At 44.3% G+C, this 225,865-nt stretch overlaps 1 protein-coding gene and 6 long non-coding RNA genes across 10 annotated transcripts; 4 read left to right on the forward strand and 3 right to left on the reverse strand.

Moving 5' to 3' along the window:
• Nucleotides 1-16,487: 16,487 nt before the first annotated feature.
• EFCAB2 (EF-hand calcium binding domain 2) lies at nt 16,488-148,608 on the reverse strand. 2 transcript variants are annotated; one of them, XM_023248050.2, is made up of 7 exons: nt 148,443-148,608; nt 85,348-85,432; nt 43,672-43,744; nt 22,967-23,046; nt 21,795-21,837; nt 21,630-21,696; nt 16,488-17,096 (listed from the first exon to the last, which is right to left on the reverse strand). In XM_023248050.2, exons 1-7 carry the CDS (start codon nt 148,471-148,473, stop codon nt 16,981-16,983), a joined length of 495 nt encoding a protein of 164 aa, XP_023103818.1. In that variant the 5' UTR covers nt 148,474-148,608; the 3' UTR covers nt 16,488-16,980. The 2 variants fall into 2 exon arrangements, with proteins under 2 accessions (XP_023103818.1, XP_023103817.1); XM_023248049.2 differs by lacking the exons at nt 43,672-43,744; nt 85,348-85,432; nt 148,443-148,608 and adding exons at nt 30,293-30,360; nt 30,864-31,029.
• On the forward strand, nt 19,461-20,927 carry LOC109495523. Its single transcript, XR_002150954.2, has 2 exons — nt 19,461-19,717; nt 20,659-20,927. It is a non-coding gene; the product is annotated as an uncharacterized LOC109495523 (long non-coding RNA).
• Nucleotides 148,609-151,206: 2,598 nt separating the features above from the next.
• LOC102901449 lies at nt 151,207-154,432 on the forward strand. 3 transcript variants are annotated; one of them, XR_002150955.3, is made up of 3 exons: nt 151,207-151,249; nt 152,610-152,742; nt 153,982-154,432. It is a non-coding gene; the product is annotated as an uncharacterized LOC102901449 (long non-coding RNA). The 3 variants fall into 3 exon arrangements; XR_002150956.3 differs by having other exon boundaries at nt 151,235-151,258; XR_006591380.1 differs by lacking the exon at nt 151,207-151,249 and having other exon boundaries at nt 152,437-152,742.
• Nucleotides 154,433-155,704: 1,272 nt separating this feature from the next.
• LOC109495524 lies at nt 155,705-168,103 on the forward strand. Its single transcript, XR_006591381.1, has 3 exons — nt 155,705-157,061; nt 160,914-161,073; nt 167,518-168,103. It is a non-coding gene; the product is annotated as an uncharacterized LOC109495524 (long non-coding RNA).
• A 5,561-nt stretch (nt 168,104-173,664) lies between these two features.
• LOC123382837 lies at nt 173,665-175,780 on the reverse strand. The gene is made up of 2 exons (XR_006591879.1): nt 175,511-175,780; nt 173,665-174,000 (listed from the first exon to the last, which is right to left on the reverse strand). It is a non-coding gene; the product is annotated as an uncharacterized LOC123382837 (long non-coding RNA).
• Nucleotides 175,781-195,535: 19,755 nt separating this feature from the next.
• On the reverse strand, nt 195,536-207,750 carry LOC102901522. The gene is made up of 3 exons (XR_891246.4): nt 207,629-207,750; nt 204,170-204,269; nt 195,536-195,649 (listed from the first exon to the last, which is right to left on the reverse strand). It is a non-coding gene; the product is annotated as an uncharacterized LOC102901522 (long non-coding RNA).
• Nucleotides 207,751-212,141: 4,391 nt separating this feature from the next.
• On the forward strand, nt 212,142-213,603 carry LOC123382849. The gene is made up of 2 exons (XR_006591919.1): nt 212,142-212,437; nt 213,354-213,603. It is a non-coding gene; the product is annotated as an uncharacterized LOC123382849 (long non-coding RNA).
• The last annotated feature ends 12,262 nt before the right edge of the window (nt 213,604-225,865 follow it).

The raw sequence follows: 225,865 nt of genomic DNA on the forward strand, positions 1-225,865 counted from the left end.
AGATAAACAAAATGTGTTCTACATGTGCGATGAAATATTATTTAGCCTTCAAAAGGAAAGAAATCTTGTCACGCGCAGAGACATGATGCTACGTGAAATAAGCCAAGTCACAAAAATACAAATAGTGCCTGATTCCACTCACATGAGTGTCCTAGAGTAGCCGAGTGTATAGAACCAGGAAGCAGAAAGGTGGTTACCAGGGCTGGGCAGGGGGAAGGGGGAGTTGTTGTTTAAAGGAAAGCTAAGGCTTGAATCCTGGGGACATTAATATTTAAGGTGTCATTAATTTCATTAATTTCATTTCATGAATGTCATTAAGGGACATTAATATTTAAGGGGATGAGAGAGGGAGGCGGATCTGGAAAGAGCGTGCTTTTGAATCCAGCAAGTTGGGAACACTGCAGCGACAGTGAACTCACACAGGTCAAGGACCGGAAGTGGCAGCTGGGATTTGGGTGGTAAGCTGGTGAGTGGCCGCAGAGAGGGCGGGGGGCGGGAGGCAGGCCAGGTGCCCCAGAGAAGGCAGGGTGGAGGGTCTGAGGGTCGGAGGGAGGACAGAAGTGGGCTGGAGAGGCCAGCACTCTCTCCCCGGGCCAGTGGTGAAGGGCAGGGAGAGACCAGGGATGTGGGGAAAGCGTCCTAGGGAAGGGAAGTGTCTTTTAACTTTGTTTTTTAATGTTTATTTATTTTTGAGAGTGAGAGAGACAGAGCATGAACAGGGGAGGGTCAGAGAGAGAGGGAGACACAGAATCTGAAACAGGCTCCAGGCTCTGATCTGTCAGCACAGAGCCGGACGCGGGGCTCGAACTCACAGACCCCGAGATCATGCTCTGAGCGGAAGTGGGACGCGTCACCGACTGAGCCACCCAGACGCCCCGGAAAGTGTCTTTTACAAGAGGAGTAGACCCGAGCAAGATCAGGATCGGAGAGAAATCGACAGGTGGATAAAGAGAAAAGGAAGAAGAACGAACACGGAGACGATGGGTAGGGCGGGGGCAGGGAGGATCAGCTCAGAGACCAAGGGGCACAGCGGGGAGTCGGCGCTGGCAGGGGGTTGGTGGGGGTGGGGGTCCCGACTTGGGGGTCCCTCTGGACCTGCCCGGGAGCCCAGGGCCGGGAACCAAGGGGCGCACGCACCAGGAGGGGACAGTGTGCCCTCGGTCCACACCTCCAGGTCCGGAACAGTTTTCAACCGTGGCTGACTGGGCCCCGGGTGCACCCTCTGGGCCCACGGGTTACACTTCTGTGAGCCTCGTACCTGCCCGCTCAACCTCACTATTGCTGCACCGCCCTCAGGACCCGACGTCAGCCGTGCGCCCCGGGCACATCCATCAGGGATTTAGACACGCAGCCTTTCCCTGGAGTGAGGTTCCAACTGTTTGGGAATAATTCTATCTCCCACGCCATATGAATTCCCGATTCCCCTGTTTAGAGCATTTTGAAACTATCTGATCATTGCAGAAATTTAACTACATTTCTATCTGGCTTACAACTGCCTCCAAATTCCCTGGTAACCAATGGTTACCAAATTCGGTTCTTGAATGACCAAATTTAAAATGGAAGAAACAGACACAAAAAGATGCAAATCCCAGTTATGTGGGTGGGGTTTTTTTGGATTATTTGGGGCACCTGGGTGGCTCAGTTAGCTAGCTAAGCATCCAATTCTGGATTTTGGCTCAGGTCGTGAGCTCACAGTTCTTGGGACGGAGCCCCCGCTTGGGCTCTGAGCCAACAGCACGGTGTCTGCTTGGGATTCTCTCTCCCTCTCTCTCTGCCCCTCGCCTGCTCACGCACACATAATCTCAGAATAAATAAACTTTAACATGAACGTTGTTTTAAATATATAATTTAAATATGTTCAATATCAAAGCATACTAAAATATACGTGTGTGTGTTAGTTGGTCGTTTATATGTGTTTAGTTAGGGAAGAATTACATTCAGATTTCTTATGAATTCTTGCTGCACTATTATCATTTACATAAATACTCTGAATCATCTTTTTCTTTATAACCTTACAACATTTGAAACCTGTTTATCAATCTGCAACAGCTTTATTACATCAAATCAAGTCCAAACACTTCACTTCCACCCACATGAAAAAAGACAGATTCACTGTGACAAAAATAGCGACTAACTGCTAATGCAAACACTAGAAATCACCAGAAAATAATTAGGTTACTCGCATGTTACCCACTCTGGCTTTGGCTGGCACCCAAGTGGGGGCCACACCTCCCATAAGGGCCCAGGCAATTTCAGACGCCACCTGTAACACACACAATCAATAAAAATAAAATGCACGTTTTTAAAAGAAATGAAGAGGGGCGCCTGGGTGGTTCAGTCGGTTAAGCGTCTGACTTTGGCTCAGGTCATGATCTTTTGGTTCGTGAGTTCAAGCCCCGTGTCGGGCTCTGTGCTGACACAGCTCAGAACCTGGAGCCTGCTTCAGATTCTGTGTCTCCCTCTCTCTCTGCCCCTCCCCTGATCATGCTCTGTCTCTCTCTTAAAATATATATATATTTTTTTTAATTTTTTAAGACATCAAGGAACATTTCTTTTGAAAAATTAAAGAAAGGAACCAAGCAAACCACGATACCCTTGCTGTACAGACAACATTTCAAAGGAGCCTAACAGTCCATGAAGGAAAATTATTCTTAACAGAGGAATCCCAGCACATAAATACAGAAGGAATAACAGAATTTTTTTAAAAAAATCACCATTTAGGGGCACCTGGATGGCTCAGTCAGTGAAGTGTCCAACTCCGGCTCAGGTCATGATCTCATGGTTCATGAGTTCGAGCCCCACATCAAGGCTCTGTTGCTGACAGTGTGGAGCCTGTTTGGGATTCTCTCTCACTCTCTCTCTCTCTCTCTCTCTCTCTCTCTGCCCCTCCCTGACTTGTGCTTTTTTTTCTCTCTCAAAAGAAATAAATAAACTTTAAAAAATGTATATATACCACCTTCAATGAAGTTGCAAAAAAGCACAAACAAAAACAAAACCGATCTCGAAATTTGATCAAGCCTCTAGTTTTAACAATGGGTCTACAGGATGTATGGAGAATAGAAAACCACGTCAAACACTACCACAGAAACGCGATCAGACAAATCCAAAACGTGGACTATTCTATAGAACCAGTGGCCAGGCTTTTCACAAATAAATGGCAAGAACAAAAGGGGAGGGGAGCAGGAGAGATCGAAAGATGCATCAACCCAATGTAGCGTGTGGACACTGTTTGGATCCTGATTGGAATAAACCAATGGTAAAAAGACATTTATGAGACAAGTGTGAAAACTTAAACAATGATTGCATATCAGACAATATTAAGGAATCCTTGTTAATTTTTTTATGTTATAATAACAGTTTCGTGGTTGTGCGGAAAAAAGGGAAGGGCATCCACGTCTGTCAAAGATAATATCAAAGCCCTTAGAGATGAAATGACATATGTCTCCAATTGGCTCTGAGATGGTCTAGCCGGGGTGAGGGTACAGGTGGCATAGACAGGGCAAGACTGGGAACGTGTTACTGGCTGAAGGATACATGGGAGTACATCTGTCCTATTCTTTTAGTGTTGAAATTTCTTTTTTTTTTTTAATTTTTTTTAATGTTTATTTTTTATTTTATTTTTGAGAGAGAGAGACCGAGCGTGAGCAGGGGAGGGAGACATAGAATCTGAAGCAGACTCCAGGCTCCAAGCTGTCAGCCCAGAGCCCGACATGGGGCTCGAACTCACAAACCGCAAGATCATGACCTGAGCCGAAATTGGATGCCCAACCGACTGAGCCACCCAGGCGCCCTAGTGTTAAACTTTCTTAATAGAAAGTCCTTTTTAAATCACCCAAAGGGGTAGGGCACCTGGGTGGCTCAGTTGGTTGAGCGCCTGATCCTTGACTTCTGCTCAGGTCATGATCCCCACCCCCGTTCATGGGTTCGAGCCCTGCATGGTGCTGGCAGCTTGGAGCCTGCTTGGGATTCTGTCTCCCTCTCTCTGTCCCTCCCCCACTCACGCACATGCTCTCTCAAAATAAATAAAATAAACTGTAAAATAAATAAATAGATCACCCAAAGAGGTGATCAGTGCCTTGCAAAGGCAGCTCCAGAATAATGTAAGCTTGGTTGTTCTCCAGCTGTTAGTTCTTCTGGTCACCCTCCCCATCAAAACACCCCTCTCATTTCCAATGTCCCCCAAAAGACTGAGTCAGTTGGTCATGGTCCCTGGTTCTGCATATTCAGTCTCCTGCCTCTCCTGCCCTTTACCCTGTCCTATCCCTGAACCACCCTCCCTCTTTTTTTTTAATTTTTAAATTTTAAAAAATTTTTTAAATTTATTTTTGAAACGGAGAGACACAGTGAGCAGGGGAGGGACAGAGAGACAGGGAGACACAGAATCCGAAGCAGGCTCCAGGCTCCAGGCTGTCAGCACAGAGCCCGACACGGGGCTTGAACTCACAGACCGCGAGATCATGACCTGAGCCGAGGTCGGACGCTCAACCGACTGAGCCACCCAGGCACACCCCGCCCCCACATTCCCTCTTAAGTCCATGTTTATAGAATTCAGACAGGGATGTGCTTCTTTCATTGCCTTCTCTCTCTACCCCTCCCCTGCACATGCTCTCTCTCTCTCTCTCAAAAGTAAATAAACATTTAAAAAAATTATTAGCATTTTGGGCATGTTTTCAGTTTTCTAGATTGAGCCCCTATAAGTTCTAACGAAGCCCCTGACAGCGCTAGGTAGGCCCTGATTAATCTTGACTCCCTTCCACTCAGGGCTGAAGATCATGAGAGTTTAAAAGAAATTGGGAAATCATGGGGATCGTGACAGGTCACTTGCAATGTGATTAGAGGGGATATTCTTGGATTGCACAAGCAAGTAAAAAGTTTGGAGCTGTCTCCAACACCTGCAGTGTTTTCTAAGCCGGGGGGGGGGGGGGTCCAAATTGTCTCTGGGAATCTGAAAGGCCATTGACTAGAAAGAACTGGGTGAGGGTCTAGACAGACAGAGGCCCTCAGTGGTACTTGGTGAGTGGGGACACAGCAGGATCCGGGATCTTCCCGATACCATGTGTCCTCTGTGTGTCTTTCTCCTCTTCTCTACCCATCGCCCTCTTTAGGTGATCCCACCCAATGCCATGGCTTTGAATGTCACCAGAACACTGACCATTCCACTCCCAGCTCCTGCCGTGGGCTCCTGGCTTGGACAGCCAACCTGGGTGTTGAGTTGGCTTCTCCGTGTTGCCACTGTCCCCCACCACACTCTCCATTCCTTGCCATTTCTCTCCTTCTCCACTCACATCTAATCCTTCAGGAAATCCTTTTGGTTCACGTTCCACATGGATGGATGCCAACCACTTCTCACCCCATCCACCATTGTCACCCTGGTCTGAGAGGCCATACTCCATGCAACAGGCCACTGATTAGTTCTACGCCATTCCGTGGCTTCTCTTCACGTTTAGCAAATAACCGAAGTCCCTTCCAGCCTACACAGCCCTTCGTGTTCTGGACCTGCCTACCTCCCCATCCCCAACTCCTGCTTCCTTCTCTTCGCCCAGAACCTGCTGTCCTCTCTGCGGGGAATGCTCTTCCCCGATGCTCCCTCATTTCTTTCAGGTCACTGTTCCAATGTCACCTCCTTGGAGAAGACATCCCGTATCACCCTGGCTGGAATGGTGTCCCAACACTCTCTTAATTACCCTTATCTTACTTCTTCTCCACGGGGCTTTTCCCCGTGTGACATATACTGCTGTCTCCACAACGAGAAGCCAAGTTCCAAAAGGGCAGGGACTTGGTTTTGTTCACCGGAGCAGTTCCAAGCACACAGTGGCACTAAATAAATGTTTGTTGAATGAAGTTAAAACATGTATGGGGGCGCCTGGGTGGCTCAGTCGGTTGAGCATCTGACTTCAGCTCAGGTCACGATCTCGCGGTCCGGGAGTTCGAGCCCCGCGTCGGGCTCTGGGCTGATGGCTCAGAGCCTGGAGCCTGTTTCCGATTCTGTGTCTCCCTCTCTCTCTGCCCCTCCCCCGTTCATTCTCTGTCTCAAAAATAAATAAATGTTAAAAAAAAAAAACATGTATGCCCTTTTTTCATAAAATTCGTGAGGTCACTAGTGGAGGAAAATAGCCTTCCTTATGCCCGGAAACCCTACAAGCATCTGAACTCAACTTCATCATAGAATTCTAAAAGATCTACTATATAAGAAAACATTTGTATTCATCACTCAACAGATGTTTACTGAGCACTTTGTAGTGACAGATACCGCTTACCAAGTCCTGCGCGGGCACCCCTTAATGCTCAGAGCAACCCTAGAAGATAGATGTGAAGACCGCCATTTTATAGCTGTGCAACCGAGGTAGAAACACATCAAATGACCTCTCCCAGGTCACGTATTCTGCACCTGGCACAGGTGGCATCCCCAAAGCAGATCCATTCTTTCTCCCAAGCCACACTGTATAGCTATTTTAGCATGTGCTTCAAGCCATCTCTTTCCAGAACATTCTCCCCCACCCAGTACTGGCAGCAACACCACTAATAGGGGCACAGAAACCTCTTGTGGTTCATCCTGTCACTTCCTCTATGAAGCCCTCTGTGAGTCCCCCAGGCAGAGCTGGCTGCTTTCTGCTTGGATCCCCAAACACCTTGCTATCGCTGTTAAACACCTACTGCATGGTGTAATGGCTTGTCGTGACGTCTCTCCCATGAGACTGAGCTCTGTCGAAGACAAGGACTGGGTCTCATTCATTTCGGCATCACTGGTGCCCAGAATGGAGTCTGGCATGTACCGGGAACTCAGTCGATGTTGACCGCGCGAGCAAACGAATTGCACTGGGAAACGCGTTTACATCTCAAGAACTCGCTCTGGCTTTGGTGATCACTCTTCGCTTCTTGTTTGCATGTTTACTCCCCAGGCTCCTATTTGTTTGCTTGGGTATTTGTGACACTTCCTGCCAACTGTTCTGTGTGACGGTGGCTCGTTCTCACTCATCACCTCCTCCACACGATGAGCGTCTGGAGGGAAAGCGTACCTCTGGAATCTGGACTCTGCCGTGGGCTCTATTTCACAGCAGGCAGCAGGATTGTCGTTTCTGTCTGACAGGAAACAGTCTGTGAGGGCTCCGATTTGGTGCCTCCTGGAGCTAATCCAACGGAATCCTCCAACATACATTGTCCCGGGCCTTTAGAAAGTTCAAGTAATCAATGGAATGCAAGTATTTAAAAAAAAATCAAGAGATGCTATTTTTTGCCTATCAAATTGGCAAAGTTAAAAAAGGCTGAGGGTTTCTCTAGAATAGCTTGAAAACACATTATTAACAATAGGCTTATACATAAGTCCCCAGCTCTTTAAAGTTGACTCAACCAGGGGCGCCTGGGTGGCTCAGTCGGCTAAGCATCCAACTTCGGCTCAGGCCATGATCCCATAGTTTGTGGATTTGAGCCCTGCGTCGCGTTCTGTGCTGACATCTCAGAGCCTGGAGCCTGCTTCGGATTCTCTGTCTCCCTCTCTCTCTCTGTCTCTCTCTGTCTCTCTGCCCCTCCCCCCACTGGTACTCTGTCTCCAAAATAAAGAAACATCAAAAAATAAAAAATAAAGGGGCGCCTGGGTGGCTCAGTCGGTTGAGCTTCCGACTTCAGCTCAGGTCACGATCTCACAGTTTGTGAGTTCAAGCCCCGCGTCGGGCTCTGTGCTGACAGCTCAGAGCCCGGAGCCTGCTTCAGAGTCTGTGTCTCCCTCTCTCTCTGACCCTCCCCTGTTCATGCTCTGTCTCTCTCTGTCCCAAAAATAAGTAAACATTAAAAAGAATTTTTTAAAATAATTAATTTGAAAAATAAAAAATAAAAAAATAAAGTTGACTCAACCATTCCGCATCTAGGAATGTATTCTAAGCAAATAATTAAGATTTAACTACCCGGATATTCATAACAATTTATCATGATAGAGCGAAACTGACAATTATTTAAACGACCAGGAATAAGAAACTAGTTAAATACATTACAATAGATCCCAACAATTACATACTACTCAATGATTAAATTTCTATTTTAGGTAAATGCACACTAACAGCAAAATTGTTCATGGTGTATTAAAGTGCAGATTACAGGGGTGCCTGGGTGACTCAGTGGGTTAAGCGTCCCACTTCGGCTCAGGTCATGATCTCACGGCCTGTGGACACTATGAGCACCTCTGCCTTCCTGAGAATCCCCTTTCACTTCAGTGAAGCAGCCTTGTTTCTGTCCTCACAGTCTAGAACCCTGACCAATCGACTCCATAGTGACATTTTGAAGATGTTATATAAAGATACATAGTCTTGGGTTTTCTCTTCTTTTTTGCATACTCGTATTTTCCGATTTCTTTTTACTAGCTATGCACTGCTTTAGAAATACTTGGGACAACTTTCAGAGCATTTTACGGTTTACTTTGTTTACCCTTTCCTCTGGAGATTCTCACGATTAGAATTAGCTCTGACCATGCGCAATATGGATAGACACTAGCATCTTCACTGGGTCCACATGTCAGGAGTCACGTGTCAGGAAGGAAGGCAGGTGTCCTAAGGGTAGCACGGGGGTGCCTTGGCCCCCATACACACTCTCACCCTTTACTAAATACGTGGGTGCCCAGTCAAGTGGGGGATTCACAGATGTTATCTGGCTTTAACAAAACTAGCCTCCTTAAACTGATAAGAGGCTTAAAAAGTTTCCCACAAAGTGACCTGGAATTGAATACAGCCCCGGCACCGTAAGCGGAAGCGAGCGTCAAGAAAATGGCGGAGCTCTTGGTCAGCTGACTTACAAGGTCTCATCCGATTTCGTGAAGAGTAACTAAAAAATATTGGAAATTACCAAGAAGACCAGTTGGCAAATCGATTCATCTTTACTCTCCCTAACAACGAACTCTGCCCCTGTGAACATCATGCCTTGAACTGGTAACTGGGTTCCGAATGGAGTCACCACAGCTGGCAAGATATTTAAAAACTAAGCATTCAGAACACACACACACACACACACACACACACACACACACACAATCCTGACTTTTTTTTAGCCATACCTTAAGTCAGGTAATACTCGATCCATACTTCCAAAAATTTCATAAACATAGTCATAAATGGCTAGAAGTGGCTTTCAAGATTTCTTACTGAGTAGCGAAAGACTAACAAGGAAGTACCCGGATCTATCTGCCACTCTGCACAGCCGCTCGTATAAAACTGTGTCTGGATTTTCACGGTGGGCTATTTTCTCTTACCTCCTTCTCCAAAGAACTAGAGTTGGCCTCAAATGTTCCACCGCATCAATTTTTTAAATAACAATAAAACATTGTTTCCTCAAGTGAATAAGAGAGCTTTCTCCAGTAAGTGAGGTGAATAATTTATGCCACTTTAAAAGCACTGTGACTGAGAGCAATTCTGCAAAAAAGGAGAAAGATCCAGCAATCCCACTTCTGGGTATTTATCCGGAATCATTCATGGCAGCATGATTTACAGTAGCCAAGACGTGAAAGCGACCCAAACGCCCAACGATGGACGAATGGATACACAAAATGTGGTCAGTACCTACGATGGAGTATTATTCGGCCTTTAAAAGAAAGGAAATCCTCACCCCTGCGACAACGTGGATGAACCTTGAGGACACTATGCCAAGTGAAACATCCCAGTCACAAAAAGACAAATACAGTACAATTCGACTTACACGCAGTATTTAACTCACAGTAGTCAACCTCACAGAAACAAAGTAGAATGGTACTCACGGCGGGGGGGGGGGGGGGGGGGGGGGGGGGGGGGGGGGGAGAGGGGAGTTGTTTAATGGGTACAGCATTTCAGATGTGCAAGATGAAAAAGTTCTGAAGATCTAATTCACAAGAACATAAATATACTCACTATTGAACTGTACATTTGACAACGGTTAAGATGGCAAATTTTATACTGTTTTTTTTTTATTTTACTGCAGTTTTTAAAAAAAGAAAGATAAAGCACTGCCTAAAACCTCCAATTCTGGGCGCCTGGGGGGCTCAGGCGGTTAAGCATCCGGCCCCTGATTTCAGCTCAGGTCATGGTCTCGTGGCTCGTGGGTTTGAGCCCCGAGTTATAGGCTCCGAGCTGTCATCACAGAGCCTGCTTGGGATTCTCTGTCTCCCTCTCTCTCCGCCCCTCCCTCACTCCCGTGCATGCGCGCTCTCTCTCAAAAATAAATACATAAAACATTTTTAAAAACCCTCCTGATTTCTCGATCTACACTTACGAGCTTGTAATCAATAGCACCAAGATAGCAAACCTCCTGATATCCTTCTACTTTAGCCCCCAGATTAAATACATTATCGCCTACGACTTTCCCACCCTCTCTGACTGTCCCTACCCAGGCCGCTGGCCTCTCTTCCCCCCTCTCCCCTCTCTGATCCCTCCCTTCCCCCTTCCTCTCCCCCTTCTCCCCTTCTCCTTCCCCACCCCTCCCCGTCCTCCTTCTCCCTTCTCCTCTTTTCCTCCTTCCCTTCCTCCCTCCCTGGCTGGTTTCCTATAAATAAGATTTGTGCCACACCTCACACCCCTTAAAGAATTTTCTTTCATTATCTCATTTGATTTTCCCACCAGCCCCATAAGGTAGGGGTTCTTTCCACCTTACCAATTAAGACGCAGAGACTCAGCAGTGTTAAACGTCTGCACCCGCTGCCTAATCAGTCAGAGAGGCAGAGCCCGCTCCAAGCCCCACCCCTGCGCCACAGCACGCCGAGATTCCGTTTTCGGGCTCTGGAGTCGGGCTCCGGAGCCCGAATGTCTACCGGGCACCCCTCCCAGGTGTCCCGATGCAGGAGATCGGGGACCACACTTGTGGAAACACGAAGCTACCGCGCCCGGCACGAGGTGGGGCTCGCGTGACCAGGAGGCCGTCTGCTTGCTAGCGTGCCCAGAGGACACAAGGCAGTGACGCTCATCTTCCACGAGGAAGTGGCTGTATGGGCGAGGCGTGCGCTTCCCCGGAAGCCGGAAGGGAGACAGATCTACACGGACCCCCCCTCCACGGAAAAGAATCCTCCAGGCACTTGGACGCCTGGGAAAACGGGGGAAGCAGAATCAGGCTCTTTCTTTGTGGTTCACACCGGAGGCCGAGGGCCACGGGGGTGAGAGAGGTGCCTGCGGACGAAGACAACCCTCCCCTTGGTAAAGAGGCCACACTGATGCCACAACCAGAAGACGAAACCGGGTTTCTGGGTTGCGCTCTACGGGGGCCTCCGAAAAACAACGTCTGTGCTAAAGATAAATGGACCGCACTCCCCAGGGCCAACTCTTGTGACTACCGAAGGGACCGAATCTCCTCGAGACGGGGTGGGAAGCTGGCCACCAGTCAGAACTTCCGAAGGAATTCCAGAAGGGGCTCCCCGGCCCCGAGGGAGCTTCCGGGAGGGAGCGCGCCTCCCCAGGAGGACAACGTGGCACCGTCTGCTCACGAACAGCATCGGGGCGAACTCACCAAACTGTGCTTCTGTGGCACCGGGGTCGCCCAGGGCCACAGGCTCCTGGAAGAGAAGGCTGAGCTGCCTGCGCGCTCCGGACAAGTCCCTGCCTGGGCCCCCGCGCTGGGCACCAGGACACGCTTGAACGCGACACGCTGGCGCGGGCCGCTGCCGCCGAATGATGTGACCCTGGGTGCGCTTCCTCCTTACAGGGCATTTCACGCCCCTGCCACCCCGCGGCGCAGCCACAGCGTGTCGCCATCGCGGGCAGCCTGGGGGTTGACGCTCTCGGGGCCACCGCCCCTCCCCCCTCACGCAGCCCCGCCCTGGCCCACGGGCACGAGGCTCGTACTCCTCTCCGGGTGGTGATTCTCGCACGCACCGCAAAGCGAGCGCCACATCCGTTCCCCACTCGGGTGTTGCCCCGGCCGTTACCAAGCCTCGGTGGTTATCGTTCCCAAAACCTTCCAGCAGGAAGGATTCCTCACCATCATTTTTATGTGCTATTGTTTTTGGGTTTATTTTGAGAGAGAGCGAGAGCGCGCACGTGTGAGCAGGTGAGGAGCAGAGAGACAGGGAGAGAGAGAATCCCAAGCAGGCTCGGCACTGGCGGGGCAGAGCCCGGCGTGGGGCTCGATCTCGCGAACCGTGAGATCGTGACCTGAATCGGGATCAAGAGTCAGATGCTTAACGGACGGAGCCACCAGGCGCCCCTGATGCGCTATTTGTGAACAGGATGACCACATTTCGATGGTCTCAACTGGCATGCTAAGAGGGGGCTCTAGTAACAGTTATGTCCGTGCAACAGGGACCGGTGGGAACCCCCCGGGGTGAACCAGGACAGACGGCCACCCTCCCCGTCGAAGACACGGTTGAAACGAAGAGGTCACGTGACAAAAAACCACGAACAAGTAACAGCTCATCGTAGAAAGCCCCGAGGTTTTCGGGTTATTTGTTACCACAACACAACGTGGCCAACACTGACGAATACAACCCTCAGAGCTGTGTAGCCTTGTTACCACCGCTGTGAAATGGGGGTAACGCAACAGTACCCCTTATCCGCCGGGGATGCGCGGGTCAGGGGAGCTGATAGGTGGAGGGCACGGTGAACAGTGCACAGACGTTAGCTGGAATAACATGGAGAGCAGACGAACGCCCTAAGAGCGCACTGGAATCCAATGGCAAGCAGACTGGATTATGACTGGGAAGCGGCAGGAAAGCCAGTCCCCCCCCCCCCCCCCCCCCCCCCCCCCCCCCCCCCGCCACACTCGTGCTGCCCTGTAGAGGTTCGGCGGCCCTGCCCCTCTGCCGCAGTCTGTTAGCTGCTCCGGTATCTGTGCCGAACACGTGGACTCCACAGACCATCCCCATGCCTGCTTTCCTGTGGAGTCCCCCACTGCCTTGCCCTTTGGTTCCTTCCGTCTGGGATGACAGGACCTTAACCCTGAGTCAGCCGAGCAACCCACCATTTCTGCTCCTGAGCCCGGGTCACTGAACACAATCCTCCAGGATTTCCTAAAAATCCTCACCTGGGCTCTCTGTCAATGCAAGCTCCTAACCTCTCCATTCAAGAATGAAACAGGCCTTCCTGGGTGGCTCCAACTTCAGCTCAGGTCATGATCTCGCGGTTGGTGAGTTCGAGCCCCACGTAGGGCTCTGTGCTGACAGCTCAGAGCCTGGAGCCTGCTTCGGATTCTCTCTACCCGTCATGAGCCCCTTGGAGCTCATGCTCTCTCTCTCAAAAATAAAATAAATATTAAAAAAAAAAGTAAGAATGAAACAGAGGCCATTGGGTAGGAACTGTCTATGCCGGTTCCTTGGTCCAACCCACCCCAAAACAATCTTTCTTTTTTTTTTCTTGCTCTGGAACCTGGATCCGCCTACTTCCTTAGGGTCTTTGACTTCTCTCCTATCCTCAGCCCTTTGAGTACACACACGCCTGCATGTGTCCCCTCTTCCAAAAATAACTCCCTCAACCTGCTCTCCCTTCTCCTGCCCCGTCCTCACGCTCCACTTTCTCACAGCCCTCTGGTCCCCAACCCACCCGACAATGCCCCCGTCACTTTGCCAAACCTGCTCCCACAGAGGCCACCCGAGAATGCTGTTGCTACCACTGATACACATTTTTCCATCTTTATTTAATCTTTTTTTCAGTTTATTATTTATTTTGAGAGAGAGAGAACCAGCAGGGAGGGGCGGGGGCGGGGGACAGAGGATCTGAAGCAGGCTCTGCGCCGACAGCAGAGAGCCCAATGCGGGGCTCAGACTCACGGACTGTGAGGTCCTGACCTGGGCCGAAGTCAGAGCTTAACTGACTGAGCCGCGCAGGCGCCCCTGCATCCTCCGTCTTTAACTTCCCTGCCCTCGCTCCAGCCTTGAGATCCTTGCGATCCTCTCCCACTTGGCTTCCTGATGCTTCTCTCTTTTCCCCCCCTCAGGCTTCTCCTGCCCAGTCTCTCGTGGGCCCCTCCTCCCCTGCCCTCCCTTTAAGTGCTGACCTTCCCCTTGGGCTCTGACCCTCTTCCCTTCCGAAATTCAAGTCTCTTGCCAGATTTTCCTCTTACTGATCCAACTGGTTGTTGGATGTACTCGCTCCTCAAGCCCTAGACGTCCACCGCCAAACTCGCCATTTTGCCCACCAACCCTGACTTGCTTCCTGGATTTCCTAGCTGAGTTCGTGGCTCTACGATCTGCCTGCTGTCCAAGTCAGAAACCTGGGACTCCGGCCAGACTTTTCCCAACCTATGTCCTTCCACCAGCCGCGTCGTTTACCAGCTGGTCTCTCTGCTTCTTTCTAGTCTCGACTCCCCCGGATCTATTTTCCATGCTATTTACAAATGCTCTTTCTCGATGATCACCAGAAAAAGTCGAAATTCTAACACTAAAACCCTAACTGCACGCCTAACCCGATATCCTTAAGGATACGGCCCCCATCTACCGCCCCAACTTCATCTTTCATCATGTTCCCCCAAATCCACACCAAACACACTACACCACCTTAAGTTCCCAGATTGCTTCATGTTTCATGACACCCCCAGGGTTTTTGCACTCACTGGTCCCCTGTGGAAATACCCCGTGTCCTGCCACCAGCTCAGTAAACTACTTGTCTTTACCGCAGGTGTTACCTACTCTGGGACGCCTTCTCTGCTCACCAGACCCTCTCCTCTCCTGGAAACGCACCCACCAGGCTGAGTGAGCCACCCCTCTTTTACATTTCCATAGCCCCCTGAATGGGCCCCAGCCTGAAATGTGGTTGTTGACTGACTTGCAGATCTCCTTCACTAAACAGGGACCTCGATCAGTTGGGGACCTCGATCGGTTGGGGACCTCGATCGGTTGGGGACCTCGATTAGTTAGGGACAGCGCCACCTTGCCCCTCTAGTTCCTAACACACCAAGAATACTCAGTAAATGTTTCATGAATGAATGGACAAATAGTGACAGTTTCTTGGGTAGCAGCCCCTCTCTTGCATGCCTAAGAGGAAGAATCATAAGCAACATCAAATGTTTGTGTGTGTGTGTGTGTGTGTGTGTGTGTGTGTGTGTGTGTGTGTACACACGTAGGGGTGAAGCATCTTTAAATAGAGATCACTGTGGGGGGCGCCTGAGTGCCTCAGTCGATTGAGCATCTGACTTTGGCTCAGGTCATGATCTCATGGTTCATGGGTTCGAACTCTGTCAGTGCAGAGCCTGCTTTGGATCCTCTGTCTCCCTCTCTCTCCGCCCCTCCCCTGCTCGTGCTCTCTCTCAAAAATAGATAAAAAACATTAATTAAAAAATAAAAAATAGGGGTGCCTGGGTGGTTTGGTCAGTTAAGCATCTGACTTCAGCTCAGGTCATGATCTCGGTTTGAGCCCCGCATCAGGCTCTATGTGGACAGCTCAGAGCCTGGAACCTGCTTCGGATTCTGTGTCTCCCTTTCTCTCTGCCCCTCCCCCGCTCATTCTCTCTCTCTCTCTCTCTCTCTCTCTCTCTCTCTCTAAAAAATAAACATTAAAAAAAATAAAAATTTGCATGGATGGAACTAGAGGGTATTATGCTAAGCGAAATTAGTCAGAGAAAGACAAATACCATATGGCTTCACTCATATGAGGACTTTAAGAGACAAAACAGATGAACATAAGGGAAGGGAAGCAAAAATAATATAAAAACAGGGAGGGGGACAAAACATAAGAGACTCTTAAATATGGAGAACAAACTGAGGGTTCCTGGAGGGGTTGTGGGAGGGGGGCTGGGCTCAATGGGTCAGGGGCACTAAGGAATCTACTCCTGAAATCACTGTTGCACTATATGCTAACTAATTTGGATGTAAATTTAAAAAATTATAAACATTTTTCAAATAATAATAAAAATGTTTTAAATAATAATAAAAATTTTAAAAATAAAAAATAAAAAAATACAGAGAGATCCCTGTGTGTGTAATGCATGCATATGAAAGGCTAGACAGGTTATGGGAGACTATTCATTTTCCTTTGCCTTATTTCCCCCTTTGCTTGTAAGTTCCTGGGCCTTTCTCCATCATGTGATTCCTTGTGTTCAGACAACTTTATTCTGCTCTTTCAACAGCTGTACCTCCTGCACACCACAGAATTTCTCGATATTCTCACTCAGTAGTCAGGACAATACCCTCACGGCAGCTATCGTGAACAGGTAAGAACTCTAAAGACAGAAGAGAATTGCCACTTCCTCGCATTATCAATTTCCATTCAGTCTTCTTTTTGTAATTTTTTTTAACATTTATTCATTTTTGAGAGACAGAGAAAGCGTGAGCAGGGGAGGGGGAGAGAGAGAGACAGAGCGAGAGTGGGGAGGGGCAGAAAGCGAGGGAGATACAGAATCCGAAGCGGGCTCCAGGCTTCGAGCCGTCCGCACAGAGCCCGACACGGGGCTTGAACCGGCGAGCCTCAAAATCATGCCCTGAGCCGAAGTGGGACGTTTAACCGACTGAGCCACCCGGGCGCCCCTCCATTCAGTTTTCTCCTCTCTACATTCAATTACCTCAACTCCTTTAGCTGGGTTAATATCATCTCAAATGAGACTTATAATCGACACTCATAAGCCATTAATTATCAATATTTATTCCAATCACGCCCCTTCCACGTTCAGATGCCAAAGCATTAGTCGGTTGAGGCTTTCCCCATGCTACTACTCATTTTCAGTTCGTGCTCACTCTGCCCCATTCCAAGACCCTTCTATGCCAACCAAACCTGGGGTCATTCTGGTCATTCTTCATTTTTTCAGCTTAATTAATTTGAAGGTCACCTGAGTTTTATTGCGGGGAAATTAACAACAATCCACGGATAATGTTGAAACGTTTTAAGAACAAGCTTTAAAATAATTAGCAATTTGTCATTCCATAAGGCTAGACCACACCAAATAAATCTGTGTTTTACAGCGTAATGATCATCTTTAAAGAACAAAGTGTCTTGAAATAGTTGTTACTGGGCATTAATTAGCGTATACAGGAATTATAAGATGAAACGCGAAATTCACAAGGACAAGCCATTTTTTAAATCAGCCTCTCAGTTAGAAATTAAGTCTTCAAGGCACTTAACTTTCATCTATCACCATCATTGCTATATAGTCCTTGTAATGAACTGAATTCGATTCTGGATCAATTGCAGCAGACAACATTTCTTCCATTTCCTCTTGAGAGAAAGGCTCACCTGGGAAGGACAAGAAGGGAAATTCATCATTTACGATCCTCTGATCTTTTTCTTTCTCTTTCCGCCGACCAGCTTAATTGCCACGGAGCCCCCCAGGTCCCCGCCGTGTCGCTGGTTCCTCTCCCTGGGGCCCCGGAGCCAGCACATCACGACCGTCCAGACACTCAAAGAGCAGGCAGTTGTACCCCTGGCCGACTTGGGACTTAGTCTGCCTTGCAGACATCATAGCTCAAGCGACCTATAACATCGATCACTCCAGCCAGAGCAGCGGGAGAACATTAAGACCCCCCTGAATAAGGTTGCTTATTTATTTAAATTAAAACTATTGGAATTGCCTTCACCCGAAGGCTCACTTTTCTAGGGAGTCTAATCATTATATTGAGCAAGGCTGTGACGAAGGGATTAAACGGTCTCGATGCAAAATTGCTGAAGAGCCGCTGACAGGGACGTGAAGTCTCTGAATACTCCCTGACCAGCTCGGCCAGCTTCGTGATGCCAGCTGAACCCACGGACAGATGCCACTCATCCTCCGGGTCAAAACGGTCCTCTCTGTTATAGTCTGGCCCAGCGCTGCTGTCATACGAAACCAGAAGCTGCACAGAAGATCTGTGGATTTTGCTGGATCCAGGTAACAGCTGAGGGTCATCTTGGACCCTGATGCCACCAAGATGAGAAGCAAACCCGGGAGGAATGCCGGAAAGGTTGCCAACTACTTAAGAACTTTGTCCTGATATTAAGCAAAAATACAGAAACGTCCAAATCGCCACTGTCCCCCAAAAGACGCTTCTCTGAGCCGGTGAGTTACTAAGGCCTGAGGATCGCTTATGTTCCGAGTTTTTCACCTGCCACGACACACGATGTTTTCCAGGTCGGAATTCAGCTAAAACCACAGAAATCATTCAAGTGGGGATCGTGAGGACAATGATAACAGATTAGCAAACAAGGGCAATGTGTCGAGTTCTCGAAACCGTACTTACATCCTGAGAAAAGACAGAACGTTTACACAGCCTAACATCTTTCTTATACCTGATTAAATGGAAACTCCACTGCCAATGAACTCCGACGGGCACCGTGGAGGTCCTGCACAGAGCACTGGTAACAACCACGTGTTGAGACGCACGAAGTTAACCTCCCAAGCGCCTCACAAGATGAAAGGATGGCTGCCCCACTTACAGAAGAGGAACCGGCACACAGAGACACGAGGCCACCCGCCCCGGGCAATGAGTGGCAGAGCTGGGATCTGGATGCCGTAGTCCAGGTCCATGACCTTGAGGACTACACTCGACCGCTCAGAACACGGCGCTGCTCACAGTACAATCCAGAAGGCAGTCACACCGCTTCCGTGGGCAAGGAAGGAGGTACACAGTGTTTGATGAAAGACAGGAACGGAATAGCTTAATGATTAAAAGCACAATCTTGCGGGGGCGCCTGGGTGGCTCAGTCGGTTAAGCGTCTGACTCTTGATTTCAGTTCAGGTCATGATCTCATGTGAGATCATGCCCTGCATCAGGCTCTATGCTGACAGCGTGCAGCCTGCTTGGGATTCTCTCTCTCTCTCTCTCTCTCTCTCTCTCTCTCTCTCTCTCTGTCTCTCAATGAATAAATAAACATTTTTTTTTTTTAAAGCACAATCTTGGGAGGCAGACTACCTGGGTTCAAATGCTTAGCTGTCTCATTAACTTTAAGATCCTGGGCGAATCACTTAAGCTCTCTGTGTCTCAGTTTTCCTCCCTGCAAAATGGAGAAGATAATCACGGCAGCCATCTAATGCGGTTGTTACGAGGACTCAACATGTTATTATCTAACTAACACTTAGAACATTCTGGCACACAGGTGGCAACATGTATTTGTTGAAACAAAGTTTTGGAGACCTTCCCTGCTGCTAAATACTGTCTGACACCATCACACGCCTGGACGTCTTTCAGGAATTTGGTTCGCTGCGGCTTATCATGTGTTTCGTATGACATCCCGGGCAGCCAGAATGCATCTTCCCAACCTAATAGTCTGTGGATGTTGTGAAACATCCCCTTATCTCTGTGTCCGAGGCAGTCTGCTTCTGATATCTCGGTGTCAGTCAACAGCATTCCCGTGACACCCATCATCCGAGTCAAGGCCCTGTTACTCCTGCCTCCGCTCCCACCTTTGTTCCCTACGTGCTGTTACTCATCGAGACCCACGGATCCTGCTGTAAACAGGCCTACTGTACCTCTCTCTTTTTTTTCAGTTTATTTATTTTTGAGAGAGAGAGAGAGAGAGTGCCCGTGAGTGGGGGAGGGGCAGAGAGACGACACAGAAGATCCGAAGCGGGCTCTGTGATGACAGCACAGAACCCAACGCGGGGCTCGAACTCAAGAACCGTGAGATCATGACCTGAGTGGAAGTCGGACTCTTAACCGACTGAGCCACCTGGGGGGCCCCCTGTACCCATTTCTCCTTTCCATTCTGCCTGCTGGCTCCAGACTAACCTCGCTAGGGCACCTTCCCAAAGCCGCGGTAGCCTCCTGACCGGTCTCTTACTCGTCCAACAAACCGCCAGCACCAGACTGGCCTTCCAACAATCCCTCCTGCCCCGTAAGGACCATCCGCTCAACACCCCGCGATGCTCCTGTGGTGCCCACAGGGTGAGTCCCGAGCCCTGAGCCCAGGCCTCAACAGGCTAGCCCACAGATCTACCCAGGGTTGTCTCCTGCTGTTGGCCAGCAAGGCCCCCAGGCGCTCTCCACTCACAGTCTCCGTGATACGGAGATATCACGCTCACTTCCGCCTCCCCACCTCTGTTCACACTATGTTGTCAGTACCTATCTCTCTCTATCGTGCCCCTTCACGAATCCTTCTTTCATCGGCTCATTCATTTATTTTTTATTTTTTATTTTTTTTAAATGTTTATTTATTATGGAGAGACAGAGAGACACAGAGCATAAGCAGGGGAGGGGTAGAGAGAGGGGGAGACACAGAATCCGAAGCGGGCTCCAGGCTCCGAGCCATCCGCACAGAGCCCGACACGGGGCTCGAACTCACCAACCGTGAGATCATGACCCGAGCCCAAGTCAGTTGCTTAACCCACTGAGCCACCCAGGCGCCCCTGCTCATTCCTTTAATAATTCAACCCACATTTGTTGAGACTTACTGTGGTGGGGGGGTGGGGGGGGTGGGGCTATAACGCATAAGACTTTACTCTTGCTCTCAGGGCACCTGGGTGGCTCAGTCTGTTGAGCATCTGACCTTGGCTCAGATCTCCCGTCGGGCTCTGTGCTGACGGCTCAGGGCCTGGAACCTGCTTCAGATTCCGTGTCTGCCTCTCTCCCTGCCTCTCCCCTGCTCGTGCTCTGTCTCTCTCTCTCTCAAAGATAGATAAACATTAAAAATAATTCTTTTTGAAGATATTTGTTACAGTGTCACAAGAGTGCTTGGTGGCAGCCGTGACAGCCAAGTCATTCTTGTCCTCGTTGCCCGTAGCCTCACCTCGTGGTGGGTCAGGTCAGCGTGGCCCAACCAGCTGTGCCGGTGGACAATCTTGGTCTCCAGTCCTCACAGTCACTTGCACTTTTGGTTCTGTCTCTAGTGATGGCAACTGTGCATCATGCGGGACTCAACCCGCAAACCAGCGAACGGAACAAAGGAGACAGAACCCTAACCTCATACGGGAGGAAGGAACGTGACCCAGATGGGCACGGTTTCAGGAGAGTGACCATCAGGCCACAGAAGTCCAAGGAAGACGAACTTACACATCCGCCTGAGCAGAGAGAGTGCCTCAAGAAAACAGTGTTATGGGTAACCGGGCATGTGTAGGTCAAGGTCAAAGCAAATACAGAACGCCGCCAGCATAAAGAACTGGAAGTTTCCGTGTGAATTCTATTCAACTGAGTCTGTATTATCTGTAAGTTCATCAACTGAAAAGCTCTTTGAAAAGGAATTTTACCATAACCTAATTCAAATCTTCAATCTAGTCACAGGCACTGATTTATAGTTGATAGTTCATGTTTTCCAAGGGCGTAGCTTTTATTCTGAAAATACTCTAAGCGAATGGAGTGCCTTCAATTTGTAGAAGTTTCATTATACGTTACAAAATCCTATACAGCAACTATCACTCTCCCCTTAACCCACCCTTTGTCCTCTTACCCCCACAAAACAGAACCCATTCCAAAACCAAAATAACAGTAGTCAATAACTCTTTGAACCAGAATGATTGATTTAAAAGCATCTCCTAGGGGTGCCTGGATGACTCAGTCAGTTGAGCATCCGACTTTGGCTCAGGTCGTGATCTCGCGGTTCGTGGGTTCGAGCCCCGCGTCGGGCTCTGTGCTGACAGCTCAGAGCTTGGAGCCTGCTTCGGATTCTGGGTCTCCCTCTCTCTCTGCCCCTCCCCTGCTCACACATTCTCTCTCTCTCTCTCTCTCTCTCTCTCTCTCAAAAATAAACATTAAAAACTTTTTAATAATAAAAGCATCCCCTAGAATTTTTCCATAATTGTTGTTAAATTATTAATCACTTAAATAAGTCACAGTTTAAAAAGAAGTAATAAATCACTCTTACCTTCTTCAGTCATGTATTTGATCAGTTCTTCCTTCAAAAGAAACCCACGTTTAGATGGATCTAATACCTAAAAGAAAAGGCAGATATCGTATGTTTGGTTTGGCGAATACATTCTATATGATGCATTTTTCACATAAATACATATAAAATCTGGAGCTTACACACCTCAAACGCTCGAAGAAGGATATCCTCCGGAATTGGTCTGTATCTAATTATGCAGTAAAGGGAGCAAATGTCACAGTATTTAGCTCAGTCTCTACACAATAAACGATCACATAGAACAAAATAGCAGCTGCTCATATACAAGGATAATAGTACTTCCCGCACTGAAACAGTTTTGGATTTCGAGATATGAAAGTCGAAAGGGCTTCACACCCAAAGAAAATATTTAGTTTAGAATCACGCGATGTTATCTATTCATCTTTCTCATCATGATGAAAATCCACTTCTCAGGAAATAAAATTTCTACAGTCAACCAACTGGGGTAAGCTAACGCTACACGGTCTTGAGAAGAGTAATTAGGGTTAAGTCTCAGTGATGATTCAAAACAGAAGATAATAAATCTGTTGTTAGTTTATGCTTTTGGTAGCCTTTTGCCTCTGTAATCACACTTTGCTTATCAGATTAGTATAAACATGGTTGATATTTCTAAGCATATGCCAAATGGCCGTTCAGAACGCAGTGACTGGGGCGCCTGGATGGATCAGTCAGTCAAGTGTCCAGCTCTTGGCTTCGGCTCAGGTCATGATCTCACGGTTTGTGAGTTCGAGGCCTGCGTCGGGCTCCATGCTGTCAGTGCCGAGCCTGCTTGGGATTCTCTCTCCCTCCCTCTCTCTCTGGTCCTCCCCTACTTGTCTCACTCTCTCTCTCTCTCTCTCTCTCTCTTCCCCCACCCGCCCCCCCCGCCTTTTTCTTTCTCTCTCAAAATAAATAAATAAACTTAAAAAAATAATAAAAAAAAAAAGTATAGTGAAAAGTCAGAAGGAAGCTATCCCAGGGTAAACACTGGTTGGTTGAATAAATATACAAAATGAGGGGCGCCTGGGTGGCTCAGTCAGTTGAGCGTCTGACTTCAGCTCAAGTCATGATCGCACAGTTCGTGGGTTCGAGCCCCGCCTCGGGCTCTGTGTTGACCTCTTGCTCAGAGCCTGGAGCCTGCTTCAGATTCTGTGTCTCCTTCTCTCTCTGCCCCTCCCCCGCTCACGCTTTGTCTCTGTTTCTCAAAAATAAATATAAAAAAATTTTTTTTAAAAAGAATATACAAAGTGAAAAAGCCAAGTGTTTTTAAATTAAGATAATTCTAATCAGTACCTCCACAACTGCATGTACCTTCTTACCTTCTTTCCAGGAGTATTTCAGTCATCACTGGAAGAAATTTTTCAAATCGAATGTATCCAGTGGGTTCTTCTTCCTCTACCTAAACATTCCATAATGAATAGCCATGTAAAAAAAAAAAAAAAGAAAAAATAATAGCCATGTATTACTTCAGCAAGTGTACTGAGCAACTCCTTTTCCAAGCACTGTGCCAAGCGCTAGGGATTTGATAATGAGCATACTTGGGTATGGTCCCTGCTTGTAGAGCTTGTATTCATTAGTGGAGACCTATATTAATCAAAAAACAGCAGAGCTGAGTGTCTAATTATAAACATAATGAAGTGAAGGAGAATGGGTCTATTAGAGCATAGAGCAAAGGGCAGTTGTAGGTCAGATCAGGAAAGGCACTCACGAGGAAATCACACTGGAGCTGATTTATAAAGGGTGAGTAGAAGGTACTTAGACAAAGCCAGCAGAGACGAGACTCCACGTAGAGGAAACAGGATGCGCTAAGACCCCGTGGGAGCCAGGAGGCTGAAGGGGGGGTGCTCGGGAGCAAGATGGAGGACGTTTCCAGATGAAGCTGGAGGGAGAGACAGGAACCGGAGCTTGCTGGGTCTTATCGTCCATGAAAGTGACTCTGGTTGTCATCCTAAGACCAACGGGAGATCCCCGAAGGCCTCGTAGATGTGTGTGTGTGTAAATGATCACACTGGTTGGGGGCAAGGCGGCTTCTGCCGTGGGCTCAGCAGCTGTGACAGAGCTTGGACTAGAGTGGTGGCCATGACAAAGAAGTGGATGGTTTCAAGAAAGATTTAAGAAGTAAAAGCAATAGGGCAGAGCTGCATCTATTATGGGCAGAGATGAGAACCAAGAGAGGGAGGAGTCAAGGACTCTGACTTGCAGAGACGGGATGCAGTGATGCTCTCCCCTGTGATGAGGAACACCAGAGAAGGGCCCCGATTAGGGGACCAATCATGTCTCAAGGACCAGAGTACATATCAAATCACCATAATATTTACTAAATGCCCACATGGTTAATGGAACTTTGTTATACCACTGCTAAATAAAACACTACACCTGAGGAAGAGAAATTTGGGTACCTGGCACTGTTAAATGAGAATGAGAGACTCCCAGCCACAGGTTCAACGTCAACGGTGTGGCCGAACAAAACACAATTGATCTTAACTTTCATGTCAGGCTATTTACGAGGAGCTGTAAATTTTCCACTCCTTTTCAAAAGTCCTATTAAAAGGCTCACAGATCCCAATTCAACACAGGACCTTTTAACAGATTCATTCTTTGAACAAAAAATAAGAAATCTATAGGTTGCTGCTAAGTGGAACACACTGTGGTCCCGATGACAACTATTTTCTAATGTTTATACTAGAAGCTCAGAGGGTCACCTGGTATGAGCGGAGCCCTCGGACTCCACTATCAACAGAAAATGTCACCCATCTCATGACACAATGATACTCCGGACTCTCTGAGCCCGTCAATACGCGAACAATTACCTCAGCAGCTGCCTCTCGGTACAAGCCGAGATTTTGCAAATTAATGTTCATCTGGCTCCAATGTGCTTGAGTAGCACTGTGACTCCCAACCCCGGGAGCCTCTTAAAAATCAAATGTCGATCTCATGAGACTACCTTTGGAGGGATAATTTTTAAATTAAAATGGCGGGTTTCTATGATGATCACTTTACCAATTTGCTCCAGAAGCCAGGGCGATCAATGGCTTGCCTCCCTCTCTCTGCATCCCCCACAAATAAATCACCGTGGAGCAAACAGTCTCGACCTTGAAAGATCAAAACTCCTCTATATTTTATGAGCATCCTCATCAATCTACAAATGGTCTGGAGGTTCTCCAAAGCTCAGCTCTATAGCTCACTCTGTCCACCACGTGAGAATTCACAACACATAGCATGTGCCCAGTAAGGCTCTCCTGGCTCCCACATGATTTCCATGATCCCCCTGGGGGCTCGCAACGCTGGGGCGAAAACTGCAATCATTCTGGTCCGATCTATCTGTGAGAGCCAAAACTGCACAAAAACAGCAAGTTAAAGCAGATCTCCAGCGAACCAGCATGGCAGGAGATGCATACATTTTTTCTTTTAAGACAGATAATGAATAAACAGAGGACTTACGGTTAAAAAGTAAGAAGAAAAATAAAGAAGTCCACCTTCAACTTGGGCAGAATGTGAAAATCTTTCTATGACCCAACACTGTCCTCTAGAGGCCACATCTCATCCATTCTTTTGTACACAAAGATGCAGAAGCAACGGCATAAAAACGATGCAACTAAATAATTCTTTTTTTTAATGTTTTATTTATTTTTGAGAGAGAGAGAGACAGAGCACAAGCAAGGGAGGGGTGGAGAGAGGGGGAGACACAGAATCCAAAGCGGGTTCCAGGCTCCGAGCTGCCAGCACAGAGCCCGACGCGGGACTCGAACCCACGAACAGGGGGATCATGACCTAAGCGAAGTCGGACGCTCAACTGACTGAGCCACTCGGGTACCCCAATTATATGATAATTCTTTTTTTTTTTCAACTATTTATTTTTGGGACAGAGAGAGACAGAGCATGAACGGGGGAGGGGCAGAGAGAGAGGGAGACACAGAATCGGAAACAGGCTCCAGGCTCTAAGCCATCAGCCCAGAGCCTGACGCGGGGCTCGAACTCACGGACCGCGAGATCGTGACCTGAGCTGAAGTCGGACGCTTAACCGACTGAGCCACCCAGGCGCCCCTGATAATTCTTAATACATAGTATTAATAAACTGTTTTGGACTAAAAACTATTTTGTATTAGAGAAGGTTTTTTAGCATTTAAAACAACTTTTTAATTTTAGAATAGTTTTAGATTTAGAGCAAAGCTGTGAAGAGACTACACGGTTCCCATATCCCCCCACCCATTTTCCCCTATTGTTAATCCTTCCATTTCCATGGCACAATCCTAGTTGGCTCATTGTCACAATTAATGAAGTGATATTAATACGTCAGTATTCAGTAAACTCTATGCTTTATTTGGATTCCATTCATTTTTCTAAAAGTCATTTTTATTTGTTTTTAATTTTTTAAATGTGTATTTATTTTTGAGAGAGAGAGAGAGAGAGAGAGAGAGAGAGAGAGAGAGAGAGAGAGAATGAGTGGAGGAAGGGCGAAGAGAGAAGGGGATGGGGCTCGAACTCAAGAACCGTGAGATCATGACCTGAGCCAAAGTTGGATGATCAACCGACAGAGCCACCCCAGGTGCCCCTGAAAGTCATTTTGAAAATATGGTATATTTTTCTATCATAAAGAAGAAACCAGAAGAGAAGGGAGGAATCTGGAAATACGAATGGGGAGAGGGAAGGCTAAGATGTGGTTCTGTTATTTCTGGTGTAGGACACGCTAGTTAATGAGGCCACAAGTAAGATAGGACAAAAATACTATGTTCTAGAAATGTTATGCGATAATGGCTCAATGGTTATTTAGACCCACATACTAAAACGTCATTAAGATTTAATAGAAACAGGGGTGCTTGGGTGGCTCAGTTGATTAAGCATCCGACTTCGGCTCAGGTCATGATCTCACAGTTTGTGTTTCAAGCCCTGCGTCAGACTCTGTGCTGACAGCTCAGAGCCCGGAGCCTGCTTTAGATTCTGTGTCTCCCTCTCTCTCTGCCCCTCCCCTGCTCATGCTCTGTCTGTCTCTCTCTCTCTCTGAAAAATAAATAAAAACATTAAAAAAAGATTTAATAGAAATGTATCAAATATCAAATTATATACATGTGGGGGGAGGTGTAGAAGGAGGATATATCCACAGGTATAGAGAGAGACAGAGAGAATGACTTGTGGGTTGAGTTGTGTCCTCCCCAAATTCCTATGTTGGAGTCCTAATGCCCATACCTCAGAATGTGATTTATGTGGAGAGAGGGTATTTACAGAGGTGATCAAGTTAAAATGACCGGTGTCCTTATAAAAAGGGGAAATTTAAACAGAAAAACATGCACACAGGGAGAATGCCATGCGAACCTGAAAACCGCTATCTCCAAGCCACAGAGAAAGGCCTGGAATAGATCCTTCCCTCACAGACCAGAAGGAAACAACCCAGCCCATGCCTTGACTTTGTACGTCTAGCCCGCAGGGCTGTCAGATAATAAATTCCCGTCGTCTAAGTTACTGTTTGTGGTACTCTGTCACAGTAACCCTACCAAACACACACACACACACACACACACACACACACACACACACACACACACACACATTCTAAGTATGCATGATACATTGTAACCCAAAGACTTTGAATCCCTATCAAGCTTAAGTTCCTGTACTTACCAACTGGAAATTAACAAAGCAGGCGTTCGAAATTCAGAACTGCTTTTACAGAGCTGATATGGAGAAAATAACACAGCCCAGACCTACTTTCTCCAAGAGAAAACTCAATTAACTGACTTATGGGGCCCCCAGGTGGCTCAGGTGGTGAAGCATCCGACTTTGGCTCAGGTCATGATCTCACAGTCCCTGGGTTCCAGCCCTGCTTGGGGCTCTGTGCTGACAGCTCAGAGCCTGGAGCCTGCTTTGGATTCTGTGTCTCCCTCTCTCTCTGCCCCTCCTCTGCTCATGCTCTGTCTCTCTCTGTCTCAGAAATAAATAAACATAAAAAAATTTAAATCAATAACCTGACTTATAATGAAGTGAACTCAAGAAGGACTCCCATGTTACAGCAGACATGTTGGGAAAAACTAGGAATTCATTGCCATTTCTTCATTCAACCATACTGGGAAAACACTTCTCTTTGTATTGGGAAGTTTCTTTAAAAAATAGATGTTGCCTTTCTCACGGAAAAATATCAACATATTCACCATGTTAGACCAAGGATAGCTTAAAATATTCTGACCAACATACCCCTTTGCATCCTCACCTGTAACAGGGCAAGTGGCCGGTTTATCTCACACAGCTGCTGTGAAGTTTACATGAGATGATATGAGGTGTTCTGTGAACTGTGAACCTCTCTTTTTTTTTAATTTAATTAAATTAATTTATTTATTGAAGGGGGGGGCAGAGACAGAGGGAGAGAGAGAGAATCCCCAGCAAGCTCTGCAAGGTCAGTGCAGAGCCCACTGCAGGGCTCGAACCCACGAACCAGGAGATCGTGACCTGAGCCGAAACCAAGAGTCGGACGCCCAACCGACTGAGCCACCCAGGCGCCCCAACCGTGAGTCTCTTGTTATGAGTATGATGATTTCTATCAAGAGGGCGCGCACATCTGGTTCTGTATCGTGCAATGACATCTTCTAAAAGAATCCATGTCTGGTGCTGAAATCTCAAGCACCCCCTCCCGGCCCCACCAAACAGACCTAACTTGTTCATACGGGAGTTTGGTCCTGCCTTCCACCTGTAGATGCCACAGGGTGTGTGGTGAGAACGTACTCCATTGCTAGGCATACCTAGTGCCTTGTGCCCAGCCCCGGCCCCCGCCTAGAGGACAGGGCGTGCGCTCCCCCTCTGCTGTCTCCCTCTGTGCCTCTGTGGGCTGACTGGCAGGACAGGGGGAGAGTAACAGCCAGCCACCAAACACGTCCCTCCTCTTCAAAAGACAAAAAGAAAGCAAACAAATACATCATGTTACCACCGACAGGGATGAGGCAAAGTCCGGTACAATCTGGTTGGTTTCAGCTACGAGGAGGGCTAATGTACGGAAAAGGAGGTCACAACTGGCAAGCGGCCTGGGCAGCATTTGTGAATGAAGACGTAATAAACCCCTTTGTAGGAAGATCCCCCCACTACCACCACACCTGCAGACACCCCAGTCTCTCTGCACCCTCTCCCCGGCATGAAGAAGTCTCAGTAAATATGGATGGTGTGGGATTTTTATAAACATCGCCATGTATCTCAGTCTCGAAGCATGAGGCAAATACGGTTTCTCACTCCACTTTGGCCAAAGTCAATTGTCTTCATGTATTTTGCTCCTGCAGAAAGTCGGACACAGGGAGGTGAAGTGCCCACCTTGTCCATAATTCGGTCAGGTGCTTTGATGGGACCACAGCCCAGAGTTCTCTGCCCCCAGAGTGAAATCATCTTTATTCCCACAGTGAAATCATCAGGCCATCCCTTTTCTCATTAAAGCATTATTTATTTTAATGCTGAACTCACTGAGTAGGTGCAATAAAACACACAGTGAAAATTCATTTCTCCCCAGTGACACAACGCTCAGTCAATAAATTGAACGATTTCATGCTTCACAAAAGCAAGATAATATCAGTAGTTAATATGGTTTATAAGGCACCTACATTTCACCTAGTTCCAGGTCACCAAAGAAGATATATGTACCATTTTTTAACTCTTTGTGGTTAAAAAATAAAAACAAAAACCATGAGATATTTCAAGTTAGGCTCCAAATATCACATACCCAAATTCTGATACAAATCATGACTCAAAGCAAAAAAAGAAAAAAGTACAATTTAGAAAGTATTTCTCTACCTTGGACGGAATATTTTATTAACAAAAATTCATTGGCATTTGCCAAAAATCTTTACGAATGAAAAATCTTAAAGCCGCCTACTTTAGGGGCTCCTGGGTGGCTCAGCCGGTTGAGCGTTCGACTTCGGCTCAGGTCATGATCTCGCGGCTCACGAGGTTGAGTCTCATGTCTCACTCTGTGCTGACAGCTCAGAGCCTGGAGCCTGCTTCAGATTCTTTGTCTCCCTCTCTCTTTGCCCTTCCCCTGCTCATTCTCTGTCTCTGTCTCTCTCTCAAAAATAAACATTTAAAAAAATATAATAAAAAGCCACCCACTTAAGAAAATTTGTTTACTCCAAAACAGTCCAGAGACTATTGTACAAAAATCAGGATATGTGTTTGGGTTATAAATTATTTATTAAGGTAAGTATCCAAAAAAAGTTGGAATGAACCAACCATCAGAGATGCTAAGAATCGTCAGGTAGCTAAGCCAGATCATGACGTTCCCTTCCAACTGAGTGTTTCTAGAACTTGAGGTTATGCAGGCATCAATGGCTATCAATTTCCCCATTTTATCCTCTTGTAGGGGGGGAGGCGTTAAGGGGTTCCAGCTAAACTAACAGTACTACAAGAATACAGTCATGTTAAAAACAGGCATACGAAAATAATATGGAAGGAAGTGCGCTACAATATTACAATGATTATATTATGGTGATGGATTATTGGAAAGGATTTTCCTCTATTTCTTTAAAAATTTTCTATAATGTATTACTTATTTTATCACAATAAACATTGAAATAAAAACTTGTATTAGTCTCTTGTTATGGTTGGTTTATATAAAATTATGAAAGGTATTTATTTATATTACATATTTGTGTAAGAGACGGAAAACGACACTTACTGACCGATTTCTCTGGGTTTTGTTTCCTGCTGTTGACCGCTGCTTTCGTAGCATTTACTGTTGTTCTTCTAGCTACAGATAAGTGATAATCTCAGTGTATTCTTTGTGCAACACAATCCTCTCGACACCCCACTCCCCTCCCCCACCGCCATTTACCTATTTTCATTCAGAAATCATGGCTGGTAGCCATTTCTAGATAATCTCCGAAGTACCTCTCGGTCTACAAATCTTTACCTCCGGCATCTAACATTAGCACAAATGAGAGCAGATCTACTTCTTTCTCCCACCTCCTCCAATGCCAAGGTGTTGAGGGAAAATAACAGATAACAATATTTCACGTCACCAGCTACTTCAAAATCAGAACATAATTATTCCCACCCGTTCCCAATCTCTGACACAGCTGGATCCCGAACGATGTGACATCTCAGGGCTCATCTGGAAACGAGAATGATGTAGTTAAGGTCCAGGCTGATGGAAATCCCCACTGGAATTTTTGTGGATTATGCAGATTTTACTCTACTAACGAGACAGCCATTTCTGAAGTTTCAAAGAAAATATTTCTGAGGATACTTAACCAATTAAAAATAATGAGAAACCGTGATTTGGGACCTCTGGGGCTTGTGGTACGTCTGGTATGGTCAGGTATTTTTCAGCCAAGATGAAAAATGCAGGAAATGACTCAGTAGAATCATTACATTGTTGTAACTGGTTACTAGGGAATATGTGACACATTGACATCATAAAGGCTTCTCACCACTATTAATTTAACATTAAATCACTGACCACAGAAAATGCACCGAACATTCATTTATGGGTGAGTTTCTTCATTTAGCAAAATGAAGAGGACTGAATACAATCTCGAATATTTTAATGCCTATGTATTTACATTTTCGATGTTCACAAATTTAAATGGTTTGAAACTATCCCGAGCCCAATTAGGATGGGGTTTCTTCAGTTGTCTTGTGTCTCTGTATGCCTGACACCCGGCACGTAGTAAATGCTTGATAATTATTTGTCGAATGAACGATGACCCGTTCCCAGGAGTTTTTCATTACTTTTACTTCCCGTAAACTTGGAATTTTTGAGCACATGAATCAGACCTATAGTAAGTACCTCTGCGGTGCTTTGTAAGCCTAATCTCCACATTTGCTACTATTCTGATAATAGGTCTTACAAGTAGAGTCTAGAAAGTATTAGAGGCAGAAGAGAAGGTGTCAGAAACACAATTACAACCAGACTACTGCTCAGGCCCACAGCAAACAGGAGAGCAGTTTCTTGAACCAGTACACGTCGGGCTTTGTTCTACATGCTAAGGATGCAATGGTGTACGAGGCATAAGCTTTGCGCCTTCAAGGAGTTTCTATCACAAACGCGAGAGACAGACACAAAAATAGAGAACTTCAGATCGTGTTGAATACCACTGACAAAACACAAAGGCTTGTATCATCAAGTCAGATTCACCAGAATCCGAGATCTTACCTAGTATCAAACTTCCAAGGACAGAGATTCACAAGGCACAGGTAAGACATGGGGCAGTTCAGGATGGCAGCATCATCTGCGAGATGCTTTCTTTCTTGCCACATTAGGACTCACTCTGGTCCAGATCTAAAACATAAGGTCTCTAAGTGCTGTGGGTACTTGGAAGAAGAGCACCCCAGAGTAGGGGTGAGAGCAAGAACAAAGACCTTGAATAGAAGCATGTAGGACATAGTCGAAAACAGCAAGGAAGCCAGCATGTGACCAAGGACAATGGCAGGAAGTGACAGACCTGCTCCCTTAGGGCCTTGTAAGCTGTGCTAAGAAAAGTACTTTGGACTTTTTTCCTAAGTGACTTGGGGACCTCAGAAGAGGGGTTCTGAGCAGAGAGTGGAGCACTCTGACTGACCTAACCTTGTTAACATCATCCTTCCTGACTGTAGTGTGAAGAGTAGACAGCAGGGGACGAAGCGCGGGAGCAGAGAGTTCAAAGGCTGCCATGGTTGTTCAGGGAGATTGGGACAGTGGCTTGGACCAAGGTGATGGGTATAGAAGTGGTAAGAAGGGGTCAGTGTATCATCTGAAGGCAGAATTTGTTGGTACAGTGTAAGGTGGATCTTTGTAAAGTCCAATTTCACGATCTCTGTTTTCTACCTTGTGAGTTTCGTCCAGCTGCATTTATTATGATTGCTAATATCCTTATCTTGTGCTTTCTATGCACCCTGATTTTTCTATGCTTCTTTTTTAGTTATTTTCCACATTCTTTGGACTGACTGAGACGCCCTTGAATTCGTTTATCCTCTTTATCAATTTGGAAGTGATACGTTCAACTTCCATTCTTTTTGTAGTTACCTTTAATATTTAAACACGCTTCCTTAATACAATCTAAAGTGTGTATTACATCATACATGCTATAATTGCTCAGTGTTCTAATTCTCACATTTAGCAAACCTCTTTTTCAAAGATTATTTAAGGATATCTCATTTAGATTTATTTTCATTTTCTCTGGATTATTACTGCTGCTTTCTGCTGAATGACTAATCAAGTATCAGTGGAAGTCTGGGTTAAGAAGGCAAAGTGCACACACGCATGTAACTTCAGTCCCTCTCGAACCTCGTTAAAATTGCAGTAAAGGAATATATTTTTTAAACAATCACAAACCTTAGACAGGTAGACTAGGAGAGCATACAACAGCAATAAAATTTTGGAAGCTGGAAAGCAGAGGGACGAGTAACAATGACCTAACAGACCCAGAAAACTGAACTCCAGCAGTAGGCCGAGAATTCTCAAAGAGCGGAGCTAAGGCAGAAGATTTTGGTATGAGAATCCTGGGCTCACCTCTCATCCCATGAATACAAATTGGTAACACCCACGTCAGTTGTATATAATCCAGAAAATGACTCAAACACTGGCAGCACAGATTCTCCACAGCTAAATGTAGAAAAAAGGCTACATCAAAGAAGGGGGGAAGGGGCAGAGATACAGCTGGGAGCCTAACAGACATGCAGGACTGTCCGAGACTGTCCAGGGGAGGGAGGGATGCTGGGGACACAGAGAGGGAAGAGGAGAAGACCCCATGCCAGGTACCCAGGCCCAAGGGACTCACACAGGGAAGACAACCCCTCCCCCACCCCCCACCCCCCAATATCTGGCTTTGAAAGCCAGAGAGGCCTAACTTCGAAAGTTCTTACAATCAGTGGGGCTTAATACCTGGCACTTTAAAAATCAGCAGGCTTGGCTCTAGGAGAGCCAGAGGGCAAGAGGAAGCTGGGTCTTCCCCCTTAAGGAGACACCACAACAAACAGCCCCTCTGACATACACCATAGAAGCAGCAGTTTGAAAAACACAGGGGTACACGGGAGGGAGATTTTTTTTTTAATTCCAGTACAGTCGACATACAATGTTATATTAGTTTCAGGTGTACAATATAGCGATTCAACAGTTCCATATATCACTCGGTGCTCATCATAATAAATGTACTCTTAATCTCCATTACCTATTTCACCCATCCCCCCCCCCCACCTCCTCTCTGGTAACCACCTCTTTGTTCTCTATAGTTAAGACTCTTTTTTGGTCTGTCTCTTTTCTTCTTTGTTCTTCCGTTTTGTTTCTTAAATTCCACATCAGAGTGAAATCATGTGGTATTTATTTGTATTTCTCCGATTGACCTATTTCACTTAGCATTATATTCTCTAGATACATCCATGTTGTTGCAAATGGCAAGATTGCATTCTTTTTATGGCTGAGTAGTATTCCATTATATACATACCACAGCTTCTTTATCCATTCATCTATCGATGGACACTTGGGTTGTTGCCATAATTTGGCTATTGTTAAGTAATGCTGCAATAAACATAGGGGTGCATATGCCTTTTTGAATAAATGTTTTCATATTCTTTGGCTAAATACCCAGTAGTGGAATTAACGGATCATATGTTAGTTTTATTTTTAATTTTTTGAGGAACCTCCGTACTGTTCTCCCCTGTGATTGCACCAGCTTGCATTCCCACCAACAGTGAACGAGGGTTTCTTCTCCACATCCTCACCAAACTTGTTGTTTCTTTTGTTTTTGATTTTAGCTATTCTGACACGTGTGAGGTGATATCTCATTGTTGTTTGGATTTGCATTTCCTTGATAGTAATACAATAATCCAGTTTTAAAATGGGCAGCAGACATGAACAGACATTTTTCCAAAGAAGACATCCAGAAGGTCAACAGACACATCAAAGAAATGAAAATGGAATGTTCTCAAAATATCTGTTAAATCCATCTGCTCCAATGTGTCATTCAAAGTCACTGTCTCCTTCGGGGCGCCTGGGTGGCGCAGTCGGTTAAGCATCCGACTTCAGCCAGGTCACGATCTCGCGGTCCGTGAGTTCGAGCCCCGTGTCAGGCTCTGGGCTGATGGCTCGGAGCCTGGAGCCTGTTTCCAATTCTGTGTCTCTCTCTCTCTCTGCCCCTCCCCCATTCATGCTCTGTCTCTCTCTGTCCCAAAAATAAATAAACGTTGAAAAAAAATTTTAAAAAAAAAACAAAAACAAAAAACAAAGTCACTGTCTCCTTATTGATTTCTGTTTGGCTGATCTGTCCATTGATGTAAACAGGGCATTAAAGTCCCCTACTATTGTTGTATTACCATTGATTAGTTCCTTTCTGTTTGTTAGTAGCTGCTTTATGTATTTGAGTGCTTCCATGTTGGTGCGTAAATATTTACAATTGTTAGATCTTCTTGTTGGATTGTCTCCTTTATGATTATATGGTGTCCTTCTTTGTCCCTTGTTACAGTCTTTGTTTTAAAGTCGATTTTGTCCTTTATATAACTATTGCTACCCTGGCTTTCTTTTCACTTCCATTTGCGTGATAAATGTTTTTCCATCCCTTCCCTTTAAATCTGCAGGTGTCTTTAGGTCTGAAATGGGTCACTTGTAGACAGCATATAGATGAGTCATGTTTTTTTACCCATTCCTTCACCCTATGTCTTTTGATTGGGGCATTTAGTCCATTTACATTCAAAGTAATTGTTGATAGGTATGTATTTATTGCCATTTTGTTACTTGTTTTCCGGTTGTTTTTGTAGTTCGTCTCTGTTCCTTTCTTCTCTCATGGTTTGCTGGCTTTCTTTAGTGATATACTTAGATTTCTTTCTCTTTATTTTTTGCATATCTATTACAGGTTTTTGATTTGTGGTTGCCATTAGTATTATATATAGCAGTCTATATTAAGTTGATGGTCACTTAAGTTTGAACCCATTCTTCACTCTTCTCCCCCCACCTCCACATTTTATGCATAGGGTGTCATACCTTACATCTTTTATTTTGTGAATCGCTTGACTGATTTTTACAGATGCATTTAATGTTACTGCTTTTGTGCTTCCTACCTTTCTTATTCCTACTTATGGTCTTTCCGTTCCACTCAAAAAGTCCCTTTTAAATTTCTTATCAGGCTGACTTAATGGACATGAATTTCTTTAACTTTTGCTTGTCTGGGAAACTCTTAATCTCTTCTTCTATCCTGAATGAGAGCATGGCTGAATAGAGTATTCTTGGCTGCAGAACTTTTTTTTCTTTCAGCACTTTGGATATATCATGACACTCCCTTCCAGCCTGCAAAGTTTCTGCTGAAAAATCAGCTAATAACCTTATGAGGTTTCCCCTGTATGTTACTGCATTCTTTTCTCTGGCTGCTTTTAAATTTTTATCTTGATCACTACTTTTTGCCATCTTAATTACTATGTATTTTGGTATGGACATCTTTGGGTTGACTTTGTTGGGGGTTCTCTGTGGTTCCTGGATCTGGATTTCTGTTTCCTTCTCTAGATTCAGGAAGTTTTCAGCTATTATTTCTTCAAATAAATTTTCTGTTCCTTTTTCTCTCTCTCCTCCTTCTGGGATCCCTATAATGTCAATGTTACTACACTTGATGGTGTCACTGAGTTCACTTAGTCTATTTTCATTTTGCATTTGTCCTTCTCTCTCCTGTTCAGCTTGATTGCTGTCCATTACTCTGTCCTACAGGTCACAGATCCATTCTTCTGTTTTCTCTAGTCTACTATCTATTCTCTCTTGTGGGTGTATTTTTCATTTCATTCATTGAGTTATTCGTCCCTGATTGGTTCTTTTTTATGTTTTCTATCTCTTCCTTGAGGGTCTCACTGAGGTCCTCCACTCTTTCTTCAAGTTCAGTGAGTATCGTTATGATTTTTATTTTATTTTTTTATTTTATTTTATTCAATTTGATTCGATTCGATTTTATTTTATTTATTTAGAGAGAGAGAGCACGCACAAGCAGGGGAGGGGCAGAGAGAAGGAGAAAGAGAGAATCCCAAGCAGTGGGATTCACACACTAACAGTGTGGAGCCTGATGCAGGGCACAAACTCATGACCTGAGCCAAAACCAAGAGTCAGATGCATAAGTGACTGAGCCACCCAGGCGCCCCCTGACTGAGCAAATCCTTTTGATATTGATTAAGATAATCATTGCTTATTGTGTTCGTTTTTTTTGTGTGGTTCATGCTTTTTATGTCTTCTCTAAGAAATGTTTGGCTGACCCAATATCACAGGGTTTTCTCTCTTCTTCTAGAAATGTATAGCTTTAGCTCATCTATTCAGATCTATGATCCACTTCAAGTTAACCTTTGTATGGAGTAAAAAGAGTGACAAACTTTGTGTTCTTTCTATTCAGATACCCATTTGCTCCTGCACTATTTATTGAAGTGATCATCCTTTCTTCATGGAATCACTTTGGCACCTTTGTCAGAGATGCATAGTTCTATTTCTGGATCCTCTGGTTTGTCCCAATGGTCTATATGTCTTTCAGTCCACAAATATCACACTGTCATGATTACTGTAGTTTTGCAGTGAATCTTGCAATCAGGTAGTGAAAGTCCACCCACCCTGGCCCTACATTTTCAAAATTATTTTGTTTATTCTAGGTCCTTTGCTTTTCCATTCAAATTTCAGAATCAACTTATAAATGTCTTTAAAAAAAAAAGCCTACTATGATTTTGAACACATACTGAATTCATCAAAGGACTGCCATCTTAACGATGTTGTTTTGCAATCCATGAACATGTATATGTATCCTTTTAAATCTTAATTAATTTCTCTTTATAGTGTTTGCTGTTTTCAGTGTATAAGTCTTGCCTATATTTTGTTAGATGTATTGACTCTTCTATTCTAATGCTTTTTTAAATGGAGTTGTTTACTTGATTTCATTTTTCTTACCATTGATTTCTAATTATACAATTATGGGAATGCAAGCTGGTGTAGCCTCTCTGGAAAACAGTATGGAGCTTCCTTAAAAAATTAAAAATAGAACTACCCTACGACCCAGCAACTGCACTACTAGGCATTTATCCACAGGATACAGGTGTGCTGTTTCAAAGGGACACATGCACCCCTATGTTTACAGCAGCAGTATCGACAACAGCCAGAGTATGGAAAGAGCCCAAATGTCCATCGATGGATGAATGGATAAGGAAGAGGTGGTATATATATACAATGGAGTATTACCCGGCAATCAAAAAGAATGAAATCTTGCCATTTGCAACTACGTGGATGGAACTGGAGGGTATTATGCTAAGTGAAATTAGTCAGAGAAAGACAAATATCATATGACTTCACTCATATGAGGACTTTAAGAGACAAAATAGATGAACATAAGGGAAGGGAAACAAAAATAATATAAAAACAGGGAGGGGAATAAAACATAAGAGACTCTTAAATACGGAAAACAGAGAGAGGGTTACTGGAGGGGTTGTGGGAGGGGGGAATGGACTAAATGGGTAAGGGGCATTAAGGAATCTACTCCTGAAATCATTGTTGCACTATATGCTAACTAATTTGGATGTAAATTTTAAAAAATAAAATAAAATAAATAAAGAAGACATCTGGAAAAAAAAAGAAATACAATTAATTTTTCATGTTGACCATGTAGCCTATGATCTGGCTAAAGTCACACATTCTAGTGGCTTTTTGGTAACTCTCTTAGGATTTTCTCCATGAAAAATCATGTTGTCTGACATAGAAATAGCTTCACTTCTATTGTTTTTATAATAATATTAAATATCCTATATTAAATATTATAAATATATATATAAATATAGAAAATAACATAAATATAAAATAGTCTTTTACTATTTCTTCTTACCTTGTTGCACTAGCTAGGACTTCAAGTACAATGATAAATAGGAGTGATTAACACAGGCATCCATGCCTTGTTCACGATTTTAGGTAGAAAACACTGAGTGTCATCTTAGCCTTGAGTTTTCACAGCTGCCCTTGGCCAGATTGACAAGTTTCCTTTTGTTCTTAGTTTGCTGAGTATTGTTATCTTCAGTGGATATTGAATTTTTTCAAACGCTTTTTATATATTTATTGAAATGATCATACGATTTATCGACTTTGTTCTCTTAATGTAATAGATTACACTGATTCATGTTAAGCCAACCTTAAATTTCTGAGATAAACTCCACCTGCTCATGATGTATTATCCTTTATACGATATTGTTGAAAGTGACTTGGTAAAATCATAGTAAGGACTTTTTACATCTATGTTAACAAGATCTGTAGTTTTCCTTTTTTTTATAATACAATTGTCTGGTTTGAATATCACAGTAATACTAGCCTGGAAAGTGTTACCTCCCGTAATGTTTTCAGAAAGAATTTGGGGTAGAATTGGTACTATTTCTTCCATAAATGTTTGAAAAAAAATTCACTAGAGAAGCCATCTGAACTTCTAGTTTTCTTTATGGGAAAGTTTTTAATTATAAATTTAATTTTCATAACTGATAGGAGGCTACCCAAATTCTCCACTTTTTCTTGGGTGAGTTTTGGTCATTTGTGTCTCTTGGTGAGCATGTCAATTTCATCTAAGTTGCTGCATTTAGTGGCATAAAGCTGTCTCTTATTATCGTTTTCAAATATCTGAAGGATAATGAAAAACCCTCCTCTAATCTAGATGTTGGTAATTTGTCTTGATTGTCTGAGCTACAAGTTTATCAGTTTTATTTGAAAAGACTAGTATTTTGCGTTCAGGGATTTTCTCTGTCCATTTTCTAGTTCACTGATTGCTGCTCTTCACAATTTTTCTCCTTCTCTATATATTGGGTTTATGTTGCTCTTCTTTTCCTAGCTTCCTGAGATGAGAATTTAGATCATTAATTTTAGGTCTTTTTACTTTTCCAATGTGAACATTTAGAGTTGTAAACTGGCCTCCAAGCACTACTTTCCCTGAATCCCACAACGTTTGACGTGTTGCATTTTCATCAACGTTCAGGGCAAAATGCTTTCTCACTCCCCTCGTGATTTCTTCTTTGATTCATGAATCGTTTTAGAAGTATGTTGCTTCGTTTCAAATATTTGAGGGCTTCCTAGTTATCTTATTCTCAATTGATCTCTGGCTTCATTCCATTTTTTAAATCAGAGAACATATCCTGTATGATTTCGATTTTTCAAAATGTACTGAGATTTGTTTTATGGTCCAACACTTAATATATCTTATTGAACATTCCATGGACACTTGGAAAGAACATGTATTGTAGGTGTAGTGTCCTATAAATATCAGTTAGGCCAGAGTGGTTAATGGTGGTGTTGAGATTATCTCCATCTTTGCTGATATTTTATGTAGTTGCTCTATCAATTACTTGAGAAGCTAGTTAAAATCTCCATCTATGGAACACAGACATTTATGATTTTTAACACCTTCCTGATGAATTGGCCTTTTGAAAAAATCACTGTACAGTGTAATAATCTTATCAACATAGGTGTTATTTTCCAAACATCTCGTAGTTCTCCCTTCTAATTACTTTAAATTCTCCACAATTCCACTTGAGTTTGAACTTTGAATGCTGTAGACCTCTCCATGCCCTTCCCACTGGTATTGAGAGGCCACCATGTCCCCCCCACCCCCACCCCCGGCCCCAGCTCTCACACGGAAAAGCCTGGAAGGCTCTAACTCCATAGTAAAGGAAGAATGGTTTAATAACCTGTATGTCAATAAAATTTATATTAACCCTTCTTACGGCTGTTGGGTTTTGTGATATTCCAAGCGGGTAGAGATTATTTGGGGCAAGTTGCTAATTGTAGAATATGAAGTAGAGGGATCAATGCGGAGTGATTTTTAAATGATCTATTTCAAGAGAGACATCAGCTCTCCTATCGCTCCTCAGGAAGTGAGGGGCTGAGAGTATGTATCTACACTGAAATTTAAGTAAATGGCAACTAGAGAACTGAACATAGATTTTGATGTGGGTTTTTGTTTTTGAGAGAGAGAGAGAGAGAGACGAAGGGAGGGAGGGAGGGACAAGCAGGGGGGAGGGGAAGAGTGAGAGGGAGAACCCCATGCAGGCTCCACGCCTAGCATGCAGCCTAATGCAGGGCTCGATCTGAAGACCATGAGATCATGACCAGAGCCAAAGTCAAGAGGCAGATGCTTAAACAACTGAGCCACCCAGGTGCCCTTCGATGTGTAGAATTTTAGAGCATTGTCACATGATTGTATTTTTTTACATTATTGCATTTTATTTTTTTTTTTAATTTTTTTTTTCAACGTTTTTTATTTATTTTTGGGACAGAGAGAGACAGAGCATGAACGGGGGAGGGGCAGAGAGAGAGGGAGACACAGAATCGGAAACAGGCTCCAGGCTCCGAGCCATCAGCCCAGAGTCTGACGCGGGGCTCAAACTCACGGACCGCGAGATCGTGACCTGGCTGAAGTCGGACGCTTAACCGCTGAAGTCGGACGCTTAACCGACTGCGCCACCCAGGCGCCCCTTACATTATTGCATTTTAAAGCAAATGAAGCAGATATAGTTTCATTTCTGAAGCCATTACAGAGCATTTATCAATACAACATTCATCCTTATTCACCCACTATTTAGAGCTTTGTTGTTTTTTTTTTTTAATGTATTTGATACCTACAAATATCTATGTGCTTTTTTTCCCCCTCAGTTATTTGGGAAACTTCAAAAAGGGTAGTCACACCCAAAGCTTCTTAAGCATCTTGCTATAATTTAATCTGAACAAACTGTTGTGCACAAATACAGAAAAACATATGGAGGGCTTAGATAGCATATTGCTACAATTCTTAAGCTTCTTAAGCATCTTGCTATAATTTAATCTGAACAAATTGTTGCACACAAATACAGAAAAACATATGTAGGGCTTAGATCACACAGTGATCCCTCTTGGTCCAACAGTTTGAAACGTGTAATTTTCCAAGGCTGTGTCAATGTACCTAGGCAAAGGACAAATACAAAAGAAAATGCTGGGGCCTGCGCATCTACTGTGATTAACTGTGAAACCCGCGGGGTCATTTCGTTAGAGAGCCACCTACAGAGCAAGCCAACCCAAATATACACTGAGTGCCCACCAGGGAACAGCTGATTCCTTGCAGCGATCAGAATGAATCCTCATAAAGTCACTTGGCTATTGTTGCGTTCTTTTCGCAGATGCGGGACCAGGCTTTGAAAGAGGACGCTGCTCAGCCAAGGCCACACAGCTGTAAGTGGTAGCTCTGGGGTTTGCAAGTAGACTTCCTGACACTATTCGTGGTGTCTGTTCCACTTTGCCAGAAAAACTTACAGATCAAGAGTTGGCAAACTTTCCCTGGAAAGGGCCCGACAGTAAATATTTTAAGCTTTGCAAACCATATGGTCTCTGTCGCGAGAACTGAACCTCCACTCTTGCAGTGAGAAAACAGCCACAGACAATATGTAAATAAACGAGTTTAGCTGTGTCCCGATAAAACTTTATTTACAATAAGAGGAGGGGGGGCTGGATTTGGCCCAGGGGTTGGGATTGGCGGACCCCCGCTACAGGTTGAAACGTACAAACCAACCATCAAGGAATCAGGCTCCAAAGGTTCTGCTTTTCTATCTTTCCAGGGCCATTTTTCATTACCGCTGCGCTTACCCTACTGAATTGTACGCAATCATTACGATTTCACTGTAAATTCATCCTCCAGTCCCTCTCTGCTCCACAATGCCAACTTTCCTCTCCCTAGCACAGATTCTCGCTTTGTCGATAAACACTGTCAAGCAGCGATCAACACCTTATTTTTAAAAATGAGGACCCACTTGGGAAAAATAAGGTTTTTTTTTTTCCTCTGAGTAAAAATAGTTTCACCGGGTCCCCAAATGGAAAACCAGCGTAAAGATTTTGTGCTTTACTGAATATTTTTAAATGCTAATGAAAAACTGGTACTGCCTTTTAGTTACCAAGATGCTAAGAGGTGGGTACCAGAGTTACCTTCCTGATCTTCCATTCCTTAACTTTATATAGTGCGTTAGGATTCAAATACGTTATTTCATTTGTCTTTGAAGTACCGATTATCATGGAGAAACTGAAACGGATGCGCCCGGGGCCGGCGCTGTGCTAGGCACATGGAATAAGGAAATCAACAAAATCGTGCTTACTTGCCTGTCTCCTGTTTCCTCCTACTTGGAGACCCACACACCCACAAAAGCAGTTCTGGAAAGGTTCTTCTCGTGGTGGGGGCCCAGGGAGCTTGGTTCCCCGCAGGCCCCCGCTTTGTTGGACTGAAAGCTGCATGTGGAAGTTAGAGAGGACCCTTTGCTGGAAAACCAAACAGGGCAGGAAGCTCTCTGGTCTTGGGCCACTCACCACTGCTTTACGGGATAACTCTCTCCAGGGACTCATCTACACTGTTACAAATAACCGTTTTTCAAATTCTTAGACTCTTTGGTCGATGTCAAGTTAGTTCTTATTATTGTGTTTACTACTTGCTCGGAAAGTTGGTTTTATTTCCCCCAAATAAATATAAATTTCTTCCAGTCTCTGTTTCCGTTTCTATCCCCTCTGAAGTGACATTATTCAGTATATTCCTTTCCAGTGCCAATATCCTCTCTGCGCATAGTCAGTCCCCTGTGTCTGTCTGCCGGCCTTTCTTCAACTAAGTTTAAAGAGTATAAATAAGGGTTGCCTGGGGGGCTCAGTTGGTTAAGCATCTGACTTCGGCTCAGGTCATGATCTCCCAGTTTGTGGGTTTGAGCCTCGAGTCAGGCTCTGTGCTGACGGCTCGGAGCCTGGAGCCTGCTTCAGATTCTGCGTGTGTCTCTCTCTCTGCCCCTCCCCGCTTGTGCATGTGCACTCTCTCTCTCTCCGTCTCAAAAATAAATAAATAAACATTAAAAAAAATGTATAAACAATATAAAGTGGGCTCCTCACTTGAGCCATCATGTTACTCAGTCAAAGCCATGTGTTCCAGATCTGCTATTAATTTGTTCAGACCCTGTTGGCTGGCTGATCCGTAAAGCTGCCCGAATGTTTCCACCAAGCACCCTCATTAGTTTAGGACACGCTTAGCTGCAGGGAAGGGTTTTTAGGCACCAGGAATGGACGAAGCTGGGAGCCCGCGGCACGCAGCCTTGCCCCAGGTCTGCTTACCTCCGCGATCAGGTCATGGAGCTCTCCTTCGCTCGGGCAGCACCCTAGCGACCTGATAATTGTCCCGATCTCTCTGCGGAAAAAACGGTCAACAGTTTTAGAACATAAACTTTGGAAAGCAAGCGCTGTGTTTCTCTAAACAAGGTCAGGGCAGATGTAGCACCGAGGTCACGCAATTAAGTCCTACCTCGTGAGGACAGCAGATACTTTTCTGGGGGAAGGAAAAGGCAGACAGGTGAACCAAAGGGAGAAGAAAGACGTGTTTGCGCGGATTAGCCCGAGCCCAAGTCAGAAAGTTCTAGAAAATGAAAACAGGGGAGGGGGTAAGAAAAAGAAGTGTCAGGCACTCACTAGCTGATTTTAAGTTAATTAGCTGTCTCAAACCTCAGTTTCTCCACCTGTAAAATGGGGACAATAATATCTCCCTCAGAGGTTTGTGTTAAAGTCCACATTAGTGGCAAAATACTGAAAAGCGTGGCCCCTAGTGTCAGATCGTCAGGGTTCAGATCTGAGCTCTATCACGTGCTAGGCTGCACAGGTTAATCTCTGGGTGCAGAAGCCGACCTGGTGGTTAAAACCTAGTGACTTCGTGCAAATACTTAGAAAGGGGCGGGGAACACCCGAAGAGTAAAATAATACGAACTATCATAATACAAAGCATGGTTCTTGCTTTATATTAAGCAAGATGTATTGAATGGCATACGCTCAATAAATATTAGTTATGCCCCTGCCCTCCCCAGAATGATGTAATTCAATTCAGCAAATAACCTAAGAAAAGCATAAATTCTATTCGGTACTCCCTAGATGTGAAGAGAGGGGATTTAGAATAGATTATTAAAGATTTCCACTTAAAATTATTAAAATTAAAGATGTAATATTTGAATGTTAACTTAATTTCACAAATAGGCACTTGAACAGAATTTTTAAATATTTATTTATTTATTTTGAGAAAGAGAGTGAGAGAGGGAGAGCGTGAGCAAGGAGAGGGAAAGAGGCGGGGAGAGAGAATCCCAAGCAGGCTCCGAGCTGTCAGCACAGAGCCTGATGTGGGGCTCAATCCCAGGACACTGGGATCATGACCTGAGCCCAAATCAAGAGTCAGATGCTTAACCAACTGAGCCACCTAGGCACCCCACTTGACTAGAATATTTTTTTTACCACTCTGGGTAATAATGATGGTGTTATACTTACTCCCTATTTTACTGAGAAAACATTTTACTTTTTTTAAGTTTATTTATTTATTTTGAGAGAGAGGGAGGGAAGGAGGGAGAGAGGGAGGGGCAGAGAATCCCAAGCAGGCACCACTGTCAGTGCAGAGCCCCATGCGGTCATTAGATCATGACCTGAGCCAAAACCAAGAGTTGGATGTTTAACTGAGTCCCCCAGGAGCCCTGTGAAAACATTTAAAAATGTTTTTTAAATGTTTTTATTTATTTTTGAGATGGAGAGAGACAAAGCGTGAGCAGGGGAGGGGCAGAGAGAGAAGGAAACCCAGAATCTGAAGCAGGCTTCAGGCTCTGAGCTGTCAGCACAGAGCCCGACGCGGGGCTCGAACTCCCGAACCGTGAGATCGTGACCTGAGCTGAAGTCGGATGCTCAACTGACTGAGCCACCCTGGCACCCCTGAGAAAACAGTTTAAATTAGAATGTTAGGCTTCTTCACTTACAGAGGCTGCGGGATGAGCAGCGAGGGGAAAATCAAAAGTCTTTAACTGCGGAAGACGGGATTCTTAATTTTCATTTACTGATTTTCCTCTGTAACAAACACGGCCCACTATACGCGCCACGTCTTCCTGTGGACTACGTTTCACACCCACCGGAGGACCTCAGTCTGTACACTTCTGCATTGTTTCTCCCGCCCAGGTCCCTCGTGAAGGCAGGATCTGAACATGATGGTGTGCGTAGAAACTGAAGCATTTTACAAGCCTAGACTTTCGAGAAGTCCCTAGAGATGTGCCGTGAATCTGGCTAACACCGAACTAGTAAACATATCGTTGTAACATCAGACTGGCTGCTGTATACATTAGACCAAAGAGAGGCAGGGACAAAAACATGATTTGGTAAGTATTCACAGATTTAGCCCTTCCATAACCTTCCGGGCCTTTTGCTATGTGCATCAGGAAACCGAAACTCCAGGGGCGCCTGGGTGGCTCAGTTGGTTGAGCATCTGACTTCAGCTCAGGTCATGATCTCGTGGTTTGTGAGTTCGAGCCCCGCGTCGGGCTCTGTGCTGACAGCTCAGAGCCTGGAGCCTGTTTCAGATTGTGTCTCCCTCTCTCTCTGCCCTTCCCCCACTTATGCTCTGTCTCTGAAATAAACATTAAAAAAAAAATTAAAAATACATAAATAAATAAAACATTAAAAAGAAAGAAAAGAAAAGAAAAGAAAAGAAAAGAAAAGAAAAGAAAAGAAAAGAAAAGAAAACTGAAGAAACTCCAGAATCAGAGAGACCTGAAGAAAAGCTGGTTACCCTACACCAGAGGCAGGGGTGGGGGTAGGGGGTGGAGAGGGGACCTGGAACCGCCTGCGGGCAGGCGTGTAGGACAGCGGCCCTTTCGTCCGTCTGGCTACTGAGCACTGTGCAGGTGGCTAGCCCAAACAAAAACAGGCTGTAAGTGTAAAACACAGATTTCAAAAACTGAGCACACACGCACAAAAAAATGTAAAATATCTCATCGATCATTTTTAAATTGACACATGTTGAAATGACAATATTTTAGACATATTGGGTTGACTAACAATTACTAAAATTAATTTCACCTGTTTCTCTTTTGCCTTTTGTTTCCTTGTGGCTACCAGAACATTTTAAATTATCAGCCCGATACTCCCTATTTCTGGAAACGGCTAGGAAGAGCCGTCATCACGAATCAGACGTTGAGAGGTACACAGAAAGAGAGAGAGAATCACCTTGCGCCGTGTCAGCAAGGTAATCGCTCTCCCTCGTGCTTCTCTGAGAAGCGTAAACCAGGTGTTTGTTTGTTTTTTAATCTTTTCATTTATTTTTTGAGTCTGTCCGCAGAGAGCCGGAGCGGGGCTCGAACTCACGAACCGTGAGATCATGACCTGAGCCAAAATCAAGAGTCAGATGCTTAGCCGACTGAGCCCCCCCAGGTGCCCCTGAACCAGGTTGCAATGAGCCCTCGGTCGCTGCCAGCCCCCACGACACAGGAAGGGCTGACTATTAAGTGGCGGGCCGGGCGGCGTCCACCCCCAGACATGACGCACAGGAGGGCCTGAGCGGGAGGAAGGTGTGGGCCGGAGACACAGCTCTGGCAGCGAAGCCGTGGGCTCTGACAGGAGTGTGCTGGCAGGAAGACACCAGCCAGGGGTCCAGGAGGAACTCTCTAGAGGGCCCGCACTGACCCAGCGGTACGAGGAAGAGGCCCGCGTTAGCCACGGAGGAGAGGAGCCAGAGGGGAGGCGCGAACTCCGCAGAGGGCCACGTCCAGGGAGCTGAGGAAAGACGTGGGGAAAGCGAGCCTCATCTCAGTGTCCCATGCTGCGGAGAGCATGGGTTTAGGGAAGGAAGATCAGTTGTGATATTTAAGGAGGGAGGGCGGCGTCGAAATCAGACTGCACGGGGTCCAGGAGGGTGGTCCGGGGAGCGAAGGGGAGGAAGTGATGTCTGGGGAGGGGGGCAGAGGTGTGGGGCCAGGGAAGATTCTGTAAGAAACATAAGACCGGAGGGAGGTGGGCACTCACGAACGCGGATGGGCAGGGGCCAGCGCGGAGAGGGCTGGAGAGACCAGGGCTCGCAAGGGGGTGCTCCTGGGGAGGTGGGAGCACTCAGGGGGCACACGGCTGGCCCGGGGCCTGCCACCCGCAGGCTCCGTGTCAGAAGGGCAGGTCCTTCCTTCCCGCCTGGAAAGGTCTTCTCTACCCCTCTGGCTCCCCTTTGAAGAACCGATCACCATGTCTCCTCCCCTGAGTGAATCCAGCCAGGACGACCCACTTTGCCCATGGAAAACTGCTCGTCTGATGCGGCGCTACTTGTCTCCGGCCCTGAAGCACAGAGCCTGACTCCGCTAAGGGGAAAGGGCAAAGCTTCTCGGGCCGATGAGTCCACAGCGGCCTGAAGAACAATACAACTCAAGAACTCACCCCGAAGCCCTACAAACTGGCCCGCGAGCTGTGGGCGGCGGCGAATTCACTGGGCATTCGTGCTCCTTTGCTGGCGTCAACCAGTCAGACCTGCCGTTTCCTGTCCTGGATTCTGGGCCCCTGAACCTTCCATCCTGCCTGCTGTATTAATCCCTAACCCTGAGCAACTCCCCGGTTTCCTTCCTCTGCTCCGGCAAAGCACTGCGGGAAGAAAAGACCTAACAAAAAGATCACGGGCCGCTGCAGAGTCACGCCGTCCAACATCCAGTGTCCCGCGTGCTGCCTAACCCCCTTGCTTTCGCTTCCTGCTGCTTCCCTAGCAAACTGCCCCCCAAACAGCCATTCTGAATCATCTCCGGCCTCACGCTCAAAACCACAGGTACGCCCAATCTCAGCGGAACACCCCACCGGCCTGTCACCTGCGTCCCCCCATGCGAACCGGGCACGGCTGACCCGCCGACCACCCGCTCGGCCAGCCCAGGCCGCACAGCTACGCGCCGCAGCGTGGGTACAGGCAGCTCACGGCTCTGAAGGCGGCAGAGTCCAAGACCTGGTGAGAACCCTGCTCCCAGCTTGTGGATGACCGCCTTTCTCCGTATCCTCCCATGGCCGACAGCGAGCGGGCTCTGGGTCTCCCTCTTCTTTCAAGGGCCCCAATCCATCGCGGGGACCCCACCCCCGTGACCTCATCTAGACTTAATCACTTCCCAAAGGCCCACCACCTCCAAACACCATCACGTGGGGGGGCAAGGCTCCATCATGTGAATTCGGGAGGGACACACATCCCATGGCGGGCGCCCCCACGACAGGCCCGACCCCTGTACCGCCTTCCAAGTGTGTACAAGCCTCCCCTCCTCTCCCTCTCAGCCTCCGAGGAACTAAAAGTGCCCTTCCTTAATAAAGCTCACCCCTCTTCATTTTTCTTAGTTCCAGGCTGGGCTCCTTTCCCCCCCCCCCCCAGCAAGTATATACATTATTCAGTGCTCATCTCAGTGTGCATAGTCTTAACCCCCTCGGTCTCGGCTCTTTTTCTGGACACACTTGCCTCCCGCTCAACATCTTCATTCAGCCCTTTACTAGTGGCTTCCTCTTTTGCCCTGAGATATTCACGTAACTTCCCTCTCTTAAGACATTTCTAACAGGTGCCTTACTGCCTCCAACTACTCTCCCTCCGCTTCCCTTGCTAGCACAGCCCTTGTTCTAAGTCGCTCATCTTGGGGGCGCCTGGGTGGCTCAGTGGGTTAAGCATCTGACTCTGTTTTCGGCTCAGGTCGCTATCTCACGGTTTGTGAGCTGGAGCCCCGCGTCGGGCTCTGCACTGACAGCGTGGAGCCTGCTTGGGATTCTCCCTCCCTCCCTCTATTCCTCCCTCTGCTTCTCCCTTGCTCCCCCGCACACTCTCTCTCTGTCTCTTTTAAAATATATAAATAAACCTTACAATGAATGAATCACTCATCTTGTAACTGTCAGGACACCGCCCGGCATCCACTGTAGACCTGCCGGCCTAGCTCTTGGCCACATGCTCGGTCTGTCCTGTCTTAGCCTTTCCACCCCTCTCTTTTTCCCACGGTCCCTCAACTGCCCCCTGCCTGGACCCCTGGTTGCAGGATGACCTCACTGTTCAAAGTGTCACAGGGGCCTAAGAGAAGAAACCCACCACTCAATCTGGGCAGAGAGAAGCCTGCCACTTGGATCTGGACAGAGAAAGGCCCACCGCTTAAATCTGGACAGGAGAGAGGCCCGCCGCTCGGATCTGGACAGGAGAGAGGCCCGCCGCTCTGATCTGGCCAGAGAGAGGCCCGCCGCTCGGATCTGGCCAGAGAGAGGCCCACTGGTCATCACAGTACCGGCACCTGCAGGGAGAGAGGGACAGAAAGCCTGTGCAGGGCGGCAGCAGTGGGAGACTCGAGTGGCAGGCAAGGGGAACACAGGGTTAAGGCGGCCGCTCTGGAGAGGCACACGCAGCTTCTGGCCAGAAGCTTGAATTCAGTGCAGCCGCCGGTCCCGCGGTCCCCACGGATGCCTTGACCCCTCGCGACAGTCCCATGGGGTGTGTGCCTTGTCCTCTCCATTTCACAGACCAGGAGACGATCCCGAGATGTTCAATAACTTACCAGGGCCACAAATAGCTGCGCATTCTAGCCGCCCCCCACCCCCCCCCAGAGCAGGGGGCCGGGGCTGCGGGCCCAACCAGGGGGCAGGACAGCGACACAGGAGACTGACCGGCCTTCCGGCTGGGAGCCTTCACCTCCTCTGGGACTTGGAGAAGGAGACCCCGCAGCCCACTCCCTCCTCTCCACCACCTGCGGGCTGCAAGGGGAGTGGTAACCACGCACAGGGTTTCACCAGCGGGCCGGGCTCTGTTGTCAACTGCTCTAAATCCTCTTACCCGCTTCCTCCCCACGGCAGCCCTGCGAGGACAACCCACCAAAACCAGGCCACAGAAAGATTGGGTAACTTCCCCAGCACCCTGGAAAGTAGTGGCTGGGATCCCGACACACACAGGCTGGAATCCACACGCCTCAGCCCTGCACACCGCCACCTCTCATAAACCTGATCCAGTATGTCACCAGACGGAGGGAACTCGGGGACTGTGACAAGGCGCCTCCAAAGAAGAGTGGAGGTTCCATCCCACGGGAACCTTGAAGACAGATCCAGGGCGCCAAACAGACGACCCAAGGGACAGAGTTGGCCCTCAGATAAGGTTTTGCTCAGCGCAGTGTTGGTTCATAACATCCGTGTCTTCAGGAGTGCCCCAGACTGTGTCCCTCGCACATGCCCATCACAGGCCTGGTCCCTTGGGAACCTGGGTCTATCACTCCTGGAAAATACCAATTTTGTACGGTAGGGATTTACCCGCAAGAAGCGGGGGAATGAGCCAGTGACCTCTTAAAGTTTTCTCCCCAGGGGCTCTGATTCTAAGATTATACTTACACACACACACACACACACACACACACACACACACACACACACACGGGTGGCTTATGTAAGTGAATATTCTTGCTCTTAGAAGACACACACCGGAGGATTTCAGGGGAAAGGTCACAGCGTCTACAGCTCACTCTCAAAGAGTCCAGCAAAATAAAATAATAAAACGTATAAATACATAGATCGTGTAAATGTAGTGTGTGTGTACACCATAAAAGAGAGGGAACACAGGCAAAAGCAAATGCGCCACAATGTTAACAATTGGCGCATCTAGGGGACCGTACACAAGGATGCCTTCCACGCGCCACTCTTACTGTTTGTCTAGACGTGTGAAATTTTTTAAATAAAAAGTGTTCGTGAAAGAAAATAATAACAAGAAGTGGGTGCCTGGCTGGCTCAGTCGGAGCATTCCACTCTTGATCTTGGGTCGTGAGTTCGAGCCCCACGTCGGGCATGGAGATTAGTAAAAAGTAAACTTAAAAAGGGAACACAAGATAAGGACATTTCATTCTCAGGCAGGAAAACCAAAGTAGTAAGAAATAACAACAGAAATCCTGCCTCATATAAACTATCTACAAAACAATTTACTTTTTTGTGTTATACTATATTTATCATGTTGGCTTAAAAAGCTGATTATTGGGGTGTCTGGGCGGCTCAGTTGGTTGAGTGTCCCACTCTTGATCTCGGCTCAGGTCATGATCTCACGGTTCATGAGATCAAGCCCCATGTCAGGCTCTGTGCTGACAGCGTAGAGCCTGCTTGGGATTGTCTCTCTCTGCTCCTCCCCTGCTTGCATTCTTTCCTCTCTCTCTCTCTCTCTCAAAATAAATAAACAATTTTTAAAAAAGTTGATCATTAACGATATCTTAGTTTACAAGAAAATACATTAGTGACAACATTCTTCAATTTCACAACAAAATCAGTTACAATATTCTTAACTCAGTACTTTACCATTTAAAATAAAAACCTGGGGGTGCCTGCCTGGCTCACTTCATAGAGCATGTGACTCTTGATCTCAGGGTTGAGTTCAAGCCCCATGTTGGTGTACAGATTACTTTAAAATGAAAAACCCGATAGACTCCACCAAAAGTCTACTAGAACTGATACATGAATTCAGCAAGGTCTCAGGATACAAAATCAATGTACAGAAATCAGTTGCATTCTTATACACTCATAATGAAGCAACAGAAAGACAAATAAAGAAACTGATCCCATTCACAATTGCACCAAGAAGCATAAAATACCTAGGAATAAATCTAACCAAAGATGTAACAGATCTGTATGCTGAAAACCATAGAAAGCTTATGAAGGAAATTGAAGAAGATACAAAGAAATGGCAAAACATTCCATGCTCGTGGATTGGAAGAATAGATCTTGTTAAAATGTCAATACTACCCAAAGCTATCTACACATTCAACGCAATCCCAATCAATTGCACCAGCATTCTTCTTGAAGCTAGAACAAGCAATCCTAAAATTCCTATGGAACCACAAAAGACCTGGGGCGCCTGGGTGGCGCAGTCGGTTAAGCATCCGACTTCAGCCAGGTCACGATCTCGCGGTCCGTGAGTTCGAGCCCCGCATCAGGCTCTGGGCTGATGGCTTGGAGCCTGGAGCCTGTTTCCGATTCTGTGTCTCCCTCTCTCTCTGCCCCTCCCCCGTTCATGCTCTGTCTCTCTCTGTCCCAAAAATAAATAAACGTTGAAAAAAAAAATTAAAAAAAAAAAAAAAGACCCTGAATAGCCAAAATAATAATATTGAAGAAGAAAACCAAAGCGGGAGGTATCACAATCCCAGACTTTAGCCTCTACTACAAAGCTGTAATCATCAAGACAGCATGGTATTGGCACAAAAACAGACACACAGACCAATGGAATAGAATAGAGACTCCAGAATTGGACCCACAAAAGTATGGCCAACTAATCTCTGACAAAGCAGGAAAGAATATCCAATAGAAAAAAGACAGTCTCGTTAACAAATGGTGCTGGGAGAACTGGACAGCAACATGCAGAAGGATGAAACTAGACCACTTTCTCACACCATTCACAAAAATAAACTCAAAATGGATAAAGGACCTCAATGTAAGACAGGAAACCATCAAAACCCTAGAGGAGAAAGCAGGGAAAAACCTCTCTGACCTCAGCCGCAGCAATTTCTTACATGACACATCCCCAAAGGCAAGGGAATTAAAAGCAAAAATGAACTATTGGGACCTCATGAAGATAAAAAGCTTCTGCACTGCAAAGGAAACAAGCAACAAAACTAAAAGGCAACCAATGGAATGGGAAAAGATATTTGCAAATGACATATCAGACAAAGGGCTAGTATCCAAAATCTATAAAGAACTCACCAAACTCCACACCCGAAAAACAAATAATCCAGTGAAGAAATGGGCAGAAAACATGAACAGACACTTCTCTAAAGAAGACATCCAGATGGCCAACAGGCACATGAAAAGATGCTCCACGTCGCTCCTCATCAGGGAAATACAAATCAAAACCACACTCAGATACCACCTCACACCAGTCAGGGTGGCTAAAATGAACAAATCAGGAGACTACAGATGCTGGCGAGGACGCGGAGAAACGGGAACCCTCTTGCACTGTTGGTGGGAATGCAAATTGGTGCAGCCGCTCTGGAAAACAGTGTGGAGGGTCCTCAAAAAATTAAAAATAGATCTACCCTATGACCCAGCAATAGTGCTGCTAGGAATTTACCCAAGGGATACAGGAGGGCTGATGCATAGGGGCACTTGTACCCCAATGTTTATAGCAGCACTTTCAACAACAGCCAAAGTATGGAAAGAGCCTAAATGTCCATCAACTGATGAATGGGTAAAGAAATTGTGGTTTATATACACAATGGAGTACTACATGGCAATGAGAAAGAATGAAACATGGCCTTTTGTAGCAACGTGGATGGAACTGGAGAGTGTGATACTAAGTGAAATAAGCCATACAGAGAAAGACAGATACCGTATGTTTTCACTCTTATGTGGATCCTGAGAAACTTAACAGAAACCCATAGGGGAGGGGAAGGAAAAAAAAAGAGGTTAGAGAGGGAGGGAACCAAACCATAGGAGACTCTTAAAAACTGAGAACAAATTGAGGGTTGATGGGGGGTGGGAGGGAGGGGAGGGTGGGTGATGGGTAGTGAGGAGGGCACCTTTTGGGATGAGCACTGGGTGTTGTATGGAAACCAATTTGACAATAAATTTCATATTAAAAAAATAAAATAAAATCAAAATCAAAATCAAATCAAAAACTTGGCAGCACTGGATAGATCTAAGACATTGTGTTTCACGAAGTACAAGTTGCCAGGAGGCTGGCTATTGGTCTACTGTTCCTTGCAGGTAAAAGTACCTGGAGAAGACGGAGCCCCCCAGTGAGGAAGGCAGCACCGTGAACTGCTCCTTGTGGGCACAGGACCAGAGCAGTTTCTCTGCCAGACTCTTCACCGAGCACAGGGCTCAGGTTCGCTACAGATGGGACAGCACCTGCCAGCCACAGTCAGATCCACTCTGGCCCAAGAAGGCAACTCACTGCACAGGCGCCCCTCCAGCCTGGATCAGCAGGGGGAAGGCAGAGGGTGTTTAAGTACTACTAACCCTTTCTCCTCCGGTGTGTTCTTTCTTCAAATGAGGATGCATTAGGTGAATTTATTTCAAGAGGCCTCCCGCGTTCCCTGAGAGAAGAGGGGAGGGGAGAGGTGGGGAGGAGAGGAGCAGGAAATAGAGAGGCAAAGATGCCTCTTGTAACTCGTCCCAGAATACAAGGCCAGAGGCACAGAAGACCGGACGATCCCGAGAGCTCCTCTTACTTAACGATTCTGCTGCCAATAACACGGGACTGCAGCCGAAGCAGTCAGGTGGGCTTCCAGAACCCCAGATGCCCGGGAGGAGGCTGGGGTCCTGGCCATCAAGGAGGAAACCATGTAACTCACAGTTCAGCCTCAGGAGCAGAGAGCCTCCTAAAGGTGAGTGAAGAAAAACGGGGGAAAAAAAGAGAGAAGGGCAAAAAAGAGCAGAGGCCAGAAAAACATCAGGCCATGAATTTCTGAGAAAGAGACAGAGGTCTAGAAAGGAGGAGAACCGAAAAAGAAAGAGCAAGAAAACACTGACGGAGATGAGATTATAGCTTTCGGAGACAAGGAACAGAAATTCCCAAGCTTAATGATGAAAATAAAAGACAGAAGTTCAGAAAGAAGAAATGACAAAGATACCAGACAACTGGAAAGTTGAGCAAAACTGTGAAATAAAGTGGTACAGTTACATACAACATTAAGGCTGATCAACCCACTTTACTTGCACAAACCGGGACTGTGAATCACGCGAAACAATTGAAAATTATTGTAAAGTATCTTTTAAGACTACTCGTAACATTAGTCGATCGTTAAAGTCTTTTACGGTTATTAAAGTACCTTTTAAAGCAACTATTTAGGAACTTACTGAAGTCAATGTAGTAAAATAAAACTAAAAGCGTTTTGGTTTTTGTTTTTTTTTTTTAATTTTTTTAAACCTTTATTTATTTTTGAGACAGAGAGAGACAGAGCATGAATGGGGAGGGGCAGAGAGAGAAGGAGACACAGGATTGGAAGCAGGCTCCAGGCACTGAGCCATCAGCCCAGAGCCCGACGCGGGGCTCGAACTCACGGACCGCGAGATCGTGACCTGGCTGAAGTCGGACGCTTAACCGACTGAGCCACCCAGGTGCCCCTAAAATCGTTTTTGAATTTTAATAATTTCTTCCAAAGTCTTTTTGTCAGGCGTTTAGAAGAGAGTCCAGAGAAACGGCGCAAACGCATGTGCGTACAATGGGGAGTGTGCTGTTTTCAACTGGTTCCTCAAGAGGGAAAAGCCCTGATTGGAAGCATCTGCATTTCCACGGTGTCAACACAGCCATCTGGGCCAATTTTGAGCTGCCAGAGTGAAGTCACCGGGGGAGGAGGTGGGAAGAGATGTTCCCGGTGTCCCCAGCACATCACCGCACGGCACCCCAGCACACGTACACGAGACAGATTTACAACAACGTGGATGGAACTAGAGTGTATTATGCTGGGTGAAATAAGTCAATCAGAGAAAGAAAGATATCATAGGATTTCACTCATATGTGGAATTTAAGAAACACAACAGATGAACATAGGGGAAGGGCAGGAAAAAATAAGATAAAAACAGAGAGGGAGGCAAACCATCCGAGACTCCTAAATACAGAGAACAAACTGGGAGATGCTGGAGGGGAGGTGGGTGGGGGGATGGGCCTTGAGGAGGGCACTTGTTGGGATGAGCACTGGGTGTTGTATGTGAGCGATGAATCACTGGGTTCTACTCCTGAAACCAATACTACACCGTATGCTAACTAACTTGAGTTTAAATCAAAAAAAAAAAAAAAAGCATAAGAGTCAAACGTGGTACTGCAATTAGGAAGTGGCCACTTTTGAGTATTACCTTTTCGTTGTTAATAAGCACCTTCATTTTCGCATTTTATAAGAACAGCCTGGAAAAGTACAGAGGGCTTGACGAGTCTGGGTGACGCCCTCACGCAGGGGCCGTGCTAATCTCTGCGCCGTTTCAAACTGGGTGTCAGTGCCGCCCCAGGGAGCACCTTTGTTTTTTTCAATATAATTTCCTTGTAAGTTTGTGTAATTGACTTGTTCCAAAATGAGTGTGGTGGCGCCTTGCAGGATCCCTGCAAACCTAACCATCATCTCTATGAGTCAGCGCTGGACCTGATGTTTCTAGACAGGTTCATCCTCTGAACGAACGAGGGCCCATTCACTGAGTGTTCGACCGTGTTTCTGAAACAAAATTCGGTATGTTTATTGTAAAAAAAAAAAAAAATCTGTTTTTCTTTTGGAAAATGTTTTTCTTTCTTTTAAATTAATTTCGTGGCGTTTTCCTTTTCTTAATCGAGGACCCCTGACTTTTGGTAGCATTTTCCAAGAAAATGAAAATCAACATTCACATAAAGTCTTTAAAAATCTGCAGGGCCATTTCATCCGCTTTGGCAGAGGAGACGTTGCTGTGTGTCGATAAGTAGGAACCAATTCCAGAAGCCTTTATGGTTAAATACTACAAATTTGTTTCTGTACTTGCACTATATATAATGAGTAGACGTGGGGACAAAATCGTTTCAGAACACACGAGTCACAGGAACGTTGCCCCAAAGTGGCACCGTTTAGGTAATACACAGCCTGTGTGACCAGGGCCTGGCTGGTCCTGGCAGGCGTCCAGTGGGTGCAGTACCACGTTCCTGACACAAGGTGGAGCCAGTGCCACGGAGCTAGGCCCTTGGCGAGTCTTCCGCGTAAGGGCAGGCTAAGGTCAAAATCGTTCAAAGTGAAGACCCCCTTCAGGACAATTGACACAATGCTAAGGGACAAAAGATAGGCAAAATAGTTTACCTCCTGTACGGAATAGCGGATATTCGGCGACGTATAAGAGAATGCGGAAAGCGATTCAAAAATTTCTAAGAAGGAACAGAGCGGGATTTGAAAATGATTTCCATTTACTTCGTAAATATTTGCCAAACACGACTGTGTGCCAGGGACTGTTCTCGGTAGAACAGCCGGCAGAAGGAAGACCCTGCCCTCGCACTGGGCGTCTTTCACAGATTGATCTTCTTTTGCAAAGCCATGAAATGAAACCGAAATAATGGCTAAACCTCCTTATTCAGCACAACTGCTCTATTAAAAAAAAAAAAAAAAAAGGCTTATTTTTCCAGAGGCCCCTCTAGTCAAGTGAGGATCGTTTTCCCACTGCTAAAATGTGCTTTCCAAAAACCTCTGGGCTCTAACCGGTTACAGTATTATTTCTCGTACAGTCCGATGTGCTAGAGGTTCCAGCCCCCAAGTGAAGGACTCGGGGTCCCCTGTGTATCACAGAAAAAAACCTCTAGCAAATATTGGACGCTCTAGATAATAAATGACTCAACGGCACCTCTATTTTTACCGTGGGTGCTGTGGTTACTGTCATGAACCAGATAGACAAGGATCACCACCTCTGTCATTATTATCCGCAGTGCATTAGCCGGCTAGGGCGGCCATAACAGAACACCACGTCTGGGGGGCTTAAGCACCCCCCAGGTGTTTTATTTGCTCACAGCTCTAGAGGCAGGAAGCCCAGGATCAAGGTGGAGGCACGGCGGGTTTCTTCTCAGGCCTCTCTCCCCGGCTTGTGGACGGCCACCTTCTCCCCGTGTCCTCACACTGTCTTCCTTGCGTGCGTGCATCCCTCGTGTCTCGGTGGGCCCAAATTTCTTCTTCTGACTCGGTCAGATTTGGGCCGGCCTTTATGCACTCATTTTATCTCCGTCACCTCTTTAGAGAGGTGATTATCTCCAAATAAGGTTACATTCTGAGATGCTGGGCATCGAGGATGTGACTTCCGGCGGGGGGGACTCATCTTGGCCCCTGACAATAACAATAACGACTATTACGCTCCAACCACCCTTTTCTGGCCGCCATTTCTTGCCGGGACCACGGCAGTGGCCCTCATCTAGCCACCGCCTCTGCTCTCACCAGCCACCTCCGTCCACTCTCTCAGCAACCAGAACAATCTTTTAAAAATGAAAATTAGGGGCACCTGGGTGGCTGAGTCGGTTAAGCGTCCGGCTCTGGCTCAGGTCACGATCTCACCGTTCATGAGTTCGAGCCCCGCATCGGGCTCTGCGCCGACAGTTCAGAGCCCGGAGCCTGCTTCGGATTCTGTGTCTCCTCTCTCTCTGCCCCTCCTCCACTCATGCTCTATCTCTCTCTCTCTCTCTCTCTCTCTCTCTCTCTCTCTCTCAAAAATAAACATTAAAAATTTTTAATAAATAAATAATTATACCACGCAGTTCTCCTGCTTAAAACCCCCAGGAGCTTCCCACTGCACTGATAATGCCTGTGAGGGCTCAACATAATCGGGGCCTGGCCACCCCCTGACAGGTCTCACACCCTGGTCTCCAGCTGCCTGCCTCACAACCACACCGTCCTCTGTTTTTCTCTAACACACTAGACCCCTGCCCCTTCGGAGGACCTTTTAATTTGCCCTCCCCCAGTTTTTCACATGGCTGGCTCCTTCGAATCTAAAATATCCTTTTTTTAATGTTTATTTTTTATTTTTGAGAGAGACAGAGGAAGAGAGTAGGGGAGGAGCAGAGACAGAGGGGGACAGAGGATCGGATGCGGGCTCTGCACTGATAGCAGCAAGCCCGATGTGGGGCTCGAACTCATGAACGGTGAGATCACGACATGAGACAAAGTCGGATGCTCAACCGAGAGCCACCCAGGAGCCCCTCGAATCTTAAAGATCTTAACTCGAAAATGACCTCCAGAGAAATTTTCCCTGACAGAGATCTACCCTGTTTCCGTTTCACCCCACCTCACTAACCCCTCATTTGCTGACACATCACCCTCTTTTATCTTCCCTAGAGCATTTCGTAACATCACCCTGTTTTATGTACTATATTTATAGCCCTTTTTACTGAAATCTTGTTACTTGTATATTCTCTGTCTCTTCCTCTAAAATGTAAGCTCCGTGTGGGCAGAGGCCCCTCCCTGCTACATCCCAATACCTCAAAGGATCCCACACATAACAAGGACTCAGTATATATCTGTTAAATAGTACATGAATTTGTAGAACACTTTACAGTTTGAAAAATACCTTTCAATCAAAGAGAACTTTCATATTTATTCATTCATCTAATTCTCACACCAATCTATATTACGGGAATTTTTTTTTTTTTTAAGTTTACTTATTTGAGAGAGCATGTTCATGTCAGTGGGGGAAGAACAGAGAGAGATGGGAGAATCCCAAGCAGGCTCCACGCTATTGGTGCAGAGCCCAACACGGGGCTCAAATCCATGAACCATGAGATCGGGACCTGAGCAGATCAAGAGCTGGACGCCCAACCGACTGAGCCATCCGGGCACCCCTCAATCCATATTATAATCCCCATTTTAAAAATAAGGACTCACCCTCCAGGAACGTAACTAGTATGGAGCAAAATTGGAAGCTGGTTCCATTCTCTGATTCCTGAGATTCTGTCTCTCAGGAGTCTCCGCAATAACATTTTCTTAGAACCAGTCACGGTGGCTAATGCGATTTGAGGTGAAAAGTAGTGGTAGAGAAAAAGACCCGGAAGTGGAACAGAACCACAGCGCCTTTTGCATATCTCTCATAGATGTTTTGGTTGTAACAAGAGCTTAATAAACCTTTACTAGATTAATTAACTAAAACATCTTCCACTGCTGTGAAAGATCTAAATAATCCCAAGATCAACACTGACCAAATGGTTGCTCGCCGTCCAAACAAAACAGACAAAAAGCTCACTGTCCTGGAGTTTCCTTTTTAAAAAATAACACTGAGACACCATTCGGCAAATGTGATGGTAATCATTTGTTACACGTCACATCAATCAATGAATGTGAAAATTAGTGGGCAAAGTTTGAAGAGAAAGGATATTTTGAAGTCTCTCCCCCAAGATATTTATGAGTTCCAAAGGGAAAAATAATAACTTCGTGGTGGTAAACACTTCCTCAAGCAAGCGAACAAGGTGAGCATCACCAGCAATGACACGGCCACATCAAATACCCACTGCCAAGATGCTCTGAGAAGAATACAAAATCACTCCCTGGTATTCCTGCCGAAAAACGCATTACCTCGATCTGTGCGCGGGGGGGGGGTGGTGCCGGGAAGCGTCTGACAAGCCCAAACTGAGAGGCAGTCTACAAAATCACTGAGCAGGACTTTTCAAAAGTAACAAGGTCATGAGAGAGAAAGACGGGGGAACTGTCACAGGTTGGAGGACTGAAGACACTAGACAACTAAGTGCAAGGATTGTGTGTCGGATCCTGGAAAAGTTATTTTAAAATAATAACAGGCCTTTTTCTCTATGGTTAAAAACTGGAGATTTCTTTTAAAAATCAGATGTTTTTAGGGGCGCCTGGGTGGCGCAGTCGGTTAAGCGTCCGACTTCAGCCAGGTCACGATCTCGCGGTCCGTGAGTTCGAGCCCCACATCAGGCTCTGGGCTGATGGCTCGGAGCCTGGAGCCTGTTTCCGATTCTGTGTCTCCCTCTCTCTCTGCCCCTCCCCCGTTCATGCTCTGTCTCTCTCTGTCCCAAAAATAAACATAAACGTTGAAAAAAAAAATTAAAAAAAAAAATAAATAAATAAATAAAAATCAGATGTTTTTAAAGAGGTACCACTTTTATACCTCGGAGATATTAGCCATTTGCAACGTAACATTTTCTCAGTCGTTTATCTCTTGATTTTTTAAATTTTTTCTTGAAACTTTTTTCTGATGTGGCTGAGCATGTCAATTTTTTCACTTTAGAATTTTGTTTTAGAATTCCAAGTCCATAAAGGAATTCACCTATATATTTTTTAACACTTAAAAAGATCTTCCATTTTATGCTTGGATTTTTGTTGCATATAGACTTTATCTTGGTATACAACTTGAAGTACAGATCTAATTTCATACTGTTTCGAATGGCTATTATATAGTTGTTGAGTCTACCTTTTCCCCACCTATTGGAGAAGTCACCCGTATCATAAATGAACTCTCTGTATGAATATTTCCGGATTTCCTGTTCTATTTCATTGTCTGTTATGCCACACTCCAGAAAAGTTCTATTGGTATTTCAACTGTGGCTGTGTTGAATTTGAAAGTTGAACTCACCTTTATGAGTGCAAGTCTTCCTATCCAAAACACGTGGTACGTCTTTCCATTTGTTCAAGTCTATTTTTAGATCTTTCAGGTTTTCCAAAGGTAGCATTTGTAATTTTTTTTGTTATGTCTCTAAATTTCAACCTTTTTGTTGCTCTTGTAGATGGGTCTTATCTTCCATGGTATCACCTAACTGGTTGTTGTATAGTTGAAGGCTCTGGAGTTTTGTGTATTGGTTTGATTTCCTACTGCTTTATTGGAGGGTTTTTTTTTCCCCCATAGTAATTTTTCCACTGGTTCTCTCGGGTTTTCTAGATAGTTCATAATTTCTAGATATTTCATAATAAAGTTTAGCTTTATTTGATAGTAAAACATTACAAGTCCTTTACAATGAATGGAGTGTGGCATAACAGGCAATGAAATAGAACAGAAAATCCACAAATATTCACAGAGAGTTCATTTATGATACGGGTGACTTCCCCAATAGGTGAGGAAAAGGGAGACTCAAATAGAGACCGTTCTTCTCTCTTCTATCTTTCCCACCTTCTACCATTTCGCGTCCAATATTTGTCTTTCCATTACAACTTGCCTAATTGCGCTGGCTAAAGCCTCTAATGTTAAATAATAATGGCAGATATGGATATTCTTGTTTTTGTTCCTGACTTAACAGAAATGTTGATTGTGCTCCCTCGTTAAGAAAGAAACTGGATTTTAGGCTGAGATACACAGATTTCATGTTACGATACACGGATTTCCGGATTGACTTTACTGAGTGTGATTTTAGGTGTCAACCTGATTGGGCTTAAGGGATGCCCGTATAGCCGGCAAAATATTATTTCTGGGTGTGTCTGTAAGGTTGTCTCCAAGAGATTAGCATTTGAGTGGTAGACTGAGTACAGAAGATTGCCCTCACCAATGTAGGCGGACGTCATCTAATCTGTCGGGGGCCAGAGTAGGAAGAGAAGGCAGAAAGGCAGAAAAAGGGCCTATTTGCTGTATTTCCTTGAACTGAGACATCCATCTCTCCTGCCCTTAGACACTGATGCTCTTGCTGCTTGGCCTTTGGACTCAGACTGAATCACATCACTGGCCCTCCTGACTCTCCAACTCACATACAGTAGTCACAGGACTTCCTGGTCTCCGTAATTACGTGAGCCAATACCTGTAATGAATCTCCTCCCCGCCCCCACCCCGCTCTACATACAAATATAGATATACAGATATAGACGTAGGTATAGATGATACAGACATGTCCTATTCTGTTTCTCTGCGGAACTCCGACATATTGAATCTTTAAAATTATGAGCATGCAGAATTCTGCCCAATGCCTCTTATGTGTCTGTAGACATGATCCTGTGATATTTCCTCTCAGACCTATTAATATCATTAAATGTAGGGGTGCCTGGGTGGCTCAGTCGGTTAAGCGTCTGTCTCTTGGTTTCGGCTCAGGTCATGATCTCATGGTTCATGAGTTCAAGCCCCGCATCAGGCTCTGCGCTGACGGTGCAGAACCTATTTGGGATTCTCTCTCTCTCCCTTTCTCTCTGCCCCTCCCGTGCCTGCCTCTCTCTCTCTCTCTCTCTCTCTCTCTCTCTCTCTCTCTCTCTCCAAAATAAATAAACTTTAAAAAATAATGAAATATATGAATACACTTCCAAACATAATACTTTTCTTTCGCTCCTGGAATAAATCCCATTTGGCCTTAATGTGCATTTCATTGCTTAGCATTTCCCTTATAATCTTTGTATAGATATTCATAAGTAAGATTGTTCTCTAGGAATTTTTCATTAAGTTTTTGCTATCAGTATTATACCTACTTCAGAAAAAGAATTTGGAAGTTTTCCTTCTTTTCTTATTTTCTGGAAGAAATTAAGTACCATTGGTACAAAAGTGTTTTTCAGGTTGGATGGAATTCTCCCGTGAAAGCATGTGGATTGAAGCCTTTTGGTGAGACAGCGCTTTGAAAACTTGCCTGTTGATTCTACAGAAATTGGTATGTTTAGATTTTTTACCTTTACTGGGTGCCATTTTTTGTTAATTTGTTTTGCTTCACTTTTTTTGGCCCATTAACTTTTTGGAAAGTGGCTTTTAGTAAATTCACAATGGTAAGCAGCCATGACCACTATCTAATCCTAGACCATTTCCCAGAGAGGACCCCATACCTGCCAGTGGTCCCTTCTCATTCCCTCTCCCCTCACCTCCTTGTGATCACTATCTGCTACCCAAGTTGTCTTTCACTTGGCGTAATGTCTCCCGGGGAAACCCACATTGTCACATGTATCGGTACTTCATTCCTTTTTGTGGGTGAAGAATATTCCATTGTGTGGACCCACCACGTTTTGTTTATCCATTCATCGGTTGATGGACAGCTGAGTTTTCTCCTTTTCGGCTATTAGGAATAATGCTGCTGTTAACATTCATGTGCAAGCTTTTCTGTGAACGTGTTTTTTCATTTCTCTTGGGTATATGCCTAGGGATGAAATGCCTGGGTCCTACGGTAACTGTGTTCACCTTCTTGGGGAACGACAAAAGTTCCCTGACGTGGCTGCACCATTTCACATTCCCACCAGCAGAGTATGGGGGTTCTAATTTCTCCACATCCTCACTGACATTCGTTATTTTACATGAAGAGGAATTATAGCCATCCTAGTGAATCTGAAGTAGTATTTCTTTACGGTTTTGATGTGTAGTCCCCCTTAACAACGAATGACGTGTGGCATATTTTCACGTGCGTATCGGCCATTAAACATGTTCTTTGGAGAAATGTGTATTCGAATCCTTTACCCACTTTTTCATTGGGCTATTTGTATTTTTATTATTGAGTTGTAAGAGTTCGGTGCACATTCTGGATGCCGATACATGATTTGCACATATTTTCTCCCATTCCGTGGCAGGCTTTTTATTTTCATTATGGTGTCCATTGAAGCGCTAAAGTTTCTAATTTTGATTTAGTCCAATGTACCTATCTTCCTCCTTCTGTTGCTTTGCTTTGTGTGTCATATCTAAGAAGCCCCATCCTGGGTCACAAAGACTTAACACCTATGTTTTCTTCTAGAGTTTTACAGTTTCAGGTCCTCAGTGTAGGTCTCTTATCTACTTTGAGTTATTTCTTATATATGGTATGTGGCAAGGGTCCAAACTTCACTTATTTGCATGGAAATATCCAGTTGTCCCAGCACCATTTGTTGCAAAGACTATTCTTTCTCCATTGGATTGACTTGCCAACTTTGCAGAAGATCAATTGACCATAAATGTAAAGATTCATTCCCCAACCCTCAACTCCATTCCACTGATGTACATGTCATCATGTCAGTATCACAGGTCTTGATTACTGTAGCTTTGTGTAAATTTTGAAATTGGGAAGGGTGAGTTCAACTTTGTTCTTCTTTTTTGAGATTACCTGTGGCTATTCTAAGTCCCTTGCAATTCCATATAAACTTAAAAAAAATTTTTTTAATGTTTATTTATTTTTGAGAGAGACTGAGACAGAATGTGAGTGGGTTAGGGAGAGAGAGAGAAAGAGAGAGAGAGAGAGAGAGAGAGAGAGAGAGAGAGAGAGAGAGAATCTGAAGCAGGCTCCAGGCTCTGAGCTGTCAGCACAGAGCCTGATGCGAGGCTCGAACTCACGAACCACGAGATCATGGCTTGAGCTGAAGTCGTACGCTCAACCGATTGAGCCACCCAGGTGCCCCTATTTATTTTATTTTATTTTTTAATGTGTATTTATTTTTGGGAGGCAATTCCATATAAACTTTAGGACCAGCTTGTTGATTACTGAAAAAAAAAAAAAACGTGAAAGGCAGCTGGGATTTTGATAGGGATTATATTGAATCCGTTGATCGATTTGGGGAGTATTGCCAGCTTAACAATAGTTAAGTGTGTCCAAACCAGGTATACAAGTTCCAACAAATGATAATCTACTAGAAAGTTGCCCTTTACAGCTAGATTTTCAGATTTGCTTGCATAGAGTTGTACAAACGACTCTCATGATATCTTTAAATTTCCCATTTCGATGGTTATTTCAGCCCAGACATTTGTGCCTTTTTGTGCTTTCTCAAAACAAACAAACAAACAAAAAACCGCCAGGGACTTTTCTTATTTTAACCTTTTACAAAGAACCAGCCCTTCATTTTATTCATTAGTTCCTACCATTTCCCTTTTCCAGCCCCACCATGCTTTATCTTCACCAAGCCCTCCCTTCTGCTTTCTCTCATTTTGCACTTTTCCCCCAGCTTTTTGAGTCATATATTCTATCCATTTTCTTATGCTTCTATTTTCCTTGATCTAGGCATTCATGGGCTCTTATTTGGCTGTACCTCACGGATTCTAATGTCATTTCCATTTTCATATCTCATTTCCATTATGGTTACTTTCCGGAAGTTTTTGAGGTCATTGTCCTAAAATTTCCCCTTTGACCTAAGAGTTGTTACAGGCTCTTAAACATTTTTCCAGGTTGAGCCCCAGACTTGGGTAGGGATGAGATTTTCCAGAAAAGGACCTACAGGGAAAAGAGGGATGGGGATGGACCTAAAAGGAGCTCAGAAGGAAGAATCGGAGGTGTTGGATAAAAACAATAGGTGAACTTGGGGAAAACGAGGGAAGAGACAACCAGTGACCTCAGGAGACACCGTTTGAATGGGAATGGGTTTGGGGATAGCAATCAAATTACAAAGTGTACATGAAGAATGAACAGGATGAAGGTTATCAATGAAAGCAAACCCTTTTTCTCATTAAGATTCTTAGCTGTGAAGAGAAAGACAAGGATAGGGCATTAGCTGGGGGTTTATTGGGTAGAAATGTTTTTTGTTGTTCGCTATTTGTGTTTTGGTTTATAGGAAAGGCATCTTTAGAGTGGGATATTTTGGAATGACACTGAAGCCCTTCCACCCAACTCAAGGCACCCTTCCCCCAACCAAGGCGGCTAGCACATTCCACGTTCACTGCCTCAGGGAAAAGATTACTCAGCACAACATAGAGATCAGGGTGAATCCAAGGAAAGCTTACTTATCCAAAGGGCTCATTACTTGAGACTGTGTGGCTAGGCCCTCATTCTCTCCATGTCTGCTCCTGTGCTGGCCTCCATGTTTCTGCCTGGCATTAGGCTATGGGTTCCGGAGAGCCAAGGGTCTTGTGAGGTAGGAGAGCCCTCGAGGTCAGCTCTATGCTGCTCTTCTGTATGCAGTCCTGGGCTATCTGGGTTATGGGGCGGCTCTGTAAAGGCCACCACCACATACACATACACACACACACACACACACACACACACACACACACACACACACTGTTAGCCATTTTGTCCCCCAAGTTCTAGTTAAGATTCCTGGGAGCCGGGTTTGGGAATTCCTTTTGCCCCATATCCTTGTTTGTACCTATTACTGAAAGAATGTATGCCACGTTCTTCAAGTTCCTGTTCAAGTCTTTGCTCATTTCATTGTGTGGGCTTTTTTTTTTTTTTTTTTTAAGAAGCTCCCAGGTAATTCTAGGTCTAGCGCACCCAGAGCTAGAAACCACTGATCTAGTCCACATGTCAACCTATCTACCATCTAGAGTTCTTTTTCTAAAAGCCCGAATCTGTTACCTCTCTGCATTTATGGATTTCTGCTGCCTACATAACAAAATCCAGGGTCCGTAGGGCACAATTAAGACCATTCACTGAATGGCCTCAATCCACCTTTATAATATTTATTTCCTAACAATGCCACAAACCAGTACCTCTCTGGTCATAGGACTTCAATAGGACTGACACCGTAGGGGCACCTGGGTGGCTCAGTTGGTTGACTGTCCAACTTCAGCTCTGGTATGAGCTCACAATTTGCGAGTTCAAGCCCCACATAGGGCTCGCTGCTGTCAGAGCAGAGCCCACTTTGGACCCTCTGTCTCCCTCTCTCTCTGCCCCTCCTCCGCTTGCGCTCTCTCCAAAAGAAAATAAAACACTTAAAAAAAAGAAAAATATTAGTGACACTGCATATGGACCAAAGACAATGCTGTACACATTGCAGAACCCAAATGTTAAATACATTTTGTCTTCAGTAAATTTTTATTTTATTTATTTAAAAAAAATTTTTTTAATGTTTTATTTATTTTTGAGACAGAGAGAGACAGAGCATGAGCAGGGGAGGGGCAGACAGAGAGGGAGACACAGAATCTGAAGCAGGCTCCAGGCTCTGAGCTGTCAGCACAGAGCCCGACGCAGGGCTCGAACTCACGGACAGTGAGATCATGACCCGAGCCGAAGTTGGACGCTCAACCGACTGAGCCACCCAGGCGCCCCTTCAGTAAGTTCTTAAACATAGGAGAGACGAGAAATAGAAGCTCTTAGTTAGAAAGAAAAATACTTTTAGAGTTGGGAGAGCAAAGGAAAGATGGCCAAAATGAGCTCTCAGGGAAAGGCTGGAAACTATCACAAAACGCACTGGTACTTTTCAGGGGGAAAAAAAAAATAGACATTTGGGTATCACTTCTCAGTAATTCAGAAAATGAAACCGAAGAAGGCTACAGGTCAGGAGCTGGGGTAGCCACCGTGCCTTTAAATTAACCAGAAGCTGACTTGAATTACAGCACTTGCAGCCTGGCTCCTGGCCTGGTTTCATCACTGCATTATGCAGTGACACTTCCAAACGCTCGTTCCTGAGTCCTTCAAAGACACACACAATGAATTCCCATGCTCCTTGGGACCCTGCTAATGTAACCCAATCTCCGTTCACAGCCACCTGAATGGCACCCAGCACAGTCCTGTCTCTCTCACCTCCCCCAGGGAAAGGACAGATTTAGACACCTCTTACTATCTCTACGGATGAAACGGATGAAGTTTCCACCACTCCCTCCATCCAGAATTCATCGAACACGGAATCCCACCGCCACAATTGACCACGGTGGACACCGAGTCACTGGCCCTGTGTACAATACGGAACCACTGGCTACTGATCGCCTCCTGCCCTTCTCGCTCCTCTCCCCTCCCCAGTCAATCTGGGGCCATTTCAAACAACTCCCAGACTTTCTTATGCAACCACAGATGTACCTGATCGCCACAGCCTGTGATTTGCAGGGTAAGTCGCGAAGGAGGACATTTTTCACGTCACGCCTGACGGCGGTAGCAAAACAATGAAGGCTCTTCCTCTATTTCCCATCAGCCTCTTCAACCAACTTCAGCCTCGGACACAGCTCCCTAAGATACCTAGGCGCCCCAATCCTTCCTTGGCTTCCTGTGGAGAAAGTTCCATAAGGCAACTCTGTGAGGATAACAGTCACCTCTACAACAAACTCCACCATCCAGGGGCTTAACACAACGCTTATGGAGGTGGCTTACGCTAAAGCCAAAATGAGTTTTCTTGATCGAAGAACGGCTTTACCCCCAAAGAATCGTTCAGGGACACTGCTGCTTCCACCTTGTGGCTCCATCACCCTCGACGCACGGCTTCCAACGTCACTCTACTTGCACGCATCAAGCCAGAAGGAGACAAAACACGAAGGGCCACGCACGGGAGGTTTTTAAAGATCAGGCAGAACTTCCGGGACATTCCACTGGCCGCAACCCAGCCAGGCGGTCTACCTAGACTGCACTTCCGAGCCTCCCGCCACCTTCCCAGTAGGGTGGGAAGTCTAGCTTAGCTGTGTGCTCAGGAAGGCAGGAATACAATTAGCCTGCCCAGTCTCTACCAGTCAAGCACCATGGCAGGAAATCACTAGCATTACCAGGGAGGACTCCTGGCCCGGAATTGGGTTGAAATGGCCTAATGTTAGGTTTCTACCACCTCATCAGGGTTGGGGGGGAACTCTACCGGATAGGGAGTAATCCACAGTCCTGGTAAGAGGTCCCTCATGTGTAGGGTGTGGCGCTTTGCGCCCCTAGACCCGCCTTGCGAGGAGGCACGGCTGCCTTCACCAGAGATGGCTACACAACCAAATACGGCATCTCCCCACAGGCCCCAACAGAGACGCTAGGACACTGTCTGTCATCGGAGCCCCGCTCCATCATTACTTTATTTTCTTTTTCTCTTATCGTATTTTAGTTCCTATGTGAAGGAGAACAGGTTGAGGCTGCAGGACTATGAAGCTGGAAGCCACAGAGGGTACACACCCCAGGAATTATATGCCCTGAGGCCCCAGGAACTACACTCCCCGAGACCACCAATCCTCAGCCCCCAGCTCCTGATTTTTCAACGTTTTTAATTTTTTTTTTTATTTTTGGGACAGAGAGAGACAGAGCATGAACGGGGGAGGGGCAGAGAGAGAGGGAGACACAGAATCGGAAACAGGCTCCAGGCTCTGAGCCATCAGCCCAGAGCCTGACGCGGGGCTCGAACTCACGGACCTCGAGATCGTGACCTGGTTGAAGTCGGACGCTCAACCAGATCGTGACCTGGCTGAAGTCGGATGCTTAACTGACAGCACCACCCAGGCGCCCCCCCAGCTCCTGATTTTTAAGGTGAACAAAATTCACACCTGATCTGGGGCTCCTGGGTGGCTCAGTCGGTTGAGCGTCCGACTTCGGCTCGGGTCATGATTTCCTGGTACGTGAGTTCGCGTCCCGCGTCGGGCTCTGTGCTGTCAGCACGGAGCCTGGAGCCTGCTTTGGGTCCTCTGTCCCCCACTCTCACTGCCCCTTCCCTGCTCACTCGTTCTCAAAAATAAACATTTAAAAAAAATTGTAAGAAAAAAAATCGCATCTGATCTAGACAATACAATAAATACGACAGACAGATATCTATAATCCAGAGTCAACCAAAGTCAGCCTCCAAAGTTACCAAAGACAGGAAAAGGGTGTTCTTTATCACAACAGCAAATTAAGTGCCCTGGACAGGATAGTCCCAATCTAAGAGCTATACGTCTGTCACGTGGTATTCTATTAATCAACTCCCATCTATGAAGCCTGGGGTATGGTTTACTAGGACATCTAGGACCCCCCCCCCCCCGCACCTTTCTGATGTCATCCAATACACTAAAACTTAGCACATGTGTGTACTTAGACTAAGAGTAAACTGGAAATCTACATCCATTCTGGACTCCTGAATGCTACTGACAGCCATAAAAATCAACTTCATCACGGGCTTGGTCCCATCCCAAGGGAACTGTACCGTCCTATGAAAGTGCACAACCATTTGAGTGAAAAAGGGGGGTAATAAAATAACATACATGCATAGCCTTGTATATGTACACATAGGGTATTTCCGGAGTGATCGCTAGAAATTAGCACTAATTGTCACTAATACTTTGGAGGGGTCCTGGACGGCGGGTGGAAGGGAGTTAGCCAGACTTTTCTCTGGACTGTTGTTCTCTTTGAATTTTGAGCCATGGAAATATATTATTTTAAAAATGTATCTTTAATTTCAATCCCCCTTCCTGATTACTCCCTTCACATCCTGTCACCAAGATCCACTATTCTCTCTCAAATCTTTCTTCCCCCTTAACATCTTTGAATCTTTGGCAAACTCCTCTTCAGTCACAGTGAGGGCGGCCTTGTTAGTCTGTTCTGGCTGCCAAAACAAAATGCCATGAACTGAGTGCTCATAAACGACAAACATTTATTTCTCATAGTTCTGGAGGCTGGCAAGTCCAAGGTCCTGGGGCAGGCAGACTTGGTGTGGTGAGAACCTGCTCCCTAGATAGCGTCTTTTTGCTGTACACTTACTTGGTAGAAGGGATGGGCTAGCTCCCTGGTCTCTTTCGTGAGCGTGCTAATCTCACCCACGAGGGCTCCACCCTGATGACCTAATATCTCTCAAAGGCCCAACTCCCAATACTATCACACTGGGGATTAGGATTTCAACATATGAAATAGGGGGATTCAGACCATAGCCGTTTTTTTTTTCTATTTTTTTTTTAACATTTATTTATTTTTGAAAGACAGAGAAAGAGAGAGAGCACCAGCTGTGGAGGGGCAGAGAGAGAGGGAGACACAGAATCTGAAGCAGGCTCCAGGCTCCAGGCTCCGAGCTGTCAGCGCAGAGCCCGACGCGGGGCTCAAACCCACAAACCATGAGATCATGACCTGAGCTGAAGTCAGATGCTTAACCGATGGAGCCACCCAGGCGCCCCAGACCATAGCAACTTTTTATTCATCCCCCCCCCCGCCACTGCCATTCTAATATCAGAATTTAATTATGCAGATTGAGACACCTTATCTCCCAACAAGAAAAAAAACAAAGTCTTCCTCTTCAGAAAAGGGAAGAAAAAAGATCTCAGGCTTCCAGGATTTACTTTTTGGCATTCCAGGAAAGGGCTACAGTCTTTGAACAATTCCACATCAATAATTTTAGCCCTGACACTACAATAGCATCATATTATGAGCAACCCAAGATTCCAAAATTAGGAGATACATTGAATTATGATACAGCTATACATCCCAAGGTGTTTGTCTTACAGCCATTTTTAACAATGATGGTATAAACTTTTAAGATGTCATTCAAGTACAAAGTATTTGACTATAAGGCAAACATTTGAAACATGAAAGAACTGGGGCTCCTGGGTCGCTCAGTTGGTTAAGCGTCCAACTTCGGCTCAGGTCATGATCTTGTGACTCAAGAGTTCGAGCCCTGCATGGAGCTCTCTGCTGTCACCACAGAGTCTGCTTCAGATCTTCTGTCTCCCCCTGCCCCCCTCCCCATGTCTGTCCCTCCCCACCTCATGCTCTCTCTCTCTCTAAACATTTTAAAAAATAAACATTAAAGAACTTGCAAAAATACCCAAGAGCCCTTTTCGCAAAAGAAACTGACAAGAGAACCCAGGCCACAGAAATAAATCAAAGAATATGAGAAGGGAAGGGAAATGGGGGGTCAGCCGTAATTCCATTCAAATAGAGAAAAAATATGCTAAAAAAATTAACACAAAACCAAGTATGAATATCGTACCTTGTCAGTGTAAACATAATAATATGCCGCAGATAAATCGGGGAACTGAGGGTGAAAAAATGGAAGAAATTTTAAAAGTGCTAACGTCCACATTCTCCACAGGAGGGAGTCAACTGACACTCTGTATTGGAAATAAGTAGTTTTTTAAAAACACACATACCCTCGTAAGGTTTTCCTCATTATCTTCTCTGAAGTGAAAATAAATAATGTCTCTCCTGGCCAGCAAACATTTGAGAGTCCACAACTTCTTCAATTTAAGTTTATTTTTTTCCTTTCTTAATTCACGTAAAATTAAATTAATACTTTTTGTTTTTTTAAAAGCATGGTTATCGTGATCTTATTTTTAGAGGCTAGTCTCTTCCCTCATGTATTTAATAAATGTATGTATATTGGGCAACTGCTGTGTGCCAAGCACAGTCCAAGGTGCTGAAATACAGCAGTGAACAGAACAGACAGAGGGTCCTGCCCTCATGGGGATTATATTCTAGATAATTTTCTTCCATACGTTTTCTTTTTCCTTTCTTCCCATTCCTCCTACTTCCTTTCTTATTAACTCCCCATTTATCCTATTATATGAATAAAAAGAGGTCTAGAGCTACATTTGTCTAACATTAACAACTGTTATTTTGGGAGGTAAGATTTGGGATGATTTTTAAATTTTTTTTAATTAAAAAAATTTTTTTCATGTTTACTTAATTTTTGTGAGAGAGAGAGAGAGAGAGAGAGAGAGAGAGAGAGAGAGAGAGGGCATGAGCGGGGGGAGGGGCAAAGAGAGAGACAGACACAGAATCCGAAGCAGGATCCAGGCTCTGAGCTGTCAGCTACAGAGCCCGAGGCAGGGCTCAAACCCACAAACCGCGAGATCATGACCTGAGCCGAAGTCAGACACTTAACCGATTGAGCCACCCAGATGCCCCAATTTTTTATTTTTGGAATTTTTTTTATGTTTACTTTTGACAGAGAGAGAGAGAGAGAGAGAGAGAGAGAGAGAGCACGAGCGCGAGAGGGCAGACAGAGAGGAAGACACAAAATCCAAAGCAGGCTCCAGGCTCCAAGCTGTCAGCACAGAGCCTGATGTGGGGCTCAAACCCACAAACTGAGAGATCGTGATCTGAGACAAAGCCGGACGTTTAACCGACTGAGCCACTCAGGCGCCCCTGGGATGAGATTTTAAAACTTCGAGTGATTATTTAATCGCAGTTCATCAAAAGGACTATTAGAAGCAAACCGAAATTTCACAAAGCAACCGGAAAGTGAGATGGTGAAAAGCCAAGGTATACACCACTCTTGAAACAAATATGCGTTTTTATTGTGAAATACATTGTGAGATATTACAGAAAAAAGGACACACAAAAATATAACAGCCATACATCCAATACCAAGATTTAACCTTTTGCCACATGTGCTTCCAATTTTTTCGCTAATAATAAAACACGGCAGAAACAGCTGAAGTCCCGCTCTCCATCCCTTCCGTCTCTGTCTTCAGATGCGACCACCATTCTGAGGATAATATTCCTCGTTCCCATGCACAGCACTGTATTCACACACCACAGATGCTGCTGTTCTTTTGTATATTTAACATTTACGTATGTTATCAGGTTTGCTTCTTTTTGTAATTTTTGTGACGCAACATGCGTTGTTGAAATTGATCCAAGCTGTCCACGTGGTCTAGGTCATCACTCATTTCATTCACGTGTGTGAACTACGCAAGAACAGACCCAGTTTTTACAATTATGGATCCAACAATCCCATTCCTCTTTAACACTGTGTTTTCCCATTGCACCAACACAGGTCCACTGACCTGCGCAGTTTCTCCAAAGCTCTTTGAGTCGTTTCAAGCTTTCTCAGATAATAATTGTTTAGGGAAACTGTCCCTGCAATCTCTCCGTATTGTTCACCCTTTTTACTACCCTTTTTACTACCTGATTAAATGTATTGTGAAATCTTGTATCAACTTATCTTCAAAAATAGTATTAAATACAAAGAAGTAGAAATAATATTCACGGTACCTCCAATCTTCTTAGGAAAAGTTATCCCCAATCCATCCCAAAAAGGTTCTTATTACCTACTTCTTATTGAATTTTAGACAAGCTCTAATACACTCAAAGTTCCTGCCAACTGCTTAAGAAACTCAAGTCTCCTTATCAGTGAAACAGATGAACACTGGGTGTTGTGTGCCTCAGAGACTCATGCTGAGTTGGGATGGAAACACCAAAAAGGAGACTGGGTGCATTAGCAAAAGGACACCCGGGGGGCCACTGGACTACAAAAAGTTTGCCCAAAGACTACGAAAACAAGAAAATATTAGGAAAAATCTCCTATAGAAGAAGCAGGAATAAAGTAAACACAGAATAGTCGCAAATACCGATAATGTCACTCTGCAAAGGCACAGAAACACAGGAATGGCACAGATGGGTGGGGTTGGGAAACGGGACGACCAGCACTTTTATTCCAGGATTGGACCCGTCATCTTGGTGCACCAAATTCTCCAGGATCAGACCATTCTGGAGTTGGTTAGAAAAGAGTGTTAAAAACATATATAACTCGATCCGATCTTAAACGCCTTTCAAAATTCATTCATGATTTTTCATTTGCTACTCTTAACACTCTCGGGGCTTAAGTGAAGCAGGCATGAGGAAAATAAATAAAAAGAGGGCGGCACATAAAAAACCAGTGATAGTAATCAAAACCATGATACTGGCACAAAAACAAACACAGAGATCAACAGGACAGGACAGAGAGACAGGAATACACAATGGAGAAAAGACAGCCTTTTCAATAAATTACATTCGGAAAACTAGACAGCTACATGCAAAAAAGATGAAACTGGGCCACTTTCTTACCCTCTACACTAAAACAAACAAACAAAACAACAACAACAAAAAAAAAAAAAACACCTCAAAATGGATTAAAGACCTAAATGTAAGATCTGAAACCATAAAACTCCCAGAGGAAAACATGCAGTAATCTCTTGGACATTGCCCTTAACGTTCTTCTAGATATGTCTCCTCTGGCAAGGAAAACAAAAGTTTATTCTTATTAACTACTGGGACTACACCAAAATAAAAAGCTTTTGCACGGTGAAGGAAACCATCAACAAAACAGAAAGGCAACATACCAAATGGGAGAAGATATTTGCAAATGATATATCCTATGAGGGATTAGTATCCAAAATACATAAAGAACTTATATAGCTCAACACCACACACACACAAAAAAAAAGATAATCCACTTAAAACAGGCAGAGGACCTGAACAGACACTTTTCCCAAAGATATCCAGATGGCCAACAGACACATGAAAAGGTGCTCAACATCACTTATCATCAGGGAAATGCAAATCAAAACCACAATGAGATATCATCTCACACCTGTCATAACAGTTAGTCTCAAAATGACAAAACAATGACAAGTGTTGGCAAAGAAGCGGATAAAAGAGAACCCTCATACACTGTTGGTAGGAATGTAAATTGGTGCAACCTCTGTGGAAAACAGTAATGGAGGTTCCTCAAAAAATTAAAAACAGAAATGCCATACGATCCAGCAATTTCACTACTGGGTATTTATCCAAAGAAAACAAAGATACTAATTCAAAAAGATATATGTATCTCCGTATTCGTTGCAGCATTACTTATAATAGCCAAGATACGGAAGCAGCCCAAGTGTCCATCAATGGATGAATGGATAGAGAAGATGTCACACACACACACACACACACACACACACACACACACACACGAACATTTCTTAGCCACAAAACAGAATGAAATCTTGCCATTTGCAACAACATGGATGGACCTGGAGGGTATTACGCTAAGTGAGGTGAGTCAGACAGAGAAAGATAAACACCATACGATTTCACTTGTATGTGGAATCTAAAAAGCAAAACAAATGAACAACCAACAAAAAACAAACAGATTCTTAAATGCAGAGAACAAACTGCTGGTTGCCAGAAGGGAGGTGGGGAGGGAGGGTGGATAAAATAGGAAGGAGATTAAGACGTACAAAGAGATGAAAGGTATAGCACTGGGAATATAGTCAGTAATATTACAATAACGTAAAAAAAAAAAAAAAAATTCAATGATACAGCCAGCAATTGACTCTACTGACTTGTAGTATACCTTTATTCTGTTAGACTCAAAAATGAAAGAAAACTGATCACAAAAGAACTAGATTTGTTTGTGATTCAGATTTGAATGACATTCAAATTAAATTCATCAGCTACATGGAAAAATTAATTAGCTTCTTTACTTTAAAGGCATTCCTTGTGGAATGTTATTTTTTACTATACTAGCTTCATTCAGGCCAACTTAAATGTATTCTATTAAGACTACTCTGATGACTTTTGTTTGTTTCCAAAAACCAAATCCATACTGGTGTGTAATTTACCTTTTTTTTTTTTTAATTTCTGAACACCAGAAAGTAAAAATAGTCAGAAGACAGATGGCATACAGTTCACACTCTATGGCTAGGATCTTTAATATATAAAAAAAAAGAAATTCAATACAAAAATGGGAAAGGACATGAACTGCCAGTTCAAACAAAAGGAAATACAAGCCACTTTTAGACATACAGAGAGAGGTCCGTAATTAGAGAAATGAAAATTAACACTGAGTTTCTATCCTTTACGTATCGCATTAGCAAAAATCCTAAAGTCTGATGATTAAACTTTGTCTAAGAGAGAGTAAGGAAACAGGCATACTCATAAAATAAAGTGAAAAAGGGGCACCTGGGTGGCTCAGTCAGTTAAGTGTCCGACCGGCTCAGGTCATGATCTCGCAGTTCATGAGTTTGAGCCCTGCGTCAGGCCCTGTGCTGACAGCTAGCAACCTGGAGCCTGCTTCGGATTCTGTCTCTCTCTCTCTGCCCCTCCCCTGCTATTACTCTGTCTCTCTCTCTCAAGAATAAATAAACATTAAAAGAAGTTTTAAATAAAGTGAAAGAATACATTGTCAATATAGCAACAGCTAGCAAAAATATTCATGCACTTTAATGTATTTTCAAGAATTTAACTAAAGAAAAATTCTCACTTTTGCAAAATAACATGCGAAGTGAGCTATTCTCCACAACATGGACTGTCATAACAAGAGTCTGAGGATGCCTGGCTGGCTCAGTCGGTGAAGTGTCCAACTCTTGATTTTGGCTCAGATCATGATTTCACAATTCATGAGTTTGAGCCCTGCATCAGACTCCATGCTGACAGTGAGAAGCCTGCTTGGGATTCTCTCTCTCTCTCTCTCTGCTCCTCCCCTGATCATGTGCATGCACATATGCTGTCTCTCTCTCTCTCTCTCTCTCTGCATCTTTCTCTCTCTCTCTCATTAAAAATAAACACACTTAAAAAAAAATAACAAGAGCCTGGAAACAACCTAAATAACCACTGATAGGAAATTAATTCAGTATATTATGGTTCATCCATACAACAAAATGAGGAAGCTCTTACGTACTAGTAAGAATAATCACAAAGATATGATGAGTGAAAAAAGCAAAGTACAGAACAGTTTAGTCTCTCACTACTTACATTAAAAATACACATCCCGCGACGCCGGGGGCTCAGTGGGTTAAGCTTCCGACTCTTGTTTGGCTCAGGTCATGATCTCATGGTTCATGGGTTCAAGCCCCACATTGAGCTCTGGGCTCTGTGCTGACAGCATGGAGCCTGTTTGGGATTCTCTCTCTCCCTCTCTCTTTGCCCCTCCCCCATTGGCTTGCTCTCTCTCTCTCAAAATAAGCAAACATTTAAAAAAAAATACACATCCTATAACTCAACATCAAAAAAAACACAAACAAAAACAGTACGATTTAAAAATGGGCAAAGGGCTTAAATGGACATTTCTCCAGAGAAGAGGTACAAATAACCAATGAGCACAAGCAGATACGCTCAACATCATTAATCATTAGGAAAATGCAAATCCAAATCACAAGATACCACTTTAGACCCATTATGATAAAAAGGAAAAACAGAATAACAAACGTTGGCAAGGACATAGAGAACTTGGAACCCTTGTGCTTTGCTGGTAGAAATGTAAAATGATGCAGCTGTTGTGGAAATCGGTGTGGTGGTTTCCTAAAATATTAAACATAGAATTACTACATCATCTAGCAACTCTCCTGCTGGGTGTTCATCCAAAAGAACTGAAAGCAGGGACTTGAACAAATATTTGTTCAGCGATGTTCATAGCAACATTGAGCAAAAAAGCCAAAAGGTGGAAACAACCCAAATGTCTATGAACAGAAGAATGGATAACTAAAACGTGGTGTATACGCACAGGAGAGTATCATTCAGCCTTAAAAAGGTTATGAAATTTGGGGCGCCTGGGTGGCTCAGTCGGTTGAGCGTCCGACTTCAGCTCAGGTCATGATCTCGCGGTCTGTGGGTTCAAGCCCCACGTCGGGCTCTGTGCTGACAGCTCAGAGCCTGGAGCCTGCTTCTGATTCTGTGTCTCCCTCTCTCTCTGCTCCTCCCCCTCTCATGCTCTGTCTCTCTCACTCTCAAAAAATGAATAAATGTTAAAAAAATGTTTAAATAAAAAAAAAACGCTATGAAATTCTGACGCATGTCACAAGGATAAACCTCAAAGATGTTATGCTAGAAGAAATAAACCGGACACAAAAGGGCAAATGTTGTATGACTTTGCTTATATGGCATCCCAAGAACAGTCAAACTCACAGAGACAGAAAGTAGATGAGTGGCCGCCGGGAGCTAGCGAGAGGAGGAGTGCGGAGTTATTGTTTCAAGGGGTACAGAGTTCCAGTTTGAGAAGATAAGGTTCTGATTTCAGCTCAGGTCATGATCTCACGGTTCTTGACTTCCAGCCCTTCCTCAGGCTCCGCGCTGATGGTGCAGAGCCTGCTTGGGATTCTCTCTCTCTCTTCCTGTCTCTCTGTCCCCCGCTCCCCCTGCTCACTCTCTTTCTCAAAATAGTTAAATAAACTTTAAAAATAAAATAAAACATGGGGCACCTGGGTGGCTCAGTCGGCTGAGCGTCTGACTTCGGCTCAGATCACAATCTCACCGTTTGTGGTTTGGGCCCCGCGTCGGGCTCTGTGCTGATGGCTCGGAGCCTGGAGCCTGCTTCCGATTCTGTGTCTCCCTCTCTCTCTGCCCCTCCCCTGCTTACACTCTGTCTCACTCTCTCTCTCTCTCAAAAATAAATAAACATTAAAAAAGCTTTTTTTAATAAAATAAAACAAAATAAATAAAAAGAGGAACTGGTTAGCCGGAGTTAGAGGTAGAAAGACGTGCCTGTCCTATTCTTTGTACCTTTTGAATTTTATCCCTTGTCTGTATCTCATCTATACAAAAATTTGGTTCCCAATCAGTCTTACTGATTGAAATCTGAACACAGAACAGGAAAATGTACTTAAGTCACAATGTATCATGCTCTACGTTTTATATGAGGCAAAATTAAAATGGTCCCAATTAATGATATTAAAAATCTGCCTCAATGGTTTTCAAGGTGCCAACTTTCAAAAGCTAGTTAATAAGGAAAATGAACTTCAGAACTTAAAAACTCAACACGCAATGCACAGAAATAAGTAAAACAATTCTTATGACAGGTTTGTTATGTATAATTGCTAATCCAGAGCAAACAGAGGAAAAACTACTTTAAATTATTTACTTCAATAATACAAAGTATACTACTACTAATTATATTGTCCTAAAGTATAATACTACTACTAAAGTTACTACTAATAATGTAATACTATTAATAATAGCTAGTTTGTTCTGAGCTAATATCGTTCTAAGAGCTTTAAAAAATGACCACTGACAACACTGGTTCTCAAATTTTCTGGTTTCAAAATGTATTTTGCATTCTTAAAAATTATAGAGATCCCCAGAGAGCTTTTCCTTATGTGAGTTATATTTATCTCTATTACCATATTAGAAATTAAACCTCAAAAAATTTAGGGGTGCCTGGGGAGCTCAGTCAGTTAGACATCCAGCTCTTGATTTCAGCTCAGGTCAGGATCTCACGGTTCGTGAGATCAAGCCCCGCAACGGGTTTTGCCCTGACAGCATGGAGCCTGCTTAGGATTCTCTCTCTCCCTCTCTCTCTGCCCCTCCCCTGCACATGCTCTCTCTCAAAATAAATAAATAACTTAAAAAATATTTTAAATATTCACTTAAAAATCTTTTTTACTTTTTTGTTTTATTTTAATAATTTTAAAAAAATTTAATGTTTATTTATTTTTGAAAGAGAGAGGGAGACAGAGCGTGAGCAGGGGAGAGGCACAGAGAGAGGGAGACACAGCATCCGAAGCAGGCTCCAGACTCCGAGCCGTCGGCACAGAGCCCGACGCGGGGCTCGAACTCACGAACCGTGAGATCATGACCTGAGCTGAAGTCAGATGCTTAACCGACTGAGCCACCCAGGCGCCCTTAGAAATCTTTTTAAAATATTTTAAAATATTCATTTAGAAATAACGATAAATAAATCCAGTGCAAGTGTATGTAATTTTATGAAAAGTAAGTGCATTTTCCAAACAAGAACAAACTGAGTTAGAAGAACGGCACCGTTTTCCATGTTTGCAAATCTCCCTGCTGTCGGGCTTCACAGAAGACAGCTGGATTCTCATATCTGGTTCCGCATTCAATCTGTTGCAATATCACACATCATGTAGCTTTTCAAAACCTCCAACACATACTTGTGAAAAATTGAGAATGAAAATAGCAAATACTGTCTTAAAGTTACTATAAAAATAGTTAAGACCTCCCAGGCCCCTGAAAGGATCCTTCCTCTGAGGCCAAAGTGGATAGAGAGAATAAGTAAGTTCCTCAGTCACAGGGCTGGGAGTGGAGCCCCGGCAGTCTGATTCTGGACCTGGGGTTACCCCTCGGACCGGGAGGAAAGCAGCAGAGGCCCATTTCATGATGTTTTACACGGCGGTACAATTTCAAATTCCATCTCTCAATTCGTGCAAAGCAGAGGTGAGGAGAAAGGCGAGTAATTGCCCCCAAAATCCTAAGGGGGACCAGGGCTGCCCTACCAAGAAAATGGCACCACGCCTACACTGTAGGAGAGACACAGCTAAGTGTCCTGGGAGCCTCTCCAGCCACAGCTCTCTCCTGCCCAAACCGAGCCCTTAGCTACATCTCTGGACTCTCTGTCAGATGCTTCCCTACGCTATTCTTTGCATAGACTTCTGCCTTCAATTCTTTTCTCCCCCAGTTTTATTGAGGAACAATGGACAGATGTCACTGCGTAAGCATAAGGCCTGCAGCATGACGGTCCGAGTTACGCACGTTGGGACACGGTGACCACAACAGGTCCAACCTACATCCGGCCTCTTATGCAGACACAATAGAAAGAACAGAACAGAAAAGGAAAGAAAAGGCCTCCTTGTGATGGGAACTCAGGATTGACCTTCCTCACCTCTTCCCTACAAACCAGCCAGCAGCGTTAGCTGTACCCATCCTGTGGGACATCACACCCCGGTGCTTACCGCGTAACTAGAGGTTTGCACCTCGCGACCAGCTTCCTCCGGCTCCCCTCCCCCATCCCCATGTCCAGTAGCCACTGGTCCGGTAACCAGTGTCCTGGTCTCCTTTCCTGAGTTTGTTTTTTTATTTGTTCGCATTTTAGATCCCACCTGTACGTGAAATCACACGGTCTGTGTGTTTCCCTGACTTATCTCATGAGCATAATTCCCTCAGGATTCAGTGATGCTGTCACCAACAGCAGGATTTCCTCATTTTTATGGCCGAATAATACTCTATTGTATATCTATACCGCGACTTCTTTATCCCTCCATCCATCGATGAACACTTAGGTTGTTTCCATGTCTTGTGTTTTTTTTTTTTAATTGTTTTTTTGTAATTGTTTAATGTTTTTTTTTTAATTTTTTTACATTTGTTTACTTTTGAGAGACAGAGAAGCAGAGCACACGTGGGGAGGGGCAGAGAGGGAAGGAGACAGAATCCAAAGCAGACCCGAGGCTCTGAGCTGTCAGCACAGAGCCCGACGCGGGGCTCGAACTCACAAACCGCGAGATCATGACCTGAGCCGAAGTCGGACGCTCAACCGACTGAGCCACCCAGGCGCCCCTACAGATGCCAACTCTTGCCACACAAATAAAAAGACTGAGATGAGGGAAGGTCCCCGAAGCCCCCCACACCCAACGACAGGTCACCTGTCAGACACAAGCCTCAAGCAAATACTGGTTTCTCTTCTCTGCTCCCCTGGTCTTCCTCTGGCTCTCCCTGACCTCTCTAACACTACCTCTGTCCCCTGCCCCCTGGCGAACCTTCCGGCCTCAGCAAGAGGTCTGAGGCGAAGGCAAGAGCCATCCTTGGATTGAGTCGTTCATGCCACATGCTCCCCACCTCATCCCAAACCCTGTCACCGGCACGACCGCCCCACCGGATGTCTTCCTCCTATGATATACCCACCCTGAGGATAAAGCGCCCCCCCAAGTGGCACCCGTGTGGCCCGCGCTGTGGCCAGAGCATCTGAGGCCACGTGAAGCCACACACATCCTCGGCAACAGCTGAGCCAAGGCTCACACAAGGCGCTGGTGGTTCTGGAACGGAATTCCCAAGCTTATCTATCGCCTGCTTCAAGCCCCAGAAACACGGTGGAGGGAGAAAACTCAACTTTATAAAGTAATGAACGGCACCGCCCCTTCTCAGTCTCCTCTCCTACAGTCACACCTGTGCCTTCAGGGATGAAGACACTATACAGTACACACAGTCACAATGTGTGGCCAACAAAATAAAATCGCATGCGGTGGTTCCGCCGGTGTGGCTCCTTTAAAGCACTGAGTCCCCCGACTAGCCCTTCTGTCACTTCCCACTGCTTCGCTGGCCTCTGTGTCCTCGCTTCTGAGTTTCGAGACTGTGATCCCCCCACATGTTCCTCGTTCGGCTCGGTCTCCTGGAAGGAAGGTCCGTGGCCTCTCTGGGATGTCCGTGGCCTGGATCCCACAGCCTCTGCTGTTCTTGTGGACAATCTCCTCTGCCTTTTTTTTTTTTTAATATGAAATTTATTGACAAATTGGTTTCCATACAACACCCAGTGCTCATCCCAAAAGGTGCCCTCCTCAATACCCATCACCCACCCTCTCCTCCCTCCCACCCCCCATCAACCCTCAGTTTGTTCTCAGTTTTTAAGAGTCTCTTATGCTTTGGCTCCCTCCCACTCTAATCTGTTTTTTTTCTTTCCTTCCCCTCCCCCATGGGTTCCTGTTAAGTTTCTCAGGGTCCACATAAGAGTGAAACCATATGGTATCTGTCTTTCTCTGTATGGCTTATTTCACTTAGCATCACACTCTCCAGTTCCATCCACGTTGCTACAAAAGCCCATATTTCATTTTTTCTCATTGCCACGTAATATTCCATTGTGTATATAAACCACAATTTCTTTATCCATTCATCAGTTGATGGACATTTAGGCTCTTTCCATAATTTGGCTATTGTTGAGAGTGCTGCTATGAACATTGGGGTACAAGTGGCCCTATGCATCAGTACTCCTGTATCCCTTGGATAAATTCCTAGCAGTGCTATTGCTGGGTCATAGGGTAGGTCTATTTTTAATTTTCTGAGGAACCTCCACACTGCTTTCCAGAGCGGCTGCACCAATTGGCATTCCCACCAACAGTGCAAGAGGGTTCCCGTTTCTCCACATCCTCTCCAGCATCTATAGTCTCCTGATTTGTTCATTTTGGCCACTCTGACTGGCGTGAGGTGATACCTGAGTGTGGTTTTGATTTGTATTTCCCTGATAAGGAGGGACGCTGAACATCTTTTCATGTGCCTGTTGGCCATCCGGATGTCTTCTTTAGAGAAGTGTCTATTCATGTTTTCTGCCCATTTCTTCACTGGGTTATTTGTTTTTCGGGTGTGGAGTTTGGTGAGCTCTTTATAGATTTTGGATACTAGCCCTTTGTCCAATATGTCATTTGCGAATATCTTTTCCCATTCCGTTGGTTGCCTTTTAGTTTTGTTGGTTGTTTCCTTTGCTGTGCAGAAGCTTTTTATCTTCATAAGGTCCCAGTAATTCACTTTTGCTTTTAATTCCCTTGCCTTTGGGGATGTGTCGAGTAAGAGATTGCTACGGCTGAGGTCAGAGAGGTCTTTTCCTGCTTTCTCCTCTAAGGTTTTGATGGTTTCCTGTCTCACATTGAGGTCCTTTATCCATTTTGAGTTTATTTTTGTGAATGGTGTGAGAAAGTGGTCTAGTTTCAACCTTCTGCATGTTGCTGTCCAGTTCTCCCAGCACCATTTGTTAAAGAGGCTGTCTTTTTTCCATTGGATGTTCTTTCCTGCTTTGTCAAAGATGAGTTGGCCATACGTTTGTGGGTCTAGTTCTGGGGTTTCTATTCTATTCCATTGGTCTATGTGTCTGTTTTTGTGCCATCCTCTGCCTTTTTGTTTTGCTTTGTTTCCTTTCTGGTCTCAAACTATTGTCTCCTGTCCTCCATTCCCGATCTAGCAGTATTCACGTCTCTCTCTCCTCTTCGTATGTTCTTCTGTTTGGGTTCTTTTTGTTACTTGACTTGGGGAGCGTATCACTGTTCAAGCATTATTAATCTTTCTTTGTAATTTCTGGCTCGATCACACAAAACCTATTTATTTTTTTATTTAAAATTTTTTAATGTTTATTCATTTTTGAGAGACAGAGAGAGACAGAGCACGAGCGGAAAAGGGGCAGAGAGAGAGGGAGACACAGAATCCGAAGCAGGTGCCAGGCTCCGAGCTGTCAGCACAGGGCCTGACGTGGGGCTCGAACCCACGAACTGTGAGCTCATGACCTGAGCCGAAGTCGGACGCTCAACCGACTGAGCCACCCAGGCGCCCCATAAAACCTACTTATTTTAAAAGCAAATTCCTTTCACTCGACTCGACCAATAGTTATCGAGCGCCAACTATGTGCCCAGCAATCATGCTACAGCAGGGGTCACCTCACTCACAGAATTTACAGTCCGGAGGTTGCAGCAGGCAATGTGGATGTTCTTTTCAACAGGTTATAAAGAATAGGAAACAGTATCGATCCAAAGCACTAGCTAGTAGAGGGCTTCCACAGAGCACAGGGAAATAAACACTTTTAAACAGCATAAGAAATCCAAGGCCTGGAAAAAGACAAGACCCTTCCTCTATTTTAGGAGTTGTGTCCGTCATTTAGAATCAGAACAAAGAAGACACGTCCAAACCTCACATCCACCGTATTATTCGCCTCGTGGTCAAACACTTCAAAAGCATCCTTGATTTTTTTGTGGAACTCTGCTACGGTTATGTCTGCAAAAGACAAAGTAAATAAAGACTGTTTTAATTACTCTCCCTTGGGATTCCGAACAGAAATTTCAGCCGCTCAGCTAGAACTTCTCAATAAGGAAGAGCACGCGGAACTCTCCTCATCTGAACGCACCAGTTGGCGTGCTTCCCTCCCTCTCGAGGAGTCAGGGAACGGACGGATTCTTGTTTCCCGAGGCACGAGACACACACGGTGCATTATCGGAGTACCTACGCCTCTCGAGTACACAGCCTCACGGGGTTTACACGTGTACAGGGTCATGGGGCCACCGCGATCGAGACACAGGAAGCTTCCAACACGGCGTGTCTTCTGTCCCGAGTCGTCTGGGCAGAAAGTCCCAGCCAAAGAGGCAGAAGGAACCCGGCACTAGATACTGATTGTAGGTCACCGGCATGCCCACCTGCCCTGCTTTATCCTGTGCCCGAAGAGGGCAGAAGCCGGGGGCTGGGAAGGCATGCAAAGGCCACATGTGACACTCTCTCAAAGAGCTTTCAAACGAGTTTTGAGACTAAGAATTACTTCTCTGAAACAATTAGGAAGTCATTTATTTGGTAAGTATTTATTGAGGCTCTACTATGTGCTGGACACGACTGTCGGCGCCAAGGTTACAGCAAGGAGCAGAATGGACAGAAGTCCCTACCTCATGGAGCTATGCGTACTGGAGGAGATACAGAAGCTCACACGTACACCGTAGGTCAAATGGGCCTGGAAAACATAAAGCAGGGAAGGCTGTGTGGGTGGGGGAGGATGGGGGGTGTGGGGGGAAGGCCTCCCTAGTGATGAGGGGGAAGAGGCAGCCTTGTGAATATCCACAGGAGGAGTTTTTAGGCAAAGAGAACAGCAGAGGCAGAAGGCTAGGAAATAAGGTCAGAAGGTGTGCATTTGGGGATTTGGGGGCAGAAGACGGGTTCTATACCTGCATGCTGCTTTAAGGGTTTTGGTTTTTACTTTAAATGAGATGATGGACCACTGGAGGGTTCTAAGCAGTGCTGTGACATAGCCTGGCTTATATTCACTTCAGCTACGATGTTAAGAATATACTGGAAAGGGGTGCCTGGGTGGCCCAGTCGGTTAAGCATCTGACTTCAGCTCAGGTCATGATCTCACAGTTCGTAGGTTCAAGCCCCGCATCAGGCTCTGTGCTGACAGCTCAGAGCCTGGAGCCTGCTTCGGATTCTGTGTCTCCTTCTCTCTCTGCCCCTCCCCTGCTCACACTCTGTCTCTCAAAAATAAATAAATGTTAAAAAATAATAATAATAATAATAAAAGAATATACTGGAAAAGGACACCTGTGTGGCTCAGTTAGTCAAGCGTCTGATTCTTGGTTTCAGCTCAGGTCATGATCTCACCGTTTGTAGGTTTCAGTCCTGCATTGGGCTATGTGCTGACAGTGCAGAACCTGCCTGGGGTTCTCTCTGTCCCTCTCTCTCTGCCCTTCTCTGATCACTCTCTCTCTCTCAAAATAAATAAATTTAAAAAAATTTTTTTAATGTTTATTCATTTTTGAGAGACAGAGACAGAGCATGAGCAGGGGAGGGGCAGAGAGAGAAGGAGACACAGAATCCCAAGCAGGCTCCAGGCTCTGAGCTGTCAGCACGGAACCCAATGCAGGGTTCGAAGTCCCGAACCATGAGATCTTGACCTGAGCTGAAGTCGGACGCTTAACCAACTGAGCCACCCAGACTCCCCTTAAAGGATGTCCTGGAAAGGGACAAGGGTGGAAAGAGAGACTACTTAGGAGGTTATTGCAATATTCTAGAGGGAGACTGATGATGGCAGGGATAAAAATGGAAGCAGTTGGAGACGGTGAGAAATGACAGGATTCTGGATATATTCTAAAGGGGACAGCAAACAGGACTCGCTGATAAGGTTTGGTGTTAGGTGCAGAGAAAAAGATAAGAATTGAGGTTGACTCCAACGTGTCTGGCTGAGTGGAAGCCGAAAGGGGGAAAATGCAGTGAAGTCTCAAATTTTATTTTTTAGATACTAAGTAAAACTAGGACACCTAGAAAGGGAGAGATTGAGTTCATATCATTATTTTAATTATAAACAGAATACCATCAAATTACAGAAAATGGGGGGAGGGGGAATTTACTCATATTCCCTTTACCCTAACATAACCACGAATCATTTTGCTAGATTTTCATCCAATCTTTCTTCGCACACAACCTTTAGTATACTGTATTTCGTATACCATCCTTTCGCTCAACGAAAACTTACTGAATACAACACTACGTACTAGGTCTGTGTCAGATGCTGTATCCACATGTATAGCCAGCAAGGTATCGACCAAAGTTCAGAGGGGTTGCTCTCTCCCACACTCTAATTGCTAGTACGCCTTCGTTAAGAACCGTAACTCTTAATTCCTTCACTCAAACGTTATACCTTTCCAGGCTACAACATAACCTACCTAACATTCCATTTTTAACACTACCAAAGGAATATGCCACAACTTACTGATATTAATTTTTCTTTATTATAAAAAACATGGCAGTGAACCACATTTGCTAACTTCACAAGCAAAAAACAAAACAATGTCATCTGATTATTTAAATTTACTCTCCTTTGATCACAAGCGGACCTGAGGTGAACGATCGGTTCTTGTTGTCTGCTCACTCCTCTAGGATCTCCCGTTTTTTCTTGGCAAGTTTTGTAGGTGCTCTTTAAATAATGAAGACTTAACCTTGTGTCATAATTACTGCAAAAAAAATTCCAGGTCAGTTGTTTGCATTTGTTTTTCTAAAATAGAACGAGCTTCACATCCTTGCTGACCATCCATAGCATACCAGATTATTGGAAGAAAAAAAGGATACGGAAGAAAGTTTAGATTAGGTAACAATCACTTTGAATCCTACCATGTGGGGTTAGCTACTCTCTTGTTGTCCTCTAATCTAACTTTCACTCAACAATAAATTGTGAGCATCCTGCATTTCAAAAATATGTTTATTACATTATCATTTCTAGTGACTGCTTGGTATACCATTATAGAGATTTATCATAATTTATTTAACCAACCCTCTAAGTGTAGGCATTTCGGCTGTTTCCAATTTTCCATTGTTATAGTTATTCTTTGGTGAACAGTTTTGTCCATTTCATCTTTGTGAGTCTGTCTTATTATCTCACTGAAATACAGTGAGTTGCGACAGTTGAATTTGTGTGGGACATTGGGAAGGGTCTAATTAGTCATAATAATGTCTTGGGAAAGTCTCACTGGTTGTAACACTGCCAGTGCAGAAAACTGATGTCCGCTTTCTAAGTTTAAGGTCATGTTATTAATTTTTTTAAGTTCTTATTCAAATTCCAGTTAGTTAACGTACAGTGTAATATAGTTTCAGCGTACAATTTAGTGATTCGGCACTTCCATACATCACCCCATGGTCATCACAACAGGTGATGACTTAATCCCCATCACTTATTTCACCCATCCCCCGCCCACTTCCTTCTGGGGACCATCAATTTGTTCTCTATAGCTAAGAGTCTGTTTCTTAGTTTGCCTCTCTTTTTTCTCCCTTTGCTCCTTTGTTCTGTTTCTTGAATTCCACATATGAATGAAATCATAGGGTATTTGTCTTTCTCTGACTTATTTCACTTAGCATAGAACTCTCTAGCTCCATCCATGTCATTGCAAATGGCAAGATTTCATTCTTTTTATGTCTGAGTAAATCCCATTGTATAGATATACCACATCTTCCTTATCCATTCCCCAGTCAATGGACACTTGGGCTGTTTCCATAATTTGGCTGTTATAGGTAATACTGCTATTAATCAGAGTACATGTATCCCTTTGAATTAGTATTTTTGTATTCTTCGGGTAAATATCTATCAGTGCGATTGCTGGATCGTAGCGCAGTTCTGGTTTTAACTTTCTGAGAAACCTCCATGTTTCCCACAGTGGTTGCACCAGTTTGCATTCCCATCAACAGTCCAGAGGGTTCCCCTTTCTCCACGTCCTCTCCAACACCTGCTGTTTCTTGGGTTGTTGATTTTAGCCATTCTGACAGTTGTAAGGTGATACCTCATTGAACTTCTGGCTCGTATTTCCCTGGTGATGAGTGATGTGCAGCATCACTTCAAGTGCCTGTTGGCCATCTGCGTGTCTTCTTCGGAGAAATGTCTGTTCGTGTTTTTTGTCCATTTTTAATTGAATCATTCATTTTTTGAGTGTTGAATTTTATAAGTTCTTTATATTTTTGAGGTACTAACCCTTTATCAGCTATGTCATTTGCAAATATCTTCTCCCATTCCACAGGTTGCTTTTAGTTTTGTTGATTGTTTCTTTTGCTGTGCAGAAGCTTCTTCTCTTGACAACAGTTCATTTTTGCTTTTGTTTCCCTTGCCTTAAGAGGCGTATTTAGAAGAAGTTGCTATGGCCAAGGTCAAAGAGGCTACTAAGTGTGTTCTCCTCTAAAATGTTTATGATTTCAGGTCTCCCATTTAGGTCTTTCATGCATTTTGAATTTATTTGTGTGTATGGTGTAAGAAGGTGGTCCAGTTCATTCTTTTGCATGCTCCTTTCCAGTTTTCCCAACATTTGTTGAAGGAGACTGTCGTTTTCCCATTGGATATTCTCTTGCTTTATCGAAGATTAATTGACCATAAAGTTGCGGGGTTGTTTCTGGGTTTTCTACTCTGTTTCATGTGTCTGTTTCTGTCCCAGTACCATACTGTTTTGATGACTAAAGCTTGGTAATACAGCTTGAAGTTTGGATTTGTGATGCCTCCAGCTTTGCTTTGCTTTTTCAAGGTTGGTCTGGCTATTTGGGGGCCTTTGTGGTTCCATAAAAAACCACATTGTAGCCATATTTGTTCTTCCATGAGCATGGAATGTCTCTCCATTCCTTTGCGTCCTCTTCAATTTCTTTCATCAGTGTTTTGTAGTTTTTGGAGTCCGGGTCTCACCTCTTTGGTTAGGATTTATTCCTAGGCATCTTATTGGTTTTGGTGCAATTGTAAATGGGCCTCTTTTTTAATTTCTCTTTCTGCTATTTCATGATTGGTTTATAGAAATGCCACTGATTTCTATACATTGATTTTGTAGCCTGCAAATTTGCTGAATTCAACTACCAGTTCCAGGAGTTTTTTCATGCAGTCTGTAGGGTTTTCTATATAGAGTATCATGTCATCTGCAAATAGTGAAAGTTTGACTTCTTTCTTGCTGATTTAGATGCCTTTTATTTCTTTTGTTGTCTGATGACAATGGCTAGGTCCTCCAGCACTATGTTAAAAAAATTTTTTTTTCAACGTTTATTTATTTTTGGGACAGAGAGAGACAGAGCATGAACGGGGGAGGGGCAGAGAGAGAGGGAGACACAGAATCGGAAACAGGCTCCAGGCTCTGAGCCATCAGCCCAGAGCCCGATGCGGGGCTCGAACTCCCGGACCGCGAGATCGTGACCTGGCTGAAGTCGGACGCTTAACCGACTGCGCCACCCAGGCGCCCCTTCCAGCACTATGTTAAATAACAGCAGTGAAAGTGGACACCCCTGTCTTGTCCCTGACTGTAGAGGAAAAGTGCTCAGTTTTTCCCCATTGGGGATGATATTGGCTTTGAGTTTTTCATAGACAGCCTTTATGATGTTGAGTCATGTTCCTTCTAAACCTACTATTGAGTGTTTTCATCATGACATTAACTTTAAGGTCACTGAAAAATTATATTATCTTTTGTTTTTAGGTAGTCACAGCAGATGAGTTTTCTTTTCCTACTTTAAATTTTTGACACTTATCCTCTGAGGAGCTTCCTGGTTGGTGCATATATGGAGGTCCTGGCAGAGAGGCCAATCCGGGGAGGGCACGGAAGCACCACACACTTGCCCTCATACCTCACCCTATGCCCCTCATATCTGGCTGGTCCTGGGTTGGACACTCAGGAGGAATCTTGGAGGTTCAGTCCAACTCTTGACTGGAGTTGTGAATACTTCCTACAACGCGGACAATGTGCCCTTCTCCAGACTTTGCCTGATGAGCTCTGCAAGACAGAGAACCGCCCACAGGCAGCCTATCTCAACGCCAGACAGACACTTCTATTGTGATATCTGGTCTTATAGTGTACTGCTGTCACATCCCTAAGCCAAGTATAAATGATTTCTGTACTATCCAAACATTCTTTGTTGGGGAATTATTCTAACTTTTAATCGATGTCTAAATAAAGGATATATGCACCCCAGTGTGTATGCAAGACAATACAATGGGTGTGAAGAAAACTTATAATAATTACAATGGGAAGAGGAGGGGAAGGGAGGGGTGGGGAGGGGAGGGGAGGAACTTATCCTTTGAAAGGACCAAGAAGGACAGAGAAAATCACCTTGTTCTGGAGATTTGATGAATACTCAATTCAATTTTTTTCTACAATTTAAAAATACATTTCATGCTTTCATACATATGACATTTATTTTGACTTGATTCAAAGTGACAGACTAGCTTCTAATCTTAGTTTAGTAATTTCTAATTTTCTAAGCATTTGATTTATTTCCTCCTACTTCACAATGTGATCTAGTGTCCTATGTGATGGAGACTACTTCTATTGACTGTGTATTCTACTGATTCTATTCTGATTTGTATGTCTAGTCTTACGCAATTAGCATACTAATTTATTTATTGCCACTGTATTGGTCTTCTTTTTAGGAATGTTCATTGATATGTTCCCCAGTTTATTCTTCCAAAAGAAATTTAGAAATTCAAATAAAGTTTAGAAAGGCCAAATAAATACCACTGGGAGTTGTACTGCTATTGCAATGAAGCTACACAGTGAGAAAGAATGAAGATTTTTAAATATGTAGTTTTCACCTCTAAGCGATATATATTAGTTATACATCCCTTTTCTATCTCTAAATTAAATATTGCACATTATAGTTTTCCTCCTATAAGTCATATACGATTCTCCAAGAAGACTATGCCTGAGTATTTTTATGGGTTTTGAAGATTTCAAGTGAGAATTTTTTTTTTTATTAATTTATTTATTTGGAGAGGGAGAGTGTGAGCAGGGGAGGGGAAGAGAGAGAGGGAGAGAGAGAATCCTAAGCAGACTCTGCACTGCCAGGCAGAGTCCCATGCAGGGGTTGATCCCAGGAACTGGAATAAATGACCTGAGCCGAAATCAAGAGTCGGATGCTTAACAGACTGAGCCACCCAGGCGCCCCACGTGGGAATCATTTTTTAAAACCCTGTAATTTTGGGGAGTTGAGGTAAATGTTGAGTGTCTTATTGCTGCTACTTATGTTATATGCATCTATTTCCTGAAACGTTTATTAATTATAATCGCTTTCCAGTTGGTTATATTTTCTGATCTTACATTTTGTCTCTTCTTTCTAAAATGTATACTTTTCAGTTCCTCTTCATGACTTATCGCACTAAGCAGCTACCAAAACAACTTCAATGCATCAAGTGCTGGTGATGATTTTTGGTTTTTAAAAAATTATGTTTTTAAGTTTACTTATTTTTGAGAGAGAGACAGAGAGAGAGGGCACACGCGGGCATGTGCAAGTGGGGGAGGGGCAGAGAGGGAGGGAGACAGAGAATCCCAAGCAGGCTCTGTGCTGACAACAGACAGCCCCATGTGGGGCTTGAACCCACAAACGGTGAGATCGTGACCTGAGCCGAAGTCAGATGTTTAACCGACTGAGCCACCCAGCTGCCCCGAAGCAATATTATTATTTAATAGATTCGAGCACTAGTCTTTGACCAGCAAAGTTCATGCTGACTTGTGTCCTGAAACAGGAGTTACCTACAGCTGAAGGCAGCATTCCTCGATTTCTCCAAGTTGACATATAAACAACAGGCACTGGGGCACCTGGGGGCTCAGTCAGTTAAGCGCCTGACTCTTGATTTCCGCCCAGGTCCCGATCTCATGGTTCGGAAGATCGAGCCCCGCGCTGGGGTCGGCACTGAGAGCGTGGAGCCTGCTTAGGATTCTGTCTCTCTCCCTCTCTCTCTGCCCTGGCCTCACTCACTCTCTCTCTCAAAATAAGTAAACTGAAAAAAAAAGAAAAGGGGGTACTAACTTTTAACACCTTCTTTTCAATATTTTCTAAATTTTCTGCAGCGCACTTTTTCACACCCATTCCTCAAGATGCTTCTCAATAAATGACTTCAGTGATCAATATTTCCGGGAACCTTTGAATACTACAGTCTCCTCTTGGAAATACGTGATGTGTGTTACTATATTAAAGTCTTTAGGATGTTCTACAGCAAAGAAACCTGTTCACCTTAATGCAGCGTTTTCCAAAAGTACCTGATCACGTAATCTCCTTTCTCCAATCATCACCTGTCGGGAATAATTCATGCCTGAATTGAACTCTGGGACTTCCCTAACTCAGGAATCCTCACCTACTGGCCACTGGCAACATGTGAACGGATAACGGTCACCAAAAATACTGATCCTCTCGTCCTTCGCTGTGGCCAGATGAGGCCGGCAGCTGAGCACATCTTTCTATTCCAGGGCTTCCCAAAGGAGGTTCAGGGGAGTGCAGGAGCTGATGGCATGTCCCTTCCCACGGGTGGCAAGCACAACAAATGCCAGCAGATACCCACTGCCCCACATCACCAAGGAGGTGATCTCCCACATGGGCTCTCATTTCAGAAACCATATACCAGGGGTGCCTGAGTGGCTCAGTCGGTTAAGCGTCTGACTTCGGCTCAGGTCGTGATCTCACCGTTTGTGGGTTCCAGCCCGGCGTCAGGCTCTGTGCTGGCAGCTCGGAGCCTGGAGCCTGCTTCGGATTCTGGGTCTCCCTCTCTCTCTCTGCCCCTCCCCCGCCTGCTCTCTCTCTCTCTCTCTCTCTCTCTCTCTCTCTCTCTCTCTCAGAAATAAACATTAAAAAACATTTTTTTAAAAAAAACTATATACCAAATACATCCCTGCCTACCATGGACGAAGCACAAGGAGTTGCTGGAGAAGTCCATGTTCCCGATGTTCAAGGAGCATCGTGTGCAACCCAATCTGTGATCCACTGGGACTGAGGGGATTCATGGGTCTAGGTAACAGCCCCAGATCCCTACCTTCCCATAAATCGTCTACTTCTGCCCCTCTGCAGCCGATGTGTCCTTTTAGCAGTCTGCTACATGGTTCTAACAACACATGCATGTTACAAAAATTATGTCTTCACCATTATTTTCAAATAATTGATACAAGCATGCTCAAATGGATTAAAAGCAATTTGCATTATTAAAAACTTGTCTAAATCATATTTGCCAATTAAAGGATACATTTTTAGATTATATAAATATAATTTCAACTGTTAGAATATTTTTTAACTTTTTTAACATTAATTTATCATTGAGAGACAGAGAAAGACAGAGCCTGAGCAGGGGAGGGGCAGAGAGAGGGGGAGACACAGAATCGGAAGCAGGCTCCAGGCTCTGAGCTGTTAGTACAGAGCCCAACGTGGGGCTCGAACCCACAATCCACAAGATCACGACCTGAGCCAAAGTTGGATGCTTAACCGACTGAGCCACCCAGGTGTCCCCAACTGTTAGAATTTTTTAATGGTTGAGAAAGATGCTTTTACATTTTTTCTCATTGGTGGTAAACTATCAAAAATTGAAGCATAAAATCTGATATTCAAAAGTATTCTGGAGGGCAGGTGTCTGGCTGGCTCAGTTGGCATGGAGCTCTCAATCTCAGGGTCCTGAATTCAAGCCCCACTTTGGGTGTAGAGCTTACTTTAAAAAAAAAATAAAATTAAAGAAATAAAAAGTATTCTGGGAAGCAAGCTGAAGTTCTTCATTAAAATTTTTAAATATATAGGGCATCTGGGTGGCTCAGTTGGTTGAGCATCCGACTTCGGCTCAGGTCATGATCTCCCCGTCTGTGAGTTCGAGCCCTGCATCGGGCTCTGTACTAACAGCTCAGAGCCTGGAGCCTGCTTCCGATTCTGTGTCTCCCCCTCTCTCTGCCCCTCCACCACTCATGCTCTGTCTCTCTCAAAAAGTAAATAAACATTTAAAAAAATTTTTAATAGAATTTTTAAATATATTTGGAACACATATGTATAAATTCATCATTTACAAATTTCCTAATACTCTGTGTTTTATTTTCTTATAAAAATAATACAGGAAAAGCAATGATTTTTTTTTCATTAGGCCCCATGTTCATCAGGCCTCAAATTTCCCCTAGCTGTTTACCCCAGTAGCCTATACAAATATTATATTCCATGCTCATGTTTGTAAGTGTTAAAGGCTGGGAATCACTCCCCAAAGGTAAATCACCTAAGTCCTTTGACAGTGTCGCTCATTCTCCTGGTCAACTATCTCAGGGATTTAAGGAATATTAGCAATATTTTGCTCCCCTTGCTGCTTACAGCCCCTTGCTCCTAGCCCATCATGTTTTTTCCAACTCCTTTGATTAAGAAAAATGTCAAACATACAGAAAAGGTGCGAACTTGGGGTGGGGGTGGGGGATGGGTGAAACAGGTGATGGGGATTCAGGAGGGCACTTGTGATGAGCATCAGGTGATAGATCACTATGCTGTACACCTGAAACTAATATTACACTGTATTTTAACTAACTGGAATTAAAATAAAAACTTTAAAGAAAAGCAAAGCTGAGAGCTCAGCACCGTAAGCAACTCTATACCCGCCACGTGCATTGAACGATGGCTAATATTTTTCCATGTGTGGCTTCCTCCTTCTGTCTCTGTCCCTAAATACATTGAGACATGACAGTACCTCATCCCCAAATGCTTCAGCATGCATTTCCTAAAAATAAGGACAATTCTCCCACATAACCCCCATGTAATTGTGACGTTCTTAAAAAGGAGCAAGAATTCACTAAAATCGTCTAACAGCTATTTCAATTTTCAGATCTCTCCAGCTGTATCATTGCCACTTAGTTTTTCCAACCCAAACTCTAGTCAAAGTTTGTGTGCTCCATTTGTTCTTATTTATTTATTTTGACCTCTTCTAAACTGAAACAGTCCCCCCCCCCTCCATCCTTCCTCAGCCTCCTCTCCCTCCCGCCATGAAACCAACTTGGTGAAGAGACCAAGCAATCGCAGTGTCTTACAAAGCGCCCTACATCCCGGCGTGGCCTGGGAACGTCCTTGCTTCATCCTGTTAAAAACTCCTACTCCATTAAGTTTTTTGTTCCTTCAGGACATGTCACCAACTCCTCCTCCTTCTCGTTGCTGCCTTCTATTGATTCTCTGATCACTGTCCTTCACTTTTTTTTTTTTTTAGTTTTATTTATTTAAGTAATCTCTACACCCCATGTGGGCTTGAACCCACGACCCCAAGATCAAGAGTGGCATGCTCCCTCCGAGCCAGCCAGGCGCCCCTGATCACGGTCTTTCCAATTTCACCCCCGAGCCAGTTCAGAGGAAACACTTCTGAAATCTGTCTCTCCTCTTCCATTCCCACTGCCACTGCTTAAGTGCAGACCCTCATCATTTCTGGCCTCGATTAATACAGGATTAATATTTGCTGTCTTTTTGCCTGCAGTCTCCTTTCCCCCTCTTCCCATTCCAACCTTCAAGCCACAGTCCTTGCTAGGATGATCTTCCTAAAATAAAAATTTGCTCACATGACTCTAAAATCTTTCAATGATTCCTGGGGTCTTAAAAAAAACAAACCATTCAGACTCCCTTAATCAAGCCCACGAAATCCTTTATGAACTGGGCCCCACCTATCTCAAAAAGGTCATTTTGTAACACTTTCCTGTACAGATCTCCCATCTCGGAAATCTTTGTGGTTTCCCAATCATTATGCTTTTCCATAGCACCATTGTGCTTGATAGTCCTTCTGTGTGGAACAGTCCTCTCCTTTTTCCGGGCTGACTCTACTCATCATTCAAGGCAGTTTAAGAGTAACACACTTTTTGAAGGCTAACCTCATCCTCTTTTTCAGTTAGATGTAATTAGGTAGCATCGACGGACATATCTATCATATTATTACATCGAACTCTATGGTAGTTATTTATTTATTTAGCTTATTTGTTTCTTTTCCATACTTGTAAACACCTTCAGAATAACTTTGACAGTCAAACATCTTAAACATACTAAAAGCTCAATAAATGCTTCCTAAACAGTTAATAATTAGATAGGAGATAATTCATATTTCATATGGGTATGGACATTCCAGAGTTTCCCTTTTTGGTGTTTTTTGGGTATTATTAACAGAGTTATATTTATTTCCTTCCTATAATGAAACTGGGTGATGCTTAGTGGTTTTCTACATTATAGAACAATTTATGTAACAAGAGAATTGTCTGTTTGCTAAGAAATTGGCAAGGAAAGGATTAAGGTACTTAGGAAAATGAGAGACAGTAAAATGTAGTGGTTAACAAATTAACCATTAACCATTAACATATTAAAAGGATTACACATCATGACCAAATGGGATTTATTCCAGGAGTGCCAGACTGGTTCAACATATAAAAATCAATCAAAGTTATACACCACATCATTGCAGTAATTCCACTATTGGGTATTACCCAAAGAAAACAAAGACACTAATTCAACACAAGTTCCGTCAATAGATGGATGGATAAAGATTATACACACACACATACACACACATATATATGTATATATTTAATGTATATACTCGTGATACATATATATAATATATGTATACACACACATAGTGGAATATTACTCAGCCATAAAAAAGGATAAGATCTTGCCATTTGCAACAACATGGACGGACCTAGAAGGTATCATGCTAAGTCAAGTAAGTCAGACAGAGAAAGGCAAATACCATGCGATTGCACTTATATGTGGACTCTAAAAAACAAAACAAAACAAACAAACAAAAAGTAGAATTAGACCTATAAATATAGAGAGCAAACTGATGGTTGCCGGGGGAGGAGAGGGATGGGTAAAATGGGTGAAGGGAAGTGGGAGACACAGGCTTCCAGGTATGGAATAAATAAGTCACAGGAACAAAACGTACAGGACAGGACGTATACTCAATGGGAGTGTAATAGCATGGTGACAGATGGTAGCTACACTTGGAATGAGCATAGTATGATATGTGGACTTGCTGAATCACTATGTTGTACACCCGAAACTAATGTAATATTTTGCGTCAACTATACTCAAAAAAACTCCGAAAAACAAAAAACAAAGTTATACATCACATTAATAGAATAAAGGATAAAGGGCTACATAATTATTACAACTGAAACAGAAAACGCATTGGGCAAAATTCAACATCCTATAACAATATCAATAATCAGAAAACTAAGAATAGAAGAAAAATTCCTCAACGTGATGAAGGTCATGTATGAAAACCCAGAGCTTATATCGTATTCAATGGTGAAAGACAAAGATTTTCCCCTAAGATCAGGAACAAGACAAGGATGCCCTCTTTTACCACCTGTATTCAACATAGGATGGCTGTTCCAGCCAGAGATCTAGGCAAGAAAAATAAAAGAGATGCAAATTAGAAAGGAAGAAGTAAAATTATCTGTTTGCTATGACATGATGACATGTAGAAAACCCTAAAATACCACAAATAAAACTGTCAGAAGCTAATAAAGGAAATCAACGATGGTGCAGGATACGAAATCAACACACAAAAATCAGTTGCATTTCTATCAATAACATTGAACAATCTGAAAAGAAAATTTTAAGAATAATTCCATTTACAGTAACATCAAAAAGAATAAAATACTTAGGAATATATTTAAGCAAAAACCTGTGTGCTAAAAACTACAAAACACTGATGAAAGAAATTAAAGACATAAATAAGTGGAAAGACATCCCATGTTCATGGACTGGAAGACTTACTATTGTTAAGGTGATAATTCTACCTATTATAGCTTGGACTGTACCCTCCCCCCACCATTCGTATATTGAAGTCCTAACCCCCTAAACTCAGAATGTGATCTTGTTTGAAATACGGTTGTTGCAACTGTAATGACTAACCTGATAAAGTCATATGGGAGTAGGGTGAGCCACTAATCCAGTATGACTAATGTCCTTATAAAAAGTGGAAATGTGGACAGAGAGACAGATACACACAGAGCATAAACACCATTTGGAGATAAACACAGATATCAGAGTGATGCAGCAGGAGCCAAGGAATACCAAAACTGGCCAACAACCCACCATAAGATAAGAGAGAAGCATGATTCTCTTTCACAACCCTCAGAAGGAGTCAATCCTGCCAACATCTTGATGTCACACTTCTAGCCTCCAGAAACCGTTAGACAATACGTTTCTGTTGTTGAAGTCATCCAGTTTACGGTATTTTGCTACAACAGCCCTAGCAAATTAGTATCAAAGCGATGTACACCTTCAATCTAATCCTTACCAAGATTCCACTGGTGTGTTTTTTGCAGAAACAGAAAACCCATCCTAAAATTCATATGGAATCTCAAAGGGCCCAGACTAGCCAAAACAATCTTGAAAAAGAACAAACCTACAGGACTCGTACTTCCCGAATTCAAAACTTATGACAAAGTTATCATAATCAAAATACTGTGGTACCGGCATAGGGACAGACAGACCAATGGAATAAAATGGAAAGCACAGAAATAAACCCTCACACATGGTCAGCTGATTTTTGACAAGGGTGCCAAGGACACTGAATGCAGAAAGGACAATCTTTTCAACGAATAGTCCTGGGAAACCTAGCTATCCATGTACAAGAGTGAAGTTGGATCCTTATCTTGTACCATACACAAACATTAAATCAAAAGGAATCAAAGACCTAAATATAAGAGCTCAGACTATAAAAACCTTTAGATGAAAACAGGGGAAAATCTTCATCCATATTGGAGTTGATTGGAGTTGATTACACGGATATGACCCCAAAGGCAGAGGAAACAACCAAAAAAATTCATAAACTGGACATCATTGAAGTTAAAACTTTTGTGAATCAAAGATGCTATCAAGAAAGTAAAAGACAACCCACAGAATGGGAGAAAATGTTCGCCAACCATATATCTGATAAGAGATTAACATCCAGACTGTGTAAAGTACAACTAAACAACTAAAACAACCCAAGTTAAAAACATGCAAAAACGTTGAATAGACATTTCTCAAAAGAAGTTATATAAATGGCTCATAAGTGCGTGAAAAGATGCTCACTACATGAGCAAATCAAAACCACAATGAGATACCACTTCACACCCATTAGGATGACTATTATCATAAAAATGAAAAATAACAAGTATTGGTGAGGATGCGGAGCCCTTGTGTATAATTGGTGGAAATGTATACTGGCACAGCCAGTGTGGAAAATAGTACAGAAATTCCACGCAAAATTAAAAATCAAATTACCATATGACCCTTCTGGGTCATATACTTCTGGGTACACATCCAAAATAACTGAAAGCAGAACTCAAGGAGATATTTCTATACCAATATTCATAGCAGTATTATTCACAATGGTTCAAAGGTAGAAACAACCCGAATGTCTGTTGACAGATGGATACATAAACAAAATGTGGGACACACACACACACACACACACACACACACACACACACACAGTGGAATATTACTGAGCCTTGAAAAGGAAGAAAACACTGACATGCTACAAAAGAGATGAATCTTAAAGGCATTAAGCTAAATGAAAATAAGCCAGATAGAAGGACAAATAATGAATGATTCTACTTCCATCAAGTACTCGGAATGGTCAGACTCAAAGAGACAGAAAGCAGAATGGTGGTTGCCAGGAGCTGGGAAGAATGGGAAGTTATTGTCTAATGGGTAGTTTCTGTTTGGGATGATGAAAAGTTCAGAGAATAGACAGTGGTGATGGTTGCCCAGCACCATGAATGTAATTAATGCCATTGAACTGTACACTTGAAAATGGTTAAGGGGCATCTGGGTGGCTCAGTGGGTTAAGCATCCGACTCTTGATTTCGGCTCAGATCATGATCTCATGGTTCATGAGATCAAGCCCTGCTTGATCCCTGCTTGGGATTCTCTCTCTCCCTCTCTCTGCCTTTCCCTCCCTCTCTCTCTCTCTCTCAAAATAAATAAAAATTTTAAAATAGTTAAAATGGTTTAAAAGAAGTTATAAGAATGAAAGTTTAATTAATCATTCTAGTAAAATTGTTCTAAAATTGACAGTGGTGATAGTTTGCACATACCCATGAATATACTAAAAACCACTGAATATACACTTCAAAAAATGAACTGTATATGAATTATACACCAATAAAGCTGTTATAAGAAAAGGGGAGGGATGTTAAAATTCTTATACTCACAGAGAACATGATTATGTAAGTAAACATTTCTCTTATTCTAATGAGAAGTGTGCAAAAAAAAGTTATTGAAAAATTAAAAATAAAAATATGCCAATTGCTTAATGCAAATTTTCTTTCAGAAGAATCCAAAAAATACATTTTATGTGTAAAGCCAATCCATTTCATTTCTTCCTTTCCAATCTGTATACCTTTGATTTTTCTCTTCTTGTTGGGCTGTGAACAAAATGCCACAGAGTGGGTAGCTTATAAACAACAAATCCAGAAATGTATTTCTCACAGTTCCAGAGCAGGAAGTCTGAGATCACGTGGCCAGCATGGTCTGGTGACCAGGGCACTCCTCCAGATTATGGTCTTCTCATTATAGCCTCACATGGTGGAAGGGGTTAGAAAGCAATAATCCCATTCATTAGGCCTCCACCCTCATGACCCAGTCACTTACTAAAGGCCCACCATCTATAAATACCATCAGCTTGGGGGTTGGGATATCAACATATGAGTTTTGGGGAGACCCAAACATTTAAACGGTACACTAGTACATACAGTACCATATGAAGAGGAGTGGTGAGAGGGGGACACTCTTCCTTTGTTCTTGATCTTAGTGGGAAAGCCCCAAGTTTCTCACCATTAACTATGATGTTAGCTGTCGATTTTGGCAAATATTCTTTATCAAGTGGAAGAAATTTCCCTCCATTCCTAGTTTACTGAGGGAATAGGTGCTGTATTTTCTCAAACACTCTTTCTGCATCTATTGACATGATCGTGTGAATTTTCTTTTTTAGCCGATTGATGTGATGAATTACCTTACTTGCTTTTTGAATACTGAACTGGCTTTGCATACCTGGGTCATGGTGTATAATTCTCTTTGCACATCATTGAATTTAATTTGCTAATACTTTGTTGAGGTTTTTGCATCTATGTTTACCAGAGGTGTTGGTCTGTAATTTTTTCTCTTATAAGGTCTTTGTCTGGTTTTGGTCTTAGGATAATGCTGGCCTCATAGAATGACTTAGGAAGTATTCCCTCTGTTTCTATTCTCTGAAAGAGATTGGAGAGCATTGGTATAAATTCTTCCTTAAATGTTTGATAGAATTCATCTGGGTACTTTCTGTTTTGGAAAGTTGTTGTTGATTGTTTCTTTAATAGATACAGACCCACTCAGATTGTCTGTTTTTTTTTTTCTTGGGTGAGTTTTGGCAGCTTAGGTCTTTCAGAGAATTAATCCATTTCATCTAAGTTATTAAATTTGTGGGCATTGAACTGTTTACATTATTCTTTTACTATCTTTTTAATTTCCATGGGATCTGTTGTGATGCCCCCTCTTTCATTTCTGATCTTTGTAATTTCTATTTTTTCTTTTGTAATTAGCCTGGTTAAAGACTTACTGATTTTATTAATCTTTTTAAAGAACAAGCTTTTGGTTTCATTGATTTGCTCTATTGATTTCCTATTTTTTTATTTCATTGATTTCTGCTTTAATTCTTATTATTTCTTTTCTTCTTCTTACTTTGGATTTAACATGCTATTCTTTTTCTAGTTTCCTAAGATAGAAACTTAAATGACTGACTTTAGATCTTTCTTCTTTTCTAATATATGCATTCAATGCATTTCTAAGCGCTGCTTTCACTGCAACTCTAACAAGTGTGTATTCTGATACACTGTATATTTAGTTTCACTTACTGCAAACTATTTTAAAATTTCACTTTATATTGCTTCTTTGACCCATGTGTTATTTAGAAGTATGGAGGGTTGTTTTGTTTAATTTCAGAGAGAGAGAGAGAGAGAGAGAGAGAGAGAGAGAGAGAGAGAGAGAGATGCTTGTGTGCAGGGAAGGAGCAGACGGGGAGAAAATCTTAAGCAGGCTCCATACTCAGCATGGAGCTAGCTTGGGGCTCGATCCCACAACCCTGAGATCATGACCAAAATCAAGAGTTGGACGCTCAACTGACTGAGCCACCCAGGAGCCCCAGAAGTCTGTTTAATCTCCACACATTTGGGAATTTTCCAATCATCTTCCTGGTACTGATTTTTAGCTTAATTCCATTGTAGTATGAGAGTGGACACTTCTAGTCTTAAATTTGTTTTGTTTTATGGCCCAGAATATGGTCTATCTTGATTCATGCTCCATGTGAGCTTCAGAAGAATGTGTATTCTGCTATTGTTAGATGAAATAGTATATAGTTATCAATTATATCCAGTTGACGGATGATGTTTTTGAGTTCAATGAACCTCCTTACTTACTGACTTTCTGTCTGCTGGATCTGTCCATTTCAGATACAGGGGTGCTGAGGGGTGATGACTAGTAGATTCATCTATTTCTCCTCACTGTTGTTGCCTCATGCATTTTGACACTCTGTTTTTTAGGCACATACATGTTAAGGATTATTATGTCTTCTTGGGAGAATTGACCCCTTTATCCTTAATGCGATATGCCTCTTTATCCCTGAGTATTTGCTTTCAAGTGTCCTCTGTCTGAAATTAACATAGCCACTCCCAATTTCTTTTGATTACTGTTAGCATGATGTATTTTTTTCCATCTATTTACTTCTAATCTATATGTGTCTTTATATTTAAAGTGGGTTTCTTGCAGACAACATATAGTTGAGTCTTGTTTTATGATCCACTCTGACAATCTCTGTCTTTTAATTGGTACATTTAGACCACTTATGTTCAAAGTGATTACTGACACAGGAGTGCCTGGGAGGCTCAGTCAGTTAAGCAACCAACAGTTTCGGCTCAGACCATGGTCTTGCAGTTTGCAGAATTGAGCCCTACGTAGGGCTTCCACTGACAGTGCAGAGCCGACTTGGGATTCTCTCTCCCTCTCTCTCTGCCCTTCCCCCGTTTGTGTATGCTCTCTCTCTCAAAATAAATAAACTTTTAAAAAAATCCTTAAAAAAAGTGATTATTGATATAGTTGTGTTAATAAATGCCATATCTGCTGTTTTCTATTTGTTGCCCTTATTCCTCGTTCCTATTTTTGTCTTCCACTCTTTCCCTGCTTTTTCTGGTTTCAACTGAGCATTTTATATGATTCCACGTTCTGTCCTTTCATAACATATACCTTATATTTCTTGTTTAAAATTCTTTAAGTTTATTTATTTTGCAAGAGAGACAGAGACAGAGAGAATGAGTGGGGGAGGGGCAGAGCCCAACGCAGGGCTGGAACTCACGAACCATGAGCTCATGACCTGAGCCAAAGTCAGATGCTTAACTAACGGAGCCAGCCAGGCACGCCTAAATCCTTTTCAGTAGCCCTAGAGTATGCAATACACATTTACAACTGATCCAAGTCCACTTTCAAATACAATACCACTTCACATGTAATGTGAGTACCTTACAATAACAAAATAATCCTAATTCCTCCCTCCTACCCCTTACATCATTGCTGTCATTCATTTATATAAGCAAACATAAGCATACGTGTGTATATGTACATAAGACATATACATAAGCATACGTAATCAAATACATTGTTGTTAGTGTAATTTTGAACAAATTATATCTATTAAAATCAATTAAGAATAAGAAAAATAGAAGTTTTATTTTACATACCCTTATTTTTTCTTCAGTGCTCTTGCTTTCATAGAGATCCCAGTTCCTGACCTATATCATTTTCCTCCTCTTTAAAGAACTTTTTTTTTTAAATATTTATTTATTTTCGGGGCGCCTGGGTGGCGCAGTCGGTTAAGCGTCCGACTTCAGCCAGGTCACGATCTCGCGGTCCGTGAGTTCGAGCCCCGCGTCGGGCTCTGGGCTGATGGCTCGGAGCCTGGAGCCTGTTTCCGATTCTGTGTCTCCCTCTCTCTCTGCCCCTCGCCCGTTCATGCTCTGTCTCTCTCTGTCCCAAAAATAAATAAATGTTGAAAAAAAAATATATTTATTTATTTTCGGGAAAGCGAGGGGGACAGAGGACCTGAAGCAGGCTCCGTGCTGACAGACTGACAGCAGGGAGCCTGATGTGGGGCTCCAACCCATGCACTGTAAGATCATGACCTGAGCCGAAGTCGGACCCTCAACTGAGTGAGCTACCCAAGAACTTGGAACATTTCTTGCAAGGCAGATCAACCGAAAATAAATTCCTTCAATGTTTGTCTGAGAAAGTCTTTATTTCTCTTGCATTTATCTGGAGCATAATTTCTTAGGATAAAGAGTTCTAGGCTGGTGGGGGTTTTCTCTGAACACTTTAAATATTTCACTCAACTCTCACCTTGCCTGCATGGTTTCTGAGGAGAAGTTGTATGTAATTCTTATCTGTATTCCTCTATAGTGAAGTGTTTGTTTGTTTGTTTGTTTGTTGACCTCCGATTTCTTTCAGGATTTTTTTTCTTTTTTTTTTTTTTTTTTTCTGTAGTTGGAAAATTATATGCCTAGGTGTAGTTTCTTGGCATTTGTCCCTGTCGGTGTTCCCCCGTTCCCTGGATCTGCGGTTTGGTGTCTGACATTATTTAGGGGAAATAGTCATGATTGTTTCCATTTTTTTTTCTGTTCCTTTCTCTCTTTCTTCTTCTGAAATTCCCATTTTGTATATGTTACATCTTTTGTACTTGCCCCACTGTCCTTAGATATTCTGTTCTGTTTTTTTTCAGTCATTGGTTTTTTTTTTTTTTTTTTTTTAGTTTTTTAAGTTTTTATTGATATATCCTCAAGCTTAGAGATTCTTCCTTCGGTTGTGTCTACTGATAAGCCCACTGAGGTCATTCTTCATTTCTGCTACAGTTTTTGATCTCTAGCATTTCTTTGTGATTCTTACTTAGGATTTCCATCTCTCTGCTTATATTGCCTATCCTTGCGTGCCGTCTAGTTCATCCATGAGAGCCCTTAGGACATTAATCACAATTTTTTTCTTAATTCTCTATGTGAATTCCAACATCCTGCCGCGTCTGGTTCTGATGTTTGCTCTGCCTCTTCTAGTTGTGTTCTTTTGCCTTTTGGTATGCATTGTAATTTTTTCCTTATAGCTGGGCATGATGTGCCAGGGAAAGGAATAGGAAGGCCTTTATAATGCAATGGTGAGGTGTGGGAGCTGGGGATAGTGTTCTAGAAGTCCCGCGATTAGGTCTCAGTGAGCCCATGCCTTTGGACTATGAGTGTCCCAAGTGTTTCTCTGTTGTTTCCTCTCCCGTTAGGTGGGATGGTAGGACGAGATGGCCAGAGTGAGCTGGAGTTGGTTATTTCCCTCTCCCCAGGTCAGTTTAGGCTCTGATAACATCCCAGCAGGTTAGGTTCTCGTTAACTCGTTTCTTCTTGTTAAAAACAGAGTGCTCTGGAGTATTTCAAAGATTTTTTTTTTTTTTAATATTTATTTGAGACAGAGAGAGCACATGAGCAGGGGAGGGGCAGAGAGAGGGGGACAGAGGATCTGAAGTGGGCTCTATTCCTACAGCAGAGAGTTCAACATGAGGCTCGTGAGATCATGACCTGAGCCAAAGTTGGACACTTAACCGACTGAGCCACCCACGCGCCCCTCTCTGGAGTATTTCAAAATGGTTCCTTTTTTCCCTCCTCTTACTGAAAGCACAGGGGATTTTTCTCTGACATTTACTACTGGAATCTGGTCAACTTCCTGGAGGTAAAACTCATAAACGTGTGGGGTCCCCCGATGACTGGGTCCCCCTGGAGTTTTTAACTGTCACCCTTGTCCACACCCTGCACTTCCTAGACGACAGTCCAGGTTTTCCTCTCCTGGCACCGGTTCCCGCAGCTGTTTCTGTCTGTGAGTCTCTGCTCTGGAGTCTTGCGCTGTGACTCCCTGTATTCACCTGTCTTTACAATATTGGGGGCAGCAGTCTGTCCTGTGTCTTCTCCTCTCTTACAGATCCAAGAAGAGTTGGTAATAGTTCAAAGTGTTCAGCTTTTTGCCTGTTGTTAGGGCAGAATGGCCAAGCGGTCCATTCTATTATGGCAATATAGATACTGACATTAAATCGAACACATCCCTGTAAAATAAACATTTTATTTGGCACATCTTAGCAGCTCAGCGGTAGATTTCCAGACACTTCCTACCCTGGCACGGGATTCCAATATGAAAATGTTTGCTTGAAATTTTGTAGCAATATAATGTTTGTTTTAAAGTATTCATAATAGCCAAAGGTTTCTCAACCCTGTCTATGATAATTCCCTTTCCCAATCTTAACTTTCTAAAACCAGACTACTTGACTAGTGACCAAAAACCTGTGTGGATTTCGTGGTAATTTCGTGGCAGAAATATTGTCAAAAGCCTTAGTACAGAAGAGATAGAGAAAACTTTTCCAATACGCCACATGAGAAATATGTTGCCATTATTTCACACTCTTCTATCATCTGTTAATATACCTGTAGCCAAAAGACAGAAGCTCTGAAATAAAAACTGCTACATGATGGCTGTTAGCTATCCTGCGCTTAACCAGTAAATTGACAGAAACAATCTCATCGGAATTCTTTACATGGATTTCTACTCTGCCTCTCCAATACTCAAAGAGAAAGTTACATACCATACTGGAGACCATGTCCCCATCGTGCTCCTTACCACGTAGAATAGATTTTTGTGCCATAAGCTTCCACATCATAAGTTTAAGATGCAAACATATATACGGGGCCACATCTAATGTGCACAGATTAAAGAATTAACTTGAATCCTTTACAAACTCTTCCAAAAATGAAGAGGAGGAAAACACACTTCCAACTTACTATGAGGTCAACATTGCCCTGACCCCCCCCCCCCCAAAAAAAAAACAAAGACATCAGAAGAAAAGAAAACTACAGACCAAGATTCCTTATAAATGTAAACACAAAAAGCTTCAACACAATACTCGCACATACCAAACCCAGCCACATATTAAAGGGATTATACACTATGACTAAATGGGATTAACCCAGGAAGGCAAGATTGGTTCAGTACAGGAAAAAGGTTCCAGGCCAGGTAGTTAAACCAACCAGCAAGTCAAAAGCAAACTAAAGCACTACCTTCCCCTTTTTGCCCTTTCCTGGTTAGCGTTTCTGTTTTTGTTTTTTAAGTATTCCTGGTTTCTTTAATTTAACTACATTTTTTTATCATAAAAAGAAAAAGGCCTGATTGTGTATATTCTTGCCAAAATAGAAGACAAGGTCTCCTCATATTTGTCTGAAATACCATGACAACATGTCAGAAAGTTATATTAACCTATTAATATTTGCATGTTAACAACGTAATGAAAGCTTTAGAAAGTTCCATTGTTGTCAGAAAACGATATAAACTATTCAAAGTAAAGGATAAAAATATGTCTTTGCAATAATGGAGGTGAATGCTGGCAAATATATTTGAAAATTTACACTGCTCACAGCAACATTTCAAAATAACAATTAAAATGCATCTGATTTTTAAATATTTTGTGAAAAAAATAATTTTTGTCTAGGAAAAAATCTCGAGGATTATTAGAATATAACAAATCAGGTACTTGAGGCAATGATTCTATTTAAAGAAATACATTTTTTACCTAGAAGTAGAATGAAACACAATGTGATCAAATGTGTTATCACTAATTTTTACAGTATTTTGGTAATCAAAGTGCTTTTCTCTATATGTTTGTGTAAACGTAATTTGTTATACATTGGTAATAACTGAGACCCATTATGTCTTCACTAGTTATTAACCCATAACAGATTAAGATTTTATACAAATTTTGAGAAACTTCATGAAGTGTTTGGCTGATGACAGAGCTGGGCCAGTAGAGAAAAAGATCAATTGAAAACCACAGAATCTAAACTGAAAGAGATTTTAATAGTCACTGAGCCCTTTCAACCAATGAAAGGGTCCCTCCTGAAAGAGTCTTATGTGGTCACGGACTGGGGTTTGGTCTATTGTTCTCTACTCTAAAGACTAATCACTTGTTTTTGTTTTTGTTAAGAAGCACTGCATTGACTATAACCACCATTAATGAAAAATGTGTTTACTGAAGTCTTAACCAATTTTTAAAAATCCACACTCAGCCCCTCTTCACTAGGCACAGTCTTACTCAAACTGAACTCTTTGCCATGTTAATAGAAATAAAGCTGTAATTAACAAGTGTGCTCTGGAAAGGACCAATTTCTTGCCACAGAACATGTTTAAAGTACACAACCTTAACACATGAGAAAACGATGGGTTGATAGCCCAAGTAATTCTGTCTATTTAATTCACGGTTACATCTAATTCAATATCAGAAGTGTTATCTCAAAAATTAAATACAGCTAAAATGAATACGTAAGTTTTCAGCAAGGTATATGCAATTTTGCCAAGCTTGGGGGAAAATATTAGCAATAACATATTAAATTTCACAGAAATGTCATGTTCAGCAGGTGTTCCAGAAAATGTTACTTTTTATAGAGTGCCCATTTAGCAAAAAATGGAATGACCATATGTGGAAATAAGCACTTTTATAAGATGGTCAGATGGTAAAATTATACCAGAAATACCAGTTAACAAGCACATGTTTATAAAAGAGCTATGCAATATATGCCTCATTTCAGATGATCTTATAAGTTTTAAAACATACTGTACACTGACTGAAAGCTTATTTTGATAAAATCAGAATTTCTTAAGACTATTTTTTGAGAGTGCTAAAAAACAGGAACACTTTTTGATTACTGTGTGCCCCCCATTCCCTGAGCATTCTTGGGGGGAGGTACTTACAAGATACAAATTCTTACGTATTCTTTTAAAAATTATATCCTTATATCGGATATATCCTTATATCCGATTTTTTTGTCTTCCTTTTTTTTAAATATGAAATTTATTGTCAAATTGGTTTCCATACAACACCCAGTGCTCATCTCAACAGGTGCCCTCCCCAATGCCCATCACCCACTCTCCCCTCCCTCCCATCCCCCATCAACCCTTAGTTTGTTCTCAGTTTTTAAGAGTCTCTTTATGTTTTGGCTCCCTCCCTCTCCAACCTTTTTTTTTTTTTTCCCTTCCCCTCCCCCATGGTCTTCGGTTAAGTTTCTCAGGATCCACATAAGAGTGAAAACATATGGTATCTGTCTTTCTCTGTATGACTTATTTCACTTAGCATAACACTCTCCAGTTCCATCCACGTTGCTACAAAAGGCCATATTTCATTCTTTCTCATTGCCACGTAGTATTCCATGTGTATATAAACCATCTTTATCCATTCATCAGCTGATGGGACATTTAGGCTCTTTCCATAATTTGGCTATTGTTGAAAGCACTGCTATAAACATTGGGGTACAAGTTGCCCCTATGCATTAGCACTCCACTCCACCAAAAGTCTGCTAGAACTGATACATGAATTCAGCAAAGTCGCAGGATACAAAATCAATGTACAGAAATCAGTTGCACTCTTATACACTAATAATGAAGCAACAGAAAGACAAATAAAGAAACCGATCCCATTCACAATTGCACCAAGAAGCATAAAATACCTAGGAATAAACCTAACCAAAGATGTAAAACATCTGTATGCTGAAAACTATAGAAAGCTTATGAAGAAAATTGAAGAAGATATAAAGAAATGGAAAAACATTCCGTGCTTATGGATTGGAAGAATAGATCTTGTTAAAATGTCAATACTACCCAAAGCTATCTACACATTCAATGCAATCCCAATTAAAATTGCACCAGCATTCTTCTCGAAGCTAGAACAAGTAATCCTAAAATTTGTATGGAACCACAAAAGACCCCGAATAGCCAAAGTAATTTTGAAGAAGACCAAAGTGGGAGGCATCACAATCCCAGACTTTGTCTTCCTTTAAAAAATAATTAAAATAATGAACAGCAAAATTGTACTACAATGCTCTCTCAAAAAAGAAACCAAAAAACATGAGGAAAAGTTCAAGTTTTAGATCCTAAACATCCTTCTATTGAGAAGTACCTATGAGACAGAATGCAAGGTAGGGACCCGGTCTTTTACACATTAAAGGACACATTAAAGGAATCTGGATTTTATCCTAAGGGCAAGAGATATCAACCGAAGATTTATAAAGCAGAGAGCATCTAGCTAGATTTATAATCAAGGAGGATCACTCTTGCAGCCCTGAGGGTAACTCAGCTGGAGGCAAAGATGGTAAGGAGACTCAGTTCTCAACACTCTTGTATTCCCAAGCCTTTAGCATCAGAGCAGACACACAGTGCGTACTTAGTGCCCAATAAAATCTGTTCTATGAATGATCAAATGATAGGAAAATAAACGAATAAACCACACAACACTCGGCAGTGTGAACACCCACGAAGCATGGCCCACGATGGCTCGGGGCGGGTTTCCAGCCTCATTCTCCCACGGCCCGGAACAGCAGACACACACCACTGTATTTAGCCAGATTTGAGAACTTACACATAGCAATTACACAATTCTTGGGGGGAAAGAAGGAAGACGATCATGGGGAAGGAACAGTAGTTCAGATCATGTCAGAGCAAGTTGGTTACTAACCGAAGGCCTGGAGTGAGAAGGGGGAAGGAGAAGTCATGTTTGTTTCACTCATCGGTTCATTCATTCATTTACCCAGTGAGCAAATCTTTGTTGAGTGGCCACTATATGCCGGGCACTGTGCTCTACGAGACATACGTAAATGATGTGGCCCACATCCTCTGGACTCACTGCTCAGATCCAAGCTTTGCCAGGCGGTGTGACTTAATCTCTTGTGCAAGTGACTTAACTTCTCTGTGCCTGAGTCTCCAATCTGTCAAATGAAGCTAATGACAGTTTACCTATCCCATAGGGCCACTGTGCACGCTGAATGTCATATGTAAAGTGCTTGGCACATAGCGTTTGGCAATGACTTAAAAACACAAGCTATTTTCCTTATGTCACATTGGGAACTTGTAACTTGGAGATTGCCTTTACTTTGTATCCTAAAATATGAAAGATGGGCGTATCCGCTTCATCTCCAGGATGGGCGTGCGGAACAGGTCTGAACAAACGCATGTAATACTTGTACTGTGTGCCAGACACAAGGTTAAGTGTGACGTCTGGGATGATTTCATTTAAAAGCTAACGGTCTGGGGGAGGAGCCAAGATGGCGGAACGGCATGGAAGCTTTTTGTGTGTCTCACGTCCATGAAATACAGCCAGACCAACACTAAACCATCCTACGCACCTAGAAAACCGATTGGAAGATTAACACAACAATCTGCACAACCTGAACCACAGAATTCAGCAGGTACGCGACACGAAGAGCTGAACTTGGGGAGCAAGAAGCCCTGAAAGGTAGGGAACCCATTTTGCGGGCGGAGAGAGGATGGAGACTGGGGAGCAGGGGAGCATACGGGAAAAGCACCCCTCCCCAAAAGCAGCTGGAGAGAAAGTGGAAAATTTGAAACAGCCTCAGGGACTAAACTAAAGGGGGAGAAAGGAGAAAGGAGAGGGTTTAAATTCCACTAAGACTGTAAACAAGGGGAGCGCAAAGGCTGCAGCTCCGCAGCTCGATACGTGGCGGTGCTCTGGTGGGAAAGGTGAATCCCCAGGAACAGAGTGGGGTCCGGGAGGTTCTCGGGCCACACGGGGAAAAGCAGTTCCACTGCTGGAAGGACATTTGGTAGAGACTGTTGAAGCCACTTGGTCCCAGCAGACCCCGGAAGGCAGCCACATTCGCTGGTGCTGGGGCAAGGTTGTTGAGGGTGAAGCCTGGTGTCAGATGTGTGTTGCGATATTCCATGGTCCCTGAAATGCTGAGGGTACAGTCTCGCAAATTTTTGGGGGGGCAGGCTGGCACCCGGCTGCAGTCTCGGGGCACCGGCAACAGCAGAGTCCAGTGGGTGTTCCTGGCTGCAGCCAACACTCGGCCATTGCTCATTCGGCCACTGCTCAGTGAGACCCTCCTGCAGAGGGGTGGAGCAGGTCAAAGCGACAGTCCTTTGGAAGTAAGGGGCCGGGGAAAACAGCCGCATCTGAGACAAAACTTGGGAGAGAGGTACTGCCTGGGGCCTGGTCACAGAGAGTGAAAAAGTGGGGAGTGGAGGACAGCTGAAGACCAAGGACCAGTGGGCAACTGCTGATCTGGGAGAACAGACTGGGTGGCTGGGCGGCGCCATTTTTCACCCCTCCCGCGCAGGTGCAGGCGCACGCGCACCTATGAGCACCACAACAATCCACCCCAGTGGGCTAGCAGCGCCATCTAGGGGAGAGCAGAGCTGTTACACCGAGCCCTACCCAACTGGGCCAACTTTGCTCTTCAAAAACACAAACCTCACCGCCGGCTTAAGCTATGGACTATAAAGAGCTACATGGACTGACCTCTAGGGGAAAAGGAAGTAGTTTCAGTCCTACTTCAATCTGTTAGCAGGTTCATCTATTCAATTTTTTTTCTCTCTTTTTCCTTTTTCACTTTTACAATTCTTTTCTTTTTCTTGAATACAGAAAGAGAAAAAACTCATTTTTATTTTCAATTTTTATTAAAAATATCTGTCTTTAATTTTTATTACTATATTTTTTACTTTTGTGTAAATTTTTTCAAATTCTACTTTACTTCCATCATTTTATTTTAGTCTACTTCAGTGTACTCACCTTTTCAAATTTTCAAACAATTTCCTTTTTTTTCTTTTTTCTCTTTTTCATTTCTTTTTTTTGAATGCAGAAAGAGAAAAACTTCATTTTTACTTTCAATTTCTTTTAAAAATATTTTTATTTAATTTTTATTGCTATATTTTTTGCTTTTATGTAATTTTTTTCAAATTCTATCTTACTCCCATCATTTTATTTCAGTCTACTACAGTGTATTCACTTTTTCAAATTTCCAAACAATTTCTTTTTTTGCCCTTTCCTTTTTTCTTTTTTTATCTTTTTTTCTCTTCTTCGTTTCTTTTTTCGTAAAATGAAAAAATTCATATTTCTTTTTAATTTTTATTAAAAATATTTTTCTATAATTTTTTCCTACTATATTCTCTATTATTGTGGTTTTAGTCTACTTTAGTGTATTCATTTTTTCAAATTCTCAAATGATTTCCTTTTTTTTTTTTCTCTCCCCCACCTTATTTGTTTGTTTGTTTCTCTAATCTGCCAAACTACTTTCTACACCCAGACCAAAACACACCTAGGATCTAGCATCATCTATTCGAATTTTGTGTGGGTGTGTTTTTAATTTTAATATATTCTTTAAAGTTTTTTCATTTCAATTTTTCTACCTCATTAATTCCATTTCTCCCCTCAAAACGACAAAACGAAGGAATTCACCCCAAAAGAAAGAGCACAAAGAAACGACAGCCAGGGATTTAACCAACACAGACACAAGCAAGATGTCTGAACCAGAATTTAGAATCACGATAATAAGTGAGTCAAGTGAGTCAAGTGAGTCAAAAATAGATTAGAATCCCTTTCTGCAGAGATAAAAGAAATAAAAAACAGCCAGAATGAAATTAAAAATGCTATAACCGAGCTGCAATCATGGATGGATGCAGCGGCGGCAAGGATGGACAAGACAGAACAGAGAATCAGCAACATAGAGGACAAACTCATAGAGACTAATGAAGCAGAGAAAAAGAGGGAGATTAAGGCAAAAGAGCACGATTTAAGAATTAGAGAAATCAGTGACTCATTAAAAAGTAACAACACCAGAATCATATCTTTCAGTACTCACTCTAAATGTCAATGGACTCAATGCTCCAATCAAAAGACATAGGGTAACAGAATGGATCAGAAAACAAGACCCATCTATATGCTGTTTCAAGAGACCCACTTTAGACCTAAAGACACCTACAGATTGAAAATAAGAGGATGGAGAACCATCTATCATGCTAATGGTCAACAAAGGAAAGCCAGAGTAGCCATACTTATATCAGAAAATCTAGACTTTAAAATAAAGACTGTATCAAGAGATGCAGAAGGGCATTATATCATAATCAAGGGGTCTATAGACCAAGAAGACCTAACAATGGTAAACATTTATGCACCAAATGTGGCAGCACCCAAATATATAAATTGATTAATCACAAACATCAAGAAACTCATCAATAGTAATACCATAATAGTAGGAGACTTCAACACCCCACTCACAGCAATGGACAGATCATCTAATCAAAAAATCAACAAGGAAACAATGGCTTTGAATGACACATTGGACCAGATGGACTTAACAGATATATTCAGAACATCTCATCCTAAAGCAGCAGAATATACATTCTTCTCCAGTGCACATGGAACGTTCTCCAGAATAGACCATATACTGGGACACAAATCAGCCCTAAGTAAGTACAAAAAGATCGAGATCATATCGTGCATATTTTCAGACCACAATACTATGAAACTCGAAATCAACCACAAGAAAAAAATTTGGAAAGGTAACAAATACTTGGGAGACTGAAGAACATCCTACTAAAGAATGAATGGGCTAACCAAGCAGTTAAACAAGAAATTAAAAAGTATATGGAAGTCACTGAAAATGATAACACCACAACCCAAAACCTCTGGGACGCAGCAAAGGCGGTCATAAGAGGAAAGTATATAGCAACCCAGGCCTTCCTAAAGAAGGAAGAAAGATCTCAGATACACAACCTAACTTTACACCTTAAGGAGCTGGAAAAAGAACAGCAAATAAAACCCAAAACCAGCAGAAGACACGAAATAATAAAGATTAGAGCAGAAATTAATGCTATCGAAACCAAAAAAACACTAGAACAAATCAATGAAACCAGAAGCTGGTTCTTTGAAAGAATTAACAAAATTGATAAACCACTAGCCAATTTGATCAAGAAGAAAAAGGAAAGGACCCAAATAAGTAAAATAAAAAATGAGGAGAAATCACAACCAACACAACAGAAATAAAAACAATAAGAAGAGAATGTTATGAGCAATTATATGCCAACAAAATGGGCAATCTGGAAGAAATGGACAAATTTCTAGAAACATCTACACTACCAAAACTGAAACAGGAATAAATAGAAAATTTGAACAGAACCATAACCAGTAAGGAAAACTGATCAGTAATCAAAAATCTCCCAAAAAACAAGCCCAGGGTCAGATGGCTTTCCAGGGGGAATTCTACCAAACATTTAAGAAAGAGTTAACACCTATTCTCATGAAGCTGTTCCAAAAAAAATAGAAATGGAAGGAAAACTTCCAAACTCTTTCTATAAAGCCAGCACTACCTTGATTCCAAAACCAAAGACCCTACTAAAAAGTAAAACTATAGACCAACTTCCCTGATGAACATGGATGCAAAAATCCTCAACAAGATACTGGCCAACTGGATCCAACGATACATTAAAAAACATTATTCACCACAACCAAGTGGGATTTATACCTGGGATGCAGGGCTAGTTCAATATCCACAAAATAATCAATGTGATACATCAAATCAATAAAAGAAAGGACAAGAACCATATGATCCTCTCAATAGACGCAGAGAAAGCATTTGACAAAATAAAGCATCCTTTCTTGATAAAAACCCTCAAGAAAGTAGGGCTAGAAGGATCATACCTCGAGATCATAAAAGCCATATTATGAAAGACCCAACGCTAATTATCATCTTCAATGAGGAAAAACTGAGAGCTTTCCCCCCTAAGGTCAGGAACAAGATAAGGATGTCCACTCTTGCCACTGTTATTCAACATAATATTGGAAGTCTTAGCCTCAGCAATCAGACAACACAAATAAAATGGCCAAACTGGCCAGGAGAAGGTCAAACTTTCACTCTTCGCTGATGACATGATACTCTATATGGAAAACCCAAAAGATTCTACCAAAAAACTGCTAGAACTGATTCATGAATTCAGCAAAGTTGCAGGATATAAAATCAATGCACAGAAATTGGTTGCATTCCTATACACCAAAAATGAAGCAACATAAAGAGAAATCAAGGAACTGATCCCATTTACAGTTGCACCAAAAACCATAAAATACCTAGGAATAAATCTAATCAAAGAGATGAAAAATCTATACACTGAAAACTATAGAAAGCTGATGAAAGAAACTGAAGAAGACACAAAGAAATGGACAAAGATTCCATGCTCCTGGATAGGAAGAACAAATATTGTTAAAATGTCAATACTACCCAAAGCAATCTACATATTCAATGTGATCCCTATCAAAGTAACACCATCGTTCTTCACAGAGCTAGAACAAATAATCCTAAAATGTGTATGGAACCAGAAAAGACCCCGAATAGCCAAAGCAATCTTGAAAAAACCACAGCAGCAGGCATCACAATCCCAGACTTCAAGCTATACTACAAAGCTGTAACCATCAAGACCCTATGGTACTGGCACAAAAACAGACACTCAGATCAAGGGAACAGAATAGAGAACCCAGAAATGGACCCACAAACGTATGGGCAACTAACCTTTGACAAAACAGGAAAGAATATCCAATGGAATAAAGACAGTCTCTTCAGCAAGTGGTGCTGGGAAAACTGGACAGTGACATGCAGAAGAATGAACCTGGACCACTTTCTTACACCAGACACAAAAATAAACTCAAAGTGGATGAAAGACCTCAATGTAAGACAGGAAGCCATCAAAATCCTTGAGGAGAAAGCAGGCAAAAACCTCTCTGATCTTGCCCGCAGCAATTTCTTACTCAACACGTCTCCGGAGGCAAGGGAAACAAAAGCAAAAATGAACTACTGGGACCTCATCAAAATAAAAAGCTTCTGCACAGCGAAGGAAACAATCAGCAAAATTAAAAGGCAACCGACAGAATGGGAGAAGATATTTGCAAATGACTTATCAGATAAAGGATGATGAGTATCTAAAATCTACAAAGAATTTATCAAACTCAACACCCAAAAAACAAACAATCCAGTGATGAAATGGGCAAAAGACATGAATAGACACTTCTCCAAAGACATCCAAATGGCCAACCGACTCATGAAAAAATGCTCAACATCACTCAACATCAGGGAAATACAGTGAGATACCACCTCACGAACGTGTCAGAACAGCTAACATTAACAATTCAGGCAACAACAGATGTTGGCGAGGATGCGGAGAAAGAAGATCTCTTTTGCATTCTTGGTGGGAATGCAAGCTGGTGCAGCCACTCTGGAAAACAGTATGGAGGTTCCTCAAAAAACTAAAAATAGAACTACTTTACAACCCAGCAATTGCACTACTAGGCATTTATCCAAGGGATACAGGTGTGCTGTTTCGAAGGGACACATGCACCCCCATGTTTATAGCAGCACTATCAACAATAGCCAAGGTATGGAAAGAGCCCAAATGTCCATCGATGGATGAATGGATAAAGAAAATTGGTATATATGTACAATGGAGTATTATTCGGCAATCAAAAAGAATGAAATCTTGCCATTTGCAACTACGTGGCTGGAACTGGAGGGTATTATGCTAAGTGAAATTAGTCAGAGAAAGACAAAAATCATATGTCTTCACTCATATGAGGACTTTAAGAGACAAAACAGATAAACATAAGGGAAGAGAAACAAAAGTAATATAAAAACAGGGAGGGGGACAAAAGAAAAGAGACTCACAAATATGAAGAACAAACTGAGGGTTGCTGGAGGGATTGTGGGAGGGGGGATGGGCTAAATGGGTAAGGGGCACTAAGGAATCTACTGAAATCATTGCTTCACTATATACTAACTAATTTGGATGTAAATTTTAAAAAATAAAAAATAAAGTTAAATAAAAAAAAAAAAGCTAACGGTCTGAAGTCAGACAAAACTGATGGCATCCCCAAAGTCTTCCTAGCTTTGGCAAATTACCAAATCTCCTTAAGTCTCAGTGGTCTCATCTGTAATGCTGGGATAATATGAACAATAACAACAATAATAATAGCAGCTACCTTACAAGGCTGCTGTGAGGATTAAAAGACACGATGTATACAGTGACCCAGGCACATACACAGGTTCATTAGACGTGAGTTACTATTACTATTTCTTGGAAAAAATCAGCAGGATTGGCTGTGAATATCCTCACCTAATAGATGACGTTGTTGAGGCTTAGAAAACTAAGTAAGTGACTTGACAAATACCTAGGAAATAGGATATTGAAGATTCAAGCACAAGTCTGGATGGCTTCAAAGATTCTGTTCTTTTCACTACATCACACTGCTTTTCATTGCTTTTAAGAAATTGCCTAGATTATAGGGGCACCTGGGTGGCTCAGTTGGTTAAGCAACTGACTTCAGCTCAGGTCATTATCTCGCGGCTCATGAGTTTGAGCCCCACATGGGGCTCTGTGCTGACAGCTTCAGATTCTGTGTCTTCCTCTCTCTCTGCCCCTCCTGCTCATGCTCTGTCTCTTTCTCTCTCTCCTTCAAAAATAAATACACATTTAAAAAAAAAGAAATTGCTTAGATTATAAATATTATCATATACTAGACTTAACATTTAAGATTGGTATATATATAATTCTTTATAAAAAGCTTTGAATCTTTGAAATGTTTATATATATAAGTTTCATAATACTTGCATATAGTTGTAAAAAAGGCACAAAGAATTGTTTAATTTACGTTAAAAATATGGCACATAATAAAACAGGACTGGGGCATCCTAAGTTTTTGTTTCCTACTGAAGATAACTGCTCCAACTATGGCCAGTTTTATAGCCTATTTTCAATATGTTCCCATCACCGGGTCTTAAAAATTACAGGTCACGCAATGATACTTAAGAGTTCTACCCAGACATGAAGGTTTGCAAATGAATCTTACTACATTTCCGCTCACCCAGCTTCCAGAAACATTTTATAACGCAAATAAAAGATGCAAACAGACAAAACGCAATGAAAGTTTGATCCAAAACTTTAACAAACAGAACAAGTTGGTTTTCATTCTTTACAGACACAACTTAGTGGGGAACAAAACAATAAAAAGAAAAATAGCGTGAACAGAAAAAATAAAATGAAGGACATACAGCTTGAGTAGAAAGCATACAGAAAATGAGGGGAAGGACTACATAAAATATATCAAAGAGACAGCACTCTTTTCTCCTAGGAAAATGCAACCTTTTGGGACGTTCTCAAATGATTATGAGCCAAATCCAAAAGTCAAATTGAATCCTTGTGTCATTTTAAATTCTAGTATATCAAGATAAATTATATATTTGCCATTCCTTAAGCAAAAGAATTTGTTTCAAGAAATGCAAAGATACAAATTATTATAAAAACATGTCACGAATTGGGGCGCCTGGGAGGCTCAGTTAAGCGCAGAACTCTTCAGGTCGTGATCTTGTGGTTCATGAGATCGAGCTCTGCATCGGGCTCTGTGCTGACAGTGCGGAGCCTGCTTGGGGTTCTCTTTCTCTCTCCCTCCCTCTATGCTCCTCCCCCACGCTCTCTCTCTAATAAATAAACATTAAAAAAAATTCATGAATGTAATGCATTATGCACTGTCCACGTCTTACCACTTCAACCTGCGAACTACCAAATCTATTTGTCTAGCTTTAAGCCTTTCCTCACCCAAGTGACGGGCTTATATTTCTACTACAAATCTCACTTCCTCAAACTCAAGCCTATCCAAAACCAAAGTCATTTTCCATCAGACCCTTCATCCATCTTCAGATGGAGGTTCCTCTGACTTCTAACTGCCTGTAGGCCACCTGCTCCCACCCCTGGTTCTGAAGCAGGCTGGTAGGTTAAGAGTTTGTTGACTGATTACTCTGCCACTGGCCCATTATCTCTACTCCTTTAGATCCCTTTCTTCGATCCCAGGTCTTTGTCATGGCAACTCAAAATCTGAGAAAGAACCATGCTTGCAAATAACATTCAGTAAGAATCTACGGAATGAAAGATGACGCTGGAGAAGACGTAGGATAACGGGGTGGAAGCTGGACTCTTAAGGGTGAGGCAGTCATGAAGAAAATTAGAAGCAGCATTTCCTGACCTGACTGAAACCTGGCATTGAGTATAGCTGTTTAAGAATTTTAGCAAGGAGAGGGAGGAAACTCACATAACTAAAAGACAAGCAGGACTATGAGAAAAAATGTATGGAGATTTGAGGATGCTTGTGGCCAAAAAGGAAGGAACCCGTCAAGACAGAAATCTAAAGATGAACGTTCGTGTTGTTTGTACCTCCAACTTCATCCTTCCCATTGTTGCCAAGGCGGTGGGCAAAAATGCATGTCTGATGACATCACTTTCCAGCTAAAATCCTCCAGGAATCCCCCCATTACCTACAGGATAAAGTCACAGATCCTTAGGAATACTAGATCTCTAGGGTCTAATCAATGACTCCTGCCTTGTTCTTGACACTGGCGGTGGTGATTCTCAAGGATGAGAGAACCACACGGGGTCAGTTGTAGGAGAAGTGTCCAAGAGCTTGTTAAGAACTATGCATCCAGGGGCGCCTGGATGGCTCAGTCGGTAGAGCGTCCGACTTCGGCTCAGGTCATGATCTCACAGCTCGTGAATTAGAGCCCCGCGTCAGGCTCTGTGCTGACAGCTTGGAGCCTGGAGCCTGCTTCGGATTCTGTGTCTCTGTGTCTCCCTCTCTCTCTGCCCCTCCCCCACTCATGCTCTGTCTCTGTCTCTCTCAAAAATAAACATTAAAAAATTAAAAAAAAAAAAAAAAAGAAATATGCACCCATAAACTCTGCCCCTGGAAGTTTAGATTCAGGATCCTGGATCAAGCCAGGAATCCGTATTTTTACAAAGTTCCACGGGGGATTTGATGCACAGCCAAGTTTGGGAACCACTTCGTTAGTATAACAAGATCGCTTTAAGTATAACACCAGGCTTTGCAGCCAGAAAAAAGCCAAAATAAATCCCTGCTCTCTAAGATTTAGAGGCCAAGTGGACTTGTGCAAGTTAGTTAGCTTCCCTAGGGATCGAAGATATTTTTCTTTTCTATAACGGGAATAACACCTTACTCGCAGAACACCGTAAGTATTAAGTGAGAAAATACATATATAAGACTTAGACTATGTACATAAACACTCATAAATGTTACCTGTTATTAACTATTTAACACCTACCTGCTCAAGCCACCTGCCTCCTCGTCATTCCCCACCTTTGTTCATGCTCCCCTCTCTGCGTGGGACTCTCGCCTCATTTTTTCCCTGCTGACTTTAAACCTTGAAAATGCTGTTCTTGATATTTCCTCCACCAAGCCTCTGTAGCTCCCCCACCTCCATCTTCCTTTTTCCATTCTCTAGGCTGGGCCAACCACCGTCTTGCATGATTCCTAGCCCCCTGTGCTTATTTCTCACCATTCGTGCAAGAGTATTTATTGAGCACCAACTGTGTACCAGACACTGAAGACACAGCAGAGAACAAAAAGATATGCTGACATTCTAATGGATAAGATAGTGATAAATAATCCTGATTGTGAGTAAGTAATTACACTACAACCAACTATTGGTGTCTGTTTTTCCCTGCCAAATACTAAATCCTTCAAAACTATATCAAATTCATCTGTACACCTCTGGCATTCAACAATGTCTGGCATAAAAGAGATGTTAGTAAATACTCTTAACAAGGAGAAGGGGGGTGCCTGGCTGGCTCAGTCAGTAGATCACACGACTCTTGATCATAGGGTCATAGGTTCGAGCCCATGTTTGGCATGGAGATTCCTTTTAAAAACTAAGTAAATGAAATAAGATAAAACAAAAACAAAGAGAAGGAAGTCTTAGTTAACGAAGAAAAGTCCTGGAGAAGACCAGAGTGGATGAGATTATGAATGCAAATGAGAAACTTAGCCTCAAACAAGAGAAGGAACAGCTCTTTTACTAAAATAACTAAAGGAAAGTAGGAAAGGAGAGTGTTGATGGAGATATGTTTAAAGGTAGAAGCAATAAGTTGAGGGGGTTCAAGCCTGATGGCTACCATTTTTGAAATACAAAGCAGGATCATCTACTGAGAGTACAGAGGCTGATGTTGGACCAGACAGCTTTATGGCAGATAGCCCCCCATCCCCAAGCCAGCAGGGGGCTAAAGGAGACTTTCATGGATGCCTCTCCTTCCTCTTCTTCCTCCTCTTCACTTTCTGCCTTTTTTTTCCCCCTCTTCCTCTTCTCCTTCCTCTCCTTTTCCTTCTTCATTTTTTTGGCACTTAGGATCCAAATACTCTTCCCATTTGGATAGAACCCCCATTGGGTATGTTGGCAGAATACAATGTCTGCTCTCTCACTAAGTAAGCCAAAAAGGATAGATCTTTCTCCTCCCAGTCTTCTGATGTAACAGACAAATGAACTAGGCTTAGCCAATCAAATGTTCTTGTACAGGATTTTTAACCTTAGGGAGGTAATACAAAAATGAGAGACAATTTTTAAATGACCTATGGGGCTGGTGGAAGCAGTAACAGCCAGAATTTGGTAGCAGTGGTCCAGGGGCAGTGGTCCTAGCAGGGGCATATTAACCAGACTGTCCTTATATCATCATAGCTGTGATAGGATGCTGACCCTCCTGGTTCTTGACTATTTGGTGAGCTCCCTGCTATCATCTAATAAATTCATTTTCTACTTACATTAGCTAGAATCAGTTTTGTTTGATAAACTGGGAGTGGGGAAGAGGCGAGAAGGATCAAGGAGTCTAGAGATCTTGGTAAGATCTACCAGCAAGTGTTTTATAAGTAAGAAAGCAGAGTACCACTGAAATCTAGGAGATTGTGGTCAGTCAATGGGAAAAAGAGAGAGAGAGAGAGAGATGAGTGGTCTCCCTGGTCAGTTTTCTGTTCATCTCAAATTCCACCATCATCCTGGGTGAGTTCAGTGACCAGGCAGACCACTCACCCAACACACAAGTTTCATAATTCCTTGTTCTTTGCAACCTCAATGACCTTAACTTCCTTCCACTCATTTTCAACATCATGTTCTCCTGGCTAAATCTCACGAGCCACTATGAAATCTGTACTTCAAATGACAGTGACGAACAGAGGGTGAGTAAGATGGGATAAATTTCAGAGGAAAAAGAACTTTTCTATAAGAATGAAAGAGCAGTCATTTGGAAGTAGAAGTGGGCCGATGTAACTTATTACAAGATAAAAGACGTGGGAGAATGAATAACCATCAAGATGGTTAGCCATCAAGATGGCACCAAGAGGCGTGATGTTCGAAAAGGAAAGCCAGGGTTAATTAAGAAAAACGGATGAGGGGAATGTTCTAGAAAAAGAGTATTTGGATAGAAGTTGATTTACATTAGAATAAGTCTGAAGTCCCAAAGCACTCCATGGAAAGTGACCAGAGGAAAATCCGTAGAAGGATGAGAAAAGACAGGTAAAGGTCAGAGCTATACGGAGAAAGGACTATAAGAAAAGATCATTGACCAAAGCTTTCCACATATGTAACAGAAGCTGAAGAGAATTCAGGTTTAAAAACAAAGGCAACAATCCCATGGAATATCTATCCACTCTTTTACCTCAGGCCTGGGCTCCCAAGTCTTCTTTCCTGAACATAGGTTCAAATCTATGTTCTCTGGTGAGCTCTTGAACAAGTTATCTCTTTAAGCTTCAGCTGGAGGTAACAACTCCTTTCAGGGTTGGATATAAATGAACAACATGTGAGTCTAACACAATGCTCAGGCACTAATAAATATGTACTCAACTATGGAATTCCTACAGGCAGGGATGTGGCAAACCTTTCCCGTTCTACTGGGACCAATCATGTGACCAACAGAATAAGACAGAAGTAATGGCATGTCACTTTTAATGGTAGGCTTTTGTCTTACTGTGTCTCTCTGTTCTTCTTGATCTCCAACTTGAATAATTAATAGATAACGGTAACAGATAACACAGAATTTTGGTACCTGAAAGTGAGATGCTACTAAAAAAAAAACCCTAAATATTCGGGAGGGGCTTTGGAGTCAGGTAGTGCTGGCCTTTGAGTAGGCTGTTAGAGCTTAAAAGAAAGTGCAGAAATCACACTGGAAACCACAAAGGGGCCCCCTTTTATGAACCACAGAAAAATTCACATTAACGTGGAAAGTAGAACACATGCCGAATGAACCTGGTGGTCTAGATAGAAGTACCTCTAGGAAAAGCATTGACGGTGCTCCCTGGTTCTTTCTGGCTGCACGTAGTAAAATGCAAGAGGAAAAAGATAACCCAAAGGAAAGCCTGTTAAGTAAAAAGCAGCCAGGAATTGCTAGTTGTGAAAATTCCCTGCCTCTCCAGATGGCAATAGATGCTAAGATAAGAAATGGCTTCTGGGCAAAGATCAAATTTGGGGCACTGCCAGGAAAACACAGTCTAAACATGAAACAGAATATGTGGCTATAAAATCCTTTGTTAGGACCTCCGAAAGATCAAACACAGTGTATCAGGGCACCATTCAAACTAGCAAAAAAGCATTTCAAGCGTTCGAGGGTGTGTCCCACAGATCATTGCGATCAACCAGTGGGGCTTCAAACGCAGCTTAATGTCTCTCAGCTCAGGAAGCTCAAGGTAGACAATGGCTTGTCTCAAGTAAAGTTGGGTATGGCTTTTGTCTAAAGGACAAGATTCACAGGAGACCCATGAAGATTCTAAGATTGTTATCTTTGCAATGCAATCAGTACAGTACAATACAGTACAAAATGAAAGAGTCTTTGGACTCCCCGAAATTCTGTTGGCCGGAAGCAGGCTTAGAAAAACACTTAGCTGAAAACATGCACTATTTCTCATAAAAGAGAGAGAATGGCAAAGAGGGTAAGAACCAAGAGCCCACACGGTAGAGCTTAAAGCCCATCTAGAATCATCAGCAGACAGTAGAACCGAGTCCTCATCAAGGACCTTCCAACATTTGCCCAGCTGGATTTTATGCACCAGCGACTCCTGTGTGCCTCCTATTTTCCCTTCTAGTCCAAGGAGGCTATCCTTTACCTATTCCACTATTACGTGTTGGGTGGTTAAGTGGAAAACAGCTTGTCTCTTTAGTTCACAGTCTACAGATGGAGAGAAACTACTCAAGAGGCTATACTTAAGTAGCCATAGCCAAGGAACCTCATCCACACCTAGGTTTGATTTAGATATGGCACTCTGGACTTTGATCTGATGCTGGAATGGGCTGAGACTTCGGTGGGCCTTGGAAGAGAGTGAATGTACATGTGGGAAGGATCTGGATCATTGGGAGCCAAATGGAAGACTGCGCTAGCTAGTCTCCCAAGATGGCTCCCAATGGCTCCAACCTCTTGGTATTCACACTGTTGCGCAGTCACCTTTAATGTTTTGTGTTAGTTTAGGTCACCAATAAAATACGGCACAAATAATGGTGTCACTTCTGAGATTAGGTTATACAAGATATTGCACCTTCTGTCTTGATCTCTATCTGTCTCTGTCTCTTGGATGATTCTGTCTGGCAGATGCCAGATGCCAGATTGTAAGGACACTCAGATGGCCTATGGAAAGTTCCATGTATCAAGAAATTGAGGCCTCTGGCCAACAACCATTAAGGAGCCGAGGCCTCCTGCCAACAGTCATGTCAGTGAGCTCCAGACTTGTAAGAAAACCTGAGCCAGAACCGCCCACTAAACCTACATCTGGAAATTGTATCAAATGATAAGTGTTCGGTCATTTAAGCTTCTAGGTTTGGGGGAAATCGGTTGCACAGTAACAGTTAACTCATACAAGGACTGTGTCAAACTCATTCCTTTTTTTCTGTAATCCTAGCTGTCTAACAAATTTTGCTAAATCAAATTCGTTTTCCTTTTTCTTCCTCTCTCGTCTGGATTTGTCACTTTCTCAATTTTACAAAGAATTCAAGGCTTGAAAAATTATTTTGGAAGTGGTATAAAACAACTTCTCCTCATTAAACAAAGACTTAATTGTGTTCCACTGCGGTTGTTGTCTATACTTTTATGGAAACACGGTCCAACAGTGCTTCAAAGGGAGCTGGGTAGGTTTCTGACTTGTGATGGTTTGCTATTTTACTGTAAACAGCTTTTATAAACTTTACAGAAAGGTTTTCCTCCCTGAAAAAATTGTCAAGCCTAAAAAAACTGTGCAAGCACAGACATGTCTATAAAAAGATGTCTGTCAACTACATGTTATGGCTTAGAAGAAAGCTTCTTAGGGTTTTCAGCTTCCCATCAGCTTGTCTTATCTCTGTTTTTGGTGTGGTTTGAAACACGCAGTCACAAAGTGTAAGAGGCCTTCTATGAAAACCAACTGATTTTCTTCTTGAATTAATCAGTCCAGAAAGTCAATTTTAATAACTTTCTTTACTTTCTGTACCATGAAAACCAGAAAAAAAAAAATCTCCCTTTTTTTTCTACAAACTACATGAAAATGACTTGAAAGGTACTGAATGTGAAGAAGAAACATAGCTTCCTTATGAATATTTATTGATTTTAAATAAAACGTTTACATAATTTTCCAGAAATGTGGAACATTAAAAGTTTAAATGCTGATCAAACAGGACCTACCTCCTACTAGCCTATTTCTTTATCTGTAAAGTGAGAAAAATACCTCCTAGAGTTGTTATGAAGATAAAAGGACATAAAAGGATTACCATAGGGGCACCTGGGTGGCTCCATGCTGACAGCTCAGAGCCTGGAGCTTTCTTTGGATTCTGTGTCTCCCTCTCTCTCTCTGCCCCTCCCCCACTCGTGCTCTGTGTCTCTCGAAAATAAATAAATGTTTTTTAAAAAATTACAAATAGGCATTCTTGGGGCACCTGGGCGACCCGGTTGAGCTTCTGACTCTTGATTTTAGCTCAGGACACGATCTCATGGTTCGTGGGATCAAGCCCCATGTCGGGCTCTGTGCTGACAGCGTGGAGCTTCCTTGGGATTCTCTCCCTCTCTCTCTCTCTGCTCCTCCCCTGCTCATGCTCTCTCACCCTCTCTCTGTCTCTCAAAATAAATAAGTAAACTTAAAAAAAAATAAGCATTCTCACCACATGTACACACAGACACACACACATAAGGGGATGACTGTGTTCACTGACTAGAGAAAAATATGTATTTTTCTGTGTCTAAATATATATATATATACACATATACACATACATGCAAATCATCGTATCATTTTATTTGTCAATTATACCTCAATAAAGGTGGGCAGGGGTGAGGGGGAGTGGGCAAAACTTGTGAACAGATACCTCACCAACGAAGATGGCTGATAAACATATGAAAAGATGTGCAACGTCGTATGTCATAAGGAACTGAAAATTAAAACAACTATGGGATGCCATCGCTCACCCATTACAACAGCTATACTCCACAAAAGTGGCAAAACCAAATACTGGCAAAGAAGTGGAGCGACAGGAAACGCCATCATTGCTAGTGACAGTGCAAAACGGTAGAGCAGCCACTTTGGGAAATAGTTCGGCAGTTTCTTACAAAGGTAAACATAGTCTTACCATACGTGACCCCTCAGTCACACTCCTTGATGCTTACCCAGATGAGTTGAAAATCTATATCCTCACAAAAACCTGCACCTGAATGTTTATAGAAGTTTTACTTATAATTATCAAAAACTGGAAGGAATCAAGAGGTCCTTCAGTGGGTAAATGGACAAACTGTGACCCATCCATACATTCTATTATTCAGTGATTTAAAAAAAAAAAAAAAAAAGGAAGAGCCTTCAAGTCATGAAAAGATGTGTAGAAACACTGCATGTTGCTAACAGCCAGTCTGAAATGGCTACATACTGTAGGATTCCAATACTATGACATTCTAGAAAGTCAACACAATAGAGGCAGGCAAAAGATGTCAAAAGTTCAACTTGTCAGAGCCTAGAGCTGCTTCAGACCCTATGTCTCCCTCTCTCTCTGTCCCTCCCCTGCTCGTGGTCTCTCTCTCTCAAAAATAAATAAACATTTAAAAAAATTTTAAATAAAAAACTTAAAAAAAAATTTAAATTTAAAACAAAAAATAAATAAAAGAAATATAATTAAGTTGATATATCAATATAATATAAAATGCATTTTAGTCGGTGAAATTCAAGTTAGAGGTGAAATTCCAGTTACATCACTATATAATAATTCCTTTTTCTCTTTAATTCCATACTAGGCACTACTAACAAAAAGAAATAAAAGTCAACCAAATTAGTAACAAAGAAATAAAAGTTTCGCTATTACAGATGACATGATACTATATATAGGAAACCCTAAAGACTCCACCAAAAAACTACTAGAACTAATAAATGAATTCAGTAAAGTCACAGGATATGAAATCAATATGCGGAAATCCATTGCATTTTATACTGATAATGAAGAAGCAGAAAAAGAAATTAAGAAAACAATCCCATTTACAATTGTACCAAAACCTATAAGATACCTAGGAATAAACCAAGACCCGTTCTCTGAAAACTATAAAACACTGATGGAAGAAACTTAAGAGGACACAAAGAAATGGAGAGACATTCCATGCTCATGGATTAAAACAAATACTGTTAAAATGACTATACTACCCAAAGCAATCTACACATTTAATGCAATCCCTATCAAAATACCAACAGCATTTTTCACAGAACTAGAACAAACAATCCTAAAATGTGTATGGAACCACAAAAGACCCGAAATAGCTGAAGCAGTCTTGAAAAAGACAAACAAAACTGGAGATCTCACAATCCCAGTGATCCCAGAAGTTATACTACAAAGCTGTAGTAACCAAAACAGTACGGTACTGGCACAAAAACAGACACATAGATGGAAGGAATAAAATAGAGAGCTCAAAAATAAGCCGACAATTATATGGTCATTTAATCTTTGATGAGGCAGGAGAGAATACACAATGGGGAAAGACAGTCTCTTCAACAAATGGTGTTAGGAAAACTGGACAGCTACATGCAAAAGAATGAAATTGGACCACCTTCTCATACCATACACAATAATAAATTCAAAATACATTAAGGACCTAACGTGAGACCTGAAACCATAAAAATCCTAGAAGAGAGCATAGGCAGTGATCTCTCTGACATTAGCTGTGGCAACATTTTTCTCGATAGGTCTCCCGAGGCAAGGGAAATAAAAGCAAAAATAAACTATTAGGACTACGTTAAAATAAAACAGCTTCTGCACGGCGAAGGAAACAATCAACAAAACCAAAACACAACCTACTGAACGGAAGAAGATATTTGCAAATGGTATACGTGAGAAAGGGTTAGCATCCAAAATATATATAGAACTGATACCACTCACCACCCAAAAACCAAATAATCCAATTGACTATGGGCAGAAGACGTGAACAAACACATCTCTCTAAAGACAGGCAGATGGCTCACAGACACAAGAAAAGATGCTCAACATCACTCATCATTAGGGAAACGCAAATCAAAACTACAATGAGATATCACAGCTGTCAGAATGGCTAAAATCAACTACACAAGAAACAACAGGTGCTGGTGAGGATGCGAAGAAAAAGGAACCCTCTTGCACTGTGGGTGGGAATGCGAACTGCTTCAGCCCCTCTGGAAAACAGTATGGCGTGTCTTCAACAAGGTAAAAATAGAAACGCCCTACGACCCGGTAATCACCCTACTGGGTATTTACCCAAAAAATACAGAAACACTAATTCAGAGGGATACGCACACCCTTATGCTTACCACACACAGCACTATTTCCAATAGCCAAACTATGGAAGCAGCCCAAGTGTCCATCGACTGATGAATGGATGAGGAAGTGGTGTATATATATATACAATGGAATATTATTCAGCCACAAATAAGGAATGAAATCTTGCCATTTGCAACTCAGCTGGAGCTAGAGACTATGATGCTAAGCAGAATAAGTCAGAGAAAAACAAATACCCTCTGATCTCACTCGTATGTGGAATGTAAGAAACAAATGAGCAAAGGAAAAAACAAAAGAGAGACACAAACCAAGAAAGAGACTCTTTTTTTTCTAACATTTTTTAAACGCTTATTTATTTTTGAGACAGAGAGAGACAGAGCACAAACGGGGGAGGGTCAGAGAGAGAGGAAGACACAGAATCCGAAACAGGCTCCAGAGTCCAAGCTGTCAGCACAGAGCCCGACGTGGGGCTCGAACTCACCGACCACGAGATCATGACCTGAGCCAAAGTCGGACGCTTAACCAACTGAGCCACCCAGGCGCCCCAAAACAGACTCTTAACTACGCAGAACACACTGATGGTTACCAGAGGGGTGGTGGGCGGGGAATGGGCTAAACAGAAGCTGAGGATTAAGGAGTGCACTTACCACGAGGGGCACGAAGTAACGTATAGAATTGTTGAATCACCAGATTGTACACCTAACACTATCACACTGTGTGTTAACTATACCGGAATTAAAATTTAAAAATTAATTTTAAAAATTCCATGTTGGGGCGCCTGGGTGGCTCAGTCGGTTGAGCGTCCGACTTCGCCTCAGGTCATGATCTCGAGGTCTGTGAGTTTGAGCCCCGCGTCGGGCTCTGGGCCGACAGCTCAGAGCCTGGAGCCTGCTTCGGATTCTGTGTCTCCCTCTCTCTGCCCCTTCCCCACTCATGCTCTGTCTCTCTGTCAAAAATAAATAAACATTAAAAAAAACAAAAAAACAAAAAATTCCATGTTAGGCACCACCAAAGCCAACATATCTGACATTATAGTTGTTTTGCAGCAATGGGAATGCTAAGGCTAAAAATTAGCTACCATACCAAGTTAAAGTCAAACCATAGAATGAAAAAGACAAAAAACAAAAAAGTCACATTTAATTTCAAAAGAAGAAACTAATGATAATAAATATAGGGGCTGTCATGACCAGAATAAAAATCACATCATGTAAGGCTGTAGAGTGGAGAACTTTGTTTTGTGTCTAAGTGAGCTCTATGCTCAATGTGGGGCTTGAACTCCAGACCCCAAGATCAAGAGTCTCACTCTAATGACTGAGCCACCCAGGGACCTCTATGGAGGAGAATTTTAAACAAGTAGTACACCTGAGTTCTTTCCCAGACCTAAAATGTCTTCAAAAATTTTTTCTTAATGTTTATTTATTTTTGAGAGAGCGCACACGCAAGCGGGGGAAGGGCAGAGAGAGAGGGAGACACAGAATCCCAAGCAGGCTCCAGGCTCTGATCTGTCAGCACAGAGCCTGACGCAGGGCTTGAACCCATGAACCATGAGATCGTGACCTGATCCGAAGTCAGACACTTAACCGACTGAGCCACCCAGGTGCCCCAGACCTAAGATGTCTTATACATATTTAAATATTTAACTAGCTGCTCCAAACCCCACCTACAGAAATTAAAATGAAATAATGAGTCCCAAGAGGAATCTTTACCATGAGAACTGTTTAAAACACACAGCAAAGAAGGTAAAGAAATGCCCTTAAGGTTAATTAACGAGAAGGTACAAATAACATTATCGTTCTCTTCGTCTCAAGACTGCCAGTACCTATTCCAGAGATAAGCTTTTTAAAAAAACAAAAACAAAAACAAACCAAGAACCCAGTTCGTCTGTTTTGTTTTTTTGTTTTTGAGGTGGGGAGGGTTAGTTCTCCATGAATTCTTATTCTACGATCAACTTGATCCAAAGATGCTGTAGCACTAAAATGCCTGGTTTAAAAATGAAATCCTGTATTCACTCACCATCTAGCTTTCATCTGGGCTTTCCGCGTCAGGTGCTTATTGACCTACAAATACATTCCAGTTTAAAGGAAAAACAAACCAGCCGCAGCAAACTGTAACAGCGGGTGTGCTCAAACTCAGCAGAAGTGTATGGACGGGACTGTGGGACCACAAGGGTGGCATCCAGCCTAAGGCGGGGATTTAGGCAGAGACCAGGAGGAGTCAGAAGTCGAAATGGTGTTAATCCATCTGTAAGTAACCCCGTCCTCCAAGTCCCGACATCCAGTACAAAGCAATCAAAAATCTCTAGACTCTGGAACCACCATCGGTTGAGCGTCCGACTTCAGTTCAGGTCATGATCTCGCGGTTTGTGGGTTCGAGCCCCGCGTGGGGCTCTGTGCTGACAGCTCGGAGCCTGGAGCCTACTTCGGAGTCTGTCTCCCTCTCCCTCTGCCCCTCCCCCGCTCATGCTCTCTTTCTCTGAGATAAACATTAAAAAAAAAAATGTTTTTTTAAATCTCTAGACTCTGAGACCTTCTCGGTCATTCGTTCTGTTGCCATGTAGTCTGAGACACCACCAACATCCTCTGCTCCCACCCTGCTCCAATCTGCCACAGTACAGCCAAGTGACCTTTTATTTCTTAATAATTTTTTTTAATGTTTATTTTTGAGAGCGAGAGAGAGAGACAGACAGAATGCAAGCAGGTGGTGAGGCAGAGAGAGAGGGAGACACAATCTGAAGCAGGCTCCAGGTTCTGAGCTGTTAGCCCAGAGCCCAGCGTGGGCTCAAACTCATGAACCGCAAGATCATGATCCAAGTTGAAGGCAGACACTTAACCCACTAAGCCACCGAGGCACCCCAGCAAGTGACCTTTTAAGAACATAAACTAAGGGGTGCCTGGGTGGCTGGGTCGGTTAAGTGTCCGACTCTTGGTGTGGGCTCCAGTCATGATCTCACAGTTAATGAGTTCAAGCCTGTGTCAGGCTCTGTGCCGACAGCTGGGAGCCTGCTTGGGATTCTCTCTCTCCCTCTGTCTCTGCCCCTCCCCTGCTCACTCTCTCTCTCTCTCAAAATAAATAAACTTAAAAAATGAAATGAGGGGCCTTGGGTGGCGCAGTCGGTTGAGCGTCCGACTTCAGCCAGGTCACGATCTCGCGGTCCATGAGTTCGAGCCCCGCGTCGGGCTCTGGGCTGATGGCTCAGAGCCTGGAGCCTGTTTCCGATTCTGTGTCTCCCTCTCTCTCTGCCCCTCCCCCGTTCATGCTATGTCTCTCTCTGTCCCCAAAAAAATAAATAAACGTTGGAAAAAAAAAATGAAATGAAATGAAATAAAAACATAAACGGTGTTCTCTCCCTGATTAAAAAGCTAAGATGGCTTCCTTTTCCTCTTGAAAAGAGGTCAGCACCCACCCCCCTCCAGCCTGGTCATCAAATAGGCCCGGCCTCTGTCTACTCCACAAACCTCAGCTCCTACCGCTCTTTAACACTTGCTACACGGGCACTCATTCAATGCTCTAATAAGCCACTCGCTCTTCTTTATTGCCTCGGCCTTTCAAACTTACACTTCCTTCTGCTGAAAACTAGCGAGAGGGAATGCCACGCTCAAAGCCCCCAAAGCAAGAAAAAGTTAAGTGTCCCTCTTCTGAAACCCCGATCTTTGAACTACTTATCCCAAATGTAGCTAAATAATTCTGTAACTATGGTTCTCTCCTCTGCAGTAGTATCATCTCTAAGAGAGCAAGGCCCACATCTAACTGCTCCCCCAGGGGCGCTTGGGGGGGGGGGGGGCAGGGAGGCTCAGTGAGTTGAGCAAATCAGACTCTTGATTTCAGCCAGGTCATGATCTCGTGGTTCATGTGATCAAGCCCTGCGTCAGCCTCTGAGCTGACAGTGTGGAGCCTGCTTGAGATTCTCTCTCTCTCTCTCTCTCTCTCTCTCTCTGTCCCTCCCCTGAACTCTCTCTCTCTAAGTAAATAAATATACGTCAAAAGAAATTTTAAGCGCTCCCGCAGTGTCGAGCACAGCGTGACGACTGAGAACACGTACAGAGCTCTTACTATGTGTGAAGCTCTCTGTTACATGTTTTGCTACCATATGAGGTCGGCTCTGCTACACCCGTTCGACACGTGAAGAAAGTAGAACGGTGTGGTGCCTACCCCGAAGCCACCCGGCTCTGAAGTGGCAAAGCTGAAATACGAATCCATAAGGGTTTACTGTAGACTTCCCGTTCTTACCACCAAGCAACACGATGTCTTAAATGAAGCCCATCATGAGGTAACGATGTGTGCACGGGCCTACCGCTGTCATCTCGGGAACAACGAATACACCACTCGTCGGGATGAAATGTCCAGGGCACGGAGGGTAGTGCCAGACCGGTGATCAGAAAAAGACCTGACGGGGCGCCTGGGTGGCTCAGTCGGTTAAGCGGCCGACTTCAGCCCAGGTCATGATCTCGCAGTTCGTGAGTTCGAGCCCCGCGTCGGGCTCTGTGCTGATGGCTCAGAGCCTGGAGCCTGTTTCAGATTCTGTGTCTCCCTCTCTCTGACCCTCCCCCATTCATGCTCTGTCTCTCTCTGTCTCAAAAATAAATAAATGTTAAAAAAAAATAAAGAAAAAAGAAAAAAGAAAAAGAAAAAAAAAAAAAGAAAAAGACCTGGCGAAACAAAACGTCCTAGTCTGTCCTGTTAGAGAGTTTAGCCTGTACTGATGCAAGGGGAAAGCGCTGAAGGGCTTTAGGTAGAGAATTCGTAACCAGATAACCAGATTCTCAGTCGGTAAATGAAAACGAATAAACCACATAAGGGGCTTCTGCAATAAGCCAGTAGGTAGATACAGATAAATGTGTATGTGTCAAGAAACTGGGAGAATTTCTATCTTATGGCTTGTATTTGCCCTGCCACGTAAGAAGTGAGAGAGTTGGAGCGCCTGGGTGACTCAATCCATTAAGCGTCCAACCTCGGCTCAGGTCATGATCTCACGTTGGTGAGTTTGAGCCCCGCGTCAGGCTCTGCACTGACAGCCCGGAGCCTGCTTGGGATACTCTCTCTCTCTCAAAATAAATAAATAAACAGGAAAGGTGAGGAGAGGAAAGGGAAGGACAGGAAAGGAACACAGAGTGACTAGGAGGGGAGCGGAGTAGAGAGATGAGATCATGCAGTCGTGCAGATGACCCAAGCCCTTTCTGAAGCAATCACGGCCATGATGGACAAAGAAAGATGGAGGTGCTGCTCCAGAGGACAGACGAGTGGCCAGAGACTCAACGCAGTCCGTGATCTGGACGAGAACCTGCCCTAGAGGGGCAATGCTAGAGCAGGCATTTTTGACAGCTGGGACAACTGACAAAATCAAGATGTGGACTGTAGAATCAGATGAACTCAAACTTCATAGAGATTGTACATAAGAGACGACTACCTTTGTTCCTAGAAAATGTGACAAAATGTTGACATTAGTGAATTGGGGTAAAGGGAATGTGGGAAATCTCTGTACCATTCTTGTAGCTTTTCCTGTGAATTTGAAATTATTCCACAAAGTGTGAATTATTTCAAGAAATTGTTTTACAAAATTATTTTTCCCATAAAATATTGAAGAAAATATTGCCCAAGAATGAAATATCTCAATGTGAGATTATCAGAGGTGCCCCAATTCTAGAGCATGGCAGTCTCCAGTTTGGCCACGGAAGTGTAGCTGCAATCAAGGTCATCGAAATTGAGGCCATATTTGAGACAGCTTCCCTCTCATTTCTATATTGCGGCTTCACATGAAATTTCATTGTATTTACGGATTTCACCTCAAGTCTTTGAATCTCTGGATTCCCTTTCACTTTTCTTTTGAAGTTTTTAGTACGTGTACTCCTTTATATACCAGTGCGAATCCAGTAATCGGTCAGAGAGGCACACAGCGCCTCTTCCTCATTCCTAATGAAAAGAATTTCAAATCCCCATCTCTTTGACATCCTGTTAGACACACTACCTCTTTCCAGGTTTATTATCTTGAGTCCTACTCAGAATATTTACTCTATGTGACAATAATTACATTTCATACAAATTGCAATAATATTTCAGCTACTATGTCAAAGATGGTAACAATAATAAATGGTGGCACATCTCCTCCTACCATCAACTGTGCTGGTATCCCTAAATCCCGTCTCTCTGACTTAAAGTCATCAGAGAGTACGACTCCAGTCTCCCGCGTGGACGGAAGGGAAGTGATCACCTGGTCATTCCAGGGGACAGGAGATCCAACCACGTGCCGTGACTTCAATCCACACCTCCCATATTTAGCCTCCCTGCACACACACGCCTTCAGCAATGGCTGCTGCTGTCAATCCCGAGCGTCCCCAGGGTAGTACGGCTCCCCTTGGTTTGTTTCTTCGGGGCTCCTTCCTCTACAGACTTGGGTTTCTTTCCTTTGGGTCTGCTAGGCTAGTTGTCACTCATCCATCCATTTAATAATTTCTTACATCCTCTCCTAGTATCTTTTTATTCTTTTCTCCTAACGTCTTTTTAGAAACCGCTATTATCTCCTCTCCCACTCTCTTTACCCTTGTAGGTCTGTGCCTTTTTTGTAATTCCCTTCCTGTCGTGCTAGTGGGGTTTCAAGAATGGTAAAAATAAACATGTGTGCTCAATCACCATGGTGAAGTGGACGTAGCATTCTAGCTTGCTGTGAAGTTAGATTAAATATGTGTTTCCAGTCCCAGTGCTTCTGCAAATGTAATGGGGGTAGCTCTGGGCTATTTTCAGCATTTATTTTTAAAGGTTAGCAGAAAAATTCATTTACCCATAATGAGATCATGAAGGGTGACATTACATTTCTTTACTCAATGTGTTACTCCTGGTTCATCCATTCATTAAACAAATATTTACAGTGACTGCTACTTCCTCCACCCTGTCCTAAATTCCAGGGATTCAGCAGTAAATGAAACAAGTCGCTTGACTTCATGGAGTTTCTGCTATAATACAACAGACAAACAAAAAGCAAATATGTATCTTACACTGATCATAAACTCTGGCCACTACGTGGTTAATAAAAAGGGTTGTTTTTTTTTTATTAGAAGTTGAAACAAGAATTAATGTAATTAGTATAAAAGGATCACAAGGTACTCCTAGAATTTAGAAATCAGATTACCCTCTGTTATTAACTAGTAAGATCCAACAGAGGTGAGATTCAAAGGGGGTAGAGGGTGGGGATCAAAGTTGGGTCAAAAGTCCTTTTGGAAGAACACTGATTGCAGCATTATTTATAGCACAGAAAATTTGGAAACAATCTAAATATCCAACAGCCAGGGAAGGCTTAAGTAAATATGTGCCATAAATAACGATGAATACAGCTATTTTAAATGATGTGTTTGAGAAACACTTAGGACATGGGAAAGTGCTTATTAAGAGTAAGTGAAGGAGCGCCTGGGTGGCTCAGTCAGTTAAGCATCTGACTTCAGCTCAGGTCATGATCTCACGGTTCATGAGTTCAAGCCCCGCGTCAGGCTCTGTGCTGACAGCTCGGAGCCTGGAGCCTGCTTCCGATTCTGTTTCTCTCTCTCTCTCTCTCTCTCTCTCTCTCTCTCTCTCTCTCTCTCTCTCTCCCCCTCCCCCGCTCTGTCTCTCTCTCTCAAAAATAAATCAAAAAACAAACAAACAAAAAAGAGTAAGTGAAAAAGCCGGGGATAAAACTATCTACAATATCAACTATATGAAACCAATAAAATACAAATCTGCCAAGAAAAAAAAAAAACCTGGAAAGAAACACATCAGAATGACAAACTTGATTCTAGATCAGTGCTTTTTAACAGCATCCTCATCCCACGATAACTTGATAGAAATGCAAATTCTCACACCCCTGGTGTGACCCACTGGTTCAGAAATCCTGGGCTGGGGGCTCAGCAATCCATGTTTTCACAAGGCTTCCAGGTGATTCTGATGTTCACTGAAGTTTGAGCACTACTCTAGCTAATGAGATGGTGGGGGACTTTTATTTTCTTCCTTATTTAAATGTCCACTTGACTTCTCTATGTGAGTCATAGAGGCAGAAGACGTTGGCCTTGGAGTCAGACTTGAATGGAGTCCTTGCTTCACCTCGTTTACATCACTAGTGACCTTGGTTACATTGCTTTGCCGACTTTTCACCACTTCAGATATTTCACTCCACTCTCCCCTGGCTTACATGGTTTCCGACAAAGTCCAGGGAAGGGGTTTGTTTTCCTCCAGCTTCTTTCAAGATTCTCTTGTCATCTTTGGTTTTCTGCAGTTTTAAACAGGGTATGCTTGGTGTTCTCTTAACTTCCTGGATCTGTTTTGGTATCTGTCATTCATCTGGGGAAAAGCTTCATTACTACTTCAAATATTTCTTCTGCTCCATCTTTTCATTCTTTTCCTTCTGGTATTCCAATTATGTGTGTTTCACACCTTTTAAAATTGTCCCACAGTGCTTGGATGCTGGGTTGTTTGTTTGTTTTTTCATTCTTTTTTCTCTTTACAGTTCAGTTTGCGAAGTTTCTATTGACCTCATCATCAAGTTCCATCGTTCCTTCCTCAGTCATGTCGAGTCTACTGATGAACCCATAAAAGATATTCTTCTGTTCTATTGCATTGGATTTCTAACATTTCCTTTTGATTTTTTCTTAGCATTTCCATGTCTCTGCTTACACTGCCCGTGTTGTTCTTGCATGTTGCTACTTTTTCCATTCGAGCCCTCAACATATTAATCACAGCTCTTTTTTAAATTCTCCATCTGATCATTCCAAAATATGCATCACAGATCTGAGTTTAGTTCTGACTCTTGCTTTATCTTCAGACTGTGTTTTTGCTTTTAGCATGCCTTGTAATTTTTTGTTGAAAGCCAGACATGATCCATCAAGTAGTAGGAACTAAGACGGACAAACAAGAGGCTTTATGTCAATCTACCTAGGAATCGGGCTGTGTTTACTATTTGCTGTTGCTCCAGATGCCAGATTCCTCTAAGGACTCCTCCTTCACCAGAGTGTTCACCACACACATCTTTCATCTATGATCCACTATTATTGTGCTACAACTGTGTGATGTGGTGGGAAGGTGGAAGTGAAGAGCAGCATCTATCTCATAACTAAACTTCATTCTTTTAGTGGACCCGTCTATGGCTGTGACCTTCATGACTGTTTTTTGGCTTTTCCTGGCCCCCTCAGATCCACTGGTAAAGTCTCTTTCCCCTGGAGAGCAGGTCTTTGTTATGAGGAATGCACTGAGATTTCAAAATGTTTACTCTCCCCCCTCCCCTGCTGGAGCAACATGGGGTCTTTCTGGGCTCTTTACCAGATGACCCAGTAGGGTTCCTGGAAGCAAAACCCAAGGGAGAGGGATTGCCTAGGACTACAGGATCTCAGGGAGTTTCCCACAGTTATGGTGGTTCACGCAGCTTCCAGCAATTTGCCAAAATTACCAAGTGCTTCTTCCCATTTATAGTGACAGGACTGATCACTTCCAAGCTCTCATCTGTCGGAGCTGAAACTGGAAGTGTGTTTTACCGATCTAAGCCTCTGTTTCTTCATTTGTAGAAAGGATGTTAACAGAGGCATCTATCACATAGGTTTGTTGGAAGGATTAAATGACCGACCTGATGTAAAAACATTTAGCCCAGGGCCCACTTCAGAGTTAGTGCTCATTAGACTGGGAACTCTTTGAACTGAAGTTCAGAGAAATTAAGTGACACGCCCAAGTAAAATCTGGAAAAAAAAAAAAAAAGCAGTATCCAAACTCAAGCCAGGTCTTTAGACTCCAAATTTATTGCTGCATTTAAAGAATAAATTACTTTATTACACTCTTCATATCTATAAGATCCATACTAGAGGTTTACAAAAGCATTGTCAAGTACAGGGTGTGGTAAACACATTTTCACAAATGGATAAGAATAATTTACAATTGGCATACAGGTTTTAAATTATAAAAACAGTTCGGTGCATTTTAAAGCTTCTGTATAAATGACATTAAAATAATGAGACTTTTGGGGTGCCTGGGTGGCTCAGTCGGTTAAGTGTCCAACTTCGGCTCAGGTCACGATCTCACAGCTGCTTTGGATTCTGTGCCTCCTTTTCTCTCTGCCCCTCTGATGCTCATGCTCTCTCTCAGTCTCTCAAAAATAAACATTAAAAATTAAAAAAAAATAAAAATAAAAAATAATGAGACTTTTAGGGCGCCTGGGTGGCTTAGTTAGCTGAGCGTCCGACTTCGTTTCAGGTCACGATCTCGCGGTTTGTGAGTTCGAGCCCCACATCAGGCTCTGTGCTGACAGCTCGGAGCCTGGAGCCTGCTTCGGATTCTGTGTCTCCCTCTCTCTCTGCCCCTCGCCTGCTTATGCTCTGTCTCTCCCTCTCTCTCAAAAATAAACAAACATTTAAAAAAATTAAATTAAATTAAAATTAAAAAATAAAATAAAATAATGAGACTTTGGGGGAGCCTGGGTGGTTCAGTCGGTCAAGTGTCTGACTTCAGTTCAGGTCATGATTTTGTGGTTTGTGAGTTTGAGCACCGCATCAGTCTCTGTGCTGACAGTGTGGGGCCTGCTTGGGATTCTCTCTCTCCCTCTCTCTCTCTCTGCCCTTTCCCCACTCACACACGCACACTCTCTCTTTCAAAAATGGATAAACATTTAAAAAATAAAATAATGAGACTTTTAAAAATGAATGCCCCTAAAAATCTATCCAACCTGATCTCATCCTATGTTCCCCTGTAATCTTTACCCATTCATGCATATAATTTTTATATGTTGTTTTAAATGGCTAAAGCTCAATAAGTCAATACATAACAACTTACTTTACACCCCCCCATTTGTTGGACAAGTAGATCTTATGTGTATCTTCAAATTTATAAGTAACTTTAAAATCATTATTTGTTTACTTCTCACTTTTTTCCAGAATATATTTCTAAGAACAAATACCCAGGAGTATATTAAAGAATCAAAGCATGTGGACATCATTTTTTTCTTTAACACAAACTTCCAAATTGCCTTCCCCCCAAAAAAGTACCATTTTTTTTTTTCATTTTGGATGTACTCAACATTTCCATTTGATCTATTTTAAATTGTGGTGAAACAAACATTAAAAAATGAACCGTCTTAACCACTCGTAAGTGTACAGTTCATAGTGCCAGGTACATTCATGTGGTTGTGCAACCAATCTCCAGAACACGCTTCATCTAGCAAAACCTGAACCTCTCTTCCCATTGAATAACGACTTCCCTTTTCTCTAACCTCTGGCAACCACTGTTCAACTTGCTGTTCCTATGAATCGGACGACTCTAGGTACCTCATATAAGGAGAATACTACAGTACTTCTCTTTTCGTGACTGGCTAAATCCACTTAGCAGAGTATCTTCAAGGTTCATCCCTGCGGTACCATGAAGTCACAACGTCTCTCCTGTTTTAAGGATGAATGATATTTCATCATATGCATATACAGCATTCTGTGTATCCATTCCCCCACTGATGGACGCCTGAGTCGCTTCCACCTTTTGGCTATTGTGAATAATGCTGCTATGAACACGGGCATACAAATACCCGTTCGAGGTCCTGCGTTCAATTATCTTGGGTAGAAACCTAGATGCAGAGGGGCGCCCGGGGGGCTCAGTCGGTGGAGTGTCTGACTTCGGCTGGGGTCGTGATCTCGTGGTTCGTGAGTTCGAGCCCCACGTCGGGTTCTGCGATAACGGCACAGAACCTGCCTAGGATTCTCTCTCTCCCTCGCTCTCTGCCCCTCCCGCGTGCACGCGTGCGCGCTCTCTCTCTCAGAAATAAACATTAAAAAAAATTTAAACCCAGAGGCAGAGTTGTTGGATCATATAATAATTCATATCTGAATTTTTGAGGAACTGCCAGACTATTTCCCACAGCAATGGTACCATTTTACATGCCCATCCATAGCCCGTAAGGGGTGCAATTCTCCCCCCCCCCCCCCCCCCCCCGCGTCACCAACAGCTATTGTTTATCATAGGCGACCGAATGGGTGTGAAGTGGTGTCTCATTGCCCACTTGCTTTTTACAGCATGCGTTTTCTTGACAAGTTTTTACCGGTCGCTACAAACATCAATTTCAGCCCAGTTTTTCCTCCAAATTTTATTATGAACTAGAGGAAGTATATCAAGTTTCAGTAAGTTCATTTTCTCCTTCCATTCATCTCTACCTGGATTGTTATCTGTCTAAAACGGGGAGAAAACTTATTAAATGGTCCCCCAAAATATGCATGAATGCATCATGTGTGATTGACAACTGGAAAGACTTAGATTTAAGTTTTTCTTCCTCTTGGATTCCATGCCGCACATATACTAAGAGCTACATATTTCTAGAGGGTGTCCAGCACTTTCCTTCCTATTTATTCAGCATTTCTCTACTGTCAGGCATCATGGTGGGCGCTGGGGATACGAAGATGAGTAAGAAGACACTGTCCCCAACCTAATAACATTATGAAATGGGTATAATTATTCCCACTTTACATTTGAGGAACCAGAGGCTCCTTAGGTCTAGCATCTCGGCTAAGATCAGACAGAGCTTGGGGAAGCTGGAATCCAAAATTCGGGTCTTACTCCAAAGCTCACTTTTTCTACTACTCCATAGTATACCCTGTACTATCAACAGTTCCTTTTTTTTTTTCTTAATGTTTGTTTATTTTTGAGACAATGCGACAGACAGAGTGCAAGCAGCAGAGGGGCAGACAGAGGGAGACACAGAATCCGAAGCGGGTTCCAGGCTCTGAGCGGTCAGCCAGAGCCCAATGCCGGGCTCGAACTCACAAACCGCGACATCATGACCTGAGCCGAAGCTGGACACTTAACCGGCAGAGCCACTCAGGCGCCCCTCAACAGTTCCTTTCTTAAAAAGTAATGTCCGATTGTAGTTTGTTTTTTACGTTAGATTTCCAAATGTTGGGTTTTGAAAGGAACAGCACAATACAAGGAAAGAAACAAAAACCTGTAAAACCTCTGCCATTTAGGAGTTGATAGTTGAAGTGAACTTTACCAAGCAATGCAAAGTAATGAGCAAGATTTTAGTACCAAAAATAGTATATCCTAAATTAAAAAAACCCAAAAAACATTTACTTATTTTTGAGAGAGAAAGAGACAGAGCACGAGCAGGGGAGGGGCAGAGAGAGAGGGAGACACAGAATCCGAAGCAGGCTCCAGGCTCCAAGCTGTGAGCACAGAGCCCGACGTGGGGCTTGAACTCACCAGCTGTGAGATCATGACCTGAGCTGAAGTCGGACGCTTAACTGACTGAGCCACCCGTGAGCCCCACAAAAATAGTATATCCTAAAGCAAGCTTTTGAGTATCTGAGGCTTACTAAAAAAAACTGACATACCTTCCAAAGCTCCCTAGCCTGCCAAAAGTTAGAGAATTTTACTCCTAAGCACTTTGTTTCCTAGACACAATTCTAATTACAAACAGAAGTTCCTTGCAGTCCTATATAAAATTCTCTAGGAGACAGAAACAGTAAGATTTAAAGATTCAAAGAATCAACAGTTGCATTGATTCTCTATTTAAACAAACAAAATAGAAAGAAAAGGAAAAAAATATTCTAGCTGAGAAAACTTGAGTGAAATAGCAGAACTTCAAAAACCGTTTTTGAGGGCACCTAGGTGGCTCAGGCAGTTGAGCATTCAACTTTCGATTTCTGCTCAGGTCATGATCCCAGGGTCCTGGGATCAAGCCCCACGTTGGGCTCTGTGCTGAGCTTGCTTAAGACTCATCCTCTCTCTCCCTCCCTCCCTCGGTCTCTCTCTCTCTCCTCTCCCCCACCCTTCCGAATGCCCCTCTCCCTCACTCACTCTCTCTGCAAAAAAATTAATTAATTAACAAATAATAAAATTTTGCTATCCCATTTCAAACATTCTTTCAGTAAAACAAAATTAAGAAATTTCTAGAATTAACTTGATTCTAAAATTTAAATTCCTTTCTTTTTTAGCTAACATAACTATATACATATTTTGATCTAGGACGAAATATATTATGTTAAACCACAAAAATGCTACAACTGAATAGAACGTCAATGTCTATAGTCTTGTAGAAAATGCTATAAATAAAACATAATTACCCATCATAGGCAATTTTTGTTACTAGTGTTGTCACTACTTTTATCAAGATTAATCCCTACATGTTGAAGAGCTGGATACAACATAAATCCAGAAAATTAATCTTCCTTTATAATTAAAAAAAAAAAAACCTCAATTTTTTTTTTATGTTTATTTTTGAAAGACAGAGAGAGGGAGGGGGCACACCCACAGGCAATGGAAGGGCAGAGAGAGAGGGAGACACAGAATCTGAAGCAGGCTCCAGGCTCTGAGCCATCAGAGGCTTAACTGACTGAGTCACCCAGGTGCCCCTAAAAAAACTCAAGATTAAAGATGAACTCTTTAAAATATATGTATGTTTCTACAAAGAGGATTTTTGAGATTGTTGTCTTTGAAAGACAAGCCAGTGAATACTGTGGCTCTCAAAAAGTTTGTTGAGCCAGATGTAATAGAAAGATACTGCTTACCTGTAAGAACGAGGGGGAAAAAAACTAAAAATAGCGTAGGCACATTGGGTATAGATTTTTAGGAAATAGCAAGTAGTGTTTTAGCTGAAACATAAATATCTTTAATTCAAATAATCTGAATTCAACAAGTACTGAGTTCCTACCATATGCTGAGCACTCTGCATGACACTGAGTTTATCAGAGCAGAAAAGAGTCCCCTTCCTCTCGAAGCGTACAGAGTAATGGATATATCCTCCAAAACTATCCTTTCTTTTGTGTGATTCCATGTTCATCAAGGAACTTCTGAAATATAAATTCACCCTCCCCAAAAGTTTAAGAGATCAGCTTTCTGGTTAAAGTATCAACCTACCCCTAAGGAATTAATAATTCATGGAGCTGGAGGTGGGGGGAGGAGAAGAAAAATTAATTCGTCAGGGGCATCTCGTTGGTTCAGTTGGAAGAGCAGGAGACCCTTGATCTTGGGGTCATGAGTTCGAGCCCCACATTGGGTTGCAGAGATTACTTAAATTAACTTAAAAAAAATTTATTTTAAACAATTCATTAGTTGTTGGTGTGAGTGAATCCCCAAAGGCTGATCAATTCTGACTAATTGGGGAGATGTAATTTCTCAACCTTCAGAGCTCAGAATCAAATACGGGACAGGAATCATGTCCCTACAAAGAAGATACGTATATACGGGGCACCTGGGTGGCTCAGTCAGTTAAGTGGCCAACTTGAGCTCAGGTCATGATCTCACGGTTCGTGAGTTTGAGCCCGCGTTGGGCTCTGTGCTAACAGCATGGAGCCTGGAGCCTGCTTGATATTCTGTGTCTCCCCCTCTCTCTGCCCCTCCCATGCTCATGCTCTGTCTCTCTCTGTCTCCCAATAATAAATAAACGTTAAAAAAAAAAAAAAAAAAAAAGATACTGCCAAATGAGTTGCTAGGTTACCCTCAGGCAATGGACCTTTATTTCATCAGGTCCTCTAAACTGCTATTATAGTTAACTCATAAAATTGTTAAGAATAAAAAATACTATGTAACACTGCTTCTCAAAGTTTACCATGCCTATGGGTCACCTACAGATCTGTTAAAATACAGACTGATTGAGCAGGTCAAGGGCAGAGACGAGAAACACACCTGGCATACAGGCCACTGAGCCCAGCTAACTGTTCTCTCCCCTTTGTGGATGTCTTATCTCCTTTCTCATCTCACTTTTCTTGGGACAAAAGATGCTTTTCCTCATATTTGCACCTTCCAAAATCCGAGCCGAATCAGAACACCTTCCAGAGGCATTAAATACATGCCAGCTCAATGAATGACATCCAGCTTTTGTCATTACTTCTGTAGCGATGAACAGAATTGTTTCCTCTGAATTTATTCTACAGAGAAAAGTATTTCTGAAAACTGAAATATCAGAAAAATCTATGTTTTTAAACAAGTATTGTATTCGCAACACGATCCACTGCATTTTCTCATGCTCATTAATCTTAAATATATATATATATGTGTATATACATATGTGTGTGTGTATATATATGTGTGTGTGTATACACACACACACACACACACACACACACACACACATATCCATAGCTAACTTGCTCATTTATCCCCTAATGATTTTTCCATTTTTTTGTAAATAATTTACTAAACAAAAACAACTAATTCATTTGGTTTCCTGGGGAAGTCTTAAAATTAAAGGGGCCCCTGGCTGGCTCAGTCCAAGGAGCACGGGACTCTTGATCTTGAGGTTGTGAGTTCCCAGCCCCACATCGGGTGCAGAGATTACTAAAATAAATAAATAAACAAACTTAAAAACATAAAACATCTTAACATGAGTCTTAAAGTAATCATTGCCTTCGGATGGATCTTTCACTTTTAAAGGGGCACAGTAACATTAGAAGGCCATCTTAGGAACGGTAACATCTGTAATACCATCATTCCGACTCTTCAGGCTAGCGGTGCTATAAATAAATCAAATCCTATTCCTGTTATCACTAGGTAGATCTTTGGCACGGTTTCCCGTGTCTCTCCGCTGATTTTCTGTGATCATCCAAACGAGACTGGTTTCTTCACTTGTAAACGCACTCGGTCGCCGGCGGAGCCAGGGGACACGTGACGGGGTGGGTCAAGCACTCCAGAGGGGGAACAGGGCTGGAATACTTTCCATCTCTTAAGAGGTTCGCCTCTCCGGTCTCCCGGCTCCCGGCCGCGGCCGTGGCCCCGAGTGCGCCCGCTGGCGCGCACACAGGCTGTTATTTCTGAGCAACCGCGGAGGGTGCCCGAGGATCGGGGCGGCGCTGAGACAACGTCAAGGTCTTGCAGCTCAGCGCGGACGGTCGGGGCTCCGCCGGGGCGCCCGCCCCTCAAAGACCCGGGAGGACTCCCCCCCCCCCCACCCCGCGCCGCGCAGTCGGGCTCGTCCGCCTTCTCTCCTCGAGGCTCTCCCTCCCAGGACCCTCCCAGGGCCGCGGGGCGCGTGTGCCCGGACTGGCCCCGACGGGCGGGGCGGGCGTTCCGGGGACTGGAGGCGCGGAGGGGGGCCGCCCGTGAGCCCGAGGCCGGTCCCCCCGCGTCCCCCCCCCCCCCCGCGTCCCCACTGAGGCTGCAAAATGGAGGCGGCGGGCGCGTTCCCGCCGGGCGGGGCTTCGGCGCGGCCCGAAAAGGCCGCCGGATCCCGGCGGCCGGAGCCCGTCGTCGCCCGGGCCGCCCCAGACGCCCGCAGCCCGGCAGCTGCCGGCGTGGCGCCCGCGGCAGCGAGGCCGGGGCGAGGCTGTGGAGGAGGGATGCCGGCGGCCGCGAACAAGGACGCCATTATCGCCCCGGCCTGGCGGAGCCGCGGCCGGGAGCTCGGCGGGGGGGAGAAGGGAGACGGGAGGGGGAGGGGAGCGGGAGGAGAAGGGAGGGGAGCGGGAGGAGGGGACGGGGCGGGGCCGAGGCGCCGGCGGGGAGGCTGCGGGTGTCGCGGGAGGCGGCCTCCCCCGCGGGCGGGCCGGCGGCCCCCTCCCCTGTCGGCTCTCTCCCGGCGGAGGAGGCTCCGGTGGAGGGCGGCCCACCCCGCCGGGAGCGTCCCAGTGCGGGCCGGGGTCGCGGCGGGCGGCTCTTACCTGGGCCTTCCCTTTCTTTATCGTCCGCCATCTTGTTGCGGAGCCGTCGCCCGGGAGATGCCTGGCGTCACCCTAGGTCGAGGCGTCCTTGCCCCCACCAGCCCCCGCGCGAGTCCAGACCCTGGGGCGGGGGCGTTGGGGGCGGGGGGAGGCTCCGAGCGCGCGCCCCTCCCCCTCCCCCGCGCGCCCCTCTCCCCGCCCCCTGGGGACGAGGGAGGGAGGGAGGGAGCCCCGAGCCCTTCGCTCCCTGCTGACCCGTGTGGGGACCTCGCAGCCGCGGCTCCCTCCCTCCCGTGTTTGCGCGACGTGGCGCCGCTCGGCCTTTTCCCTGCGGATGTTAACAGGCAGCGGGAGAGCCGGGGGCCGAGCCGTGGCCTCCCGGCTGCGGAGAGGCCGGGGCGCGGGGGGCAGCGCGGGGCCGGGGGGCAGCGGGCGCAAACTCGGCGCCGTCGGGGCTGCAATTTCCGACCCCAAACGGGAGGGTGTCCCGGCCCCCGAGTGGTGTCCGCCTTCCTCCTCGACGTGCACGTGAAAATGTCCTCGCTGGTGAAATGTGACGTGACCTCCAGTTAAGATCGCCACGGGAAAGTTTTCAATGCCGCTGCTCTGAAACTTGGATGCCGTAGCCTGATGTTACATTTCTGTCTCCCTTTAAGGATAAGCTCGTTATACGAGGACGTTTTCTTTTTAAAATGATTTTTGCATTATCTGGTTCAAATAGGAGATTTTTAAGCTAATCTTGGATGATTTTTAAGTGCATGCTAATTGGAGTGACGTTATGTAAACCTGTATGAACTGTTCACAGTAAATGTTGAGGCCTTCAAAATACAAGGTGCTAGTATCTAATGATTTTCTTAACGTAGTTTTTATGCCCCTTTTATTCTGGTCCTATACTCTCTCAGTGAACCCTAAAGCAAACTGGGCTTAATTAAAATAAGTATTTGTTATAGAAGACATTCATTTGGTGCCACGACCGGCATTCTCTTTGAAATTGATGAGAAACTATCGAATCATCACAAAATGGCTTCTATTAGAAGATAGGGACTACCATAAAATGGATACAGTTGTTTACAGTAAATTCTGAACTCCCCAAAACATGGGGAAGTAACCATTAGCATTCACATATATGTAAATTTCATGGTCGTTAGAGTCTAGTAGTTTGTTTTTAAAGACTCTATACAGATAGTGAAGGGCTTTGAAATAAACGTAGGAAAGAAAACCTCAGCTTTGGTCTCAGGTATCCTTTTCACTATGCCTTTTCACAGGCCGTTTGCAGTTTCTTTTTTCTGGAATGCCTTTCTCTCAAAATTCACCCTCCTGCAAATGCACATTTGCCCCCCCCCCCCCCCCCCCCAGTTGTCAAGACGTTGAAGGTCACAAACTCCTTGAAGCTTCCTCTGTGGCCCAGGACTCATAGAGCCTCGTCCATTGATCTGCAATGACTTTGTATATTTACTTGTACTGCAAGCTCTCGAGGACAGGAAACACTTTATTGGTCCACATGTTGGTCCCCGGTGCCTAGAACAATTTGCCAATTTTTGTGACTGAAATAACATACATATTCAAAATTAAGACTGGAATTAGTCCTTTCAGTGACTCACTAAGAAGCAAAGCTTTTGATTATTTAGAATAGTCCAAATCACATTAATCTCTACTTCCCCGAATTCCTACAGCATATTTAAGACAATACGGTTTCTCTAAATTTGGATGAGTAAAGAAGTAACATATTAATTAATGTCTCTCTTCCAATTAATTAGGTTTGAAGACAGAGCCTGACCATATACATCTTTTATATACCCATAGTTTCTCTACCTCACCTAATTTGGGACACATACTAGGAGATTAAAACATACTTTTCAATTGACTAGCTGATTACACGTAAAAGTATCATTATTTTGGAAAGCTCCACAAAGTGAAAAAAAAAATGGTGATCCAAATGACAAAATAGAGGTCTACAATGCCAGTGAGTAATTATCTACACGATGCTACTTGACTGTCCACTTTTCTTTGGTTGTGGAAAACTGACTTCTGATTTTATTACACTTTAAATTCTTTTAAAATGTTATTAACTTGCTTTGGACAATGGCAAACTACAACTGGTCCCCCCCCCCCCGCCCCCGGAATATATTTTGTTTTTGAACTATGACTTTGAGTAACTTTGTGATAATACTGTATGTCGCTAGAGCATTCTTTCACTTAAGATTCTCATCGCGATTTTTCATGAGTTTTTCTGAAATTCCTAATTGGAAAATTATTTCTGGCCCCACTCAGATATTATACAATCTTAGGGCTAAATCAGACTATCAGACTGTTAAAAAGCAAGGTCACAGTTCTAGACAATGACAGTCGATTAATTATTCATTGGGGCCAGATGGATATGTACAGGTTATGTCCTTTTGCATGTTTGAATTTATAGTGAGTTAAATCTGTTTACACAGGCGTTGATTCCATGCCAGTGAGGGACACGGAAGATGTCTGTTCCATGCCTGTGAGGGACAAAGAAGATGTTTCTTCTGAATACAGTTGACTCTTGGGGCGCCTGGGTGACGCAGTCGGTTAAGCGTCCGACTTCAGCCAGGTCACGATCTCGCGGTCCGTGAGTTCGAGCCCCGCGTCGGGCTCTGGGCTGATGGCTCAGAGCCTGGAGCCTGTTTCCGATTCTGTGTCTCCCTCTCTCGCTGCCCCTCCCCTGTTCATGCTCTGTCTCTCTCTGTCCCAAAAATAAAAAAAAATAAAAATAAAAAAAAATAAAAAAAAAAATGAATACAGTTGACTCAGTTACCTGAGTTGTGTCTGAAATGGAAAGCGTAAGTGGTGTGAGTGATGCAAAATCGTAGTCAAAACATCTTCACACTATGTCTCCTTTCCTATTCTGGGGATAATTGAAATCTTCTTGGACTAGGAATCATTAAAAAAGCAAAAACTGGATTTTCCTTGGGCACTGCCGTGGACTGACGCGATCCTAGGCAAGTCATTTATTTCATCTCTTTAAGTATTCTTTTTATTATTTCAGAGAAAGAGGGGAACAGGATTTAAAGCGAGCTATATGCTGACTGCAGAGAGCTCGATGCGTGGCTCACACTCACAAACCGTGAGATCATGACCTGAGCTGATGTCGGATGCTCAACCGACGGAGCCACCCAGGCGCCCCTCTTTTATCCCTTTAAAACTCCGTTAACTCAGAAAAGTAGAAATGGCAACGTCCAAACTCCCTATCTTGGAGTTTTCATGAGACCCAACAGATGTAACCAAAAGCTTTCCAAAGCTTAAGAACTTTCGAGGAAATCCACTTTCTTCGAGATAAACCCCCACTTCCGTGGAGGAAGGAACGCTTTGAGGTCAAACTCCCAACTTCTTTCCCGAGATTCAGCTTCCACTGGGAGAGTTTGCTTTTCCAGGGGGAGCTACACAACAGGAGGGGGTCTGATCCAGGCCTCACACTCTTCACTAGAGTATGTGGTGACTGCTCCCCGCATGCCGTCTGCAGTCTCCATGATAGAGCTTAGCATCTTCCCTTCGTGACACCTTCCTGATTTCCACCCTGCCATTTTTAAACCTTCCCAAGCAGAAGTGGCTTTAAGCATAGCCAGATGCCTTGAACGCTAGACCCAGGAAATGACCGGGAGGCAGTGACTTCTCTGGTTTGTCTAATTCCCCTTTCCTAAAGAAAGTTATTACCCTTCCGTGGATGGTTAACATCAAGAATGTTCTCCCTGGGCCACCTGGCTGGCTCAGTTGGTAGAGCGTATGACTCGTGATCTTGGGATCATGAGTTCGAGCCCCACGTTGGGGTGTAGAGATTAGTGGAAGGAAGGAAAGGAAGGAAGGAAGGAAGGAAGGAAGGAAGGAAGGAAGGAAGGAAGGAAGGAAGGAAGGAAGGAAGGAAGGGGAAGGGAAGGGAAGGGAAGGGAAGGGAAGGGAAGGGAAGGGAAGGGAAGGGAAGGGAAGGGAAGGGAAGGGAAGGGGAAGGGGAAGGGAGGGGGAAGGAGGGGAAAGGAAAGGAAAGAAAGGAAAGGAAAGGGGAGGAGAGGAGGCAGGGAGGAAGGAAAGAAAGAAAGGACAGAAGAAAGGTCAGCCCCTTCAAGATACCTTCCCTACCTACCCCTGGTATCTCCAAATGAAAACCTTATCAGAACACAACAGAATAACGGTTTGGTTTCATTTCAGTTACGGCAATAAAAATAACCCTTCTGGATACTGTGTATACATTATCTCTTTTAATCCTTATGAGGCTGATACTGGCATCCCCGTTGTACAGATGAGAAAGCCACATCTTCACATTAATGGCCTGCTTCAGTCGGTAAGAGGAATCTAGTTGTGATCCCAGAGCCCCTGTGCTATTCTGCTTCTTCATTCAATACGTATTATTGTTACATCCTGTTTAGTAACCTGAGTATTTGGAGAAGAATGTTAAGGGCAAATATTCTGGGCAGAATTAGTCACCTTCCTCCCCCACTTTTTTTTTTTTCATTTTAATACCGCTTCAAAACATCAACCAAAGCAACTGACAGAGACTCTTGGGGACTCTAAGGGAACCAGATAATGGCATGCCTGCCTGGACAGACTTAAAAGTCTTAGTTTAGCTTTCAGAGGGCAGGAGATGAGGTAAAATTCGCTCTTCCCCACCCATGACTCCTCTTTTCTGCCCACCTTCCTGCAGATTGAGATTCAGGCCCCTGGAAAATGAAGGATTGCATTAAATTCTTGGCCCCGGACAAGACCGTTTTCAGTGCCAGAGCCCCTCCGGGCTTTTCAGGGAGACCCAGGGCAGGAAGCCGGGACTATAGCACTTGTGGGCAGCTTGAAAGTAAATGTTACGTGAAACTGCAGTTCTTGAAGCATCTAGAAAAATCACACTCCTGGCCGTATTTTTCTCAAAAGCACATGTTTCTTTCTGTTTCACTTGAAAACACACATTGACACAGCAAGTCACTGTTTAATTCATTTCCTGCCCTAAGTAGCACTTTCCAGGGACTCTCAGCATGAAGTGACTTTTGGTGAGTCTCTGTTCTTTCTTCATCGAAAATCAGACCTGAGAGGAGAAGGGGGAAGCTGACCCAGAGATTCGATAAATGTTTTATGATCGCTCATATAACCTCTCCCCAACCCCCACCCCCGCAAAGTGTGAAAATAGAGAAAAAGTGGAGAATTGTGCTGGTGATTGACTTCGGAATGATTTTTTTAGTTCCAGCTCCAAAAATAAATCTTTGAAAATTAAGTTTCGTTTATGTTAGCATTCGCATAAGGAGATAGTGCTGAATAGAAGATTCAAGCAAATAGGAGATAAGCGGACCCACTGCCCTTTAGCGACATGACTTTGGCCATGTTATTTCTTCTCTGGAACCTCAGTTTCCCCCACCTGAGGTTACGTGGAGGTTAGATGCACATAAGGAGATGGGTTGACCAGTTGGGACATGAAGCCACATATACCGCTCCCTTATTTCTGCCCTGATTTAATGTCTTTAGACTGTGGCCATGTGACTCCTCAATGGCTCCAGGACCAGTTGAGAGATTATTTGGTTCACTTACTGTGTTCTAGGACCTATGCCGAGCAGTTCACATGGACTATCTTGCTTCACATCACAATATCCCTGAAAGATGGCTACTATATTAAAGATGACGACACCAAGAGTGAAGATCCCCAAATGGTTTTTCTAAGAGGAAAAGTAGCTTTTCTACAGTTGAGCCCTAAAGGCTGTCCTGAGGTTCTGCCTCAGAATCTCACTCTGGATTTTTCATTTCTTCCCTCTGCTGTGTCCCAAGGACTGGCCTGCTCTCCTCCCTCTTGAAGGAGGCATCGTCCACCCATGGGGTGAGGGGAGGTGTTGTGAAGGCGGCTGGAGCATCCCCATCTCTCTGATGCCACCTTCCTTGTTAACCTTCAATACAATCATGTAAACCGGGTTTGTTTTTGGTTTCAAGAATTTCACTGCTGACGTATGAGGCAAGAGATGGGATAATAAAATTAACAAATGGGGTTATTATACACATCCTGGAATCCTAGAAATTTTTTAGAGGCATGATTCCTGGTTCGTAAAGTTCTTGGCTCTCTCTGAGACAGTAAGAGGGTGGTTCCTGGCCCATGTAGCGCTTCCTTCACTGTACCATTTCAAAACCACCACGACTATAATGAAATTTCCTTCCCAGAGTTTGCACAGATTAATGACAGTCCACATGGCTCTTGCAGGACAAAAGAAAACTAGCCTAAGGGATAAATGCATAGTTCTAGATCTATGTATATGTGGATTTTTTTAATTGCTGTATATAGTACTGATGAGGGACCATAAGGGAAGCTGAAGGCCAAGGACAAGCTAACACACGCCCCCCACCCCCCACCCCCATCCCACATGGGATATATGTGAGATTCCTCAGGCACTCCTGGCTGCCCAAGAGCAAAGGAAAGGGCAGAAAACAAATAGTTAAACAGAGTCTCCATCAGTTTACAAATATCTCATCGATAGCCTAATCTCCAGGAACTGCTTACCGTCTTACTGTTACTGCTTTGGCCAGAGGGAAAAACAACCTTAGCTTGACAATAGCTAGGCCTCCAGTAATCTGTAAATCCTCTTTAGCATGTGGAAATCCCTTTAAGAAACTTCCTCTTGACTTTACCTCCCCCACCTCCACGGTATATAAGCAGTCACTGTGCACAACCCCAGGGCAGCTCTTCCTGCCCACGCTTTTTTTTTGCACCAAAGACGTCTTGAAGAATTCTTTCTTGGCGGTTGGCTCTGAACCCCCACCAACACCCCAAAACCCCATCAGTATTATTATCTTGTATTAAAGACAATCACAATACCATTTGTAGCCTTAGAATTGGAAAACAGGCCTCCATGCTGTGCCTCCTGGTTGACTCTATAGGCCTGGCCTATGATGATGGCCACTTAGTAAAATGCCTGCAAATAACAATCGGTTGAGACTCAATATTCTTGTGAATTGGAAGCTAACTCCTTGATACAATCCTACATTACCTAGTAACTCCCCCAGAACAGGGATTTGCAACCCCATCCCCACCAGAGAATATCGCTAAGCAAAATGGTACAAACCTAAGAATCTCCAGTTTTGCTGGGGTTTTCTTTATACTCTCCTTTCTTCCTCCTTTCTATTTTCAAGAAAGTAAGGGAAGGGGCACCTGGGTGGCTCAGTCGGTGAAGCGTCCGACTTCAGCTCAGGTCATGATCTCGCGGTTCATGAGTTCGAGCCCCGCATCGGGCTCTGTGCTGACAGCTCGGAGCCTGGAGCCCGCTTTGGAATCTGTGACTCCCTCTCTCTCTGCCCCTCCCCTGCTAATGCTCTGTCTCTGTCGCTCAAAAAATAAGTAAACGTTAAGAAAATGAAAAAGAAAGTAAGGGAAGGTGTGAGACTGAGAGTGAGTGGTGGTGGCTGGAGAGAGGTTAGGAAGGAGGTTATTTTTAGGAAGGCTTGGGTGGGAACGAAAACTGGGCGAGTGGAGGCAGGGGCAGTGCAGCCAGGGCACGGCTTGCGCGCCTGGAAAGGGTCGACCAGTTCCCTAGAACCTCCCATTTCTTCTCATATTCTCATAATCCTTCCTCACCAAGTCAGAAGAGGAAGTCAGCCCCAATGACTGGAGGGGAGGTGGGATGGCAGGAAGGCACTGTCTTGTGCATGTTACCCGCCCCCTGCGTTCTTACAGGAGGAAGATTCGCTCACTATAGAAAATATAGGTGTGCAGGACAATCTGTTAGGCACCATAGGGATTTCACAAACGTGACAGCTGATAGCTGCTCTCTATTTGCTGAGACAGCTTTTGAGCTGGTCTTTTTTTTTTTGGTTTGCGTTTTTTTGTTTGTCTTCTGTTTTTGTTTTGGTTTTGGTCCCACGTTTCCTAAGTTAGTGACCCACAAAACAGCTTTCCCCTTCAAAACAAACCTTACCATGTCTGTAGTGGTTTTTTATTTGTAACGTGTGACCAGTTCTCAGTTATCCAGAATACCATAGAAGTATGGCGTTGGGAGAGAGAGGAAACAAAAGATGTCATTGGGTTAGACCAACGGTGTCCTTCTCTAGGAGGTAAGAGGTAGGTTATATCTCCACGTGAAGATCAAGAGATTGTGAATTTAACTTGACTAAATCTATTTACTAGATTGTTTTATTTCAGTGCCTTGAATGGGTCTTTAAGGCCTTTGAATCCATTGACCTTTAACCGAATATTAACTAGAAACTTAATACTAATCATAAATAGCTCTCTCACAGGGGAGAGAGCTTTGTGTTATATTTGTTCTATCTAATCATAAAACAATGCAAAAAAAAAAAGACAAAACCAAGAATGTAATAAATACTTTTAAAATTAATGTCCACAAACATAGAACCCTCCCTGAATCCTAAGCAACTCTGTACAGAATGAAGGCTTATGTGTATCTCTTTTTAGTGCCCTTCTCTTTTAAATGTGAGCGCCCAAAGACTGGGACCCTGTCTTTCGTTATGTTAATTATTTTTTTTAAATGATCACTTGAACAATGAGCAGCACAGTGAGAGAACCAAAGGTCTAGAATCCTGAATCTTCTTTCTCCTTTTCTCTGATGTTATTTAGAAATCTCTACCGCTGGCGTTGCTGTGGAATATTTATTAGACCCCTGTGCCTCCACATCTTTAACATGGGTATGACATCTTTCCACTTGATTATACTTAGGCTTTGAAATCTTAGGCTGATAACCATGATCCTTTCCGTGAAGAATCACTTATCTAGGGACACTTGGGTGGCTCAGATGGTTAAGCATCCGACTCTTGGTTTCAGCTCAGGTCACGATCTCATGGTTGGCAAGTTCCAATCTCACGGTCCGATCTCATGGTCAGCGTCGTCGGGCTCTGAGCGGACAGCGTAGACCCTGCTTGGAGTTCTGTCTCCCTCTCTCCCCGCCCCTCCCCCACTCTCACTGGTTCCCGATCTCTTTCTCTTTCCCTTTCTCTCTCAAAATAAACACTAAAAATTTTTTTGTTAAAAACAATCACTTATCTAGTAACAACACAGATAGAATTTAGGATCAGACGTCGATAATGTTAAAGGCAAATTTCATATCCAGTCCAGGGTCTACACATCTATATGCCATAGAAGTCTGTTTGTACTCTTGTCCGTCCAGCCTTGGGCTATCCTAGCAATGAAAGCTTCTTCAACGTCCATAGCAAAACCCTACTACTAAAATATAGCGGACAAAAATAGTATCAGCCACATATAATCCCAGTTTTAAATAGGACTAAGTAAACCTCAGTAGCATTCTTCATTTGTTTTCATTAATAGACTTTATTTTTTAGAGCAAAAAAAAAAAAAATAAGCAAAACGTAGAGTTCCCATGTACTGTACCGCTTTTCGGCTCCTCCGCCATTTCCCCCATTATTATTTTTGTTAATATGTATTTATTTTGACAGAGAGAGAATGCAGGAGAGCACAAGGGCAAGCAGGGGAGGGGCAGTGGGGAGAGAGAATCCCAAGCAAGCTCCGCACTCATCATGGAGTCCGATTGGAGGTTCGAGCTCACGAACCATGAGATCATAACCTTAGCCAAGATCAAGAGTCAGTCACTTAACCAGCTGAGCCAGCCAGGTGCCCCCATTTCCCTTATTATTAACATTTTCTATTCGTGTAATCCTATTCTTTTTATTTTATTATATTTTAAAAATTAGAGACGATGATTGCTTTGGCAAATAAGAACATAAGGATTCTAGTGATCTGAAGCAATTGGCTTATTAACTGCTTGTTAGCTACCGACAGAGGAAGTACTTTCATACCATTTACACCCAGAAGAAAATCCTTTTATTTGGTAGAAATTCCCATATTTAAATAGCTAATCAGCTAGTTGGGATACACTTTGCAAACAAACATGATGAGGAAAGCACTAAACTTGTAACATTAAGGTGTAGACCAAGGTTCTACTCTTAACCCTCCCCTGGGCCAGTGGGCTTGGCCAAATCTCTTAACCTCTGTGGAACTGTGTTGGATTAGAGAAGCCAAAAGAGGCCTTTCAAATCCAATTTTTCATTAATTTATTAACCCCCTGTTCCCCAAATGAGTGGTAGACTATTTCAGGTGGCTCAAAAAATTTTTTTAATTTACATAGATGGGTTTTTAAAACGTGTACTTAAAATCTAGTGCCTCGGGGCGCCTGGGTGGCTCTGTTGATTAAGCCTCCGACTCTTGATTTCAGCTCAGGTCATGATCCCCATGTCGTGAGATCGAGCCCTTCATTGGGCTCTGTGCTGACAATGCAGAGCCTGACTTCAGATTCTGTCTCTCCCTCCGCCCACCCCGCCATGTTTACACTCCTTCTTTCTCAAAAATAAATATATAAACATTGGGGCGCCTGGGTGGCTCAGTCGGTTGAGCATCCGACTTCGGCTCAGGTCATGATCTCGCAGTCTGTGAATTCGAGCCCCACGTTGGGCTCTGTGCTGACAGCTTGGAACCTGGAGCCTACTTCTGATTCTGTGTCTCCCTCTCTCTCTGTCCCTCCCCCCACTCATTCTCTGTCTCTCTCTTTCTGTCAAGAATAAGTAAGCATTTTAAAATATATAAAATATATAAAATATAAAATAAAAAATATAAAAAATATTTTTTATAAAAAAATTTTTATATAAAAAAAATTTTATAAAAAAATTAAAAAATATAAAAAATTAAAGTAAGGGGCCCCTGGGTGGCTCAGTCGGTTGGGCGTCTGACTTCAGCTCGGGTCACGATCTCATGGTCTGTGAGTTCGAGCCCCGCATCGGGCTCTGTGCCGACAGCTCGGAGCCTAGACCCTGCTTCGGATTCTGTGTCTCCCTCTCTCTCTCTGCTCCTCCCCCGTTCATGCTCTGTGTCTCTCTGTCTCAAAAATAAATAAACATTTAAGAAATAAAAGTAAAAAAATGAAATCTAGTACCTCAAACCCATGATTTCAGAAATACTGCTTAAGATGAAACTACATTTTGAAAATTATTCAATGTATGTCAAGTTAAAGAAAATATGATCTACTTGTACAAGTAACAAGGATATGACAAAAACCAGACGTGAAAAGTAACTGAATAAATTTGGGAACGCTGGATTAATCAATGAACTAATCCATTCAAAAAACTGTGTCAAACACAGCCTTGTCCCTGAACTCTTCTTTGTAATTTGTATCCTCTAGATAATTTGGCTCAATTAATGAACAGGTAGCTCAGAACTAACAGGGGGAAAACAGTGCAATAAGAAAGGTACTATATTAGAGAAATGCCCCGGGGTGAGGGAGCACTGAACAGAGCAATTAAATGTAATTCCAAAACACCTCCAACATTTCTGGAAATTAGACAAAGTCTAGAGGGCGAGTCTGTGAATAGAGAGAAGGACTGATTAAACCTATCTTCAAGTTTTTCAGGCCATAACCATTTCCTCGTATTATACGGCAAATAATTTGGTGTATTAGCTGCAAAGCCATCCCGGTGTTTGAGTTAAGGCATGGCTTTCTCAAGGAAAATGCTGTCATGGTCTAATGGCAGACAGTGCCGTCTCCCATGGCACCAACTGAACGGGTCTTCCCTTTGGAAGGAGAGGGGACATTTGACTCTCATTTTTACATGGAGTTTTCTTTCCTCACATCAAGCATCCAAATCATGTGGCTCTTTGTTCAATCAACACGGGGAACATAGAAGTCCAAAAAGACTAATGCATGTTATTAATCTTTGTAACCCGCATACCTTTGCCCAATGTCTGAAACAAATACTTGCTGGTTAGTTACAAATCTAGGTAAGTTATGAATAAACCAAGATCTGCTTCTGCCAAGGGCACACTGAAGACTCCAATCATTTCAGGGCCCCTGGGTGGCTCAGTCAGTTAAGCATCTGACTCTTGATTTTGGCTCAGGTCATGATCTCATGGTCTTGAGATCGAGCCCCATGTCGGGCTCCATGCTAAGCTCGAGCCTGCTTGGGATCCTCTCTTTTCCTCTCTCTCTCTGCCCCTCCCCAGCTCGTGCACCCACGTACACTCTGTCTCAGAAATAAACAAGTTTATTTATTTTTGAGAGAGAGCAAAAGAAGGGAAGGGGCAATGGGAGAGGGAGAGACAGAATCTGAAGCAGGCTTCAGGCTCTGAGCTGTCAGCACAGAGGCCGACGCGGGGCTCGAACTCATGAACTGTGAGATCGTGACCTGATCCGAAGTCAGATCAGATTAACGGACTGAGCCACCCAGGAGCCCCAGTATACATTTTTTAAAGAAGATAGCATCATTTCAGGGTGCCTGGGCAGCTCAGTCGGTTGAGCATCCAACCTCGGCTCAGGTCACAATCTCATAGTTCATGCGTCGGAGCCCCACGTCGGGCTCTGTGCTGACAGCTCGGAGCCTGGAACCTGCTTCAGATTCTGTCTCTGTCTCTCTGCCCCTTCCCTGCTCACGCTCTCTCTCTCTCTCAAATATAAATACACATTAAAAAAAAATTAAAGAAGATAATAATCATTTCAAATTTTTTCATGTTTCTTTTTTTTTTTTTTTTTTTTTTAGATTTTCCATGTCCTACGCGTATATAGCAGAACGCAGAGAATTTTTTTTCTCCACCAGGAGTTACATGACAGTGCTGTAGCCCGTGGCCCCTTCAGAGAGCTGGCAGGAGGCATCTCATTTGAATAACTGTTTCTGTGGTGTGAAAATCTTGCCACTGAAGGTATCTGCTATTTCAGGCAATGTCCTGTATTCCCAGTTTCATTCAATAGTCTGCTATTTAAGTTTGGATAGTCTTTATTGATGAATGTTTATCGCTTCTTAGGCCAAAAAGTGAAATCTTCTTTTTTTTTTTTCCTTTAGCTCTTGGGGAAAAAAAAAATCCGTCCTTGATTGTAGTAATCGGCTTATCTTCGGTGCTTAGTAATATCTATCTGCTCTGTTACTTTTTGTAAAATAATAACTAATATTGCAAGTCCTATGTGCTCAGCCTGAAATTACATATAGGATTTTAACCCTCACAATGACCCTATGAGGTATACACCTATGATTATTCCCTCTTGACACTCTAAGGAACCGTGACCTGCAGAAGTGAGATTCCTTACCCAAAGACCTAAAGTTGACCACAGTGAGTTATGAACTCAGGTAGTCTGACTCCGAAACCCATAGTATTAGCCACTCTCCTATGTTTTTGTCCCCAGTTCTCCTTTTTTGCATCATGTTTTACAAATAAACCTCTTTCAGACTTCTTTTAAGGAAAACGGTTATTGTTCCTTAGTTCACAAATCAATAGTATGAGATGTCCTTCTGTAAATTTTTTTACATTCTTTATATGGTACCCCCCTCCAAAAGACATCTCTCAAATGTATCTTTACGTGTGATTTTTTATGGTACAGGTTGCTCAATGTGACGTTCTCTTTCAAGTTATAATACACACCCAGCTGTCATTCTCTTTTTGCTGTTCGTGAAATAAGACTATGTGACTTAGGGACACGTGGTTTGTGGCTTCTTCCCTAAATAATCAGGCACACAGCTGGGACACTCTAGCAACTAAAAGAAAATGAATTGTGTGCTCTAAACACTTCTCAAGTAGGGACTAAAGGAGAATTGAAGCAGGACGCCTGGGTGGCTCAGTTGATTGAGCCTCTGACTTGGCTCAGGTCATGACCTCGCGACGCGTGAAGTCCAGCCCTGCATCGGGCTCTGTGAGGATAGCTCAGAGCCCGGAGTCTGCTTCAGATCCTCGGTCTCCCTCTCTCTCCCCTCCCCTGCTCATGTTCTCGCTCTGTCTCAACAATAAATATTTTTTTAAAATAAATTTTAAAATAGAAGGAAATAATAATAATAGTAAAGGAGAACCAAAACTCCAGCCTTTTCCTGAAAGCCATTTGTGGTTCTGGGGAAGGAGTCCTTGGCACAGCAATTGAAATTTTTATCTGGCATGCCACCTCCCGGGGTTTCAAATGACAGTGACAGAGTAGTAACCCAACTTTCTATGTCTGCCACTGTAAATTTGCTGGACACCGAGGGAATCGTTTTGACCGTGGCTTCTGTGTCCCATCCTTTCTAGATATTGACCAGTCTGGCCACATGTGCCCCTACCCTCTCTCCCTCTCTCTGTCTCCCTCTCTCTCTCCCTCTCTCTGTCTCCCTCTCTCTCTCTCTTCCCCTCCCCCACTCTCTCTCTCTCTCAAATTAAATAAACTTAAAAAAAAGATCTTATAGAAATGCATACTGCTGTAGCTCATCTAGTATGTGTTGTTAAGTACCAAAGCCTCAACGTGAACAGGTTTGTAAATGACACAACTATAGAGAAATAAATGGGAACGTGTCATCTTCGTTTCCTTGCATAGGTGTATGTACGTGCACCTGTGCCCGTGTGTGTATTTTCTGCTGTAGAGGAGGGATAGACCGAGTCTGAAACGGAGGTGGACGGTTTCAGACAAACGCATAATCAACTGATGCAAGGTCTCCTTTCCTGTTGAACCGCCGTCACTGTTTTCGGTGACTTGGTGGCATTAGATTGGATTTCTGCTCCTGCTATGTTTAGAATCTATTTTTAACGCGGCCAACTGATTTACTATGGAAGCATGTGAGTGCTGCTATTTTTAAATATATAATAGTTGTCCCTAGAACCCATCAAGTCCTGTAGAAGACCATTGTGTGCCTACCCACCGCACTGCCCGTGTTCCAGGATGCCAGACAACGATTAAAAGAAAAAAAATTAACTGAGTTCCTGCCGCATGACGGGCAACAGGTTGTGCGCTTTCAAATGTTTTCGCCTTTAATACTCAAAAACAAAAAACAAAAAACAAATCCTTGTGTTGCTAGAGACTCCTCGCCTTACCAAGCACATGGTTAAACACTACGTGTCCTTATAAAGCTGCGTACCGAGTAGGGTAAGCACGGGTATTCATGCCGATCAGTCCTGAGTTCCGGTCCTATCTTCGCCACTTGCTAGCTGTGGGAACCGGGGCAAATTCTCTAGCCTGAGTCTCAGCTCTTTCATTTGCAACATGAGAAAACACCACTTCCCTGCAGGCTGTTGTGAAGAAACACCGGGCCGGTGGTGGTGTCGAAGAAAAACCGGGTCGGTGGTGGTGTCTCGGGCCCTTCCATAGCTTCTGGCACAAAACGGCAGCGCAGTAAAAGGTGGTTATCGTTCTTCTTTATTATTCTGAGTTTCTTCTTGTCCTAGAAGGGAAAAGGTCAAAGGGCTTGGTAGACACATCTGTTAAGTGATCTCCGGGCGGCTCAGTTGCAATCTGAGTGGCTGGGAGGTGCTACAGCAACCCCACTTGGCATTTTAACAACCCCCAGACCTTTCAGTTGGGGCCTTTGGCCCCTGGGAGTCCTCAGACGTCTGCTGGGAACCTCAGGAGTCCTGGTAACTGTTTAACAGAGTATTAGCTTTGAGCGGATGTGTCCCAGCCTGCGTGGTCTCAGGACAGCTTATAAGGAAGCAGCGACATATACCTACACCTACAGGGGCAATCCTGGCCTCCTGCGTCTACACCCCGCTGGCGCTGGGTTAAAACCGCTTGGCAAAGATTTCAGAATCCCTGTCATGTCCTCTGGGAGACGGGGTGCTCTCTGGCTCGAGCGCCCGTGGAGCTTTTCTGGGCGGTCTGAGGTCACACCCTGCGACCCTGAGTTCCCCCTCGACGACAGCAGAGATAACAGCCTTGGTCTGCCTGCCTACTGCTGTTCAAGGGACTCTTTAGGAGTGGCCTCCTGTGCGGTCTGCTAGTGGTCTGGGGACACTGACGTAGTCGCTCTAGTTTGAGGGAGGAATTAGGAGACCCCGGCTGCTGAGGTTAACCAGGAGGGAGGGAAGAGGTCTCATATGTACCGAGAACCTACCACGGTGCCAGGAACTTCACAAGGGAGATAATACCATTACACCAGGTAAACGAGGAGGAAGATTTTCCTTCTGCTCTGTTTGCTCAGCATTAAATCTCTATTAGTTTAAAAGCAAACTCTTTGGGGGCGCCTGGCTGGCTGAGTCGGTGGAACATGCGACTCTTGAGCTCGGGTTGTGAGTTTGAGCCCCACGTTGGGTGTAGGGATTACTTAAAAATAAAATCTTTGGGGCGCCAGGGTGGCCCCGTTGGTTAAGCATCTGACTCCGGCTCAGAGCGTGATTTCAAGGTTGGCCGGTTCGAGCCCCGCATCGGGCTCTGGGCCGACAGCTCGGAGCCCGGGGCCTGCTTCGCATTCTGCGTCTCCCTCTCTCTCTGCCCCTCCCCCGCTCATGCTCTGTCTCTTTCTCTCTCTCTCTCTCTCTCTCACAAATAAACAAATGTTAAAAATGTTTAATAGAATAATAAAATCTTTAAAAAAATAAAATAAAAATAAAAGCAGACTCTCTTATATGACGATTTCAAGAAACAAAGCATTTGGGGCGCCTGAGTGGCTCAGTCGGTTAGGCGTCCGACTTCGGCTCAGGTCACGATCTCGCGGTCTGTGAGTTCAAGCTCCGTGTCGGGCTCTGGGCTGACAGCTCAGAGCCTGGAGCCTGTTTCGGATTCTGTGTCTCCCTCTCTCTCTCTGACCCTCCCCCATTCATGCTCTGTCTCTCTCTGTCTCAAAAAAAAAAAAAAAAATGTTAAAAAAAAAAAAAAAGAAACAAAGCATTTTCTTCTGGTCATCTGAACAAACGGAAAACATGATGAGTCCTCTCACACTAAATATCCACTGTACTTATAAGAAATACTTGCAGGATGTAACTTTGATTGTTTGGTCCTTGTGCTTTGCAGGTCTTTACGGACTTTCTCAAGCAGTTATTATATCCTTGGGTATTTATTCACTCCTTAAGCGCAAGGATTTGGGTTTTCATTTCCTGGCATTTGCCAAATCAGCTGATACGGGGCTCTGTCAGAGCGTCTGTATCACAGCAGTAGCTGAGGCAAAGAATATTTCCATGATGCTGGCTCATACCTAAAGACAGAAGCATTTTCTAAACAAGTATTTTTGCATGAAATTTCACAAACCGGAGGGCTCTCATTTTGTGTTAGAAAGCTCTATGATCTAAGTCATCCTTGGAGATAGTTGATGCTTTTAGGATTTAATTTTTTTTTTAATTTTTAACATTTACTCATTTTTGAGAGACAGAGCATGAGCAGGCAGGGGGCAGGGAGAGAGGAGACACAGAATCCGAAGCAGGCTCCGGGCTCCGAGCTGTCAGCACAGAGCCCGACGCGGGGCTCGAACCCACAAACCGCAAGATCGTGACCTGAGCCGAAGCCTGATGCTTAGCTGACTGAGCCACCCAGGCGCCCCAAGATGTTATTTTTAAGTAACCTCTACACCCAATGTGGGGCTTAAACTCACAACCACAAGACCAAGAATTGTATGCCCCACCGACTGAGCTAGCCAGACGCCCGGGGATGGTTTTAATCTCTCCCTCTTGTGCACAATTTTCTTTGTAAAACTCTTATTTTATTTGCCTCAAACAGGCAGTCAGGATTTATGCAAATTGTTGACTGTTCAGAGAATACAATCTTGTTGGCAAAAATCAAATATATAACCATAAACATGTCTTCTATATAAAAGTTATACAGTTGTCCAGAATATTTTGAAAACATAGATCTCGATACTTCAACATCTAAATTGAGCATACTATCCTGTTCCTTATACTTTAAAAGTGTCCGTGTTTAGGGGCACCTGGGTGGCTCAGTCGGTTGAGCTTCAGACTTCAGCCCAGGTCATGATCGATCTTGAGGTCCGTGAGTTCAAGCCCCGTGTCAGGCTCTGTGCTGACAGCTTAGAGCCCGGAACCTGCTTTGGATTCTGTGTCTCCCTCTCTGCTCCTCCCTCGCTCACACTCTGTCTGTCTGTCTGTCTTTCTCTCTCAAAAATAAGCATTAAAAAAATTTTTTAAACTGTCCGCACTTAAAAATTCGATGTTTTCAGTAAAGTTTTTGCAAATGGGTCAGGCATCTTTTTAGAGACAATTTATTGTTAATTGGAATGGCTGGGAGGCAGTGTTTAGAAGTTATAAAGTAAATCTATTTTAATGTGGTTCATTTAACTGGTTTAACTCATATACATTATCAGACTTTAATGGGACTTTTCAGGGAATTTAGTTTGGTTTCTTTGTGATCAAGCTTTGAGATTTTACAAAAAGAAGCTTTCAGTGAAAAGGATAAGGTTATTTAAAATTCTTTTTCCACTACTTACAAAGGATTAACTATTTTTTTGAATCAGTAATATATGCCTGCAGTACAAAATTCAAAAGGTACACAAAGACTGTATAATGAAAAGAAAGTCTCCCTCCTCCCTGCCTTCCACCAGCCTAAAATCCCTCTCTAGATATAGTTACCAGGTTTTTTTGTCTGTGTTCTTTTTCAAAGCCTCGTGCAAATATTTGTGTTATTTAATTAATGTCTTGTTACCTTCCTTTTCGAATAACCAGGGAAATGTCACGGCATATAATCCTTCCAAAATCCTATACAAAGTTCTTACTTTACATGCGAAACCCAGAGAAAATAAAATTTGCTTCTTCTCTCTGAGCCTTGGGAAGGTCTTCTACTGCATAGTAATACAGAAATGATAGTGGTTCAAACCTTGCCGCAGATTATGAGAGAAATAGCCACATGACCGTATTGCATGTTTTAACTAAGTAGGAAACCAGTTCACCGAAGTTCAAGATCATAGTAAAATTTTAAAAATTATTTGATAATCATTTTTGTCTATGCTGCTTAATTCTCTGATTTACAAATCAAGCTGAATCAAAGCTTTCCTGATAAAAAAAAATTTTTTTTTATTATGTATTTATTTGTGTGAGAGAGAGAGAGAGAGACAGACAGACGGAGCACGAGCAGGGGAGGGGCGGAGAGAAAGGGAGGCACAGATTCCAAAGCAGGCTTCAGACTCTGAGCTGTCATCACAGAGCCCGACGCAGGGCTCGAACTCACAAACCATGAGATCATGACCTGAGCCGAAGTAGGATGCTTAACCAACTGAGCCACCCAGGCGCCCCCTTTTCCTGAATTTAGATAGGATTTGAAAAAAATCTGATTTCCCCTCCCTGGAAATCCTTCTCTTCCTATGATTTTTTTCACACACCACACTCAAAAGAGTAGTGCGTACTAGATGCTTTCAATATATTATATCTCATCCTCATAACAACCTTGCAAGTTTGGCTTTGTTTCCCGTTTTTGAGATGAGGAAACCGAGGCTCTGAGAACCGAGCACCCTGCCAACGATTCATCGTAGTAAGCGCAAACCTGGGGCGCACACTTCGCTCTAACGACCCAAGTCATGGACCACAACATCGTTCGAAACACAGAATCTCCTGGTCTCCAAGTCTCCTTGCTTGACAGCATGGATCTCATTTCATCAAGGTATGTGCCAGAAACCTGAAGACACATTCGTAAACAAATTATCGTCGGGGAAACTAGGTGGAAATAGATTTAGGTAAAGTGATAATGGATACAATCACGGTAACCTTCAAAGGATGGATTAGCGGCCAATGTATCCCTGGGAGTATGTGCAATAGAGCTCTATCCTTGGCCCTGTTCTGATCAACATCTTATTAATGCTTGGGACGAGAGCGGCGACGGTAATATAATAGAACGTGTAAACACCTACTGAATAAATGAATGAATGAATATTTGAACTATGCTGATCATATCTTTAGCTGTCACAAAGTTTCAAGTCACAATAATTATATCAAACAGGTAATTTCAGATTAAATTTTTTAAATGTTTATTTTTGAAAGAGATAGAGATGAGCGGGGGAGGGGCAGAGAGAGGGAGACACAGAATCAGAAGCGGGCTCCAGGCTCCGAGCTGTCAGCACAGAGACCGACACCGGGCTCGAACCCATGAACTTCAAGATCATGACCTGAGCTGAAATCGGACGCTTCACCAACTAAACCACCCAGGCGCCCTGGTAATTTAAGATTAAAGTATCATAACAGGGAAATATGATAGGTCAAGGCTCAAACAATAAAATTTGATATGGATGAATGTTAAACCCTAGACTTAGCCTTCCATGATCAATTTTACAATGAGAGGATATGGGCATTAAGAAGTGTGGAAGGAAGGAAGAGAAGAGGAGAAGAGAGGAGAGGAGGGGAGGGGAGGGGAAAGGAGAAGAGAGGAGAGGAGGGGAGGGGAGAAGAGAAGGGAGGAAGGAAGGAAGGAAGGAAGGAAGGAAGGAAGGAAGGAAGGAAGGAAAAGGAAGGAAGGAAGGAAGTTTGGCTTGTACTTTCATGGCTAAAACTATCAAAATGAGGCTAATCATATGATTCAGCTTGTGAAGGAAATTAATAGACAATTAGGGAACAATGTAAGGGAGGGTATTTCTTGTGTTTGCCCTACAGTAGTCAAACTCCATCTGGAATAGGTTTCAAACTCTGGGTCCCTCACGTTAACAGGAACAGTAGGGATCTGAAAAGAATCCATAGGAAGGTGACCAGGGTGCTGAGAAGAATTAAGCCCGTGACACATGAAGAATAGTGATGGAACCAGGAATTTTAGGCCAGAGACAAATAATGTGGGGAAGTCAAGTTGGAGAACCTGAACAGTGTATGGGAAAGAGATCAGATTTACAGGCTAATGCTGGACCACAGAGTCACAATGTGAAGAATCCTTCTGAAGCTTGAATCACAGATTATCACTTACACACATTATCTGAGTGAGAACGTAACATAGGGTTATTGATCTGGAACCTCACCTAGTGGTTTTCAGGGTATAGACTCAAGCCCAGCAGCACCAGCATTGTCCACAATCCTGCCAGAAATAGAAAGCTTTTGGACCCCTTCCCAGATCTACGGAATCAGAAACTACGGAGGTGGGGCCCCACGTTCCGTGGTTCAACAAGCCCTCCAGGTGATTCTGACCGCATGCCACAAGGTGACAACCGTCACAGGTCACCAGATGTAGCTGTTTGGCCGAAACCCTTGACTGTGGTTATGTTTGAAAACCTTCCTTCTCCTCTGTGTGATTCCTATTCACCTGTCCTTTGAACAGATCAGTAATCCAATTCATTCTGGGCAATGGATATTTGTTAGGGTTTTTGGCTACACGGTTTCCGATTAGGATTGCTCTCCCATTTTGTAAGTGGTAAGGGAAGACCAGGGATTCCACTACAGATGCCGAAGCGTCCAGATACCCCCTCTTCCAAAACTCGGAGAGCAGGAAGTGGACGTGTGAGCCAAGATGGCAAATTAGTTGCCCCCGCCCGGAACTCTGAATCTTGAGCAAGTGACGTGAAGGTAGAGAGATGGTGGAGAACCATCCATTGAGCAAGGTCTAGGGACAGAAGGTGGCAGGAACGTCTGATGCTGGTGGTAGGCCTCCCATCCAACAGGATCCTATGGGGTGACCTTGGTTATGGGTGCTTCTGCCTAGCTTCCTGATACTTCTATCCTTTTTCTGAGCCCGGATCTCTGGCTTACCTACAGATTCTATAATCCATCCTATATACTTTTAACGCGGTACTTTAAAAAAAAATTTTTAATGTTTATTTATTTTTGAGAGAAAGAGACAGCATGAGCAGGAGAGGGGCAGAGAGAGAGAGAGAGGGAGACCCAGAATCCTAAGGAAGCTCCAGGATCCGAGCTGTCAGCACAGAGCCCGACACGGGGCTCGAACCCACGAACCGCGAGATCATGACCTGAGCTGAAGTTGGACGCTTAACCAACTGAGCCACCCAGGTGCCCCTAACACAATACTTTTTTTCATAAGGTGGGCAGAGTTCATTTCTGTGGCTTGCAACCAAGAACCCGAAGAGTATGTACCTACTCATTCCCAACACGTTCCATAGTCAGGGAGGCCCTTGGGTTGTTTTCTCTGCTTCAGACAATGACAAAAATAGGCAATCAATGCTGGCCAACACAAGCAAGAGCAGAAAAAATGGTTGAAGCTAGTGGCTGGACTTTGGAGTTTTTATGCCCCATGACAGGGCGTCTTTAGGAGAGATGCCAACATTGCTTGATTTTATAGGAACTTTTATTAAATTACCAATGGCTATACCACCCTCATATGAAATCTCGCCAAAGAAACTGAACCTGAATCTAATGAAGCTTCTAGAGCTAGCTTTCATTGACAGGAAATGGGGGGTGGGGGGAGAGAGCAGGAGAGGCAATGGGACAAGGAGTTAAATGCCAGGAGAAGGAAGCCAACAGGCAAATCCCAAATGTGGGACGTTGTAGCAGACGGACTAGACCAGCGTCTTCCATCTGTCAATAGCATTGAAAAAAGAGGCATGGAGGAAGGAAGGAGATCACTCTTAACCGAAAGAAACTGAAGAGCTATAACCACCAGATGTAATGTGTGCATCTTGCTTGGAGTTTGGTTCAAGCAAACCAATTGGGACATAGGAAGTCTTCTTATAAGTACCTCTAAGTACACTTACGATAAAAATATAAAAAAGTTTCCAGTCAGGTCATGATCTCATGGTTGGTGAGTTTGAGGCCCGCATCGGGCTCTGAGCTGACAGCGCGGAGCCTGCTTGGGATTCTCTCTCTCTCTCTCTCTCTCTCTCTGTCTCTCTCCCTCTCTCTCTGCCCCTCCCCCACTCATGCTCACTCTCTCTCTCTCTCTCAGAATAAATAAATAAACTAAAAAAATTGAAAAAAAAAGAATACATGTATTAATGAACCAACCATAGGTGCATTAAGATAGGAAGAGAGGGGCGCCTGGGTGGCGCAGTCGGTTAAGCGTCCGACTTCAGCCAGGTCATGATCTCGCGGTCCGGGAGTTCGAGCCCCGCGTCAGGCTCTGGGCTGATGGCTCGGAGCCTGGAGCCTGTTTCCGATTCTGTGTCTCCCTCTCTCTCTTCCCCTCCCCTGTTCATGCTCTGTCTCTCTCTGTCCCAAAAATAAATAAAAACGTTGAAAAAAAAATTAAAAAAAAAAAAGATAGGAAGACAGCCAGACTATGTCTCTTTTTTAAAAAATTTACCATCTTACCCATTTTTAAGTGTGCAGTTCGGTAGTGTTATGTTCGCATTGTTGTGCAACAGATCTCCCGAACTTCTGCACCTTGTAGAAATGAAACTCTATAATCGTGAAACAACTGCTCTTCTCCACCCCCCTCACCCCCGCCCCCCACCGTCTCTCCCTCCAGCCCCTGGAAACCACCATTCCACTTTCTGTTCCCATGGGTGTGACTACTTTTGACACCTCATACAAGTGGAGTCATAGAGTACTTGTCATTGTGTGACTGGCTTATTTCACTTAGCATGATGTCTCAAGGTTTATCCATGTTATAGCATGTGACGGGATATCCCTCCTTTTTAAGGCTAAGTAATATCCCCTACCTTGAGGCTAAATCCCCTACATTACAGGCTAAATAATATGCTAATTTCGTGTGTTCATCCATTAGTGGACATTTGGGTTGCTTCCGCCTCTTGGCCGTTGCGAGTAATGCTGCTATGAACATGGGGTGGAAATACTTCTTTGAGACCCTGCTTTTGAGGCTTGTGGATGTATACCTAGAAGTGGGATTCCTGGATATGGTCATTTTATTTGTAATTTTTCAAAGAACCGTTGTATTGTCCTTCATGCTGGTTGCATCAGTTCACAACCCCACCAACACTGCACAGGGATCCAATTTTCCGTATCCCCCAACGCTTACAATTTTCTAATTTTTTGATGGTAGCCATTACAGTGAGTAGAGTTGGTATCTCATTGTGGTTTTGACTTACAACTCTCTGACGATTAGCGGTGTTGACCACCTTCTCATGTACTTGTTGGCTAGTTGTATATCATCTTTGCAGAAATGTCTATTCAAGCCTATTGCCCATTTTTTATTTATTTTGACAGAGAGCGCGAGCACACAAGCAGGGAAGGGGGCAGAGAGAGGGAGAGAGAGAATCGCAAGTAGGTTACTCGCTGTCAGCGCAGAGCCCGACACCGGGCTCAATCTCACAAACTGTGAGATCGTGACCTGAATGAGACAAAATCAACAGTGGGATGCTTAACTGACTGAGCCACCCAGGCACCCTGCCATTGCCCATTTTTAAATTGAATTATTCGATTTTTTTTGTGGTTGAGTTGTAGGAGTCCTTTATATATTCTGAATATTAACCCCTTATCTGATATATGACTTGCAAGTATTTTCTCCCATTCGGTAGGTTGCCTTTTTCACTCCATTGATTTTGTCCTCCGATGCACAGAAGTTTTTAAGTCCGATGTCATCTAATTTGTTAATTTGTGCTATTGTTGGCCTATGCTTGTGTCATCCAAGAAATCATTGCCAAACCTAGTGTCTTCAAGTTTTTCCAAATGCCTTCTTCGAGTTTAGTTTGGGGGTCTTTATTCCCTTTTGATTTAATTACTGTACGGAGAATGAGATAAGATTCCAAGTTCATTCTTTCCTCAATGGACACCCAAAGTTTCCCAACACCAGTTGTTGAAGAGAATGTCCTTTCCCCATTTGACCATATACATAAGCGTTTATTTCTGGGCTCTATGTTCTATTCCGTTGGCCTCTATGTTTGTCCTTAGGCCAGTACTGCACTGTTTTGAAGTGTACTATGTAGCTTTGTAATATGTTTTGAAATAAGGAAGTTGAGTCCTCCAAAATTTTGTTCTTCTCTTTCAAAATTGTTTGGACTATTCAGAGTCCCTTGGGATTCCATACAAATTTTAGGATTTTCTCTATTTCTGGGAAAAAAAGCCATTAGGATTTTGAGTGGGATTTGCATTTGAATCTCTAGATTGCTTTGGGTAATACTGACATCTTAACATTGTGATACTCCTAAATATTTTAATCTTTTTGAGGCTACTGTAAATAGAGTGTTTTTCATTTCCTTTTTTGATTGTTCATTGTTAGTGTATAGAAACATCCCATTAAAAAAAAAATACGAATATACTGGGGCACCTGAGTGTATCAGTCGGTGAAGGGTCCAACTCTTGATCCTGGCTCAGGTCATGATCTCACAGTTCATGGGACCGAGCCCCAAGTTGGGCTCCGTGTGCTGTGTGCTGACAGCATGGAGCCTGCTTGGGATTCTCTCTCTCTCTCTGTCTCTCTCTCTCTCTCTCTCTCTCTCTGCCCCACCCCCCGACACTTGCTCTTTTCTTTCTCTCTCTCAAAATAAATAAACTTTTAAAAAATAGTAATATGCCCTTCTGTTCAGGAATTCTCATATTCCTAAGATTTTGGGTTTTTTGCCGATGCTTCTGAGGAATTATTTTATGGGCTTCCCATGCATCTGAAAAAAGCGAAGGATGTTGTGAAAATCAGAATGTCAGTAACATATGTGTTTGCCTGAAAGGCTGAGCAAGCTTGGGAACACCTGTCTGATGTGGCCCAACTTGTCTCTTTACCTACAATTAGAGAAACCCGTAAGACAGTTGACATTTTGGAAAGTAACTTGTTTGCACAGCCCCAAGAACAGAGAGGCATTGACGGGTCCCTTGAGGATTATTCAGCTCCAGATATTTGAAAGGAAGTGTTAACCTTATATGAGCTAGGAATCTTTCAGTTGTGCTCGACAGAGAACCCTTCATAAACAGCCTCAAGCAGAAGAGAGGACACACGTCACTCAAATGTCTATAGGTAGAGCTGGATTTTGGCTTTGCTTGATCCAGGAGTTGAAATAATGTTGCCGCACTCCAGTACCAGCCTCAGAGCAGAGCAAGAGGGCCCCTACTTCGCCCTCCGTGCCCAAGGGCCTGGATGTCCTAAATCTGGAAAAGGAAAAAAAAAAATCGCACTCAGTCTCTCAAGGAAGTTTTCGGACTTTGGTAAATGTTGAGTGGAAGGGAACCACCGGACAGGGAGGGAGTCCCGTCCTCAGTACAGAAACCCCCTAAGCTGAGTGAGACATGGGGAAGAGAAGAGTCCGGCCCCTGGCCCTGGGAAACCAGGCAAAACGTTTCTGGTGCTTTACTCTGGCTGCCCCAAGTGTAGGTGTCTAGACCTGTGCATGTCCACACGTGGCTATGGAACATTTCAAATGCGGTCATTCCAAACTGAGGTGTGGGCAGAAAATACACCTTGGAATCTGAATACAGATACAAAGGATACAGATACAGAATCTGAATACAGATACAAAGGAACCGTGTAAAATACCTCGTGAATACACGTTTACATTGATTACATGCCGAGATGTGATATTCCACGTAACATTTTCACCTGTTTCTTTTCACTTTTTATAATGGGGCTGCTAAATTTTGGTTAATCACCTGCGTGGTTTGTGCTATATTCCCATTGGATGGCTCTGACTCAAAGCAAACCAACCTCCCCAAAAAACGCCAGGCCCTCCCTCCACTCTGCTCCGGCAGCTTCTGGAAGCCCTTAGAACTACTTGGAATATTACGGTGGGGGGTGGGGGGAGGGAACCCGCCTGCCCCAGCTTCCTGGGGCGTTGATGGGTCAGTTCCCTTCCTGGGAGTCTGCCCAGTGCTACCTGGAGTCCTGCTCTTGCCTGGCCTGGCCGGCACCCTTGCCCTGGTGGCAAATGCCACATCACTGATGGGGCATCTCTGGAACTTCCGTTAGGTTTATGGGGGCAATCCCAGGGATGAGCGCGCTCAGAATGATACCATCCCTTTGCCCATGGGGTCATATGGTGGAGGAAGAGCTCTCTGTGAGGAACAGCCATGGCGCCTGGAGAGGCAGAATGGAATCACAGGGCTGTAGAGAGACCTTCGCAAATTCAGAGCTTCTTTTTTTTTTTAATACTTTTTTTTCAATGTTTATTTTTGAGAGACAGAGAGAGAGACGGAGCACGAGCAGGGCAGGGGCAGAGAGAGAGAGGGAGACACAGAATCCGAAGTCGGCTCCAGGCTCCGAGCGGTCGGCACAGAGCCCGACGCGGGGCTCGAACCCGCGATCCGTGAGATCATAACCTGAGCCGAAGTTGGACACTTGACTGAGCCACCCAGGTGCCCCCCAAATTCCGAGCTTCTGAGTGACACTGTCTTTTTCTTTCTCTTCGGCCACCGTGTTTTCGGAATATGAGAACTAGGCCAAACACACCTGGGATATCCGGCGCTTCTGTCAAGGCCGCTCAAGCTCCGTGCAGCATAGGCCAGTGCGCACATACGGGGGCCACACGCGGCAGACGTCCACACTGCTTCCCTACGTCCAGTCTGCACCGCAGTGTTCGTTTTTTCATCCCATTGGTTGATGTGCTACTTACACTACTTTTCCCGGTGTTCCCTTTCCGACCCGTCGGCCGACGAAGAAGCTGACCTTGTTCCTCAGTGCGTCGGTCCCTTCTCTAGCATTCTGGGCACAGCGGACACGCGATTACCCTTGACCATCAGTGGACTCTCTTCCCACCAGACTCCTCTGGAAATTGAGGTCTCTGTGCCTGACTCAGGCCAATCCTCTCCTCACTTCCAGGCCGCCTCTAGCCACGAGCTCACGGTGAGCACTGTCACCGCCTTGTGAAAGGCGCGAGGCAACATACGGTCATGAATAAAGCAACGTTCTGTGTGTCGGATTAAGAACCAAACGAAACCGGGGCGCCTGGGTGGCGCAGTCGGTTAAGCGTCCGACTTCAGCCAGGTCATGATCTCGCGGTCCGGGAGTTCGAGCCCCACGTCAGGCTCTGGGCTGATGGCTCAGAGCCTGGAGCCTGTTTCCGATTCTGTGTCTCCCTCTCTCTCTGCCCCTCCCCCGTTCATGCTCTGTCTCTCTCTGTCCCAAAAATAAATAAATGTTGGAAAAAAAATTAAAAAAAAAAAAAAAGAACCAAACGAAACCAAAACCAAACTTTCAACAGTCTCTGTAGAGTGGTGCCTGGGTGGCTCAGTTGGTTGGGCATCCGACCTCAGCTCAGGTCAGGATCTCACTGTCCGTGAGTTCGAGCCCCGCGTTGGGCTCTGTGCTGACAGCTCAGAGCCTGGAGCCTGCTTCAGACTCTGTGTCTCCCTCTCTTTCTCTGCCTTCCCCTGCTCTTGCTTTGTCTCTCAAACGTGAATAAATGTTAACGAAAAAAAATTTTCTTTTAATTATTTTTTAATGTTTATTCATGTTTGAGAGACAGAGCGTGAGTGGGGAAGGGGCAGAGAGAGAGGGAGACGCAGACTCCGAAGCAGGCCCCAGGCTCCGAGCTGCCAGCACAGAGCCCGACGCGGGGCCTGAACTCACCTACTGCAAGATCCTGACCTGAGCTGAAGTTGGACGCTCAACCGACTGAGCCACCCCGGCACCCCAAGAAAAAATTTTAAGAAATAGATAAATAAACAAATAAACATTAAAGCAAAAAAAAAAAATTTAAGTTAAAAAAAACCCAAAACATCCTGGTAAACAAGCCGGGTTTACCCGGAAGTACATGGACTCCAAACCCCTGTCCTGCAGTCCCGGGGTGGCTGGTTGACCCGCCCTCCGTGACTGTCTGAGGAGAGCTACCCTTGCCTTTGTGGGACAGGGCTCGGATCTCCTTCCGAAATGCGTCTCTGGCCACCCGTGCTGGGCCCGCCCATGACCACGGCCCACAGGCCTCTGCTGTGTCCCTGCACCGAGCGGTCAGCCTCCCGATGGGCCCCTGCCCTTCGTCATGCTCCACCCGAATGCGCCTTCCCACTCCTGGCTGTCATCTTCCTAAGTCACAGCCATGATTGAGTCACCCCCCCCCCCCCCAAAGTATTTACCAGTGCTGTGTGGTCTAGAGATGAAGTCCAAGAGACGAGAGCTCAATGATGCACTTTGTACTCTGACATCAGTATAACCTTCTAGCTTCCTGTCTGGTGATATTGCAGCCCCCAGCCTGCCTGCCTCCGCCCTCTTCCCCGCCCCCAGATCTGCAGCCGAAAGGAATTCCTAAACGCTTTAACATCTTGTGGCTTCTGCTCCTAGTGTCCCCTTCACCTGAAAAGCCCTCTTCCTCGCATTAGATAATAAGGAACCTTTGTGCAACATGTCGGCAAAAACTCATTGGAGACCTTTGTGTCAGTGATGGACAGCTGTAGCCAGTCCCCTGGGTTTTAATTCGCCGCTTATTTTGCTGTGTAATTATGAGCAATTTATTTAACTTCTACAGGTTCCTCATTTTTTAAAAGGAGATAATAATAGCGTCTTATCTGCCAGGCTTGTTTTGGGAACTAAAGAAGCCCACTTATTTAAAACCCTTGGAACATTGCCAGACACACAGCGCTCGCTAAATGAGGGTCCGCTGTCACTTACGAAATGGCCCAGGGTCTCTGAAGTTAGGACTCAGGTCTCCTGACTCAAAAGCTTACAGTCAGTGGATTTTGCCGTCGCGTGTTGCTTTTCCACTGTCGTGCGTTGCTTTTCCACCTAGCAAAAAATCCTACTCATTCTTCAGAGACCCAGCTTAGGCGTCTCTCTCATTTCTATGTGACCCTAACACACAACCAATGTAGGGGCACCTGGGTGGTCTGACTCTTGATTTCGACTCAGGTCATGATCTCGAGGTTCATGAGTTCAACCCCTGCATCAGGCTCCGCGCTGGCAGCGCAGAGCCTGCTTGGGGTTCTCTCTTTCCCTTCCTCTCTGCCCCTCCCCTGCGCGCTCTCTCTCTCTCTCAAAATAAGTAAACAAAAACTTAAGACACCACCAGTTGAGGGTGCCATTGATTGTAAGATGTTCTGTTGTTTCGCTGTCATTGAAGAAAAGCAAACAAACAAAGCCGCCGATGATAATTGCAAGACGCCACGAATTGTAAGATGCCTCCCGACGGCAGAGATGTAAGGTGCGCCTTAGAACTGGTGAAATGAGGTAACCTTAACTGGGATTAAGTACCAGGCTGTGCACCTCTGCATCGAGCACGCGTTCTATTGCATTAGAGTTGGCCATGCGCTTCCCTGCTAGATAGGAGTACCGTCAGGCCAGCAAACGGATCTTTCTTACTCTGGCATCCCAGCACCTTCCACCGTGTTTGGCACAAGACAGACATTCCATAGTTGGTTGTTTAATACAAATTGAAATCGTCATTAGACACTGTGAGGGCTACACGAGGGATGAAACATATGCGACAGACGTCGTATAATAACAAAACTTCACTGACCCAACAGTTGGACCAGATAACGCCTTGGTGAATTGGTCTTCCTGCTTCGAGGCATAGAAACCTGATGTCGCAGGTCGCCTTTCGTGTGGCTTTTACCCCGCTCACGAGTACCATACATACAAATAGACCTTGTATCGGTTTTCAAAGACAGGTGGCCCTTTCGCCGGCAAGAAAAGACTAACAATATACTAGTGGCCTGAAGATGTCTACTTTTAGATGAAATATAATGAAGAAAGTGTTCGTCCCTACAGCCTTTTGGGACACATCTATTCTTTTGCCTTCTTTCCCTTATCCTGGAGGGTTTGAATGACCTGCCTTTTAAGGTTTAAATATAGATGCTCAGACTGGGCTTTGAAATATTTCAAGAATACAGCATTACAGGAATCCCAGGTTCTATAAAATTCTGCATTTTCATCCCTGCAAACAGCATGACTTTTGTCATTCCTTCAGAAGCAGTAACACTGATTTTTGGGTTTCCTTTTCTTTTTTCTTTTCCTTTCCTTTTCTTTCTTTGCTTACCTTTCATCAAACAATTAATCTTTGAATGAAAAGGAAACTTCAGGGGCGCCTGGGTGGCTCAGTCGGTTGAGCGTCTGACTTCGGCTCAGGTCATGATCTTACGGTCCGTGAGTTCAAGCCCCGTGCCGGGCTCTGTGCCGACAGCTCAGAGCCTGGAGCCTGCTTCGGATTCTGGGCCTCTCTCTCTCTCTCTCTGCCCTTACCCCACTCACGCGCATGTGCTCTCTCTCTCAAAAACGAATAACCATTAAAAAAATTTAAAAAAAAGAAAACTTCAAGTAGTGCAGAAAGGTTGCTTCTAGAATCTGTTGATCATAAGCACGTGCAGTGCAAACTCATGGTCCAGGGAACACAAACTGACCCACCAGGAATATCTGACGAAGACAAGCTTCCTCCTCACTGACGAGGACGTCTTCAAAACGGGTTGTTGGCTCGCTTTCTTAACGACGTGACATGCTGTCGGATGACTATTGATTCTGTTTAACCTCTCTGTCTTCAGTTGCATCAGACCAAAGGGAGAGGACAGTGGGTGGTCCGTGTGATGCTGCTTCTGTCTTACCCATACTCTTCTTCTAAAATGTGGGCGATCTTTACGCACGTTGCCTTGCTTTGTGTCACATAGCTCTGGAGGCTTGGCCATGACTGATTGTCCGGCGGCTCTCGCCAAAGCCAGTGAGCTATAAAGGGAGAATACAGGACCAGGAGGTGGCCTGGCAAAAGAATCTCACCCAACAGGAGTCACCCAGGTGAACATGATCAGCCAACCTAATCAGATCCTTTCTCTTGGGGAATTTGTTATGTAAACTGGAGAGAAGGCATCAGAAAGTGAGTCCAAGGGGGGCACCTGGGTGACTCAGTTGGTTGAGCGTCTGACTCTTGATTTTGGCTCAGGTCACGATCCCAGGGTCACGGGCTACGAGCTGAGTGTGCAGCCTGCTTAAGAGCCTCTCCCTCTGCCCCTCTCCTCCCCTCATGCAAGCTCCCTCTCTAAAAGAAAAAAAAAAAGAATCTAAGAAAATGGTTTGGTAGTTATGGACATGTCGCCAAAGCAGGGTGCAAAAGGCCTTCGTTCCTGAGGAGAGAATGAGGTGACCAGGCCATCAGAGCTGTCAGTGTTTTCTGGCAGGCCTGGCTTGGGGTTACTGCTTCCTACGAAGCCTGGATTTTCTGCCGTTGACACATTTTCTTGTTTCTCTACTTTCCCGGTATCCTTATATATTTAAAAATATCTTTTAATATTATAAGTATGATATGTGAGCATTGAACGAACCTCAAGCGATAACGAAACGTGTGTTGGTGTAAGTGAAAACCCATGCGTCCCCCAGTTCTAATACCCCAAATATAATCACAGTTAAAAGTGTCAGTACAATATTCTTGCATATTTATTTTAATATAGTATTATCTCTAACTTGCTTTCTTTATTCAGCGATAAAGCATGGATATTTCTCCACATTAAAAAAAAAAACAGGGGCGCCTGGGTGGCGCAGTCGGTTAAGCGTCTGACTTCAGCCAGGTCACGATCTCGCGGTCCATGAGTTCGAGCCCCGCGTCGGACTCTGGGCTGATGGCTCGGAGCCTGGAGCCTGTTTCCGATTCTGTGTCTCCCTCTCTCTCTGCCCCTCCCCCGTTCATGCTCTGTCTCTCTCTGTCCCAAAAATAAAATAAAAAACGTTGAAAAAAAAAATTTATAAAAACAAAAACAAAAACACAAAAAAACAAAAAACAGGGGCACCTGGGTGGCTCAGCTGATTAAGCATCCGACTTCAGCTCAGGTCACGATCTCGAGGTCCGTGAGTTCGAGCCCCGCGTCGGGCTCTCTGCTGACAGCTCAGAACTCGGAGCCTGCTTCGGATTCTGTGTCTCCCTCTCTCTCTGCCCCTCCCCCTCTTGTGCTCTGTCTCTCAAAAGTGAATAAATGTTAAAGAAAAACTTAAAAAAAAAAAAAACAGAGTGGGGGGTACCTGGCTGGCTCAGTCATAGAGCATATGACTCTTGATCTGGAGGTTGTGAGTTCAGGTCCCATGTGTAGTTTGGAGTTTACATTAAAATTTTTTTTAAATATATAGAAAGATATATCTATATATTTATATTTACAGAGAGAAATTTTATTCTTTGCAACAACTGCGTAGTACTCCACAGTATGGACATATGACATTTCATTTAATCACCTGATACCAGTGGATGTGGGGGCTGTTCCAAATTTTCAAGATAACCATGAACAATACAAAGGTCACCCTCGTTCCGCACATGATTATGTATGTATGCAAATATTCTTATACAATAAATTCCTAAAAGTAGAATTGGGAGGATCAAAGGGAATATGCACTTAAAATTTTAAGTAGGCGGCTCAGTCGGTTAAGGGTCCGACTTCAGCTCTGGTCATGATCTCATGGTTGGTGAGTTCGAGCCCCGCGGCGGGCTCTGTTTGGACAGTTCAGAGCCTGGAGCCTGCTTCGGATTCTCTGTCTCCCTGTCTCTCTGCCCTTCCCCCGCTCACACACACTCTCTCTCTCCCTCTCAAAAATAATGAGAGATAATTTTTTAATAATTTAATAATTAATAACTTAAACAATCAGATAATTATTTAATATATAAATAATATATAAATAATAATAAATAATTATTCAAAATAATTAAAATAATAAAATAATTTAAAATTTAATAATTTAATAATTTTTTAATAATAATTTTTAAAAATGTGTCAGACGGAAGTGCCCATAGAGAAACAAGGTGCAGGCTAAACGGAAGGTTTTCTTCACTCGGTAACCTTTCTTGAGAATCTATAAGGCACCTGCCATGTGGCAGGGATTCAAAGACCATCAAGACACGGTTCCCTGCCGCAGAAACATCACAGATCTACAAAAGTGTGAAAATAGGGTAGAGCAACTTACCAAGCCTGAGGGGCCTGGGGTAGATTTCACAGGGATGACCCCTGAATGGAGGCTTAAAAGATACGGAGACATTTTCCGGGTGAAAAAAGAAAGGGAGAGCAATGAAGGTGAAGGGGCAGGAGAGGTCAAAGAAGCCGGCGAGTCTAGGGAATGTGCCAAACGGCGATGCTTGGCCTAATGCTTTGGGAGGTGATGACGATGGGGGTCTGCAGCGTTCCTCTTGATGACCACCTTTTACGAGCCATGCGTCTCAAACTGGGTCCTTTCCTTCTGTCCCAACAGGGCAGGGAGCCCCTGGCTGCGTGTGGCTGTTGGGACTTGGAATGAGGTAAGTGTGATCAAGAAGTGAATTTTTAACTTGATTTCATTTCAGGTAACATAAATTTAAAAACACTCAATTCGGGGCGCCTGGGTGGCGCAGTCGGTTAAGCGTCTGACTTCAGCCAGGTCACGATCTCGCGGTCTGTGAGTTCGAGCCCCGCGTCGGGCTCTGGGCTGATGGCTCAGAGCCTGGAACCTGTTTCCGATTCTGTGTCTCCCTCTCTCTCTGCCCCTCCCCCGTTCATGCTCTGTCTGTCTCTGTCCCAAAAATAAATTAAAACGTTGAAAAAAAAATAAAATAAATAAAATAAATAAAAACACTCAATTCAGTTGTTGGAAAAATAATAACTTTTTTAATGTTTATTTTTTTTATTTTTGAGGGAGAGAGGGTGCACGTGAGCAGGGGAGGGGCAGGGAGAGAGGGAGACACAGAACCCGAAGCAGGCTCCAGGCTCCGAGCTGTCAGCGCAGAGCCCGACGCGAGGCTCGAACCCACGAACCGTGAGATCATGACCTGAGCGGAGTCGGACGCCTAACCTTGGCTGAGCCACCCAGGTGCCCATGCACCAAGTATTTCTGATGAAAATTTGGCATTTGAATTGAGATGTGCTGGAAGGGCAAAATATACGCTGGATTTCAAAGACTTAGGACAAAAAGAATGTGAACTATCTTATGGATAATTTTGATATGAATTACATATTCAGATAATAATATTTTAAACATGTCAGAGAAGTGAAATCCAGGGGCACCTGGCTGGCTCAGTGGGTGGAGAATGTGACTTGGTTTTTTTGTTTTGTTTTTTTTTTTTCAAATGTCTTAAATGTTTATTTATTTTTGAGACGGAGGCAGAGTGCGAGTGGGGGAGGGGCAGAGAGAGAGGGAGACACAGAATCCGACGCAGGCTTTCCAGGCTCTGAGCTGTCAGTACAGAGCCCGACGCGGGGCTTGAACCCACAAATCGTGAGATCATGACCTGAGCCGAAGTCGGACGCTTAACCGACGGAGCCACCCAGGTGCCCCAATGTGAGTTGGTTTTTTAATTTTTAGTTTTTTAGAAAAAGAGAGAGCAAGTGGGCAGGGGAGAGGGGTAAAGGGAGAGAGAGATTGAGAGAGAGAGAGAGAGAGAGAGAGGGTGAGGGGGGAGAATCCCAAGCAGGATCCACACTTACCTTGCAAGCCAAGCTGGGTCTCAATCCCAAGAACCATGGGATCCTGACCTGAACTGAAATCAAGAGCCAGACGCTCAACCGACTGAGCCACCCACGCGCCCCGAGAATGTGACTCTTGATCTCGGGGTTGTAAGTTTGAACCCCACATTGGGGGTAGAGATTACTTAAAAAATTAAAAAAATTTTTAATTAAAAAAAAAAATGAAGGAGAAGTGAAATCTACTATGAAAGTGAATTTCACCTGATTCTCTTTCCCTTTTTAAATGCAGCTACTAAGAAATTAAACATCACGTGTAGAGCTTACAGTACATTTCTATTGTCGTTGCTGGTCTAGAACCCCATCACCTCATGCCTGGATCTCTGCAGTAGCTTCCTTCCTGTTCGTTCTGCTTTCCTTCTATTTAACGCATCCTCCACACTGTCACTAGATTGCAAACCACAAATGTTATCAGAACAGAATGCCACGTCACTCCTCGTGTCTCAGGACGTCCACTCCCTCCTTTCTCCTCAGCCAGCCTTCCCGGGTCTCCCCCACTCTCTCTCTGGCTCTCCCTTCCAATCCAGCTGAGATTTTTCTTCTCCCTGGCCCCAAACGCAGCTCCATCTTCCAATTTTTATAAGAGAAATCCAAAATCTGCATAACATATTCTGATCTAGAAAATGTTGACAACTGGGACAGAAACTGCCTACCCAATGCATTCCCCCTTTTTCTTTATAACAGAACCCTGCTTTAACCCAGGCGGCAAGCTTCCCAGATAAAAGAACACATTTTCCAATCTCCTCTGCACGTCGGGTGGATAATGAGATAAAAGGGGAATTCGTATGGGGATGTCCAGGTGATCCCCTGGGACAGCTGAGCTGGGAAGTGTCCCTCTTCCCTCCCTGTCTTCCTCCTTCCTGACAGAATGCAAATGGCTGGAGCCCCAGCAGCCACTTTGTGTCCTAACACAGTAATGAGGATGGAAGCCCTGTGTTAGGAAGAGTAGAGCAGAACAATAGGTACCTAGCTTCCTGCTTCCTCTGGAGTTACCACTTTGAATTTGCTATCTTTAGTTTTTCTTTTCCCTTTCTTTTTTTTAAGTTTATTTATTTATTTATTTTGAGAGAGAGGGAGAGCTGGGGAAGGGCAGAGACAGAATGAGGGAGAGAGAGAATCCCAAGCATGCTCTGCACCCTCAGCGCAGAGCCCGATGCAGGGCTCGAACTCATGAGATCATGACCTGAGCCGAAATCAAGGGTCAGACGCTTAACCGACTGAGCCAACTAGGGGTCACAGTTTTTCTTTTTCATGGAAGAGAAACCTTTATTCTATTTAAACCACTAATTTGGGTTTTCTGTTCGTACATGGCCAAACCTGTTTTGGCAACTACTCCTTTTTTGCTGAAAAACATTGTCCAGACCCAAAGAAACCAAACAAAACCACAGAACATGCCCGTGGCTCACTTAAAAGTGCCTGGGCCTCCATTCCCCTACTGGAAAAATCAGTTCACTTAAATAAATGATCTCTGAGGCCATTTCCAGGCCTAAATGAGATTATCTCATTTAACTCTTACAACTGTCCCATGAGGTGATCCCCAGTTTCTTTGAGAAAGATGAGAAAGTAGGTAACTTACACACCACTTAGCAAGCACCACAGCAGGCTTCAAAATCAGTCAAATTCTTTGGACGCTCTGAGGATCGAATGAAAATCATGAACGTGAAAATATTTGGAAAAGTTAGCCATTGCGTACAAAGGCTTTCCATAACAAAGGTCACTAGAAGCTAAAATGAAAACAAAGTTTCTGAGTAGATGATGTGTGTTACACAAATACAGAAGTGATATTGACGAGTTCGTGACTGGTTCATTAAATCATTGCCCCTGTCTGTTTGGTTGGTTGTTTTTTTTTCAGTACTGGAAGAAGATAACCTTGGCAGAATACTAGGAGAAAAATGACAAAACACGAACTTCCGTGATCTTAGTTCCACATGGCGGGTTGAGAAAAAGTTCAGTAGATTATTGAATGTATTTCATCAATTTGTATCTTGATTGGGGCATTTGGGGTTGACTCAGTGGTAAGTACGCAGAAAACTAAGGAAATGAAACAGTGAGGCAATCGTTAACACTAGGAAAAACAAAAAACCGTACAGGAAATAAAATTTAATTGGCTGCAAACTGTATACAGTCAGAATGATGTAAAGGGAAAAATTGATTTAGCATAAATTATAACGTGAATCTATTGGGAAGACTGAGGGAAGGGGATGGAGCAAGGGCTGGGAATCATCTCTCATATAAATAAAAACAAATAAATTCAAATAACCAAAAGAAACAGGTGTAGGACTCAAACATGGTTACCTCTGGGGGGAGGAATGGAGGGTCGCAAGAGGTAGGGCATGAGATTACTATTTCCATGGTAAGCCTAATAGCACTTTTGACTCCTTAAAGTAAGGTAGAAAATCAAATTTAAAAATCATTGTAACGTATGTAGACAATCCCCTGGCTTTTCCAATCGCCTAAAATGTCAAGTCGCCTTCTTCAGCCTGACCATAAAGTCTCTCCACAATTTGTCTCCACCCTCCCTTATCTTACCTTATCTCTAAATTTCTTTCCATCTGGCACTCTTGATTCCAGTCAAGCACTATTCACTTGGTCTTCCTCGACACCCTGACCCCCTCGAAAACATCATTCACCCAGCCTGGGATGCTCTCTCTCCTATCTGATCTAAAATCTTACCAATGGGTGGAACAAAGGAGTACAGGTATGAAGGTTATCCCCTGAGAACAACATTAAGAAGCACAAAAATGTAATGGATGAGTGCAGTCATCGGTAGATTAAGGGTTGATGAGCTGAGGATAAATGTGTTAACAGAAGGGGGATGATCTTTGTGGGTCTATAAAAAGTAAATTACCGAGTCATTCAATGTAAAGTCATTAAGCGCCTATCATGTACCAAGTGTCCTGGGAGTATGTAACAGGAAGTGGTATTGTTAAATACCAAGAATTCAGAGGGACGGAGGTATTACCATTAGTCTAGAGGACTAAAACTTTCTAGAAAAGCGGGGTCAATGTACAACCACAAATGTCTCTTCTACTTAACAGACATAGTCTCCGTAGAGAGGGGACGCTACAGGCTTGATGATATTAACACAATGGTTTACCTAAGATCCATTTTGTGTTAAACTCTGGACTAGGTGCTTTGTATTTGTTTTCTGAACCATACAACAACCTGACGGGATTCCTTTTATTATTTCCAACTTTCGAAGGAACGAACGGAAGCTTATAAATATTAAGGTCTCGCAGCCAGTGTTAAAGGTGAGATGTGAATTCTGGCCCAGCTTTCGTGCCCATTCCTTTTAAACATATTTTTTTAAGCTTATTTATTTAATTTGAGAGAGAGAGAGAGAGAGAGAGAGAGAGCGAGCGAGCCAGTGGGGAAGGGCAGACAGAGAGGGAGAGAGAGAGAATCCCAAGCAGGTTCCTCGATGTCAGCACAGGGCCGGATGCGGGGCTTGGACTCATGAACTCCGAGATCATGACCTGAGCCGGAATCAAGAGTCGGATGCTCAACCGACCGAGCCCCTGCCCCAGCACCCCTTTGGTGCCCGTTCTTGTTCCACTATACCCCCCAACCTCCCCAGCCAACTAAACCATGCATACCAAGCAACTTTCTGATTTGACTTCACATGTAGGAAAAAAATGCTATAGTTAGTTAATAAAACCTTACTTTGCTAGGCAATTATAATAATAATAAAAGTGGCATCTGGGTGGCTCAGATGGTTAAGCGACAGACTTTGGGTCAAGTCACAATCTCACCGTTCGTGGGTTCAAGCCCCGCATCGGGCTCTGTGCTGACAGCTCGGATTCTGTGTCTCCCCCCCCCCCCCAGAAATAAACATTAAAAAATTTTTAAATAATAATAAAAATATTAGGTCTGACAAATATTGAATCTTTTGTGCCAGGCACTGTGCTGAGCATCTACATGCACAAAGAAGGAATCATCATCTCCACTCTAGAGAAAAACACGAAGACATTCAGAATGTAAATCATTTGGTTCGAGGCACATCACTCGGAAGCAAGCTTGTGATCTTAGTCATTTTATGCATTGCCATCTAACAAACACTGCCGTGCACGGACTCTTTTCATTGAAACAATATTTAGTGAGCACCCCCTCCATGGTCTGGGGCTTGCTGGTGGAATATCCATGAAAGTATAAGACCTCGTCTCTGTCTTGAAAATATTTACAATTTCAACGTAGAGGCAAGACACTACACAGTGAAATGGTAAGTAGCAATTGAGGTTCGTACAGAATTAAGTCGTAAATGGATCAGCGTGACCAATAAACGATTTCAGAGAAGGGGAGCCCCCCCTGAGAGCCAAGGCAGAGAGGAGGTGAAGGACGAACAGAACCCAGCCGGGGAGAGAGAACATTCTGGTGCAGGAATGGGCATGGTGTCCTGGGGGACAGGAACCAGCTGGCCCCGTGGACGATCGTCGTGTGACGCAAGAGGATCCACGGGCCCCTTCTTCCAGAGGCTCCCCTCTAGGGTCCAGGAGAACCCTTCTCGGGGCGGCTGCTTCCGTTCTCCTTCCAATTCGGCGTCAACCAAGGAAGTGCCAACAAGGTGGCGTGAGCTTCTGAGTCTTCGCCTCATGATCTCCTCGGTAGCTCCCGGGGAGGCAGGGACCTGGGGCCTGTTAGCCACCGGACGGTGGGAAAATGACTCCTCCATCACCACGGCCCGGCGCCGGGGAGACAGACGGCCTGTTGCGCATGCTCAGTAGATGTTTGCCAAACCAGGAAGGAAGGACCCGGGGCGGACAGCGGTCGGTGCAGCGGAGGGGCCACCGGTGCGAGAAGGGCAGACAGGTCTGGCCCCTGCCCCTTGCTAGGCGCACTTGCTTTGCAACTTCCTCTCCGCGAAATCTCGGCAGCATCACCCTCCAAGGGTTATTGCCGTAAATATTAAATGCATTAATAGACGTGAAGCGCTTCGAACGGGACTGGCGTCTATCGAGAGCTGTTCAGGCTGCTGTATTGATAGCATGGGCTCCACAGCCAGACCGAGCCGTCGGAGGCGTGTCGGTGCTGCTCAGCACGTGAGTGGGCCCTCTGGACCTCAGTCTTCCCATTCGCAAAATGGGTATCACAGTACCCCTCTGACCCAGTTAGCGTGAGGATTGCGTGAGGTAAATGCAGGCAAAGCACCCGGCCCACCTCAGGAAGCATGCAACACAGTGCTAATAGGAAGGCGGTACCGTTCTCCTGGCTTAGTCACCGGATCTTTCCTCTGGCCCTGCCACTGCGGCTGGCAGGTGGCTAGCACATTTCTGGATTAGGCAAGACTTTATTTCTGGAGCTGGTGTAGTTCTGCCACGATCGGTTCCTCCTCGGCTTCCTTCTAGGGTGATTTCTATTTTAACATAAATCGCAAACCCCTTATTGTGCAATTTTCAGACCGATATAAAACCAGAGAGAATAACACAGGCAACCCCCACGTACCCATCACCCAACCTCAATCATCACCAACGCAAGGCCCGTCTCACCCCGTCTGTATCTCACCGACTTTCTCCGCCTCAACGAGATTATTTTGACACAAATTTCAGGTATCGTATACTTCCGTCCAGAAACACTTTAGTAACGGATCTCTAAAATACAGAATTCTTTTCAGTCTTTTAGTCTCTTAACATAACTTCAGTCATAGTCCCATACCTCAGATTTTTAGCGATGAGTCCTTAGTATCATCCAAAAGCCAGCCCGCCTAAGAACGTCTTTGGTTATCTCACGTGTTACTTTTGGACAGCTTTTTTTTTTCTTCTTAAGTCAAGATCCACCAAGGTCCAGATATTGCATTTAACTGATGACTTTCCAATCTAGAGGTCTCTCGCTTCCTTCGTTCCCCCTCAAATCAATTTATTATTGCAGAAACAGAATAATTTGTCCTGCACGGTGTCTCATGTTCTACATTTTGCTGATCGCTTTCCCCCAGTGGCATTTAATATGTTCCTTTGACCTCTGGAACATCTCGTTGTGGCGGAAGCAAGGAAGCTGTCAAAGATTTCTGGGGTTGTGTCGGAAGGACCCGGGGGCACTGGCCAAAGGTGGGATATTTTGAGAATCCAAGAAATAAGTAAATAAATACTGCAACAGAGTGACATCCATCAAGTGTGATAATATCCACAGGTTCCTAGTAATGCTCCAAAAACGGACTCACTGGTCGCCTTCCAAGGATGTTAAGGAAACAATCATTTGTTCTGAAAATAAATGAGTAAAAATAAAGAAGCAAGCATTGATTCTGCCTTTCTTGCAAGGATTGCATCTCAGGGTCATCAAATAATCAAGGAGAAGAGATCCTGCTAATAAAGGAAGAAGGGATGATACAATGGAAGTGTCGTCAACCGCAAATGAATTGCAACCACAAATGAATAGAGCGTTTAGAAAACGATCATCACGGGCCTGCTGAAACCGTAGGTGAACAGCTGGGGTGGGGGTGGGGGGTGTGGTGGGGACTTTACAAGGAAGCATCGAGTCGATAGTATCTGTCAACAGATACTGTCATCACCAAAAGAGAAGCCACCGGGTATCATGTGCCCTCGATGTGACACAGTACGAAATGATCAGCCTGTGACGTATTTACGTCAAAAAATCGAAACTGAATCTGATCAAGCCTTTGTATGTAATCACGAGTTTGAAGGTAGTTTGTCCTTTTCGTATTTAGTCTTTTTTTTTTTTTTTCCAAATTAACATTGCGTCTTTTTTCTCTAAAATGAGTAACAAAAAATCATCAGGCGTGTGTCAAACTTCCTGAAGGTGGGTGCGGTAAAACGGAAGTGAATGCAGGGTAAATGCAGGCCCCACAATTGTAAAACCATTACATTCCCAAGCTTAGAACCGCCCTGCGCGTGACCAGTGAAAATTGCTGAGCCCACGGGGCTCTCTGGTCTTCTGGACGCGCACGGACTGTCTTCTTTTGCTCGAATCTCTGACATGAACTTCATTCACACAGGCTACGCCTTCACAATATACTCTCACTGTGTTCAAGAAAATGGTGTTAGGCAGGCGGCCGGGCACCTGACAGCAGGATCGCCGGGCAAGAATCCCTGCGGCGGGGAGAGAAGGGGAGTCCAGGCCCCGCACGCACCTGGGGCGGGTTTCCGCGGTTGCAGGCGGTGTGGGCCGGTGTCGCATGCGGGCGTGGACGTGGGTGGGTGGGGTGGGTGCAGATGTGGATGTGCGTGTGGGTGGGTGGGGCGCGGGTGGGAGCAGGTGTGGGTGTGGGTGGGTGGGACGCGGGGGCGGGGGGAGCAGGTGTGGACATGGGCGTGGACGCGGGTGTCCGTGGCGTGTGCAGGTGTGGGCACAGGTGTGCAGCGGGAGCTGCCCGCGGAGCGGTAGGCGGTGGGCTGGTGCCCCTCCCCCCTCGTGCTGCTGTTGCGTTTCCTTGGCCTTGTTCATTCATATTTATAAGCCTAGATCCAGAAGTCCGGGCACCAGAGGCTTCCTCCCATGGTCCAGTATCGACATCTGTATTCCTAAGAGCGGGCAGGTTCGCGTATCCTTTTAACAGACGACTTAACTACATATATTTGGAAAACCGCAATTCTCAAATGCTAGCAGCCGGCTGGCAGTTCCTGACATATTGCACACTTAATTGGAGGTATTTGGTACTCCATTTCCCACTTAAGAACACTGATACTTCTCTTTGTTATTTATTTCGAAGATCACACGAAAACACTTGACTTAGAAGGAATTAAATTATAATGCACAAATGATCCCGACGTTCTCACACTAGAGACACTGTAAAAAAGTATAGACAGGTTGGGGTGGGGGCGCTGATTGGCGCAGTGGGTTAGGCATCCGACTCTTGATCGTGATCTTGGCTCAGGTTGGAGAGTTCAAGCCCCGAAACCAGCTCCGCACTGACGGCCCAGAGCCTGCTTGATATTCTCCTTTCTGGCTGCGGCTGCCCCACTAGTGCATGTGCATGCGCACGCGTGCTGTCTCTCTCTCTCTCTCTCTCTCTCTCAAAATAAACTAAAAATATTTGTTTAAGTATAGAAAGATGTAAAGTCCACGGATTCTTTAATTTACTTTCATTTTCAAATGCACACAATAAATAGCCAAATAATATTTTACAAATAATTTTGGAAAAAATTTGCTTGATCCCAAAGGGTACAAGTCACGTCTTTTCCTGCTCTCCTAAATTCTGCCACAAGCTAATAAATCGGTAAGATCCAAGATGCATCCTGGCATTTATCTTGGTTCTCTGCCACTTCATGGAAATATGGTGAATGTAATTTCCTCTTAGTGGTAGTAGTCAGTCTAGGTTCTGTGAATTCATCTTTCTTCCTTCTTTTGCTTCTTCCTCTCTTCCTCCTCTTCCTCCTTCTCCTCCTTTTTTTTTTTTTTTTCTTTTTCTTGGAGGTAGCATGAGATACACAACGGGGCTGAGTCTGAGCATGTTTGACCAGTATGGGTTGAATCCTAAGGGCAGTTCTCTTGCCCGGGATGAGAAGTAAAGAATTAGTTCCCTGTTTTACCATCAGCTCAGGGCAGAGTAATTATTCGAGGCCTGACATTTAATACACCAGCGATCACAGATATTGCCACTGTGAAAGCTTTTCCAACAAAGCAGGAAACAAAAAAACCTTACAGCAGTGTCTAATTTGCATTCGCAAAAGTGGGGGAGCTGTGAGGTGAAAATAAACACAGCCCTGTGGGACGCTATCGAGTGTCTCTTTAACACAAGGCGGGGAAAAACCCAGCAAAGCAAAGAGAACCATATATATTATAAGGGGCTTACGCAGTGCAAGGTACATGCAAACGCAAAGGAGAAGTCAGCTGTGACGAGTTGTTTAAGATACGTTACTTTACCCAACCCTGGGGAACCCAACCTCCTGGGAATACCATCTATGCTACGATCTCTAGGCAAAGAAGAAACTGGGATGGAAGCAAAGGGAAGAGAAATTCTTCTGTAGGCTGTATCTGCCTACTTTTTTCTTCTGCTAAGATGCCTTACCCCTTATCTCTCTTTTATAAAACAGTAGAATAGCATTTGGGGCAGGGGAAGGGGAAAAATGATCATTAGGTAAAGCGGCTGTCGTTTTCAGCCCTTGTCTTTTACCACTTTGTTAGGGATGCTTACACCAAAATAGTATTAATTACTTCAACCCACTCCTTATCTTGTCATTGAATTTGTTTTGACAACCGCAAAGAGATATTCCCGGGGCTCTGCGTCCGACGAACACCATATTGTTAAAATGTCAAATGTATATTTCACAAGAGACTGTTGCTAAGGAATTTTGTTTCAAAGGGAAAAATGGGCATTGGTCAAGGATCAGCCTTGTCGCGACATCAGGATGCTGGATATGGTTTCCCCATCCTCCAGTACATCAGGAAGGCTGGCAACTGCTCAGGACCGCGTCCATCCCCTCTCCTTCTTTGCTTCCCATGCTCTAGAGCACCTGCTAGGGCTGCAGGGTGTGTTCTGATGGTGTTTGCTAAAGAGGTGAAAGGTTCATAACTCGACTCATTTTTTGTTATAAGCAGTGGGCACCGGTGAGAAATTATGGAGTACAAAAGAACACATCTAAAATGTCAGCTCTGCTAAGGTCGTGGGAGGAGAGGAGAGGAAGGACCTACCTGAAAAAAATAAAACTTGCCCTGAAAAATAAATAGAAAGGGAGCCCAAACCTGAAGCGGAGAAATGAGATCCCGCGTCTGATTGAAAGTGGCATCCTTGTCCACAATGAGCTGTGATCTTAATGGAACACAGGAAGTTAATGTATCATGCGTTAGTTAAAAAAATATAATGATGATGATGAGCTTAGAGTCCCTTAAAATAATGTGCTTTTCCGTCCGACTTCGGCTCAGGTCATGATCTCATGGTTTGTGAGTTCGAGCCCCACGTCCGGCTCTGTGCTGACAGCTCAGAGCCTGGAGCCTGCTTCGGAGTCTGTGTCTCCCTCGCTCTGCCCCTCTCCCTCTCGTGCTCTCTTTCTCTCTCTCTCTCTCTCTCAAAAATAAACAAACATTAAAAAAGTAATAATTTGCTTTTAATTACACATAAGTGAACACTAATTGTGCTGAGTTAATTTTGTAATAAGTCTTCATCTGTAGCGGTACAGGACATTATTCTGTACCTGATGATTAACCAGAAAATTCTTCTTATTTGTGACTAGAGCCTGAAGTATTGCGATATGCAGGCTATGTTGAATTCTTTGACATGCAAATAAGTCATCAACTTTTAGAGCCGGAAGGAATCTTGTAAATCTCACGCTCCAGCATCTTCAATTTAACAGAGAGGGAATTGAGACCCAGAGGGGAATAAGGATATTCACCAAAAAAACAGAAGGTGATCAGAAGGCTCTAGCCAGAGATCCGGCTCCTGTCCTAGTCCTGGGCCCAGAGCCTACATTCATTACCTTTTTCTTTCTTTCTTTCTTTCTTTTTTTTTTTTTTTTTTTTTTTTTTTTTTTTTTTTTTTTTGAGTGATCTGTACACCCAGCAAGGGGCTTGAACTTACAACCGCGAGATCAAGAGTCACATGCTCTACCGACCCAGCCAGCCAGGTGCCCCTAATTATCCCATATTTATCTCACTGGGGTCCCCCCCCTTTTCAAAACCTTTAAAATAAAAATTTTAGAGAATTTCTGAATAATAACAATAATGAACAGCTATAGAATGTCCTGGGATTCATAGAAGCATTTTAGACATGACATGCGCAGTCGTGGTTCCTGATATAGAAGAGATTTCACTTTTTGAGACCAATATCTAAAGGAAGAAACACACAAAAGGGATTATGTCCACCTTGTTCAAATCAAGACTGTTGTAATCACGTGCACCGACATAAAAAGATCAAAATCTTCAGTAAAATCAAGATGTCGCTAACGGGTGTAGATCAGTCATTTTCAAACGTTTATTCTTAGAATATTCCCCGGGGCACTAAAACAGATAGAAGTGGACCCGCCGGGCTTGACGTTGTAAAAAGAGAGTTCCAGCAACTCCGCCTCCTCTGGAGGCATACTGGAGCCTCTGTGGCACTGTTGGAAAAATCGGCCATGTAAAGAACTTTCTAGAAATGGTCAGGATTCCACCCAGGCCGCGGTGACGGGGTGAGTTGTAGGCAGGCTGTTTCGTCGACTGGTTGACTCACTGCGGCGTGACAGGTAAGCTAACGCCACTCTGTGATGACAAGTTCAAATACACTCAGCTTCCCTTTTGTTCAAGTTCTGCTGATCTTTGCGGCAGGGTTTTAAACCGCAAGGTGCACGAGCATCACTGGGGGAGCGCGCTGCGATGGTGGCTCGCCAGCTTCCGTCCCCAGCGTCCCCTTCGGTGGTTCTGGGATGCAGTCGTCAATCTACACCTTCCAGCAAGCACTTCAGGTGAACCGTGGACCCCTCTTTGAGAAACACTGCTTGGGAGCGTCTGACAAAATGCCTCACATGTGGCACTTGCGCGGGATCCCTGTTCTCCCGAATTTACTTTAATTTTCGCCGTGTTTATTTAAAAGGGGCTTTGTGTATTCAGGTCCTAATGATTACGCAAACTATTACTGATTCACAAATCCGACGATGTGTGCTCAGTTGGGGTGGATCTAAGGGCTTTTGACCGAAATGAGATATGCGGGGCCTTGTGGGAAATACTCTTTGCAAGCAGGAACTCTAATAACTAACACGTGTTTTCTTTTTCCCACTAGTGAAGAAAAAATAGAAGGAATCTTCCTTCATGTATTAGAAGTTTTGTCTCTGAAACCAACAGTAAACATCATACCCATAACCTCTACAGACATTCACTCAAAAATCTGAAACAGGGGCACCTGTGTGGCTCAGTCGGTTGAGTGTCCAACGCTTGGTTTGGGCTCAGGTCAGGATCCCAGGATCATGGGATCGAGCCCTGGGCTGGCTCCTCACTGAGGGTGGAGCCTGCTTAAGATTCTCTCTCTCTCTCTCTCTCTCTCTCTCTCTCTGCCTCTCTCCCCCACTTGCTTCCTTTCTCTCTCTAAAATTAAAAAAAAAAAAAAATAGGAGAGCCTGGGTGGCTCAGTCAAGCATCTGACTCTTGATTTGGGGTCAGGTCATGATCTCATGGGTTCAAGTCTCGCGTCTGGCTCCGAGCGGACAATGTGGAGCCTGCTTGGGATTCTCGCTCTGTTCCCCTCTCTCTGCCCCTCCCCCTCCCTCCTTCTCTCTCTCTCTCTCTCTCTCTCTCTCTCTCTCTCATGCACGCGCTCTCTCAAAATAAATAAATAAACTTGAAAAAATAAAATCAGAACATTTTAAAAATCTGACACAACCGTGTAAAATGTGTACCCTCTCACCATATTATTCAATGTTGTTCTGGTAGTTTTTAACCAAAGAGACAATGAAAAAAAAATGAGTTTAATTATTGGAAACCAAGAGATGAAATTATCCTTCTCTCTCTCTCTTTTTCAGGTCCTCGATCTGTATAGTCAGAAACTCTATGGCAATCAACTGAAATACTGTTGGAAAGAATAAGAGAAGTTCATTAAGTGACTGGTTCTAAAATCAATATTAAAAAATAGCTTTTCTATAACCCAGATACAAAATATAATGAGAAAACATCCAATTTCAAATAGCAACCAAAGAGTGTAAAGGGTCTAGTCATAAACAAAATTAGAAATGTAAGGAACCTTTGCACAAAAACCTGAGAGTCTTTCCTGGAGCACGCAAAGGGAGACTGGAATAAATGCAGACGCATGTCCTGTCCCCAGAAGAAGAGATGTAATATGAAAACTCTGTCAATTCTTCCCAAATTGATGTATACATTAACTCAGTTTCAACAAAAAAATCCAAAAGAATTTCACGAGAAATCAGCCAAGTGATTCCAAAATTAATCTGGAAGAGTAAATACGTGACAATATCCGCACGCAATAATTACATTTAGCGAATGTCTCTTTTAAGGAACTTTGACATTTACTCCTTTTCTAACTTTGTGGAGGAAGACGGTCTCCATTGAATTTTCATTCCGTGGCTGGGAAACTGAGACCCAGAAAGGCCAACGGGTAAAAGGCCATCTCCCCCGAGCCCTCCTCCTGTGAGTGCCATGCTGTATCAACGTGACCCGTGCTGTCTCTAGTTCTAGAACTCTCTGTCCAGTCCCCTTCACGTTTTCTTTTCATTTCACCAAATTATTGATTCTGAACCTGAATCTCCCCTGGAAAGAATAAAGCCCCACCCAAGCACCATTACCTATTTCCTTCTGATGACGCACAGCTCTGATCCCCGTTTCTTTGGTGGTGGTTACTTAGGTCCCAGTCTCTGTTGTTTCTGGGTCCCTCAGGTTGCAGCCTTCTCTTATTTTTTAAGTCTATATATTTATTTTGAGAGAGAGCGAGCTCGCACGCATAGGAGGGGCAGAGAGAGAGAGGGAGAGAGAGAGAATCCCAAGCGGGCTCTGTGCTCTCGGTGCAGAGCCCGATGCAGGGCTTGAACCCACAAACCGTGAGATCATGACCTGAGCCCAAACCAAGAGTTGGACACTTAACCGACTGGGCCACCAGGCACCCCTGCAGCCTGCTCTTATAATCCTCTGCAAACCCACCACTGTTCTTAGAACCCGTCGTGTTGTCCTTAATCCAGAGGAAAAGTCAACTTTCCCATTAGCAATGATTCGCGTGAGAATTCTGTGTGCGTCACTCGTATGTGGTCACTGGAACTCCCGCCCCCCCCCCCCCGTTTCAGTCACCGTGAAAACCTAGCTCACTGAAATATCCAAGTTTCTCTTTATCCCCAAAGAACTTGGTAATCGCCAAGAAAAGTGGCATAGCTTCACACAATAAAGTTTTAAATAACGCATTGCCGAAAGCACTAAATATTCCTGGTGGATTTAAACTGTGTCAAGTTGTATATATTTTAATAATAATAACAATAATGGGGTGCCTGGGTGGAACAATCAGTTAAGGGTCCAACTCTTGATTTCGACTCGGGTCATGATCTCACGGTCCGTGGGTTCGAGCCCTGCATGGGGCTCTGTGCTGACAGTGTGGAACTTGCTTGGGATTCTCTCTCACCCTCTCTCTCTGCCCCTCCCCCCACTCATGCTCGTGCTCTCTCTCTCTCTCTCTCAAAATAAATAAACATTAAAGAATTACAAAATAAGGGGCACCTGGGTGGCTTAGCACGTTGAGCGACCAACTCTTGGTTTCGGCTCAGGTCATGATCTCTGTGGGTTCAAGCCCTGCATCCCCGCTTGGGATTCTTTTTTTCTCTCTCTCTCTCTCTCTCTGCCCCTCCCCTGCTTGTGCTCTCTCTCAAAGTAAATAAATAAAATTTTTTTAAAAATTACAAAATAATAATGTTTAAGGACTCACTGTGTCCCAGCCCTTGCTGTGGAAGCTTTTTACCTGCATTAACTCCTGTTCTCAGCAACCCCATCAGTCCCAAGCCAAAGTCGGATGCTCAACCACCCAGGCACCCCAACTTAGAGGTATTAAAGGACAAATATAAAAACTTGCCAGGCTTCGTTTTCCATCCCAGAGAATGATCATTGCAAATAATTCACAGGGGAGGCCTCTGAGCCCCCTGCATGCAACTGGTTGCTTTTTGAAGTCTTTCTGCCTAGCCATCGATGGACATGCACACAGAAAAGGCTGCTGTGACCCTTTGCCCTAGCAATCAACCTAGCCATTTTTCCGTTTTCCGTGTATTAAGTGACACGTGCCTTGTATATGATTGTTGCTCAATAATACCTTCCTGCATGGACAGAGGGATGAACGGACAAACCTCATTCTTCATGGAGCTTTCCTGATCTGGGCAAAAGGTCGGTCATCAGAATATACAAGAGGGGTGGTCTCTGAGTGCAAAGGAGCTGACTCAACTTGGTGACGGCAACGGGAAGTGTGGCCTCGGAAATTCCGATCATATTAAGAAAGAATAAGGACAGCGCCTGGGTGGTTCAGTCGGTTGGGTGTCTGCCTTAGGCTCAGGTTACGATCTCTCGGTTTGTGGGTTCGGGTCCCGGGTCGGGCTCTGTGCTGACAGCTTTGTGTCTCCCTCTCTCTCTCTGCCCCTCCCCTGCTCACGCTCTGTCTCTGTCTCTGTCTCTCTCTGTCCTTCTGGTCTTTGGTTGACCCTGTTCCTTCCATTTGCCTCTCTCTCCTGCTTCACCCCTGCTCAGCTCAGCCGTGGTAATAAAGCTCTTGTCCCTCTGGATTTGCTGTGCTATTTCTGACTGATTGTTTCTGATTGCTCCCTGCACTTTTGGTATCTCAAAGTTTATTTCATTCATAGCAGCATAAAGTAATTCCTAAGGGACTGATATTATAACTTTACGACTTGTACCACGTGTCAGCAAAATGAAGCCCCTCAGGGTAATCTTTCATAATATCTTTCCTTGGAAGATTTTGTTTAAAAAGTGCGTCGTAGGGGCGCCTGGGTGGCTCAGTCAGGTGAGTGTCTGACTCTTGATTTCAGCTCAGGTCATGATCTCAGGGTTCCTGAGTTCGAGCTCCACATCGGGCTCTGCGCTGACAGCACGATGCCTGCTTGGGATTCTGTCTCTCTCTCTGCCCCTCCTGTGTGTGCGTGCCCCCTCTCTCTTAAAATAAATAAATAAACTAAAAAAATTACAAGCGCGTGGCAATGGGAAGACAGTCATCCTTTCCTGACATGACACGTGGGTGTTGTTTCCTTCACTTTCCTTGGGAATGTGTTAAATGCCACTGAATTGTACACTTTAAAATAGTGGATTTTATGTTAGGTGAATTTCACCTCAAAAGCAAGTAATTCCACTAACGTAAAATCCCTTGTTTTAATCGTCTTAAAGTGTGTAATGCAGTGTTTTTTCATTTAAATAATTTTTTCATAGTTATTTAGTTCTTTTTTAAGAGACAGAGCAAGCTGGGGAGGGGCAAAGAGAGAGGGAGAGAGAGAGAATCCCAAGCAGGCGCTGTGCCGTCAGCACAAAGCCCAACGTGGGGCTCGAAATCACAAACCCTGAGATCGTGACCTGAGCCCAAACCAAGAGTCAGACACTCAACCGACTGACCCCCCCCAGGCGCCCTGCAATTTGGTGTTTTTTAAAGCGTATTCACAATGTTGTGCAATCATCACCACGATCTAATTTCAGAACAACCTCCTCACCTCCCCCCAAACCCTCATACCCGTTAAAAGTCGTTATTCCCCGGGTGCCTGGGTGGCTCCGTAGTTGAGCGTAGGACTTTGGCTCAGGTCATCGTATCACAGTTCGTGAGTCCAAGCCCGGCGTTGGGCTCCTTGCTGGCGGTGTGGAGCCTGCTAGGGATTCCCTGTCTCCCTCCCTCTGCCCCTCCTCCGCCTCAAAATAAGTAAATCAACTTTAAAAAAGTGGTTATTCCCCATCCCCCCACCCCTAGCCCGTGGCAACCACCAATCTATGCTTCATCTATGGATTTGCCTCTTCTGAACATTTCATATAAATGGCATCACAACAGGCCACAGCCTTTTCTATCTGGCTTTTTTCACTTTGCATCATGTTTGCAAGCTTCATCCATGTTGTGGCCTGTGTCAGCACTTCCTTTTTTTCCTTTTCATGGAAAGGCTTTTATTCATTCATTCAAGCACTGTTCTTTATTTTTAAAGATTTTGGGGGGCGGCTGGGGGGCTCAGTTGGTTGAGTGTCCAACTTCAGCTTGGGTCATGATCTGGCGGTCTGTGGATTCGAGCCCTGAATCGGGCTCTGTGCTGAGAGCTCAGAGCCTGGAGCCTGCTTTGGATTCTGCGTCTCCCTCTCTCTCTCCCTCTCTGCCCCTCCCCTGCTCGCACTCTGTCTCTCTCTAAAATAAATAAACACTAAAAAAAAAAAATCGTTTTAAGTTTACCCACTTTTTTGTTGGGGGGAGAGAGGGAAGGAGCAGAGAGAGAAGGAGAGACAGAATCCAAGCAGGCCCTGTGCAGACCCAAGTGCCTGACACGGGCTTGAACCCACGAACCGTGTGATGGTGATTTGTGCCGAAACCGAGAGTCAGTCGCTTAACCGACTGAGCCACCTACGTGCCCTCCGTTCAAGCACTGTTCTAAGTGATGAGGTCCCTACGTTTCATTGAGCTTAGATTTTGTGGGAAAGACAGACAAGAAACAAAGAAGAAACAACATCAGATGGCACTGAGGCCATGCAGAGAGCTGACAGTGAATGTCTGGAGAGAAGGGCCTACACGACTTGTTACACTGAGCGGCCGAGAAAGCCAACTCTGAGGAGAGAGCATTTAAGATGAGATCCACCCGATAAAACGGAGCCAGTCAAAGACCAGAAGAGAAAGTATTTCAAGCAGAAGAAACACTACAGTCTAGATGAACTTGGAATGTTTTAAGTACAGAAAAAAAAGAAGTGGGCAGGGGAATGAATGCATATCGGAGAATAGGTCTGAGAGGCGGGTAGGAGCCAGATCACCTAGTGCTCGGTAAACTCGGATGAGGAGTTTGGATTTCATTCTAAGTGTGATGAGACAGCACCAGAAGAGTCAGAATGACATGATTTGCCTTTGCGGAGCGGATTGTAGAAGAGCGAGGTGCTTCATTCTTTTTTATGGCTGAATAACATTCCACCGAATGGATATACCACATTTGGTTTCCCCATTCACCTCTTCGTGGACGCTTGAGTTGTTTCGAATCTCTGGCTGTTAGGAATAATGCTGCTACGAACATTCGTGAGCGGGCCCTGTGTGAATACACATCGTCAGCTCTCTTTAATAACATACCTAGGAGTTGAATTACCGGGTCACGTGGCGACTCTAGGTTCAGACATTTGAGGAAATGCCGGACCATTTCCGCAGCAGCTGTACCATTCTGCATTCCCACAAGGAGCGTTTGAAGCTTCTGATTTCTCCCTGTCATCCACCTGTTCCCATGTTTATTTTCATTACAACCATCTTAGCGGCTGCAAAGTGGTGCCTCGCTGCGGTTTTGATTGGCACTGCCCTAATGACTAATGGTGTCAAGCACCTTTTCGTGTACTTATCAGTCAGTTAGTTCCTACTTATCCCTCGGGCTCACCTTCTCAGAAAGGACTTTCCTCAAAACCTATCGAAGGAGAGAAGATTTATTCTCTTACTACATTCTAGCATTCCGTCGGCGCCCTTCAGAACACTTACCGCCTTCGGTTACCATTTGGACAGCTGTTTACTTTGCTTTGCCGAGCACCATTACGGCAAGCGCACGGTAGGAGCTCCGTAAATATTTAACTCAACGAGCAAATCAGTCAGGAGAGTCCTGCGACACGGAAATCAAGCAATGTGGTTGCCAGTCGGGAAGCAGGATGAAATACAGGAGATAGAGCGGATGTAGGTGCTGACACCGAAAAGGCAAGGGGTGGATATAGAGTCAGCAGGCAACTCACACGAATACTGAGTTAAGTCTGAGACACCAGCTCAACCCTAGTGGAACAAAACCAGGCAAAATACGTCTTTAGTCTTAGAAAATGCTCAGACCCTTTAACTTACTAGTTCTATTTTTAGAAATTTATCCTGAGAAAATAATTGGGGATGTAGCAACATTTATGTATGAGGGTCTTTATTATGGCATTTTTTAAAAAGATTCTCTTTTTATTTTTTAAATGTTTATCTATCTTGGAGAGAGAGAGAGAGAGAGAGAGCACGAGTGGAAAAGGGGCAGAGAGAGAGGGAGACAGAGGATCCAAAGCAGGCTCCTTGCTGTCAGCACAGAGCCCCATGTGGGGCTCGAACCCACAAATTGTGAGATCCTGACCTGAACTGAAGTTGGACGCTTAATTGACTGAGCCACCCAAGCACCCCAAAAAAGATTTTACTTTTTTATTTTTATTAAAAAAAATTTTTTTTAATGTTTATTTATTTTTGAGACAGAGAGAGACAGAGCATGAATGGGGAGGGGCAGAGAGAGAGGGAGACACAGAATTGGAAGCAGGCTCCAGGCTCTGAGCTGTCAGCACAGAGCCCGACGCGGGGCTCGAACTCACGGACCGTGAGATCACGACCTGAGCCAAAGTCGGACGCTGAACCGACTGAGCCACCCAGACACCCCAAAAGATTTTATTTTTAAGTAATTCTACACCTATGGGAATGCAAGCTGGTGCAGCCGCTCTGGAAAACAGTACGGAGGTTCCTCAAAAAACTAAAAACAGAACTACCCTACAACCCAGCAATTGCACTACTCGGCATCTATCCACGGGATACAGGGGTGCTGTTTCGAAGGGACACGTGCACCCCCATGTTTATAGCAGCACTATCCACAATAGCCAAAGTATGGAAAGAGCCCAAATGTCCATCGATGGATGAATGGATAAAGAACATGTGGTGTATATATATACAATGGAGTATTACTCGGCAATCAAAAAGAATGAAATCTTGCCATTTGCAACTATGTGGATGGAACTGGAAGGTATTATGCTAAGTGAAATGAGTCAGAGAAAGACAAAAATCCTATGACTTCACTCATATGAGGACTTTAAGAGACAAAACAGATGAACATAAGAGAAGGGAAACAAAAAGAATATAAAAACAGGGAGGGGGACAAAACAGAAGCGACTCATAAATATGGAGAACAAACAGAGGGTTACTGGAGGGGTTGTGGGAGGGGGGATGGGCTAAATGGGTCAGGGGCACTAAGGAATCTACTGCTGAAATCATTGCTGCACGATATGCTAACTAATTTGGATGTAAATTTAAAAAGATAAAAAATTAAATAAAAAAAAAAGTAATCTCTACACCTAATGTGGGGCTCGAACTCACAACCCTGAGATCAAGAGTCATGTGCTCTACCAACTGAGCCAGCCACTCCCCTCTATTGTGGCTTTTTTTTTTTTTTCCTTTTTTTATGATTATCAGAAAGTTGAATGGGGCACCTGGGTGACTCAGTTGGTTGAGATCCAACTCTTGATTTCAGCTCAGGTCACAATCTCACCAGTCTTGAGATCAAGTCCTCCATCGGGCTCGGTGCTGACAGTGCAGAGCCTGCTTGGGATTCTCTCTCTCCCTCTCTCTGCCCCTGTCCCATTCTCTCTCACTCTCTCTCTCAAAATAAATAAATACACATTAAAAAGAAACAAGAGGGGCATTTGGGTGGCTCAGTCGGTTAAGCATCTGACTTCAGCTCAGGTCATGATCTCACGGTTTGTGAGTTTGAGCCCCACATTGGGCTCCACGCTGACAATGGGGAGCCTGCTTGGGATTCTCTCCCTCTCTCTCTGCCCCTTCCCCACTCGTGCTTTCTCTCTTTCTCTCAAAATAATTAAATAAACTTAAAAAATATATAGCTAAAAACACCATAAATGCCCCCTCGATAGGAAATGGTTACATAAACCCTCCACATGGTAAAATACTATGCTACCATTGCCAATGAGAATACAAAAGCGAGGACATGAATTGTTCAGAAGCACCGAGAGAAAACATATTTTAAGTGGTGCCTGGGTGGCTCAGTCAAGCGTCTGACTTCGGCTCAGGTCGTGATCTCACAGTTTGTGAGTTCGAGCCCCCTGTCAGGCTCTGTGCTGACAGCTGGGAGCCTGGAGCCTGCTTCGGATTCTGTGTCTCCTTTTCTTTCTGCCCCCCCCCCCCCCGCCAAATTGTGCTCTGTCTCTCAAAGAATAAATAAATGTAAAAAAAAAAAATTAAAAAGAAAAATATTTTAAAAGACTGGGTCAGGGTCACAGCCCTTGATCTGAAGGAACGTTCTTAGGAAACGTTGAAAGGAAATTAAGACAAATTATGATTCTCAGGTCAGAAGCTAAACAGACATAAGTTAATAGGAAATAACCTTTTTTTTAAGTTTATTTATTTATTTTGAGAGAGAGAGAGCAGGGGAGGGGCAGAGAGGGAGGGAGAGAGAGAGAGAATCCAAACCAGGCTTCCCACCGTCAGCACCGTCAGAGCCTGATGCGGGGCTCCAACTCACAAACCGTAAGATCATGACCTGAGCCAAAATCAAGAGTCGGATGCTTAACTGACCGAGTCGCCCAGGCACCCCAAAAATAATGTATTTTTTTGACATTTTTAGCCAACATTGAAACTGGAAGTCCAAACGGGCATGACCTCACTCATCATTCGACGGATGCCTCCGGAGCAGCCACCATGTATCAGGTGCCAGTAGGTGCTGGGAACACACAACCGTACGTGTGCGAAGACACAGGTGCTAAAGTCGAGCGAGGGAGACAAAAACGAAAACGAAGTTATTGCTAGTGACTGGTTAATTACCAGTACACAAAGTACTGCAACCAGGGATATAACAGACTTGCCTAGACATTGGGGACAGGGAAGCAACATTTAAACTGAAATCTAGAGAGGCGCCTGGGTGGCTCAGTCGGTTCAGCGTCCAACTCCGGCTCAGGTCCTGATCTCACAGCTCGTGGGTTTGAGCCCCGCATCGGGCTCTGTGCTGCCAGCTGGGAGCCTAGAGCCTGCTTCAAATTCTGTGTCTTCCTCTCTCTCTGCCCCTCCCCTGATCACACTCTGTCTCTCTCTCCTTCAAAAATGAACAAACATTTAAAGGAATAAAAAAAAAATAAGATGGTTACAACAAGTATTAGCTATTAGTTGTCTCTTTTTTTTCAAGTTTATTTATTTATTTTGAGAGAGAGAGAGAGCACGCAAGCGGGGAGGGGGCAGAGAGAGAGCGAGAGAGAGAATCCCAAGCAGCCTCCGTGCTGTCAGTGCAGATCCCAACGTGGGGCTCGAACCCATGAACCTGGAGATCATAACCTGAGCCAAAATCAAGAGTCGATGCTCAATCGACCGAACCGTCCAGGCGCCCCTCCTAGCTTTTGATTCCGAAAAAGACCAAGTATTTCCCCTCGAGGAACATTCAAAAGGGCAGTTGCACAGAACCAAACGGCTTTTCAGATCAAGAAAAGACTTGCAGATAACCCTGCAAACGAAGGTTCCAACGGTCTCCTTCCACAGGCTTCGGGAGCAAACGACCTCTTCTCTCTCCTTTGGCCTCGCGACCTGACCGACGCATGTCCTGTCCCAGCCAAAGCCTGATGCGGTTTGTCTTGTGAGATGAAAAGCCATGTCCTTGGCCCATTTCTTTCGTATCTCCTGGGTCTTCATATCTGTCTTCTCACTAACCTTTTAGGTCACCAAATGCTTACCAGTGGTAAATGGCCGAATAGAAAAAGCTTTTTGAGATTTTCTGATGGAGTCTGGGTTTCCCCATAGGCCAGTGGTTTTCTTTTCTTTTTCAATTTTTTAATGTTTATTTATTTTTGAGAGGGAGAGAGAGAGAGACAGAGTGCCAGCAGGGGAGGCAGAGAGAGAGAGGGAGACACAGAACGGAAGCAGGCTCCAGGCTCCGAGCTGTCAGCACAGAGCCCGATGCGGGGCTCGAACCCACGAACCGCGAGATCGTGACCTGAGCCGAAGTCAGACGCTTAACCGACTGGGCCACCCAGGCACCCCATCTCTCCCTCCCCTCTTAAAAATATCCTCTTCATGGACCTAGAGGGCATTATGGTAAGTGAAACAAGTTAGACAGAGGAGGCCATATACCATACGATCTCATGTGTTTGTGGAATCTAAAAACAAATCAGAAACAGACTCATAAATACAGAGAGAAACTAGTGGTTTCCAGAAAGGGGGGGGGGGCTGGGTGAAATAGGTGAAGTGGGTTAAGAGGTGCAAACTTTCAGTTATAAAACAAACAGGTCAAGGGATACGAAGTACAGCACAGGGAAGATAGCCGATAATATTGGAATAACTTTGTGTGGTGACAGTAACTGTAATAAAATCAGTGGTGGCCATGGGTAGGGGGGAGGGAGGAGCGAATACGCAGGGCACAGAGGACGCTTTCGGCGTTGAGGGCACTGAAAACACTGTATGACACTATGACAGTGGAGACATGTCGTTATACATTTGTTCAAACTCACTGTACAACACCAAGCGTGAACCCTAATGTTCGCTAGGGGCTGTAGGTGATACTGACGTGATATTGATGTGTCCCTGTAGGTTCATCAGTGGTAACAAATGCCCCATCCTGTGGGGGACGTTGATAGTGAGTGACGCTGTGCCTGTGTGGAGGCAGGGAACATACAGGAACTCTCTACCTGCGGCTGAAGTTTTTGTGAACCCCAAACTGCTCTAAAAACTAAAGTTGAGGGCACCTGGGAGGCTCGGTCGGTAAGCGTTGGACTCTTGATTTCGGCTCAGGTCATGCTCCCAGGGTCCCGCATTGGGCTCCGCACTGAGTGTGGAGCCTGCTTGAGATTCTCTCTCTCCCTCTCTCTGCCTCCCCCCCACCCTACTTGTGCATACTTCTCTCTCTAAAAATAAAATAAAATAAATTTTTTTGATTTTAATTAAAAAAAAAATAAAGTTCATCTTTAAAAAAACTATTGGAAATGGGGCACCTGGGTGGCTCAGTTCGTTGAGCGTCCACCTCTGGCTCAGGTCATGATCTCGGGGTTCGTGGGTTCAAGCCCCAGTGGGGCTCACTGCTGTCAGTGCAGAACCCGCTTCGGATCCTCTGTCCCCCTCTCTCTGCCCCTCCCCCGCTTGTGAAAAAATAAATAAAATATTTTTTGAAAAAGCTAATTGGAAAAACAAAAAAAGACATGTGAATTTTCCATAACTCTGACATGCTATTTGAGACAAGAAGACATTAAAACTCACAGCTAAGATTTATAATTAAATCTATCTTTCACTATAGATTGTTAGAAAGGCAATATTCCAGGGTCAAGGCCGCCGGGGAACAGCAGTCCCCATGTTACGGCTGATAGAACTCTTTCTGCAGGATGCCGACAGGCCTTCACGCGAAGAAAAGCGTTTGAGGAAAGCCTGGGTTAAAGAAAGTAAAGCGTTTTTTGGTTTTGGTTTTTGCTATTTTTCCTTTCATGAAGAGCCCCTTGGGGCTACTGTTCGTTGTGAATCCCTAAGAGGGTTTACTGTAGCTGTGTTTCCCAAACTTCTGTGACCCCAGGACCTTTTCCTTTTTTTTTTTTTATGTTTATCTATTCTTGAGAGAGAGAGAGGGAGAGAGAGAGAGAGAGCACCAGCAGGGGAGACACAGAGAGAGAAGGAGACAGAATCCGAGGCAGGCTCCAGGCTCCAGGCTGTCAGCACAGAGCCTGACGCGGGGCTTGAACCCACCAACTGTAAGATCATGACCTGAGCCGAAGCCAGGCACTTAACCCACTGAACCACCTAGGCGTCCCCCCCACCCAGGACCCTTTCCTTAAGGAGCTTCTGAAGCGACTATTTTGGACACTAACGCAGAAGGCCCGGGAGAGGCACTCAGGCTGGTTAACAGCGTGGTCTCCCAGGCTGGGGCTTTGCCTCTGGCCCCCCGCCCCTGATTCGCGTCCCCCACCGCCTGCTCTCTTGTTTGGGCTGCGGTTCTCACTGCCTCCAGGACTACCATCCCCACTCCCCTGGAACTCAGAGTGTCGGGGAGCTCACCGCGTCCCCAACAGAGGGACAGCCCAGTCCTCAGCAGTGGGGCCCAGAGACCCTCCCCCCGTGGCCTCCTGGCCCCCGGCCGCAGCCGGCCATACCTACCTTGCGAGCCCTGAGCCAGGCTCTCGCCGCCTCTGAACTCCATTCCCGGCCCATCACCGGGGAAATTCAAGTCCCCTTGACAGCGCTGGGGCATGCTCCAAGTCAGCGCCCCCCCCCCCCCCCCAGGCCTCCTCCTGGCCTTCCCCCGACCCCGACCCCTTGCCTACAGTCCAGGGGAGCTTCTGTGTTTTTGTGAGTGGGTTCGCCTGTGCTATTCTGAGCCTTTCTCTCCCGGCTGCCAGCAAAGCAGGTGTCCCTCATGGAACACGCGAGCTGCCAGGATCCACGCCGCCTCCCGCGTTGGGCTCGGCGGCTGCCAGAACCGAGGTTTTGCTTCTCTGCCCCTCGTTCCCCGTCGCGTGAAAAGACGAAGCAATCTGCCAGCGCCACAACTTTGTCTCCACGGGGGAGGAAGGCGTCCTCATCTTTGTCTCCTTAAAATCTCAAGCGGAGTCTCCACCCAACTCCCTTGGCTATATCCCCCCAAAAGGCGCAGTGGTAGTTGCACGCGGCCGCCGGCAGTGTTTTCGCTTCAACAGACACGTGGGCACCGCGCAGGCCCGGCCCCGTGCTGGGTGCTTCGGCTGGAGGATGAATGAGGCAGTTGGCACCCCAGGCTGAAATCAAGGGGAAAAGCAACTTTAGGGGAGTGAGGAGGGGCCCGGAGCTCCAGGGAGGGAGAGTTTCCCGTCCCCCCCCCCCCCATCCCCGGGTCAGCTCAGAGCCCGACGCGGGGCTCGAACCCACGAACTGGGGGACCATGACCTGAGCTGAAGTCCAATGCTTAACCAATTGAGCCCCCCAGGCGCCCCTACAACTTGCTTTGAACAGCACACGTAATCATCTTGAGACGTTAACCAATTTATGAAGGTCACGTCGGATACTTTAAACTTCTTATTTTTTGAGCTTTTATTTTTTTTTTTCATGTTTGTTTATTTTGAGAGAGAGAGAGAGCACGAGCAGGGGAGGGGCGGGGGGGGGGGGTGGTGGGGGGGAAGAAGATCCAAAGCGGGCTTTGCGCTGACAGCAGTGAGACTGATGTGGGGCTTGAACTCACCAACTGTGAGATCATAACCTGAGCCCAAGTTGGACACTCAGGCAACTGAGCCACTCTGAGGTCCCTTCTTTTTTTAAGCTTTTAAATTGGCATCTAGAAGGCTGGTTGTGGGGGGCACCTGGGTGGTTAAATCATCTGACTCTTGATTTTGGCTCTGGTCATGATCTCCCAGTTCATGAGTTCAGGCCCCATGTCCGACTCTGGGCTGACTACGGAGCTTGCTTAGGATTCTCTCTCTCTCCCTCTCTCTCTGCCCCCACCCCTGCTCACGATCCAAATAAATAAACTTAAAAAATAAAAGGCTGGTTGGTTATTTGATTACACTCTAAGTTCATGCACTTGAACTTACTAAGAACTTAATTTTTGCAACTTTATAGCTATGATGGTTTCATCACTTTGAGGAATGCTTTTTAAAGATTTTATTATTTTTAAGTAAACTCTGCACCCAGCGTGGGGCTTAAACTCACCATCTCGAAATCGAGTCACATGCTCTTCCAACTGAGCCAGCCTGGCACCCCTGAAGGGCTTTTAACTATTTTAAAATTATATTTGGGGGTATCTGATCACAAAACAATGTGCCAATTTAGCAAATCTTCTTAGATAAAACACAGACGAAGGAAGATTTTTTTTTTTTTTAATGTTTATTTTTGAGAGAAAGGCAGAGCACAAGAGGGGGGAGGGCAGAGAGGGAGGGAGACACAGAATCCGAAGCAGGCTCCAGGCTCCGAGCTGTCAACACAGAGCCTGATGTGGGGCTTGAACTCACGAGCTGTGAGATCAGGACCTGAGCCGCAGTTGGACGCTCAACCGACTGAGCCGCTCAGGCGCCCCATAGATGAATGAAGATTTTTAAGGATTATGGTTAGAAGGATGACTGCCTTTGCTGAAGTGTCCATTTTGGCAAAAGTAGCGAGACAGGAAAATCCACCAAGGGACCAAATGATAGTAAATCACATTTGCTTGGCACCTGAGAGTCTGCAAGGCACTTTTGCATATATTGTTCTGTTTGGTTCTGAGAGTGATCTTACAAAGTGTAGGTGGGGAGATTGCTGTTCAAACACGGCGCAGACAACCCGAGTACTCATCATCCCTGTTGCCTGCCGACACTCTCCTAAATGACATAAAAATAAACCTGTGGGGCCAGGGAGAAGAAAAGAGAACGTAACGGTGGATGAGAGGTAATAATACATTTTGTGAATAGGGAAATCGGATGAAGCGTGGTGACTCACATAAAAAAGGGAGAAGCAATAGAAAACCCAGAAATAAACCCACAATTATATGGTCAATTAATCTTCGACAAAGGAGGATGAATATCCAATGGGAAAAAGACAATCTCTTCAACAAATGGTGTCAGGAAAACTGGACAGCCACCCGCAAAAGAAGGAAACTGGACCACTTTCTTACCCGTACACAAAAATAAACGCAAAATGGTTTAAAGACCTAAATGTAGGACCCCGAACTATAAAAATCGCTCAGGAGAGCATAGACAGTAATGTCTCTGACGTCGGCTCTAATAACGTTTTTCTAGATAGGTATCCTGAGGCAAGGGAAGTAAAAGCAAAATAAACTACTGGGACTATATCAAAATAAACAGTTTATACACACTGAAGGAAATAATCAACAAAACTAAAAGGCAATCTACTAAATGGGAGAAGATATTTGCAAATGCCCTATCAGATAAAGGGTTAGTATCCAAAATATATAAAGAACTGATACAACTCAATATCCCCAATACAAATAATTCAATTAAAAATGGACAGAGACAGAGACAGAGACAGAGACAGAAGAGGGGCGCCTGGGTGGTTCATTCTGCTTAGCATCGGACTTCAGCTCAGGTCATGATCTCACGGTTCATGAGTTCAAGCCCCGCGGCAGGCTCTGCATTGACAGATCAGAGCCTGGAGCCTGCTTTGGATTCTGTGTGTGTCTCTCTCTGCCCCTCCCCTGCTCATGCTCTGTCTCTCTCTCTCTCTCTCTCTCAAAAATAAATAAAGATTTTTTTAAAAATTGTTTTTTAAATGGACAGAAGATGGGGCACCTGGCTGGGCTCAGCTGCTAGAGCGTATGACTCTTGATCTCGGGGTTGTGGGTTCAAGCCCCATATTGGGTATAGAGGTTACTTAAAAATAAAATCTTTAGGGGCCCTCAAGTGGCTCAGTCGGTTAAGTGTCCAACTTTTTTTTTTGACTCAGCTTGCAATCTCACCGTTTGTGAAACCGAGCCGCACATAAGGCTCTGGGCTGACATCTTGAGGCCTGCTTGGGATTCTTTCTCTCCTTCTCTTTACCCCTCCCCCACTCATGCTTACCCTGTCTCTGTCTCTGTCTCTCTCTCGCAAAATAAATTTAAAAAAAACCTTAAAAACAGTAAAATCTTTAAAAAAAAAAATGGGCAGAAGACACGAACAGACATCTCTCCAAAGAAGACATCCAGATGGCCAACCGACACATGAAAAGATGCTCAACCTCACTCATCATCAGGGCAATGTAAATCAAAACCACAATGAGATACCACCTCGCACCTGTCAGAATGGCTAAAATCAAAAACACAGCAACAACAAGTGTTGGCGAGGATGTGGAGAAAGGGGAGCCTTCTTGCACTGCCAGCGGGAATGCAAACTGGTGCCCCCACTCTGGAAAACAGTATGGAGTTTCCCCCCAAAATTAATGTAGAGATACTATATAATCCAATAATCCCACCTCTGGTATGTACCCCCCCCAAAATCACAGACACGAAATCAAAAGGATTCATGCACCCTGAAATTTAGAGCAGGTTTGTTTACAATAGCCAAACTATGGTAGCAGCCCACGTGTCCAGCAAGTGATGAATGGATAAAGGTGCGGTGCAGATCGACAAGGGAGTATCATTTGGCCATAAAAAATGAAATCTTGCCATTTACGATGGCAGGGATGGAGCTGGAGCGTGGTGTGCTAAGCGAAATAAGGCAAAGACAAATACCCTATGATCTCACTCATATGTTAAATTTAAGAAACAAAATAAACAAGCAAAGGAAAAAGAGAGAGAGAGAGAGAGAGAGACCCCAATCAGACTCTTAACGGCAGAGAACAAGCTACTGGTTACCAGAGGGGAGGTGGGTCGTGGGATGGGGGGCTGAGGGGATGGGGATTAAAGAGGATACTTAACCGTGATGAGGATTAAAAACAAATAAAATGATTTTTTTAAAAAAATTTTTTAAAGGGAAAAGCACCAGATCAGAGGAGGGTCTGACGGGCTCTGCAGACCCAGGGAAGCCTCGCAGCTGGGATAAATCGGCACCTGCTGCCTGGGCCTGGCAATGGAAGAATTGGTTCAAAGTCTGTATTAAGATTTCCCATCATGCCCCCTCCCCTTCTCCACACAGCCAGGCGAAGGCCCCGCCTCCCCACCTTACCCAGCCCCCGCTCCCCAGGGGTCCAGAGGTTAATTTTGGAGAAATAGAAACCTAGAGGTCCAGATCCAGGAAGAGCTGGCAACCAGGGAGGCAGGGGAGAGGCCCTGGGCCAAAAGCTGAGGGTTTGTGTGAAAGTGCAGCCAGGCCTGTCCCCCTGCTCCCCCAGCGCGTCACCCGGGTATGTCACCAGCTTCAGCCCATCCTCAGGCAGAAGGATGACTCTCTTGGGAGAAACCGTTGGGCTAAAACACTGAATTGCCGACCAGAAGAGGTGGCCTTGTCGCCCTGGCCCTGTGTGATGGGTTTCACCACGCAGGAAGATCTTTTGGGGGCCTTCGCAATCCCGTTGGGGAGTGTGGCGGTAAGAAGCGGTCCTGACATGAGACGCCGAAGGAGTGGGCAAGGGAGAGATTAGAAAGGGGACGTAGTGGTCGCGGGTCAATTGCTCAACAGTGGACAGTACTCGGTGGGTAGGAACAAGGCAAAAAAAGTCAATGTTGGCTTAACCAAGATTTCGATATGACAATGTTTGGCTGATGGACAAGGTAGAAATGGGAAGGAGGGCTGAGAGAAGAATACGATGCCTCCCATCTTCCAAAAGAGCGAGTCAGATTGTGACACGTCTGAGACGGATAGCCGTATCAGCCAAGTAATCCTCCCGGAGTTATGAGCAGGGAGGAGACGTCGCTAAAAGAAAGGAGGCAGGCAGCTCTCGGCAGAGAGATGCTGAACGAGGAGGCGGGTTGGGAAGTGTTCTGGTTCCCACTGTCGGGTGACAAATTGCCCGGAACTTGGCGGCTTCCAACGGTAACCGCCCCTGTGTGCGTTGGCTCTCCCTGGCTCCGGGCTCAGGATTTCAGGAGGGGCTCTGCTGGGCAGTTTGGGACGCAGGGCTCTCCGGCTGGTGCTCAGATTCAAGGATGTGGAGTGGGGCGGGAGCAACAGGGGCCCAGCCTGGCCTCTCTCCCTGTCTCCCTCTCTCTTTCTCTTCCTCTCTCTCTCTCTCTCTCTCCCCATGCAGTCTCGGGGCTTCTCTAGGGGATCCCTCCAGGTAGCCATATGGCAGCTCGGGGTTCCAGAGGTGAGTATCCCACGGGGACAAGATGTCGCGGGGCATCTGTGAGAGCTAATTTTCCGTGTCAGTTTCGTGGGCTCGCGGAATGTCCGGGGATATGTGGTTAAATGTCGTCTGTGTGCGCGTCTGTTAGGGGGTTTCTGGAAGTGATCAGCATTTGATTCAGTAGACTGAGCAAAGTAGAGCAGCCTTCCCTACGCAGGTGGGTATCACCCAGTCCTTTGGATGTCTGCATAGAACGAAAAGACTGAGGAAGGGCGGACTTGCTCTCTGTCTGACCACGTGAGCTGAGACATCCGTCTTCCGCCCTTGGAGCTCCTGGCTTTCAGGTCTTTGAGCAACTACATCCCACGGGCCTTCTTCAGTCTCCAGTTTGCAGAGGACAGATGTGGGACTTCTCAGCCTCCATCACTGGGGGAGCCAATACCTTATAATAAATCAATGTCTCTGTCTGTCTGTGTGCCTGTCTGTCTTTCTGTCTCTATCCTACTGATCTATCTCTCTGGAGAACCCTGATCCATACATACTCGTCTGTCACTCTGGTTAGGGGGGAGGAAACATAGACCCTCCCCAATCCCCCCCACCCATTCCCAAGGTGTCAAGGTCTCAGAAGAACACTGCGGGATGGGAGATACTGTTGTGACCATCTGTATAAAAAACAATCTGCTCTTTTTTTGCGATGAGCCTTGTAGCATTATTTGACCATTGAACAATGTGTGCGTGTTATTTTCACAAATGCAAGTTACGCATTCAGGATATTAATCTCATTCTTTAAGCAGGTGAGGGAAATGTCTCAGAGAGGTGCAAATAATGCTTGAGAGAGGGCTCAGGATTGGAAACAGATCCTTTGCTCTTAGCTTGGTGCTCTTTACTGCTGACCAGATGACCAAGGAGAGTCACTGTCATTTTTATTAATGACCACAGTCTAGTTCAATTATAGTAGTTAACAAGTGGGCTGGCCAGCAACCTCAGCGTTTTCAGCCTTGCCTGTTAGTTAGCCTGAATATTAATGCAAACTTTGAACGCAGATAATCAGATCTCAGCTAAGCGAGATCAAAGCAAAGACATTGACACTCACATGATGCTTCAGGCGCCTGAGAATTAAATTTGGTTTTCCAGATAGTAGACCCTGGAACTGAAGTTTCTCTTAGGGTCCCCCAGGGTGACCCTGCGTTAGGCTGGGAGTCTTCAGTACCCACGTAACCCTCACACACACAATTGCCAGACGAAAACAAAAAACAAAAGCCTTTTATTTAATTTTTTTAATGTTTGTTTGGTTTTTTGAGGTGGGGGAGGGGCCAAGAAAGAGGCAGACAGAGGATCCGAAGCAGGCTCCGTGCTGACAGCAGCAGGCCCGATGTGGGGCTCGAACCCTTGAACCATGAGATCACGCCCTGAGCCGAAGTTGGATGCTTAACCCACCGAGCCCCCAGGCACCCCCCAAAGTCTTTTCAATAAGCCTCTGCCTAGATTAGTCATGCTATCCTTGTCCATTCTCCAAATATCTACCTGCACATACCACCAAATTTCCCAGGAGAGGACATCGACCTTGGACCTGTGACTGCTCCGGGCATGAGCTATCCATCCCCAAATCCACTGCCACTGCTGGGCATCACACTCTGCTCCTGACTCACTCCTGAGGAGCAGCGCTGCTCCCAGACCACAGCCAAGGACTGGGGCATCACTCCCGGGTGGCCAAGTCTGCTGGTCAGGTCTGAGCCTGGTCCATGAAGCAAGAATGTCATTTAAAAAAAAAGAGAGAGAGAGAGAGAGAGAGCTGTGAACGGAAGCTGGGAGGAGTGGGAGGGCCCCCAAAATTACATAGTGGAAATGTTAGAAGGATCACTGAAAATGATCTTTATGAGTTTCTGATTGGAAAGATAATGCATCTGGGATTCAAGCTGTGTGGGGTGAGTGGGATTTAAGTGACTACATATAGCAAAGAGTAGAGTAATACTCAAAACTGCTTTTAAAGAAAACAGGGCACAGGGGAGGGGGAAGCAAGCCAGAGAGAAACACAGTATCTCAGAAATTCCACTGCAAATATAAGGGCTGAGGATAGGCTGCAAAAGAGTCTCAGCCAAAAGCATCAGGAAGAAGGGAAAGAAAGCAGGGTTCTTATGTCAGTGTAGGCAAGCTGAGTCAGTGATGAGGTCGCCGTGACAGGCGAAAATGATAACCAAAGAACGTGGGGTAGGTGTGTGAGGCTCCGACAAAAAGACGTGATTCCTCCTCCAGAGACCACATTGGGGCTGTGGGGTAGAGACCAGCCTGGAGGCTGGAAAATAGAAATATAATCCTCAGACAGAAGGACCTTAATGGGGGCTTTGACCAGCACATAAGGGGGAGTTTGTTAGAAGCCCAAGTGTGCGGGGCGCCTGGGTGGCTCAGTCGGTTGAGCGTCTGACTTCGGCTCAGTTCATGATCTCATGGTTTGTGGGTTTGAGCCCTGTGGGGCTCAGCTGACAGCTCGGAGCCTGGAACCTGCTTCAGATTCTGTGTCTCCCTCTCTCTCTGCCCCTTCCCTGCTCACTCTCCGTCTCTCTCTGTCTCTCAAAAAATAAAATAAAACGTTAAAAAAATGTAAAAGAAGAAGTCTGAGAGTGTCAAGGCTGAGCATCAGGGGGTAACGTCCTTACTGTCTTCTATGGGCTGAATTGTGTCCCACCCCAACCCCCAAATTCATGTTGAAATCCAAAGCCCCAGGAACTCAAAATTTGACTGTATTTAGATATAGGGACTTTAAGGAGGTGATTCCATTAAAATAAGTCCATTAGGGTGTGCCTTATCCAATCCAAACGGTGTCCTTGTAAGAAGAGAAAGTTTGGCCACACGGACAGACACCGAAAAGATGCGTGTGCAGATAAAAGCCATGTGAGGACACAAGGAGAAGGTGGCTGTCTGCAAGCCAGGGAGAGAGGCCTCAGAAGAAACCAATCCTACAGGCACCTTGAATTTGGACTCCCAGCCTCCATAAGTGTGAGAAAATACATTTCCGGTGTTTAGGCCACTGTAGTCTGTGCTCTTTTGTTACGGCAGCTGGTGCGAACAAATACAAAGTTTTATAAACGTTTGCATTTTGGGATCTGAAATTTCCTCTGGCTGTGGCGCAATTTAATTGTGCGTTTATCTGAGTTGGTTGGCTGAACCACAGGGGATATGTAGGACAAAACCACAATGCTGGGGAAACCTTGGGGGGCAGGTTGAGACTGAGGACTTTGGTTGTTCTGGGTGACCTTCCTTCTCACCTGTGGACCGTGAGGAAGTACCTCGGACTCCTGCCCGCAGGGGTGTGAGAGGGCACCATCACACATGTCTTTCTCATCCGCATTTTGAGGTTGGGTCCCCCGGGAGCTTTCAAATGCCTAGGTTGGTCCACGTGTTTAACGAGGCTTATTAAAATAAAAGATGAAAATAATATGCTCCCTGGAAAATTTGTTTACTTTTCCCAAGCATGTAAAGAGAGTTCTCCATGCCACTAAAGCGCTAATTAAAAAATAAAACCCACCGTGCTTGGAGAGCCATAATATAAACTACACACTCAGAGGTCTTGGTTGGGATACAGAATTTGTGGGCTGACTGACCTTTGTGCCTTCTTTCTTTCTTTCTTTTTTTCTTTCTCTCTTCCTAAGTTTTTTTTTTAAACATTTATTTTTGAGAGAGAGACAGAGACAGAGAGACAGAGACAGAGTGCAAGCGGGGGAGGGGCAGAGAGAGAGGGAGACACAGGATCCGAAGCAGGCTCCAGGTCCGAGCTGTCCGCACAAGGTCCAACGCGGGGCTCGAACTCACAAAATGTGAGATCATGCCCTGAGCCGAAGTTGGACGCTTAACCGACTGAGCCACCCAGGTGCCCCATGTGCCTTCTTTCATTCCCAGGAAGCAGTTTTTTAAAGTCTGAAAACAACAAGAAAAAAAAAATTAAACCACCAAGTATATAATAAAGCGAGATGGTAAAATGACTATAAATACAATATCCCAAGGAGCCAGAACAGTGAAAATTTCAGTAGGGAAACATGTCCTTAGGGATTTGAAAAGGGTCATCCAAAGCACTTGGAATATCTCTCCAAAGACCTCAGATTTTTTCGGACAGGCATGATGAGGCCTCAAAAGCACCAAAAGGTAATTGCATTGGTGGTTGAGAAAGTTAACTCTGAAAGCCAGAAATCGGGGGGGGGGGGGGCGCGCAGATTGGGGACGAGGAGTAGAGAAGGTGGTTAGGAGTTTCTATCATTCAAGAGAGAGATCAATGGGCCCAAGAATGAGGGCAATGAATCGGGGAAGCATATGGGTTATTCCAGAGGTACTCAAAGGTTAGGCAGAAGGAATAGAGGAGTCGCTGAAATGTGTGAGGCTAGGAAGAGAGAGCTAAGACGAAGTCAAGTTTTCCAGCTTCCGTGGTGTATTAGTTTCCTATTGCTGCTGTAACAAAGATCACAAATCTGGTATCTCGAACGGCACACATGTATTCGTTTACAGTCCTGGAGGTCAGAAGCCTGTCCTGGGTCCCACTGGACCGAAATCAAGGTGTTGCGGGCCCGCTTTTCTTTCCGGAGGCTCTGAGGAAGAATCTATTTCCTTGCCTTGTCCAGCTTCTGGAGGATACCAAGTTCCCTTGACTCATGGCCACCTTGCCCCGTGTCCACATCCAGTAACGGCAGAGTCTTTCTCCCTTCCCATCTCCTACCCTTCCGTTGTCACACCTCTCTCTGACCACAGCAGGGAAAAGTTCTCTGCTTTTTAAGGGCTCATGTGATTAGAGTGAGCCCACCTGGACCATCGGTTTAACATTCTCATCTCAGAGTCTGTAACCGTAGTCACATTTGCAAAGTTCCTTTTGCCAATTAAAGCAACATGTTGGCGGGCTCTAGGAATTAGGGCGTGGATGTGTTAGACGTTATTCTGCTTATCACAGGTATCAAAGAACAGAGTTTTTCAAATCCATTAGGGGATTGTGAAATCTACTTAATAGGGAAGTACCGGTATTTTCCTTTCAAGGGGAACAGAAACTAATAGAGGATAATGCAGGTGCTCAGAGTAGTGAATTTGCAAAATTTCGATTTAGTTTTTTTATGTGTGAGCATACTCGATGGTGCTGTAAGATGTATTTCTCACTGAAGGTCATGGGCAAAAGTGTTTGAAAGCCATTGACTTAGAGAAGAGGCTGATGACAATGTCGAGCAAAACAGAACATAGCGCTAACAGCTAACATTTGCGGAATGTGCCTGTTTTAAAAGCTTAACACTCATGAACTCACATAATCTTTCCAACTGCCCAGTACCATTGCCGCCATGTTGTGAATGAGGAAATGGACAGAAATCGAGTGTCTTGGCTGAAGTCACACAGGTAGAAAATGGGAGAGCTGGGATTTAATGCCAGACATACTAATATAGTATATATTATATATAGCATATACCATTATTACTACTGGCTCCCAGCTCCCAAGACTGTATACTTAATACCACTCTGCAGGGCCCAGAAGCACATAGGGCCTGAGGAGGAAGGCAGTCTTGCTTCTCTGGTTCCTTCTGCTACTCTGAGAACCTTTGCCCCATGCATACTATCCTATTTAAAATAGGGAAGGCCATGACACCTGGGTGGCTCAGTCCATTAAGCGGCCGACTTTGGCTCAGGTCATGATCTCATGGTTCGTGAGCTCAAGCCCTGCATCGGGCTCGCTCCTGTCAGCACAGAACCTGTCTCCGATCTTCTGTCTTCCTCCCCCTGGCCCTCCCCCATTTGCATGCTGTCTGTCTCAAAATAAGTAAATAAACTTTTTAAAAAGTAAATAAAAGGAAAGGCCAATAACTGCAGAGCAGAAAATAAAACTTCTCATGTAGCCCTAGGTATGAGTGTGTGGTGGGAGAAGAAAGAGAAGTTTCTCTCAATCCAAAGTCTACACTGCGCTTCCCTCGACAGGCTGAGAGCCTAAATTTCAAGCTAGGCTTTGGAGTGTAACTATAACATACACCATCGAGACTAATATGTTTGAAATTAACATTAATATTGGTTCTTGAACAATGAGGATAAATAGACCACTACTACTACTAAAGATCAATAGATAAATAGTCTTAGAATAGACACATGCAATGTGTCATACATCGTAAATACACAGATACAAACTATATTTATTTTTTTAATGTTTATTTATTTATTTATTTTGAGACAGCGAGAGCACGTGCATGTGGGCGAGTGAGGAACAGAGAGAGAGGAAGAGAGAGAATCCTAAGCATCCCGACCTGGGGCTCGAACCTGTGAACCGTGAGATCAGGACCTGAGCTGAAATCAAGAGTCGGACACTCCACCGACGGAGCCACCCAGGCACCCCAAACTATATGTTATTTCATCAGTAACTAGTTTACTTATTACCATGCAATCAAATAAAAATTAAGCGATTACCCACCATTCTTTTTGCTGTGCAAATAGGAAAAAAGACAGCTGATCCTTTCCCTTAGAGAAAGGATAAGAAATAAAAGATATTAAATGCTTGTGTTTTTGTTTTTTTGATCAACTTTCTTCAAAGCCAGTAACTTAGCAAAACGCTTAGGAAACCTTATTTCTCCATCCATGAAATGGAGGCAATCCTACCTACCCCAGAGTTGGGAAGATTTGGTGAGGTGACGCACATGAAATTGTTCTGGAAACCAGGGGGTAGTAAGATGTGCATTGACTATACTTGGGATTTTATTCACTTGTCAAATGTTGATATAATACTTAGTACAAGCCTCGCATTGTTTGAAGTGCTTTGCGAGTATTCGTGGGTCAAACGCTCATAACAACTTGATGGCTAAGTACCTCAGTATTCTCATTTTACAGATGAGGGAAACCGAGGCACAGAAAGGTCAGGAGACTTGCCTCAGTTCACAAAGGTAGTAAGTACAGGGGACGGACTCTACCGCTCGCAGCCTGGCTCGGGTCGGGGCTCGTAAAAGCTCTTCTGTGTGGCACCCACTGGGAAGACGGTGTTTAGATGGGAACTCACCCCCTGTGTCCAAGACATCAGATGTATGGAAGTCAAGTGAGATCTCAAAACCATGATCTAAAGGTCGTCTCCTCTCTACTTCTTTCCACGGTGTCTACCTTGGAAAGCCAAGCTCTTCGGAAGACTGCTTCCGCTGGTGACAAACGTCGTTCGACATGGGCCTTGAAAATGGAATGTTCGTTATCACCCTGATTAGCCTCATACTTTGATATTTCCTTCTCTACAATGCTGCCTAATGTTTTATGATACCATCTCTTCTTATCGAGCTCCTCACATTCTAAAAAGACTGAAGTTTATTCAGTGGAAAGTAAAGAAAAGCTACTGGGAAACCCGACCATCATTCAGACCACAGACAGTGGACAAATGGTGTGTGGTTCCTTTTTGAGGTGCGATGTGTCCTCCCAGCTCCCAAGGGTGCCCAGAAGGTTTTGTGACAGGTGGTGGGGGTGGGGGTGGGGGAGGTCTTGGGGTCGTAGGGAGGATAGCTCAACCTATCTGCTAAGCTGGCCTTATCAGAGTCAAGTGCAACCCTTTTCCAGGACTTGGACTTTGTCGAAGGCCTCGAAAATTTGCTCAGACACGTGGGAATGACTAGCTGGTCAAGCAAGGATAAGAAAATTAAGGAAATTGTGTTGGGCCTGACAACGGAAAGTCTGGAAGGGATGACTGTTAACATGAAGGAAAGAGAAAGGAAGAGAAAGAACAAGATGGGAGATATTGTTTGGGAAGCATTTTGTGATGGGGAAAGCCCTACTTAAACACTAGGTTATTGCCAATGTCCTATTTTTGATTTAGCAAATGAAGGTTGGACACATATTATGTGCTGTTGGCTTGGGATGTAAAGATGAAGAAGACCTAGATAAAATATATTTACATACGAAGGGTAACTGGGTGTGAAAGTTGAGTGTATTTTTTAGACTATTCCGTAAGTCCAAGAGAGCACCTTTGTATGTTACCCATAGTAAGCACTCTACGAATATTCACTGAATTAAAGTATTAGAGTTGAATAAAGACCAGGTTCAAAATAGTTAACTACAGGGGCGCCTGGCTGGCTCAGTCAGTAGAGCATGTGACTCTTGATCTCAGAGTTGTGAGTTCGAGCCCCACGTTGGGTGTGGAGCCTACTGAAAAACAAAAAAGAAAAAAAAAAGTTACGCATTCATTCAACAAAATTTCTTATTGTAGTAGAATATACATAACGTAAAATTGACCATTTAACCATTTTATGTACATTTCAGTGACATTCACATCATTGTACGCCCATCCCCCACCCATCTCCAAAAGTTTTTCATTATCCCAAACAGAAACCCTGTACCCATTAAAAAATACCCCCCCACACACATCCCCTCGTCAACACATTTGTATCTATTCCTTCAATGTTTATTGAGCACCTATGATTCAGATTCAGCCCAGTTCTCATTGTGGGAGGTCTGGGTTACAGAAGGAACAAGACAGACAAGATATAGTGCAAGAAGGGAGACTAGCGAGCCAATGGGTAGAAAGCTAACATTGGCTGGATGCTCCCGACACAGTGGGCACTTTGCATGGACAACATTCCTTAGAGGTGGGTTTACCGTAGTGACAGTTCGTGTTTGGAAAGGGAAGTGCGGGCTGGTGGGGGGGGGGGGGACAGTAAACTCCGTCGGGAGGACAGAACTTGGTCAGGGCATCAGGATTACGTTGAGATCTGAAGCAGAGAGGGGGTTAGCCAGGCCAAGAGTGGGAAGGACACAGAGGCAGGCCCTGGGATCACAAGGGTCCTCAGAGCCAAAGACACTCAGGGAAACCAGGGAAAAGACTGGGGAGGCTGCTGGAGCCACCCCCCTCCCCTCCGGGGGGCCCGGGCAGAATTTCGTGCTCTATCTCCAAGGCGGTGGGAAGCCGCCAAGAGCTTTCAGCAGGGCCTTAAAAAGATCAATCGCTCCCTCGAATTGTTAATGAGTGATTCACTTCTCTGCAAGCTCTTTATTATCATGCTGATGGTAAGTGCAGCTGACTTCGAACCACCCCTGGTAGAAAAATCGCCAGTATTTACAATGTAAAATCTTCGTTTGAAGTTCTGTCCTGGGAGTTCACATTTAAGTAAACGGTGTGGCCTGACCCAAGGGCTGATGGAGGAAGAAACTGGAAATTTGTCCCAGCGTGCAGCCCATCAGACCTCTCCCAGAGCGCGAAGAAATCCTACCCCTGTGCAGAAAGATAGGAGGCGTGAGTGAAACCTCACTGGCCGCCCCCTCTCTGAATGTGTTTGTTCCTGTCTTCCCTGGGGGGGTTGGGGGGGCGGACAGTGGAGGAAGGTGGGAGGGCCAGGGAGGTAAATTTCCTCAGTTCCCTCTGGACAAACGCAAATGAAGATTCTGTTGACAAAGTGCTTCATCAACGTGCCTAGGCAATATTATCAATCATAATTGTGGGTCAGGTTCATCTGTCATTGGACTGCTGGGCTGCTGGAGTATTTCTGTGATAAAGGTCGTTTTCAGAAGTTCCGTTTCTGGAGGGGAAGACAGGGATACAGTGACCACTGGAGAGCGGAACCCCTTTCTACATCTCACTTGTGCTGCTTTTGTGACCGAGTGCCTCACCGTGGATCACTGAGCCATCCCAGGCGAGGGTGTGAGAGTGGCCGTCCCCGTTACCAAGAGAAACCTGTCCCATGTGATGGGCTGTCAATAACTTTATCTACACACTTGAAAGCACTGAGCTTAAAAAAAAAATGTTTTTAATGCTTATTTATTCTTGAGAGACAGAGCTCAAGCCGGGGAAGGGCAGAGAGAGAGGGAGACACAGAATCCAATGCAGGCTCCAGGCTCTGAGCTGTCAGCACAGAGCCCAAAGAGGTCCTGGAACTCACAAGCCCAGCTGTGAGATCATGACCTGAGTTGAAGTCTGACGCTCAACCAATTGGGCCACCCAGGTGCCCCATTGCACTATTTTTTAATGTCTCATCAGTTTTAAGGTTTTTTTTTTTTTTATTATTATGCACAATGACAATGCTTCTGCGGAAGCAAAGTAAGGCACCCACTTATGTTTTTTCTTTAGCAAGAGTTGGTTGTGAACCTTGTGCACAGGTAAGCATTCAAGAGTCAAGACCTCTTGTTTAAATGTGACTTCATTTAGGGGTGCTTAGGTGGCTCAGTCTGTCAAGCGTCCGACTTTGGCTCAGGTCATGATCTTGCGGGTCATGGGTTCCAGCCCCATGTCAAGCTCTGTGATGACAGCTCAGAGCCTGGAGCCTGCTTCAGATTCTGTGTCTTGCTCTCTCTCTGACACCTACCCCGTCCCCCCCCCCCCCCCCGCCACTAGCACTCTGTCTGTCTATGTCTCAAAAATAAATGAACATTAAAAAAATGTTCTTTAATGTGACTGCTGCCCCAGGAGGAAGATAAACTGCTCGAAGTCTTGACTCCCAATCAAAAGAGGTGTAGCAGCACCTGGGTGGCTCAGTTGGTTAGGCGTCTGACTTTTGATTTTGGCTCAGAGCATGATCTCACGGTTTGTGAGATCGAGCCCTACCTTGGGCTCTGTGCTTACAGCTGGGAGCCTGCTTAGGATTCTCTCTCTCCCTCTTTCTCTCTGCCTCTCTGCTGCTCATGTGCTCTCTCTCTCAAATGTATAAAAATAAAAACAGAATTAAAAAAAAAGAGAGACATAGCGTATCAACCCAGACAATCATAGCTCTCTCTTTTCCCCAAAGCTATCAAACTAAATTATAAATTCTTTCAATAAACACTATGTTACCACTCAATTTCAGATTGAGATAGGTAAACAAAAACTTTCCCCCTCTTTTTCCCCCAAAAGCCTGTTTGATAAATAATAACTATACAAATACTATACATTTGTATAGCATTTAAGTTTTTTTTTCTTAATGTCTATTTATTTTTGAGAGAGAGACAGAGTGTGAGCAGGGGAGAGGCAGAGAGAGAGAGAGACACACACAGAATCCGATGCAGGCTCCAGGCCCCAAGCTGTCAGCAGTGAGCCCGACGTGGGGCTTGAACCCACAAACCACGAGATCATGACCCAAGCCGAAGTCAGACGTCTAACCGACTGAGCCACCCAGGTGCCCCTGTAGAGCATGTTATAGTGTAGCATTTTTGCATATGTAATTCCTACCCCTCAGGGGGAAACAGCACGTGAATATTTTACAGGTTCAGAGACTAAAGAGAGAAGGAGAAACTTTGCCTGAGGTCACCTGCCTGGTAAGGGACAGAGCCATTTGTGGAGCTCTGTGGATCTACAAAGGCTCACTTATTCCACACATCACCTGTCCTGAATGCTCACCTCTCAGGCTAGACTAAGAATGTAAATGAACCTAGACATACAGCAGTGCCCCCTTGAGAAGGTCAGTCAGTGGGTGACAGACATAGAAACAGAATATAAAACCAGGAGGCAGGAACGGCATTGGAGATTTTGGAAGCTCGGAGGAGGCATATCCACCATAGTCAAGGGCAAGGGAGGCTGGGGTGGGGGGTAATCTGGAAGGTCTTCTTGGAGGAGGTGACACCCAAACTGAATCTTTTTTCAACGTTTATTTATTTTTGGGACAGAGAGAGACAGAGCATGAACGGGGGAGGGGCAGAGAGAGAGGGAGACACAGAATCGGAAACAGGCTCCAGGCTCTGAGCCATCAGCCCAGAGCCCGACGCGGGGCTCGAACTCACGGACCGCGAGATCGTGACCTGGCTGAAGTCGGACGCTTAACCGACTGCGCCATCCAGGCGCCCCCCAAACTGAATCTTAAAACAGAGCAGAATAAGCAAGGCGCAGCCTCAGACAAGCTTAGACTCACTAGGAGGATGACAGGTGATACACGAGAAGTCATTCAGACATGGCACAGCTGGGCAATGACTCAGGGAGACGACTGGTAAGTTGGCAGATTCTCATACGTATGTCCTGTCCGTCTGTCTGTCCCTCTCCCCATGTGGTCCTATAACAAAGCCCACTCTGGCTTTTTTTTTTTTTTTAACGTTTGTTTATTTATTTTGGGAGAGAGAGAGACAAAGAGCAAGCAGGGTATGGGCAGAGTAAGAGGGAGAGAGAGAATCCCAAGCAGGAGCCACCCCGTCAGCACGGAGCCGGACGCAGGGCTCAAACCCATGAACTGCGAGATGGTGACCAGAGCCGAAACCAAGAGTCAGATGCTCAACCGACTGAGCCCCCTGGGCGCCCCTACAGGGCCCACCCTGGACAGCTGAGGTCCACCAGTCGAGACTGCTGTGTTTCTTTCCATAGATCACCCCCCTTGGGTTACAGATTTCCCTTTGTGCTCCTATCCGAACACTCCTTGCAGTCAGCCTCCCCCTATCCCGATGGTATAAACACGTAGAGAGAGGGAAAGGGAGCGAGTTCCCAGACCTTACGTGTTGCTAAGGTTTGCTTTGATTCTGTGACTTGATTCATACATCTTGTGGTCTGTATGCGGCCACTTTGCTGGAGGGGGGGGTGGGTAAGGAGCTAGCTGAGGGCTGACTGCCTTCATATACGCTTGTCGGAAACGTCCAAAAAAACTGGGCGCTGCGCAGCCACTTTCCTTTAGGAAAGACGGTGCCCACTCCCACGAAATCTTTCATCTCTATTCTGGTTAGAAAATTAACCCAAATGATTAATTTGCCAAGTCTGGGTGGTCATGTCAGAGTCCAAAGGAACATCACTGGGGTGCCTCTAAAGTGATGCATCTGGGGGGCGCCTGGGCGGCTCAGTCGGTTGAGCGTCTAACTCTTGATTTGCGCTCA

The sequence above is a fragment of the Felis catus genome, chromosome F1, assembly GCF_018350175.1.
Source record: "Felis catus isolate Fca126 chromosome F1, F.catus_Fca126_mat1.0, whole genome shotgun sequence".
Taxonomy (NCBI): Eukaryota; Metazoa; Chordata; class Mammalia; order Carnivora; family Felidae; genus Felis; species Felis catus.

Coding starts and splice junctions, on each gene's coding strand:
- EFCAB2 (XM_023248049.2), bottom strand. CDS start 31,029: ATGATGTCAATGTGTCACATATTCCCTAGTAACCAGTTACAACAATGT. Junction 30,361..30,863: donor TTTCTCATTATTTTTAATTG/GTTAAGTATCCT, acceptor ACTTATCTGTAG/CTAGAAGAACAACAGTAAAT. Junction 17,097..21,629: donor CAAATACATGACTGAAGAAG/GTAAGAGTGATT, acceptor TGTCCTTCCCAG/GTGAGCCTTTCTCTCAAGAG.